Genomic DNA, 254,429 nt, shown 5'->3' with positions numbered 1-254,429 from the left:
CACTCTGTGAAAAATTTACCTCTGACATCCCCCTTGTACCTACTTCCAAGCACCTTAAAATGATGCCCCCTCCTGTTTGCCATTTCAGCCCTGGGAAAAATCCTCTGGCTATCCACACGATCAATGCCTCTTGTCGTCTTATACACCCCTATCAGGTCACCTCTCATCCTCCGTTGCTCCAAAGAGAAAAGGTCAAGTTAATCTATTCTCATAAGGCATGCTCCCCAATCCAGGCAACATCCTTGTACACCTCTGCACTCTCTCTATAGTATCCATATCCTTCCTGTAACAAGGCGACCAGAACTGAACACAGTACTCCAAGTGAGCTATTAAAGCTTGTAGAATGATCCTGATCAGCTGGAAAATGGTGAGTGGAATTTAATGCACACAAATGTGAGGACGAGTCAGGCTAAGACTTACACAGTGAATGACAGGGCTCTGAGATGTGCAGTAGAACAAAGGGACTTGGGGAAAACAGACTCCTAATTCCTTGAAAGTAACATCACAGGTAGATAGGGTTGTAAAGAGAGCTTTTAGCACATTGGCCTTCATAAATAAAGTCATTAAATACAAGAGTTGGTATATTATGTTGGAGTTGTATAACACATTGGTGAGGCCAAATTTAGAATATTGTGTACAGTATTGGTCACCTACCTTCAAGAAAATATCACTAAGCTTAAAGTATAGAGAAAATTTACAAGGATATTGCTGGGACTAGAGGACCTGAATTATAGGGAAAGGTTGAAATAGGTTTGGACGTGAAGTGCAGGAGAATGAGAGGAGATTTATCGAGGTATACAACATTATGAGGGGGATAGATAGGGTAAATGCATGTAGGCTTCTCCCTCTCATGTTGGGTGACACTAGAACTAGAAGTCGTAGGTTTAGATTGAAAGGTGAAGTCTGAGGGGAAACTTCACTCAGAGGGTGGTACGAATATGGAATGAATTGCCGGTGGAAGTGGTAAATGCAGGTTCATTTGTAACATTGAAGAGGAGTTTGGAGGGTTATGGTCCAGGTGCAGTTAGATGAGACTAGGCAGAATTTCAGGCTGACGTGGGCTGAATGGCCAGTTTCTGTACTACAATATGACTGTGTCACAGATGCTGCTGCGCCCATGGAGTTCCTCCAGTAGATTGTTTGTTGCTCCATATCTCTGGATTTCTTGTGCCCAAAAATCTAATCTTTTAAAAGACCCTGTTGTATCCGTCCATGCCACCATTGTCAGCAGTGCATTCCACACACTCATCACTCTGTGAAAGACTTATCCCTGACATCCCCCTTGTACCTACTTCCAAGCACCTTAAAACCATGCCCCCTCCTGTTAGCCATTTCAGCCCTGAGAAAAAGCCTCTGGCTATCCAGACAATCAATACCTCTCATCATCTTTTACACCTCTATCACCTCACCTCTCATCCTCCGTCATTCCAAGGAGAAAAGGCTACAAGTTGACTCAACTTGTACTCATAAGGCATGCTCTCTAATCCAGGCAACATCCTTGTAAATCTTCTTTTGTAGTATCCACATCCTTCCTGAACTGAACACAGTACTCCAAGTGGGGTCTAACTAAGGTCTTGTATTCCTGTAACATTATCTCACTGCTCTGGAATTCAATCCCACATTTAGAAACATAGAAACATAGAAAATAGGTGCAGGAGTAGGCCATTCGGCCCTTCGAGCCTGCACCGCCATTTATTATGATCATGGCTGATCATCCAACTCAGAACCCAGCCTTCCCTCCATACCCCCTGACCCCTGTAGCCACAAGGGCCATATCTAACTTCCTTTTAAACATAGCTAATGAACTGGCCTCAACAGTTTGCTGTGGCAGAGAATTCCACAGATTCACCACTCTCTGTGTGAAGAAGTTTTTCCTAACCTCGGTCCTAAAAGGCTTCCCCTCTATCCTCAAACTGTGACCCCTCGTTCTAGACCTCCCCAACATCGGGAACAATCTTCCTGCATCTAGCCTGTCCAATCCCTTTAGGATCTTATACGTTTCAATCAGATCCCCCCTCAATCTTCTAAATTCCAACGAGTACAAGCCCAGTTCATCCAGTCTTTCTTCATATGAAAGACCTGCCATCCCAGGAATCAATCTGGTGAACCTTCTTTGTACTCCCTCTATGGCAAAGATGTCTTTCCTCAGATTAGGGGACCAAAACTGCACACAATACTCCAGGTGTGGTCTCACCAAGGCCTTGTACAACTGCAGTAGTACGTCCCTGCTCCTGTACTCGAATCCTCTCGCTATAAATGCCAGCATACCGTTCGCCTTTTTCACCGCCTGCTGTACCTGCATGCCCACTTTCAATGACTGGTGTATAATGACACCCAGGTCTCGTTGCACCTCCCCTTTTCCTAATCGGCCACCATTCAGATAATAATCTGTTTTCCTATTTTTGCCACCAAAGTGGATAACTTCACATTTATCCACATTAAATTGCATCTGCCATGAGTTTGCCCACTCACCCAACCTATCCAAGTCACCCTGCATCCTCTTAGCATCCTCCTCACTGCTAACACTGCCACCCAGCTTCGTGTCATCCGCAAACTTGGAGATGCTGCATTTAATTCCCTCATCCAAGTCATTAATATATATTGTAAACAACTGGGGTCCCAGCACTGAGCCTTGCGGTACCCCACTAGTCACCGCCTGCCATTCTGAAAAGGTCCCGTTTATTCCCACTCTTTGCTTCCTGTCTGCTAACCAATTCTCCACCCATACCAATACCTTACCCCCAATACCGTGTGCTTTAAGTTTGCACACTAATCTCCTATGTGGGACCTTGTCAAAAGCCTTTTGAAAATCCAAATATACCACATCCACTGGTTCTCCCCTATCCACTCTACTAGTTACATCCTCAAAAAATTCTATGAGATTCGTCAGACATGATTTTCCTTTCACAAATCCATGCTGACTTTGTCCGATCATTTCACCGCTTTCCAAATGTGCTGTTATCACATCCTTGATAACTGACTCCAGCAGTTTCCCCACCACCGACGTTAGGCTAACCGGCCTATAATTCCCCGGTTTCTCTCTCCCTCCTTTTTTAAAAAGTGGGGTTACATTAGCCACCCTCCAATCCTCAGGAACTAGTCCAGAATCTAACGAGTTTTGAAAAATTATCACTAATGCATCCACTATTTCTTGGGCCACTTCCTTAAGCACTCTGGGATGCAGACCATCTGGCCCTGGGGATTTATCTGCCTTCAATCCCTTCAATTTACCTAACACCACTTCCCTACTAACATGTATTTCGCTCAGTTCCTCCATCTCACTGGACCCTCTGTCCCTTACTATTTCTGGAAGATTATTTATGTCCTCCTTAGTGAAGACAGAACCAAAGTAATTATTCAATTGGTCTGCCATGTCCTTGCTCCCCATAATCAATTCACCTGTTTCTGTTTGCAGGGGACCTACATTTGTCTTTATCAGTCTTTTCCTTTTTACATATCTCTAAAAGCTTTTACAGTCCGTTTTTATGTTCTCTGCCAGTTTTCTCTCATAATCTTTTTTCCCCTTCCTAATTAAGCCCTTTGTCCTCCTCTGCTGAACTCTGAATTTCTCCCAGTCCTCAGGTGAGCCACTTTCTCTGGCTAATTTGTATGCTACTTCTTTGGAATTGATACTATCCCTAATTTCTCTTGTCAGCCACGGGTGCACTACCTTCCTTGATTTATTCTTTTGCCAAACTGGGATGAACAATTGTTGTAGTTCATCCATGCAACCTTTAAATGCCTGCCATTGCATATCCACCGTCAATCCTTGAAGTGTCATTTGCCAGTCTATCTTAGCTAATTCATGTCTCATACCTTCAAAGTTACCCCTCTTTAAGTTCAGAACCTTTGTTTCTGAATTAACTACGTCACTCTCCATGTTAATGAAGAATTCCACCATATTATGGTCACTCTTACCCAAGGGGCCTCTCACGACAAGATCGCTAATTAACCCTTCCTCATTGCTCAAAACCCAGTCCAGAATAGCCTGCTCTCTAGTCGGTTCCTCGACATGTTGGTTCAAAAAACCATCTCGCATACATTCCAAGAAATCCTCTTCCTCAGCACCTTTACCAATTTGGTTCACCCAGTCTACATGTAGATTGAAGTCACCCATTATAACTGCTGTTCCTTTATTGCACACATTTCTAATTTCCTGTTTAATACCATCTCCGACCTCACTACTACTGTTAGGTGGCCTGTACACAACTCCCACCAACACACCATACCTTGTTAACAACACTGTCAACCTGCACAGCAGGTTTGAGTGTCCTGTGGACATGGACCCCAAGATCTCTCTGATCCTCTATACTGCCAAAAGTCTTGCCATTTAATATTATATTCTGTCTTCAAATTTGACCTACCAAAATGAACCACTTCACACTCCATCTGCCATTTCTCAGCTGAGTTCTGCATTCTATCAGTGTTCTGCTATGACCTCTGACAACCCTTCAGACTATTCACAACACCCCCAACTTTTGTGTCATCAGCAAATTTACTAACCCACCCTTCTACTTCCTCATCCAGGTCATTTATAAAAATCATACTGCTACCTCCTCTGACTGCACGCACATGTTTCCGCTACCGGACCTGATTGGTCCTATTCTCACATGGCTCATCCTCATGTTCTTCACATACTTGTAGAATGCCTTGGGAGTTTCCTTAATCCTGCTCGCTAAGGCCTTCTCATGGCTCCTAGCTCTCCTAATGTCATTATAGAGCTCTAATAATACCTAGTTTCCAGAACCTTTGGTAAGCTTTTCTTCTTAATTGGATTTTCTACATCCTTTGTACACCATGGTTCTTTTACACTACCATCCTTTTCCTGCCTCAATGGAACGTACCTATGCGAAATGCCATGCAAATGTCCCCTGAACATTTGCCACATTTCAGACATTTACAGAGACAGGTGTGTAAAAAGGGTCCGAAGGATCACTGGGGACCTGAGTCACCCCAACCACAAACTGTTCCAACTGCTGCTCACTGGGAAACGGTGCCGCAGCATGAAAGCCAGGACCAACAAGTTCTGGGACAGCTTCTTCCACCAGGTGAATGTCCAAGGTTACATATAGTATTGGAGGGATAGGAAGGTAGGTGGGGGGCAGGGTGTGGTGTGGCTCTGCTGATAAACAATGGCATCAAATCATTAGTAGATGTGATATAGGACTGGAAGATATTGAATCCTAGTTGGTTGAGTTAGGAAACCTTAGAAGGCAGTGATCACAACATGATTGAGTTCAACATAAAATTTCATAGGGAGAAAGGCTGACATAACAGTGTTTCGGTGGAATAAAGGCAATTACAGTGGTATGACAGAGGAGCTGGCCAAAGTAAATTGGAAGGAAATGCTGGCAGGGATGACAGCAGAGCAGGGGTGGCTTGAGTTTCCTGGAAAAATTAGGAAAGTAAAGAGAGATGTATTCCAAAAACAACAAAATACTCAAATGGCAAAATAGTACAACTGTGGCCAACAAGGGAACTCAAAGCCAATGTAGCGGATAGCCAGTGCCTCTTCCCCAGGGCACCACTGCTCAATACAAGAGGACATGGCTTTAAGGTAAGGGGTGGGAAGTTCAAGGGGGATATTAGAGGAAGGTTTTTTACTCGGAGAGTGGTTGGTGCGTGGAATGCACTGCCTGAGTCAGTGGTGGAGGCAGATACACTAGTGAGATTTAAGAGACTACTAGACAGGTATATGGAGGAATTTAAGGTGGGGGGGTTATGTGGGAGGCAGGGTTTGAGGGTCGGCACAACAATGTGGGACGAAAGGCCTGTACTGTGCTGTACTATTCTATGTTCTATGTTTAAAACCAAAAGAGAGGGCATACAACAAAGCAAAAATTAGCAGGAAGATAGAGGATTGAGAAACTTTTAAAAACCTCCAGAAAGCAACTAAAAGAATCATGAGGAGTGAAAAGATGAAATATGAAAGCGAGCTAGCAAACAATATCAAGGTAAATAGAAAAAGCATTTAAAATGTTAAAGAGATGAGAGTGGATATTGGACCACTAGAAAATGAGGCCGGAGAAATAATGGGGGACAAGGAGATGGCAGATGAACTAAATGAGTATTTTGCATCAGTCTTCACTGTGGAAAACATTAGCAGTGTGCCAGGTGTTGAAGGGTGTGAGGGAAGAGGATTGAGTGAATTTCTATTACAAGGGAGAAGGTGCTCAAAAAGCTGAAAGATCTAAAGGTACATAAGTCACCCGGACCAGGTGAACTGAACCATGGGGTTCTGTAAGAAGTAGCGGTAGAGATAGTGGAGGCAATAGTAATGATCTTTCAAAAATCATTGGACTCTGGCATGATTCTCGAGGAGTGGAAAATTGCATATGTCACTCCACTCTCTAAGAAGGGTGGGAGGTGGCAGAAAGTAAATTATAGACCAGTTAGCCTGACCTCAGTGGTTGAGAATACGTTGAAGTCAATTGTTAAGGATGAGGTTATGGAGTACTTGGTGACATAGGTCAAGATAGGACAAAGTCAGCATGGTTTCCTTTGGGGAAAATCTTGCCTGACCATCTTGTTGGAATTCTTTGAGGAGATTACAAGTAGGATAGATAAAAGGGATGCAGTGGATGTTGTATACTTGGACTTTCAGAAGGCCTTTGACAAGATGCTACGCATGAGGCTGCTTACCAATTAAGAGCCCATAGTATTACAGGAAAGGTACTAGCATGGTTAGAGCATTAGCTGATTGGTAGGAGGCAGTGAGTGGGAATAAAAGAATCCTTTTCTGGTTGGCTGCCAGTGACTAGTCGTGTTCTACAGGGGTTGGTGTTGGGACCGTTTCTTTTTATGCTGCATTTCAACGACTTAGATGATGGAATAGATGGCTTTGTTGCCAAATTTGCAGTGGATACAAAGACTGGTGGAAGGGCGTGTAGTGTTGTGGAAACAGGAAGGCTGCAGATGGATGTAGACAGATTAGGAGGATGGGCAAGGAAGTAGCAAATGAAATACAATGTTGGAAAATGCATGGTCATGTTCTTTGGTAGAAGAGATAAATGTACAGACTATTTTCTAAAGGGGAGAAAACGTGATGCTGAGGCTTTAAAGGCACTGGTGCGGCCTCATCTTGAGTATTGTGAGCAGTTTTGGGCTCCTCATTTAAGAAAAGATGTGCTGGCATTGGAGAGGGTTCAGAGGGGGTTCACAAGGATGATTCCGGGAATGAAAGGGTTATCATATGAGGAATGTTTGATGGCTCTGGGCCTGTACCAGACATCCCACCCTGCAAAAACTCGTTTCAGGGAGGTTGCACCATCAGTTTGCGGGAGACTTCCGGGAGAGGTGGGATGTCTGCAATAGAGTAGCTCCTTAGTAGCTAGCCAGCTAGTTTAAATAACGTTAGCTACGCTAATGAACGAATGACACCTGTTAAACTCACCTCAACACGTCTTTTACAGTCTTAACCCACCATGGGCAATAGAAAAGTCACTGTCGCAAACAGTGCAGCGAGAACACTGTCATTATTTTGACCCCTATTAGGCTGGGGTAACTTTAGTGTAGTCTGGGGTGACATACGTTTTTTTTTGGAACACCGCCATGGCGAGCTCGCTCTCTCTCTCTCGTGATCGCTCGCGCTCTCTCGCTTGCATTCGCTCTCGCTCGCATTCTCTCTCTCGCTCGCTCCCTCTCGCTTTCTCTCTCTCTCACTCGCTCTCAAAAAATTGATTTCCGTGATATTGTATATAATTTGCGGGCATCAGGGAGCCACTATTAAATGCGGGAGACTCCCGGAACTTCCGGGAGAGGTGGGATGTCTGCTGTACCCGCTGGAATTTAGAAGAATGAGGGGGGAATCTCAGTGAAACCTGTTGAATGTTGAAAGGCCTGGACAGAGTCGATGTGGAAAGGAGGTTTCCCATGATGGGGGTGTCTAAGACCAGAGGGCGCAGCCTCAGGACAGAGGGGTGTCCATTTAAAACAGAGATGCAGAGAAATTTCTTCAGCCAAAGGGTGGTGAAATTGTGGAATTTATTACCACAGGCAACTGTGGAGGCCAGGCCGTTTGGTGTATTTAAGGCAGGGATTGATAAGCTCTTGATTGGCTACAGCATTAAAGGTTACGTGGCGTGGGGCTGAGGAAGGAAGAAAGGATCAGCTAGGATTGAATGGCAGAGCCACCGTATGGGCCAAATGGCCTAATTCTGCTCCTATATCTTATAGACTTAATACAGGAATTTTGTGTTGCCGTTGGACAAAACTCTTGTCAGGTACTGAAAGTATCAACTTACTTAGTGAAGAAAAGTTAATCAGAATAGCAAGAGATGCCTTTTCTTGTGTCAGTGCTCTAAGTTTATTTTATTGCTTGCCAGTAGCTTATCTCTTCCTGGGCTGAATGTTGATATTTTGAATGAAAAATCAATTGATACCTGATGTTTTGGGATATTTATGTGCATTAGGAATTTTGAGGGAATATAAACCAATTCTGTTCTATGACTGGCTGGAAAATTTAAGATAATACATTTTTAATTTAAAACTGTCAAAGTGGAGAAGCAGTTTTAAATAGGAGAAAGTCTGTGGATGCTGGAAATCAAAAGCCATGCATACAAAACTGAGGAACTCAGCAGGTCAGGCAGCATCTATGGAACTAAGTAAACAGTCGATGTTATTCGACAGGACCCTTCTTCAGGACTGAGCAGTTTTAATTTCCTTGTCTGATTTTATTTTGATCATTGAATTCCCCCAAGATATTAACTGACTAGCTTTTGCCACTGGGACTAGTAAATTTTTGTGTGATGGTAATGTGGTTTTGATTCCTGGGATGGCAGGTCTTTCATATGAAGAAAGACTGGATGAACTGGGCTTGTACTCGTTGGAATTTAGAAGATTGAGGGGGGATCTGATTGAAACGTATAAGATCCTAAAGGGATTGGACAGGCTAGATGCGGGAAGATTGTTCCCGATGTTGGGGAGGTCTAGAACGAGGGGTCACAGTTTGAGGATAGAGGGGAAGCCTTTTAGGACCGAGGTTAGGAAAAACTTCTTCACACAGAGAGTGGTGAATCTGTGGAATTCTCTGCCACAGCAAACTGTTGAGGCCAGTTCATTAGCTATGTTTAAAAGGAAGTTAGATATGGCCCTTGTGGCTACAGGGGTCAGGGGGTATGGAGGGAAGGCTGGGTTCTGAGTTGGATGATCAGCCATGATCATAATAAATGGCAGTGCAGGCTCGAAGGGCCGAATGGCCTACTCCTGCACCTATTTTCTATGTTTCTATGTTTCTATGTTTCTATTTGTATAAGTTAAGGTGGTTCTGGGACTACTATGTGTATGCTGCACAAGTATGGTTGTTTTAACTTCAGGAATAGGATAAACTTACAAACTCTTACTCTAGTGAGGTGGATGATTATGTCCTCATCTAATTGTATTGTTTAAAAACAAGGGGAAACTTGCATGTGGACTTATTTCATTTTGCTACTTTCATTCTTCATTTTTTTTACTGGGGAAGACACAAAACAGTTTTAAGTTGCAGTGAGATGGAGAAGGGATGGATATAACAGCTGACTATCTCTAATCACCTGATGCCAGTGTTAATATGGTGATAAGATGCTTGATAGATTAATGAGGACAATCAGAAAAAGAAAGGAGAAAATAGAATAAAATTAGGAGCAGTGACACAAGGGCAGTTGGAGAATACTGTAGAGTATGCTTAGCAGGTCAGTTTAAGGTAATAGGGGGTGGGGGAAATGGATCCTATCTACAGGTCAATAACCTGACTGTACAGAAATTACCAGTTCTGAAATAAAGTTTCCATAAATTGTTGATTTCATTAAGTTTGGGAAAACCACTACATTGTTAGACAGAAGATTAAGTGTTATACCTCAAGATAAAGCTGACTGAGTATTAAAAGATTGCAGAAGGCCAGGAAGATTGGGATAGAGCTCTAAACTGAGAGCCCCTGGTCAGCCTTGTAGGGTGCAACGCAGTCACACAATCAACATTTGTGTCATCCATAAGGATCCTTTACGAACAGCAAACACTTGTAGATTAAGTTGGAAGTGCAAGTGAATCGTTGCATCCTAGACCAGTTTGGTTCCTTGGATGGTGGGCAAAAAGCCCCAGTTTCAGAGAAATACCCTGAGGATAAGTGAAAGGAGCAATGTGGATGACACAAATGTTGCCGCTGCCAACCAACAGGCTGGTGAAGATAACTATAAGCAACAAACATAAAAGTTGCTGGTGAATGCCAGCAGGAACTTTTATGTGTGTTGCTTGAAATTCCAGCATCTGCAGATTCCCTCGTGTTTGTGAAGATAACTATAGTTGGGCTGTGGCAGGAGGTGCAAATTGAGGAAGATTTACATTAGAACTGCCTCGTCACGCCAAAGAGGAGTTCAGTTTTCTGTGTGAAACATCAACACGATCATCCACCTCCTTCAACAATTTCCAGGACCACATTAACCTCCCTTTCCATCATTCCAATTACAATTCTCTCTTACAACTTCCTTGCTGAGTCGTTCTCTTTAGTACGAGCCAGCACAGTGATTATACTTCAATCAACATCACTAAAGTTCATGTTCTTCTATGTGAGTCTCCCCTACACTAGAAACAATTGAGTTGCAAAACGCCAGATGACGTAAGGACACGGTATAGATATTCCTTGTCTGCTTCACACCCACATCGGCGCACACTGATCGCGACACCGGGCACCGGTCTTTTTGCGCATGCGCACACAGAGTGAGTCAATGGGCGGTGATCCTCGTGCTGATTGGTTGTTGCTAGGCATGCGCTTTGAAACCTAAAGTTAAATAAAGCGCAGGCGCCAAGTAACATGGCGTATTAAGTGGTAACGGTGGGGTTGATCGGCTTTTTGAATGTGGGGCTTCGTGTCGTTGTGTTTCTCCCGTCAGCTGATGTCTCAGGGGACCAGTCGGCTCCAGCCGGTGGTCAGGAATGGAGAGGTCATTAGATGCCGCCTGGTTCCAGGCTCGGCTTACCAAGGCCGAGCCTGTTCTGGGCCGGCGGCAGAACCCAGTCCTCTCCTCATCACTACCCCCATTTTCTACGTGAATGCAAAACCTCATATCGGGCATCTGTACTCGGCGGTGCTGGCGGACGCTTTGTATCGTTTCAAGGTCCTATCGGGGGCTGAAGCAAAGTTTACAACAGGTATTGTATTAACATCAGAAAGTGCAGGAAATGCTCAGTGGGCGGGCAGCAGTTGCAAAGAGAGAAGCAGTCAATTTATTAGCTCCAGATCCTTTCACTGGGAAGGCTGGGTATGTAAAAATCAGGAAAATCTAGGTCATTTGAAGTTGAATTTAATGTAGAAGCCTGGTATTTGTAGCGTATTTTACTGAAAAGACGAGTCCTAAAGTAGGCTTTCGACGAGAAACGTTAACAGTTCCTTTCCTCCCACGGATTCTGCTCGACCCTCTGAGTTCGGCCAGACAATTGTTTGTTTCAACAATTTTCAGCGTCTCAGCTGACTCTTGTCTCTCTTTGGAAAGATGAGCTACTGTGCCTTAAACTTAAGATTGGGCTTTGGAATAGTGTAAAAGGTAACATAATGGTTGACGTAAGGTTTACAGCATGAGCGACGAGGGTTCAATTCCCGTCACTATCTCGAAGGAGTCAGTACCTTTACCCCATGTTACTAAAGAAGGGTCTCAGCCTGAAATGTCGACAGTTTACTCTTGTCTGGTTCTGTGATTCTTCATCAAAACTGAGGAAGAGGGGAAACAAGTGAGTTTAGTTAGCAACAAAAGTTCCAAGTAAATTTATTATTAAAGTACATGTACTGTATGTCACTATCTACAACCCTGAGATTCGGTTTCTTCCAGGCATACTCAGAAAATCCTAAAAACATAATCAATGAATGACTGCACACAACAGGATGGAGAAAGAACCAATGTGCAAAAGACAAACTGCAAATACAAAAAAATAATTAATAAATATTGAGAACATGAGATGAAGAGTTCTTGAAAGTGAGTCCATAAGTTGTGGGAACAGTTCAGTGATGGGACAAGTGGAGTTATCCCCACTGGTTCAAGAGACTCATGGTTGAGGGGTAATAACTGTTCCTGAACCTGGTGGTGTGGGTCCTGAGGCTCCTGTATCTCCTTCCTGATGGCAGCAGTGAGAAAAGAGCACGGCCAGGGTGGTGGGGGCTGCTTTCCTGTGTCAGTACTCCATGTAGATGTGCTCAGTGGTGAGGAGGGCTTTACCTGTGATAGACTAGGCCTTTTTTTTTTGTAGGATTTTCCATTCAAGGGCTTTTGTATTTCCATACCAGGCCATGCTGCAACCAGTCAACGTACTCTCCACCACAAATCTATAGAAGTTTGTCAAAGTTTTAGATGTTATACTGAATCTTCGCAAACTTCTAAGAAAGCAGAGGTGCTGCTGTGCTTTCTTTGTAATGGCACTTAAGTGCTGGGCCCAGGACAGATCCTCTGAAATGTTAACACTGAGGAATTTAAAATTACTGAGCCTCTCCAGTTTCACCCTCCTGAAATCAATAATCAGCTCCTTGGTCTTGCTGACATTGAGAGGTAGTTGTGACACCACTTGGCCAGGTGTTCTATATACAGACTTGGCCAATGACAGGTTAAATATGGCATTGGAGCTGTGCTTGGCCTCACAGTCATAAAAATAGAGCGAGTAAAGTAGAGGACTAAGCACACAGCCATGTGGTTCTCTTCTGCTTGATGGAGATTGTGGAGCAGATGTTGCCAATCTGAACTGATGGGGTCTACAGTGTGGAAATTGAGGATCCAAGGCCAAAGTCTTCAAACTTGTGGATTAGTTTTGAGGGGATGATGGTATTGAATGCTGAGCTGCAGTTAATAAAGAACATCCTGATGTTTACATCTCAGATTGATTGAGACCAAATGGGTTAGGAGAAGCATACAAAGTTGCAGTTAGAAGAGTATCACAGACAAGAGAAAATCTGCAGGTGCTGGAAATCCAAGCAGCACAGGCAAGATGCAGGAGGAACTCAAAGTCAAGCAGCATCTGAAGGGTCTCGGCTTGAAATGTCGACTGTACTCTTTCCCATAGCTGCTGCCTGGCCTGCTGAGTTCCTCCAGTATTTTGTGTGCTAGAAGAGTATTGTGCATTTATTGTCTGTTGTTAAAGTGAGGCCATGGTGATGAGAAAAATGGCTATTTCTAACACAGACAGAAAGAATTTGCTCTTTCTGACTCAGCTTCTGTTTTTATTTGATTTCCGGCATCAGCAGTATTTTGATTTTCTTTAGACAGGTAGAATTTTATTCAGTAGCTTGTCATGGATACCACCTCACCTGAATATTAACAGCATTTTCTGCTTTTTAACTCTAATTATCACCTACAAGGTGCAATATTAAATAGAGATATAAAGCATTACCAAAATGAGACTGACTTTGGGTTGCTTGACTTGTAATATATTCAAATATGTTCCTGTTATAAAAGACTTTGCCAAGGTGATGTGAGTGTCAGAAATTGAGAATTGATTTTTAAAAAATACAGTTCCTGCCATTGGAAGGTGCTGTGGGAGTGGAATTGGAATTGATTTTTGAGTTGTCACATTAGCTGAGATATATTGCAAAGCTTGTCTTTCATATTGTTCATACAGATCAAATCATTGCACAGTGCATTGAGGAGGAACAAGGTAAAACAGTAACAATACAGAATAAAGTATAGCAGCTACAGTGAAAGTGCAGTGCAGGTATACAATAAGGAATTATTTAATAGTCCCAAACAGTGGTTTCAAAGCTATCCTTGAGTCGGTAGTATATGCTTTCAGGCTTTTGTATCTTTTGCCGGATGGGAGGGCAGAAGAGAGATGTCTGGGATGGGTGGGGACTTTGATTATGCTGGCTACTTAACTGATGCATCAAGAAAGGGCGGGCTTCTTGCCATGATGTGCTGAGCTGTCCTCCAGTTTCTTGCAGTCATGCATAACGGTTATCTTGGGAGGAGAGAGAAGCAGTGCGCTGCGCGTGTGCAGCCCTCCAATGAAAAATGATATCCTATCTGTTAAATAGGGGCCGTGGACAATTCTGATCTGATGAAGATGGATGTGAAAGCACAGAGGAACAGCTGGAAAAATTTCTGAAACGCTCATTCGCTGCTGTTGTTAATGCGCGGTTGGGAATCTTTCGGAGGGAAGGCCTCAAAATCCCCGGCTTTGCCTGCTGTTGGCGACCGAGAAGGAGGTCGAATTGTTCGGACAGAGATGGCGCTCAGTACTCAGTGTCGGAGAGCTGATCAGAGCTCGAAGTTTTCGGACGACTCAGAGTCGGACTGTGGTTGGGTATAGCAGGGAGAGTTTTTCTTCCTTCTCTCCGTCTGCGTGAGATGTGGGACATTTGAGAGTCTTTGAACTTTTACTGTGCTCATGGACTTCTTGATCAAGTTATGGTATTGTTGCACTGTTGTAACTATATGTTATAATTATGTGGTTTTGTTAGTTTTTTTTCAGTCTTTGTCTGTCCTGTGTTTTGTGATATCACACCGGAGGAATATTGTATCATTTCTTAATGCATGCATTACTAAATGACAATAAAAGAGGACTGTGTGTCTTCATAATCTAAGATACCAAGCTGTCGTTCATTCAGATAGGATGTTTTCTATGGTGCTCCGTTAAAAATTAAGGATCGATGAGAATAAACCAAATTTCTTTAGTCTTCTGCAAAAGAAGATGTTTTGATGTACATTCTTCTCTGTGGCATTTATGTGATTGGACCAGGGCAGGATATTGGTGATGTTGCACTCCTAGGAACTTAGAAGTTCTCAAATCTATCAACTTCAATGCTGTTGATGTAAACAGGAGCATGTGCATCACCTTCCTTTTCAAAGTCAATTACAAGCTTTTTTGTTTTGCTGAACATGGTGGAAAGGATTGTTGTCATGATACCATGTTACCAAGCTCTTACTTTATTCCTGAACTCTAACTCGCCATTGTTTGAGATACAGCCCACAACGCTGACATTATCTGCAAACTTGTAGGTGGAGTTCAAGCAGAATATAGCTGTGCTGTTATGAGTGTACAGGAGGTGACGTAGGGAGCTGTGGATGCAACCTCGTGGAGCACTGGTGTGTAGAATAATTGTCCGAGGTGAGTAATAGCTGTGCCTTTTCAATGCTGAAACAATGAGGTGTTAGAGAGTGTGTCACGTACAACCCAGCTGGTCTCCAATGTTCTTGCAAGCACGATATTTTTGTTATGTAGCTGATTTAGATGTGTTTGTGGTTAGCACTTTAGTGATAGAAGGTTTAGTTCTGGTGATTCCATTGAATGTGATGAATAGGATGTTACACTGCCTCGTATTCCAGATGGTCAGTTTGTAACATTGTTCAATGTAACTTTATATGAAACTGCAGCTGTAAATGAAATAGGTTCAACGTAACGAGCAGAGTTGTAGAAGAGACATGGTCGTAGATTTTCCGAGGAGAGTCGCTCAGAAAAATCTCTGAACTCAAAATGCCTTGTTTTTATGTTTTAGGCACACGCAGTGCTAATTCAATACAATTTCAGTAGTTAAAAATTACGTAGTGTACTTAAATAATAGACATCGTTCTATAGAGTTACATTTGCAATGGGAATGCATTTCTACAGATTAAGACCATCAAACATCTTTGCTGTGGCAAAGTAGTTTGCATCAGTAATCTAAAAGCTTTTAAGGACAGAAACCCCAAGCACTCGAAATTAAAAGTTAAAGACTGATCCTCTGGTAAATAAAACACTCCAAATACTGATTGAAAACAAATATGCCTTTGTGTTTGCTTTGATAAGTAGCGTAATAGCCAGGCTAGTGTCTTCCTTGATTTCTGTCAGTGACGGAAAATATTTTGGCTGAAGATGGCTGATGCTGGTTGGATACAACTCAATTAAAGTAGATCTATGGTCTGTAGGGACTGATTACTGCTTGTAACAGGCAGGGATTGGTGAGTAAATGCTGCTTTTTGATATGGTGACACTTTGTCATCACTGCTGATTGATTTGCCATTTGTCATGTTTCATAGTACTGAAACTTAAACAAAAAGCGGTGGATGTTGGAAACCTGGAAGAAATCAGAAAATGCTTGATGTACTTGGTAGGCGAAGCTGTATTTGTGGAAAGAATTGATACTAGTTTATTATTTATATGTACCAGGATACAGTGGAAAAACTTGTCTTGCATGTTGTTCATACATAAGAAGCAGGAGTAGGCCATCCAGCCCACTGAGCCTGCCCTGCCATTCAATAAGATCATGGCTGATCTGTCTGTAAACTCAGCTCCCATCTACCTGCCTTTTCCCCATAACCCTTACTATGTAAAAACCTATCTAACTGTTTCTTAAATATATTTAGTGAGGAAGCCTCAACTGCTTCCCTGGGCAGAGAATTCCACAGATTCACCACTCTCTGGGAAAAACAGTTTCTCCTCATCTCCATCCTAAATCTTCTCCCCTGAATCTTGAGGCAATGTCCCCTAGTTCTAGTCTCACCTACCAATGGAAACAACTTTCCTACTTCTATCTTATCTGTCCCTTTCAAAATTTTGTATAAGATCCCCTGTCATTCTTCTGAACTCCAGAGAGTATAGTCCCAGACAACTCAATCTCTCCTCATAGGTTAACCCCTTCATCCCTGGTTCCATACATGTCACAGCTCAATGCAATGTGTAATGATCTTACAAGGTAGACCAATAACAATGCAGAATAATGTATAACAGTGACAGAAGTGCAGTGCAGGTAAACAAGGTGCAAGATCATAATGAGGTAGATTGAGCCCAATTTATTGTACTTGGGAACTATTTAATAGTCTTATAACAGCAGGGTAGAATCTGTCCTTGAGCCTGTGGTGTGTGCTTTCAGGCTTTTGTGTCTTCTGCCGGATGGAAGAAGTGAGAAGAGAGAATGTCTGAGGTACATGGTGACTTTGATTATGCTGGCTGCTTTTCTAATGCAGTGAGAAGTATAGACAGAGTCTATAGAGGGGTTTCTGAGATGTGCCGAGCTGTGTCCACTATTCTCTGCAGTTTCTGGCCACGTGCAGAGCAATTGTCATGCTACTTTCATGGTTCATCAATTAAAAGTTGATAAGGATCAGTGCGGTCAGGCCAAATTTCTTTAGCTTCCTGAGAAGTAGAGGTGTTTCTGTGCATTCTTGGCCACCATGTTAACATGGTTGGACCAGGGCAAAGTATTGGTAATGTTCACTCCTTGGAGCTTGGAACGCTTAACTCTTATCAACCTCAACACCATTATTGATGCAGGTGCACTAACCCAAGGAAGGAGGGCAATCTGTAGTTCTTTTGTTGATGGTGGAAAGGTTGTTGTGACACCATTTTATCCACCTGTTTTTCTGTACTCCAATTCATTGTTGTATGAGAATCTGGCCATGCAATCATCAGTATACAGGGAGCGGAGTAGGGGACTGAGAATGCAACCTTTTGGGGCACTGGTGTTTAGACTAATTGGGGCAGAGGTGTTGCTGCCTATCCTTACTGATTGTGGTCTAATGCTCAGGAAGTCAAAGATCCATTTGCAGACGGGGGTGTTGACTCCCAGGGCATGGAGTTTACTGATGAGTTTGCTTAGAATTATATTATTAATGGTGAATCTGTGGTCAATAAACAATAGGCTAACAAGTAATTTTGCTGCCCAGATGCTCCAGAGATGAGGTACGGCCAAGAAGAAGATGCTAGTCAGAGACCTGTTTCAGCGGTGGGTTGATGAGGTCTAGGATGCTGGAGTTAATACATGCCATGACCAAACTCTCCAAGCACTTCATGATGCTAAATGTCAGCCATTGAGCGGTAGTCATTTGGGCACATTATCTTGTTTTCGTAGATGGGAACCACAGATGGAAACAGGGAAGTTAAAACGGTCTGCAAGTACTTCCATCAGCTGATCTGCACAAGATCTAAAGACACGTTCAGGGACATTATAAGGATCAGATACTTTCTGTGGGTTCACTATCCAGAAGACTGATCTTGCATTTGCAAAAGTGTCTGTGGGTTCAGGTGCACTGGAGGCTGTTCAGGTGGGTAGTGGCATACCCATTTCCTTCTGTTCAAAATGTGTACAGAATTCATTAACCTTATTATGAAGGGAAGTGCTGTTGTTGGCAATGCTGCACAACTTTGTTTTGTAGCCTGTTATAGTATGTAAGCCCTGCCACAAATGATGGCTGGTCTGGAACTCTACCAGTCCAAAATCAAAATACTGTCTTAGCATCTTTGATAGCTTTATAGAGTTCGTATCTCTATTTCATGTAAAGATCAGGGTCACCTGATTTGAATGCTGCAGATCTGGATGACTTTAAGGAGTGGATTTCCTGGTCCATTCATTGCTTTTGGTTTGGGAAACACACATCACCTCTTTGGTACATAGTCCTCAACACAATTAGATTGAGGACACGCAGTCCTCTTTTATTGTTATTTAGTAATGCATGCAGTAAGAAATGATACAATGTTCCTCCAGAATGATATCACAGAAACACGACAAACCAAGACTGAAAAACTGACAAAAGACTTCCGGGTCATCAAGGGAATGGCGGCGTAAGGAAAAGGTCTCTTGACAAAAAAGAAGGTAAACTGCCCCAAAATCGAATTTAGACGAATACTTAATATTGCATAACTATATTAATAAAAGGGGCAAGGATGATGTCTAAGAACAAGAATAAAAAGTCCGCTTCGAAGGCTGATGAACATAAAGAGATGCAGCAAGGCGACGGGCCTAGCTCCCCCACGGTAAGCCAGGACGGAGATAATGAGGGGGAATCGGTGACTCTGTCTTTGATTCTCGGAGAGATTCGCGAGTTCCGACAAGATAACAGCAAACAGCTGGAAGATATTAAAGGAGAAGTAGTAAAAACTAACTCGCGGATAGATGAAGCCGAAGCGAGGATTGTTGGAATTGAAGAGAAGCTACAAAACGCCGAGGAAGTGATAGCAGAAATGCTGAAGCTACAAGACCAGCTCCAGTGGAAACTAATAGATCAAGAAGGCCGCTCGAGAAGGGAAAATGTGAGGGTCTACGGAGTTCCCGAAGGAACCGAAGGTAAACCGGGATTGATGATTCCCTTCGTGGAGAAGCTGCTTAGAGAGAACCTTGATATACCGGCCGCAAAAGACCTACAGATAGAAAGGGCTCACCGCGCGTTGGCACCACAGCCTCCGGCAGGCGCCCAGCCCAGATCGATTCTGATCAGATTTCTCAGTTACAGAACGAAGGAAGAGGTGCTTAAAAGAGCATGACAAAAGAAAGGTTTCATGTGGAACAACTGCAAAATCAGTTTAGACCACGACTACACACCGGGGATTCTTGCCAGACGGAAGGAATATACGAAAACACGGAGAGTCCTGAAGGAAAACAACATCAGATTCCAGACCTTGTATCCAGCTCGGCTGAGAGTCTTTTACGATGAATGGACAAAAACTTGCGCTACGGTGGAGGAGGCAACGTTGGACCTGGCGGACTGGGGACTACCTATTAAAGTTATCACCCAACCGGAGTCACTACTGGAGAGGATTTGGCAGAAGTCGTGGCAGTTAGTGGGGCGAGGACGCTCCACTCGAACCAGAGTGTCAAACTACAAGGAAAAGCTGCAAATATTCAGACGCGAATGTACAGAGAATACAGATTAATTAAGAGAAATGACTGAAAAGAGTAAATCGGACTTAAAAGTAAAATGAAAACTGGTAACTGAAAATAAACTAGGCGGAATAACTTGAATGATAGCAATATGGTCGAGACATAAATAGGAGAAAATTCTCTATGATTATTCAAACTGCTGAGGGCCCTCTAACACAGGGTGAAGATGGAGGTTATCCCTCTGAACTGAGGCGGGTCAGTGCTCAGGCCTCTCTGTGGGAAGTCGGGAAAAATTTTCAAATGTTATATGTTCAGAAATGTCTAGGGTGTGGTTATATGTCTTGGTTTACTGTTGAGAAGGGATTGCTTACTGTTTGGTTAGAAAAGGAGAGTGCTTTTTTTCTACTAGAGAAAAATGCAAACTGAATTGGTAAAAATAATTTCCTATAATGTTAATGGGGTTTTGAATCCAATTAAAAGAAATAAGATTATGTCTAAATTGAAAAAAGAGAGGGCACAAATAGCTTTCCTCCAGGAAACACATATGAGCCAATCTGAACATGGAAAATTAAAAAGAATGGGCTTTAAGCATGTATTTTATTCATCATATAAATTGAGTCACAAAAGAGGGGTAGCTACTTTACTATCAAGTACTCTTAATTATGAACATATTTCAGAGACTAGAGACAAAGAAGGACGGTTTGTAAAAATCACAGGAAGAATAGAAGGTACAGAAATAACATTGCTGAATGTTTATGCTCCTCCAGGTAGTGAATGGTCATTTTATAGACACATTTTTGACCTAATGGTCAGTTTTCGAGGGGTAGTAATTTGTGGAGGGGATTTTAATATTAGATTAAATCCTATATTAGATTCTTCAAGAATAGTTACTCAGAATAAACCTCTGACTCGGAAAGTGAATTCATTGATGGAGGAGTTGGGAATTATAGATGTCTGGAGGGAATTACACCCTACTAGTAAAGATTATACATATTACTCTTTCCCTCATTCAGCCTATTCAAGGATAGACTATTTCTTTATCTTTAATACAGATAGACTCAGGATAAAAAACTGTAATATTGCAACAATTGATCTGTCGGATCATAGCCCAGTCTCTATGTCGCTAATCCTGGAAAGGAAAATGAGGAAAACACTATGGAGGCTAAACTCACATATACTCAATAACCCGAAAGTAATGGAGAGATTAAGGGGAGAAATCAAAGAATATCTAGACCTTAATGACACGGGAGAAACATCACCAGTGATTCTATGGGATACATTGAAAGCTGTACTGAGAGGGAAAATTATTTCCATTACTACTCACATGAAAAAAATCAATGCACAAAAATTAGCAGACCTTCAAGGAAAATTAAAACAACTTCAAGTTGTAGATAGCAACAAAAGTAATTCAAATCGAAAACAGGAAATTAGGAAATTGCAAAGTGAAATTGATGATATTTATACGTTGGAAACTCAAAGAAATTTTCTTTACCTGAGACAAAAGAATTATGAAGTAGGAGGTAAATCAGCTAGATTATTAGCATATAAATTATGAAAACAACAAGCAGACAATACAATTTATAAAATAAAGAATCCAAAGACAAAGCTTGTGGAGAGTACAATATGGAAAATTCAAGAGAGCTTTGAAACATATTATCGAGAGCTGTACTCCCAACCCCGGGCCCCCAATGAGCCCTATATAGACAGTGTATTGAATTTTTTAGATCTACCTAAACTTACAGATTTACAAAATGAAAGTTTATTAGAACCAGTAACTGTCAAAGAACTGAACGTGGCCATCTCTAGGTTAAAGGCTGGAAAGTCCCCGGGTTCTGATGGGTTTACCTCAGAGTGGTACAAGTCCCTGAAGACACAGTTAGCCCCATTACTACTTAACACCTTTAGTTGGATCTTGCAGAGAGGAGAAACTCCACCTTCCTGGAGAGAAGCGATTATTTCAGTTATTCCTAAAGAGGGTAAAGATAAACTAGAATGTGGCAATTATCGGCCAGTTAGTGTTCTTAATTTAGATTACAAACTATTTACATCTATATTAGCGCGCAGATTGGAAAAGCTTTTACCTGGCCTAATCCATTTAGACCAGACTGGATTTATTCAACAAAGACAAACACAGGACAACATAAGGAGAACTCTGCACATATTAGAACAGGTTAATAAGAACGAGACAGAGACAATGGTAGTAGGATTGGACGCTGAGAAAGCTTTTGATTCGGTTAGTTGGGCATTCCTATACAGAGTGTTAGGAAGATTCGGCTTTCTATATGACAGCCCTACAGCCCGAATTAAGATAAATGGGGACCTCTCTGACTCCTTCATTTTAGAGAGAGGCACTAGACAGGGATGACCAATTTCTCCTCTCCTTTTTGCGCTATATATTGAACCACTTGCCCAACTAATAAGACAGAGCGAAATCGTAAAAGGTATCAAGGTGGCAGGGATTGAACAGAAAGTGGCGTTATTCGCAGATGATGTTTTGGTCTATCTGAGTGAACCAGAAAAATCATTTATAGGATTGTTTACATTGTTGGATGACTTTGGGAAAATATCAGGTTATAAAATAAATGTAAAGAAAACGCAGGTTATGTCCCTAAGTTATACACCATCCAAAAAAATTGCAGGATACATACGATCTTAAGTGGGAAGCTAAATCATTAAAATATTTAGGAATAACCCTGCCGAAGGATCTTTCAACACTGTCACAGGTAAATTATGGGCCATTAATCTCAGAGATAAAAGCAGATATGCATAGATGGAATCTTATCCCTTTTTTAAGTTTAAATTCAAGGATAAATACTATAAAAATGAATATTCTTCCTCGGTTATTATATCTTTTCCGTACTTTACCAGTGGAGGTGGATGATAATCAATTCAGGGAATGGGACAAATGGATTTCCCGCTTCATTTGGCAAGGAAGGAAACCTAGAATTCGATATAACACCTTACAGTTGGGGAAGGAAGGAGGAGGTATGGTTCTTCCTTGCCTGAGAAATTATTTTTATGCCTCACAGATAACCCCTCTGTTATATTGGTGGAATAGGGAATATAAGGCTAGATGGAAGGAAATAGAATTTGGATTAGTTGACAGTTTTCCTCTTCAGGCCTCAATAGCTGACAAAGGATTGATGGCCCAGTTGGAAAAATTTAATAATGCTTGGATAAATCTTACATTAAAAGTATGGCAGAAGGTGGTTAATTCATGTGGAATTAATAACATGTTAAAACTCTTTAGATGGTGTGCATATGATACCGAATTCCTTCCCAACAGAGGAGATAAAAGATTTGAGCTATGGATAAAGAAAGGTCTTACAACCTACCTCTCATTTATAGATAAAAGAGTATTACAAAGTTTCCAAATCCTGCAGGACAAACATGGCCTAGAACATAATGACTTTTTTAGGTACCTTCAAATACGAAACTATGTTAACCAGAGTTGTAGATATACAGACCTATCAACAGTAGAATTAGAATTTTTCAAGATTCTGAATTCGGCTTGCAGTTCAATACCTAGTAAATCAGTTTCTCGCCTATATAATGCACTCTCCCATGCTAAAAATGTAAATACACTGTATATTAAAGAGAAGTGGGAGAAAGAAGCGGGGTTGGTACTTTCAGAGGAGGCTTGGGGGAAAATCTGCAGCTTTCAATGGTCCTCGACTAATTCTTTGACTTAGAGAGAACATTGTTGGAAAAACATTATAAGATACTTCAAGACCCCATATCAGGAAAAATATAAAGATACAAATGTGATGTGTTGGAGAAGGTGCGGCTCCAAGGAGGCAAATCATTTTCATATTTTCTGGGATTGCCCTAAATTAAGTCTATTTTGGGAAGGTATTCATAGAACATTAGTTAAGGTACTTGGGTCCCAGATACCTCTGAACTTTGAGACGCTCTATTTGGGGCATGTATTGTTCCTTGAACTGAAGGAAGATATAAAGTTGCTGCAGGCCCTCTTAGCGGCAAGTAAGAAATCAATCACTAGAAAATGGCTAAATCCAATACCACCTACATTAGAAGATTGGTACGAAATTATCTTGGAAATATTTAAAATGGAAAAGTTGACTTACTCCCTGAGAACTCAAAAAGAAACATTTTATCAAATCTGGAATAAATGGATTGAATATATAACCCCAATGCGAGCAGACTTTAGATGACTCTCCTAATGATTTATATTGCTCTTCTCATCAACACAGTAATATTGCTAACGTAAGCACCCCTAGTCTAAATGTTTGTTTTTTTTTGGAAAATAGAGAATTAACACAAGTAAAGGGAAAGATTTGGGAAAGGGATAAAAAAAATGAAAAAATTAAGTAAATAAGTACATAGGGATTGGATAATTATGTCTGCGGGCAGGAACAAGCACGAACAAATTGGGATATAAACACCTACAATGGTTGGTATATAGGCTTGTATGCAACATTTTGGACCAGTGGAAATGGTCCAGAAGGGTTGTATGGAAACTATTATTACCATTTTTCTTAACAACTAATTTCATTACTTAGCCTAATAGGTTAGATTTACCACAGTACATAATTATCTATTTAAATGTTTATTTTCCTTTTATATCATCTCAATGTGTACTTAAGAATGTATAAATAATTGTAGTTTTATACATATAAAAAAATGGAAAAGGTTATATGTGTGAAAAAAGTACATGATAATTGTGAATTCCTTATCCAAATAAAAATAAAATTAAAAAAAAAGGAAAAACCGACAAAAACTATAATTATAACATATAGTTACAACAGTGCAAAGCAATACCATAATTTGACGAAGAACGGACCATGGGCACAGTTTAAAAAAAGGTCTCAAAGCCTCTCGAAAGTCCCATCATCTCACGCAGACGGTAGAAGGAAGGAAAAAAAACTCTGCCATGAACCTCCAGTGCCGCAAACTTGCCGATGCAGCACCCTGGAAGCACCCGACCACAGCCGACTTGAGTCCGTCCGAAAACTTCGAGCCTCTGACACGGAACACTGAGCATCATCTCTGCCGAGTGCTTCGACCCCGGCCCCAGCAATAGGCAAAGCCGAGGATTTGGGACCTTCCCTTCCAGCGATTCTTGATCACACAGTAGTAGGGGCAGTGAAGCGGGCATTTCAGAATTGTTGATAAAGTCAGTGACGGTAGTGATGCTGAAATGATCATTGCTTCAGATCAGGCCTACTGAGCGTTTTCAATATTTTTATTTTTTGTGTAGAACACCTTGGCTAAAATTAAATGTTCTGCAATTGTGTCTTTTAAAAATCCATCATCATTTACCCTAGAGCATCTGTGTTACTGCAGTCAACTAAGCCATGAGTGCTTTCTCATTTAATCAAAGTATTTGTATACTACTTGTCAGATTCTGTTGCATGACTCAGCTGTTTCATTTGTTTCAGGAACAGATGAGCATGGCCTGAAGATTCAACAAGCTGCAGACGCTGCAGCTAAGAGCCCATTGGATTTCTGTACAAGTATATCTGAGGAGTTCAAGAAATTGTTCAATAAGTCCCTAGTTTCATATACAGATTATATTCGAACTACAGAGGAGCGTCACAAAACCGCTGTCCAACATTTTTGGTGTGCTTTGCATGAAAACGGTTACCTTTACCAAGCAACTTATGAGGGATGGTACTCCACTCCAGATGAGACTTTCTTTTCTGATTCACAAGTTTTGGAAAGAAAAGATGCACATGGAAATGTTATTAAAGTATCTTTGGAAAGTGGTCACAAGGTAATTCTGTGCTTCACATTGGGGAGTTTAAATCTACCATTAACAATATTGATCAGAAACATTAGATGGGATTAGTGCATTGAACTAATTTTGAAAATGAAAAGGAGCAATACACTTGATTGTTCATTATGCTGCTTTATACAGTATCCTGATTTTCCTTAGTGGAGAGATTCATTTGCTTTGCCATGAAAATAGAAAATTCTAGTAATACTTTGGTTAAACATCACATATGGAGAACTGTAATGTTTCAGATGATTGCTGTTTTATCAGCTTGCTGGTAATATTGCATTGACCTGTAACATTAACTGTTTCTCTTTCCATATATTCTGCCTGACCGGCAAAGTAATTTCACCATTTTGCATTTTTATTTTGAATTCCCCCCAGCCACAGTATTTTGTTCACTTTAGTGTTAATTAAAGGTTGAAAGAAAATTGTGTTTCTTTATCTCTTAACTTTTAGCTTCACAATGTGATGTGACTTGTACAGCAAGACTGCTGAAAGTGACCTTCTGTCTCTAACTTCTCAACAACCTATGGTATCTTGATTCAACTTCAAAAGATCAACTGCTGTATCAAGATATTGTCAGTATCCCATTTGACACTGAGTCATACTTGATAATAGCTTAACTTTTTTTTAGTAATTCTCACTTTGGCAAGTGTACTGTACTTCACAATAAGTACCTACTAATTGCACTCTGGCTTTCACGTAGAGAAAAGTGATGCTTTGACTGTACATTGGATTATTCTAAATTTTATTTTTAACCTACAGGTAGAATGGACTAAAGAAGAAAATTACATGTTCAAGCTATCTGAATTTAAACCAAAGTTATTAACATGGTTAAAGAAGAATCCACAAGTAATTCTGCCTGAAAAATTCTATCGTTTTGTTCTTCATTGGCTAGAGGAAGACATTCCAGATATATCAGTGTCACGCCAAAGAAGCCGTTTGAAGTGGGGCATTCCAGTTCCTGGAGATCCAACACAAACAATTTATGTATGGTTAGATGCTTTAGTTAATTACTTGACTGTAGCAGGTTATCCAGAGGTTCAAGATCTGCCTGCCATGCATCATTTTATTGGAAAAGATATTCTCAAATTCCATGCTGTCTATTGGCCTGCTTTCCTAATGGCAGCTGGCTTGCCGTTACCAAAACAAATCTATGTTCATTCTCATTGGACAGTCAATGGTCAGAAGATGTCCAAGAGCCTTGGAAATGTTGTTGATCCCACAGAAAGATCTTCGGTATACACTGTTGACGGCTTCAGATATTTTTTGCTGCGGCAAGGTGTGCCAGATGCAGACTGTGACTATTATGATAATAAGGTGGTGAAAGTTCTAAATGCAGAGCTTGCAGATGCTTTAGGAGGCCTCCTTAACCGTTGTACAAGTAAAAGCATGAATCCTGATCAAATCTACTCAACATTTTCAAACCACTGTTTTCCTGAGAGGCATACAGAGGACCACAGTCCTCTGATGAGCAGAGCAACAGCTGAAGATTACAAAATGATTAAGTTGGTTGAACAACTGCCTTTGAATGTTAAGGTCTGCTTCGAAAATCTACAAATTTATAAGGCCTTGGAAGCCATTAATTTGTGTGTCCGATTAACCAATGGCTTTTTCCATAGACACATACCCTGGAAGCTTGACCGTAAAATTGCTGAGGAGCGTTGTTGGCTGGAAACAGTACTTCACGTCACTTTCGAGTGTCTCCGTGTCTATGGGATTTTATTGCAGCCAGTGATCCCAACAATTGCAGATCAGCTGCTTTCACGGCTGGCTATTGGCCCACATGAGCGAGACTGGGGTCATTTGAACTTTTTGGCCAGATACCATAATGATGTATGCATTTTTGAAGGAAGAAAATTGGGGCCTGATACAGGACCTCTGTTTAGTAGATTAGAGAGGATGGATAAAACACCAAGCAAAGTACAAGGCAGTCGGAAGAAGATAAACAACAATCTGAAGTGAACTTGAAGCACTAAATCTCCCAGACTCTTAGTGAATGATGAATCCTGAAAATGCTGTATATATAGATATTAAGCAGTAATTAGTGTAAATATTGTAACATAATTTCTAGTATGAGATGTTTTATACATTTGCCAACTATAGTATATTTTTTCCTCCTATTTTTAGGTAAGGCATCAGATCTGACCCAAAATATTTGTGAACATGGGTTTGTGACTATTCACCACAAGCTGCATGAAACTGGCCTGTAATGATTCATCTTTAAAATGTTGGGTGTTTTTGTCAGTCTAATATTATTCTGTATATATTGAAAACACCTTTTATGTCTCTGCTATTCTTACTTTTTAACCATCCACAGCAATGGTATGTTTTATGAGCCTGATTTGTACTCCTTGGTTATCATGCAGGTTATTTTGTGTATGGCCTTGTGTCAGAACAGTGCATGAATTGTATAATTAAAAAAAAAATAAAAAAAAATTACCTTTTTCCCTTTCTTGATTTCCTTGTTATTGTCTGGCACTTGCAGGTTGTTGTTCAAATAGAGGTGGTTGACCCTGTCTTTTACCCTGCCAGCTTAGTATGGTTCACACAAAAACTGATCTGCTTCAGAGATGCATTCTCACCCTTAGCAATGATACAGCATTTTGATAGAATTGAATTGACTTTATTACCTACATCCTTCATATACATGAGGAATAAAAATCTTTACATTACATCTGTCTAAATGTGCAATTTATAGTAATTTATAAATAGTATGTACACCAGGATGGTCACTAAACAGAAATACAGTTGTGTCAGCATGAATAATCATCATCATTGTGTCATGTTGTATGATGTGGGCAGCCATGGTCTTGCATCAGTCTTTAATCTGCTTATTCTTTTTCTATCAATGCTCTGATTGTTTTTGACAATTTTTTTTCTACAGCAGTGGTTTGCCATTACCGCCTTCTGGGGGTGGGGGGCAGTGTCTTTACAGGACAGGTGACCTAGCCATTATCAATACTCTTCTGAGATTGCCTGCCTGGTGTCAATACTCGCGCAACCAGGACTTATGATACGCTTCAGCTGTTCATACAACCATTCACCACCTGCTCCCATGGCATCAGGTGACCTGGTTGGGGGGCTGGGTAGGTGTTAGGCCTTGCCAAAGGGTGACCTGCAGGCTAGCAGAGGGAAGGAACATCTTACCCCTCCTTTGTTAGAGACGCATCTCCACCTTGCCACCCATTATCGCTATAATCCTGTTCTCATTTTGCCAGTTTTAACAAACTTGCTATGATACATAAAACAAAGTGAAACAAAGTGGAACAAAATAAAGCTGGGCATTCTTTCAAGGAATACACAATATTAAATTTTGAATGCCCCAGTGCAGGGTTTCAACCCAAAATATAGACAATTACTTTCCTCTAACAGATACAGATGCTGAATTCCTCCAACGGATTATTTGTTGCTCCAGATTTCAGCATATGCACACTTATTTAGGATGGTCATTCTATAGCCAAATTGTAAATTGGAGATAATTGAAGTTCATCAACAAGAAGCACAGTTACAGATAGTGTCTGCTAGTCATTCTTGTAGTTAATATAACATGGAAGAAGATCCATAACTGGAGCTGATGAGAGGTGAAAACATAGGCCCCCTTTTTTTGTGATATGCTGAATCAATGTTTAATAGTTTAAACATTTATTTATATTTTTGAACCTATTGAATTGTAATAAGATATTTGAAAACTGCAAATTGGCTTTTGAAAGACTGCTGCTAATACTTTATCTTTTAAGTGCTCTTAATCTGCCCATCATTGATATTTTGGATTAATGACCTTTTCAACAAACATTGAGCTAGGATCTGGATTGGATGTGAACAGATTAGTACCATTGTACTGCCATTGTAAATCATTGTCCATATAACAATTTTATTTTGTACTTGACAAAGCCTTTTTTTTCTTTGATTCTTATATCTATGAATATTGTGCTACTGAAGTAGTCTCATTCAGCCCAAGTAGCAGAACTAGTTTGTGATCTCCAAGAATATGAATTGTTGATTTGGGTTTTTTTTTTACTTTAAATGTGGAATTCTTATTTTTCTTTTTTTGTAATTTTTTATTGAAGTTCATCACAAACAAACATTTCCATAAGATGTATTTCAGATACTGTATATGATACATATCATATTTGTCACAAATCTCCACATAATATTTATCTGGGGTATACTTGTAGAAGGGAGAGGAAAGAAAGAACAATTGAAGGAAGAAAACTATAAAGTAGGGAGTGATTTTTTTTTTACAACATTCATTGACTTGTGAGAATAAAATCAGGCCTATGAGGTGTTATGTAGTTAAACCATTTTTCCCAGTATGAATCAAATCGTTCCAACTTAATAATAGATGCTGTTATGTTCTCGATTTTGTAAATGGCCATTGTAATTTCCATCCATACATATTAAGTTGGGCTCTCCTGTGATAACCATTTCCTGGTAAGGGTCTTTACCAGCCACCAGCAGTATATTCATTAAATATTTATCTCTTTTCAACCATTCTTGATGTGTATATACCCAAAATATATGGTCTTGCTCTCTAAGGGTATTTTACATTTAAAGATATCTTGTAGGGCATTATGTATCCCATTCCAATAGTCTTTGATAACGGGGCACTCCCAGAAAATATGACAATAGAATTCTTATTTTTCAAATTGTTTTCATATTTTCAATAGTAGGTCTGGTTTTGTGTTTCTCAAAATTCATTTATGAAGCCACTAAAAGATCTAAATGTTTTCATGCTGTAATTAGTGGTTCCAATGATTAAACTTACTAATTTAAAAATACAAAGGGAAAATAATAAACCATCTGACTGTGCACTTGGGTGAAGATTCTGTATATTGTACCAGTATAATTCCAATCCCATATTCTACATTTTGCTTTTCAGATTTCAAGTCTTCATCTTTGGATTGCTTCAAGGTGACTGTTTACTACTCTAGAAGGCATTGGTCCATAAACTAATAGTTGGCATTGTGAAGATGTTACTTGAATTGTGAATCTTATCTATTTGTACAAGAAATAAAGATCTATTATGAATGTAAGGTGTCATTAAGATTGTGGCTGGATTTTTGAACCAATGAAAAGGTGATTGGAAGGGTTCAGGGAAACTGCATCATAGAGTCATACAATATTTTTTTAAAATTCCCTTTGGCTCACCATGCCTATCTGTAATAATCTCAGATTTGTATGCCTTGATCATGTCATCTCTCAGCTGCCTTTGTTCCAGAGAAAATAGATTAAGTCTATCTAATCTCTCCTTGTATCTCAAGTCTAGTAATACAGCCAACATTTTTGTGAAACTTTTCTGCACCCTGTCTAGTATAATCATATTTTTCTTTGTCCAAATGCAGCCTAACCACATTCTTGTGCATCTGTAACATGATGTCCCAACTCTTGTACTCTGTACCTCAGCTAATGTATGGAAGCATTCCATGCACTACCTTCCCCACCCTTTTGACTTTCAGGGAACAATGTGTTTATTCTCCTAGGTCTCCTTGCTCAACACACTCCCTGGGGCACTGCATCTCACTGTATCATGTCCTGGTTTAACTTCCAAAAACATCAGTTTGTACTTCTGAGTTAAATTCCATCTACTGTTCCTTTGACCATTTTCCCGGTTGATCAGTGCCTAATTGCCTTGTTCACTGTTCACTACACCTGTAATTTTGTTGTCATCTGCAAACCTACTAATCCTTCCAGCTTAATGCTCACCTAAATAGTTAATGTAGATGACACAGCTGAGGAACCAGCACTAAGCCCTGTGGCACACCATTGCTTACAGTCCTCCTCTCTGGGTAAAAACAAACCTGCATGACCAACTTCTGCCTACTGCCACCAAGTTAATTGGCTAGCTTGCTCTGGATCCAAAGTCTCATTAACTTTCTCAACGAGCCTACCACAGGGGACTTTGCCAAAGTCATAAAGACATGCCACAGATAAAGACCCAGTAGCCCACTGAGTTCATGCCAGTTTGCATTAATCCCACTTTTATACTCTCCATATTCTCATCAATTTTCCCTCCCCATCCTACCAGATGTGCACTCTACAACAGTCAATTAATCTACTGATTTGCATGCAATTGGAGGAAACAGTTACCTGCAAACTCTAAACAGACTGAAGTCCAGTTAGATGGTCACGTTAAGATACAGAACAGAAACAGGCCCCTTTGGCCCAACATGATTGTGTTTGGTCTTATCTTTGTAATAAATAGCCCCTAACTTTTATTTTTATTTATTTTAAAAAATAGGAATGAGAAAAGAATGGATAGTCCAAACATGCTTTAGAATATCTTCAGTGTTTCTTATTTCTGTGACAAATTTTGCGTTTAACTCCATTAATGCTGCCTGAGCTATTAAATAGCTTGTAAATGAAGGTTAACAAATCAGGCCACATGATAAAACTTCCCCCTGTGACTCCAAAGTTGTGATAGGTACAGTGTAAGAAAGACACATGAAAGGCTGAGAGTTTTGCTAGTTTAAGTCCGTCAGTTTGATCACAATGATAGGGTCAACGAGGTCAAGTAGGGCTATGCAGTTGTGAAAATTCTGGTACAGCCTGAAGAAAGTGATATTTGCAGTACATGAAATGGGAGCGTGTGATCACCCAAGCCTGATCTGCCATTCAGCTAGTTTGATTGTTCTTGATAGGATCTTGATCTTAAATGCACTTCCCTGCATGGATTTCTTAATTGTTAACTACATTCTAATGCAAAATTATGACAGTTGCCTTGTAAATGTATTCATTGACTCAGTGTGCATAACACACGCACACGCACACTTTATTCTTAATGACGCTTTGGTCTGCTCTCAGTTCCAGATTCCCAACGCAAGGGGGAAACATCTCGCTATCCGCTATTTCGTGCCCCTACAAAGTTTTATGATTCAATATAAAGGAATCAAAGGTTGGTATAACTATCGGAATAATGTTTGAACATTAACCTTCGAGATGAAGAAAGAACAGTAGCAATGACACATTAGCGTATGACACAAGTGATTTGGTTTTCAGTTCATTGCGAAAGGTATTACAAAACAACTAAGCAAAAGAAAACACAAGGTCGAACACTATAGGAAAAGGTAAATTAATAAAATTAATATATTGCATAAATGAATTAAATTCAACAATTCTTAACAAATAATTTAGAGCAAGCTGAACGCAAAATGATTTTTGGATGAAGAGATTACAGTGCTGAATAACCCCGTAGACATTCACCTTATGATAGTACATTGTGTACAATTAATTCTATACAGGTTCCTTATTAGATATTTTCGTTCCTTTTCCTACACGTTTTGTTCCTGAAAATACTGTATGTATAGATAATTTTACTAAGGTATATTGTTTAAATTAATTTAATCCAGTTTTCTTCATAGTGGTAAACAACCTTCTGATTCACATCGGTCTTTATTATCACTTAAGAAATTAGATTGAAGGTTGTTTGATGTCATTTCCAGTACACACGCGTAAAGGAGAACAAAATAATCGTTACTCCGGGCCCGATGCAGCACAAAAAAAACACAATAAATATAAATACATAAGGTAGCTTATTTACACAAACACGAGGAAATCTGCAGATGTTGGAAATTCAAGCAACACACACAAAAAAATGCTGGTTAACGCAGCAGGCCAGGCAGCATCTATAGGAAGAGGTACAGTCGACGTTTTGGGTCTCTTCCTATAGATGCTGCCTGGCCTGCTGCATTCACCAGCAGTTTTTGTGAGGTGGCTTATATATGTTGATTGTCTGTTCATAAAGTGACCTTAGACACAGGAGTGTCTGTACATAAGGTGACAAACAGGAAATGATAAAGTAGTGGTGGAGGGTGGGTTAGTGGGTGGAGGTGTTGATCAAACTTACTGCGTGGGGAAGGTAACCGTTTTTGAGTCTAGTGGTCCTGGCGTGGATGCTACTTCGCCTCCGCCCTGAAGGGAGCTGGACAAGTTGTCCACGAACAGGGTGGGTGGCTTAGAAACATAGAAAATAGGTGCAGGAGTAGGCCATTCAGCCCTTCGATCCTGCACCGCCATTCAGTATGATCATGGCTGATCATCCCACTCAGAACCCCGTACCAGCCTTCCCTCCATACCCCCTGATCTCTTTAGCCACAAGGGCCATATCTAACTCCCTCTTAAATATAGCCAATGAACTGGCCTCAATTGTTTCCTGTGGCAGAGAATTCCACAGATTCACCACTCTCTGTGTGAAGAAGTTTTTCCTAATCTTGGTCCTAAAAGGTTTCCCCTTCATACTCAAACTGTCACCCCTCATTCTGGACTTCCCCAACATCAGGAACAATCTTCCTGCATCTAGCCTGTCCAATCCCTTTAGGATTTTATATGTTTCAATAAGATCCCCCCTTAATCTTCTAAATTCCAACCAGTATAAGCCTAGTTGATCCAGTCTTTCATCATATGAAAGTCCTGCCATCCCAGGAATCAATCTGGTGAACCTTCTTTGTACTCCCTCTATGACAAGGATGTCTTTCCTCAGATTAGGGGACCAAAACCGCACACAATACTCCAGGTGTGGTCTCACCAAGGCCTTGTACAACTGCAGTAGTACCTCCCTGCTCCTGTACTCGAATCCTCTTGCTATGAATGCCAGCATACCATTCGCCTTTTTCACCGCCTGCTGTACCTGCATGCCCACTTTCAATGACTGGCATATAATGACACCCAGGTCTCGTTGCACCTCCCCTTTCCTTAATCGGCACCATTTAGATAATAATCTGTTTTCCTGTTTTTGCCACCAAAGTGGATAACCTCACATTTATCCACATTAAAGTGCATCTGCCATGAATTTGCCCACTCACCTAACCTATCCAAGTCACCCTGCATCCTCCTCACAGTTAACACTGCCGCCCAGCTTCGTGTCATCCGCAAACTTGGAGATGCTGCATTTAATTCCCTCGTCTAAGTCATTAATATATATTGTAAACAACTGGGGTTCCAGCACTGAGCCTTGCGGTACCCCACTAGTCACTGCCTGCCATTCTGAAAAGGTCCCATTTATTCCCACTCTTTGCTTCCTGTCAGCCAACCAATTCTCTATCCACATCAATACCTTACCCCCAATACCATGTGCTTTAAGTTTGCACACTAATCTCCTGTGTGGGACTTTGTCAAAAGCCTTTTGAAAATCCAAATATACCACATCCACTGGTTCGCCCCCATCCACTCTACTAGTTACATCCTCAAAAAATTCTATGAGATTCATCAGACATGATTTTCCTTTCACAAGTCCATGCTGACTTTGTCCGATTATTTCACCGCTTTCCAAATGTGCTGTTATCACATCTTTGATAACTGACTCTAGCATTTTCCCCACCAACGATGTCAGGCTAATCGGTCTATAATTCCCCAGTTTCTCTCACCCTCCTTTTTTAAAAAGTGGGGTTACATTAGCCACCCTCCAATCCTCAGGAACTAGTCCAGAATCTAAAGAGTTTTGAAAAATTATCACTAATGCATCCACTATTTCTTGGGCTACTTCCTTAAGCACTCTGGGATGCAGACCATCTGGCCCTAGGGGTTTATCTGTCTTTAATCCCTTCAATTTACCTAACACCACTTCCCTACTAACATATATTTCCCTCAGTTCCTCCATCTCACTGGACCCTCTGTCCCTTGCTATTTCCAGAAGATTATTTATGTCCTCTTTAGTGAAAACAGAATGAAAGTAGTTATTCAATTGGTCTGCCATGTCCTTGCTCCCCATAATCAATTCACCTGTTTCTGTCTGTAGAGGACCTACATTTGTCTTAACCAATCTTTTTTCTTTTCACATATCTATAAAAGCTTTTACAGTCAGTTTTTATGTTCCCTGCCAGCTTTCTCTCATAATCTTTTTTCCCTTTCCTAATTAAGCCTTTTGTCCTCCTCTGCTGGACTCTGAATTTATCCCAGTCCTCAGGTGAGCCACTTTTTCTGGCTAATTTGTATGCTTCTTCTTTGGAATTGATACTATCCCTAATTTCCCTTGTCAGCCATGGGTGCACTACCTTTCTTGATTTATTCTTTTGCCAAACTGGGATGAACAATTGTTGTAGTTCATCCATGCAACCTTTAAATGCTTGCCATTGCATATCCACTGTCAACCCTTTAAGTGTCATTTGCCAGTCTATCTTAGCTAATTCACATCTCATACCTTCAAAGTTACCCTTCTTTAAGTTCAGAACCTTTGTTTCTGAATTAACTATGTCACTCTCCATCTTAAATAAGAATTCCACCATATTATGGTCACTCTTACCCAAGGGGCCTCTCACAACAAGATTGCTAATTAACCCTTCCTCATTGCTCAATACCCAGTCTAGAATAGCCAGCTCTCTAGTTGGTTCCTCAACATATTGGTTCAAAAAACCATCCCGCATACATTCCAAGAAATCCTCTTCCTCAGCACCCTTTCCAATTTGGTTCGCCCAATCTATATGTGGATTGAAGTCACCCATTATAACTGCTGTTCCTTTATTGCACGCATTTCTAATTTCCGTTTAATACCATCCCCAACTTCACTACTACTGTTAGATGGCCTGTACACAACACCTACCAGCGTTTTCTGCCCCTTAGTGTTATGCAGATCTACCCATATCGATTCCACATCCTCCCGGCTAATGTCCTTCCTTTCTATTGCGTTATTCTCCTCTCTAACCAGCAATGCTACCCCACCTCCTTTTCTTTCATGTCTTCCCTCCTGAATATTGAATATCCCTGAATGTTGATCTCTCATCCTTGGTCACCCTGGAACTATGTCTCTGTGATCCCAACTATATCATATTCATTATTAACAATCTGCACTTTTAGTTCATCCACCTTGTTACGAATGCTCCTTGCATTGACACACAAAGCCTTCAGGCTTGCTTTTACAACACTCTTAGCCCTTATACAATTATGTTGAAAAGTGGCCCTATTTGATTTTTGCCCTGGATTTGCCGGCCTGCCACTTTTACTTTTCACCTTACTACTTTTTGCTTCTACCCTCATTTTACACCCCTCTGTCTCTCTGCACTTGTTCCCATCCCCCTGTTGTGAACTAACCTCCTCTCTCCTAGTCTCTTTAATTTGATTCCCACCCCACAACCATTCTAGTTTAAAGTCACCTCAGTAGACCTCGCAAATCTCTCCGCCAGGATATTGGCCCCCCTAGGATTCAAGTGTAACCCGTCCTTTTTGTACAGGTCACACCTGCGCCAAAAGAGGTCCCAATGATCCAAAAACTTGAATCCCTGCCCCCTGCTCCAATCCCTCAGCCACGCATTTATCCTCCACCTCATCGCATTCCTACTCTCACTGTCGCGTGGCACAGGCAGTAATCCTGAGATTACTACCTTTGCGGTCCTTCTTCTCAACTCCCTTCCCAACTCTCTATATTCTCCTTTCAGGACCTCTTTCCTTTTCCTACCTATGTCATTGATACCTATATGTACCACGACCTCTGGCTCGTCACCCTCCCACTTCAGGATATATTGGACACGATCAGAAATATCCCGGACCCTGGCACCAGGGAGGCAAACTACCATCCGGGTCTCTGGACTGCGTCCACAGAATCGCCTATCTGACCCCTTAACTATCGAGTCCCCTATTATAACTGCCCTCCTCTTCCTTTCCTTACCCTTCTGAGCTACAGGGTCGGACTCTGTGCCGGCGGCACGGCCACTGTCGCTTCCCCTAGGTAAACTGTCCCCCTCCAACAGTACTCAAACAGGAGTACGTATCGTCAAGGGGCACAGCCACCGGGGTACTCTCTATTACCTGACTCTTCCCCTTCCCCCTCCTAACCGTGACCCACTTGTCTGCCTCCCGTGGCCCCAGTGTAACCACCTGCCTGTAACTCCTCTCTGTCAACTCCTCACTCTCCCTGACCAGACGAAGGTTATCGAGCTGCAGCTCCAGTTCCCTAACGCGGTCCCATAGGACCTGCATCTCGGCGCACCTGGCTTGCTGTACCTTCAGAAATGCATAGTTGTTTGAAACAAAATGAACAATGGGTGTTTTGTCGACGGTCTGCATGATTGTGCAAATAGCAATGAGTGAGAATCAACCTATAAAATAATTATAGGAGGAGATAGCTATGGCATAGTCTTCCATCAGTCCTTCCGGCCGTCCTGAATCTTTAAGTCTTCACGGAGCTGTCCTCTATTGTTTAGTAGCCTACGGGTTTCTCTATAGTGCTTTATAGTAACTTTTTTTTACCACTAGCCTGCAAAGCTCACAGTCCATCCTGTTTCTGGCAGTCTCTGACCCCAATGTCACCTGCTAGGATCCCTATTCTTAATCCCTGTACGAGCAAGTTTGAACTATTTGCAGTTTCACTGTTCCTTAGTTATTAAACTAGAAAGCCCTTCGTATAAAAAACGGCTTGAGAACATTGAAACCAAACCTTCTGAGATCTCCCACTGATTGACTTTATGATCCTAAAACATTTTTGTAAAATATTTTATTTTTGGATCTCATTTTTTTTACATTTGCTTACTTGTGGAAAGAGTAAATAACAGGTATACTGCCCAAATAATGCTAGCTGCAGAGGCGGCGATAAGGCAAGAGTACCGTATGTACAAAACTTCCAAAATGTGAAGGTCAGACCATAAAATAGAGAAAATAATAAAGTGAAATAACAAATAACTGGGGACAGAATGTTAGTTACGTAAAGAAGTCAATTAGGAGAGGTTAAAACTTTTGTCACTATAGCAAAATAATTATAATACATATGTGAAAGTCCCAATTAAAGAACAACTCACTTTGAGAAAGAAAAATATTTGAAAACAAGGAATAGAGCTGATTCAAAGCTCTTTTGATAATTGGCAATGATAAGGAGGCCGCGAGTTGCGAGGTAAGAGCAAAGAGAAACACACACGCGAGGAGCGGGTGGAAATAAAACTTCTCAACAGCATATGAGAGAAGAAGAGAACAACAGTCGCTTCCAGGGTTACAACTGGAGTCTCAAAGAACACCGTGATTATAATTTTTTGTTAAGCATTGCTTCTTTGTAGTGAATGTAAAAATTTAACAAACTTGTTGCGCCTATGACAATTATACTCGAATACGAGGTGATTTGTTTGTAAGTACAAATAAATCACTTTAAGGCTAATTCTGAAACCCCATAATTGGTAAAGCCTTATGGAAAAACAACGATTTTATCACAGGAACCGAGTGCACTCTGTGTGTATTAGAAAGAACCCAACACCAAGTACTGTTTTCGTTAGGAAAAAAATGAAATCAATACTAGTTCTTTTTCAAGCGATGCCTTCTTCTCTGTCGTTTTCCTAATTTGAATGAAAGGACGGAAAGAGGAGAGATCACCATGGTAGAATGAAGCATTGATATCCACAGCCCAGGCTGACATCATCTCCATTTCCCCCCAATCATCAGAGTATTCATTTCACGTTCCAACATGTCATTTCTCTTATAGAAAGCTATAATTAAAAAGTAATAACACTTCCGTGTAATTTTAATTCCAGTCGTCACTGTGATTTAAATAGTGCTCACAATCTCCAAATTCATTTAAAAAAACTTAATTAGCTGATACGAATGAAGATACTTTCTCCTCGCAGTCCTCTAGAAGATGTGAAGTGTATTGTTGGAAAAGCACAACAGAAAGAATGTAACACTTTATAATACCTAAATGTCAGAACATTCCCGGGCTTCACTCATCTCATTCTGAGTCGGAGTGTAATTTTGCCACTCCTTGAATTGGATGTGCCTTTTCAACACCTGCCTTTCTCGGGTTGGGGACGGGAGCAGTTTCAGCACACGGAATCCGAGACGTGAATTAGGTAATCATCCCGATTAGGTCATTTACAATGCCAGTGAAAATACTATTTTCTTATGACAGGGCCACTCACTACTTTAATTTGGAAACAGAAAATATCAAGTACCTATTTCAAAAATTAAAAATTAAACAATTAATTCAAGCATAGAGGGAATTTATATTTAAGGCCACAGAGGAAGGAGCCGCAGTAAATACACAGCTAGCTTTAAAGTCCCCTGTAAGTGACTGAGTGTCTGTCGGCTTGCCGTGCGAGATCTGCTTTGTCTCGTTGCCAGTGCTCTGCCTCCATCACTGCGTCAATTTCAGCTGATCAATTACTGCGTGGCCCCATTAATCAGCACAAAAAAAACAACGCGCCGAGAGCAAGAGGGGGATAAAGGAGCAGCTTTCTGAGATTATTCCCAGTTTCATCATCAACCCTATTCTGTGCTCACAAGTTGAAGCAATAATACACAAGGATCGCCCCCATTGTGAGGATGTTGATGGGTACAATCTCAGCCCACGGCCAAATATTTCACATCTAATTTTTCATGAGGATTTTTTTGACACCCAATTCTATTTTATCGATGGATGTGGACTCCCTTTTCTCCTAAGCAAGAAAAAAAGAATAATTTTCTGAAGATTTGTTCCACTTTTATTAACACAAAGAGGATTCCAATATGGCAAATCGAGTAACGGCGAATGGCGAGACCCGGACCTACACATCTAAGAAGGTGTCCAGGGACTACGAATCGTCTTTGGAACTCTCGGTGCAAGCGCGGATTTTTAAAATTATTGTAATCGGGGACTCCAATGTCGGTAAGACGTGTCTGACCTTCAGATTCTGCGGAGGGACGTTTCCCGATAAGACCGAAGCCACCATAGGGGTGGATTTCCGAGAGAAACCCGTGACTATAGAAGGAGAAACGATCAAGGTAACCAGCAATGTAATAAATTGTCCAAGGTTGGTTATGATTAATTAAAGCTTTTTCTTGCATCTGCAAGTTTTATACTCCCAGATGGAACAGTATTCACAAACCCAGTCCCAGTATTCTCGCATTAATGACGATGTCAATCGCTGGTAGGTACACCAGCTTTCCTAGGAATAGTTACGTTTCCGTTCTCTCCGAAAATATGGGAGGGTGCTCTCGTACTGCTCGATGTTCAGACACAGGTTGGAACCCCAACTGTGAGAAATTAAACCTACCAATGGTACCTCACCCTTTAGAAATGCTCCAACACGCTGTTGTTGTTGTAGGTGTTGGTTGTCTGCTGAAATATGGTGAGTATGACAACTATGCCTGCATTCCCTATTTTTCTTCCAAGGCTTCCCGGGACAATGCCCTGCTGAAAATCCCCCGACCCCTTTTCAGTGCTGCAACCTTTTATTTACACCACGGCAGGAGCCAATTTACTGTGAACAGTAATTCATATCCTGGGCAAATTAATTCATGAGACCCCTTAACTTATCAGGATTAGTGATCAGACTAATCAGAAATTCTGTTAAACATGTTATATCTGTAACTTGGTCAGCTTGGTAGATCTTTTGGGAGGAGAGGGGCCTTCCCTCTTTTTCTTACCCCATTCAAAACAGATAAAACTAACTGCAAACCAGTAACTAGCTTGTGTGGCTGGTTCACTAGTGTGTCAGACCCATTAGTTTTAACTGTTGAGAAACTTCAGACTGCAAAAGATTTTGTTTTACCCTGAGGATAGTGGGTTAGATAGCATTTGGAAAAATAGTTTATAAGAAAGAGATGTGACATTCCAGGATAACAAAGGGGGGTACTGTATGTGTTTGATTTAGTCAGTCCTGGGGTGAGGACCAATATCCCGTGAGTGGATTTACAAACTAAGCAATAAGTGTTAGAGCAAAACTCAAGGATTCATTTGACCATAATGCCATAAATATTTACCATGGGAAGTTAATATCTTCTTCTATGTGCTTAGCACCATCAAACACTCATGTAAAAATGAAAATAATATCTGGGTTGACTCAACTCAAATGATATTTACCACTATTTTGATTAAGTGCAAAGCATTTATCTGCTATAAGTCAGTGGAATACAAGTCAAAAGAAGGTCAAACTGAAACTATCCTCTCTTAGTGTCAAACAGCACATTGTACAGTACAGCAATAGTTTGTTTACTGAGACAAAAGGACATTTCCAGTAAGAAGACATGACTGATGAGGCATGATTTATAATATCAGAGTCCTGAGTTCTGAAGAAAAGCAAGAACAAGGGCCCTCTTTATTCTTGATGCAAAGGATCAAAGATAATTTAAGATAATGGAAATATGAAAAATAATACAATATGAACATTATTTAAAATTAAGATACAGTAACAGAACATCGGCATCTGGTTCTGGCTGGAGGGCCACTTTAATTCTGCTGTTAAGAAGTTTGTCATATGGCAAGTATACAAGACCAACTAACAAATATTTTGGTACATCATATAGACTCAACTTGTAGTTTCTTCACAGATGTCAACTTCAGCAGATTTAAGAAAACCAGGAAGAGCCTGACTAGTAAGTCAGGCAGCATCTGTGGAGGGAGAAGCAGTTATCATTTTAGGTTGATGACCTTTATTGATGTGAAGTGTTTACTCTGTTTCTTTCTCCACATGTGATCTGCTGTCTTTCCAGCTTTTCTGTTTTATATTTCAGGTTTTCAGCATTTACTATTTTCCTTCTGAATAAATAAACCACATTGATAAATAATCTTAATTTTCCCTCAATGTCAAAAATGATAAAGGTTCATTAAAGATATTGTTTACATCACTGGAATGAATATTAGTAAATTAGTTTTTGTTTTTAAAACATAAACACCATTCGCCAAAAGCATGGCATATAAATAGTTAAATACTATAACTATAAGAACCATGGTATATACATAATAATAGTCTATAATATGGTATATCTATCAAACTGTAATGTTGTGCATTAGCTGAATCATATGGGAAGACACTATTTGATCGTCTAATGCAAAACTACAGTAGCTTATTTTCTTTAAATAGTTGACATCTTTGTTTCTTCAGTGGCATGTCTGTATGGGATTAACATTGATATAGATTCATCTCAGTATAAAAGATATTGTCAACTGTAACACATTCTGTACTTTTCTTGGATTTTCCCCTCTGCTTCTCTTCTGAAATAGATTTTACTTAGAAAACTACCATCTTGCAGAAGTGAATATTACTTGCACTTAGGCCATTAAAGTGAGAGCTTGCAGTTTTTAAAAAAAAAGTATTTGATACTGAAGCACCTTCAATTGCTCCAAAAGACTGAGGTTTGGTAAAATACTGAAAGGCTTTTATTCCCTGTACAATATGACCTCCACAGTGAGTGTCTGCCCCCCGGACTGAGGGGGAGGGGCAAGGCGAACACCTTTATACAGGACTCTGTGGGAGGAGCCACAGGGGCAGTCAGCAGAGGGGTGTGTCCAGACAGGTAACCGAGTTACAACATATATACACGGTTTACCACAGATACGTGCTCAGAGACTATGAGAGGTCACAAGGCAGTAATCAGGACTGGGCGTTCATGTTGTGAATTACTTTCCAAAACTATGAGATATCATGGGGACAGTTGTTTTTCGCTTTAGTTTATCTTAGTGTTAATCAGCTAAAATTATAAATTAGAGATCAAACTATGCTCATCTCCTGTAGTGTCTGTGGCTCATATGGGCGAATTCAGTAATTCTCAGTGTAATTTTTACAGGAAATGAATGGTGATTTGGATATGAAACTCTGAATGCATGATTTTACACAATGGTGTTTGGCATTTTGGACTATCAATTGAATATCATTGTTCATGGTCTATTCCAACCAACCTACTATGGCATAGATAATGAGGAGAAATTCATACTTATCACTACTTACTATTCTAATTAAGGCAATAGTCATTGCCCACCGGGAGCACATTGGATTTGACGATACTGTCATCTGCCTGCTGAACAGAGCCTACTCCCATTTGGATAAGCAGGACAGCACTGTGAAGATTATGATTTTATAGATTTCTCAAGTGCCTTCAATACCATACAGCCCTCATTGCTGGGGGTGAAGATCTGTTCAGTGCAGTTGGCATTTCCATTGTATCCTGGATATTGGACTACCTCACAGTTTGTGTGGCTTCAGAGCTGTGTGTCAGACATGGCTATAAGCAGCACTGGGGCCCCACCATGGCTCCCTTCTTGTTTACCCTGTATACCTCAACTTTAGATACAACACTGGGTTATGTCATCTGTACACATTCTCTGATGACTCAGCAAGAGTTGGGTGTATAAAGGGAGGATGGGAGGATGAATACAGGGCCCTGGTGGAGGTCTTTGTCGAAATGTGCAAGCTGAATCATTTGCAGCTCAACGTCAGTAAGACAAAGGAGATAATGATGGACTTTAAGGAGACCAAGCCTGCACTGCTCCCTGTTACTACTGATGGTAAGGACATGGATGTGGTGAGGACTTACAAGTACCTGGGGGCGCACCTGAATGACAGACTTGAGTGGAACACCAATACTGTACAGTGGCTGTGTTCAAGAAGGGCCAGAGTCGCCTGTACTTCCTGAGGAGACTGAGGTCCTTTGGGGTATGCAGGCCTCTCCTTCACCTTCTACCAGTCTGTTGTTGCCAGTACAATCTTCTATGCAGTGGTGTGCTGGGGCAATGGCATCAATGTGGGTGATGCCAACTGGCTCAATAAACTGATTAGAAAGGCTGGCTCCATTATAGGAGTCAAACTGGACAGAATGGAGGCTGTGGTAGACCAAATGATCCTCTGGAAAGTCCTGAGAGTTCTGGACAATGTTTCTCACCCTCTGCATGCCACCTTTAGTAATAGACTAAAACAATTGCCCTGCTCCAAAGAGTGCTATATGAGGTCATTCTTAGTCCTGTGGCCCATTCTTGGCCATAAGGCTCTATAATGAATCAGACTATGGCTGGGCGAGTGTTGACCCCCTCCTGTTAGATTGTTTAAGGTAACTTATTTTTTATTTATTCCTCTTGCTTCTCTTCTAGTATTGTATATCTGTGCACTTGTAATGCTACTGTGACACTGTAATTTCCTTTGGGATCAGTAAAGTACCTATCTATCTAGTTATTTATCCTGTTATTTGTTGACATATGACTACAATAAAGATTTTATCTTTTTTTTCAGTATGCATTGTGCCATAATATTCATGGGAAGATAATCAGGAAAAAAATTACCTTCTGGTATCACAGTGATCAATTATGGCGAGACTTTAAGAAGGGATTGGAGTATGATTCACAGCCCCCTCTCTGTCAGAACATTTGCTTTATGATCCTTGTTATGATTTTGTCCAGTGTTATGTAAGCCTTCAGTGGAAACAATAGCAAGACTTTTGCGTAATTTTGATGTGCTGACTGGAGGTTACACTCAGGTTATATAACTGTTCCTATTGTGGAAAATTCTGCAAACAGTTCAAGAGTTCAAATAGCAGAGCATTTATGAAGAAATTCTCATAGAATCACAGGATTTTCACTGCATGTACAAAAGTTATGTAGCTTCTTTAGAGTATTTGCTCGTTCCTAGAAGAAGAATGTCATCAGTTCCATTTCCTCACTCTTTTCCCAGAACTCTGCACATTATTTTCCCTCAAATATTTATCCAATTTCCTCGTGGAAGCCCTAGTTGATTTTATTGCTACCACCTTACAGGCAGTGAGTTGCAGATCATAATTATTGTCTGTATTTTCTAAAAAAAGGTTTTCCTTCACGGCCAAAAACTTATTTTTGTGTCCATACCCAGAGTCATCTCCTAATGTGAACAGCTTTGCTCCATTTACTCAGTGCTGGCTAGTATTGGTCTGTTCTGTAATTATTTGATTTGATTAATGAATGCATAAAATTTCATTCAGCAGATGAATTGCAACAAAATATTTCCAAGTAGAACAAGATAGATTTAACTGGCTCTAGACCACCAGAAAAAATCAGGTGGAACATTTTAGTGAGGAGATAATCTGGTAGAATACATTGTTCGAGAAAACTATTAAACTAAGCAAACTACAGACTTCCACAAATTGTTACAAATGGTGATCCCAAGTTGGCTTCAAACCATTCCCATTTCCTGTTCTTTTTAGAATCAGAATCATGTTAACTGTCATTGACTTTTTGCTTTAAAAAAACTGTCAGTTTGCAGCAGCAGTACAGCACAGAGACAAACCAACTGCAAATTACAGAATAGAGAAGTAAATCATACAAAAATAAAGGACATAACAGTGTTCATGGGTTCATGGCTAATTCAGAGGGGAATAAATTGTTCTTAAATCGTTGTTGCTCCTGTACCTCCTCCCTGATGGTAGTAAAGAAAAGAGGGCATGTCTCAAAATGACATGGACCTTAGTGATGGATGATGCCTTCCTAATGGACGATTGTGGGTATGGTTGTGCCTGTGATGGGGCTGGAATCTACAACCCTCTGGGCCTATTGAGATCTTGTTTATTGGAGCCTCCTTACCAGGCTATAATGCAACTGGTCAGAGTGCTCTGCACCATACATCTTTAAGAATTTGCAAGAGCCTTTGTCGACATACCGAAACCCCTCGAGCTCCTAATGAAGTTTTGCACATTAACTTTGGAAAACAACTTGAAACCTAGAATCTGGAGATGAGAAATACTTTCAAGCAACAAAAGCTATATAAAATAAAATGCTAATAGTTATGAAACATTTTAAGTGTCCATGCTTAGTGGCATGCTACTCAGCAGTTGTAATTAAATGAAAATCAATTTAGTTAATTTAACATTATTCCTGGACTGAGAGGCTGAAACTCTCTGGGTATTCTCTTTCATTCAACAGTAATGAGCAAGTTTAGTTAAGTGGAAGAGTTTCCTTCTATACAGGGAAGCATCTGACCTTGGGTTTGCCTCACGATATAGCAATTTTTCTAATGATATTGCAGATGTAACAGAAAATGTATGGGTATTTCCACTGGAAAATGCACTGAAGGCACTCTTATATTAAATTAATGAACATTTCATGTGCTCAGTGTTCTTCACGAAAAATTCAATTGCCTGTTGTTTTATTCTGTTTTGAGTTTTAACAATTTCATAAAGCGAGATTTGGTGTGATGATCTACTAACTGTTTGGTCATAACAAATGGACTCCACAAGGCTCTGAGCAGATGTGATGTGCTTTCCTAGGGGAAAGGGTAAATGGTTGGTTGCTGTCGCAGGGAGAAGCTAGAGCTTGCCAAGAACCACTATTTGCTAACAGACGGTACAGCCGCAGTGGTATACAGCAATTAGGTGGAGGCTAAACAACAAAATGGTTTTATTAAATCATGCTGTTCTTTTAGCTTCAGAAAAACTGAAATATGTAGAATTTTTTGTGAGATACTCTGCTAAGGAAATGTGTGAAAGATCTTAAACTTTAGGGAGATGGAAAATTGAATGCAAAATAATAAAGAATTTTTCCAATACTTCCCAGCAATTCTGGAATAAGTAAACAGAGAGCCAGCTGTATGGTCATTCACCTCTTATTGGAGGTATCTCTGAAGATTACTGGCAGAAATGGCTTTGAAGAAATGTTGATTTGAAAGATTGATGGCTGTAATCCCAGTCATCAGATATCATTTAAAGACAAAGTATATTTGTTTGTGATGCTGCATTAATTTGGTAGAAAATAGCCTTATTTTTAGCCATTTTTTTAAACACACGTTTCAATTCCTCTTAATCTCTTAGCACTCCTCTGTACACTGGCACAAGAAAGGATGCCACTTATGTTGCCAGCACTAATTTTCCTTGGCTCTTGGCGCTATTGTTGATGGTGCTTGCAGATCAGCACAGGGCAGCAGCAAGTTTTATGAAAGGAATGGTTTTGTAGAATGAAGACTCACTTTCCCAGCATTCCAAGTGACAGAGAAACCATTCTATCTCGGGTTAATTGCAGACCATCTGAATTTGAGTGGAATACAGGTCAGCGACAGAGGGAGAGAGCAGTGCCAGACCACGGTCATTTGCTGTATCCCCTAGATATAAATTACATCGTACGTTAACCATCTATTACATTTAATCACAAACAGGAAAAAGCTCATCATCTTAAATGCAGTTTCCTATGTTTTGCAGAGAAATTAGTGGGTGGGTTGACTAACTAACTAAGCCTGACCGTTGCTTTTTGTACAGAAAATATGCCTGGTTTGCTGAAATTCATAAATTCAAAACCTTAAATATTCATTTGCCATGTTTCAGTTTCAATTCAAAGCTACTGACTAGTGTTGCTAACTCCCAACTACTTTGCACTACATTATAAAGTAAATTCAAACATTGAGTTTCAGGATGATAATTTGTTTAGTGAACAGAGGAAGAAGTGTTGAGATCACCTCAAGATGCTGTTGAATTTATTCTGGGTAATTCGAACAATGCATTTTGTATTACAGCCACAAAATTCCTGCAGTATCACAAATTGCATTTACGTTGCATGTTTAAGAGTAAACCATGTTCCAAGGTCCTGCACAAGACACCACCGGGCAAAAATGGTTACTAAGCACAATACAAGTCAAAAGATGGTTTCCAGAGAATTCACTATCTCACCAAGAAATTATTTCTTACCATTTGCTGATGCAACATAAACACAGGCAACATATCACTGCTGTTCAAAGTGGAGCAGTGTCAGATGGTTTGCAGTACTGAAACACTCTAATGTGAATTCACTTCCAGACTGTAAAGAAATTATAAATTTAGACGCATTCTCAAACTCCTTCAGTAGGGTGGCAATCCTAAGTGGATGTTTGTTAAACTGAAGCGAATGAACCTCAGCGACTTTGCTGGTTTGGAACTTGGGCCTGGCAGCAGAGCAAAATGAGTGCCAAGTGTGAAATTTTAGAGATACGCAGTGAACATACTTCAATAGAAATTAGGAAAAACATGAAATGAGCTAATTTGCACAAGGTATGACAGATATGTATTGAATATTTTCTTAATAATACATTGGATAATTTCCCATAACATGTCAAGATATTAAATCCCCACAACATGACAGTTGTATAAATATAGTTGCTGTTTGATCATAGCACCAAATAAGATGAACTAAATAACTATATTTTAAGTAATTGGGTTCCTTATGGCAGCTGAAGCATATGTCAGCTGCATATCTGGTAATTATTAGTATAGTTCCTACCAAACAGAATCTTCTGAAATCCATAGCAACTTTGTTGCATTGCAATAATTTAATGAAAAATTTGGTGACTATGAGCTTGCAGATACCTGGGACCTTCATTCTCCATGACTGACCTCTGCAGCTTCCACCTTTATTCATTTTCAGCAAAGCCAGCAAAAGTTCAAGGAACAATATCCTCACCTTCCATCACAATATGCTTTAGTCCTTGGGACTCAATATCATTTAACAATTTCAGGTAACCAGCCTTTCCAGTTTGTACCTCAGCTGACCTACCAAACACTCCTGGCAAGAGCAAGGAATTCTGGGTGCGATTGGTGGGGCATGCGGCATCAGTGGACTGGGAGGGGGACAGAATTAATATGGTTCAGTGTATGGAGGAAAACACAACACCTGTCCTGGGAAATTAATTCTGCTTCTACATAAGAACATGAGAAATAGGAGCAGGGGTAGGTCACCTGGACCATCAAGCCTGCTCCGCCATTCAGTAAAATCACGGCTGATCTGACCATGGACTCATCTCAACCTACCTGCCTTTTCCCATAACCCTTAAATCCCCTACTAATTTCCCCTTAATTCTCTCCTCATGGAGAGCGACTTGATCTGCTCAGAATGTCTACTGATTTCTATTTTTGCTTCTGATTTCCAATATTTTCCAGTGTTTTAATTTTTCAGTCTATTGCTTGATTTTACATAACTCTGGTTTTCTTCCTTCACAGATGCTACCTGACCAGCTGGGCTTTTCCCAGCACTCACTTTGATTTCAGACTTCCTACTGCTGTGCTCTGTATCTCACAGTGACAGCAGGTACTTTTTTCTCCCCCCAGTGTCCTCTGTCTTTTCACCACCTCTCTATTCAAGTCTCTTGCAGACAGTATTAGTTGCTATTAACAAAGCCTTCGCCACCCTCTTCTCATGCCATTCTCCATCTCTTCAGCTCCACTCTTTCACAGGTATTGGATTATTATTTTCACATGTACTGAGAGAGTGAAAACTTTGTTTTTCATGTCATCCGTACATATAATTTCAAAGCAAAGTACATTGAGCAAGTACAAGAGAAAAGCAATAATGGAATGCAAATATAGCGTTCCAATTACAGAGAAAGTGCAATGCGGTACAAGGACCATGGCGAGGTAGGCTGTGAGATCAAGAGTTCTTTAACATAAAGAGGCCCAATCGAAATTCTTATAGCAATGAGCTAGAAGCTCTACCTGAGCCTGGTGTGTGTGTCTTCAAGCTTGTGTTTTTTCTGCCTGATGGAAGAAGGGAGGAGAGTGAATATCCAGGATGGGAGGGATCTTTAATTATACTGGCTGTGTTTTTGAGGCAGTGACAAGTGCAGACAGAGTTCACGAAAGGAATTCTATTATTTTTTATGAAGGACTGGGCTGCATCCACAACAATCTGCAATTTCTTGCGGTCTTGGGAGGGGCATTGCCATACCAAGCTGTGATGTGATTGGATAGGATGCTTTCTGTGGTGCCTCTACAAAAATTGGTGAGGGTCAAGAGGGGCATGTTGAACTTCTGTAGAATTTTGAAGAAGTAGAGGCACTGGTGTGCTTTTTTGTTCGTATCATTTTTGTGGTTGGACAGGACAAGCTATTGGTGGTTTACACTTGGGAATTAGAAATTTTCAGCCAGCTACATCTTAGCACCATTGATACAGACAGGAACATGAGGTTTGCTCCATTTCTTGAAGTCAATGACAGCTCTTTTGTTTTGCTGGCATTGAGGGAAAGGCTGTTGTCATGACACCCAGATATTCCCTTTTGTTTGCTCCATGCTTAGCACTTAAGCATTTATACCAGGCAGTTTTTGAAATGTTTCCTGGTTCTGAAAAAGGTTTATTAACTTAAATTGTTAACATCCTTTCTCTGTTCACATTTGCTACCTTTTCAGAATTTGCCATTTTTATTCCAGATTTCTGCAGTTTATTACTTTGCAACTGTCTGGCATGGATACTTCACTGCAGCAGATGTGATTCATTTTGTTACTGAGCTTTTGCATGAGATCAGCTTGCTAAATTTCCAGTGAAACTTGTGTTAAGTTTTAAATGCAATGTCAACAAATTAGTGATTCAGTATGGCAATAACATTATTTTTTTTTAAAAGTTAACTGTTTTAACAGTCACGTCAACAATCTAGCCACTAACATATTCTGTCAACTTTGTTAAACTATTTACAGTATATACTCCTGTTTTGTGAATGTGGCGTAGGATATCTATCTTAGCTATATCCTTGATATAGGAAGCAATAGACAATGTATTTAACACAGGTATGGTTAATATTGGGGACTGTGCTAAGATACAGTAAGACTCCAGTTTGTATCTTCAGTCCTGTATGCAGGAAGCTTCTTATCCTGACTATTGAAAGAAGTAGATAGATAGATAAATAGATAGATAGATAGATATACTTTATTAATCCCGAGGGAAATTTGGTTTCATTACAGCCGCACCAACCAAGAATAGAGTGTAAATATAGCAATACAAAAACCCCCAACAATCAAACAACAAAATGCAAACTATGCCAGATGGAAAATAAGTCCAGGACCAGTCTATTGGCTCAGGGTGTTTGGCCCTCCACGGGAGGAGCTGCAAGTTCGATGGCCACAGGCAGGAACGACCTCCCGTGCCACCCAGTGTTGTATCTCGGTGGAATATGGCCGAAGTCCAACAGTAAACAGTTCAATATCCGGTCTACAAACACGTTTCTCGATCGTAATATGACCCGGATTGCACCATCTGTTGTTAACCAGATCAGTAAGCACCCAACTCCTTTACGCTTACTGCTCTCAGTGCACTTCCGGTCAGCCGGAACGGTATTACCCACCGAACTCCTCTTCTCCAAAAGTCTCTGTTGTCTCAACCTGGTCCTCTTTCCTCGGCTTTGTGATCCCCCTCTGCATCCTCTGTGTGTTTTCCTCCGGATTTCAGCAGGGGTGTCCGCCGCTCTGCTCACTAAACTGGCTGGTATTTGCTGGTCCGTGGAATACACAATTTGACCTTGCTTCTGTCCCACGTGTCGGGATGTAACCATTTCCAGCGCTAAAGAAAACCCAAATAAAACTCTCTCTACCAGCATGTTAGAGAAGGTGCAGCTTCGACATGTTACCGTGAGAGAAAAAAATACAAAAAATAACATCAATTAAAAAGTAAGAAGAAGAAAGTAAGAATAGATCGGAACGGCTGTACCAGGCTGCATGCACGACTGGCGCATGCGCACTTTTAATTGAATATTTGTCCAATAAATCACTTTATCTTTTATAAATACCTACAAATTTGCTTCAATTCTGTATGGAGAATCAAGAAAAGAAAGGCACGGCAGTGAGGAGAAAAATAGGATGCAAAGTAACCACCTTTCAAACCCATGTAAAACCAGATGGTGTATCCTGACAGGAGCACTATTTAACATGGAAAACTAACTACAAGATGGTGACATATTTATGCCTTTTTGGACAATGATTTACTTTTTTGAAAATTGATTATATCCCCTCTCACTATTACAGGCTACCTTCTCTCTCTCAGAGAAATAAAGTATATACCTTCATTTATGTCAAGTGACCCAACACTGTACTTACTTAACAAGATAATACACAGAAAATGCTGGAGGAACTCAGCAGCCCAATGCAGCATCTATGGAATGAGTCAACAGTCAACAGGCATTCATTGGAAACTGGGAAAAAGAGATAAGAAGGTGGGGGGAGGGGAGGACAAAGTGCAAGGTGTTAGGTGATAGGTGAAACCGGGAGAGGGGCAGGGATGAAATAAAGAGCCAGTTGGTGAAAGAGATAAAGGACTGGAGAAGAGGGAATCTAATAGGAGAGAACAGAAGATCATGGAAGAAAGGGGAGGAGCACCAGAGGGAGGTGATGGGCAGGTAAGAAGATAAGAGAGAGAGGGAAATGGGAATGGTGAAGTGGAGAGACATTACCAGAAGTATTACTGTGTGCATTACTTTGATTTCCAGCATCTGCAGATTTTCTCTTGTTTGTGATTCGATTACATAACAAGATTATGTAATGATGGAACATGTACTATGATGGTACCGTGGTAGTATAGTGGCTAGCATGGCCCTAGCACAGCTCAAGGTATTCCTGTGTTCAGAGTTTAATTCCGATGCCGTCTGTAAGGATTTGTACATTCTCTCTGTGACCGTATGGATTTCCTCCGGGTGCTCCAGTTTCCCTCCACAGTCCAAGATGTACCGATTAGTAGGTTAATTGGCAATTGTAAATGTTGCTGTGATTAGGCTAGTGTTAAATAGATGTGATGTAGCTTGTTGGGCCAGAAGGGCCTGTATGTCTAATTTTTAAAAAAATATTACGAGAGCTGTGTGCTATTCTGGATTTAGAAGGTAGGAAAATTTTTGCAAATACCAAGTGATGTAAGCAGAATGTAGAAGTTGCAAGGACAGTCAAATGATTCAGTGCCTAGTCAACTACTTGATAATGCTTCTGCTTACAGCAATGCTTCTGTGATGGGAAGTGTTTTTGTGTTTTGCTTCACATCACCTTGAATTTTTTGCATTATGCGTCTTGAGGTTAGATTTGTCTGATTTCAGAACCAATATAAGACCAAAATTAGGCCATTTGGCCCATCGAGTCTGCTCTGCCATTCAGTCATGGTTGATCTTTTTTAAAAAAATCTCCTCAACCCCAGTTTCCGGCCTTCTCCCCGCAGCCTTTGATGCCATGTCCAATCAAGAAGAGCCTATTAATCTCTGCCTTAAATACATCCAATCACCTGGCCTCTACAACTGCATGTAGCAACAGATTCCACAAATTCACCACCCCTTGGCTAAAGAAATTTCTCTGCATCTTTGTTTCGAAAGGGTGCCCCTCTATACTGAGGCTATGCCCTCTTGTCCTAGATTCTCCCACCATGGGAAACATCCTGTGCACATCTACTTTGTCTAGGCCTTTCAACATTCGAAAAGTTTCAATGAGATCCCCCCCCCATCTTTCTGAATTCCAGCAAGTACAGACCCAGAGCCATCAAATGTTCCTCGTATGATAACACTTTCATTCCTGGAATCATCCTTGTGAAACTCCTCCGGACCCCCTCCAATGCCAGCACATCTTTTCTAAGATGAGGGGCCCAAAACTGTTCACAATACTCAAGGTGAGGCCTCACCAGTGCCTTATAAAGCCTCAGCATCACATCCTTGCTCTTGTATTCTAGACCTCGTGAAATGAATGCTAACATGCCATTTGCCTTCCTCACCACCAACTCAACCTGCAAGTTAACCTTCAGGGTGTTCTGCACAAGGATTCTACAGAATTCTAGGGATTCTATAGTGAATTATGAACTCTGTGCTTCAGGTAAACAAGATATTGATTAGTCAGTAGCATATTACTTGTTATCTGTCATGAGATTCCTGGTAGTTCTGTCAGAGGAGAAAACCTACAGATGCTGGAAATCAAGGTAATACACACAAAATGCTGAAGGAACTCAGCAGACCAGGCAGGGAAAAAATTAGCAGTTGCCATTTCGGGCCAAACCCCTTCATCAGGACAATCTGTTGAAGGGTATTGGCCCGAAATGTCGACTGTTTACAATTTTCCATAGATGCTGCATGGCCTGCTGAAATCCTCCTGCATTTTGTGTGTAGTTCTGTCAGAAGAATGCTTTTCAACCGCTATGGATAATGATGAACAATGGAAGCTAGTTCCTCATTGATTACGCAAACACAAGGAAATCTGCAGATGCTGGAATTTCAAGCAACACGCGTAAAAGTTGCTGGTGAACGCAGCAGGCCAGGCAGCATCTCTAGGAAGAGGTACAGTCGATGGTTTGGGCCGAGACCCTTCGTCAGGACTAACTGAAAGAAGAGCTAGTAAGAGATTTGAAAGTAGGAGGGGGAGGGGGAGAGCCAAAACGGTAGATTGGCATGAATTATGTTGTAGGCATCACTGAATCATGGCTGAAAAAGTATTATGGCTGGGAGCTTAGTGTCCAAGGATGCACATCGTATCAAAATGACAGGCAGGAAGGCAGGGGGCAGTGTTGCTCTGTTGGTAAAAAGTGAAATCAAATCATTATAAAGAGGTGACATAGGTTCAGAAGGTGTTGAATCATTGCGGATAGAGCTAAAGAACTGCAAGGGAGTTATATACAGGCCCCCAAACAGTAGTGAAGGATGTGGCCTACAAATTACAACATGAGATAGAAAGCCTGCCAAAAGGGCAATGTTACAATAGTCAAGGGGGATTTCAATATGTAGGTAGTTTGGAAAATCAGGTTGGTGCTGGATCCCAAGGGGGGGAATTTGTAGAATGCCTACTAGATGACTTTTTAGAGCAGCTCATGGTTGAGCCCACTAGGGGATCAGCTATTCTGGATGGGATGTTGTGCAATGAACCGGAATTGATTCGAGAGCTTAAGGTTAAAAAAAACCTTTTAGAGGTAGGTGATCATAATATGATCAAATTCACCCTGAAATTTGAGGAAGAGAAGGGAATTGCAGAGGCATGAGGGAGGAGTTGGCCAGAATTAATTGGGGAAAAAAGTCAAGGATGACAGCAGAGCAGCAATGTCTGGAATTTCTAGAAGCAAATTGGAAGGCATACAATATATACAATCCAAAGAGGAAGAAGTATTCAAAAAGCAATATGACACAACCATAGCTAACAAAGAAGGCAAAGCCAAAGTGAGGGCATATAATTGAGCAAAAATTAGTGAGAAGTTAGAGGATTTGGAAGCTTTTTAAAAACCAACAAAAGGCAATTTAAAAAGTCATTAAGAAGGTAAAGATGGAATATAAAAGTAAGATAACCAATAATATTAAAGAGGATACCAAAAGTTTCTTCAGATGCATAAAATGTAAATGAGAGGCAGGGGTGGATATCGGACCTCTGGAAAATGATGCTGGAGAGGTAGTAATGGGGAACAAGGAAATAGTGGACAAACTGAAGTATTTTGCATCAGTTTTCACCGTGGAAGACACTAGTAGTGTGATGGAAGATCCAGATGCCAGGGGTCATGAAGAGTATAAAGTTACCATAAATAGAGAAAAGGTTCTTGGGGAAACTGAAAGGTCTGAAGGTAGATAAGTCACCTGGACCAGGTGGTCCAGGGTTCTGAGAGAGGTTGCTGAAGAGATTGCAGAAGCATTAGTAATGATCTTTCAAGAATCACTAGATTCTGGAATGGTACTGGAAGCCTGGAAAATTGTAAATATCATTCCACTCTTCAAGAAGGGAGGGAGACAGAAGAAAGGAAATTACAGACCAGTTAGTTTGACGTCAGTGGTTGGGAAGATTTTGGAGTCGATTGTTAAGGATGTGGTTTTGGGGTACTTGGAGGCTCACTATAAAATAGGCTGTAGTCAGCATCCTCAAAGGAAAATCTTGCCTGACAAATCTTTTGAAATTTTTTGAAGAAATAACAAGCAGGATTGACAAGGGAGAATCGAGTGATGTTGTGTACTTGGATTTTCAGAAGGCCTTTGATAAGGTGCCACACATGAAGCTGCTTAACAAGCTAGGAGCCCGTGGTATTTTAGGAAAGATTCTAGCATGGATAAAGGAGTGGCTGATCGGCAGGACGTGAAGGGAGCCTTTTCTAGTTAGCTGATGACTGGGGTTCCACAAGTGTCTGCATTGGATCCGATTTTTTTTTTAATGTTACATATCAATGATTTGGATGATGGAATCGATGGCTTTGCTGCAAGGTTTGCAGATGATACAAAGATAGGTAGAGGGGCAGGTAGTTTTGAGGAAGTAGAGAGGCTACAAAAGGACTTAGACAGATTTGGAGAATCTGAAAGAATCTTTTGAAAGAATTGGCAGATGGAATACAGTGTCAGGAAGTGTATGGTCATACACTTTGGTAGAAGAAATGAAAGAGTTGACTATTTTCTAAATGGACAGAAAATACAGAAATCTGAGGTGCAAAATGACTTGGCAGTCCTTGTGCAGGATTCCCTAAAGGTTAATTTGCAGGTTGAGTCTGTGGTGAAAAATAGCTTTAACATTTTGTTTTTTAAAACATTATTATTGATATACTGTTTAGTTTGGTTGATAGTTTAAATCTTATTATATGTACGGATATGGTGTCTTGATTATCTTGATGTACTTTTCTTTGTTTATTCTCAATAATAATTAATAAAAAAGATTTAAAAATGAAAATGAGTCTGTGGTGAGGAAGGCAAATGTAATGTTAGCATTCATTTCAAGAGGACTAGAACTGGTGAGACCTCACTTAGAGTACTGTGAGCAGATTTGGGCCCCTTATCTTAGAAATGATGTGCTGAAACTGGAGACGGTTCAGAGGACAAACAAGAGAAAATCTGCAGATGCTGGAAATCCAAGCAACACACACAGAATGCTGGGGGAACTCAACAAGCCAGGCAGCATCTATGAAAAAGAGTATAGTCAACATTTTGGTCCTGCTGAAGGGTCTCGGCCTGAAATATTGACTGTACTCTTTTTCCCTAGATGCTGCCTGGCCTGCTGAGTTCCTCTGCCATTTTGTGAGGGTTCAAAGGAGATTCACAGGAATGATTCCAGGATTGAACAGCTTGTCATATGAAGAGCGTTTGATGGCTCTTTGCTTGTATTCATTGGATTTTAGAAGAATTGGGGGGGGGGGTGACCTAATTGAAACCTTTCGAACGGTGAAAGGCCTTGATATAGTGGATGTGGAGACCACATTGGGAGCCAACTGTGATGGCATTGGGTTTGCTGACTGGGAAGTTCTAAATTCAAATGAAGTCATTAAGCTCTATCAGATACAAATAGCCAAGAGTACTCTTACTTAAGGTGAGATTATACTGTAACTAACTAATCTTCAAAGATTTGGTGAGGTAATATCTTCATTTGAACTTAGAACTTCCTGGTCAGCAAACCCATTGCCATCACACTTGGCTCCCAATGTGGTCATGTAATACTAGAAGTATTATCTTAGACAATTATTCAGCAGTAGTCCAATTCTGAAAGCTCTTGACAAGTGCCACATTTATACTGTTTCCCTATCATGTGGGTGACTTCACACACACATATGATATTTCCTTAGATATCCTTTTAACACAAACAGTCTAAAAGCATCTTGGAGACCTCAACATTAATGCTATGAAGCTAACTTCATTAACTACATAAACCTTCCAATATTATTAGATTACTAGATGCGTTATTTGATATGCTATATGATATTAGCTATTTGGTCTGCAAGCTTCCTTAAAGTAAACATGATAATGTCTACGGATGTTGAAAATCTAAAGCAACACACACAAAATTCTGGAGGAACTTAACAGGTCAGACAGCATCTAAGGAAATGAATAAACAGTCGACATTTCAGGCTGACACCTTTCTTCAGGACTGAGTCTTCCTCAAACTAAGCAATTTAAAGACAGCTTGTCTGAGCAACTCAAATTAAACAACCCATTGTCTTGTACTGCAAAACCGAACAGCAATGAAGCTGGTGTGGTGAACTACATCCTACTTCTCTTAGACAGAGCAGCTGTTCTACAAATAGAGCTTGTTTACAAGGCAGTTTTTTTTAACTTCAAGCTGATTACTGCTTTCTATTCACATTTTAAGAACTGAAAACTGACTTCCATTTATGACCAGAAGTTTAACACAGTAACGTTAGTTGGAAGCAACACACACAGAAAATGCTGGAGGAACTCAGCAAGCCAGGCAGTGTCTATGGAAAAGAGTAAACAGTTGACATTTCGGGCTGAGACCCTTCATCAGGACTAAGGATCTCGGCCCAAAACTTTGACTGTTTACTTTTTGCCATAGATGTTGCTTGGCCTGCTGAGTTTGTGTGTGTTGCTTGGATTTCCAGCATCCGCAGATTTTCTCATGATAATATTAATTGGAAGGTTATTTACATTTGTTTGTGATCTTACTAGTGTATAGATGCTGAGACTGGAAAACAACCAAGAAATAAATACCGATCACAATGCCAGATGTTATAGTTTTTCTTTTGAAGGACTTATTTACCTGCACTCTCATCTCAAGGATCTCTGGCACAGACTGTCCAATATTTTGCTTTAGGAAGTTTGCAATAGTCACCCTGAAACAAGAACAAAAAAAATGATGTATTAACAGGGAAGGACTCAAGTTTGGTTCTCATTCTGTGCTATGTTTATTAATCTGATGAACGTTTAAACAGAGTAGTGTTCCCTTTTTAAAGCCAGCAGCAAAAGAAAAGCTGGGTATTTGTTTCATTTATTACTTAAATGTATGTTTATTTCCCAACATCATCCAGTTCTGAAACCAGGTAATTGATTTATCATGTTAATTTTGTTTCTCTCTCCACAAATGCTAACTGACTTGCTAAGTATTTCCAGCACCAGCTGTTTCTTATTCACTGCATTGCTTTCTATGTAGAGTCTTCATGGTGTAAAATGCCTGCCATATTTCATAGAAACATAGAAAATAGGTGCAGGAGTAGGCCATTCGGCCCTTCAAGCCTGCACCGCCATTCAGTATGATCATGGCTGATCATCCAACTCAGAACCCTGTACCAGCCTTCCCTCCATACCCCCTGATCCCTTTAGCCACAAGGTCCATATCTAACTCCCTCTTAAATATAGCCAATGAACTGGCCTCAACTGTTTCCTGTGGCAGAAAATTCCACAGATTCACCACTCTCTGTGTAAAGAAGTTTTTCCTAATCTCGGTCCTAAAAGGCTTCCCCTTTATCCTCAAACTGTGACACCTAGTTCTGGACTTTCCCAACATCGGGAACAATCTTCCTGCATCTAGCCTGTCCAATCCCTTTAGGATTTTATACGTTTCAATAAGATCCCCCCTCAATCTTCTAAATTCCAATGAGTATAAGCCTAGTCGATGCAGTCTTTCATCATATGAATGTCCTGCTATCCCAGGAATCAATCTGGTGAACCTTTGTACTCCCTCTATGGCAAGGATGTCTTTCCTCAGATTAGGGGACCAAAACTGCATACAATACTCCAGGTGTGGTCTCAGCAAGGCCTCGTACAACTGCAGTAGTACCTCCCCGCTCCTGTACTCGAATCCTCTTGCTATGAATGCCAGCATACCATTCGCCTTTTTCACCGCCTGCTGTACCTGCATGCCCATTTTCAATAACTGGTGTATAATGAATTTCTTTCCATCATCAACATTAACCTTAAGAGTCATTTGAATTTACATCCTTTGAGCAGTTTTGGAAATGTGTTTTTTGTTCTGCATTGCTATTGCTGAAACAATAGTATTTGTTACATTTAATTTCAGATGAGCAAGTAAGGCAAAATCAGGGACAGTGCATGTGCAGTTATGGGATTCATTCCGTATTCTTCCATACCCCACCGCCACTAACATATACTTTCATGCATTCTCATTATCCACTGGATGGTGTCTGTGAAAGTTAATCACTTATACCTAAAGAGGAGAGAACACTGTAGCAGCTAAGTATATAACATTACCTCCATTATTATTTCCTGTAACTTCCTCCTTCTTATTTTCAGATTCAGGTCTGGGATACAGCGGGGCAAGAACGATTCAGAAAAAGCATGGTACAACACTACTACAGGAACGTACATGCTGTGGTATTTGTGTATGACGTAACAAAACTGGCTTCCTTTGAAAACCTGAAAGCTTGGATTCAAGAATGCAACAACCACTCGGTTTCGCCCAATGTGCCACGGGTGCTGGTCGGCAACAAGTGCGATCTCACCAATGAGATCCAGGTATCTTCCAATGTAGCACTCCGCTTCGCAGACGCCAACAACATGCTTTTGTTTGAGACGTCAGCAAAAGATCCAAAAGAAAGTGACCACGTGGAATCCATTTTCATGTCTCTTGCATGCAAGCTGAAGGCGCAAAAAACATTGACATTCCAGGAGATGCCGAAAAGAGATAAAAAAGCTCATGCTTCACAATCAAACACTAGGAGTACATGCCCATGTTGAGTGGCTTAGAATGAGGAGGTGAGAATGGAAGCTGTTAGACTGTGCCTGTGTCAGTTTGTTAAAACTGTTTGCTTGTACTTCAATGTATACAAAATTTCTGAGAAAATAATTTTGGATTTCCTAAGACCAAAAACACCCAATTAATCAAAGTTGTTTTATAACTATCTATAACCTTTCAATGATTTCCAATAAACATTACCATTTGGAAAGTATCTTGTGAAACACTGCCACGTTTGTAAATAATGCAGTGATGTGCAAGTTGATATGCTGGTGAGGTTGCCTTCCCAACTGTATAGTTAAAAGTTCTGGGTGCATGAAATATAAGGGCTATTCCCATAATCATATGCTATCAATGGAAAATCACATTTAAAGGGTATACAGGTTAGAGATAAGGCAACAACATGTAGCCCTGATGCTCAGTCTGTGCTCCCTGTTGGGTGCATTGTATTGTGGAATTAGTACAAGTCTGTGCTTTGATGTCACCAGTGGCTTGAGCTTTGAACCATGCTGTTCTTGGAACTGCTAGTCTTTTAAATATTCTTTCTCCCCTCCAAAAGGCCAGTGTATGTTGACAGTCAGAATTCTTGAATGGATGTGTTGAATTCAGTTGATCTTTTTTATTACCTATATGTTAAAGCAGTTTTACAGGAAGGAATTTTATTTGTGGACATCTCTTATGGGGTCTCTGCTGAGATTTCCAATTCAAGGGGTCTTGGCTGAGCGTTCCTACAGATTCTCAGTTTCAACCTCTTCTATTGATTTGCTAGAAGTCTGGTCCAGCATCACTGGAAAAATTGGATAAGCTTTGAGTGAAGCAAAAGCAGTTAAAGGTAGACATGGTGATGAAGAAGCCACGTCAAATGTCTCATCTTGAATTGTGACAAAAATATTGCCAGACAAATCAATTATAATCTGGAGAAACAGCAATCAGCTTTCTCAACATTTGACGGAAAGGCAGTTATTAGATTGCTCATGGTATTCTGAGTAGTGACTGAATAAAGAATGGCAGAAGAATGGTTCCCTTTTCAGCTTTGATCAGTATTCTTTAAAATAAATCTTATGGTTACAGAAAGCTGTGATGGAGAAATTATTCATGCAGTATGCCCCCTTTTGTAAAACTGAAGAAGAAAAATTCAGTTTTAGAAAATTCAAAGAAGTAAATTCAATGATTCTGGTGCTGGTCCTCTTAACAAAAGCCAGGAGTCATCATTCTGCATACATTATGACCCTCCCTCCCCTTTCTTATGTATGAAACAGTTATATTTGCTGGCATCAAATCTGCTGGATTCAAACTAGCAGTTACCTTTTTCTTTAGAAATGTGGCAAAATTTCTGAACAGCGTAAGGTGCTACCTGTACAAGTTTATTCTGGGGATAAACATGTTGACTGGTGGACTTAGGAAAACAGTGGAAGACCTTTCTCTTCTGTTGCTTTCTGTTTCTGTCTCCTCCAGACCCCGCATGCTTGCAGCCTATTTGAACTGCTAGTGTGAAATATATCATTACATTTCTGTGCTAATTAACCAATATTTGACAACAATGTCAGACAGATGCATTAGGCTGAACATGGATTAGGCCAAACAGGACAGCTGTTTACTGAGGTCTTGAGACAGATGATGGTGCTGGAATTGAATCTAAAGTACATGTTAGGGATGTTGTGCTGATGAAAGTATTGTACTGTAGTTCGTGTAAATTCTTTATTATTGATATGCACTGTGAAAGCAGTGTGTAAATCTTCTTGTAACTTAATACAATGTAATCTGTTTCTAATTTAAAAATCCAATGAAAAGCTAAGAAAATAAAATATAATGCAATCAGTTTGAAAACTATTTTTTTTCAATCTTTGGGATGAAGAAATAGTCATGGTAAGAGCAGTAATGGGATGTAGTCCCAGATGGGAATGCTTGACCTTATAGATTCCACCCCCCCCCCACCCCGCCCCACAAGTTGCATATTTTCTGGATCTGGAACTACATTGTGGATCCTTTGTCAACAATGGGTCAAAATACGAGAAATCTCCACTTAACAATACACTAGAATTACTTTCACTCTAGCAATTCAAGAAATGAGCTCACCTTTTCAAGGGCAAATAAGGTGACAATTGGATGCTGACCTTGTCAACAGTACCCAGAACACCTTGTGTAAATGTATATAAAAGGCATTCCATTTTTTTTATTGACGCCTACTAATAAACGTATGAAGAACCTGCAAAGCATTTTAAACCAATTAGTGTATTGGTTTGCATTGCTCCCACAGAGTGCAGGCAACTTTCATCACAATTCTTCAACTTGCTAAAAATGCCATACACTATTGACACTGATTGAGCTAAGAGTTAGAAATTATTATTTTTTTTGCTAATTGGGGAAGAATGCCTGACGTGTAGATTCCATTTAACTGCTGAAATGCTTCTGTAAAATTAAAAGTATTTCTTCTCATACTTTAAATTTATCTTTGTGTGGTAAAGAACGTCTTTCTTTTGAGAATTATCCTCTTGGCATGGTTGAAACTCCTCCACCTGTGGGGCAATACAGTGTAATCACCTGGTGGAATAGCACATTGCAAAACTCTGAAGATAAAACTCTCTCAAATTAATCATCATGACTGTAGCAATCAGGTGAAAGTTAATAACTGAATTATATTCTGAATTTATAGCATTTAGTGCCCAATGATGGGTACAATCAATGAACTTTATAGCATAAGGGGATATTGTGGCATATTTACTAATGTACTGAGAGAGCCCCCACCCATTAATTTCACTCTCCTAGTCTTAATTCATTACTCTGCACCTATTTTTTAATCTCCATATATTTTCCAATTTAAAACTTACATTAAAATCTGATTTCAACAACATTAAAGATTCCAGTACAGAATATGCTGCATTTTTTAATTAAGTGCAATCGTGAACAATAGCCAGATCATGTCATGTTTGAGGATCACAGTTTGAGGATAAAGGGGAAGCCTTTTAGGACCGAGATTAGGAAGAACTTCTTCACACAGAGAGTGGTGAATCTGTGGAATTCTCTGCCACAGGAAACAGTTGAGGACAGTTCATTGGCTATATTTAAGAGGGAGTTAGATATGGCCCTTGTGGCTAAAGGGATCAGGGGATATGGAGGGAAGGCTGGTACAGGGTTCTGAGTTGGATGATCAGCCATGATCATACTGAATGGCGGTGCAGGCTCGAAGGGCCGAATGGCCTACTCCTGCACCTTTTTCTATGTTTCTATGTCAATGACTCTGGCATTTACTTTCAAGTCATGTTCCCTATACTCTGACCCTACTGACACTGGAAAACATTTCATCCAGGGAACTGGAAAATCGCAAATGCCATTCCACACCTGATAAGGAGAAAAGGAGGCAAAAGACGGAAGATTATAGGCCAGTTAGCCTGACAGCAAGATGTTGAGTCCATTTTTAAGGATGAGGTTTCAGGGTTCTGGAGGCACATGATGAAATGGGCCAAAGTCAGTGGAGTTTCCTTAAGGGGAAACCTTACCTAACAAATCTGTTGGAATTCTTTGAGGAGATAACAGGCAAGATAAACAAAGAAAATTCAGTGGAATGTTGTTTACTCGGAAATTTCAGAAGGCTTTTGACAAGGTACCGCACTCAAGGCTGTTAAACAAGTTAAAATCTCATGGCATTACAGGAAAGACATTGACAGAAGATTGGCTGACTGGCAGAAGCAAAGAGTGGCATTAAAGGGAGCCTTTTCTTGTTGGCTGCTGGTGATGACTGGTCTTCTGCGGGGGTCAACGTTGTGTCTGCTACTTCTCACGTAATGCTAATGATCTGGATGACAACATTGATGGCTTTATGGCCATGTTTGCAGATGATACAAAAATAGGTGGAGGGGAAGGTAATGTCCGAAAAGTAGGGAGTCTGTAGAAGGTCATGAACAGATCAGGAGACTGGGCAAAGAAGACCAAATGGAATACAGAGTGGGTAAGTGTATGGTCATGCACTCTGGTGGAAGGAATAAAGGTGTAGACTATTTTCCGAACAGGGTTCTGAAAGGTACAAAGGGATATGGGAGTCCTAGTTCTGGTTTCCTTGTAGGTTGAGTCAGTAGTAAGGAAGGTAAAATGCATTGCTGGCATTCATTTCAAGAGGATGTAATGCTGGCACTTTATAAGGCATTGGTCAGACCAAATTTGGAGTACTGTATTGTGAGTAGTTTTTGGCTTCATATCTAAGAAAGGATTCACTGGCATTGGAGAGGGTTCAGAGGAGGTTTACGAGAATGATTCCAGAATGAAAGGAATAACATGTATGAAGAACTTTTGATGGCTCTGGGCTGGTACTGAGTGCAGAAGAATGAGGGAGGATTTATTTGAAACCTACAGAATATTGAAAGGTTTAGATAGAGTGGACATAGAGAGGATTTCCAAAGGTGGGATAGTTTAGGACCAGAAGGTCCAGCCTCAAGAAAGAAGAATGTCCCTTCTAACCAGAGATGAGGAGGAATTTCTTTAGCCAGAGGATAGTGAATCTGTGGAATTCATTACCACAGATGGTTGTAGAGGCCAAATCATTGAGTATATTGAAAGTGGTAGTTGATAATAAATATTAGTAAAGGCATCAAAGGTTACAGGGAAAAAACAGGAGAATATGGTTGAGAGGGAAAATAAATCAGCCATGATCAAATGGCAGAGCTTAGCTGAATGGGCCAAATGGCCTAATTATGCTCCTATGTCTTATGGTCTCATTTATCTTATCAAAACCGTCCTTAATTTTAAAATTGGTCAAATTTCATTGAGCTTCTATAAATGGAACAATGCCATGTAACTAAGTCTTGGACTTCTATATTATTTTCATAAATATTCTATGACATAGAATTTACAATCCTAAATTGTAGTGCTCATAATTAATAGTATTCGTTCTGGGCTAATTTGTTATGAATGTTCCATATAACTTTGCTTTTAAGACCTATCCCATCTTCTTTTAGAGCCAGTACATGTTTTAACAGCATTATTGAGCTCCTGCATACTGCCAAATAGTTTGAATGCCATTTTCTTTCATCCGTCTGTGACTGCTGTAATCTTTTTGTCTATCCCCTTTTAACCTTTTTAAAAATCTATCCAAAAGACTAGTGAGCTCCCTTGCAAGTTCATAAGTATATCTCCTGTTAATGTGCGAAGCATTCATCTTGCCCAGTTTATTCTTGTCCTAGAAAATGGTTCCAATGTCCCTGGAGTCTGGACCCCATCCATCTGTCCAACCACTTGTTTACCAGTTCTGTTCTATATTTCTTTGTGCATGGAATTGATCTGATTTTGCCACGTTTGAGAGTCTGCTCTGTAACTTTCTCCATGCCTCTTGTAGTATTACGTCAAGAGTCCTCCAATATAATTTTCTTTCTTTCCTTTGCTTCAAAGACATCAAGTTTTTGGATGTTCCTTTGACCTTGGCTGCAGCAGAATAACATGTAAAGCAGATTTCACATTGACAATTTCAGAAATGACCTCTCCCTAATGCCACTTGAAGTTCCCCAAATATCTATCCCATGGTGCGAATTTCAGAATTGTAGTTAGTACTCTGGAATTGCCCCAGCCTTCTCATGCAGCAAAGTGATTGCATAGCCAGGAAATACCGTTCTTACCAAATCTTCACTTTAGATATCATGTCACCCCAAATAGCTAGACATCCAATTCTTTTCTCACTTAAACTCCACTGTTGAAGCTACCATTTTGTACCTTTTAATAACATATAATGAGCAATTGGTCTACCTCCTTCCTTCCACTATAACTCTAATTACAGCTTAGCTGTCAACTTCAATTTAAAACTACAGAATGCTTCCTACTTTGTTTCTCACTGAATTCCCATTTCCCCCAAATCCCCATCTTCATTCTGTTTAGAAAGTTACTGCATTCGGGGATTTGCCCAGATAAATCCTTACTGTGCTATGCTAGCCCCCCCCACCCCCTCCCACGCCAAGTTCTTCTATGTTGTCCATCAGTCTCAAAGGTTTGCAGTAAGCAAAATAATGTGTAATTGGGAAAATGGGATGCTCTTCAAAGCAGAAAGAGCAAAAAGATCAGGTAAAATAAATGAATTTGCTTCCATACTGGCTGGCAGTGGCACCAATGCTGGACTTTGGGGCGGGAGGTCCCGAGTTCGATTCCAGCCGGCACCCTTGCACGCTCTCCATCTGTGCTGAGCTAAGAGCTGGTGCTCTCTTAAAAAAAAATCTCACCCGGCAGAAGGCAATGGCAAACCATCTGCTGTAAATTGCCTCATACACGATTTCCCAATACATCAGAGCGGTGTGGAAGAAAATTGCCCAGTAACCGGGAGAAGTTCTGGTTGCGACTTACCTTTCCTACTATAGAACAGGAAAATAACTAGTACCTTCCCAGTCTTTTAAAACATTTATGATTGATGTGGAATGGCAGTTCCTTGATAAGACAGATTTCTATGGATGATCTATTTATCAACTTTCTCACCTCAGAACTGCAACTGGGTCAAAGGATTAATTGTTTGAAGTCGCAGTTCTCCTCTTCAGGATCGTATTATAAGCAATTAAATGATGCCTGATCAGCATATAAGCATGCAGAATAAATAAATGTGCAGTAATTTCCTCTTGGGAGACTGTGTCTGTGGTATATCCAAGTCTTTTTTGTGGTTAATTTCCTTTTGGACATATGATAATTAATAATTCATCCTATTATTGAGTATTGGTGCCTGTAAACAATTTGAAGTTCAGTATTGTTACTTATTCCCCCAGGAAGATTCACATCTAAAAGCTGAGCTTAGTTCTAAACAACTTTATAAATAATAATCATACCATGTAGTGTAAATATACAATGAATCAAATCTGTAGATTGGTCTCAGAGTCACCAAAGCACATTTAACATGAGTAACTACTTCGAAATCCTTTATAGAGCCATAAAGGAACATGTTTACTGGCTGAACCAACAAAGGGAAAATTATGAAGGGGCCCGATGAGGATAGGGATGGAGAGATCCAAAGGTTTCGAGGGAATTCTAGGGAATGTCACTTTAAATTCAAGTTTAATTGTCATTCAGCCATACATGAATACACCTATAGCTCATATAAGATAACAGTAAAGTACAAGCACACAAAAACATCTCCAAGTCCCAAGTTCCATGAATGTTGTAGCAGTCAGCAGTCAAACAGAACTCAGCCTTTTTTCTGCTGATTGAACACTGGAGGTGGGGGGGGAGAGCATCAACTTCAGCATGGATGCCGTGCCACATCACCTCCGGCACTGCGGAGGAGCACCCCAATCTGACGCCTCCCCCTAGGCCGCTGCAAACATGCAACGCCGCAGTCTGAGGGCTAGTCCTCGCTATGACTGAGGCCGTGCAGTTCCCCTGCTGTTCATCAATAAAACAATGAATTGGACTTACATAATTCCACGCCAATAATGTCTTATAGGGTCTTGCGAACACAAGAAAAACAAATAAGCCAATCACTCACTACTCGACTGCACATCTCCTTTGCGCACCGATACCTCTTTTGCAGGCAGCGTCACGGTCTGCACCAAGTCCAGTTCCTTCTGTTTCTCTGCCAACAAGCAACTCACTGATAGAGGAGACCTACAATACTTTTAAGTCCTTAATGTCCAGCAGGGTCTTCTGGTCATAAAAATTACACTTAAAAAAGACAATAACAGGTTTGGTTGACCCCGTAGAAGCTGCTGTGCCTGAGCATGCCACCATCTTACCTGAGCAGCTGCTTTCAGTGGACTAAGGGGCCAAGCAGATGCACAGGTGTCCATGGATAGAGAAGTGCAGATGCTGGAGAGGGTCTCAGAAACATGGAAGACAAAAATCACAGAACACAAAGATGTAAACGTTAATTTCTGACTGCTTGATCACAAGAAAAAATAGGGTCCATTAATATAACTACTAGAATTTTTTATCAATTGGTGTTTTACTGTGGGCTTTTATATATAAACCAGATTATACAGTCGCTGAACTTTATTTTGCCTCATTCTCTTTCCTTTGATTCACCAGGATTTCTGGGTTTGGCCACACTCTCCCATCTTACCTGGGACTGGGAGGGGTAGTCACTTGAATTTCATACCTCAGGTCCCCAGATTCACCTACAATATAATCAGAAAGCTTTAAATCTGTCACAATTACAGTCTCAACTATGAGCAGAAAATGCAACAAAAGGAAAAAGTTGTGCTTCTTGTATACTCAAGCACTCCATGCTATTCGTTAACTCCGCTGGTGCTGTCACAATGAAACAGCTGCTGTTATAGATGTCAAAAAATACACATGAACATAGAAGGGGAGGGTGTGCTCATAACGGAAGGTGTGGATGGTGGCAAAGTTCCACTATTATTGTTGTGATTAAGTGGTCTGCTAACGCTCATTTTCAGACAGAATAAAGCTCAAACAAGAAGCTCGAGTAAGGATTGTCCTTTATCCATTGTAATATTTCCAGTAAGACATGCTTTCACAAAAGGGTTGTGTTGAACGTGATTGCACAAGTGCATTGTGCATTGTGCCATTATCTAATATCAAACAAAGTCAGCGTTGAATCCAGTGTACCAGCCCATACATAGTCTTCGCTCAAGAAAGCTGCCAACTCATCAATTTACCCATGATCACATCACAGCCGCTCGGAACCTGACACCAAATGATACTTCAACCGAAATGATTATTCACTAGTCAGAATGAAAGTTTATCAGCTCTCATACGTCTTATCAAGTCTTGATAATGATTGCATTTAAAAAGCATATACTTGCATTTGCCACAGTGATTTGGTTTTACCTTTGGGCTCAGTTTGAAGCTGCTCCAGATTTCTCAGGTAAGCGCTTCTTTGCAAATTCCTTGTGAGAATTATGTCTGATTGTAGAGAGTTCCCTGTAGCTTTTACACTGTAAGTTAGTTTACTGCAGCCTTGAAAAGAGATTTCTCAGAGGGACTTTGGAAGACAATTATATAGTTAAAGAGGTTGTGAATGCAAATCAAGTACTTCCCTAAAGGTGAGTTCAGTTCATGGATGACAAGGAAATGCTGTGGATTCCCAGACCTCACATGAAATGGTTGACTGCTGCTGATAGAATCTGTTGTTTCAACTATTTTATAGTTAGCATTAAGACATTGGATTCAGTGCCTTTAAGTGAGCTGAAAGCATTCATCTGAAATACTCTGATCAATTTTGTGGTTACTTTCCAATCCTTGGAATACCATAACTGGAAGATATGTACAAATTTAAATATCACCACTTTTGGAGGGGCACCTTAAGCAAACATTTAGTCCACAAATACCTTTGCTTAATGTGCTTACCAGTCAATAAAGCGGAGTGGGTGGAAGAAGGTGCACGAGTGGGATGTGCCTTGCTATGCATGTCATTGAGATTAATATGGGAAGTTCAGTATTGTTCTGGTGTCATTCTTTCACAAGTTCAATAATTCATGTCGATGAGTGATAGATGTATTCCTTTAAGAGATGTTTTACATCATATTGAATATTAATTGCCTCAAATACTCATTTTCTAGGGCTCTTAAATTAGCACCAAATTTTGTGATAACATCATTTGGTGTGAACTGGGTGTGTTTCATATTCAAGAAAACATGCACTGAGTCTGAAATTGTTCACTTGCTAGCTTTATGTGTGCACTCTAAGAGGTGGGCATAGCCTCTGGGTAAGGAAATATACCAGGATTTTCTGCTTCTGAACTTCTAGTGGAGAATTATTGCATGCTGGGATTTCTTCAAATTGCTTGATGTAGAAATGGAAAATCCTCCCAAAGTGGTTGTCCTTCCAAGAGCCAGGACACTGCAGCCCGAGTCAGCCAACACAGATAACAGGATAAAGAGCATTTAAGGAAAAAGAAACAGAATTGGCATTTTAGGTTGAACACCCGCTGTCAGTGCACCTGAAATATTATCTCTCTCTCTCTCTGTCTCTCTCTTTCTCGTTCCATTGAAGTTGCATGACTTGTTGAGGGTTTTTTATTTTAAACTTTCAGGAGCTGCAGTTTTTTTCTGATTTTTCATAATTTCTGGGATGCTTCTTATGTTCTTCACATTGGAGACACTCTGTCCAAACTCCCCAAAGAGAATCACTTATTTTACTTTACCAAAGTCACAGTCAGTTTATTGTCATATCAACAAATACATGTATGAACAGGTGCAGTGAAAAATCCGTATCCAGCAGTATCAGCTGTCAATATTCACTAGAAAAACACCAAATAAGCAGAAATGATACCCAATTTTTACAAGAAAGAATACAATTAGAACAAAAAGAGTCCATATGGAGTGCAGATTGAGTCATGGAAAATGCTTCCTCTGAGTTGGATACGTCATCACACAAAGAAAGGTGTGCCAATGATCTCAGACCCAGGACTTGACTGCAGAAGTTAGTCCGAGCATTGGTTTAACCATCTTCATTTGTTTCATTAATGTCCTACACTCCAGTATGTGGTCAGAATCTTTGGACTGCATTCAGTTCAATTTGCAAATCCTCCTATAAATATATAGTGTGTTGCATCAAGTTCAAGAGTCATAAAGTCATAGCTAGACAACATCCTTGTTTGTATGATTATGGGTAAGGAAGCTTTATACCATGATGATACTAGGAAATGATCATGTGAAGCGTCTCCTAACCAGTTTGGCAGGGCAATCAGTAAAGTCCCCCCATCAGTATACTGGAGTTCACAATTGAGTGGAACTGTAGTTCAAGCAACACAAAGGTGCCGTGGTTAAGAGAACAGATGAGAGATTGACATTGTTCAATGAGTGTCTTACCTCCTGACTACTCAATGCCTTTCCATTAAACATCAAGTCAGGAGTGAAACGTGTTATGCAACTGAGATCAAGTCCAGCAATATCCAGGAAGCTCAATGCCTCTACCATTCACAATTTGCACTACAGCTTCTCAAGGCTTCCTCATCTGAACCGCCCAACAAACAGATTAGAACATAATCGCCTTCAAAGAAATTGCAGATGACACATCTGTGGTTAGCAGAATATCAGATGGTGATGAGGTGGTATACTGTAGAGAGATAGATCAGCTGGTTGAGTGGTATCATAACAACCACATTGCGCTCAACGGCAGCGAGACCAATGAATTGACTGTGGCCTTCAGGAAGGGGAAGTCGAGGGAAAACACACCAGTCCTCACTGAGGGATCAGCAGTGGAAGGGGCGAGCAGTTTCAAGTTCTTGCATGTCAACATCTTCAAAGATCCATCCTGGGCCCAACATATTGATGCAATTTATAAGAAGCCATTCATAAGGTGTTTGAGGAGATTTAGTATGTCACCTGAGACTCATCAAATTTCTAGAGATTATCGTGTAGAGCATTTTGACTGGCTGCATCACCATCTAGGATGGAGATGGCAATGCACATATTCAGAAATAGTTGCAGAGGGTTATTAACTCAGCTAGCTCCACCATGGGCACTAGCCCTCTCACCCCCTCCCCCCTGCCCTTCGTCGGGACCATCTTCAAAAGGCGATCCCTCAAGAAGGCAGCATCCATTGTTCAGGATCCTTACCATCTAGGGCATGCCCTCTTTCATTACTACTCTCAGGGATGAGGCACAGGAGCCTGAAGATACACACTAAACATTTTAGGAACAGTTTCTTCCCCACAACTATCAGGTTTCTGAATGATGCATGACTAATGTTTCACTCTAGTTACTTCAGTCTTGCCTTTACACAAAGTGCTGAAACTTGTCAAAAATAATTTTGTGGATGTTCGAGACATAAAAATAAAGTGCTGTATATTCCCTTCAAAATAACATCTTTAAAAATTGAATTAATATGTGGGAGGTACTACTTTCTCTGGTTAGATACTTCACTACTCCTATCAGTGAATCTGGGAAAAGTGAACCATCTAACCACAGAAATAGGTCCACTCATATTGCACGTTAAATCCAGAGTCATGGGTTAATCCAAAGGTGTGAGTTCAAATTCTACCGGGTAGAAGTGAACTTTAAATTAGCTTAATAATATTAAGATTTAAAACTAGCCATAGCAACGATGACAAAGATTGTCTTAAAAGCCCAACTGTATCACTTACAGTATGTTTTTCACGTAAGCAGACAAGTCAGCTTTTCATGGTTTGGCTTAAATGTGAATCCAGACCCACAGTGCTCATTGATTCTTTACTGTCTCTGAAGGGGCCCTGCAGTCATATGTTATAAATAAAACAAGATGAACCCAGATGGTCCATCTAGCACTGACCTAGGGAATGAGGTCAGAAACGGCAAATTTATTCCCAGTATAATTTTGCAAAGTAGCATTTTCTAATCTCAGGTGTCTATTGGCTAATTTGGAAGTGTTGTCCCATAGATTAGTCAAGCTAACAGTTTGACATAGTCATACTCCCAGAACCACACTGTACAGACAATGGGCCATACTCCTCCTTGGAAGTGCTTGTGCATGAATCTCAAAAGGTTGGTTTGCAGGTGCAGCGGGCTATCAGGAAGGCAAATGGAATGTTGGCTTTCATTGCTGGAGGGATTGAATTTAAGAGGTGAGACATTATGCTGCAATTGTACAGGGTACTGGTGAGCCTGCATCTGGAGTACCGCGTGCAATTCTGGTCTCCTTACTTGAGGAAAGATATACTGGGTTTGGAGGTGGTGCAGAGGAGGTTTACCAGGTTGATTCCAGAGATGAGGGAGTTAGACTACGAGAAGAAATTGAGTCACCTGGGACTGTACTCACTGGAATTCAGAAGAATGAGAGGAGATATGATAGAAACATATAAAATTATGAAAGGGTTAGATAAGATAGAGGCAGGAAAGTTGTTTCCACTGGAACAAAGGTCATAGCCTCAAGATTCAGGGTAGTAGATTTAGGACAGAGATGAGGAGGAACTGCCTTTCCCAGAGGGTGGTGAATCTGTGGAATTCTCTGTCCAATGAAGCAGTGGAGGCTACATCAGTAAATACATTTAAGTCAAGTTTCAATACATTTAGGAGGGGGATTAAGGGTTCTGGGGAAAAGGCAGGTAGGAGGAGATAAGTCTATGGCCAGATCAGCTATGATCTTATTGAATGGCAGAGCAGGCTCAATGGGCTCGATGGACTCCTGCTCCTATTTCTTATGTTCTCCATCACAATCCCTGGGTATCTATTGTCCCACTGACAGGGAAGGCCCACCAAAGATACCAGCACAGTGGTATACAGGCAGGAGGAAGTAGCCTCAAATATTGGCTCCAAAGCCCAGGAAGTCTCATGACATCAGGTCAAAAATATGGAAAATTACCTGTTCTGTTTACAATCCACTGTCTTCTCTCAGTTAGAATTAGTTTTCTCATATGTTGAAGAACACTTGGCAGGAGCTTGTAAGTATTCAGGGTACAGAATGTATTTTGAGGAGGACATTTCTATGCCCATCATCAAGAATGTTTTGATTGCTTTACCACAACTATACTGGATGAATCCTGAAGGACACAGGTACTAGACTGGGTCTTGTACAGATAGATAGTGAAGTAAGTGAGTGAATGGATAAGATAATTTGACCTGAACCAAGAGATTCAAACAACTAACAGATCATGTGCAGGACTGTCACATTATGTCATGATTGATGACAGGTTTCAGCACTCTGTGTTAAAGTCAAGGCTGATGTATTCACAGTTAAGTTCAGCTACAAGTGTGAACTGGATGATTGTCACAAGTCTCACCTGAGATCACCATCATCACAAAAACAATTGTCCCATTCAATTCCTTCCACAAGATAGCAAGGAAATTCTGAGAGCTCTGGATGCATCAAAGCATTGGGGACTAGACAACATCCAAGTTGTGGTACAGGAGAGGTGCATTCTGGGAATAGCCATGTCTTCAGTTGAGCTGCTCCAGTACTCTGATGGCACTGACAATTATCCAATAATGTGGACAATGACCAGTCATGATCTTTCACTAAAAGCAGGATAAATCCAATCTGGCCAATTACTGCACAGTTGGCCTATACCCAATCATCAACAAGGTGGTAAAAGGTGTCATCAAATATGCTATTAATTTGCTCATCATGGCCAGTTCAGATATTGTCATGGACCAAAGAGCAGAATTCTAAAGGTGAGGGGAGAGTGACTGCCCTTGGTGTCCAGGCAGATTTTACCCAAATACAGCTTTGAAAAGTCCTGGTAAAACTGAAGTCAAATGGGTAATAAGGTTAACTACTCCAGTGGTTTGTACTGAGGAGGCTGTTGTGGTGGTTAGAGGCTAATCATCCCAGCTTCAGGACCTCACCACTTTTAGAGTTCCTTAGGGCAAGGTTCTAGACCTAGCCATTTGCAGCTTGCCTTCCTCACCGTGTAAGGTCAGTAGTACGGATGGACAGACAGGCACATGCTCAATCTGTAATTCCAACTGCATTTCATCTGATAACGAAGCAGTACTGGCTGACACATCTCAAAATTTACACAACATTCTGACATGAACTCCCGGATGACGTGTAACAGTCAAACCACAGAAGCGTCAGGGAATGACTATCTGCTGCAAGATAGTCTTACCAACTGCTTTTGATAGTCAACGGGCTTACCAATGCCAAGACCTCCAAGAACAATATCTCAGGATCATCATTGCCCAAAACTTCATTAAAGTCAGCTACATAAGAGAAGTAAGCACAAGAGCGGGTTATACACTGGGTATCCTTCATAAACAAAACAAATAATTAATAAAAATCCAGCCATAGTAAAATTCTGATAATCTGTGATCTATTTGTTCATAAGTTTGGATGGTACAATATCTAGATCACTCATTAGCACAAATCCTCATTATTGTGCTCATTCTCATTATCTGCTGGCTTGCTCTCCATGGCACTGTGTAGTCATGGAGTTGGCCATGTATTACTGGAGATGTGTTCTGGGTGTGAGGCAGGTCCAGAAGAGATTTCAGGTGTGGAAACTGAATGGAATATAGAAAAGTTAAAGCAATGGAAATACACTCAATAATATCTGAAAGTTTCCGTGCTGTAATTGTTATATGGTTATATGATTTGGGAACAGAATTAGTAAGTGGACCTACAAGAAGACAGACACAGCATAGATGTTCTTCCTATATTAACATTTCAATCATTTATAATTATAATAGACTCAGTACTTTTGGGAGATGGGTGAGCAAGATGGAAATTAAAAAGAAAATGAATGCATCAACAAATGCAAGACTGCTGCTACATCTCCATCAGTAGCTCACACTAGAGGTAGAGGACACAAATGTCCATTGTATCCAGGTGATTGGTACTGTAGTAACACACACAAAATGCTGGTGGAACCCAGCAGGCCAGACATCAGCTATGGAAAAGAGTAAACTGTCACATTTTGGGCTGAGACCCTTCTTCAGGACCCATGATTGAGTCCTGAAGACGAGTCTCAGCCCGAAACATTGACTGTTTACTCTTTCCTATAGATGTTGCCTGACCTGCTGAGCTCCTCCAGCATGTTGTGTGTGTTGCTTTGGATTTCCAGCATCTGCAGACTTTCTCATGTTTGTGACTGGTACAGTAGAGTAATTTTTTTCTGGTGAACATCACATGGCTACTGCAGCTGCTCGGGGTATGAAAGACAAACATTGTACGGCATTGGATGACGGCTCTCCCTAATGGCTTGCCAGCTTCAACAGGAGGAATATGAATGTGTTCTGAAACCATATAATGATATTTTCATACCATGTTGATCCAAAAATAACAGCATTCTACAAGTCATGAAACATTACCAAGTAGTTAGGGGTTCAAAGTAAAAGGTCTGGTTCAACTGTACACTAATTCAGTTCATATTCTGTTTAAATTCATACATTTGTTTTGTAAAAGCCATTGCTTAATAATCCTCAAATGAGGAATTCTGCAGATGCTGGAAATTCAAGCAACACACATCAAAGTTGCTGGTGAATGCAGCAGGCCAGGCATCATCTCTAGGAAGAGGTACAATCAACAGAAGGGTCTCGGCCCAAAACGTTGACTGTACCTCTTCCTGGAGATGCTGCCTGGCCTGCTGCATTCACCAGCAACTTTGATGTGTGTTGCTTAATAATCCTATCCTGTTAAATAAAGGACTTTTCAGCAATGGCTATAAAACACCCTATAACAGTTTATAAAGGTTACAGAATTGTTCAAAATTATAAAATTGTTTAACATATGCATAAATATGTAAGAGTTACAGTTAGATGAAGTTTGGGGAACTCAGATTTAAACTGAGTTATTTGAAATCATATTATTTTAAAAGCCGATATTGTGAAAGAAACAGTATTTATGACATCCTTTTCCCAGGTTCAAAAAAGACATGCTGTTAATCCTTCAGTGATCTGTTTGTGTTAACTAGGCTACCTTCTGAAGATTCTGCAAAACCACACAGTGCATGCTTGTGACGGGGCTCAGTTCTCGATAAGCTGCCCACCTCAGACAACCATCAGTGTTCTGTCTGCCTTCTATGGTCGCCGGGTTCCCAGCGAACATCTATGCTGGAGCACAGGAAATACGTCAGCTGAAAGTACCAACTGTGCTGCCCTCACGGCCACACCCGTGCGTACATTTTTATCCAGGTTGACAGTGCATTATATAAAATGTTTTGCAGATCACACAATGCAGTCACTGAGTTAAATTGGATCTCTGAAAATATATCTTCTACCTGGCAGAAGGGAATTTGCAATGTAACCTCCTTTTGTCAAAAAGGCTAAATGTGCTTGTTGCCCCTGTGCTTTCAACTTGGGCAAGTAAATGCAATTGAATATCTCAGAATATCTGGGTCCATGCTTGACAAGTTTCGATGCTTAGCCATCCTCCAGGAGATGATATAGTAGGAGCGAAGGTGTGGGGCTGTGGTCGTGGCGATCGTGACCTATTACAGTAGCTCTAATGTACTTTTTAAAAGTTCTCCCGTTCCTGCATACTTAGCAAAAAGAGGCTGAATCTCCATTTTTCTTTTATTTAGTCCCAGAGCTATCTCTCAACAAAGACACATGTTGGGCAGTGAGGTGCCCCTTTTATGGTGTCAGTACCTTATCATAACTAATATTGTTTTGGCATCAAACATTATAATCTCTGGTACTCAAGATAGATTTATTATGTTTAAAAAGGATTTGTTATGCACTGCTTGAGTTTTACCTACTTTTTAAGAAACTGCAGTATGTGCAAGATACTTCTGAGGATTCTGGGAATGTAGTCTAACTGGGAAATATATAAATGTATGTTTCACCTGTGCGGCCTGCCTTAGGAGTTTAGGAAAACGAGGGCTTGAGAATAATCTATTCATAGCACTCCAAATATAGCTTTGTGCATCATGACTAGATATTTTTTACAAAGTTGGTTATGTATGTTTTGTTTTAAACAGAAAGTTTATGATGAGTGTCAAGAACTGCCTTCCTGCCAGTTTTTAGTCAACAGTCGTGTTTTTGGCCCTGATCCTTGTCCTGGGACCAGTAAATACCTAATTGTTTCATTCAAATGCAAACCTGGTGAGTGGCTGATCAATTTGTGAGTTTTAGTGAGCGGCTGATTTCACCGTGACTATGTGGGTTTCTTCCACTTTCCTCCCACAGTCCAGGGACATACGTGTTAACAGGTTAATTGGTCACAAGCGTGTAATTGGACAGTGTGGACTCGTTGGGCTGGAAGGGACTCTTACTGTGCTGTATCTCTAAATAAAAATATATAATTATGTACCATCAATTAACATAAATAATTACTACCTTAATGCAGTCACACTTCTAAGAATTGTGTCTAAGATTTCTACGGCAAGTGTCTGTAGCTACTGTGAAAAATTTTGGGTGTCATTTTAATAAAATAGCTTTGTTGTTAGATTTATTGACCAACTACTTCCACTATTGTAGAAAATAAATGAGAAAAATACTGAGACAAGGTGTAAGAAGGGTTGGTTGAGCAAACTATAGCGTAGATACTGAGTTGGAATCTGAATAATGAAAGCTGGGGTGTTTCTTCCAGCTGAGGTAACACATTAACATGCACCAAGAGACAGTTAAGAGTTTGTTGTGTAACAAGTAAAACTGCCCCCCCCCATCAAAAGAACAGAGAGAATGGAGGGAGGATTACACACTATACGTTGTACTGGCTATGGAAGATAAGCCAGACTAGACAGAAGTGGCAGTGTTAAAAAAATCTTCAGTTAACAAGAGGAGAGATCATATTACACTGTAAAATTTTCAAATGAGAATCTGCAGAAGGCTTGAAATGCATTCCAAGTGCATTGTAATGCATTTACAAATGAAACTGTTAACCAGTACTGTTTTATTAACACTCAACTACGGCAGACAAATTCTTAACAAGGATTAGATTGTTAGCAGGTAATTACAATTTTGCAACTTTGCCAGACCTGCTTCACATAAAAAGCGAAAAAAAAGACAACAAAACGGAATAAATGTGTAGTTGATGTTGCTGGTGTTATGGAAAAAAATAATACAGTCCATATTGTTTGAAATGGAACTTTCCCATAAATGTGTGGGTTGTCTGTATGTGTTTCAGTCTGTCTGAAAGAAAAGACCACTGCCTGACACTTGAAAGACTTCTAATAACTAAGTGCCTTAGCTGTTACTTTGAATTGCTGACAATTTTCTGTACCTCAGAACGAGAGATACTGAGAGACCTGCCTGGAGCCATGTTTATAATATTTAAAAGCAAGAAATCTGTTTATGAGAATTTCTGCTGCCATAAATTGAAGTATTAACAGGAACATGGCTTGTGATAACACTTTAAAAACTGTTGCTAAGTATATGACATCCAGATTTGAAGTACTATTTTCTTAGGTAACCTTAAACAAATTTTATTTAATACAACCCTGCCTTTGGTGGTTTTGCAGAGGCTTTTCTTATCACTCATCATAAATTTAGCAGGAGATGGGATCATAAGAAATGCTGCATAAATGATATATATGGGAATTTAAACCCCATATGTTTTCAGCCACAACTCTCCAGGCCTAGTGGGATTCCTCCACTTTCCGATCTACATGGTTTTCCTTAGCAACAGCACCTGACAGATGCTTTTCCATCTGTCCTGAAACATTCAGTATTTCACTGTCTCTCCTGACTACCTCTGTCATGTCAGATCACATGTCTAAGAGTAAGTCTTGGATGAGCCATGAGCCATAGCTTCATTTTTTTCAGTCCCAGTCAGACTCGAAGAAGAGGAGCTGGATTCAGTGCAGCTGGGTAACAGAATTTGCAATTTGGAGTAAAGAAAATGGCTTGGCTGGTCACCCAACATTTAATCGGCAGAAATTCCTGCTCCTCCTTTACTGAATGCCAATTAAAACAATCTCACAATTTAGAAGGGAGAAAACCTGTGGTTGTGGACGCCATCAGCACACGTATGTTGTGTTTCAACATACATTGGAATACATCATGTAGACTGGAAATATAAGGGATTAAGAACACGCACCAGAAGTAACATTGTTGCCTGGAAGATGGAGCTAATGCAGACAGTGGTGAGGTTACGTAAGTTCTCCATTCCTGAGAGCTGTCCATAAGCCAATTTTTCCATGTCAGAAACATATGCTTTTCATAGCTACCCAGATCACATTGATAGTCATCCACTCCAAGTTCGTTCGAGTTTAATTATCATTCAATTATCCTTGAATGTAGCCAAATGAAGCAGTGTTCAACAAGTGAAGTAACAAGGGAAAGATGGCAACCATCTTGCACACAGCAAGTCCCCACAAAATATCAGCTAATTTAATGTTTTTGGCTATGGACTGGAGGTACTTCCTCATTCTGTTTCAGTAAAGCACTTTGAAACATCTTATAATGACGTGGCCAAGCATACCACGTCTCAGCATGAACTCAGTCCTGCACTGCACTCTGTGACTATAGCTCTGACTCAATAGTGTCTCCAATCGAGCAACAACTGCCCCAACCCCTAGCAAAATTAGACTAACCCTTCACATGCTTTTCCAATGTAAGTACTGGAGATACAAGGTGAACACTGTATTTAATAGACAGGATCAGATTAATAATTGTGCCCTGTGAAGTATTTGACCACTTCATTCTATAATCTCCAATATCATATATTGAACATTTGGTAGGAATTGATCAACTCCATTGGCTTGGCTAGTTTTTAGAAGTGAATTGACTACTAACTACTACTAGACTACTAACTACTAGATGCAGACATTAATATTCAGTGAATGTGGCAGACAGAATCATTCCTTCTGTCACTCCAATGGAAATGAACTTAGATCATTTACAGAGCATTTTCAGATCCATAATATTGCTTAGTGTGTTTATACTTCAGATGGACACCAAAACAAAGTAGTATGTGAGAATGAGAAATTGCATCTGCAATGTACGAACCAAACCATCCTTGTCATTTACACTGCAAGTTTTGGACGAGCCCTTCATGGGAACATGGAGTGCCCCCCAGTGAACAGGACAATGCCAGATATTGGTGAGTCTTCAGCCAAAAGCTGCAAATTCAACTACCGTTTCGCAGCATTTTCTGTTTCTGCTTTCTAACGCGTACAGAATTTTAGTTTTATTTCATTCCAGTTTTGTCATAATCACTTTCTGCCAGAGAAAAAAAAATTACTGAATATTCAGCAGGAGTATTTGGCTCTGTTACCTGAGACCAGTTATCACAGCAGGCTTAGAGTGCAGAGACTGGCAACTCTTCTGATCTCCTGGCTATACTTAGCCACTGGGTTATTTAGAGGTTCACCAATTTTCACTGTTGTTAATGACTCAGAATAATAATTTCAGCTGCTTTTAAAAGTTAAGTCTGTATTATTTTTTGTTTCTTTCATTTCACAGCTGCTGTTGGAATGTCAGGGCAGTGCAATAATTACATAGAGGGTCTTTCACTGACAAGTAATGAAATATTGCAGTAATATTAAAAGTGTAACAGGCTAGCTGTGTGTGAATGAGGACAGTATTCTGGAAAAATGAGAGAGCTGTTCAAGTATATAAGCACTGAGACAACCTGTTAATTCTGCACTGCTAAAATAAGTATTCAGTCTGTGTGTTAGAATAGTGCAAATCCACTGACACATGGAAAATAGGAGCAGTAGATCATTTAGTCCTTCAAGCCTGCTCTGCAATTCATTGGGATCTTGGGTGCTCATCAAATTCGTTAGCCTTTCCCAACTTTCTCCAGATATTCCCTGGCTCTGCTAGCCCAACAAGCAAATCTAACTTCTTCCTGAATACATTTAGTAATTTGGTTTGAACTGTATTCAGTGGTAAAGAATTCCACAGATTCACTAGCCTATCTGAGAATAAGTTTCTCCTCATCTGAGTCTTAAATGGATTATACCTTAATCTTTTACTGTGCCTTGGAGTTGGATTTACCCACTATTTTCTCTATATCTAATCTGTCCAGCTCTTTTGGAATTTTATTGGCATCCACGAGATCCTTTCTCATTCTTCTAAACTCTAATGAATGCATTGAAAAAGATTACTCATTTATGTGAACAAAGGGTTGAGGGCTGAATACTTTTTCAAGGCACTGTACATCTGATTAACCCCCATCTCTCTTCATATGTTAGGCCTGTTATCTCTTTGTCAGGCATAGAATGGATCTATTTCTTCAGCTGCTCCTAAAAAGTGTCTGGGATATTACTTATTGTAAAAATAACTATTCTGAGTAGTTCTAGTTTGCGCTTTCTTTTTTGCTTCATCCAGCTAACCAGTTTTAATTTGAAGTAAAAGATCCATGTTCATGTTTTTTCAGACGTTTGATATCCAAATTTATACTGAATCAATGAACCTGAAGGAGGATGGAACTACAATAAACTCAATATTCAAGGCTAAAGAATAATTAAAGAGAACAATAAATCTTTTTCCTGACTATTATCCATTAACCTGTGTTGCAAAACCCACTTGTCTGGATTTTGCTGGGTCACCTTCGTCTTTATTTTGGCTTGGTTTATATTGTTAAAATCTGTTGAAAAGGAGGTTCACACTTTATTCATGCTACAGTAAGAACCACTACACTATTTCACTGATGAATATTGAATCCCTAGGTAATTAGGAAAGCAAACTACCTAATTCAATTGTGAATGTGCTGCTTCAGATCTATGTTTCATCAACAGAGTACTGTGTAAATTTACAAAGCCTTGATAGCAGTTTCAGGGGAGTTGGTAGGCCTGCACTTTTTAAATCAATTAATGTCCAATCAATTATTATATAAAATGTTTAAGATATCCTTCTTCAGTAATTCAAACTGTTTTAAGATTGTGTAGTCTTGCACAATCATAAAAGAAATGAATTACTGAAGAAGGATATTTAAAACACAGTGATCTATGAATGTTGCTGTTGGAATTAGAATCTGTATTCACCACACAACCTGCAAATATCACACTGCCAGATTCACACATGAAGAATAATTGCTCAGTCCAAATAGAAGAGTTTGGCTGGTACTTGTGGAATGTCTTGAGGAGTGATGAGAAGCAGAAAGGAAGTGGGAAAATGGGCCAAAAATAAAGAGATGTCATAGTGCTATGAATGTCTTCCTTTCCTTTCAGAATGCTTATCCCCCACAACACTGAGGCAAGTGTCCTCAAGGTGCCATGGCAAACAGAACTGTTCAATCACTGCTGATGCAGTGAGCTTTGGTGACCCCTGCATCCCTGGAATCCGTAAACAACTCAATGTCTCATACACGTGTGGTAAATAAATCACAGATTGACCATTTAATTTATTAGCACAGACTAAAAGATAGCAAATTTCTATAATCATGTGCATTTTTCAATTTCAGTTCCGATGAAACTCTTTGACGAGGCTGGTCAAGGTCCAGTAAAGCCCTTCTTGATATCAGATTACACTCATGGTAGGATTTCAACATTTGTTTTTATTACACAACTGACTGAAGGTAACACTTTGCAAACAATTACTGAAGATTTCTATTTTACATTATAGTACTTAGGTCAAAAATTTTCCTAGGTATGAAAAATTCATCCAACAATAAACTAGTTATCCTCAAAGAAGACAGAATATGAAAAAATAGTATCAAATGCTATTAGCAGCCTCTCATAAATGGCAATACAAGGGAAGGGGGTTTACTTTAATCTGCTATAGATGGGAAGTTGCTGAAGGGGAATGAACAGCCTGGAATATATCTCCCTTAGTGCCTTCTTCCAAAGAGAAAATTTTGGTAATAAATGGGAATTTTCATTCCTTACATGAGGCATTGCTCCAAGGTTTGATTCCATGGTTAGATGATCTTACTTTGCCAACAATGAGCAATGTGCCAGATCTCTCAATTGGAAATGAAGACAGTGTTCTCAGGCCACAGTACTGTAGAGTGCTGACCGTGGCAGGATTAACCTCAGCAGTGACTCTGTTTCTTTAAGGATATCCGTCTGCACACTCAGTGTTGAGAAGAATTGAAGGGAAGTTGATGCTTGTACACACGATAAGAAGCAAATGTCTTCAGAAGTGAAAATGGGAACAAACAAATCAGAATAAATGGGAATCCAATCTCATTTGGCCATCGCCACGTAGCCTGAAATGTCAATGGCTTTTTCTTTCCATGTACATTCCTTGTCAAGTAACCGATCTGCAGTTCTCTCCCAGTAACCATCACCTTGCCAGCAGTCATCTCTCCAGCCCAGTGATTAACTCACTGGGAGACATTGCCTCTCTACTAGTGATCATCTTCTTCCCACTATTCTTCCTTGCCACCGATGTGGCCTTCTATATATTGGCGAGACCCGACGCAGACTGGGAGACCACTTTGCTGAACACCTACGCTCTGTCCGCCAGAGAAAGCAGGATCTTCCAGTGGCCACACATTTTAATTCCACATCCCATTCCCATTCTGACATGTCTATCCACGGCCTCCTGTACTGTAAAGATGAAGCCACACTCAGGTTGGAGGAACAACACCTTATATTCCGTCTGGGTAGCCTCCAACCTGATGGCATGAACATTGACTTCCCTAACTTCTGCTAATGCCCCACCTCCCCCTTGTACCCCATTCGTTATTTATTTATATACACACATTCTTTCTCTCTCTCTCCTTTTTCTCCCTCTGTCCCTCTGACTATACTCCTTGGCCCTCCTCTGGGTCCCCCGCCCCCCCGTCTTTCTCCCCGGGCCTCCTGTCCCATGATCCTCTCATATCCCCTTTGCCAATCACCTGTCCAGCTCTTGGCTCCATCTTCTCCTATCATTTTGGATCTCCCCCTCCCCCTCCAGCTTTCAAATCCCTTACTCACTCTTCCTTCAGTTAGTCCTGACGAAGGGTCTCGGCCTGAAACGTCGACTGCGCCTCTTCCTATAGATGCTGCTTGGCCTGCTGCGTTCACCAGCAACTTTGATGTGTGTTGCTTCCTTGCCAGCGATTATTTTGCCCCAGAGATAGACTCTTTCCCTTGACCACCTTTCTGCGTGTGATGATGTCTCTCTCCCTCCACTAATGCTCATTACTTTCCCAGTCACTGCGATAATTCCTCTTTCCAGACCATCATTTCTCTTCTCACCTCTAACCACCATGTATCTATCAATTACTTTAATTCAGTTGCAAAACTTAAGAACAATTAATAAAACAGTTTCACAAAGTAATTGCGGCTCAATGTAATTCAATACAAAATTTCACTGATGAAATCTAGCCAATTGACTTGAGAAAGAGAGCATTCCTCATAATTCATACACAAACCTGCAGTTTAAATAGTAATGATATGTGTTTAGATAACAACAAATTATATAACTTTACAAAACTTTAATAGTTGTTTCCATGTTCGTGACTGGCTTATACGTTTCAGATCAATTGATCTCATTAGAAGCTTTCCAAGACATGATTTGACCTCTGAAGAATTAGAGGCAAGGCCCTGGATAGAACATGTTACCACATTCTCACAGATTCTCATTCTCCTCCTCTAATGATTGACTTGCATCTCCCCTGAATGACTGATTTCTCTGTGAGCTCCCATCTCTACACTGGAGGGAGCTCACAGGCGGGAATCTATTCAATGAGGCAAGGTGAAATGGGCTTCACTGCTGCTGGATGAGCCTCCTGGAAAGCTAGTGCATGCCTCCATAGAGGTGGATGCTACCGGCTATTTGGAAAGTCTACCCATTTGTGTTAAGGAAACAAAACAAATGTAATATTTACTGATGAGATTTACAGCATTTGGAAGCAATGTCAAGTTCACTGCCTTTAAAGTTGCTCACCTGAAAATTAATGCTAACAATGTTGGAAAGCATAATCCCGCGTATTTTATCCTACCATCTTCTGAATTTTCTCTCTAAAGGTGCTCGTGGCTCTCCCTAGAACTATTGTATAGTACAGGAAAATTGAGAGTCAGGTGTGAAAGAACTCTCAGTTAGCTTGTCCTTATTTGCTGCAGGTGGTTGGTATAATGGCCCAAGAATGTCCATGCTATACGCCAAAGATGTCGCTATTATTAGCAGTTTCCTGGCTACTCTTGCTCACATTAGGGGTACGTTTCTATGTGCTGCCAATCAGCCTCTAATAGTGCTTTCAAATTTTAAAAAGACTAAAATTATTAAATAAGTGGTATCATTTATCTACAAGCTTTGAAGAGTTCAATTCACACTTGTTAACATTCCTTTTATTTTCATTTTTGTGGTTTGATGTTTCCCAATTAATGACAATAATAAAGTTTTAATAAAGTTATGTCTCAGTATGAAAGTTAACATTTGAAACAACTAACTCAATTGTGCTTTAATAGGGACAAATTTTGCTGCTCTTTGAATTCCTTCTCTCACAACCTCAGAGGACATCATAGCAACATGATTCCATGCATTGGGCCTGGTTTGGTGTTCAATTTTTTTCTATGTTATTGTGTTAAATGCTGTAAGATTTGAAGCAACATTTTTAATTATCAATAAAACTTTAGTCTCTATTATCTGAGGGAGGTGAAAGTTATCTTGGGATTCTTGATCCTGCAAAGATCCTGCTTGCTTCCTTTTAAGTGCAGGACCTGATTAACATTTGTTTCACTAATGTTCTTCATTGAAGAAACTCTTATCTTTAGCAGGTTTGGCCTAAATGTGACTCCAACACACTAACACAGATGTCCTTTAATTACACCTTCATTTCTGAGGCTATTAGGGATAGATAATCAAGGATGGTATTGCCAGAGATATTCACACTTATGAATGAATAAATTTAATTCCCAGTTTCATCTGAACAGATTGAGATGTTGTCTGTCTGTTGAGCTATGAGAACTTCAGCACCAAGCTAAAGTTGGAAAGTAGAGGGGGGTCATTAGATAGATAGAGGGAAGTAGAGAGGAAGAAATGCCAAAGGAACGAGGTGCAGGAGAAAACAGAAGTCATATAGAGATACTGGAAGGATATGGGTGAAAATTAGGGGCTGAAATAAAGGTTAACAAAGAAGGGAATGAGTGAATGTAATATTGCAGATTTAAGTAGTAGATTGAGGATCTTAGTTTAAAAAAACAATTGCAGGTTGGCAGCTTTCTGTTGGTCCTGATGCCCTTCCACCATCTGTTAGAGAAGCACAGTAGTCAGAGGGTCTCATCTACTTCCAGGCTGAGGACAACCAAATGGTTGGGGGGAAATGTGAAATAAAACTGCTTCATTTAAATGTTTTGGATTTTACCTGTACTACCTCTATCTAAGCAGAAAGGAGACAGCTGCAAGACAAATTGAGGTTGGGCTTGAGGATTATATATTTTTACACTTGTACCCATGGGAAACCTATATATTGGGAGGTGGAAGAGGGGTGCAGGTTTGGGCATGGATTTAAAATCCACTATCTCCCTAGATCACTTATTGCTTGATGGTTTACTTTTCAGAAGCTTGAGAAACTGGTGTTCATTCTGATTCCAGGTTGATGAATTTTGTGTCTAATCTGTTTGCCTTCAGGACTCCCGGAGAAAGTAGCCCTGTTCTTCATGTCTGGTGTGTGTTCTGGTTTAGTGTTTATCCTCTGCACTTTTGGTTTTCACATGCTGCTGAGACATGACATCAGGAAGCTTCAAAGTGAGGCAGAAGACAACCAAGAATGTGAAAATGGCCACACCAGGATTTCAGACGATGACGATGCCTCTTCCAATACCTCATTTCGACAATTAACCAGACAGTACTGGACGTCAGATAATATCTTCAGCCCAGAGGTGGCAGCAGTGATGGTAGACAGAGTTGAACAAAATGAGGAAAAAGACAAGGAAATGTGGTTGAACAAGGAGCCCAGCCCCTATGCGATCCAGAACCTAAATCAGCATCAGTAATAAAGGGTCAGAATAGCAAGTATTAACAGAGCAGTGTGGAGTGAAAAACAAAGAAGAGATTATTGACTACAGCAGGAAGAAGACAGAGGGCAACGAGCCAGTCCTCATGATCATTAGGAAGGCACAACAGTGCACCTACTTCCTTAGAAAGTTTGCGTAGATCCAGCATGTCCTCTGAGACTTTTATAGATGCACAGTGGAGAGAATCTTGGCTGGTGTTATCATGGCCTGGTATGGAGACACCAATGCCCAGGAACAGAAAAGTCTATAAAAAGTCTACAGCTAGTCTATCACGGGAAAGCCCTTCCCATCATTTACAAGGAGTGCTTCTACAAGAAAGTACATTCCATCATCAAGGACCCCCATCATCTAGGCTATGCTCTCTTATCTCTACTACTATTGGGCAGGAGGTACAGGAGCCTTAGATCAGTTTCAGAAGCAGTCATAACCCTTCAACCATTAGGCTCCTGAACCAGCATGAATAACTTCACTCACCTCAACTCTGAACTGACTCCACAACCTATACACTCACTTTAAAGGACTTTACAACTCAGTATTATTTATTTACTTGTTTTAATTATATCCACAATGTGTGTATTGGTTGTTTGTCAGATCTTGTTATTTATAGTTTTTCATAAATTCTATTGTATTTCTTTATTTTCTTGGAAATGCTTGCAAGAAAATGAAACTCAAGGTAGTATATGGTGACTTGTATGTACTTTGACATTAAATTTTACTTTGAATTTGATAAGTAAAGCTTAAGTGAAAAAGGAATGGACTGAGTGATAATGGTACATGGATGATATAACAAGAAATCCTGTTACCTGTAAATTTGGATTGAATGTATTGGGAAAAGAAGCAAAAGAAATCACACCAGGACTTTTACAATGGAGGCAACGGCCAACCAGTCTGCTGTGCTTTACAGCCACATTATTCCTACCTAATTCCCTAATCACTAATTCTCAACGTTTTTTATACCTGGACCAGAACCGCCAACAGAGATTGAAGATATTCTTGGCCAGTTCCGTGTTCATATGACCAACTCCAACCTATCTCTGACTGGCATGTCCTTTATCATCTTGCCTGATATTTTCATAAGTGTAGAAGGAAAATGGAGAAACAGCCCTGCTTTATACTGAGTTGTTTACAGTGGTTTTCTGTTGGTTAATCTTTTATTTCTGGTCACACTAGAACAACTCTGAGAGGTAGGAAAATCATTTGCTATGTTTGTTGTAATTATATTTTATAATAATTTATCCCCAAATCACTCATTAGTTTCCCGTTAGAGAATTCGAAAAAGAAATATACCACCTGCAATGATTCAATTCAGCTTTAATAGCGTTTGCAACAGATTCCAATCCTTGCAACATCTAGAATGTATATATGCCAGGAGCCATTAATATGGAAAGTTGTACTTGGCTGAAGTCACTTTCACCAAAATAAATTTTGGAGTATAGCATTGGAATAAGGCAGAATGAGGTGCTTTTGATATTATGTGAATGAAATTACTGGCATCATAATGCTAACAGGAATTATTTTAAGCATAGTCTGAATAATTGGTATTGGATATTAACCCATAAATGGTGATCATATCCTTTTGGAAAAATTCCCTTCTTTTACTTGGAGGGTAAACCTGGTAAAGGCAAACAAATGCTTGATTTAGTTAAATGTGCCAATAACCTTTCAATGATAGGATATAGATACGTAATAAAGTGATTATACTTACCCTATGACTATTGTGGATGTAGCGTTTTACTGATTTTGATTAAGATTTATTTGACCTTTAAAATCAGCCTCTGTTTAAAGTGACACACAATGAAATCTGGTGCAGAACGACATAGGAATCTGAAGATCTTTATGACTAATGAATTTGTTTTAACGCATGGCATCTGCATGGTACATTTAGCATTTAAAACTTGCTTCTTCATTCTAGCGTTCAAGTATCTGTTACTTGCTTTGAAAGTTGTGGCATACATTCATCAATGAATGATGCAAAGTGCATTAATTTTAAATCTTCAGCCTAAAGTCTTATGCCACTCTTTGGTAATATGCTCTGTTATTTATACTCATGAAAAAGACTTTCAATATATCTTCGCAAACATGAGGAAATCTGCAGATGCTGGAATTTCAAGCAACACACACAAAAAATGCTGGTGAACGCAGCAGGCCAGGCAGCATCTATAGGAAGAGGTACAGTCGACGTTTCAGGCCAAGACCCTTCGTCAGGACTAACTGAAGGAAGAGTTAGTAAGAGATTTGAAAGTGGGAGGGGGAGGGGGGATCCAAAATGATAGGAGAAGACAGGAGGGGGAGGGATGGAGCCAAGAGCTGGACAGTTGATTGGCAAAAGGGATATGAGAGGATCATGGGACAGGAGGCCTAGGGAGAAAGAAAGGGGGAGGGGGGAAGCCCAGAGGATGGGCAAGGAGTATAGTGAGAGGGACAGAGGGAGAAAAAGGATAAAGAGAGAGAAAAAATTAATAATAATAAATAAATAACTGATGGGGTACGAAGGGGAGGTAGGGCATTAACGGAAGTTAAAGAAGGCAATGTTCATGCTATCAGGTTGGAGGCTACCCAGACGGAGTGTAAGGTGCTCTCCATCCAGCCTGAGTGTGGCTTCATCTTGACAGGAGAGGAGGCCGTGGATAGACATATCAGAATGGGAATGGGATGTGGAATTAAAATGTGTGGCTACTGGGAGATCCTGCTTTCTCTGGCGGACAGAGCATAGGTGTTCAGCAAAGCAGTCTCCCAGCCTGCATCGGGTCTCGCCAATATATAGAAGGCTGCTTCGGGAGCACTGGACGCAGTATATCACACCAGCCGACTTACAGGTGAAGGACTGTCTGGGGCCCTGAATGGTGGTGAGGGAGGAAGTGTAAGGGCATGTGTAGCACTTGTTCTGCTTACAAGGATAAGCGCTGGGAGGGAGATCAGGGGGGAGGGATTGGGGGGACGAATGGACGAGGAAGTCGGGTAGGGAGCGATCCCTGCAGAAAGCAGGGGGTAGGGAAAGATGTGCTTAGTGGTGGGATCCCATTGGAGGTGGCAGAAGTTACGGAGAATTATACGTTGGACCTGGAGGCTGGTGGGGTGGTAGGTGAGGACAAGGGGAACCCTATTCCTAGTGGGGTGGCGGGAGGATGGGCTGAGAGCAGATGTGCATGAAATGGGAGAGATGCGTTTGAGAGCAGAGTTGGTGGTGGAGGAAGGGAAGCCCCTTTCTTTAAAAAAGGAGGCCGTGAATAGACATATTCTGATATGTCTATCCATGGCCTCCTCTACTGTCAAGATGAAGCCACACTCAGGTTGGAGGAACAACACCTTATATTCCTGGGTAGCCTCCAAACTGATGGCATGAACGTTGACTTCTCTAACTTCCACTAACACCCCACCTCCTCTTTGTACCCCATCTGTTATTTATTTATTTATTTATTTTCTCTCTCTCACTCTCCTTTTTCTCCCTCTGTCCCTCTCACTATACTCCTTGCACATCCTCTGGGCGTCCCCCCTCCCCCTTTTCTTCTCCCTAGGTCTCCTGTTCCATGATCCTCTCATATCCCTTTTGCCAATCAACTTTCCAGCTCTTGGCTCCAACCCTCCCCCTCCTGTCTTCTCCTATCATTTCAGATCGCCCCTCCCCCTCCCACTTTCAAATCTCTTATTAACTCTTCCTTCAGTTCGTCCTGATGAAGGGTCTCGGCCTGAAACATCGACTGTACCTCTTCCTAGAGATGCTGCCTGGCCTGCTGCATTTTTGTGTGTGTTGCTTCAATATATCTTAATATTAACATTCAGAACAGCTTGTTACGTAGTTTACATTAAAGTTTGAAATAACCTTCAAAAATTCAGTTCTAAACATTATTTTTATTAACATTTGTAGCGCTTTGGCCTGATCATAATGGTTATGTTTGTCCAGACTGCAGAGCTAGTGGTTCTCCAGCACACAATCACTTCAAGTATATACTCCTTTCTGTCAAATACATGTGATCAGTTTTAAGTAATTCATAGCTTCCCGGATTTTAAGTCACCAAATCAATATTAAATATGGCTTTGCTCTTTCAATTTCCGATGCACAGCCGAGCTTCACTGTCGATGATTTCTTCAAATGTGAAAGGTTGGCTGCATTTTCCCTGTGCAGCTTTATATTGGACTCAGAGAGCAGCCAGCTTGGATTGGAATCAGAATGTATAAACTGGCTTCTCCTTCCTTTAAAAATATTTTATAAACTTCATTAATATAAAGTAAAGTAAAGGCATCCATTAGTCTTGCGAGACCATGGATCTGTGCCTGGAAAGTCTTCACTCTCCAGGGCGCAGGCCTGGGCAAGGTTGTATGGAAGACCAGCAGTTGCCCATGCTGCAAGTCTCCCCTCTCCATGACACCAATGTTGTCCAAGGGCATTAGGACCCATACAGCTTGGCACCAGTGTCATCGCCGAGCAATGTGTGATTAAGTACCTTGCTCAAGGAAACAACACGTTGCCTTGGCTGGGGCTTGAACGCACGACCCTCAGGTCGCTAGTCGAATGGCCACGTGCCCACACTTCATTATTATATGGCTAGGGATAATTCAGGATTTTACATTTATTAAAATCATTGGTATTTTGGAAGACAATTTTAGAAACATAAACACATAGAAAACCGACAGCTCAATACAGGCCCTTCGGCCCACCATGCTGTGCCAAACATGTACTTACCTTAGAAATTACCTAGGGTTACCCATAGTCCTCTATTTTTCTAAGCTCCATGTACCTATCCAAGAGTCTCTTAAAAGACCCTATCGTATCTGCCTCCACCACAGTCGCTGGCAGCCCATTCCATGAACTCACCACTCTGTGTAAAAAGTCTGATCCTTGTTACTTCCTCTGTATCTATTTCCAAACACCATAAAACTGTGCCCTCTTGTGTTAGCCATTTCAGCCCTGAGAAAAAGCCTCTGACTATCCACACGATCAATGCCTCTCATCATCTTATACACCTCTATCAGGTCACTTCTCACTCTCCTTCTCTCCGAGGAGAAAAGGCCAAGTTCACTCAACCTATTCTCGTAAGGCAGGCTCCCCAATCCAGGCAACATCCTGTAAATCTCCTCTGCACCCTTTCTATAGTTTCCACATCCTTCTTGTAGTGAGGTGACCAGAACTGAGCACAGTACTCCAAGTGGGGTCTGACCAGGGTTCTATACAGCTGTAATATTACCTCTCGGCTCTTGAACTCAATCCCACAGCTGATGAAGGCCAATGTACGGTATGTCTTCTTAACCACACAGTGAACCTGCGCAGCAGCTTTGAGTGTCTTATGGACACGGACTCCAAGATCCGTCTGATCTTCCACACGGCAAAGAGTCTTACCATTAATACTATATTCTGCCATCATATTTGACCTACCAAAATGAACCACCTCACACTTATCTAGGTTGAACTCCATCTGCCACTTCTCAGCACAGTTTTGCATCCTATTGATGTCCAGCTGTAACTTCTGACAGCCCTCCACACTATCCACAACACCCCCAACATTTATGTCAACAAATTTACTAACCCATCCCTCCACTTCCTCATCCAGGTCATTTATAAACATATGAAGAGAAGAGATCCCAGAACAGATCCCTGAGGCGCACCACTGGTCACCGACCTCCATGCAGAATATGACCCATTTGCAACCACTCTTTGCCTTCTGTTGGTAAGCCAATTCTGGATTCACAAAGCAAGGTCCCCTTGGATCCCATGCCTCCTTACTTTCTCAATAAGCCTTGCATGTGGTACCTTATCAAATGCCTTGCTGAAATCCATATGCACTACATCTACTGCTCTTCCTTCATCAATGTGTTTAGTCACATCCTCAAAAAATTCAATCAGGCTAGTAAGGCACGACCTGCCTTTGATAAATCCATGCTGACTGTTCCTAATCATATTATGCCTCTCCAAATGTTCATAAATCCTGGCTCTCAGGCTCTTCTCCATCAACTTACCAACCACTGAAGTAAGACTCACTGGTTTGTAATTTCCTGGGCTATCTGTACTCCCTTTCTTGAATAAGTGAATAAGATCTGCAACCCTCCAATCCTCCAGAACCTCTCCCATCCCCATTGATGATGCAAAGGTCATTGCCAGAGGCTCAGCAATCTCCTCCCTCATCTCCCACAGTAGCCTGGGGTATATCTCATCCAAACCCAGTGACTTATCCAACTTGATGCTTTCCAAAAGCTCCAGCACATCCTCTTCCTTAATGTCTATATGCTCAAGCTTTTCAGTCTGCTGTAAGTCATCCCTACAACTGCCAAGGTCCTTTTCTGTAGTGAATACTGAAGCAAAGTATTCATGAAGTACCTTCACTATCTCCTCCGGTTCCATACACACTTTTCCACTGTCACACTTGATTGGTCCTATTCGCTCACATCTTCTCCTCTTGCTCTTCACATACTTATAGAATGCCTTAGGGTTTCCCTTAATCCTACTTGCCAAGGCCTTCTCATGGCCCCTTCTGGCTCTCCTAATTTCATTCTTAAACTACTTCCTGTTAGCCTTATAATTTTCTAGGCCTTTATCATTACCTAGTTTTTTGAACCTTTCATAAGCTTTTCTTTTCTTCTTGAATAGATTTTTCAACAGCCTTTGTACACCATTGTTCCTGTACCCTACCATCCTTTCCCTGTCTCATTGGAACCTACCTATGCAGAACTCCACACAAATATCCCCTGAACATTTGCCACATTTCTGCCATACATTTCCCTGAGAACATCTGTTCCCAATTTATGCTTCCAAGTTCTGCCTGATAGCTTCATATTTCTCCTTATTCCAGTTAAACACTTTCCTAACTTGTCTGTTCCTATCCCTCTCCAATGCTATGGTAAAGGAGATAGAATTGTGATCACCATCTCCAAAATGCTCTCCCACTGAGAGATCTGACACCTGATCAGGTTCGTTTCCCAGTACCAGATCAAGTACAGCCTTTCCTCTTGTAGGCTTATCTACATATTGTGTCAAGAAACCTTCCTGAACACACCTAACAAACTGCACCCCATCTAAACCCCTCACTCTAGGGACATGCCAATTGATATTTGGGAAATTAAAATCTCTCACCACAACAACCCTGTTATTATTACACCTTTCCAGAATCTGTTTCCCTTTCTGCTCCTCGATGTCCCTGTTACAATTGCGTGGTCTATAAAAAATGCCCAGTAGAGTTACTGATCCCTTCCTGTTTCTAATTTCCACCCACAGAGACTCTATACACAATCCCTCCATGCCTTCCTCCTTTTCTACAGCCGTGACACCATCTCTGATCAACATACCACGTCCCCACCTCTTTTGCCTCCCTCCCTGTCCTTTCTGAAACATCTAAAGCCTGATGTGTACTCTAAGTAGCCATTCCTGCCCCTGAGCCATCCAAGTCTCCGTAATGGCCACAACATCATAACTCCAAGTACTGATCCATGCTTTAAGTTCATTTTCCCAGCAAAATCTTTGACTTGGCGTGTCAAGAGTTTCCATAAAGTTTGAAAATACAACTTCTGTTTTATTTTTATTATTACTTTGAGCAGTTTAGCCTGATCATAATGACCAGGTTCTTCAAGATTGTAGAGCTAGTGCTTTTCGAGTATACAGACACTAATATAGACGCCTTCATGTATAAGGCATAGGAGCAGAACTAAGCCATTTGGCCCTCTGAGTCTGTTCTGACATTCAATCATGGCTGATTTATTTTGGCCCTCAACCCATAGTCTGAAACAGAACTAATTGCAGTCTGTACAGTAAATTTTATTTTATCCTAACATATAACTCTATGAGAAATAGTTTCAATATATTACATTTGCCTTGGAGCCAAAAAATGTGGTTCTATTCCTACCTCCCAAATGCATTTATGAAATCTAAGGCAATATTTCAGAACAGGACTGAAGTGTGTTACATGAGGATGAAGTGATCAAATGAAAATCCTGTCTAGCTATTCTAGAAAGTAAAGGGGAAGAAACCAGAGTAAGGTGGGGGAGGGGAACGAGTACGAAGTAGAACAACACCTGATAATCTGTCTGGGTAGCCTCCAACCTGATGGCATGAACATTGACTTCTCTAACTTCCGTTAATGCCCCTCCTTCCTCTCGTACCCCATCCGTTATTTATTTTATTTATATATATATATATATATATATATATATTCTTTTTCTCTCTCTCCTTTTTCTCCCTCTGTCCCTCTCACTATACTCCTTGCCCATCTTCTGGGCTTTACCCCTTCCCCTTTTCTTTCTTGCTAGGCCTCCCATCCCATGATCCTCTCATATCCCCTTTGCCAATCAACTGTCCAGCTCTTGGCTCCATCCATCCCCCTCCTGTCTTCTCCTATCATTTTGGATCTCCCCCTCCCCCTCCCACTTTCAAATCTCTTACTAACTCTTCTTTCAGTTAGTCCTGACGAAGGGTCTCGGCCTGAAACATCAACTGCACCTCTTCCTAGAGATGCTGCCAGGCCTGCTGTGTTCACCAGCAACTTTGATGTGTGTTGCACAAAGTAGAAGGTGATTGGCGAAACCAGCTGAGGGGTAAGGCAACACACATTAAAGTTGCTGGTGAACGCAGCAGGCCAGGCAGCATCTCTAGGAAGAGGTACAGTCGATGTTTCGGGCCGAGACCCTTCGTCAGGGGTTAGGCAAGTATATGGGGAAAGGCAGGATGATGTAAGAAGCTGGGAGGTGATAGCTGGAAAAGCCTATTTCCAGCATCTGCAGAATCTCTTGTATTGTTGAAAATTAGTCTGTTTTCCACCCTAGATGGCAACCATAATTAAGTATATATTTTTTCTGAAATAGTACATTGATGTGCGCTCTCCATCAAATAATAAAGCATTTATGTCAGTTTCTGCTTCGTCAATGAACAACCAAGTTCTAATTTATTTAAACTGGAATGCAAGTTTAATTTGAGTGCTAATCATTTATGATCACAATGGTTCTGTCTGATGAGAGAAAAAGGTTAATACATTTACTCGACTGATCCTTTCCAAGTGAATATACTGTAAATAGACTTTATTTTTAGGAACAATGGAGCAAATGTTTCTTTGTGAAGAACCATCCTGTTTCCAACATCATTATCAACTTTACAGGCAATTCAGTTTCTTCATTATCCTTAACACATTAATTATTTACAAGGTACAGTTTAATGTCTGTTTGTGTATGTTTGATGCTTCATCTAACTGGTTGTTATTTAATGCAACTCAATTTGACATGGACCGTGCAGAGATGAGGATCAGCTTAATTAACACAAACATCTCTTTGCTAGAAATGACTAGAGACTTGGGACAAGAAACTAAACCATACACAATTTTCTTCTTTCTAACATAGGTTGCTGCATAAAACTGTAGTACGCTAGGCATTTTGGATTTATAAAGCTTTGCTAAGTTAGGGCACTAAATTATGAAAAGTTCAAATTTAAAAATTTTCCTAACACCAGAAATGGTTAGTCTTTTGCATTATTCTTACACAAATGGATTTTTTTTTAGTATATATTTAGTAGCCAGGGATGAAACGTCTACTAGCAGAAGGCATGCATTGAAGGTAAGCTCAAAGGTAGGGAAGGTTTTTTCCCATAGACAGTGATGGGTGCCTGGAATGCAAGCCTGAGTGGTTGTGAAGGCAAATTCAATTGAAGCATTCAAGAGGGTCTTACATCGACACAGGAATACGTAGTAAATAGAAAAATATGGACATTGTGTAAGCAGAAGGGATTCATTTAGCTGGGTATTTGACTACTAATTTAAATAGTTTGGCATATCATTGTGGGATAAAGAGTCTATTTCTGCATCAGTGCTATACCCTTCTGTGTTCCGAATGAGATTTGCCCGGGAAATGATCAGCTATATTATCTAACCACCACCTAACATTTCACACGTTATCTGACCACTTAGAATTAATGACAAGAACTATATTAATGTCATAACTTACATCTAGTACCTAATTAAATACTGCATGTATGCAGATGGCTATCAGTCAATGGGCAAACACATTGGGCTCATATATCTTTACCACGAATCATAACCTGTGCAAGGCCAACTTGTATGATTAGTATTATATGGATTAATAGATTATTCTGCTTAGTTAGTTTAAAAAAGTCGGTGAACTATTTAAATACCAGTCTTGATTATATTTACTTCTATTGTTAATGGGATCCATACACAACATTCTCTGGCAACTTTAGAGTGGCTGGTGACTAAAGCGGAAGCATTAGTATTAAATGTTAGCCGTGTCGAGACATACCAAGATGGATGTCCGGAAACACCAGATGCTGGCTACTTCCTGGGGATTTATGGCTGCAACTTCTCCTCAACTCTTCCAAAACTTGCAGCAGCTGATATCGACTCAGCTGCGGAATCAAGCCTGACACATTGGTACAGGCAGAGCAGATGGACTTGTTTTTGCATACACTGATAATAGAAACATAGAAACATAGAAAATAGGTGCAGGAGTAGGCCATTCGGCCCTTCGAGCCTGCACCGCCATTTATTATGATCATGGCTGATCATCCAACTCAGAACCCCACCCCAGCCTTCCCTCCACACCTCCTGACCCCCGTAGCCACAAGGGCCATATCTAACTCCCTCTTAAATATAGCCAATGAACTGGCCTCAACTGTTTCCTGTGGCAGAGAATTCCACAGATTCACCACTCTCTGTGTGAAGAAGTTTTTCCTAATCTCGGTCCTAAAAGGCTTCCCCTCTATCTTCAAACTGTGACCCTTCGTTCTGGACTTCCCCAACATCGGGAACAATCTTCCTGCATCTAGCCTGTCCAATCCCTTTGGGATCTTATACGTTTCAATCAGATCCCCCCTCAATCTTCTAAATTCCAACGAGTACAAGCCCAATTCATCCAGTCTTTCTTCTTATGAAAGTCCCGCCATCCCAGGAATCAATCTGGTGAACCTTCTTTGTACTCCCTCTATGGCAAAGATGTCTTTCCTCAGATTAGGGGACCAAAACTGCACACAATACTCCAGGTGTGGTCTCACCAAGGCCTTGTACAACTGCAGTAGTACGTCCCTGCTCCTGTACTCGAATCCTCTCGCTATAAATGCCAGCATACCATTCGCCTTTTTCACCGCCTGCTGTACCTGCATGCCCACTTTCAATGACTGGTGTATAATGACACCCAGGTCTCGTTGCACCTCCCCTTTTCCTAATCGGCCACCATTCAGATAATAATCTGTTTTCCTATTTTTGCCACCAAAGTGGTTAACTTCACATTTATCCACATTAAATTGCATCTGCCATGAATTTGCCCACTCACCCAACCTATCCAAGTCACCCTGCATCCTCTTAGCATCCTCCTCACTGCTAACACTGCCACCCAGCTTCGTGTCATCCGCAAACTTGGAGATGCTGCATTTAATTCCCTCATCCAAGTCATTAATATATATTGTAAACAACTGGGGTCCCAGCACTGAGCCTTGCGGTACCCCACTAGTCACCGCCTGCCATTCTGAAAAGGTCCCGTTTATTCCCACTCTTTGCTTCCTGTCTGCTAACCAATTCTCCACCCACACCAATACCTTACCCCCAATACCGTGTGCTTTAAGTTTGCACACTAATCTCCTGTGTGGGACCTTGTCAAAAGCCTTTTGAAAATCCAAATATACCACATCCACTGGTTCTCCCCTATCCACTCTACTAGTTACATCCTCAAAAAATTCTATGAGATTTAATGGCAACATTAAAGGCACAGACCCCACTGTGACTGTCAGGCAGATGAATGTAAAATTCAAATCTTCATTATTTATTAAGGCTCCAAGATTTAACAAAAGGAAATGCATTCTTAACTCTGAATACACTTTTAGAAGTGAGCAGATACATCAAGTACAATTCAGGCAAGATTTATCAGTGGGGAGAATGGACCATAACTTCCTTTGTAAACTCCACCAGCACAGTGTCTCAGCAGCACCAGCTTTCAGAGGAACCATTCCCCAGCTTGATCATACAAATCTATTGCTGAGCACAAGTTGCTTCCTTATAAAAAGGCTGAGCTGGTGAATTTTATCAATGCCTGCTCCCGAGACAAAGGACTTTGAGCTTTTCAGCCCAGGGTGAAGGGTGGAGTGTATAGCATGCAGTTTAGTATAGAGGGACCAGGTTGGTAACAGACCATTCTCTCATACAACTTTGAAATTGGACTCCAAACCCAAGTATTTTCAAGAGTCATTTGCACCTTGCAGCTCGATTGATGAGATTAAAGAATTTTATGAGGTCAATAAAAAGCCATGTGTTGCAGTTAATATTGTTTCCTGCATTTTGCTTCGAGCTGTCGGATGGTGAAGGTCATTAATCATTATGCTTCTACCTAGACAGAATCCATAGTGATTCACTGGGATGTCTTCTGGAGGATCCAAAGTTAATTAAAAGAGAGAAAAAGAACCAACTGTTTATGCGAGACGTGGACACTCACCAAGATGATGCGAAAGTCTCTGGATGGTTGCTATACACGAATGCTCTGGATGGCTTTTGACATGAGTTGACAACAGCACATGAGCTCTGTAACGACCTACCGATGCTCAACACTAAAATCGAGGCGAGAAGACTGCAACTAGCCAGGCACTGTCTACGCCACCCCGAGCTACCTGCTAGCCTAGTCATCATATGGGAGCCCAAGCACGGGAGGATGAACCCTGAGCGCCCTCCCAAGACTATGGTCAATACGCTCCTAGAAGACAGCGGTGCGGCTAATGTAGATGAACTGAACACTCTGATGAGGGAGAGGGAGAAGTGGAGAGTCCGTCATCGTGCCCGACGCCGGCCCCCTAGGCCTGTGTCGACGTAGTAGTAGTAGTACTAGTAGCTTATGAAACACTAAAATGCCATCCAGTTATCAGGTCAATCAAGAATATTCCACTGTCTTCCCAGTTCAATAAAATTCCTCTTGGTTGGAAATAGAACTGTAAATATAGTCATTTTTCAAAATGTATGTGCAGGAAGTTGTAGCATCACTAGCTCTGTACATATCTGGGAGAAATTTCTCTGGCAATCTGGTAATTATCTGTACAATAAAACTCATTAGAATGAATTAACCAAACCAAAGTTAGAAAAAACATAGATTTAATAGAAGTTCAATAAAGTTTAATTATAAACTCCATGAGCACAATTGAAAAGAATTAACTTCTAATGAATTTTGAAGGTTAGTCACATCCATGAATATTAACAGTGAAATTAATATTTTTGTTACCTAATCAAGTATTAGTCCTACAGAACATATTTTGATTTATAAAGACCATAATTATGAATTGTTTCATATTTTAACAGCACACATTTTATTATTTTAATACATTTTGTGCAAAACATTATCATCATGAAGTCTACCTAAGCAAGCATCAATTCTTTCAATGTTATCACCTGGGAGCTCTTTGTTATTTTTTGATTACTTAGAAACCACAGAACATTACAGCACAGAAACAGGCCTTTTGGCCCTTCCTGGCAGTGCCGAACCATGTTTCTGCCTAGTCCCACTGACCTGCACCTGGACCATATCCCTCCACACACCTCTCATCCATGTACCTGTCCAATTTATTCTTAAATGTTAAAAGTGAGCCCGTATTTACCACTTTATCTGGCAGCTCATTCCACACTCCCACCACTCTCTATGTGAAGAAGCCCCCCCTAATGTTCCCTTTAAACTTTTCCCCCTTCACCCTTAACCTATGTCCTCTGGTTTTTTCTCCCCTAGCCTCAGTGGAAAAAGCCTGCTTGCATTCACTCTACCTATACCCATCATAATTTTATACACTTCTACCAAATCTCCCCTCATTCTTCTATGCTCCAGGGAATAAAGTCCTAACCTATTCAACCTTTCTCTGTAATTCAGTTTCTCAAGTCCCGGCAACATCCTTGTAAACTTTCTCTGCACTCTTTCAACCTTATTAATATCCATCCTGTAATTAGGTGACCAAAACTGCACACAATACTCCAGATTTGGCCTCACCTATGCTTTATACAACCTCACCATAACATTCCAACTTCTATACTTAATACTTTGATTAATAAAGGCCAATGTACCAAAAGCTCTCTTTACAACCCTATCTACCCGTGACGCCACTTTTAGGGAATTTTGTATCTGTATTCCCAGATCCCTCTGTTCTACTGCATTCCTCAGTGCCCTACCATTTACCTTGTATGTTCTACCTTGGTTTGTCCTTCCAAAGAGCAATAGTCTGTATTAAACTCCATCTGCCATTTTTCAGCCCATTTTTCCAGCTGGTCCAAATCCCTCTACAAGCTTTGAAAACCTTCCTCACTGTCCACTACTCCTCCAATCTTTGTATCATCAGCAAATTTGCTGATCCAATTTACCACATTATCATCCACATCATTGATATAGCTGACAAATAACAATGGACCCAGCACTGATCCCTGTGGCACACCACTAGTCACAGGCCTCCACTCGGAGAAGCAATTCTCTAATACCACTCTTTGGCTTCTTCCATTGAGCCAATGTCTAATCCAATTTACTACCTCGCCGTGTATACCTAGCGACTGAATCTTCCTAACTAACCTCCTATGCGGGACCTTGTCAAAGGCCTTACTGAAGTCCATATAGACAACATCCACTGCCTTCCCTACATCCACTTTCTTGGTAACCTCCTCAAAAAACTCTATAATAGATTTGTTAAACATGACCTACCACGCACAAAACCATGTTGACTCTCCCTAATAAGTCCCTGTCTATCCAAATACTTGTAGATCCTATTTCTTAGTACTCCTTCCAATAATTTACCTACTACCGATGTCAAACTTACCGGCCTATAATTTCACTGATTACTTTTTGAATCTTTTTAAAACAAGGGAACAACATGAGCTATCCTCCAATCCTCCGGCACTTCACCCGTGGATACTGACATTTTAAATATATCTGCCAGGGCCCCTGCAATTTCACACTAGTCTCCTTCAAGGTCCGAGGGAATACCCTGTCAGGTCCTGGGGATTTATCTACTCTGATTTGCCTCAAGGTAGCAAGCACTTCCTCCTCTTCAATTTGTATAGGTTCCATGACCTACTACTTGTTTGCCTTATTTCTATTGACTCCATGCCAGTTTCCTTAGTAAATACAGATGCAAAAAACCTACTTAAGATCTCCACATTTCTTTTGGTTCCATACATAGCCAACCACTCTAATCTTCAAGAGGACCAATTTTATCCCTTACTATCCTTTTGCTCTTAATATACCTGTAAAAGCTCTTTGGATTACCCTTCACCTGGACTGTCAAAGCAACCTCATGTCTTCTTTTAGCCTTCCTGATTTCTTTCTTAAGTATTTTTTTGCACTTTTTATATTCCTCAAGCACCTTATTTGCTCCCTGTTTCCTATACATGTTATACATCTCTCTCTTCTTCTTTATCAGAGTTCCAATATCCCTCGAGAACCAAGGTTCCTTATTCTTACTCACTTTGCCTTTATTATTCTTACTCACGTCCTCAAGAAGCTGCTTGTCATTGTTAATAGCTGTACATCTTTTGAATTGCACTCCCATGTTACTGTAACATCTTCTGTCAAAGCCCTCATCTTATCAAAAAATCATTTTGCCCTTTACTTTCCCTTCGGTGAGAGCATGATAGTGCAGTCAATTAAGACGTTTCACTGGATAAATGCCAAATGGTTATGTAGTCAAGGAAACCAACTTTTTAAGATTACTCTTCAAATTTGAGAGATGGTAATGGGCAGCTTAACCCATGTCTGTTCATTTCATTGTAGAAAGACAAACAAACACTGCTGCAATTTTCCTGATTGCTGCATGTACCAACAAGGTGTACAATATCACAAGTATCAAGTTTATTTAAACATACGAGTCTCTTTAAGGGAAGATGTCCTGTTGTTGCAAGTGATGGAAAGCATTTTCGAAGTTGTAGTTTAATTAATAAATAAATGCATGCTGTTGAAAGTCTGATGCAAGATAAACAAAGATCTTCAGCCTATTTCTGCCCGGCAGGTTCTGCAGACACATCATTGAGACAGTGTGATGAATGGGAATAAGGTAAACCAGTTCCAGGAAATCAACTGCAAGGCGTGGAATACTCTGGATTAAGATGAGTCATGGTGAATGAGCTAATCTTAAAATGGCATACCCTCCTACTTGCACACCTACCTCATTAATTATTCAATTCTCTGTACTTCACTATACTATGGCAAGTCATATTCTTATTTTACCAAGGAAGCATCATAGGGCCGGGCAATAAATGGTATAAAAACAATTGCCCTGTGCACTGGAAAGCCTGCTGTAATCCTGCTTGCAATAACAAGCACCGAGGAATCCAACACCACTTGGCACAGGGTGCCCTGACTTCCTGCCTATCTATTCCTACTTGGAGCAACTAGTGGCCATCGTCACAGCTCAGTGCATTTCATATTCTGCAATAACTAATCACCAACGTTACAAATTCCACTGCAACTCAAGCAGCTTTTAGACTATTGCCATCATTGTCTTGACGTAAACCTACAGGGAAACCATGAGCTTGCAAGAGAACAGGAGGCATGATGGTCTGCATCCCAGGGTACTTAAGGAGGTGGCTTTAGAAATCGTGGACGCATTGGTAATCATTTTCCAATGTTCTAAAGATTCAGGATCAGTTCCTGTGGATTGGAGGGTGGCTAACGTTGTCCCTCTCTTCAGGAAAGGAGGAAGAGAGAAAACAGGGAATTATAGACCGGTTAGCCTGACGTCGGTGGTGGGAAAGATGCTGGAGTCAATTATAAAAGATGAAATTACGACACATCTGGATGGCAGTAACAGGATCGGTCCGAGTCAGCATGGATTTACGAAGGGGAAATTGTGCTTGACTAATCTTCTGGAATTTTTTGAGGATGCAACTATGAAAATGGACAAGGGAGAGCCAGTACATGTAGTGTACCAGGACTTTCAGAAAGCCTTTGATAAAGTCCCACATAGGAGATTAGTGGGCAAAATTAGGGCACATGGTATTGGGGGCAGAGTACTGACAAGGATTGAAAATTGGCTGGCTGACAGAAAACAAAGAGTAGTGATTAATGGGTCCCTTTCGGAATGGCAGGCGGTGACCAGTGGGGTACCGCAGGGTTCAGTGCTGGGACTGCAGCTGTTTACAATATATATTAATGATTTAGATGAGGGAATTAAAAGTAACATTAGCAAATTTGCCGATGACACAAAGCTGGATGGCAGTGTGAAATGTGAGGAGGATGTTATGAGAATGCAGGGTGACTTGGACAGGCTGGGTGAGTGGGCAGATGCATGGCAGATGCAGTTTAATGTGGATAAATGTGAGGTTATCCACTTTGGTGGTAAGAACAGGAAGGCAGATTATTATCTAAATGGAGTCAAGTTAGGAAAAGGGGAAGTACAACGAGGTCTAGGTGTTCTTGTACATCAGTCACTGAAAGCAAGCATGCAAGTACAACAGGCAGTGAAGAGAGCTAATGGCATGCTGGCCTTCATAACAAGGGGAATTGAGTATAAGAGCAAAGAGGTCCTTCTGCAGCTGTACAGGGCCCTGGTAAGACCACACCTGGAGTACTGTGTGCAGTTTTGGTCTCCAAATTTGAGGAAGGATATTCTTGCTATTGAGGGAGTGCAGTGTAGGTTCACAAGGTTAATTCCCGGGATGGTGGGACTGTCATATGTCGAAAGATTGGAGCGACTGGGCTTGTATACTCTGGAATTTAGAAGGCTGAGAGGGGATCTTATTGAAACATATAAGATTATTAAGGGATTGGACACGCTGGAGGCAGGAAACATGTTCCCGATGTTGGGGGAGTCCAGAACCAGAGGCCACAGTTTAAGAATAAGGGGTAGGCCATTTAGAATGGAGTTGAGGAAAAACTTTTTCACCCAGAGAGTGGTGGGTGTATGAAATGCTCTGCCCCAGAAGGCTGTGGAGGCCAAGTCTCTGGATGCTTTCAAGAAAGAGATAGATAGAGCTCTTAAAGATAGCGGAATCAAAGGTTTTGGGGATAAGGCAGGAACTGGATACTGATTGTGGATGATCAGCCATGATCACAGTGAATGGCGGTGCTGGCTCAAAGGGCCGAATGGCCTACTCCTGCACCTATTGTCTATTGTCTATTGCCTCTAGCCACACGCTCAAGAGGGAGTGGGAATTTGTTTGGAAACCACAAGTAAAATGTGTGCTCAATTTGTTCTCCAATAAATCAGAAGTGTGCCGTTGTTCATAGAGTGCTAATTTTGGACTGCATTCAGTGTGAAAATGTTCTGATTCTCACTAACTAGTGTCCTCCCTGGAATGTGCTATATCTGGTGATCCTTATTCATATTAGAGGATCAGTAAAAGAGAAAGGCTAAGTCTGGGTTACATGCAAATGTGGAAGTACAGTCAAGATGATAAATATGACTTACGATTTGGTCTTGGAAGGAAGATGCTATCTACATTGTAACTTCCCTCTCTCTTCCTCCTGCTGTCCACAGCTTCACTGACAATAACCATCCATTCCTACTTTAATGACCATACTTCTCCTCACGCTGATTAACCACTGGAAAATGTTTTAGTGGAGGAAGCAGGAGAATGAAGATGTGAATGAGTTAAAAGAGGGACTACGAAGAAAGTGAGGACAGCAGAGGCAACAGGAACAGGGATCCATCACCCATTCACACACACTTACTTACTTTAATGGGTACCCAAATGCTTTGATTATATAGGACAAAAGACAACAGATGCTGGAATCTGGAGCAACACACAAGGCACTGGAGGAACTCAGTAGGTTCAGCTGCCAGTTCCCCCAACACCTTGTGCGTTGAGAAGATCCTGTCTGTTGCAGGAGCCTTTGGAGCTCTAGAATGAGGTTGTGGGTCATTTACCACAGCCAAACAATAAACTGATTATTAAAATAGTTGATGATCATATGACATGCAAGCAAAGCCACATGCATGTACTTAACCACATTCAGCATGGACAATTCTGCAAAACAACACCCTCACGTTGCACTCTTCTTGGTTTTTGCCAAAATAGCATGACAAAATCTGTTTCTCTGTATCAACAGTCTCTCATGTGACAGAGCACTGATATCGCCCCTAGCAGCCTGAGTGTCATAGAAACATAGAAAATAGGTGCAGGAGTAGGCCATTCGGCCCTTCGAGCCTGCACCGCCATTTATTATGATCATGGCTGATCATCCAACTCAGAACCCCGCCCCAGCCTTCCCTCCATACCCCCTGACCCCCGTAGCCACAAGGGCCATATCTAACTCCCTCTTAAATATAGCCAATGAACTGGCCTCAACTGTTTCCTGTGGCAGAGAATTCCACAGATTCACCACTCTCTGTGTGAAGAAGTTTTTCCTAATCTCGGTCCTAAAAGGCTTCCCCTCTATCCTCAAACTGTGACCCTTCGTTCTGGACTTCCCCAACATCGGGAACAATCTTCCTGCATCTAGCCTGTCCAATCCCTTTAGGATCTTATACGTTTCAATCAGATCCCCCCTCAATCTTCTAAATTCCAACGAGTACAAGCCCAATTCATCCAGTCTTTCTTCATATGAAAGTCCTGCCATCCCAGGAATCAATCTGGTGAACCTTCTTTGTACTCCCTCTATGGCAAAGATGTCTTTCCTCAGATTAGGGGACCAAAACTGCACACAATACTCCAGGTGTGGTCTCACCAAGGCCTTGTACAACTGCAGTAGTACCCCCCTGCTCCTGTACTCGAATCCTCTCGCTATAAATGCCAGCATACCATTCGCCTTTTTCACCGCCTGCTGTACCTGCATGCCCACTTTCAATGACTGGTGTATAATGACACCCAGGTCTCGTTGCACCTCCCCTTTTCCTAATCGGCCACCATTCAGATAATAATCTGTTTTCCTATTTTTGCCACCAAAGTGGATAACTTCACATTTATCCACATTAAATTGCATCTGCCATGAATTTGCCCACTCACCCAACCTATCCAAGTCACCCTGCATCCTCTTAGCATCCTCCTCACTGCTAACACTGCCACCCAGCTTCGTGTCATCCGCAAACTTGGAGATGCTGCATTTAATTCCCTCATCCAAGTCATTAATATATATTGTAAACAACTGGGGTTCCAGCACTGAGCCTTGCAGTACCCCACTAGTCACCGCCTGCCATTCTGAAAAGGTCCCGTTTATTCCCACTCTTGCTTCCTGTCTGCTAACCAATTCTCCACCCACACCAATACCTTACCCCCAATACCGTGTGCTTTAAGTTTGCACACTAATCTCCTGTGTGGGACCTTGTCAAAAGCCTTTTGAAAATCCAAATATACCACATCCACTGGTTCTCCCCTATCCACTCTACTAGTTACATCCTCAAAAAATTCTATGAGATTCGTCAGACATGATTTTCCTTTCACAAATCCATGCTGACTTTGTCCAATCATTTCACCGCTTTCCAAATGTGCTGTTATCACATCCTTGATAACTGACTCCAGCAGTTTCCCCACCAACGATGTCAGGCTAATCGGTCTATAATTCCCCGGTTTCTCTCTCCCTCCTTTTTTAAAAAGTGGGGTTACATTAGCCACCCTCCAATCCTCAGGAACTAGTCCAGCATCTAATGAGTTTTGAAAAATTATCACTAATGCATCCACTATTTCTTGGGCTACTTCTTTAAGCACTCTCGGATGCAGACCATCTGGCCCTGGGGATTTATCTGCCTTCAATCCCTTCAATTTACCTAACACCACTTCCCTACTAACATGTATTTCGCTCAGTTCCTCCATCTCACTGGACCCTCTGTCCCTTACTATTTCTGGAAGATTATTTATGTCCTCCTTAGTGAAGACAGAACCAAAGTAATTATTCAATTGGTCTGCCATGTCCTTGCTCCCCATAATCAATTCACCTGTTTCTGTTTGCAGGGGACCTACATTTGTCTTTATCAGTCTTTTCCTTTTTACATATCTATAAAAGCTTTTACAGTCCGTTTTTATGTTCCCTGCCAGTTTTCTCTCATAATCTTTTTTCCCCTTCCTAATTAAGCCCTTTGTCCTCCTCTGCTGAACTCTGAATTTCTCTGAGTGTCGCGAGATGATTGAAAGGGTCATGGCTGGAAAAAATTTCAGATTGGAGTCCTTTGAGAAATAATACATATTTTTTCACATAGGAAACACCTTTGAGGTTTACAATCTTCTACTGAATGACTTTCCCCAAATATACTTCCCTTATCTAGCCTCAGCCAGTAATTAAACGGTAGTGTTTCACTTTCCTATTCAAAAGGAGGATGCAAGTAAAATTTTACCTCTGAGATTTTATGACAGCATATATATAAACAGAAGTGAACTGACTTTAACCTCCTCCTCATGCTTTAAGCCAAGAACTTTATTCCTAGAATAAACTCCAGAGATTATTTGACATTATAACTACAGAGGTATTGACAAAACAATTCTGGTAATAAGTGAATGAAAACCAACAGTACCGTTCAGTAATACAGTAAAACTGCATAACAATATTCAAAAAGCCTAAACCATTAAAAACAATATAATTTATTAAATGGCAATGCACTTCTCTAATAGCTATAGACATATTGCATTTATAACAACTGCCTGACTGAACAGGACCACACACAAATTTCTAAACCAGCCTGCAAAGCAGTATTCAGCACTGGACCTATAAAGCTTAATGCTAAGTATGCAAATTTGGTTCCCTACTCTGTGCATTAAAAGTTTGTGGAGATTATAGTGCAATGTGGAAGGGTTAATGACACAGGACAGTGATACCCCTCAAGCACCTTAGTTACTCCCTGCTTCCTATACATGTCATACAACTCCCTCTTCTTCTTTATCAGAGTTGCAATATCCCTTGAGAGCCAAGGTTCCTTATTCCTATTCACTTTGCCTTTAATCCTGACAGGAACATACAAACTCTGCACTCTCAAAATTTCCCCTTTGAAGGCTTCCCACCTACCAATCACATCTTTGCCAGAGAACAACCTGTCCCAATCCACGCTTTTTAGATCCTTTCAGGTCTCTGTGTATAGCAGTTTCATAACCATCTCTATTCTTGCTTATCAATTTCCCTTTTTCCAGGCGTCAATATCATTCTCAAATAACAATCTTTCTGTTTCATCCCCTGTGTGTTTTTTAGGGTTCACCTTCAGGCCCAATGCATGTGACATTTGTAGCAGTTCTGCCAGTAGCTGATAATGTTTCTGCTTGGTTTCAGTCTGCAGTGGTAGGTCATCTACATATTGTATCAAGCACTCAGGTTCTGAGAATCACTTTAACCCTTCCCCTAAGTGCTGGTGAAGATACAGATGGAGAATTATGGCACCCCTGTGGTAAAGCAGTTCACATACACTGCTGTCCCTGGAAGGTAAATGCAAACCTATATTTACACTCTCTTTCTAGTGGGAGAGACATGGGTGAGTCATTAGAGGAGGTTACTGGCTTCTGTACCCCTTGTTGTACCACCTTTGTATTAGCTTACAGTGCCTACATCTTCCTCTGCTTTCTTTGAAACACATATGGCTTCTGTGGTTTGGGGTCTGGACCTTGTATGCACACACTGCCAGCCATCTTTCTGCAGTCTTGCTTATACTGTACAGAGGCCCCTGAGTTCTGTGCAATGATTTGCTGCACCTTGTGATCATTGCACATCTCCAATGGTTTTATCCACATTTCACTCGTTGTGCATATTCTATCCTGGTATTCACCTACTGGGATCTGCATGTGGTATACATTATTCATATCAGTTGGCATCCAGCAAATCATACAATTACCTCAGTCAAAACAAAGCTCTGTTTTGGCCATATAATTACGACTCATTATATACTCTTGATGATGACGAGGCCTCTGTCGGTCAGGGTTAACCATGGATATTGTGTCCTAGCTGTCTAGGTACGCAAGCCAGGGCAGTACAATGTGGAGAGCAAGCTGTTGCCCATGTAGCAGACTCCCCCTCTCCACGCATCTGATGAACCCAAAGGAATGGCAGAGTCCGATGAAGTTTAGCACCAGCAGCGCTGCAGAAGTTGGCAGTCAGCATTAAGCTCAACTTAGCACTGCCTTAGGGACTCCAGCTCTGGATTTTTCCCTCTGGCTTTCCTCCTGAAGCCTTCTCTGTGGGTGGGTATATCCGCAAGGCAGTGAGATTTTCCTTCTTCTAGATGAACTGCCAACCACAACTGATGAGCCCCATCTGCCCGAAGCAACTGGTTTTAAGGTGTCAGTAACCTACCTTTGCCCCTTCTCCTGTCAGTAGAAATGGTTCCGCTGGGCTTAGTAGCTAAGCCGCAAGTGAAGGCCAGGAGCTGGTCTTGGTTGTTAGAGGCTATTTGAGCTGCACGCCTTTGGGAGCTTATCCCCATTACCACCCCTGGCTATAACAGTCTGCTTCCTGGGTAATTCAACTAACACTATTGAAAGGTCTAATGCAATGTCTCCTATTTTGACTTTCAATGGTACACCCAGATATCCCACTTGTGAATGTCCTGTGAATCCACTTAGAATAATTTTGCCTTGTATCTCCCAAATTGCATTATTTACAGTAGTGGTATTGACAGAGGTTCAGGATCCTCCAGTGACCCATGAAATGGTAACAGGGCAACCTCGGACCATAACATTCTCTAGAGGTCTTCCCGTCTCATCCTACCTTGCATCAAACATCCATGTTGGTGAGGCCTGACTCTATCATTGAAGTATGGGCTACAAACCTCTGGATGGCAGAGGCTCCACCATGTTAAGTTGTGATCTCAGCCTCCCTGGCCCCTCTAAGGCCAAACCACCTTCCTTGGCTCTTTCTTTTCTCAGGTTTGGACATTCTCACTTAATGTGTCCACCTTGATCAAATACTCTCCGTTCAATTCTCCCCGTTCCCGGCACCATCCAATTTCCTCTGCCCTTCCTTGCCACTTGATAGGTTGGTGGGTCTCTTACCCTAAATTTTCTAGGCTGTTGCCTGACCTTAAATAGGCAGCACTTTCCTACTAGAAGGTTTTGTTGGCCTTGGTGCTTCCTTTTCCTACGCTCTACTCATTTTCCTCAGTGCCTATGCCTCAGTATGTGTATGATCGGTGGGTTCAAACATTTCCCCATGCCTTTTTGGATTCATTGGTACTGTGAGACACCAATCTTTATCCTGAATCATCTATTTGAGGGCTCTGCTCCTAAATGGTCTTGATCTAATGCTGCTCTATATACTCCTTGGAATACTGCCCATAGACGGAACACAAATGCAGTGGGATTTTCAACTCTACTCTGGTAACATTTGGCTAGTGCTTCTGCTGGGTCCTCTCTGTTACACCCATAACAGTCAGTGTCTTTAGTCATAGTCATAGTTATACTTTACTGGTCCCGAGGGAAATTGGTTTTCGTTACAGTTGCCCATAAATAATTAAATAGTAATAAAACCATAAATAATTAAATAGTAATATTGGAAGAATTGGAAGAGCAAATCTGCAGAGAGATAGCAGGCAACTGCAGGAAACATAAAGTTGTGGTGGTAGGGGATTTTGATTTTCCATATATTGATTGGGACTCCCATACTGTTAGGGGTCTAGATGGTTTAGAGTTTGTAAAATGTGTTCAGGAACGTTTTCTAAGTCAATATATAGAGGGACCAACTAGAGGGGATGCAATATTGGATCTCCTGTTAGGAAACGAGTTAGGATAAGTGACAGAAGTCTGTGTAGGGGTTCCAGTGATCATAACACCATTAGTTTCAACTTGATCATGGACAAGGATAGATCTGGTCCTAGGTTTGAGGTTCTGAACTGGAAGAAGGCCAAATCTGAAGAAATGAGAAAGGATATAAAAAGCGTGGATTGGGACAGGTTGTTCTCTGGCAAAGATGTGATTGGTAGGTGGGAAGCCTTCAAAGGAGAAATTTTGAGAGTGCAGAATTTGTATGTTCCTGTCAGGATTAAAGGCAAAGTGAATAGGAATAAGGAACCTTGGTTCTCAAGGGATATTGCAACTCTGATAAAGAAGAAGAGGGAGCTGTATGACATGTATAGGAAGCAGGGAGTAAATAAGGTGCTTGAGGAGTATAAGAAGTGCAAGAAAATACTTAAGAAAGAAATCAGGAGGGCTAAAAGAAGACATGAGGTTGCCTTGGCAGTCAAAGTGGAGGATAATCCAAAGGGCTTTTACAGGTATATTAAGAGCAAAAGGATTGTAAGGGATAAAATTGGTCCTCTTGAAGATCAGAGTGGTCGGCTATGTGCGGAACCAAAGAAAATTTGGGGGAGATCTTAAATAGATTTTTTGCATCTGTATTTACTAAGGAAACTGGCATGAAGTCTATGGAATTAAGGGAAACAAGTAGTGAGATCATGGAAACTGTACAGATCGAAAAGGAGGAGGCCCTTGCTGTCTTGAGGAAAATTAAAGTGGATAAATCCCCGGGACCTGAAAGGGTGTTCCCTTGGACCTTGAAGGAGATTAGTGTTGAAATTGCAGGGGCCCTGGCAGAAATATTTAAAATGTCGCTGTCTACAGGTGAGGTGCCGGAGGATTGGAGAGTGGCTCATGTTGTTCCGTTGTTTAAAAAAGGATCGAAAAGTAATCCGGAAAATTATAGGCCAGTAAGTTTAACGTCGGTAGTACGTAAGTTATTGGAGGGAGTACTAAGAGACAGAATCTACAGGCATTTGGATAGACAGGGACTTATTAGGGACTTATTAGAGTCAACATGGCTTTGTGCGTGGTAGGTCATGTTTGATCAATCTATTGGAGTTTTTCGAGGAGGTTACCAGGAAAGTGGATGAAGGGAAGGCAGTGGATATTGTCTACATGGACTTCAGTAAGGCCTTTGACAAGGTCCCGCATGGGAGGTTAGTTAGGAAAATTCAGTCGCTAGGTATACATGGCGAGGTGGTAAATTGGATTAGACATTGGCTCGATGGAAGAAGCCAAAGAGTGGTAGTAGAGAATTGCTTCTCCGAGTGGAGGCCTGTGACTAGTGGTGTGCCACAGGGATCAGTGCTGGGTCCATTGTTATTTGTCATCTATATCAATGATCTGGATGATAATGTGGTAAATTGGATCAGCAAATTTGCTGATGATACAAAGATTGGAGGTGTAGTGGACAGTGAGGAAGGTTTTCAGAGCCTGCAGAGGGACTTAGACCAGCTGGGAAAATGGGCTGAAAAATGGCAGCTAGAGTTTAATACAGACAAGTGTGAGGTATTTCACGTTGGAAGGACAAACCAAAGTAGAACATACAGGGTTAATGGTAAGGCACTGAGGAGTGCAGTGGAACAGAGGGATCTGGGAATACAGGTACAAAATTCCCTAAAAGTGGCGTCACAGGTAGATAGGGTCGTAAAGAGAACTTTTGGTACATTGGCCTTTATTAATCAAAGTATTGAGTATAAGAGCTGGAATGTTATGATGAGGTTGTATAAGGCATTGGTGAGGCCGAATCTGGAGTATTGTGTGCAGTTTTGGTCACCAAATTACAGGAAGGATATAAATAAGGTTGAAAGAGTGCAGAGAAGGTTTACGAGGATGTTGCCAGGACTTGAGAAACTCAGTTACAGAGAAAGGTTGAACAGGTTAGGACTTTATTCCCTGGAGCGTAGAAGAATGAGGGGAGATTTGATAGAGGTATATAAAATTATGATGGGTATAGATAGAGTGAATGCAAGCAGGCTTTTTCCACTGAGGCAAGGGGAGAAAAAAACCAGAGGACATGGGTTAAGGGTGAGGGGGGGAAAAGTTTAAAGAGAACATTGGGGGGGGCTTCTTCACACAGAGAGTGGTGGGAGTATGGAATGAGCTGCCAGATGAGGTGGTAAATGCGGGTTCTTTTTTAACATTTAAGAATAAATTGGACAGATACATGGATGGGAGGTGTATGGAGGGATATGGTCCGTGTGCAGGTCAGTGGGACTAGGCAGAAAATGGTTCGGCACAGCCAAGAAGGGCCAAAGGGCCTGTTTCTGTGCTGTAGTTTCTATGGTTTATGGTTAATATGTAAATTATGCAGGAAATAAGTCCAAAACCAGCCTATTGGCTCAGGAGGTCTGACCCTCCAAGGGAGGAGTTGTAAAGTTTGATGGCCACAGGCCATCATTTAATTCCTCATTTGCTCCGCCACCTCGTCATTTTATATTTGTCAAAGCTGAATGTATATTCAGATGTAAACACATTACCACCAGCTTCCTTGCCTTGGCATCATCTCGACTGTGAATTACTTTCTGATGATTATTTGCTTGGAACAGTTGCTGAGGATTGTCTTTGAGCACCTATGTCCCGATATCCTTAGCATTACCTCTCAGCTGCTGTACCTTGAAGGGGCTAGTGTGTGTTATATTCTGGTTTTGATTTTCAGTCCTGGCTCCGTCCCTCTCTGATACTAACCACAGGGTCAGTGACCCCATCGGCAACACTGATTATATACTGGTGGGGGATCCTCAGGTGTTGGGTCTTTGTCATTGTCATAATCTTATCTGCACATCAACTCCAAACTATATTGCCATATTCATCCTCTTCCCCTCTTTCAGTCCTTTCTGTGCAGCAAGCTGTCTTGCGGTTTTTGCATCTGCTTTAAACACTTTGTATGTTATAGTGTTACTTTTCATTTCACGTACTGATTTCCATATCACATTCATTGCTGTCTTTAAACCATTGCACTGTTTCTTCAAACACTCCACTTCATTCTTAGCTACTTGGGCTTCTTCTTCTTGTTCATCTTTTCTTTAACCAGTTTCTCACACTTCAACTGATACTGACGCACATGTATCAAGTCCATGCCTCTCTAGTCTTGTAAGTCAGTAACCTTTTCCTTAAGATGCACTAACTCTTCATGACGCACTTCGATATTTCCTCTTCTAATCTGCCCCGCTTTACTTTAGCTTCGCACCAATATTCCATGTTTTCCTTTTCTAATCTGTCCTGCTGTTTCAGCTTTCTGCCGACATTCCAGATCTTTCTTTTCTAATCTGTCCTGCTCTGATTCAGCTTTAGGTTTCTGCCAACATTCTAGATATTTCTTTTTAATCTGTCCTCCTCTGCTTCAGTTTTCTGCTGACATTCTAGATTTTTCTTTTCTAATTTGTCCCGTTCTGCATTAGCTTTCAGTTGACATTCTATCGAATCCTCAAATAAACATTCTGCTGCCGTTGGCTTTTGGCACCATTTAAATTTCCTGCCTGTCAGTTTCCTGTGGGCAGTCTTCCAAAGGGCTTCCCCAGTGTTTTTCCCTTTGCCTTCAATGTGACTGGCAGACTCTTCTTGTTGTGGCCACTTCCCCACGTGTATTTCTGGAGGAATCCCCTCCAATCAAAACAATTCAACTTGTCAGGACTTGCACACTTGCGTGAATTCTTCACCCAGAGTCAGTAATAACTAACTACCCAGCCCCAGATCTTTCTGTATCTTACCCACGTGGTCTACCCCAATCTCCCACTGATTCAACAGAGAGATTTATCCTTGAGCCCACCCAGGGACACCAATTCTGTAACAAAGATTTTTCCTCGATAATAAAGATCAGTTAGGCACAGAGAGAATCTGTATTTACTGACAAGTATCTTTATTGTTTCAACTAACAAGCATGTGAATTTACAAACTAACTACCTATGTGCACACTCATTAGCTTTTCCTCATCCTCCAGGAATAGTCAAAGAATAGAAAAGCTAACACTGGGAAAGGGAATCTTTGTTGCCTCTACTTAATCTCCACATATCCAACATGCAGTCTTGGGAGTTGTTGCTGCCTTTGCTCCCAAAATCCTCCGGTCTTATTCTTTTCCTTATCAGGTCAGTCTATGATGTTCAATTTCATTGGCTCAAGGTCATCTGACAGCTCTGTGTCATTTTCTCATTTGATATGGCCCAAAGCTACAAGCAGTATTGCTTTATGGCTCTCCCCTGAGACTCATTTGTGATCTAGGCAATGTCTCTTGTTCTGTCCAACTCAGACTGGTTCAAACTAGTTTAACTAGGTCAGCCTGACACTGGGCCCAGATGACCAGATCATAGGCTGCTCCTTCTGCAAACCTGCCATTTAACATAATAAACAGCTCATCGTCAGAATCAGAACCAGGTTTAATATCACCGGCATATGTTGTGAAATTTGTTAACTTTACGACAGCAGTACAACAAATACATGATAAATAAGTATAGAGAAAAACTGAGTTACATTTAAGTATATATGTCTATTAAATGGATCAAGTTAAAATTTAAAAAAAGTAGTGAGGTAGCGTTCACGGGTTCAAGTCTATTTAGAAATCAGACGGCAGAGGGTAAGAAGCTATTCCTGAATCACTAAGTGAGTGCCTTCAGGCATCTGTACCTCCTTCCCTACAGTAACAATGTGAAGAGGGCGTGTCCTGGGTGGTGGGGTCCTCAACGACGGACGCTGCCTTCCTAATGCACCACTCTTTAAAGATATCTTGGATACTGTGGAGGCTAGTACCCACAATGAAGCTGACTACTTGTACAAGTTTCTTCAATTTACTTCAATCTTATCTAGGAATGGTCTCAAGTTCAGCAGAAAGCCAAGAATCAGTTCACAAAATGGCAGCTGCAAGAACAGTCTCACAAAATGGACCCCTCCATTTCTGCAACCACATGGCAAGAACGATGACTTTTTGTTTGCCTGCTTCCACTGTCCTTGCCTCATTCCTGTTCACTGATTTGTAGATTGTAGTTCTTTCTGCACATGATCAACACAATGGACATCTGGTGGGTAAACTGTCCTCGTTGGGTCTCAACACCTCGATCTGTAACTGAAGCCTGGACTTCTTGACAGAAAGGCCACAGTAAGTCTGTGTTACCAGAAACATCTCTAGCACCATCATGCTGAGCACCAATGCCTCCTAGCGCTGCATGCTCAGTCTACTGCTGATGCATGACTGTACTGCTAGATCCAGTTCAAACTGAACCGTCAACTTCACTGATGACAAGTGGTTGACCTCATCAACAACGAGATGGCATAAAGAGGGGAGATAGAGAGGCTGGTAGAATGGTGCAAGCACAACAACTTGAGTCTCAACATGGACAAGACCAAAGAGATGATTGTGGTTAGGTGCAGGCTGACCACTCCTCAATGCATACAACGGCTCATCCGTGGGGAAAGTTAGGAGCACCAAGTTTCTGGGAGTGCACATAATGGACAATGTTACCTGGTCCCTCAACACCACCTCTATGGTCAGGAAAGGATAGCAGCATCTCCACTTCCTGAGATTGAGGCAAGCAAATCCCCCCCCCCCCCATTCCAACAAATCTTTACAGGAGCACAATCGAGAGTCCTGACCAGCTGCATCACCATCTTTTATGGGAATTGAATGGCATCTGACCGCAAGTCCCTACAAAGGATTGTAAGGATCATCTGGGACTCTCTTCCATCCAGAGACATTTATCAGAAGTACCATGTATGCAGGGCACTTTGCATTGTCAATCATCTCTCCCATCCATCCAACAATCTCTTGGACCCCCTACCAATATTCAGCAAATACTGTAGATTAGGGCAAAATGGTTAGGTTGGGAAACAGCTTGTTCCCTCATGCAGCAAGATTAAGGAGCTCCCTGTCACCAGCCAGGTCTCATCACACATGAAGCGCCAGTAGCATTATACTATTTACTTTTTAAATGTGTTGCAAATGCACCTTTTATAATTTATTTGTGGTAATATTACTTTATCTGAGTAACGTGTGAGAGTTATATGTACTCCTGTGCATCTTGACCCGGGGGAACATTATTTCGTTTGGCGGTATACATGTGTACGGTTAAATGACCATAAACTTGAACTTGCAAACACGAGGAAACCTGCAGATGCTGGAATTTCAAGCAACACACATCAAAGTTGCTGGTGAACGCAGCAGGCCAGGCAGCATCTTTTGCAAGAGGTACAGTCGACGTTTTGCTCCGAGACCCTTCGTCAGGACTAACTAAAAGAAGAGCTAGTAAGAGATTTGAAAGTGGGAGGGGAAGGGGGAGATCTGAGATCTGAAATGATAGGAGAAGACAGGAGGGGGAGGGATGGAGCCAAGAACTGGACAGTTGATTGGCAAAAGGGATATGAGAGGATTATGGGACAGGAGACCTAGGGAGAAAGAAAGGGGGGGGGGGAAGCCCAGAGGATGGGCAAGGGGTATAATGATCTCCCCCTCCCCCTCCCATTTTCAATCTCTTACTAGCTCGTCTTTCAGTTAGTCCTGACGAAGGGTCTCGGCCCGAAACGGCGACTGTACCTCTTCCAATAGATGCTGCCTGGCCTGCTGCATTCACCAGCAACCTTTATGTGTGTTGCATAAACTTGAACTTGATCTCTCCAGAGTAATCATTGCCATCTGATTTGACAGATGAGATTGTGTAATCTACATGACAGACATTACCAAACTATTTAAACTTGACATTGTCATGTGTATCTTTCAAACATTTCTCTCCACACATATACCAGCTGAGATTTTACAACACATACAAAGCAAATGGTGACTCATTGGTATCACAAGGACTCAGGACATTAAGGATATTTAGTTAAGGATGGCGGCATCAATAAATAAATAACTTTGATTTTAGTAAGCAATTAACTTTATAATAGAGTAATTAGAACAAAAATCAGTACAATTTGAATGATTTAATATCAGAAGTAAACAAAAGGCTTTTCAGTCATTCAAAGCACATAGTCAGCAAAGGATACATTTAGAAATATAAACACCAAGGAATGCTTTGAACAGCTGCAACATGACAGAACCCAGCACTGATAATGCAATTATTCCAAAAATAATTAAGGCTTTTAAAAACGCATTAAAATCTCATATAATCACTATCATTTCTTTTGGTCCTAACTTAAAATTCACATTGTTGAAGAGACCAAAGTTTGAAGATTCATATAATGAGCTCAATCTAATAATACAGCAAAACTGCACTCTGGCATGGTAGTGCCAGACTTGCAAGGACTTTGAACTAAACCATAATGCAATTAATGAAAATATTTTAGATATGGTATGTAAAGAATGCTAGTTTCAAGAATGCTTGGGAATTGGTGGGTAGTAAGGTTAATGCTGAACCATCAGGATTTCCAAATGGTCAGATGGTGTATTACCAGGGTTTCACTGTACTATTGAAGAAATTACACAGGCAATACCAACATTACATATAAATACTTTCAATAGCTACATTACAGGAACACATGAATTGATGATATTTAAATCATCCTTACTGACAGGTGAAGGACCAGAGGACTGGAAGATAGCTAATGCTGTTCTGCTGTTTAAGAAAGGCTCTAAAAATAAACCAGGAAATTATAGCCTGTGAGAATTACAGCTTTTTAAAAGTTATCAGAAGGTATTCTAAGAGACATATATGAGTATTTGGATAGACATGGACTGATTAGGGATGGTCAGCATGGCTTTGTTCTCAGTCGGACTTGTTTAACCAATCTTATATATAGCTTTTCAAGGAAGTTACCAGGAAAGTTGATGAAGGCAAGGCAGTGGATGTTGCCCACATGGACTTTAGCAAGGCATTTGACAAGATTCCATGTGATAAGTTGGTCAAGAAGGCTCAGACACTTGGCATTCAAAATGAGGTAGTAAATTGGATTAGGCATTGGCTTTGTGGGAGAAGCCAGAGAGCGGTAGTAGATGGCTGAATCTCTGACTGAAGGCCTGTGACGAGTGGTGTGCCGCAGGGATTGGTACTGGGTCCATTATTGTTTGTCATCTTTATCAATGATCTGGATGATAATGTGGTTAACTGGATCTGCAAATTTGCAGATGACACCAAGATTGGGAGTGTAGTGGACAGCAAGGAAGACCATCAAAACTTGCAGTGGAATCTGGACTAGCTGGAAAAATGGCAGACAAGTGCGAGGTACTGAACATCGGTAGGTCTTACACAGTGAACAGTGGAACATAAAGAGTGCAGTAGAACAAAAGGATCTGGGAATACAGGTGTATAATTCATTGAAAGTGGTGTCACAGGTAGATAGGGTTGCAAAAAAAGCTTTTCGCACGTTGGCCTTCATAAATCAAAATACTGAGTACATGAGAAGAGAGGTTATTTTGAAGTTGTATAAGACATTGGTGAGGCCTAATTTGGGGTATTGTGTGCAGTTTTGGTCACCTATACAGGAAAGATGTATATAAGGTTGAAAGAGTGTAGAGAAAATATACAAGGCTGTTGTCAGGACTGGAGCACCTGAGTTACGAGGAAAGACTGAGTAGGTTTGGACTTTACTCCTTGTAGAAGATTGATGGTGATTTGATAGAGGCATACAAAATTATGAAGGGTATAGATAGGGTAAATGCAAGTAGGCTTTTTCTACTGAGGTTGGGTGGGACTACAACTAGAGATCATGGGTTAAGAATGAAAAGTGAAAAGTTTAAGGGGAATATGAGGGGAAACCTCTCCAGAGGGTCGAATGAACTACCAGTGCAAGCCCAATTTCAACGTTTAAGAGAAGTTTGGATAGGTACATGGATGGCTGAGGTATGGAGGGCTATGATCCCTGTTTCCGTGCTGTAGTTTTCCTTAAGTCTACATAATATCTGACAGAAGCTTAAATACGATAGGTCATCTCAAATGCTCCATGCACCAGAAACCAGAATAATATATTTTAAATAAATGACAAACAACGCTATTTGAAGAGAATTAAATGGATTTAATTGAAAAATGTAACTTAAGGTAATGAAATAACCCAGAGACCAAAATATACATTGTAGTGTATTGGACAGCAATTATGAACATTGTTTGGTATCTAATTATTCCAAGTTTTTCTCACCATATCAAACAGATTGAATAATTTTTGTATCAGGTCCTTTGGAGTATGCCTTTCATAAATTCAGCATATTTATTGAGCTGGCATAACATTGATTAAAACAATGCAGATAAAAACTTCAAATGACCAATCATTCAACACGATCAACGACAGGAATTTCAAATATTTTCATTTACTTCATAGTTTAAATGAATGCCCATTGATCGTCGGCTGGTAAGGGACTGCAAGTGTTACACAACTGCTGTTTTTGCTTTTCTTTGTACAGTGAATTTATAATCAAGCCACGATTATAAATTTCATTTCAACTTGCATGTAAATGGATTAATTGACTGACAATTTTTAGCTGTTAGGTTCATGCCAAATTGTATTAAAAACAGAGTGTACAAAAGTGCCATTTTCATCTTATCCAGGCATTCTGATCTGAGGGAAACGCCAATTAAAAATGCAACTGAAGATCTGTAGTGTTGGTATTAGCTGAGCGAAGAGGTTCAATAAAAGATGCTTTTACAGACATTTACAAGCATATCATATCAAGGAGAGGTTGTAGTTCTTTTTTCAAAAACGATTTCTATACCTTCTCGAGCTGCATACATTATTTTGAAAATACTCTGTTCTACACATAAACTTAATGCCATAGTTTTACTTTTAAATATATATATACACACACACACACACACACACGAATGTCTTCCCATGACTGGGATCTGGCAACACTAAACCAGTTTAAACTGATTATTTAGCGCTTTTTTATAAAAACTGGTGATCGAATAATAAAGATTCAACCCAACAATTCCAGTAGAACAAATATATCAAACTAAAATACGTCTTCTACTTCCTTCATCTTATAATTCATGTAATTGTCTGATTGACTGAATGGCAGGGTTGTTCTGTAATACTGCTATACTATTCTGATTGACAGGTAGCCTCAGGACAGCAAGAAAAAACTCAGTGAAATAATTGGGTTGTAATTAAATCTGAATTCTTCATAGACTGGAGAGAGCTTTGGGTTCCAGAACTGCAATTTATTATTCCATAAGAGGTAGTGCTTTTTCCTTGCATGACACTAACTTGTACTTCATTAAAGAAACCATAAATAATATACAGGTATAATAAAATGCTGCTTGTTGAACAAATATGATCTTCAATAAATATATGAAAATTAAAAGCTTTGTATCACTCTTGAAAATACACAATATAATTTGAATGAATTCAGTATCCAAACTTTATCTGTAGTCTAATGCTGGAGCAACATATATTTAAAAAAAAGTGCTGGAGGAACTCAACTAGTCAGGAGGATCTATACAGAAAAATGAATAGTTGACGTTTCAGGCCAAGACCCTTCATCAAGACTGTAAAGAAAGAAGCCGAGCTTCTGTCTTTTCTTTCAAGTCCTGACAAAGTGTCTCAGCCTTAGACATTGACTCTTCATTTCTCTGCGTAGATGCTACCTGACCTGCTGAATTCCGCCAGATCTTTCCCCTCCATGTTGCTCCTGATTTCCAGTATCTGCTGTCTTCCCTGTGTCTGTAGGGATTATTTAGAAATTTCACAATTTCATTAAAGTTTAAAATGCCACAATAGTTTTGCTCTGACACATATTATACTTGGATTTCTGAACATTAAGCCATTGCATTGAGCACTGCTGCACACAATTAAATTCACCATCTCTACCATTATTACTCAGTAATCTGGATGAACATTTTATATACATTAATCTTTCCTAAAACCCATCCAGGAAACACAACCAAATCAAACAGACAAGTTCCATCACAGCTGTCAGATGAAATACATTCACCGAATGGAAGTTTACTGCCCTCTTACTAAGCTAATTTCTATTCAGTTATTTCAAATATAGTTGAGAAATTTGTTTTAATGGTAGGAGGTTAAAAAGACGTATTTGGACATTTCATCCTGCGATGCATCACTGCATTTTCTACTTAATCTGATAGAGTTACCCTTGCTCAGTATTATTAAGCTGTGTAAATTATTTAAAATGTTTTAGTCCAATATGCAGCAAGCTGGTAATAAAAATAGACATTGGGTACAATGCTGAAATATTTTATGCATTAATTGGCAAATAAAAATTCACAATCAAAAAAGTGGTTTGTACAATGAATGCAAGTGTCTATGTTCACATGGAACCAGTTTATGGCAGTCACTGCTTGGCAAGAAAGATTTTGGGACTACCTACCACAAAAATTGATATTGGCATATACTGGAATAAAAGGCTCAAGTATCTGTATCTATCGATCACCATTTTGATGTACATTTGTAATACGATCACAGTGCAGTGAAGACATGGTCAGAAGTATGTCCAAAAATCAGTTATCTCCACCCAGGAAGACATAGATGAAGTTCAGAGCACGTTGTCTATCATTTTGGGTTTGCCGCCCAACAAAGTTTGGTGGTGGCCTCAAAAGCAGACTTGCAAAGAGGGTAGCTGGGGATTACAGGAAAAAATATTTGAAATAATCAATATGCAAACAATTGAAATGAAATGCCAATTTCTCTAAACATGTTTGTTTCAATTAGTTAAAAACCAGTAATAGCAATCACACGGAAGTTAAATAAGTAGTTAAGTTCACATATTAGAATACTTGCCTACTCTGAAAAAATGTTTGGTTCTGTTATGTAAACATATCTGGGAAAATCAAGTACATTTAAAATGTAAACACTGCCTCATTTAGAGACAGTAATCTATTGGGATTTCTGGATATGAAGCAGGCAATGGAAGCAAACCCAAATGGTCAACAATGACATTATCAACTCCAATCTCCTAGTTTTTAAAATAGGCTATTGAAACAACTATTCAAAACAGCAAAATGTGCTGGATATAGTTTCTTATCTTTACTGTAAATACTTTAATCTTCCTGGCCTGAAAGTATTGCTTGCTGCTGTTGTTCGTTTCCACTCCTTCGCATAACTCTTAGGTCTGGGGATTCCAGCAAAAAATTGTGGGTATGGCTGCTGCAGGGCCATCAATATGTTATGATGCCAAAGCCCTGGCATTATACACAGTGATAAAGCCCCTTACATCTAATATCTTTGATGCTGGCATTTGGAGGAAAATAGTCCTTCAAATACCTGAGTGAAAGGCCTCCTATTGAGGGGCAATATTCTTGTCTGTTTAAATTTGGACAAAGGCACTCTGTATGCAAAATGAAACAATGGGATGTAAATTATTTTAAAAATGGCACCATTGACAAAAGCCAGAAAAAACTGCAGATCTGTAAATTTACATAAAATATAGAAACATTGAGGATCAGGCATCTGTGAAGCAAGACAGAGCTAACATTTCACATTGAAAAAATGTTCTAAAAAGTTTACTAGTACAACATTTTAGCTTTTTTGCTCCCTTAACTCAGTCTATACTGTTGACTATTTTCAACTTTTTCACTTTTTACTATTTTCAAACCAAATGCTCCAAATATAATTGAAAAATTTACATAAGTTTTCATTTCCTCAGAATATCCAAGATTCTTTACTAATACCAAATGGGCAGTTTTCTTCTTTGAAAATATAACAGTTCGATTAAAAATTATAGTATAGGTTACATTTTAACATAGAAAACTTGGGGAGCAACATACTAGTTTTAATTTGACAAAGAATAAACAGTTGGGGTTACTGAAAGAATAAGTGGTCTTGATTTTTAAGTTCACCAAAAATAATTAAAGCTCACCATTTTGGGATGACACGTGAATATTTACCAGATACTGACACTTTTAAGGAAGGGATTACATTAGGTTTAAGGGGTTGCCTTTTACATCCCTCTGAACAGGGACATGAGATCTCTATAATATTGCATTTGACAATGCACAAGTCCTTTGGCATTATACTGAATTGTTGACTCAGATGTTGCTGCCAATTTTATCAAGAGGACATCAGTCGTCAGCCTAATTGGTAACAGGAGTGTCACTGAAGTACATTCTGGTCTGAATATCAAGTACGACAGCACACCCTGTACTATTCTGAAGACCATTAGGCACAGGAGCAGAATTAGGTCATTTGACCTATCCAGTCTTCTCTGCCATTCCATCATGGGTGATTTATTAACCCTCTCAACTCCATTCTTCTGCTTTCTTCCCAAAACCTTTGACGCCCTTACTAATCATGAACCTATCAACCTCTGCTTTAAACATACCCAATGAGTTGGCCTCTACAGCCTCTGTTGTAATGAATTCCACAAATTCACCACCCTCTGACAAATGAAATTCTTCATCTCTGTTCTAAAGGCACATCCTTCTATTCTGAGGCTGTGCCCTCTGGTCCTAGACTACCCACTATAGGAAACTTCCTCTCTGCATCCAGTCTATCAAGGCCTTTTGATATCCCATAGGTTTCAATGAGTACACGCCCAGTGCCATCAAATGCTCCTTATACAGAAATCCTTTTGTTGCTGGAATCGTTCTCATGAACCTCCTCTGTATGGCCCTCTCCAATGCTAGTACATCTTTTTCTTGGATAAGGTGCCCAAGCTGCTCACATTATTAAAAGTGCATCTGATCAATGCCTTACAAAGCCTCAGCATTTATTTATATTTGCTTTTATATTCTAGTCCTCTCAAAAGGAATGCTAACATTGTATTTGCCTTCCTTACCACTAACTCAACCAGCAGGTTAACCTTTAGAGAATCATGCACGAGGACCAAGTCCCTTTGCACCTCTGATTTCTGAATTTTCTCTCCATTTAGAAAATGGTCTTTGCCTTTATTCCTTCTACCAAAGTGCATGACCAAAACATTCCCTACACTATTTTCCACCTGCCACTTCTTTGCCCATTCTTCTAATCTGTCCAAGTCCTTCTGCACACTCAACATCACCTGCCCCTCCAAATACCTTCGTATCATCTGCAAACGTGGCCACAAACCATCAATTCTGTCATTGAAATGAATGACATTCAATGTGAACACCGACCTCTGTGGAATATCACTAGTCACAGGCAGCTATCCGGAAAAGGCCTCCTTTATTGTCACTCTTTGCCTCCTGCAAGTCAGCCAATCTTCTGTCCATGTTGGTATCTTTCCTGTAATACCATGGGCTCTTATCTTGTTAAGCAGTGTCATGTGTAGCACTTGGTCAAAAGACTTCTGAAAATCCAAGTAAACAACTCTTCTTTTCTATCCTGCCTGCTATTTCCTCAAAAGATTCCAACAGATTCATCAGGTAAGATTTCCCCTTTAGGAAACGATGCTACTTTTTCATATGCCTCCAAGAAACTCAAAAACTCATCCTTAATAATGGACTCCAACATCTTCCCAAACACTGATGACAGGTTAACTGGCTCATAATTTCTATTCTTTTGCCTCTCTCCCTAAAGAGTGGAGTAACATTTACAATTTATCAGTCTTCTGGAACCATTTCAAATCTCACAAGTCTTGAAAGATCATTACTAATGCCTCCACAATCTTTTTAACTGCTATATGCTGTATTATATGCTCTCTGATTTAGAGATCAATTGACGAGAATGTCTAAATTCTGTGCATGAAACACAAATAAATTAAAATTTTCCAGTTTGATATACCACATTTGAAATATACTGAAGTTAGATAGAAGATATTTTCACCAGGAATGGTAGTTTTCAATCCTGTTAAAACATGTTCAGTTTAAATAAACTTCTTAAGATGTATGAACGACTAGAGTGTTGAGACAAATGGTCTCAGAATCTGCAAATAAAGGTATGTTGTGGGTGCATATATAACACAACCCACAATATTAATAAGTAGAACATTCTGAATCAAAATGTGCAAAAAATTTTTTACCTAGCATCTTGGCATCAAGCTTGTTGTCTTCTGCATAGTTCAGCAATTCCCGCAGAAATGACATCAAGTACCGAAACACATTTCTGTGACTCCGGGGCAATTGAGATATCAACTAGTGAGAAAGAAAATAAACATTTTTGGTCAAGGATTGATTAATAGTGTGGCTGCAATGCAGCAGGTGTAATGCAAAACACTAACAATGAAACATTGTATATCAGCTCGTTTTACAATCCAATACCCATTAATTCTGTAGTATCGTTATTTTCAGTAAATGCTTTCAATCGCTGTTATACAAAAAAAAGCTACCACAAGACCTTTGAACTTTCAAAATGTTTACACATAAATTACCAATGCTCAGAACAAATATACTCCAGCAAAGTATAACATCTCAGTAATTTTTATGGTATTTCTATTACGGCAAAACATTCTCAGACACCCAATAACGTAGGAATTTATTTTTTAGATGAATATACTGCAAAGGAAAAGGAATTTAGTAGATAGACCTGGATGAAACACTATTGAAAACATTGAAAATTATTGTAATTATTGAAAAATCCGAATCAAAATCAGGTTAATATCACTGGCATATGTTATGAAATCTGTTCCTTGCAGCATCAGTACAATGCAATACATAACTATAGAAAAAAATTAAAGTATATATTGGATTATGAGGAGACACAATCCTCTTTTATTGTCATTTAGTAAAGCATGCATTAGGTGTGATATCACAGAAACACAGGACAGACCAAGACTGAAAAGCTAACAAAAACCACATAATTATAACATATAGTTACAACAGTGCAACAATACCAGAACTTGATGTAGAACAGGCTATGGGCACAGTAAAAAAGTTCAAAGTCCCTCGAAAGTCCCACATCTCACGCAGACGGGAGAAGGAAGAAAACTCTCCCTGCCATGCCTGACCACAGTCCAACTCTGAGTCGTCCAAAAACTTCGAGCTCCGATCAGCCCTCCGACACCGAGAACCGAGCACCATCTCTGCCGAACGCTTTGACCCCAGCCTCGGTCGCCAGCAGCAGGCAAAGCCGGAGATGTTGGGGCCTTCCCTCCGGAGATTCTCGATCGCACAGTAGCAGCGGCAGTGAACCGGGCATTTCAGAAATTTCTCCAGATGTTCCTCTGTGCCTTCTGACGTCTTGTCTCCATCAAATCAGAATTGTGCATGGCATCCTAATTACAAATACAATACCATTTCACCGGGGAGCTGCGCATGCTGCGTCGTGCTGCCATCTTCTCCTCCCGCCTCCTACTTAATTAAACAGTTAATTAAGTAGTGCAAAATTAAAAATTTTAATAAAGTATGAGGTAAAACCATAAGACATAGGAGGAGAATTCAACCATTCAGCCCATTGAGTCTGCACCGCCATTCCACCATGGCTGATCCCGGATCCCACTCAACCTCATACACCTGCCTTCCTACCTTATCATTTGATGCCCTGAACGATCAGGAAACTATCAACTTCCACCTTAAATATACCCATGGACTTGGCCTCCACCACAATCTGTGACAGAGTATTCCACAGATTCACTACTCTCTTCCTAAAAAAATTTTTCTTTACTTCTGTTCTAAAAGGTTGCCCCTCAGTTTTTGAGGTTGTATCCTCTAGTTTTGGATAACCCCACCAAAGAAAACATCCTCTCCACGTCCACTTTATCTAGTCCTATCAACATTTAAGAGGTTTAATGAGATCCCCCTAGTTCTTCTAAATTCAGGTGAGTACAGGCCCAAGGCTGCCAAACACTCCTCTTATGTTAACCCCTTCATTCCCTTAATCATCCTTGTGAACCTCCTCTGGATCCTCTCCAATGACAACACATCCTTTCTGAGATATGGGGCCCAAATCTGTTGACAATACTCCAAGTGCGGCCTGACTAGTGTCTTATAAAGCCTTAGCATTATCTCCTCGTTTTTATATTCTAATCCCCTTGAAATAAATGCCAACATTGCATTTGTCTTCTTTATCACAGATTCAACCTGTAAATTAGCCTTCTGGGAGTCTTGCACGAAGACTCCCAAGTTCCTCTGCACCTCTGATGTTTGAACCTTCTCCCCATTTAGAGAATAGTGCACACTATTGTTCCTTTAACTAAAATGCATCATACATTTCCCAACATTGTACTCCATCTGCAACTTTTTTTTGCCTATTCTTCCAATTTGTCTAAGCTCAGATGCAATTGCATTGCTTCCTCAGCTCTCCCTATCACTCCACCTAGCTTCGCATCATCCGCAAACTTTGCCACAAAGCCATCAATTCCATTATCCAAATCACTGACAATGTAAAAAGTAGCGGTCCCAATACTGACTCCTGAGGAACACAACTAGTCACTGGCAGCCAACCAGAAAAGGCCCCCTTTATTCCCACTCACTCCCTCCTACCTGTCAGCCTCTTCTATCCATGCCAGTATCTTTCCTGTAACACCATAGGATTTTATCTTGTTAAGCAGCCTCATGTGTGGCACCTTATCAAATGCCTTCTGAAAATCCAAGTAAATGACATCCACTGCCTCTCCTTTGTCCACCCTGCTTGTTACTTAGAAACATAGAAACATAGAAAATAGGTGCAGGAGTAGGCCATTCGGCCCTTTGAGCCTGCACCGCCATTTATTATGATCATGGCTGATCATCCAACTCAGAACCCAGCCTTCCCTCCATACCCCCTGACCCCTGTAGCCACAAGGGCCATATCTAACTTCCTTTTAAACATAGCTAATGAACTGGCCTCAACAGTTTGCTGTGGCAGAGAATTCCACAGATTCACCACTCTCTGTGTGAAGAAGTTTTTCCTAATCTCGGTCCTAAAAGGCTTCCCCTCTATCCTCAAACTGTGACCCCTCGTTCTGGACCTCCCCAACATCGGGAACAATCTTCCCGCATCTAGCCTGTCCAATCCCTTTAGGATCTTATACGTTTCAATCAGATCCCCCCTCAATCTTCTAAATTCCAATGAGTACAAGCCCAGTTCATCCAGTCTTTCTTCATATGAAAGACCTGCCATCCCAGGAATCAATCTGGTGAACCTTCTTTGTACTCCCTCTATGGCAAAGATGTCTTTCCTCAGATTAGGGGACCAAAACTGCGCACAATACTCCAGGTGTGGTCTCACCAAGGCCTTGTACAACTGCAGTAGTACCTCCCTGCTCCTGTACTCGAATCCTCTCGCTATAAATGCCAGCATACCGTTAGCCTTTTTCACCGCCTGCTGTACCTGCATGCCCACTTTCAATAACTGGTGTATAATGACACCCAGGTCTCGTTGCACCTCCCCTTTTCCTAATCGGCCACCATTCAGATAATAATCTGTTTTCCTATTTTTGCCACCAAAGTGGTTAACTTCACATTTATCCACATTAAATTGCATCTGCCATGAGTTTGCCCACTCACCCAACCTATCCAAGTCACCCTGCATCCTCTTAGCATCCTCCTCACTGCTAACACTGCCACCCAGCTTCGTGTCATCCGCAAACTTGGAGATGCTGCATTTAATTCCCTCATCCAAGTCATTAATATATATTGTAAACAACTGGGGTTCCAGCACTGAGCCTTGCGGTACCCCACTAGTCACCGCCTGCCATTCTGAAAAGGTCCCGTTTATTCCCACTCTTTGCTTCCTGTCTGCTAACCAATTCTCCACCCACACCAATACCTTACCCCCAATACCGTGTGCTTTAAGTTTGCACACTAATCTCCTGTGTGGGACCTTGTCAAAAGCCTTTTGAAAATCCAAATATACCACATCCACTGGTTCTCCCCTATCCACTCTACTAGTTACATCCTCAAAAAATTCTATGAGATTCGTCAGACATGATTTTCCTTTCACAAATCCATGCTGACTTTGTCCAATCATTTCACCGCTTTCCAAATGTGCTGTTATCACATCCTTGATAACTGACTCCAGCAGTTTCCCCACCACCGACGTTAGGCTAACCGGCCTATAATTCCCCGGTTTCTCTCTCCCTCCTTTTTTAAAAAGTGGGGTTACATTAGCCACCCTCCAATCCTCAGGAACTAGTCCAGAATCTAACGAGTTTTGAAAAATTATCACTAATGCATCCACTATTTCTTGGGCTACTTCCTTAAGCACTCTGGGATGCAGACCATCTGGCCCTGGGGATTTATCTGCCTTCAATCCCTTCAATTTACCTAACACCACTTCCCTACTAACATGTATTTCGCTCAGTTCCTCCATCTCACTGGACCCTCTGTCCCTTACTATTTCTGGAAGATTATTTATGTCCTCCTTAGTGAAGACAGAACCAAAGTAATTATTCAATTGGTCTGCCATGTCCTTGCTCCCCATAATCAATTCACCTGTTTCTGTTTGCAGGGGACCTACATTTGTCTTTATCAGTCTTTTCCTTTTTACATATCTATAAAAGCTTTTACAGTCCGTTTTTATGTTCTCTGACAGTTTTCTCTCATAATCTTTTTTCCCCTTCCTAATTAAGCCCTTTGTCCTCCTCTGCTGAACTCTGAATTTCTCCCAGTCCTCAGGTGAGCCACTTTCTCTGGCTAATTTGTATGCTACTTCTTTGGAATTGATACTATCCCTAATTTCTCTTGTCAGCCACGGGTGCACTACCTTCCTTGATTTATTCTTTTGCCAAACTGGGATGAACAATTGTTGTAGTTCATCCATGCAACCTTTAAATGCTTGCCATTGCATATCCACCGTCAATCCTTTAAGTGTCATTTGCCAGTCTATCTTAGCTAATTCACGACTCATACCTTCAAAGTTACCCCTCTTTAAGTTCAGAACCTTTGTTTCTGAATTAACGTCACTCTCCATGTTAATGAAGAATTCCACCATATTATGGTCACTCTTACCCAAGGGGCCTCTCATGACAAGATCGCTAATTAACCCTTCCTCATTGCTCAAAACCCAGTCCAGAATAGCCTGCTCTCTAGTCGGTTCCTCGACATGTTGGTTCAAAAAACCATCCCGCATACATTCCAAGAAATCCTCTTCCTCAGCACCTTTACCAATTTGGTTCACCCAGTCTACATGTAGATTGAAGTCACCCATTATAACTGCTGTTCCTTTATTGCACACATTTCTAATTTCCTGTTTAATACCATCTCCGACCTCACTACTACTGTTAGGTGGCCTGTACACAACTCCCACCAGCGTCTTCTGCCCCTTAGTGTTACGCAGCTCTACCCATATCGATTCCACATCTTCCCGGCTTATGTCCTTCCTTTCTATTGCGTTAATCTCTTTTTTAACCAGCAACGCCACCCCACCTCCCCTTCCTTCATGTCTATCCCTCCTGAATATTGAATATTCCTGAACGTTGAGCTCCCATCCCTGGTCACCCTGGAGCCATGTCTCTGTGATCCCAACTATATCATAATCATTAATAACAATCTGCACTTTCAATTCATCCACCTTATTACGAATGCTCCTTGCATTGACACATAAAGCCTTCAGGCGCTCTTTTACAACTCTCTTAGCCCTTTTTAATGCTTGCCCTGGATTTGTCGGCCTGCCACTTTTACTTTTCCCCTTTGTACTTTTTGCTTCTATGCTCACTTTACACCCCTCTGTCTCTCTGCACTGGTTCCCATCCCTCTGTTGTGAACTAACCTCCTCACACCTAGCCTCTTTGATTCCCACCCCCCAACCATTCTAGTTTAAAGTCACCTCAGTAGCCCCCGCTAATCTCCCTGCCAGGATATTGGTCCCCCTAGGATTTAAGTGTAACCCGTCCTTTTTGTACAGGTCACACCTGCGCCAAAAGAGGTCCCAATGATCCAAAAACTTGAATCCCTGCCCCCTGCTCCAATCCCTCAGCCACGCATTTATCCTCCACCTCATCGCATTCCTACTCTCACTGTCGCGTGGCACAGGCAGTAATCCCGAGATTACTACCTTTGCGGTCCTTTTTCTCAACTCCCTTCCTAGCTCCCTATATTCTTCTTTCAGGACCTCATCCCTTTTCCTACCTATGTCATTGGTACCTATATGTTCTTCCTTGAAGAACTCCAACAGGTTTATCAGGCATGATTTCTCTTTACAGAAACCATGCTGACTTTGAATTATTTTATCATTAGTCTCTAAATACCCCAAAACCTCATCCTCAACTATAGACCCCAACAGTTTCCCAACCACTGAGGTTAGATTAACTGGCTTATAATTTTCTTTCTTTTGCCTTCCTTCCTTCTTAAAGAATGAAGTGACATTTGCAATCTTCCTGTCCTCCAGGACCATGCCAGAAATCAAGTAATTCTTGAAAGATCATGACCAATGTATCCATCATCTCTTCAGCAACCTCTTTCAGGACTATGGGAAGTAGTCCATCTGGTCAAGGTTTCTTATCCACCTTAAGACATCATGTGATAAGATTTTTGGATTTAAAAGGAAACTGAATCATTGGAAGAATCATGTTACAAAAGGAAATCTTAAAAAATGTTTCCACTGCTGCTTGGGCTTTGGAGTGAGGAAGGATATTAGAAAGTCTCAAGTCTTACTGAAAACCATCTGGAAGAACTACAGAACAAAATTTTTTCTTCCCTTTCAACACAAGTATATGACTGGGTGAGGGACTCTTTCTCTGAATCTTCTACTTGGCCTGAGAACTTGATTTTGAGAGAAGAGGAAGATCTTTGGGAGCTGCACTCTGATCATGCACTCAAGATGAGATTTACTGACCTGTCCCTGGACAAGTTCTGAATTTCTGTGAAAGAAGAACATCTTGCCATTCATTGGAAAGCAATGAACATTTTGCTGCAGTTTTCATCTTCTTACATGTGTGAGCAAGTTTTTTCTTGTTTAACAAGCATCAATAACAGGGATAGAAATAGTCTCATTTCAATTGGTGAAATCCGTGTATGCTTATCTCAACTATGACCCAGAATTGAGAAATTTATTATGTTTGCCTTATGAGTATATAAAATTTAGGAAAGGGAAAGAAAGATTAATTTCAAGATAGGTATGCTAAGCTTACTATCTGTTTTTTTCCCCCCAAGAAAGGTTGGCTAAAATTTCATTCTTTGCTCAAAAGAGTATTGACAATTATTTTTGGATGAATATATCTACAACTTACTGATCACGCTACATACCATGAGCTGTAAATATAATTATTATGCAGGGGTTCCCCGAGACCTGAAAATGATTTCAACTGTTGCTCCAGGGCAAAAAAGGCAAGAAAGGCTTGTTTAAAATAATACATTCTGTGATTATTTAAAAATACTTCAACATTGAAGAGCAACTGTTTGCATATGAAGCAGCATGACCTAAGCAGAATACTTGTAAATAGGTTACAAAATATTTTAATTGCAATAGGGTCAGAAATCCTTTAGTTTAATGTGTGAATTTTAAATAGCTTGGTCTTGGCAAAAAGCACTCCTGGTGCAGAAATATTCTCTAACTTCGAAACCTTTCAGTCATCTGACTGGAATCTTTAGTTGAATTGGTTTTGAAATTTCCTTCACAAGAACAAATCTTGGCACTATGCAACATTTTAGTAATTCAGATGAATTAATTATCTAGATACTTAGAAACAAGTATCCAAGGAAACTTGCCAGTACAAACAAGTGCCTTTTTAAACTGAGTGATGTTGGGGAACAAGACAACCTCATCGATGGTTTACTGAGGAACGATCCAACAAAACATTTCTTTTGTCTTACTTAGAATATTAAAATGAAGAGATGTTTCTGTCATGCAATTGAACTGCCACTTATATTTGAGAATGGCCATGCAATGATAGTTCAAGTTAATATGGAACATTTTTAATGATGCTAAGTCCTGATACCAATACAAGCTGCTAAGCTTGATTTGCTAAGTTATTCAGAAAAAAGCACTCAATAAAGGACATCTGCATGAAGAGGCAAATAATAAGCATTGCATGTATACATGGCAAATGCTCAACATTTCTGTACACCACTGGGAGAAGCGTTAAATTGGTAAAAAGCTGTTGGTACTCCAACGCGTACGTATCTAAAACTGGGTGGCCAATGGCATGCAGTGTTATCTTCAGCAGAAAGCGTACTGGAGTGAACTTACTGAATATGAAGATAACTTTAAATCTACCTGTGGTCAGGTAGATTTAAAATACAATGTCTAATTTTCATGTCCATACGTGGAGGGTTCTGTGAGTGCATGGCAGAACAAGGAAATTAATTTCAAATATACAGCCTAAAATTAGAGGGACAGTTTAAAACAAAAACATGGAATGCAAGAGCGTGAAGTGGGGACTCGGGACAGTGTGAATGCGGGACCGTCGCAGCGGGAGGAAGAGCGAGGGGCTCGGGAGAGCGCTGAGTGCTGGGAAGCAGCTGAGGTGAGTGTGCTTTAAAAGGAGCGCGGAGGGCAACTGAAGGGTTAAACAGTGTTGATTAGTTGATTAGAGGGAGTGAGTACTTGAGATCATTGTCAGGGACAAATAAAAGGAGGGGTAACTGAAGAGGAGCGGCCAGTGTGTGAGTGGCTCAGGGTAGGAGTGGAGCTTTGAGGCTTTGCTCGAGGGGCTTCGGCGAGCAGAGGCTGAGGATGAGCTTGCTCCAGTGAGGTAAGGCCGGGTAAGTTCCTTTAATTAATTTAATTAACTGAGGAGTAGGTAATGGAGGCAGCAGTTAGGGCAGTCGAGTGCTCCGTATGCAGTATGTGGGAAGTCAGGGCGAGCACAATTGTCCCTGATGACTACACCTGTAAAAGGTGCATCCAGCTGCAGCTCCTGACAAACCGAGTTAGGGAACTGGAGCTGGATGAACTTCGGATGATACATGAGGCAGAGGCAGAAATAGACAGGAGTTTCAGGGAGACAGTCACCCCTAAAAGTCAGGAGGTAGGTAGCTGGGTGACTATCAGGAGAGGGAAGGGGAATAGACAGAAAGAGCAGAACACCCCTGTGGCTGTTCCCATCAACAATAAGTATACCGTTTTGGATACTGTTGGTGGGGACGACCTACCAGGGACAAGTTGTAGTCGTCGCGTCTCTGGCACCGAGACTGGACCCTCAGCTCAGAAAGGAAGGAAGGGAAAGAGGACAGCAGTAGTGATAGGGGATTCAATAGTTAGGGGGACAGATAAGAGGTTCTGTGGGAGAGATCGAGAATCCCGGATGGTCTGTTGCCTCCCTGGTGCCAGGGTCCGCAACATCTCAGATCGAGTTCTTGGTATTCGCAAGAGGAAGGGTGAGCAGACAGATGTTGTGGTCCATATAGGGACCAATGATGTAGATAGGAAAGGAGGAGGTCCTGCAAAGAGAGTTTAGAGAGTTAGGTGCAAAGTTGAAGGACAGGACCTCCAGGGTTGCAATCTCAGAATTGCTACCCATGCCACGTGCTAGTGAGGCTAGAAATAAGAAGATAATGCAGCTAAATACGTGGCTAAGGAGATGGTGCAGGAGGGAGGGCTTCATGTTTCTGGACAATTGGGCTTTGTTCCAGGGAAGGTGGGACCTGTTCCAATGGGACGGTTTGCACCTGAACTGGAGGGAAGGACTAACGTCCTTGTGGGTAGGTTAGCTAGTGCTGCTCCGGGGGGTTTAAACTAGATTTGCAGGGGGAAGGGAACCAGAGTGTTAGAGCAGATGGTGAGGTGGAGGAGGATAAAGGTCATGTGAGGACTGCATGTATAGACAGAAATCAAAGATTTGTACATGTTAGAAATGTTCTCAGGTGCATCTATTTCAATGCAAGGAGTATTGTAGGTAAAGCAGATGAGCTTAGGGCGTGGACTGGCACGTGGGATTACGACGTTATTCCTATTAGTGAGACTTGGTTGCAGGAAGGGCAGGACTGGCAGCTTAATGTTCCAGGGTTCCGTTGTTTCAGACGTGATAGAGGGAGAGGGATGAGAGGGGGAGGGATGAGAGGGGGAGGAGTGGCATTACTAGTCAGGGAGAATATCACAGCTGTGTGTAGACAGGACAGCCCGGAGGGCTCGTCTACAGAGGCCACATGGGTGGAGATGAGGAATGGGAAAGGTGTGACCACACTAATAGGGTTGTATTATAGACCGCCCAATAGTCAGAGAGAATTGCAGGAGCAAATCTGTAGAGAGATAGCAGACCGATGTAAGAAACAGGAAGTTGTAATAGTAGGGGATTTTAACTTTCCACATATTGACTGGGACTCCCGCACTGTGAAAGGGCTAGATGGCTTGGAGTTTGTCAAATGTGTTCAGGAAAGTTTTCTAAATCAATATATAGAGGTATCAACGCGAGAGGATGCAATACTTGATCTCCTATTAGGCAACCAGACAGGTCAGGTGACAGAAGTATGTGCAGGCATACATTTTGGGTCCAGTGACCATAATGTCATTAGTTTCAAGTTAATTATGGATAAAGATAGGTCTGGTCCACGAATTGAGGTTCTAAATTGGAGAAGGGCCAATTTTGAGGAAATGAGAAAGGATCTAGGAAGAGTGGATTGGGATAAGTTGTTTTCTGGCAAGGATGTGTTCAGTAAGTGGAAGGCCTTCAAAGGCGAAATTTTGAGAGCGCAGAGTTTAGGCATGGGGAACCTTGGTTTTCAAGGGATTTTGGCGATCTGGTTAAGGAAAAAGAGAGAGGTGTATAGCAGGTTCGGCAACAAGGAACAAATGAGGTACTTGAAGAGTATAGAAAATGTAAGAAAATACTAAAGATGGAAATCAGGAAGGCAAAAAGAAGGCATGAGGTTGCTTTGGTAGATAATGTGAAGGTAAACCCGAAGGGTTTCTGCAAGTATGTTAAGAGTAAAAGGATAATAAGGGACAAAATTGGTCCCCTAGAAGATCAGAGTGGTCATCTACATGTGGAGCCTCACGAGATGGGGGAGATCCTAAACAGTTTTTTTGCATCAGTATTTACTCAGGAAACTGGCATAGTGTATATGGAAGGAAGGGAAACAAGCAGTAGTGTCATGGAACATATAGAGATTAAAGAGGAGGAGGTGCTTGCTGCCTTACAGCGAATAGAGGTAGATAAATCCCCTGGGCCTGACATGATATTTCCTCGGAACTTGAGAGAGACTAGTGTAGAAATTGCAGGGGCCCTGGCAGAAATATTTAAAATGTCCTTAGCCATGTGTGCAGTGCCGGAGGATTGGAGGATAGCTCCTGTTGTTCCGTTGTTTAAAAAAGGCTCCAAAAGTAAACCAGGTAATTACAGGCCGGTGAGCCTGACATCAGTAGTTGGTAAATTACTGGAAGGTGTTCTGAGAGATTGGATATACAAGTACTTAGACAGCCAAGGGCTGATTAAAGATAGTCAGCATGGCTTTGTGCGTGGTAGATCGTGTTTAACAATCTTGTAGAGTTTTTCAAGGAGGTTACCAAGAAAGTAGATGAAGGAAAGGCTGTGGATGTTCCCTACATGACTTTAGTAAGGCCTTTGACAAGGTCCCACATGGGAGGTTAGTTCAGAAGGTTCAGACACTAGGCATCCATGGAGAGTTTGTAAACTAGATTTGAAATCGGCTGTGTGGGAGAAGACAGAGAGTGGTAGTGGATGATTGCTTCTCAGACTGGAGGCCTGTGACTAGTGGTGTGCCTCAGGGGTCTGTGCTAGGACCATTGTTGTTTGACTATATCAATGATCTAGATCAGGGATCCCCAACCTTTTTTGCACCACAGACTGGTTTAATATTGACAATTTTCTTGCAGACCGGCCGTCGGGTGGGGGGAGGGGGGTGTTCGAGTTCAACAGTGCGTGACAGGGAATAAGGAAAGGTGCAACTGACTCATATCGTTTTATATGGCCAAATCGTATCATTTCCTCGCGGCCCTTGTGGACAGCGGGGATGGATTTCAAAACTTGCAGAGGGATTTGGACCAACTGGAAAAATGGGCCAGAAAATGGCAGATGGAATTTAATGCAGACAACTGTGAGGTGTTGCATTTTGGAAGGACAAATCAAGGTAGGACATACACAGTAAATTGTAGGGCACTGAGGAGTGAGGAGGAACAAAGGGATCTGGGAGTTCAGATACATAATTCCCTGAAAGTGGCGTCATAGGTAGATAGGGTTGTAAAGAAGGCTTTTGGCAGCCTGGCATTCATAAATCAAAGTACTGAGTACAGGAGTTGGGATGTTATGGTGAGGTTGTATAAGACACTGGTGAGACCAAATTTGGAGTATTGTGTGCAGTCCTGGTCACCTAACCATAGAAAGGATATCAGTAAAATTGAAAGAGTGCAGAGAAGATTTACTAGGATGTTGGTGGGTCTTCAGGAGTTGAGTTACAGGGAAAGACTGAACAGGTTAGGACTTTATTCCTTGGAGCAGTGGTCCCCAACCACCGGGCCGCAAAGCATGTGCTACCGGGCTGTGAGGAAACGAAATAATCAGCTGAACCTTTCCTCATTCCCCGTCACACACTGTTGAACTTGAACATAGGGTTGCCAACTGTCCCGTATTTGCTGGGACATCCCGTATATTGGGCTAAATTGGTTTGTCCCATACAGGACTGCCCTTGTCCCGTACTTCCCCCGCTAAGGTAGAGCGTTCCTATGAAATCTTTCGTGTCGAAATGGCGGGAAGCAAAGAAGCAATTACCATTAATTTATATGGGAAAAATTTCTGAGCGTTCCCAGACCCAAAAAATAACCTAACAAATCATACCAAATAACACACAAAACCGAAAATAAATAACACTAACATATAGTAAAAGCAGGAATGATATGATAAATACACAGCCTATATAAAGTAGAAATAATGTATGTACAGTATAGTCGGGAAGATGGAAGGCAAAAGCGTAAACACAGAATACTCTGCAGATGCTGGGGTCAAAGCAACACTCAACACGCTGGAGGAACTCAGCAGGTCGGGCAGCATACGTGGAAACAATCAGTCAATGTCTTGGGCCGGGGGCGGGGGGGGGGGTGGAAAAAAAATCGGCATGTACGTGCATGCGCACGTCACACATGAACACACAGGTGCCCGCACAAGGCTTCATGGTCACAGTAGTCTTTTATGGGGTAAAGTGTCCCGGGATTTGACTGCCACTTTTGACCCTTATTTGTGAGTGAGAAAGTTGGCAACCATAACTGTAAAAGACATGTTGAGGTGAGTTTAACCCTACTTGAACACCACCCCCGCACCCCCCCCTCAGTTGGCCGGTCCGCGGTGCAAAAAAGGTTGGCGACCCCTGCCTTGGAGCTTGGAAGACTGAGGGGATATATTTTACAAAATTATGAGGGGTATAGACAGAGTAAATGCGAATAGGTTCTTTCCACTTAGATTAGGAGAGATAAATAAATACTAAATAAAGACATGGCTTTAGGGTGAAAGGGGAAAGGTTTAGGAGGAACATTAGGGGAACTTCTTCACTCAGAGAGTGGTGGAAGTGTGGAACGGGCTGCCATCTGACGTGGTAAGTGTGGGCTCACTCTTAAGTTTTAAGAATAAATTGGATAGAAACATGGATGGGAGAGGTCTGGAAGGTTATGGACTGGGTGCAGGTCAATGGGACTAGCGGAATCAAGTTTCGGCACAGACAAAAGGGCCGAATGGCCTGTTTTCTGTGCTGTAGTGTTCTATGGTTCCAAGACTTCTGAGGGGAAAAAAAACAAGGAAGTTCTGATTGAGGTTTGCTTAATAATTAACAAAAAAAGATTGCACTCATCTGCCAATTAAAAAGATTAGCAAGGTCCAGGAGTCACATTCTTGAGTTGGGTAAACCCCTGGACAATTAAAAATCTTCTGGAAGAATCTTCCTGAACTTTGCCCTTCAAATTGCAGGAGTTTTCATTTTACCCTTTCTCACAAGGTCAAATTATTTTGGTGTGGGGTATTGCACAACTATGTGGAACAGGTTGAATGAATCAGGGTATCTGTTCATAAACAACAAATTGACAAACAATTATGGCTCCTTTTACAAACAATACAATAATGGTTATAACTCACATTTTGACAGCTGCGTTGATCATATGAACATTCTAGGCATCGTTGGTAAAGCTCATAACATATCACAGGTTCTGGGAGTGCTTCAAGGAAGATGAGTAGAGCTTCAGCTACTGAATGGTTGCCGCCAGCTAGTGCACGTAATCAGGAAAATATCAAGTTTTCTGGAGCATCTAACAACAGATGCTCCTTTGGCTTTGAATACGTTTTCCTGTTATATAGTTGAGTTACATTGACATTCATATAACATGATCAATGACAATTGACAAAGCTAATCATATTTCAGCTTGCAGTTACATTCTTATACCTCGTTTGGTGTTCAAAATATTTCCAGGAATGTGAGCACTAAAGAAGCAATGCCAGGAGTCATTATAACTTTTAGCTGTGTAGAGCTGAATTACTGAAAGCACTGCTATGCTGGGAATAGGATACAAATCTTTTCTCCCCACTGTTGTGTTAGGAATGTGAAACAAGCTCTTACCCTCTTATTGATGTTCCTGAAGCAATCAACTGCACCATGTCTCAATCAGAAAAGTCTACCTATGGGAACTGGAACTAGGGGACTGGAGGGAGCAGTGCATCTGTTCAGTTTTGAGTTGTACAATTCAGGTCTGTGCCCTGGCTGGCAAGTAAGGGCATTGCTGGGAATTAGCAGCATTAGCTCCACATGTTGACAGACAGTCTCTGTGTTATCACCTCCTGATGGATATGATGGAAGCTTCTGTATTCCCCTTTCCTTTGCATGACTGTACAGGTTTCTCGACGGATACAACTTCAACAACTCACAATCATTCGTGTGGATAAAGATTTTAATAAGACTCTGAACAACATTTTGTGTTTCTTTTGTAGTCAAAGTATCAGGTCTCTAATCATTTTTCATGGAATAAATGCCTCAAATAACATGGTTTCAACTAAAAAGGTATTTCACAGGAATATATTCCCATCTACCCATTGAAAACTTTTCTACAGTTGAACCAATAAATTGCTTTCTCAGGAAAAATTACAGAATTACTGTAGTAATTCCAACCTTAATTTCCAATAAGCATAAGCATTTTATTATACACTTAAAATTTAACTGCACTTTGAAGCAGCACCTCCCAATGCAACAAACTTATTAAACCTACAGGTATGTATCAGCAAAGCAAAATCTGAGATGACCATACATTTGAGTTCTTGTTGAAATAGTGTCTTTGTCTGGGATACCAAAGTGTCATTTGTTTTGTCTCCATTTATAGCCCAAAGGATACGAATAGTTAGTGGAATACTTGTGTCCAAGCAGTCAAAAATCTGCTCAAGTTCTTCCTGCATACCAGGAGTCTGGAACAGGTCCTCCTATCAAAAAGATCATCAGGTTGAAATGAAAAACTTTCTAAAATGTGATATTCTCACCAAGATGTTTCTACTCAACTTTATTAATCTTTGCCTGGAAATTGGACTGTGACCACTTTTAATAATTGAAACAAAAAATGCACCACAAGGAATTTTCCCTTGTTCCAGTACCAGTAATAATTCCATTTCAAAGTTCAAAGTTAGGGGCAGCAAACGTCAGATACATCCAACACACAGTACTCGTATAGTGAAAGCAACAAAAAATTTTCCGTCAGGTCTTGCCTCTTCAGGCTTCTTAAAGTTAAACTCTCTACAGGAATGGTACAGAGGTGCAGACAGTAGAACTGCTGTCTCAGAGCTCCAGCAACCTTTCAATCCTGACTCTCTCTGGTGTCTGTGCAGGATCCATATGACCACTTAGGTCTCCTCTGAGAGATCTAGTTATTGCCCATATTCCAAAAAACGTGCGGGTTGGTAGGTTAATTGACTCCTGTAAATTCTTCTACTGTGTAGATAAGTAGCAGAATCTAGCACAGGTTAATGGAAATATGAGGGAGAATAAAATGGGTTAAGGTAGGATTAGTTTGTTCCATAGGGAGTGCAAGTTCAGTGAGCTGAAGGTCCTGTGTTGTGCTGTCTTTCTCTACGATACAGCTTAGTTGTTGATACAGACTTACAACCTTAGGCAGAAAAATACACAAATTTGTAGGTCCCAAATTCAACTGGCAGCCCATTGCAGAGTTCAAAAACAGTGATAGATGCTGAAGTGAAAATCAGTAACCAGTTCCCAAAATTTGATTTTAAAATCTGACCTCTTCTGATGTGTATAGAAGGAACCTAGAAGAGTATGATTATGAAGCCCTTTGCACTCCTATGAGGTTCACAAGGTCTTGAATCGGGGGTGACCTAAGATTATAAAATCATGAGGGGTCATACATAGTCTTTAAGGAGTCCAAACTAGAGGACACAGATACAAGATGAGGGGAGAGATCTGAGAGGTAACTTGACAGAAAGTGATGAGTACCTGGAATGAGCTGCCGGAAGAAGTGGTTAAGGTGTGTAGATATTTGGATAGGTACATGGAGGGGAGAGTTTAGAAGGTTCTGGGCAGAATGTGGGAAACTAAGATTGGCAAGGAGGATGCTTTGGTCATCATGGATCAGTTCAAAATAAGTATGTTATCAAAGTACATACATGTCATCGTATACAACCCCGAGATTCATTTTCTTTTGAGCATACTTAAATAAATGCATAGAATAATTACCATAATACCATACAATTACCATAATAATAACCTACATATCTCTCAAGAACATGAGATGAAAAGTCCTTGAAAGTGAATCCATTGGTTGTGGAAACATTTCAATGGAATTACTTTCAAGGACTCTTCATCTGATGTTCCTGATATTTATCTACTAGTATTTCTTTCTTTTGTATTTGCAAATACAGAAAGAGAGAGTAATAATAAATAAATGTAGTTAAAAAGAAATACTGTTGGGTTGAAAGGCCTTTCTCTGTGCAGTATTACCTTGTGACTTGTACATGGAAACACATAAAGGAAATAAAGGTAGTGGCATAATACAGTCAGACAAGGAAGTAGAGAAACTAAGCTAACTGCAAAAAGGAACCACGTGGCAGTAAGAATGTTCTTTTGTATGCACACGTATTTTTTTCTTTGCAAAAATCTCAGTTCTTCATAAAGGCCACTTCTCAGCGGCCAAAAAGAGCATCTGCAAGACCATGTATTTGTCACTCTCATCAGTTCAGCAGTCTTTTGAGAAATTAGAAATGAATCATTTGATGGATAGTTCACAGGTGAAATAGGAGAAAATTGATTACAATTACCTGACGAATTGCATTCTTAAAGAGATGATCTACTAACAACCAAATTTCCTTTGGAATTTGTAGAGGTTGTTTGTCAGTTCCTATATTATCCATAGTGACGAGGTCTAACTGAGATTTCTCCTATCAAACATAATGAGAAATTAGATAATTTAGGTAAGTGGCATTTTTCATTGCATCATTTACAGTCAGGTAACTCACTGAAGACCAAATCAGATATGGAAGCACCCAGTGATAAAGCAGATCTAGAGTACCATCAGTTTACTTTATTTTGAAGTGATAATAACTATGATGTTTGGGAAATAAAGTATTTCAATAATTATGAGCTGTTCAGTTTTACAGAGAAAAGCAGAGTATTTGAAGTAAATAACACTACAAGATTAAGTTTTTGATACCAGATGATAATGGCAACCTTTGGCAGAATGCCATATTCTGAAAATATGCTATTACTATCAGTAAAAGGCTATCATAAGAACACTGCAATTTCCCCCCACCATTCCCAAGGCCACTTCAATCTGGTTCCAGATGCTGAACAATCTGCAGACTGATAGCGGATCTGCACAGGGCATATCATCCATATACAGGAATGCTTTGAGCTAAGTGCTTCCACAACCTGGCATCCGGATAAATTTAACAAAAGCTCAATACAAAAATAAGAGTTAATTGAGAAGGATCCCATTTCCAAGCTGTTAATTTGGACTGCACTAATTATGTGTTTGCAGAGCAATGCCATCCAATTATAGATTCCCTCCCCAAACCCTATTTTGGAAAGCACTTCCATCATCCCATCCCCAGTCCTGTACCCAGAGACCTATGAGTGCTAAAGACTATCAGAGACATGTTTCAGGTATGATCGAGACTTCACTCAATTAGCAATGGCCTGGAACAGAATTTTCTAAATTGACATTTAACAATTGAAATGGATTACCAATTTCTGATTTTTCTTATTAGCTTTTGTTTAGGAGGGTGATATTGCCCACCCTCGTGAATTCTGACATACTGTTCTTTGAGAACAGGGGTTCCCAATCCTTTTTTATACCTTTAAGCAAAGGGTCTGTGGACCGCAGGTTGGGAACCCCTTTTCTAGAAGGATAGGGTTTCCAAGTTCCATCAGGTATGGTTTGATCCAGTCCTGCAAAGCTAAGTATAAACCAGTCGAAAAGCCATTGCTTCTGGGAGTTTAATTTGTCTCAATGACCTTGTCAGCTCAATGACTAGTCTAGATTCTCACAATTATCTAACATTCTGAGGCAGGCAAAAGGACATTTTGGGGGAGGGCTGTGTTGTTTATAGTCTTTAAATAGTACAGCCTGATATGGAAGGATTTGCACATCCCTAATACACAGACATTTTCTATCGTAAAGCTGCTGATCATTGAGCTCCCCCGTGAAACTTTTGGAAGCATGTCTCAATTTATTCCATGGAGTGGACATTGGAATGAGAAGGGGCCTTGAAGAATTTGGACCAAAGAGACATGGCACGATTCTTCTTAATTAGAGACAATAGTCAAGTACAATATGCCATGAGAAATAATAAAAGTTTGTACACTTAACAAAATTTACAAACCAAGTATCATTATGCAACACAAACAATTCTAGGGGTGGTGTTATTTTGTGAGAACAAATGGTAACAGACCACTTAGTCAATTAGCTCTGGATTAGGAAAAAGCAACATCAAGGTAGAAATACAAACTCATCAGCTGGTACTATTAGATTATAAAGTAGGAGTTAATCAGTCTCCCGTGGAATCAAAATGCTAGTATCATATTTTAAATATTCACAAAGGAAGACTATAGCAGTATTATTTGCAAACTGAAGTTAGTAGAAGTACTTTGGAAAGAGAGGGAATTTGTAGAATGCCTACGAGATGGTTTTTTTTTTAAAAAGACCAGCTTGTGGTGAAGCTTATATGGGAAAGGCAATTCTGGATTGGGTGTTGTGTAATGTATCAGATTTTATTAGGGAGCTTAAGTTAAAGAAACCCTTAGAGGTAGTGATCATAATATGAAAGAATTCACCCTGCAGTTTAAGAGAGAAGATAAAGTCAGATATATCAGTATTATTGTAGAGTAAAGGGATTTACAGAGGCATGAGAGAAGAGCAGGACCAAGGTGATTGGAAGGGGACGCTAGCAGGGATGACAGCAGACCAGCAATGGCTGGCATTTCTGGAAGTAATTTGGAAGGTGCAAGACAGATACATCTCAAAGATGAAGAAGTATTCTAAAGAGAGGGTGAGACAACTGCGGCTGACAAGTGAAGCCAAAGACAGCATAAAAGCAAAAGAGAGAGTATATAATAAAACAAAAATTAGTGGGATGCTAGAGGACTGGGAGGCTTTTAAAACCAACATATGGTAACAAAAAAAAATAAGGTGAGAAAAGATGAAGCATGAAGATAAGCTATCCAATAATATAAAAAGAAGATACAAAAAGCCTTTTCAGATATATAAAGAGTAAAAGAGAGGCAAGAGTGTATATTGGGCCATTGGAAAATGACGCTGGAGAGGTAGTAATTGGGGACAAAGTTAGTAAGTATTTTGTGTCAGTCTTCACTGTGGAAGACACAAGCAGTATGTCAGAAATTCAAGAGTGTTGAGGAGCGGGCAGAAGTAAGTGTAGTTGCTGTTACTTAGGATAAGTTGCTTGGGAAGTTGAAATGTCTAAAAGAAAATAAGTCACCTGGACCAGATGGACTACATCCCAGGGTTCTGAAACAGGTAGCTGAAGAGATTGTGGAAATTTTGTAATGATCTTTCAAGAATCACTAGATTCTAGGATGGCTCCTGAGGAATGGAAAATCGCAAATGTCACTCCACTCTAAGAAGGGAAGGCAGAAGAAAGGAAATTATAGACCTGACAGCCTGACTTTAGTAGTGGGAAAATGTTCAATTCCATTATTAAGGATGAGGTTTCAGGACATTTGGAGGCACATGATAAAATAGGCCAAAGTCAGCATGCCTTCCGTAAGGGGAAACCTTGCCTGAAAAATCTGTTGGAATTCTTTAAGGAAATAACAGGCAGGATAGAAAAAGTCAGTGGATGTTGTTTATTTTCTTTTTCCCATGGGTGTGCTCACATGACGCTGATAAGCACAATGAGATTACAGGAAAGATACTAGCATGGATAGAAGATGTCTGACTAAGAGAGTCGGAATAAAGGAGGTGCAGACTCCTCATCTCCTCAATATTACTTGCCCATCCACCTATCTTTATATTGGTTGCAACCTTGGCCACAAAGCCATCAATTCCATCATCCAGATAGTTGAGATAAGATCTGGAAAGAAGCTATCCTGGTTGGCTGCTGTTGACTAACGTGTTCCGCAGGAGTTTGTATTGGGGCCGTTTCTTCTCACATTTTCAAAGTGTAAAGTAAAATTTAGTATCAGAGTACATATATGTCACCACATGCGACCCTGAGATTCTTTTTCCTGCGGGCATGCTCAGCAAATCTATACAATAGTAACTACAAACAGGATCAACGAAAGAGCAAGAAGAGTATAGAAAACAAGCAGTGCAAATGCAAACATAAATAAATAGGTGGAGGTGCAGATGGTATAGAGGAAACGGAATCTGCAGAAAGACTTTGACTGGTTGGGATAACGGATAAAGATGTGTCAGATGGAATACATGCATGTATGGTCACGCACTTTGGTAGAAGGAATAAAGGCATAGACTATTTTCTAAATGGGGAGAAAATTCAAAAATCAGAGCTGTGAAGAGACTTGCAAGCACTTATGCACGATTCCCTAAAGGTTATCTTACAGGTTGAGTCAGTGGTAAGGAATGCAAATGCAATGTTAGCCTCCAGAGGACTAGAACAAGAGCAAGGATGTGATACTAAGGCTTTATAAGGCACTGGTCAAACTGCACTGAGTATTATGGACAGTTTTGGTTTGGACCCCTGACCTAAGAAAAGATGTGCTGGCACTGGAGGATCCAGAGAAAGTTGATGAGAATGATTCTTGGAACGAAAGGGTCAAAGTATGAGGAGCGATTGATGACTCTGGACCTGTACTCACTGGGGTTTAGAAGAATGGGGAGTTGGGGGTGGTGAATCGAATATTGGAAGACCTACATAGGGTGGATGTGGACAGGATATTTCCTGTAGTGGGCGATCCTCAGACCAGAGGGCACATCCTCAGAATAGAGGGACATCCACTTAGAACAGAGATGAAGAAGAATTCTGTTAGTCAGAGGGTGGTGAAACTGTGGAATTCATTGCCATGGACTGCTGTGGAGTACATTTATAGTGGAGGTTGATCAGGTGTCAAGGCTACAGGGAGAAGGTAACAGAATGAGGTTGAAGGGTAATAAATCAGCCATGATAGAGTGGCGGAGCAGACTCGTTGGGCCAAACGGCCTAATTCTGCTCCTATGTTGATATATTTTGATGAGTGGCTTCGTTGTACCTTATTGTGTATTGCAATGTTTGGAAAGCTCAAGTGATCAAGAAAGGAAAGGTGCTCTCAGTTTTGATATTCTATATCTGTGCTGAGTTGTCTGGCCTCAGTCAGAGCATTAGTAGCAACTAGTTTCAACTTGTTTCCTGAATGAATAAAGTCACAACTCCTTGCAATGTAGATGTATGATCATCAGCTAAGAACATAAATAGCTTTAGATGGTGTGCTCCTATTATCATTTATCTTGCAAATACACAGTGCATCGAGACAGATGAATATTTATTTCTTTGATGAGCCTTCACCTAGGCCCCACACCATCTATCTTGTTCATTGTGTTTTATATAATTACTTTTATATTTATATTGTGTCTTCATGCTGCATCGGATTTGGAGTAACAATCATTTTGTTCTCCTTTACAATCATGTACTGAGAATGACAATAAACAATCTTAAAGTAGCACAAGGGCCACCCAGAGTCAAATGAAATCATACAAAGGCACCTTACGCTCAAACTGGAGTAAAAAAAAATCCTCAACCCAGAGGAGTCATCTAAGAATAGAAACAACCAGGGTACAGAATGGAACAAGTAGAGTTAATTCACGAAATTGGAAATGGGGTCTGTGATTTTATTTGGTTTGTATGATTAAGCAACAAATTTAACTTTATGCACAAGGCCACTGGCCAAGCTCAAAATAATCCTAAGGATCAAAATCTGTGATTTATTTAAATGATTAAACACAATCAGATTGTTAGTCCAAATGTACTTTTACCTTTGTAAACATGTGGTCATCATCCTGAACAGATCAGAACAGAAAGAAAGGAGAAAAAGCATCAGGCAGAGAAAGATTTCTGAAAAATAAGTCACAAGCAGAAACTGAATCAAGTTCAGTGAAACAATTACTCCTATCCTTGGAATGCTGTCCACAAGCTTCAAAAAGTGCTTCTATTGAAATCAGAAAAGAACCATTGCAATTCAGCAACTGCAAAATCCAAGACATTTTTAAAAAAGTGCATTCAGAAATGGAAAGTTTAAGAACCCTCATGTGGTAAAGGAAGATAAAGGATAAAATGTCTCGTTCCTCAAGACTTAATTCAACCCCAATGTTGAGAGAGTATTTCCTGTAGTATCAGTATGAAATTTCAACACAAGTGATTATCCGAAAACTCATGCAAATAAAACAAAATTATAATACATTTTACTTTCATATACAAATCAACTGGTTAAGATTTTAAACTAGTCTTCAGCACTGTAAAGATATGCCCACTGCATTATTCTACTTTCCAAATTTCAACCCCAAGAACAGTTATCATTTGGATTGAACTTAATAGCTTAAAGAATCACATTATCTCCTCATGAGGAAAATTTCTTCACAAGACACTTGCTGCTTTTTACTTTAGCTAAACTGGCACAAGCTGGGTGCAAATTGATTACAGCTATTATTGTGAATCAAAATCCTTTGCAACAAATATCACTTACACCAATCTCAATTTAACAATGTTGTAAGGAAGCAACATATAAAATATTAGAAACCGACAACAAGGAAGGTATTTTTGGCTTCTCATTTAACTTTAGATCTTGTTATCAAATTGTAAACAGTTACATTTATTGTTATTTAAGAAACCGTTAACTATTTAAGACACAGATAGGTTTTCACATAGTAGGGGAATTAAGGGTTATGGGGAAAAGGCAGGTAGATGGAGCTGAGTTCAGCCATGATCTTATTGAATGGTGGAGCAGGCTCCATGGGCCGGATGGCCTACTCCTGCTCCTATTTCTTATGTTCTTATGTTCATTATGAATAAATATCTGAAGGGGAAAAGATAAGGGTGTAGTGCTAAATGAAGGATAATTTCAACAAGCTTGGATGGCACAAAAAGGAACTTAGATCCTCTGCTCAACTCTACTTCAATAGACTCGTGATACTGAAATGTAATTTGGTTCACTCACTTTAAATTCCATGGAGGGGTGATAGAGGCTAATAAAGACAGTTTCAAATTACATCACCTAAATCAGTAATTCAAATCCTTACCAGGTCTATAAGTTTAGTGACTGGCACGTCCCTGATTGGCTTTTTCATTCGACAAAGTGTTTCAAGTGATGTACCAAAGCAACTTGGCAAATAATTCCCCCCAATTGTAAGAAAATAGTCCTTTCCTCGATCCAGATGCAAAACCAAGATGTCTTCAATCTTGTCCTCAGCCGAGTTTAATAATGTCACACTGCCCTTGCTAACATAAACTTCCAGTGCAATATCCACAAATTCATCTGAAAGGGGAAAACGTGAAGTATTCAGAAACCTTTTTAAAATGGAGACAGTTAAAAATTGCAGCTACTTGCATTTATTAGATGCTTTTAAACTTTTTTTTAAATCCAAGGTATTTCATAAATGAAAATTAGTAGCACAGTAGGCACAGTGATACGAAAACTTAGAATGACTGAATTTGCTTGAAAGGAGTTTTTTCTACAGATTGACAATGGATTTTGTGCTTTCAAAGAACAAATTTGAAGGGTAATGAAGTTGCATAGAAGTCAACCAAAGAACTAAGAAAGGTGGATGAAGTTTACTATCTCAAGATCACTGCAGTACTTCATAGACAAAACCTTGATTTTTTGAAGGGACACATACAGCAAAGTGGGTACCTAACCAGTATTTGGCCTCCCGAAAGTAAATGAGAAGTGAATAAAGTGTGCTAACCTGCACAATTTAGAAAATGTAAGTTGTTGCTTCACATGTAAAACACACTTGAGAATGCAGATTTTGGGAACAAAGTGGTGTTTCGTGGAATTGATATGGGTACTGGAGGAGATAGAAGAGCAAACCATAACATTCTACAGAAATGGGTTCCTTTCAAATGTTGAAAGGAGAGAAGATAGTGCTTATGAAAACTATTTACCCCTCTTGGTAGTTTTCATGTTTTATTGTTATACAACATTGAATCAGTGAATTTAATTTGGCCTCCTTTGACATTGATCAACAGAAGAATACTTTCATGTCAAAGTGAATACATCTCTACAAAGTGAGCTAAATTAATTACAAATATAAAACACAAAATAATTGATTACATAAGTATGCACTCCCTTTAATATGACATACCAAATCATCACTGGTACAGCTAATTGGTTTTAGAAGTCACATAATTAGCTAAATGGAGATCTGTTTTTGGAGCCTCATGCACAGTCAAGGTGTTTCAATTGACTGTAGTAAAAATACACTTGTATCTGGAAGGTCTAACTGCTGGTGAGTCAGTATCTAGCAAACACTACACCATGAAGACAAAAGTACACTCCAAGCAACTCTGCGAAAAGATTATTGAAAAGCACAAGTCAGGAGATGGATACAAGGAAGTTTCCAAGTCACTGAGTCGTCAATCATCAAGAAATGGATAGAATGTGGCATAGCTATAAATCAGCCTACAGCAGGCTGTTCTCAAAAACTGAGCGACTATGCAAGAAGGGGACTAGTGACTGAGGCCACCAAGAGACCTCTGACAACTCTGGAGGAGTTACAAGCCTCAGCAACTGAGATGGGAGTGACTGTGCATACAACTGTTGACCGGGTGATTCAACAGTCACAGCTTTATGGGAGAGTGGCAAAAAGAAAACCAGAAAACCACTGTGACAAAAAGCTCTCATGAAATCTTGGCAAGAGTTTGCCAGGAGGCATGTGGAAGGCTCTGACGTTAGCTGGAAGAAGGTTCTATGGTTTGATGAAACCAGACTAAACACTATGTTTGGTGTTTAGACAAACACCGCACATAATCAAAAACACACCATCCCTACCATGAAGCATGGCGGTGGCTGCATCATGCTGTGGGAATGCTTCACAGTAGCAGGTCCTGGAAGGTTTGTGAAGGTAGACAGTAAAATTAACGCAGTACAAATACAGGGAAATCCTGGAGGAAAACCTGATGCTGCCTGCAAGAGAACTAAGACTCGGGAGAAGATTTATTTTCTAGCAAGACAATGACCCCAAGCATTAAGCCAAAGCTATACAGCAATGACTTATAAACAACAAAATTAACGTCCTGGAGTGACCACTTTAAAAGGACTGTTCATTCATGATCCCCATGCAATCTGACGGAGCTTGAGCAGTTTTGTAAAGAAGAATGGGAAAAAATTGCAGTTTCTAGATGTGCAGAACTGATAGAGTCCTATCCACACAGATTCAAGGCTGTAATTGCTGCCAAAGGTACATCTAATAAATACTGACTCGTAGAGGGTGAGTAATAATGCAATCAATTATTTTGTGTTTAATAATTGTAATAAATTTAGACCAATTTGTAGAAAGTTGTTTTCATTTTGACACGGAAGAGTCTTTTCTGTTGATCAGTGTCAAAAAAACCAAATTAAATTCACTGTGATTCAATGCTGTAAAACAATAATACATGAAAACTTCTAGGGGGGGGGCACTTTAAATCCAGCACTGTACATGATGTATTTTGTGGTGGGTTTACACTGGAGGTAATGGAAGCAATGAAAAATGATCCAATGAATGTGAAGGCTGTTCAAGAACAAGGGAGGGGAGAAAAAAAAACAATTCATTAAGTCATACATATATGCAATAATAAAATAACAAAACTAGGAAAGTAATTGCCTTATCAAATCAATTCTATAATATTAATAAGGGAAAACATATGGCAGTGGATAAACCACAGAGAAATGGAACACACTGAATAATTCTTTCAAAACAATTGACAGGTGTTAGAGCGATTTCTGAAGTTAGCACACGTAGCAAATAACTTTAATGACTTCAGCCACTAGCCTTCAGATTTGAATGTATTGAAGATTAAGTTTAGAATGTAGCTCAGAACAGTAAAACGCAGACCAGACAGACCAGGAAACAGGCACTTAAATACATTGTCTACGTATGCACAAACCCAATCAACATCCTATTGCATGGATATGACAATAATTAACACTCATTTTGGACAAGAAGGTGGGAACACCCAGGCATTTGAAACTATTATATGTGTAGTTCAAATGAAGCATTGTAAATATGTTTGAATCATCCTGAATTTTGTTTGATCTTTAGCACAAAATGTTGTGTGGTGCTGGGTCAAGCAGACTTCTTGCTTCAAAAGGGTCTCTCTCTTTGTGACTCCAAAAGCTTATTTGTGATATATTATCAAATGAAGAAGCTGCTGCATATCATCTATGATATAATTAAAACTTGGAAACAAAAGATGACTCAGAAATTAAGATACATTTCTGCCTGAATGGTGTACAACAAAAATGCTAACATTTAAAGCATAGAGTGCAAGGACAAAAATAAAATGACCTCAAGGCACAAATCAAGTCAATAATCTTTGACAACACTACTAAAAGAATATCACATAGTGTGATATCCTTAGCTTACTTACTGGGTTCAAGATATCCTTCACAAGGTTCTGCCTTTAGCCACTGCTTGCTGTAATGACTGTCATTCAATTTTGGAATGAAGGAGAAATGACATGGCACTTGCCCATCATTAGTAATCTGAAACCATCTCTTTTGCAGCTGTCGGAATTTAACATCCTCAAAAGTAAACTGCAATTGGAAAAAAAACATGAACAGGTTGCTTATTTTCTATTTGATTCAAGAATTAAAAATGCTTCTGGATCATTCTTAAAAATTTTAACTTAAAGCAGTAATATCACAAAAGCCCTGCAGTAACTGTACTGTAGGCTTAAGTCACCTGTATATTGTCCTATTGCTTTGACTTGCCCAGTTCATAATTTATTTTTTTAAATATAAAAAGAGTTAACTGTTAAATTCAGAACTACATTTCCTTTCTGCTGCTTCTCCATAAATGAATCTTCCCCTTCTTGTACGACTTCCATGAAGACCTTTCCCCGCACACACTTAATGATACCAGTGAGAAAATTAGATTGATCAAAGTCTACAGGACCCAGCAATGTAGACAACCCTTTATTGCAACACACACACACACCAAATGCTGGAGGAACTCAGCAGGCCAGGCAGCATCTATGGAAAAGAGTAAGCAGTTGACGTTTTAGACCAAGACCTTTAATCAGTACTGGGAAAAAAAGATGAGAAGTCAGAGGAAGGAGGGTGCAAGGGAGGAGTACAAGGTGGTAGGAGATAGGTGAGAGGGAAGGGTGAAGTAAAGAGCTGATAAATTGATTGGTGAAAGAGATAAAGGGCTGGAGAACAGGTAATGTGACATGAGAGTGTTGAAGACCACAGAAGAAAGGGATGGGGAGAACCACCAGAGGGGGGGCTGATGGGCAGGTAAGGAGATAAGGTGAGAGAGGGAAACTGGAACAGGGGAAATGGTGAAGGGATTGGGGCAATTACCAGAAGTTTGAGAAATTGATGTCAATGCCATCAGGTTGGAGGATACCCAGATGGGATACAGATGTTGCTCCTCTAATCTAAGTGTGGCCTCATTGCGGCAGTAGAAGAGGCAATGGACTGGTATGTCGGAATGGGGATGGAAAGTAGAATTGAAATGGGTGGTCACCAGGAGATCCTACTTTTTTCTGGTGGACAGCGTATAGGTGCTTGGCGAAGCAATCTCCCAATCTACATTGGGTCTCACCGATATAGAGGTGTCCCTCGCTTTTCGAACATTCGCTTTACGAAACCTCACTGTTACAAAAGATCTACATTAATTACCTGTTTTCGCTAACAGAAGGTGTTTTCACTTATGAAAAAAGGCAGCACGCGCCCCGAGCAGCCGCTCCTCCCCCGGATTCGGAACGGCATTCTAGCCGGCATTGCTTAAACACGTGCCTGTGAACATCTGTGCTTTATGTCCATTTATTTTGAGCATCCGTTTGCAAGATGAGTTCCAAGGTATCGGAAAAGCCTAAGAGCTCGTAAGGGTGTTACACTTAGCGTAAAACTAGACATAATTAAGCCTTTTGATCGTGGTGAACGAAGTAAAGACAAAGTGAGTTTGGCTTGTGGAAGTTGATGAAGATGTTGTTGAAGAGGTTTTGGCATCCCATGACCAAGAACTGATAGATGAAGAGCTGATGCAATTGGAAGAGGAAAGGATAACAATTGAAACCAAATGCAGTAGCAAATGGACCGAAAGTGAAGTCGTCCAGAAACTGAATGTGAAGCAACTGCGTGAGATTTTCACTGCAATGATAAAGTACTACTTTAATTTTGAAACGGTATGGTTTAGGGCATATTTGCAAGATGGTTTACAAAGAACTGTATGATAGAAAAATGCTTGAGGCCAGCAGTCAAGCATACTGTCGTTTTTCAAGCCTTCCACATCAGCAACAGCAGACAACAAACCTCGACCTTCGCCATCGAGGCAGGCAGACATAGACGATGACCTGCCTGCCCTGATCGACAATTAGCTGACACCCCCCTGGTCCCAACCTCCGGGCCACTGCACCAACCCAACCTCCGATGACTCAGCCTAACACACCACTATCAGTGTGCTCTGCGCCGTCTTCTGATTCCCGTAAGTGATACTACACTGTACATACATTATTTCTACTTTATATAGTCTGTGTATTTTTACCTGTTATTTGGTATGATTTGGCAGCTTCATAGCTTAAAGATTACTGGACAGAGTGTTTCTGCCAAGAGCGCTTGCGTGAGATTTTCGCTACGGAGAACAGTGCGGCAATGATTGTAGAGAAGTATTTCTACTTTTATAGGCTGTGTATTTATCATATCATTCCTGCTTTTACTATATGTTACTGTTATTTTAGGATTTATGTTCGATATTTTCATTTAATGTAATATTTACCCTTCTTGTTTTTTTTTTCACTGTTTTTAATGGAGGTCGGGATTGAGGACGTGATTTTAAGTTTAACTCTGTTTGGTTTCAAGTTAGCCCATTGCTTTGCTTTGCTTTTAGTTAGCTGCACGGTGGGTTTTTTTTTGGGGGTTTTTTTCTCTTTTTCTTTCCATTGATATATATAAAATTTAGTATACTATTATGTTATCTTGGTTTCTTATGTTTAAATTACATTGTTTGTAGTAATTTCTTTTTGGTATTGATATCTTTTGGAATTTTATTATACTTTAACATTGTATTAATGTTTATATGGCTTACCTTTTTTGTATACTTACTCAATAAAAAGATTTAAAAAGAAAGAAAGAAAGGATTTATGTGTTATTTGGCATGATTCGGTAGGTTATTTTTAGGTCCGCGAACGCTCACAAATTTTTCCCATATAAATAAATGGTAATTGCTTCTTCGCTTTACGACATTCCGGCTTACGAACTGTTTCATAGGAACGCTCTACCTTCAGATGGCGGGGGAAACCTGTACAAGAGGCCACACTGGGAGCACTGGATACAGCAGATGACCCCAACAGATTCACGGGTGAAGTGTTGCTTCACCTGGAAGGACTGCTTGGGGCCCTGAATGGTAGTGAGAGAGGTTGTGTAGGGGCATGTATGGCACATATTCTGCTTGCAAGAATAAGTAACAGGAGAGAGATCAGTGGGGGGGAGGGGGAACGAGCAGACAAGGCAGACGCTTAGGGAGCAATCCCTGCTTGAAGTGGAAAGTGGAGGGAGGGAAAGATGTGTTTGGAAGTTAGATCCTGTTGGAGATGGCACAAGTTAAGGAGAATTACATGCTGGACGTGTTGGCTAGTGGGGTGGTAGGTGGGGACAAGCGGAACCCTATTCCTGGTGGTGTGGCGGAGGATGGGGTGAGCGCAGAAGTGAATGAAATGGAAGAGATGTGGGTGAGGGCAGCGTTGATGGTGGTGGTGGAGGACACCTCAATAGTCCTGGAATGAAAAGCCTCATCCTGAGAGCTGATGCGGCAAAGATGGAGGAACTGAGAGAAGGGGATGGCATTTTTGCAAATGACAGAGTTGGGAAGAGGTATACTCCACACAGCTGTGAGAATCAGTGGGTTTATAAAATATATCAGTAGATAAACTGTCCCCAGAGACAGAGACAGAGAGATTGAGAAAGGGGAGGGAGGTGTCAGAAACTTTATAGCATTTTGAAATAGATTTGTACCAAAAGGTAGTATGAATAGAGTATGTAGCTCAGGTCAATTCTATATCTAAAAAGCACAAACCAAGACAGAAATAATTCATCAATGACAGAAGTACTTGGGTTAGATATTTCAAATAACTTCTCCTTAAGTGGTAAACCTACAGTTGACATAAATGCTTCTACTATTTGCATGAACCTGCACACACACCAGACTGTGCTATAATTTAAACAGCCTCCTGCTAATCAGTATAAAAAATGTAATTGTATAAATAATGATAATGGAGATGAAGTTATGTGAATCAAAAAACAAGTGCTAGGTTTTAATATTTGCTGAAAAACACAATACTATAGCTGACAATTTTCAAATCAGTAAAGTTGTTATGCACTTACTTCTCGCTTACTAAGAGCTAAAGAAGGCAAGAACTCGTTTTCCATTCGATCCATCACTCGAACAATATCTTCAAAAACTTTCTTGTACCTTTGCTCATTTACAATTTTCACCTATTGGAGGATGGAAAATGTACTGTTAATTAACTTCATCTTTCAATTAGAAGCAAATTTCAAACTACATTTATTATCAAAGTATGTATACCATATACAACCTTGAGATTCATGTTCTTGCAGACAGCCAGGAAACAAAGAAACACAATAGAATCCACGGAAAAAAACCCACACGACAAAAGACTGTTAAACATAATCAAAAATCAATGTGCATTTTATATTAAACCTGAAGAACAAACTTAGTTACATACTCCCCTTTTGTAACCTTTGGTTGCAAAATATTTGGGATATTTATCAAATACAATTAAAGCATGATCTTGTAGACTATAATCAGCTAGCACTGAAATAATGAATACATCAATTGTACATAAATGATGCAGATTGAGGGATAAATATTGATCTGGAGAGAGAACTGCTATTCTTCAAAAAGCAAAATGTTTGACAGGGCAGATGTTTCATATTTACAAGATCAAAACTTGTATACAGCTAAGAATAGATTTATGCTTTATTTTTATTAATAATCTCAATGCAAGCTTTAAGGACACATTCAGCAAGATTCAAATACCAAAGTCTTCTGTAACAAATGATGTGTTATTTCTTTCAGTACATTACAGTGTGTTGAGTAATTTGACTTGTAAATGGCAATTGTGTTTTTTTTTGGTGTAGAATACTTTTATACAGTGGTAGGTGAATATTCTAAATTTGCGTTTAAAAGAGAAGAGTTTTGACCCTTATTTTTAACCCTTATAGACTAAATATCACCAATGGCTGATTTAAAATGCATCAAGACAAGAGCATAGGTAATTAAAATGTTTCAATTTATTTAGAGAGTGAAAACGAGAGCACATACCCCTATATCCAGAAGTGAGCTGACAGGTTTGTGATCACTGGTTCGAAGTTCCATGTGACTTCGATAACATTTCTGCCGGACACTTTCACCTCTCCAGAGAACTCGGTCACACCAAGCTGGGATACGACATTTGCCACTGTCAAGAAGAGACAATCAGTATGATAGAGCTATGTATTATAAACCTTGAGATAAACAATAATACAGAATAATGATAAACACATTCAAAGTGCCTGCATTTTCTTATCTGTTTGAATTAAGCAGTTGATTTCCTTGATTTCCGGGGTGATGCAATTTTTGAAGAGACGAATAAACAGGATGCTAATCTCTTTGCTAAGTAAAGCAAGCAACATTTAAACTAAACATCTTCCGAAGTTGGCTATCAAAGCCAAGTTATAAACGTAATTCTAACCCAACATAATCCAAAAGACCTCTGGTCATGTGAAGGAAAAATAAATACCCGAGCAGAAATCAGTTGCAATTCAAAATTATTCAGCAGCATTTCTTTTTAGCATAGGCCAATGACAAAGACGGATGGAAAACAGGTAATTAAACAGCAACACAACTCAAAATGTACTTTGCATATATTTACAAAACTTACACACAAAAAACAACTTTTTGCTAAACATTATGTGTGACTGAGTGTGAAATATTATTATCAATAACTAGTTCACAATGCCAGTATCTATTGTTGCTGTGTATTGATCAATAAAAAGCAATAAACATGAAAAATTTCAGGGAGTTGTATCTTTTTGACAATGTTGTTTCTCCCCCGGCTTTCTAGCTTCTCAAAGTGGGGGGGGGGAGGGATAAAGTAGTTGCAATTAACATAAGCATACATTAGAAATTGAGATTATCACTCATCTCATTTCAATCCAATTGCTATTATAATAGTGAGGAAAGAAAATGTTAGTATCAAGAATGAAGGATATTATCAGGGTGATAAATTTAACAAGTCAACATTAAGTGACCAGGCAACACCAAGAGGGAATTGTAAAAAGGGATAATGGCAGGCACGAGTGTCTGTCTGGTGGAACTGAATTTCAAGCAGGGTTCTTTTAATTTAAGGCCAGTTTTAAAATATGTACAAACATCAGGCCCCATCTGTGAAACTAATCCCAGCAGATTAAATAATCCACTTTGGCGGGTTTCCACAAAATATGGTTTTACTGAAAACATCATGGATATTAAAAAGCATGGTTTTTAAAACTTTGCTAAGAATATGAAGTGACCATAACAGATTGATATTAATGGTCAATTATTCTGTCCAACTTCCTCTCCTCTTCCTCACATGCATTTGTTTAGAACATATGGTGGATGTGACACACTATTTAACTTACTTTGAGCTCTACTAATTGAACAGTGTTAGTTGCCATGTTTTAAAATAAAAATTGCATTAAAAAGGTTTTCTGAAACCCTACCCAATTGACCTGTTTTACAGAAGGTCTCAGTGTCAAAAAAAACCTCCAAAACTGAATGAATGAGAATGCAAGCTTAAGTAGTATGCTTTTGAAAATTAATGCAACTTCCATTCACATTTCCAAGTGCAAGGTGAAAATTGTTGGCTACAGTACTTAACCAAACTCATGGAGTTTTCTACAAGAAAACTTATGATTCTACATATCATCGTACATAATTCCAAAACTAAATATATTTATCACAATTATTTACCTCGAGTCCCATCGGTCTGATTTAGTATCATATTTGTAAGTAGGTCTGAAATTAATTTCCCCCTCACTGAAGTCTGCAAAGGCTTTTTTAGTCCTTCGTTGAATATTCAGCTGAAAGTAGGATAGAAATTAATTGTGTTCATGTTCAAATATTTTCTGTATTTTAAAGTCATGATTCCAGAAAAAGTCAAAATGAAGAATGGATCTAACAGTTTATCCATTACTGATAAGCAGAGGAGATACTGAATGTCATAATTACATGCAAAAATCCTTGAAAAAGTTAAGATTTAATAAATGGTAAAAGGATGAAGCTTCCCTTTTAAATATCTAAAAATATACAAGTTCTTGAACCAATGCTAGTGATTAGTCAATAAAGCAAAATAAATAGAATTGTGCACTTTAGACAGCACATGGGTAATTTTAGTTCCTCTCATCATCTCCTCTAAAGTTTTCCTTTGTTCTTGTTTATCATTTAGGCCAAATTGATGTTTCACTTATGGGTTCTTAAACCTTATAAAAATATCCTGAACTCAAAAAAGGATTAACATTGAAATATCCAGACAACAAAGATGGGGGAAGATACGATGGCGCTCGATAGCAACTTTTTTGAGCTCGTCTGCGGGAACAGCTTAATTTCTACCTTTAATGTCTCTCTTTTTCCTGAGGAGGATGAGGTTCTGTAAAAGACCCTGATTTAGAGCTACACTCAAACTTTGGTTCTTTGTGGTCGTTTTTCTATATCTCAAGGACGCAGCCTGGAAGACGAGCACACTTTTGGAGTTCTGAGGCTTTGCAGCCCTGTGAATGAGCCAACTCTATGCCGCTGCGAGTGTCGTGGGAGAAGACGGAACACTGGATTGGCTGTCAGGGGCTCTGTACTAGATAAATCATGTTCTCTTTCTTGTTGGTGGGGAGTTTGTTGCCAATTCTTGAGTTGGAGAACTCGGGTGGGGGGGGGGAATGACATGGCAGACTGTAACACTGTAAATCAGCGTGCTGTTTAGTTTGTCTCCCCTCTTGCTGTGAAAGGGTGAACCTTTCTGTCCCTCTATTAGGGAGAAAGCGAGCCTGTGGTATGTTGAATTGTCGGGTGAACAATTAGTTTTTGTTGTCCTGCAGATCATGGTCTTTCTTGTGGGCTTTGCTATTGCTTGCTTGGTGGGTGGAGGGCATTGATGCTTTTTTTTGATAAAATAAGTGGGGGGAAGAGGAGGGTTGCTTCTTTGCTGCTACTTGTATGTGGGGGGAATTGGGGGGCTGTGGGGTTCCAATGTTTTTACTGTCACTCATTCTTTGGGGCAGTCTTGCTTTTTTTGAGGATGTCTGCGAAGAACAAGAATTTCAGGTTATATATTGTATACATTCTCTGATATTAAATGGAACTAATGAAACATAATAATCTGCCATAAAACTGAATATAGAGATCTTAGTCAAATGTGAAATTCATTTAAGTACTTAACTTTGTACTTATATTATATTCTAATTAAACATTGTGGCACAGCCCAAAACCACTGTCTGTATTATTCTTTGGAACTCTTAACTGCACTTAATGTCAGCAAGACCAAGGAATTGATTGTAGACTTGAGGAAGGGAAAGTCAGGAGATCACATACCAATCTTTATTCAGATATCAGCAGTAGAAAGAATGTGCAGTTACAAGTTCCTGGGCATCAACATCTCAGAAGATCTATCCAGGCCATAACACTGATGCAATCATGAAGGCATACCAGTAACTATACTTTATTAGGAGTTTGAGCTGATTTGGTATGTTACCAAAGACTCAAGAATATTTCTACAGATGTGAGGATTCTGACTGGTTTTATTACCATCTGGTATAAAAGATCGTAAGAGGCCTTAAGTGGGAGGTACACTCAGCCAGCTCCATTATGGGCAGAAGTCTTTCTATAATCGATGACATTTCCCAAAGGAACTGCCTCAAAAAAGCAGCACCCATCATTAAAGACCCTCACCATCTGGGGAATACCCTCCTTTCATTACTAACAGGGAGGAGGAACAGGAGCCTGAAAACCCACACTCAACGTTGCAGGAACAGATTCTTCCTCTGCCATCAGATTTCTGACGGCCCATGACTCTACCTTGCTACTTCTCTTTTGCATTATTTATTTTTATTGTAAATTGCATTCATTTATCATGTCTGCACTGTGTTGCCACAAAACAGCAAATGTAACGACTTACATTAGGGAAAATAAACCCAACTGATTAAGTTATCAATACCAAAATCAAAGCTTAAAATGTAACACATAATTACAGACTTATTGATTCATTTACGCTATTGGCTCATTTCACATGACAAATTAACCGCAAGCACAAACGTCTTCCTACCTGGTCATATTCTAATAGCTTCCTTAATTCTTGCTTCTCTATCAGTGCCTTCACTTCATTGGCATCTGGGAGACAGAGTCTGTAATTCAGGTCTCCAAGCCAAATAACAATGCTAACAGAAATATGAACAAATTGTGAAAAGTCAGAAAATACTGCAACTGCTGTAATTAAACCATTACCAGCAAAATTTTCCAAAGTGCACGGGGTTATCTTATAAGTGTTTGATTCAAAGACCAACTTTCTTTTTCATGCAGGGGAGAAAACAATCACCAGCAAGCCCAACATTTCTTGCCCATCTTAAATAATGTTGAATAGCCGGTAGCCTGTAGCCTGGGATGAAACTACTTTGACAGGGCTAGTACATAAGAAACAGTATAATTACAAACAAGAGAAAATCTGCAGATGCTAGATATTCAAGCAACACACACAAAATGCTGGAGGAACTCAGCAGGCCAGGCAGCATCTAGGAAAAGTGTACAGTTGATGTTCCAGGCCAAAACCCTTCAGCAAGACTGGAGAAAAAAAGCTGAGGAGTAGATTTTAAAGATGGGGGAGGGAGAGAGAGAGAAATACAAGGCGATAGGTAAAACCTGAAGGGTGAGGGATGAAGTAAAGAGCTGGGAAGTTAATTGGTGAAGGAGACAGAAGGCCATGGAAGAAAGTAAAGGGGGGGAGGAACACCAGAGGGAGGCAATGGGTGGGCAAGGAGATAAGGTGAAAGAGATAAAAGGGGTGAGAAATGATGGAGAGAGGGGTGGGGGGTATTATCAAAAGTTTGATAAATTGATGTTCATGCCATCAGGTTGGAGGCTACCCAAATTAAATACAAGGTGTTGTTTGTCCAACCTAAGTGCGGCCTCATCATGACAGTGGAGGAGGCCATGGATAGACATATCGGAATAGGAATGGGAACTGGAATTAAAATGGGTGGCCACTGGGAGATCTGGCTTTTTCCAGGCGAACAGAACAAATGTTACACCTGCCCCTACACTTCCTCTCTCACCACCATTCAGAGCCCTAAACAATCCTTCCATGTGAGGCAACACTTCACCTGAGAGTCTTTTGGGGTCATATACTGTGTCTGGTGCTGCTGGTGTGGCCTCCTGTATGTCAGCGAGATCCAACGTAGATAGGGAAACCAATTCACCGAGCAGCTATGCTCCACGGTTGTGATGTGGCCACACTTAGGTTAGAGGAACACCTTATATTCTTGCCTGGGTAGCCTCCAAACTGATGGTATGAATATTGATATCTCGAACTTCTGGTAATGACCCCCACCCCCTCTTTCACCATTTCCCATCCCCCTTTCCCTCTCTCACCTTATCTCCTTGCCCACCCATCACCTCCCTCTGGTGCTCCTTCCCCCTTGTCTTTCTTCCATGGTCTTCTGGCTCTTTAACCAATTTACTTCCCAGCTCTTTACTTCATCCCCTCCCCCTTCAGTTTTCACCTGTCACCTCGTGTTTCTTTCTCCCCTCCTCCCACCTTTTATATCTACTCTCAACTTTTTTTCCCTCCAGTCCTGCCGAAGGATTGCAGCCTGAAACGTTGACTGCACTCTTTTCCTATATGCTGCCTGGGCTGCTAAGTTCTTCCAGCATTTTGTACATGTTTGACAGTATGATTATGGTTAGTGTTGAAGGAACACAGCTTACGCTTATGTGTGAAACTTGGAAGGGAACTTGCTTTCATGTGGCTGCTTATATTAAGGAAAGAAACAAGTTGAAGCAAATGGTTGCATATCCTGTTCTGGCTCAGTAGAGATCACCGTTTGAAAGCTAGCAAGTAAGCCTTGCTACTGCGCCAATCATGGTACATGTTGTGACGCAGAGCACAGAACTTAAGGGTTGCCAGACCTGTATCCACCAAGACAACTGGAGGGCATTCCATCACACTCCCAATATGACTTGTTTTCAGTACTCATGGATTAGTAAGTCATCCAGTCTTCATTCTGTTCTTTTATCCACACTTTTTAAAGTAGCAATTTCTAGCTTGGTTTCTAGTCAGAGATGACCCCAGATTATGACATCATGCTGCGGCATTAACTTCAACCATTGTGAAATGCTTCGTGCAGCTGGCACGGAGCACATTAAAGACTTTCTTCCGTCTGCATCGGACCCGTTCCAGTTTACTTCTCACTCGAATCAATCCACTGATGATATCATTGTCTCTACCCTCTATTCTGTCCTGTCCTACCTGGAAAATGGGGTCTCGTATGCCAGGTTGCTGTTTATAGACTTCAGTTCAGCATTTAGCACCATCATACCCAAGAAATGGAGAAACTGCCTTCACTGGGTCTCAATGCCTCCCACTGTAAATGGATCTTGAACTTCGTAACAGAAAGGCCATAGTCAGTCCCCGTGGGTAGCACTGTCTCTAGGCCCTTTATGCTGAACACTGGCTCTCCCCAGGGCTGTGTGAGCAGCCCGCTGCTGTTCACGTTGCAGATACGTGACTGTGTCGCAGGAATCAACTCAAATTTGCGGATGACACAACAGTGGTTGGCCTTATCAACAATGATGAGTCAGAGTGCAGAGAGGAACTGGAGTGGCTGGTGGACTGGTGTGAGAACAACAACTCGAGTCTGAACGTAGAGAAACCAAGTAAATGACTGTGGACTTTAGGAAGGTGCAGATGAACCACCCCCTCTGAGCATACATGGCTCCTCCATAGAGAAAGTTAAAGTTCACATCACAGACAATCTCACCTGGTCCCTTAATATCACTTCCCTGCATAAGGCAGCACAGTAGTGCCTCCAGTTCTTGAGGAAATTGAGATAAGTGAGGCTCCCACCCCAACCCCATCTTAACTGAATTTTACAGGAGTACCACTGAGAATGTCCTGACAAGCTGCATCTCCATCTAGTATGGGAGCAGCAGAGCATCAGACCATAAGTCCCTATAAAGGACTGTCAGAAGAGCCAAGAGGATCATAAAAGGTCACCCTACCATCCATTGAGGGCATTTATCAGGAGCACTGGGTACGCAGGTCCCTTAGTAGTATCAAGGATCCCACCCATCCATCCAGCATCCTCTTGACTTCCTACCGTCGGGCAGGAGACTCAGATGCATTTAAACAAGAACAGTCAGGACAGGGAAGAGCTTCTTCCCTCAGGCCATTAGGCTTCTGAACTCCATTGCACTCAAAGTGTCACCAGATAATTTGTACTGTACCCTACAATATCTAATTTATGCACTTTATTTTGTTTATCTATGCTTAATTCATTTGTCAATTTAATTCTTACTTTCCTAAGTTATTGTGTGCTCTATGTGTGTTATGCGTGTAACAGTGCTTTACACCCCGGTCCAGAGAACCGTTGTCTTGTTTGGCTGTATAAATGACAATAAACTTGACTTGATAGTACAGATTTGGTGTGATGTGGTCTGAATGACAGGCCTCAATATTTTTCATATTTTGTTTCAAGCAAACAAACTGTTTCGTGTGAAATTATGAATCAAACTATAAGAGTAAGCATAGAACATGAAACAGTGCAGCACAGGAACAGACCTTCAGCCCATGACGTGTCCAACTAAATAAATTAGTATTCAAATACTCAACTAAAGAGCCAGTTGAATGCCTGTATTGTATCACTGTCTGGTATTGGGGGTGGAGGGGAGGGGGCTATTTCACAGGACCGAAAGAAGCTGCAGAGGGACATAAATTTAGTCAGCTCCATCTTGAGTACCAGCCTACGAAGTACCCAGGATTTCTTTAAGGAGCATTGTCTCAGAAGGGCAACGCCCATTTTTAAAAACTCCTAGCACCCAGGACATACCCTTTTCTCATTGTTACCATCAGGTAGGAGATACCGAAGTCTGAAGGCACACACAGAGCGATTCAGCAACAGCTTCTTCCCCTCTACCATCTGATTCCTAAATGGACATTGAACCCGTGAACACTATTTCACTTTTTCAATATATTTTATTTCTGTTTTTGAATGATTTTTAATCTCCCATATACTTATACTGCAATTAATTTACCTATTTAATTTTCTTCTATATTATGTATTATATTGAACTTTTGCAGCCAAGTTAACAAATTTCACGACACATGCCAGTGATAATAAACCTGATTCTGATTCTCATCACTTTTATAAACCTATTAGGCCTCCATTTGTGCCTCTCATAACTTTAGAAACTTCAAGTAAGCTTCTCTTTATCCTCCATAACTGCAGAGAAAACAATCCAAGTCTGTATAACCTTTTGTTATCGCACATGTCGTCCAATCCAAGCAACATCCTCATCAATGCCTCAACCTACTTCCTATAATGGGGCAATCAGAACTTAATACAATACTCTAGATGTGGCCTAACTAGTTTTACAAAGCTGGAACTTTACTTCCCGACTCTTGAACTCAATTCTTCAACTAAGGCCAAGTACTTTACATGCCTTCTTTTCCACACTATCAGCCTGAGTAGCCATTTTCAGTGAGTTATGGATTTGGACCCTGAGATCCTCGACACATCAACACTGTTAAAATACTTGTCATTAACAGAGCGCTGTCCCTTAACATTTGATCTTCTAAAGTGCAACATTGCACATTTGACCAGGTTATGCTCCATCTGCCATTTCTTTACTCATATCTGAAACTGATCCATATCCCACTGTATCCTTTGTCAGTCTTCTATGCTATCCACAACACTTTCTTTGTATTGTCTAAACTTACTAACACACATCTATGTTTTCATCCACATCATTTATTCATATCATAAACAGCAAAGGTCCCAGTATGTATCCCTATGAACAACAACAGTCACAGGCCTCCAACCAGAAGTCCTACCAACAACTACCTTGCCTTCCATGGGAGACAATTCTGAATCCAAACAGCCGATTCAAGCATTTTAATCTTCTGGATGAGCCTCTCATATGGGACCTTGTCAAATACATTATTAATATCCTTACCTTCAACAGTCGCCTTGTTAAAAACATCAAAAAAAATTTAATTGAGTTTCAAATCTCTGTAATTCTGCAATGAGGGTCTGGATCCTGAAATAAGTGTTTATTTCTCATCTGTGTGCATTCCAGGAACATTATGAACTAGGGTAGGCTTGAAAATAATATTTTGAAAACCTGAAAAGTTAAAAAAAAAATTATACATTTATGCAATACACATTGGGAACGTAATGGAATGCCTTCTTCTTGTCTGGAGAATGTGGCATTCCATTACCAGTCTGGTCAGATGCAGGTCCAACAATCCTTAAAGCTCTGTGCCATGCATGACAAATGATTGCCACACCATTCACTACCTTAAATCTTCAGACCCACTCTAGACCACTTAGAAGGTGTGTTGCAGCAATTTGCCAAGGCTTCTTCTGCAAATGCTGGTAATCTTGAGCAACACACAATCCTGATGAACGGTCCTGGCCTGAAAAGTTGATTGTTCATTTCTCTCCATAGATATTGCCTAACCTGCTGAGTTCCTCCAGTACTTTGCAAGGCTTTTTTTGTATTTCCCGAACTATGATCTCTACTGCCTAAAAGGACCAATATAAGAAACTATTTGCTCCAGTTTGTTTCTTTGTTCAGTATAAGCAAATACATGAACGTGACAAAAAACAAAATATCCTATTTATATAGGTCTTAAAATAGGATCGGCTTTTGGAAATGTTATTCCACTTTCTTATGCATAAACTGGTAACCAGAACTTGATAGACAATGCAACAATGGGAATGCCTGTAGGTTTATCTGAGTCCTGAGTACAAAATTCATACACATTCACACAGATTGTCTTTATACCAACAGACCAGTATAGGATTGATCAGCACAAATATATGGTCCCAAGATATCCCCCAAGCTATTTTCATACTCACTCATGTTTACTAATGTTTATAGAAGGTTGATTATGTTCAGACACTTGGAAACTCATTCGAACACATATGTCTTTATAATCCTGATTCCGTCTCTCAAAGTCTTCCACATGAGCAGCAAGGTGAGAATTCACAATGCAGAAACTTGTGTTGTGAAAGACAAAACGAACTGCCACTCCGCCTTTGTTTCCCTAAGAATTTAGACACCCACATCAATTAATGCCACGTACAGAATGTACAGCATTGTGAAAAACGTAAATGCATAGAATAATGTAATGAATATGTTTTAAAGTAGCAGTATGCATTGAATTAGTTAGTCTCTTAGTCTAATATTGTTCTCCAAATTATTGATTTTTTTTTGTGTGGATAGGCATTTTTTGTAAAACAGGAACTTGTTTTTACTGAAGTGCTGAGAAACCAACTATTCCAGCTGTAGAAAAGTTAACACATTGCACAATGTATGCTGTTGATAGTAAATCTGATTCTGAAAAGAGAGATTGTGACACTCTAGGTGTGTCTCCCCAATACGGTGTCAACTATTACTTACCATTTTTCCCATAATTCCTGTTCCTACAGACTCTGCTTCCACATCTTTTATGCGCTTTACGTGCTCCTTTTTCACGAAAACAATCAACATCATTCCAACTAATCGAACCAGCTTCAACTAAAACAGAAGAAACTTCATCAAAATACAGCTTTCATTTATGAGAACCTCTGAATCACATCACCAAAACAAAGGAAGCTGGGTGTGGAAACAAATACACAAGTTATTCTTTTATTTTTCATTCATTCCCTATCATTGCAAGATCATTCTCCAACTACTAGAGCAGCTCCGTGATTTGCTCCAGACTCTTGAGCAGCCAGAACCTGGTGAGACGTGGCAAATGCAAGAAAACACATTCTTCAATTTTATATCCAAATGTGCAAAAGACAAAATATGGAAGCATAGTGCACTGAGGAAGATAGTCATATGTTTCAAGAAGACAGCAACTGATAGGTGGGGTGGGTGGGCACAAGGCAGATAAAATCCAACACAGGAAATTGCAAATGAGAGAGGCACTTTATGCTAGAGAGAACAATTCTAAATGGATACAGTAACAGATCTGAGAGTGAGAAGGGGCAGTGCAACACCGGTATAAAGATCCTTGGAAGTGCAGGATAAGTTGAGGAAGCACTAATAAAAAACATATAGGACCTTGAGTTTTACAAATGTAAGCACAAACACTTGCACTGTGAAAGATAAACTGCTAATCTGCCTTTATTACCTTGAGAATTTAGACACCCAAATCAATGCTCAAGATACAATTGTGTTCAGTTCTGGACACCATACTTTGTAAAATATTTGAAGTTATAAGGTGTTTACAAAAAATATTTACAACCACGATTCTGCAAGTTCTTAGACCATAAGAAACACTCACAACACGCTGAAGGAACTCAGCAGGTTGGGCAGCATCCGTGGAAAAGATCGGTTGATGTTTCGGGCCGGAACCCTTCGTCAGGACTGTAGCGGGACTTCAACTTTTCAACTCTGCTTCCCACTCCCATTCAGATATGTCCATCCATGGCTTCCTCTACTGCCATGATGAGGCTAAACTCAGGTCGGAGGAGCAACACCTCATATACCATCTAGGTAGTCTCCAGCCCCTTGGTACCTAGACGGTATATGAGGTGTTGCTCCTCCAACCTGAGTTTAGCCTCATCATGGCAGTAGAGAAGGCCATGTATGGACATATCTGAATGGGAGTGGGAAGCAGAGTTGAAGACCCTCTACGGTCCTGACAAAGGGTTCTGGCCCGAAACGTTGACTGATCTTTTCCATGGATGCTGCCCGATCTGCTGAGTTCCTCCAGCGTGTTGTGAGTGTCGCTTTGACCCCAGCATCTGCAGATTATTTTGTGTCTTAGACCATAAGAATAGACTAGAGGAGATGGCATTGTTCTCCTTTAAAGGCTGGAGGTTGAGACGGTATCTGGTAAAAGAATTTAAAATTATGATTCGCCGACAACCTGCACGTAGAGCAGGGGTTCCGAACCTGGGGTCTATGGACCCTTTGTTTAACAGCATTGGTCCATCGTATAAAAAAGCTTGGGAACCCAAGAGATTGTTCCTTTTGGCAGAAGGTCTAAACCAGGTGACATTACATGAGGTTAGTTGGCAGAAGTAAGGGGCATGAAAAGAAAATCTTCTACAACTAATCATTAAAACCTGGAAAGCACTGCCATTGGTATTAGTGGAGTCAGATTTAATCAGAGTTGTATCTTAAAGAATTTACAGACATAATGTTCAAGTTGAAGTTTATTGTCACCTGACTGTACATAATATACAACCAAATGAAACAACATTCCCCCAGAGCACAGCGCATCCACAAAACTTTATCATACACAGCATGTAAAACAAAATATTACCACAGATAAGTTAATAAATTACAATCCAAAGTGAATGTAATGTACAGCATAGGCAAACAGTTCATTGTCCTAGTGACAGGGCCTTGGTGGTGGCAGGGTATTCATTAGTCTCACTGCCTGAGGGAAGAAGCAGTTACCCGGTCTGGTGGTCCTTGTCCTGATGCTCCTGTACCTCCCTGCTGACAGTAACAGTTCAAAGCAATTGCAGGACGTGTTAGGAATCTTCAACAATGCCTCAGGCCCTTTGTATACAACGCTCCCGATATGCGTCACAAATTTTTTGGGGGGGAGGTGAAAGGAAAACCCCACTGATCCTCTTGGCAAGATGAACGGTGAATAGAAGAGGTGGGGAATGGGACCAACTGGATTGCTCTTCTATAGAACAAAGATCTTGACAAACCAAACGGCCTCAATCCATGCTGAAAATTTCCTGTAATTTTTTTTTGCTTATTTATGTATATTCATTGTCTTACTATTGATAAAAATATAACAGAGATTGAAATAATAAGTTTACCGTCCTGGATATTGTTGGCGGGGACGACCGACCAGGTGTGAGCCACGGTGGCAGGGCCTCTGGCACTGAGTCTGACCCGGTGGTGCAGAAGGGTGGGACGGAGAAGAGGAGGACTGTCGTCATTGGACACTCTATAGTCAGGCGAGCAGACAAGAGATTTTGTGGACGTGAGAAGGAGACCCGCATGGTTTGTTGCCTCCCAGGTGCCAGGGTCCGGGATGTCTCTGACCGGGTGCACGACATCCTGGTACGAGAGGGAAAGCAACCAGAAGTCGTGATACATGTTGGTACCAACGACATAGGCAGGAAGAGGGATGAGGTCCTGAAGAGTGAGTTTTGGGAACTAGGCAGAAGGCTGAAGAACAGGACCTCAAGTGTGGCGTTCTCAGGATTGTTGCCAGTGCTAAGTGACAGTGATGGTAAGAATTGGAGGAGAGGGCAGTTGAATGCGTGGCTGAGGAGTTGGTGCAGGGAGCAGGGTTTTAGATTTTTGGATCATTGGGATCTCTTCTGGGGAAGGTGGGACCTGTACAGATTGGATGGGTTGCACCTGAACTCGAGGGGGAGCAATATCCTTGCAGGTAGGTTTGCTAGCATGGTTCGAGAGGGATTGCAAGGGGGATGGGACCCGGAGCGATAGAGCAGTGAAAGAAGTGCATGGAGTAAAGCCAGATCTAACATATAGAGAGGCTTTGAGGAAAGAGAAGCAGAATAAACGGTGTACAGACAGTAAGGTAGGAGGGCTAAAGTGTGTGTACCTCAATGCAAGAAGCATCAGGAACAAAGGTGATGAACTGAGAGCTTGGATACATACATGGAATTACGATGTAGTGGCCATTACAGAGACTTGGCTGGCACCAGGGCAGGAACGGATTCTCAATACTCCTGGATTTCAGTGCTTTAAAAGGGATGGGGGGGGGGAAGGGGAGGAGGGGTGGCATTACTGGTCAGGGATACTATTACAGCTACAGAAAGGGTGGGTAATGTAGCAGGATCCTCTTTTGAGTCAGTATGGGTGGAAGTCAGGAACAGGAAGGGCGCAGTTACTCTATTGGGCGTATTCTATAGGTCCTCTGGTAGCAGCAGAGATACAGAGGAGCAGATTGGGAGGCAGATTTTGGAAAGGTGCAAAAATAACAGGGTTGTTATCATGGGTGAATTTAACTTCCCTAATATTGACTGGCACCTGATTAGTTCCAAGGATTTAGATGGGGCAGAGTTTGTTAAGTGTGTCCAGGACGGATCCCTGTCACAGTATGTTGACAGGCCACCCAGGGGGAAAGCCATACTAGATCTAGTACTAGGTAACGAACCGGGTCAGGTCACAAATCTCTCAGTGGGTGAGCATCTGGGGGACAGTGACCACTGCTCCCTGGCCTTCAGCATTATCATGGAAAAGGATAGAATCAGAGAGGACAAGAAAATTTTTAATTGGGAAAGGGCAAATTATGAGGCTAAAAGGCTAGAACTTGCGGGTGTGAGTTGGGATGATGTTTTTGCAGGGAAATGTATTAAGGACATGAGATCTCTGGCAGGATGTTAGGGACAAATTTGTCCCGGTGAGGAAGATAAAGAATGGTAGGGTGAAGGAACCATGGGTGACAAGTGAGGTGGAAAATCTAGTCAGCTGGAAGAAGGCAGCATACATTAAGTTTAGGAAGTAAGGATCAGATGGGTCTATTGAGTGTGACGAGAATACACATAAATTAAGATGTTTGCTGGCCTGGGCTAGCACCAGTGGCATCAGCAGTTGGTCTGCCACCTGTCCTCAGGGGAGGGAGAGATAAGGAACAATGAAGCGGCATTTGGAGATGTTAATGAAGGAGCCATCAGTCTGGGTATTGTCAAGATCGGCTCCCCCTTTGAACCCTGAACTGTTTGAAGTGATGGACAGGCGACCTAGAGATGTGTAATGAAGGGACGGGGGAGAGAGAGCTGTCTAGAGCGGCTCCCCCCTTTGAACCCTGAACTGTTTGAAGTGATGGACAGGCGATACCCCAGCAGGGGGATAAAAAGGGACAGGTTCGCTAAGGCAGGACACACACGACACCCGAGGTAACGAGACCCTGGAAGCGGTGTGCCTCTCACAAGTCGGTGGGAAGTACCGGGCCATAAACGCACAGGGTGGAAAGGTACGATCAGCGGGAACCCAGTGTGTGTCCACCCTCGCTTGGGTGCCGGGTTCACTGCAGAGGATCGACCGCATCTGGAGGAGGGGTCACAGTCGGTAACCTCAGGTGACATCACAAAGGACCCACTCGAAAGCTGCTTGTGAGCCATATCGCCGGTCTGTGAGTGGAAGCCGTTTCTGAATGATCAGTCGTTCTCGATCTCTCTCTCTCCTTCCCCCCACATTGTCCATCGCCATGGCAACGATTACTGCGAACTGAACTAAATTGGACTGAACTTTGCGTCACTTTGAAATTGGTCATTTACCCCTAGACAACGATAGAGCTTGATTGATCCTGTTATCTTAATTCTGTGCACATGTGTGTTTATCATTGCTGAACTGTTGCATTTATTATCCTTTCGATTACTGTGTTGCTTGTTTCTTTAATAAAACTTTCTTAGTTCTAGTAATCCAGACTCCAACTGAGTGATCCATTTCTGCTGGTTTGGCAACCCAGTTACAGGGTATGTAACATGAGGAATATAGGGAAGCAAGAAAGGAGCTTAAGAAGGGCTGAGAAGAGCAAGAAGGGGGCATGAGAAGGCCTTGGCGAGTAGGGTAAAGGAAAACCCCAAGGCATTCTTCAATTATGTGAAGAACAAAAGGATGACAGGAGTGAAGGTAGGACCGATTAGGGATAAAGGTGGGAAGATATGCCTGGAGGCTGTGGAAGTGAGTGAGGTCCTCTATGAATACTTCTCTTCGGTATTCACCAATGAGAGGGAACTTGATGACGGTGAGGACAATATGAGTGAGGTTGATGTTCTGGAGCATGTTGATATAAGGCAGAGGAGGTGTTGGAGTTGTTAAAATACATTAGGACGGATAAGTCCCCGGGGCCTAATGGAATATTCCCCAGGCTGCTCCACGAGATGAGGGAAGAGATTGCTGAGCCTCTGGCTAGGATCTTTATGTCCTCGTTGTTCATGGGAATAGTACCGGAGGATTGGAGGGAGGCAAATGTTGTCCCCGTGTTCAAAAAAGGTAGTAGGGATAGTCCGGGTAATTATAGACCAGTGAGCCTTACGTCTGTGGTGGGAAAGCTGTTAGAAAAGATTCTTAGAGATAGGATCTCTGGGCATTTACAGAATCATAGTCTGATCAGGGACAGTCAGCATGGCTTTGTGAAGGGCAGATCGCGTCTAACAAGCCTGACAGAGTTCTTTGAGGAGGTGACCAGGCATATAGATGAGGGTGGTGCAGTGGATGTGATCTATATGGATTTTAATAAGGCATTTGACAAGGTTCCACACGGTAGGCTTATCAGAAAGTCAGAAGGCATAGGATCCAGGGAAGTTTGGCAAGGTGGATTCAGAATTGGCTTGCCTGCAGAAGGCAGGGTGCAGGGAGTACATTCAGATTGGAGGGTTGTGACTAGTGGTGTCCCACAAGGATCTGTTCTGGGACCTCTTCTTTTCGTGATTTTTATTAACGATCTGGATGTGGGGGTAGAAGGGTGGGTTGGCAAGTTTGCAGACGACACAATGGTTGGTGGTGTTGTAGATAGTGTAGAGGATTGTCAAAGATTGCAGAGAGACATTGATAGGATGCAGAAGTGGGCTGAGAAGAGGCAGATGGAGTTCAACCCAGAGAAGTGTGAGGTGGTACACTTTGGAAGGATAAACTCCAAGGCAGAGTACAAAGTAAATGGCAGGATACTTGGTAATGTGGAGGAGCAGAGGGATCTGGGGATACATGTCCACAGATCCCTGAAAGTTGCCTCACAGGTGGATAGGGTAGTTAAGAAAGGATGGGGTGTTGGCTTTCATAAGTCGAGGGACAGAGTTTAAGAGTCGCAATGTAATGATGCAGCTCTATAAAACTCTGGTTAGGCCACACTTGGAGTACTGTGTCCAGTTCTGGTCACCTCACTATAGGAAGGATGTGGAAGCATTGGAAAGGGTACAGAGGAGATTTACCAGGATGCTGCCTGGTTTAGAGAGTATGCATTATGATCAGAGATTAAGGCAGCTAGGGCTTTACTCTTTGGAGAGAAGAAGGATGAGAGGAGACATGATAGAGGTGTACAAGATATTAAGAGGAATAGATAGAGTGGATAGCCAGCGCCTCTTCCCCAGGGCACCACTGTTCAATACAAGAGGACATGGCTTTAAGGTAAGGGGTGGGATGTTCAAGGGGGATATTAGAGCAAGGTTTTTTACTCAGAGAGTGGTTGGTCCGTGGAATGCACTGCCTGAGTCAGTGGTGGAGGCAGATACACTAGTGAAGTTTAAGAGACTACTAGGCAAGTATATGGAGGAATTTAAGGTGGGGGGTTATATGGGAGGCAGGGTTTGAGGGTCGGCACAACATTGTGGGCCGAAGGGCCTGTAATGTGCTGTACTATTCTATGTTCTATGAAATAAATAAAGCATTTTAGAAACCTGTTCAAAAATTATGAATATTAATCTCTTTAACAAATCAAAAATAACATTTCTAAAGAGTATTGTTATTTTACCTCATAAGACATGAGAAATGTGAATTTTTATTATGATTTGGGTTTGAAGAATCAAGGGGCAGCACTGCATGCTGCGTGCCAACAAAATTTTTGCATGTGCCATCTTGGGCACATATCCCATAGGCTCGTCACCCCCAAGCAGAGCATCTCTGAGTCAGACAACAAACCATTAGGATTTCCAAATAATTGGATAGTGGATTATCAGAACTTTACCATATTTACTTTTAAAATTTACAATACATAGACATCAAATTTTATTTAGGTTTGTGGAAGTGTTCACTTACTTTGCTATATTTACATTTAGGATGCAAACTTCTTTCTGTAGCATTCAACCATTCCTGCTCTTTGTAAGAGTCAAAGTAAAAGAAGGCTTCAGTACTTAGATCCAACTCCTGAAAGCTGAAAATCAAGTAATTCAAGTGAACACCCCAAAAATCTATTGAAAGTAAAAATAATTTTTTGAAAGTTTCAAAAAGGATTATAATAATTTAGTTAGACATCTCTTACCCCAGACAGTACACATCAGGTGGGTGTGTATCAGTAGCCAACCAGGAATCCAGACTACAATCTGGAGACTGTCCATTTACATTCCAGGTCCCAACAAAAAACCTTAAGCCAGATAACCATTCATAAAATTCTTTATCAAAATTTACAATTAACTTCCTATAATCAGAATTTGACATTTTTCTCCAAAATGAGCAATTATGTTCACATACATTGAGAGTTATCACAGCTAAATCCACGGGTATTAAATGTGGCTGGGATGCCAAAATCCTGAATTATATTAAAGCGGAAGACTTAAAATCCACTGCTGAACAGATTAAAAGGATTTGATTTTTTAAATCTTATTCACATACACACAAATACACAAGTAAAATATATTATTAATATATTATATATTCATAGGCACAATATCTATCAACTACTGTGGTGGCATTGGTACAAATGCTGGAACCCCAGAAGAGCTGTGCCAGACTTATCTACATCTTGAGAGAAACTATCAAGGGAAAAACATCTATTTCAAGGAGAGGGAATAAAAATTATACATGCATTGAATTAGTTCAAAACAGGGGTTTCAATAGTTTCTACATGGGAAAATATAATGCAAAAGTTTAGAAAGAATTGAAGATCAGGAGCCTAATTTATTTACCTAATTGGTAAATAAATTTTGCTTGGGGCATAGAACATAGATCTTTTAAAAAAGAAATGAGAAGAAATTGAAGAGTACTACAAAATTTGCAAATGCCTGTGAAAACCCAAGACCAATGCTTAGTCAGTGAGAACACAACACCACAGAAAGAAATCAATGAATAACAGTAAGACCAATGTCCTTTTTAGCAAAATTTGACTGAAGATGTTCCATCAAATGGATTCAGGTAAATGGAGTTCAGATTTGTTTGATTATGATTTGTTACTTCCCAGATAAGAAACGGTGTACTCGAGTTCTTTGAATAAAATAAGCCGAAATGAAAATTGATAAAAATTGACGCACCATGGTGAATATTAGGGAAATTAAGTGTAATGATCAGTTTGGGAAGTGGGTCGAGGAGAGACAAATTGTTTGCAAATGTGAGGTCAAGTACTTTGGAAAGTCCAAACCAGTGTAGGACTTAAATAGTAGGGCACTATGGAACGTTATTGTACAGAGGGATTTAGGAATACAAGCGCATAGTTTATTGGAAGTGGCATCTCATACACTGTGTGATGAAAAAGGTGTTTAGGACCCTGACCTTCACCAGTGAAGGCAGTGTGTGTAGGAATTAGGACACTACATTGCAATTGCACAAGTCATTAGTGAGGCCACACTTGGAACACTGAACAGTTTTGGACATCTTGTGAGATATCGTTAATCTGGAAAGAGTGCAGAAAAGATTTTTGAGGTTGTTCCCTGGACTAAAGAACCTGACATTATGTGGTGGGGTTGGCTGGGCCAAGCCTTTATTCCTTGGAATAAAGAGGTGGCTTGATGGAACTGTTTAAAATTGTGCAAACACAGGTAAGGTGGATCACAACAGTCTCATCCGCTAGAGTAGGGTCGCCCAAAACTAGGAGGCATAGGTTTAGGGTGAGTGGAAAGATTTAAAAGGGACTTGAGAGGCAACTTTTTCCACCACATAGGATGGTGAGTATATAGAATGAGCCACCATAGGAAGTAGTTGAGGCAAGTATAATAGTATCACTTAAGAAAGACATGGACCGGTAAATGGAGGGGCGAAGTTTAGAGGGCTTTGGGATGAATGCAGGAAGCTGGAACGAGTTGGTTTGGAACTACAGTCATCCTGGACTAGTTGGGCCAATGAGACTGTATTTCTGCTGTATTGCTTTCTAAGTAAACCCTGCTTGCTTTAACAGCCTTTGAATCCCATGTAATAAGGTAATTTGTACAGACCTAAAATCTTGAAAGTCGACAAATTCTTTTTCACGTTTTGTTAGGCAATGTTTAATCAGACCTTCTCTGGCTACCGATTGATTACTTGGTTCAAAAAGCTTCCGCATGGTGTTGGTTACTCTTGGTTGTCCATTCCTTGACCCATCTCTTTCAGTGGATAGCTTGCTACATTAAAAATACAAAGATAAATAAGCCGTTCAGTGCTGTTTTAATAAGTAGATAGAAAACACACAATAGGGAAAACCTGGTAGGAATCAGATCAATGACACACACAACCACTCATTAACTGTTAAGTTAATGCAAATTTTTAAGTTATTGTCAACTGGGGATAGATTTTTTCCAATAACAGGCATCTTTAGTACTTCTTCACAGATGAACAAAATTACAAGGTTAATTTTTAAAACAGTGTCCCAAATTTAAGATAAATGAATTAAAGTCAGTCACGGAGCTTAGGAATTACTTCATTTGGATGCCATCTTGGAAAAAGTCAAAATTAAGCTCTTCAGGAGCTCAGGAAACTAAGAATTTCTGAAAAAGCTAACTAATCCCAAACCTAGAACAGGTGTGACAAATCACCCAAATGCCCTCTCCCACGATTATTCATCCAATTTCATTTGGATGGCAGAGTATGTGCTAGAGCTGTTTGCACTCTCTTTACTGTAACATGCTGTAAGGTTTCACTGATCATGTAATGGTTTCTCTGTAGCAGCAAATGGGAGATAACGGGGTTTGGAATGCTGGGGCTATCCAATGAGAGAAATGTTGTCCTTTCTTGTAAGTCTGGAAGAGAGATTTTCGAGGTCTTTTGCCGGGGAGAGAAAATGCGAATGGAGAGGGTTGGCAGACCACGGGACGGAGTGGATTTGGGGCGAGGGTCCGAAGGTCAGTGACAACCAGAGGAGGTCGATGGTGGACAACTGACTTATCAGTGAGCTCCAACATTGTGCAATAGACTGTTTCATGAGAATGGGCCCTTTTACCTTTCTTTTGTTTTCTTTACTAACCATATAGTCAAAGTAAGAATTATAAAGCTCAATCGTTTAATCACATATTGTGTACTGTTTGTAACAGGGATCAGATCGCGCAGCATCCACCCAAACAAGACTTTGTAAGTCTGGCCGGGCTGGGAGCTAGCACCCCCTATATTAAGCCGCTAGCCAAAGCAAGAGTTACAATTGTGGGGACTATGTTCAAGATTGATTCCGTTAGATGCTGTGTGATTACCCTGAGCAATGAACCAGTGGAGCAGATATTTGTACTCCGGATGAATTGTTAATTCCACTGTTGCGATTGTGGGTGGAGGTTTGATAAAATGGCTGGCGCAGCTCTCGTTTTAATGCAGACCAGCAATGACTTAGCGGTAGCTTGTGGGGGGGGGGGGAGAGATTTCAAAGACAGGGCTCAATCATTTCTGAGGAGTGAGGGGAAAGAGTGGTCAGATCTGGAATGTCTAATTAGTCCATGTCCCCTGGTGAAGAGTGAGAGTTCTGAGTTAGTATCCACCCTTACTTTTCTGGCGAATAAATGGAAAAATCAGATTCAAAGTCCCAGCTATGGCAGGCTCCACTTATTCTCTGGAATAATGCCCACCCCTAAAGGGGAGGAGTATGAGGCTTGGGCGGAGCGGACCTCTCAGTTGTTAGATGAGTGGCAGTGCTCTGATGATGTAAGTGACAGGGATTGGTTGAAAGTTTGAATGGGTGAGCCGCTGACGTTGTCAGAACTGTCAGGTTGCGGTATCCCGTAGTGACAGCTGTCAATTATCTGCAAGCACTGCACAATGCTTTTGGCCCGACAGAAAGCCCAATGGAGCTCATGGTGGGGTTTCAGAACATGTGTCAGGAGAAGGGGGAGAAGCTTTCTGCTTTTATTCTTCGGCTAGGGAGACAGCTAAATTGCTTGCAGCGCAGAGGGGTCATTCAGTCATCTGAGGTGGATCAGTTAAGAGTGGACCAGAGGCCAGGGGTGCCCAGTCCCATGACCTGATTGCGTGGGGTCTCCGACAGTCTCGTAGGAAGCTCCCCCCTCCATCTTTTGTTGAGCTGATCAGAGAGGTACAGGAAGAGGAGAACGTGGCGGAGGTGCGGGAGGACTCCATCAGCAGCGTACAGTCCTCAGTAGTGGTCCCCTGTGGTGAAGTGACCACAGATAGCCTACCCCGGGGAGCGGTAGAGGAGATTGTGGCAGAGTTGAGAACGGAGATATGTTGGCTGTTATCAGCAGGTGTGACCCCCCCCCCCCGTATGATGGAGCTAATGGGGGGGGGCAGATTCCCCAAGGGGACGGATAATGCGGAGGGCTGCTGGCAGCAGTGTCACGCCAAAAGGAAAGTGAGACCCCAGGTACCTAAGCAGAGAAAGTTGTTGGGCAAACTTAGAGGAGACCCAGTGAGGGAACGGCCTGGTGTCTTTGGGGGAACACGTTCCCAGCAATGTGCTAAGGAACCCCCAAAAGTGAAAGGCCCAATTGTTATTTCGGAGTACTGATTTGTAACAGGGATCACATCACGCAGCATCCACCCAAACAAGATTTTGTAAGTCTGGCCGGGCTGGGAGCTAGCTGGGGTACTGGTGAGACCCGAATTGCAGAAGCCCTGAGTTGTACAGGCAAGTAGGATGGCGGTGATTGTCAGGAACACTATGAAGAGAGAAGTCACCTTCAAGCGGGGGATGACCCTGGCGCATCCGTTCTCGGTGACGGTAATGTCTGGTGCCCCTGTGAGACACGCCGGGAGAAGCTATTAGAAAAAGGGGGAAAGTTGACCGCTGAGCCATTCAACTTTGGGAACTCCCTAGTTCCTGCAGATTGGAAGAGGAGGTTGGTAGAGATGATGTTGAAGCTGGAGGGTGTCTTTTCCCGACGAGTTTGATGTGGGTTGTTCCAGGGCACACGTCACACTATCCGGGTGACTGAGGATACCCCGTTCAGAGAAAGGTTGTGGCGACTGGTCCCTACAGAAGTGGTGGACATTGGCAGCATTTGTGTAAGTTGAAGGAAGCTGGGATCATCACCGAGTCCCGAAGACCCTACGCCCCTCCAATAGTAGTGGCCCGAAGGAAGAACGGGAAGGTCCAGATGTGCGTGGACTATAGGACTCTGAACAGGCACACCTTCCCTGACCAGTATACTGTCCCCGAGGATTGAAGATGCGCTGGCCTGCCTGAGTGGTGCAAAGTGGTTCAGTGCGCTGGACTTGAGGGGTGGATATCACCAGATCCCCACGAGTGAGGCCGACAAAGAGAAAACGGCATTTATATTTCCCCTGGGATTTTTCCAGTTCGAAAGGATGCCCCAGAGCATCTCGGGAGCTCCTGCAACCTTCCAGCGGGTCATGGAGAAAACAGTGAGGGATACGAACTTGCTTGAGGTATTGGTATACAGGTTTCCCCCGCTATCCGAAGGTAGAGTGTTCCTATGAAACTGTTTGTAAGCCAAAATGGCGTAAAGCGAAGGAGCAATTACCATTAATTTATATGGGAAATTTTCCTGAGAGTTCCCAGACCCAAAAAATAACCTACCAAATCATACCAAATAGCACATAAAACCTAAAATAACACTAACATATAGTAAAAGCAGGAATGATATGATAAATACACAGCCTATATAAAGTAGAAGTAATGTATGTACTGTGTCGTTTCACTTAACAGAATCGGGGAGTTTGAGCCAAATCAATTTGTCGAAAAAAAATCGGCATGTACACGCATGTGCATGTCACACATTCGCACATACGTGCACGCGCACGTCACACATGTGCACACACCTGCTCGTGCAAGGCTTCATGGTCATGGTAATCTTTCTCGGGGTAAGCACAAGTTTAAAGCGAGCGTCTTTTCTCGTAAAAGCAAAATGTTGTAAAGAGAATATTCGGAAAGTGGGGGACACCTGTATCTGGATGACCTCATAGTATTTGGATACATCTTGGAAGAACATGAAGCGAGGCTGCTGAAGGTGCTGGGCCGCCTGAAAGCTGAAGAGTTAAAACTTTCCCAGGATAAGTGCCAGTTCTGCAAAGCGTCTGTTAGCTATGTTGGGCACATAGTCTCAAGGTATGGGTTAGCTACAGACCCAGCTAAGATCGAGACAGTTACCACTTGGACAAGACCCCAGACCGTGAATGCTCTGCGCTCATTCCTCGGGTTCTGTGATTACTATTGGAGGTTTGTGAGAGGTTACGCGAAAGTGAGTCACCCTTTGAATCAGCTTCTGTGCAGTTACCCTCCCTTGGGGAAGAAAGGGAAGGGGAATAAAGGACAGGGGGGTGGAGAGTGTCTTAGCCCGTTGGAGCCCTTTGGACCGAGGTGGGATGCCAAATGTGAGGAGGCCTTTCAGTCGCTGAAGGAGCTGCTGACCCAAGCGCCGGTGCTGGCTTTTGTGGACCCCTGATTGCCATATGTACTGCACACGGACGCCAGCCGAGAGGGTTTGGGGGGTGTCCTGTATCAGGATCAGGGCTCTAGGTTGAGGCCCATTGTGTTTATCAGCCTGAGTCTGTCACCCTCCGAGAAGAACAAGTTGGAATTTCTGGCATTGAAATGGGCAATGGTGGAGAAGCTGAGTGACTACCTCTACGGGGCCAATGTGAGACGTGTTGACGTGAGGACGGACAACAAACCCCTTTATATTCAAACCTCGGTGAAACCGGATGCCACAGGCCATCGGTGGTTGGCGGTGTTGTCTGCCTATGATTTCAGCCTGAAGTACCAACCGGGAAGCAGGAAAATTGATGCTGATGCTTTGTCCCAACGGGTGCATGAGGGGCTGGTCCAGGACAAGGAGTGGGTGAGTGTTCCTGTCCCGGGGTAGAGGCCCTGTGTCAGTCTGCCATCACCGTGAAGGCAGAGGAAAAGGAGGGGCAGGAGCTAGTACTGGATCAATTAGGGGCTTCTGATGATGCCATCCCCTGAGCTTATTGTAACCTGACTGCTCTGAAGACAAATCAGCTGCCAGAATTAAGTTCTGGGGAAGTGGCTGCTGGACGTTTGGTGGTGGAAAAGACCTATGGATTATTCAGAGACCAGTTTTACTGGCCCCGAATGAAGTCGGAGGTTGAGGAATACTGCAAGTCCTGCATTCAATGCATACAGCGGAAGACACTGCCTACGCGGGTAGCTCCCTTGTCCCATCTGCAGAGTGTGGGGCCTCCGGACTTGGTGTGTATGGATTTCCTGTCAATAGAACCTGATGCCAGCAACACGGCGAATCTCTTAGTCATCACGGACCACTACACTAGATATGCTCAGGCTTTTCCTACCAAGGACTAGAGGACGTCTACGGTGGCAAAAGAGTTATGGGAGAAATATTTTGCTTATTATGGCCTTCCCAGGCGAATACACAGTGATCAGAGACGGGATTTCATGAGCAAACTCATCCAGGAGTTACTGGGCATGCTTGGAGTCGAGAAGTCGAGGACCACGCCCTATCACCCGCAGGGTGATCCCCAGCCAGAGAGGTTTAATCGGACCTTGCTAGACATGCTTGGAACCTTGGAGATCAACAAGAAGAGCAGGTGGAGTCAACATATTAGGCATTTGGTTCACAGTTATAACTGTACACGAAATGAAGCTACTGGGTACTAGCCATATTATCCGATGTTTGGGCGCGAGGCAAGGTTGCCCATCCACCTTTGTTTTGGGACTGACGAGGATAACTTACCACCGAAGATTTATCTGAAGTATGTGTCTGACATGAGAAGAGAGTTGAAAAGGGCTTATGAATTAGCTGAAGTCACGGCTGCCCAGCAGAATTAAGGGAATAAGTGGAGGTATGATCAAAAGGTGAGGTTCTCCAACTCCTGCCAGGAGACAGAGTCCTCATAAAGAATTTGGGGCTACCTGGAAACTATAAGTTGGCTGACCGCTGGGCGGCTACGCCCTGTGTGGCAGAGAGTCAGATGCCAAACCTACCAGTTTTCCGGGTGAAACCAGAGGATGGGAATGGGCCTGTCAAGATTCTCCATCTGAACCACCTGTTGCCCCTGGGTCAAGAGGTGCAGATAGACCCAGAGCCTGACTTATGTAAAAGGACTCTGTGAAAACACGGGGCGACTACCGGGCCCCCAACAGGTGAGGTAAGGCCGACCCCCACCCCTGAGAGGGATACTGATTCGAAGGATGAGGACCTGGATGTGTGGTATATGCTACCTTTCGCTAACTCGCCGTTGATTGAGGAAGAGACTCCCAGCCCTTCTCCTATTGAGACAGGTGAAGTAGGGGGGGGGTATCTGTGGGCAGCAGGACTCTGCAGGGGAGGAAGCGGGGTTTGGCCATGGAACAGAGGGCTCCGAGTTGCAGGTGGGCACGAGTGTTAGATCAGGTTGACCAGAAGTATCTCCAGTGGTGTTGGAACCTGAAGAGTTAGATGAGGGGGTGCAGAGGTCTGAGAATTAGGAGACCACCAGATAGGTTGGCCTACACAGCACCAGGGGAACAGAGTGTGACCCCTACTGTGTTGGGGAGCTATGCCACTGCCTTTTACACCTGGATTGGGCTTTGTGTTTTGCAGGAAGAGTTGGCGAATTATCTCAACGTCATGAGCACATGACTGAATTCGGTGGAGGGAGAATGTAATATGCTGTAGGGTTTCACTGCTAATGTAATGATTTCTCTGTAGCAGCAATGTTTGGGCTATGGCTAGAGATAATGGGGTTTGGAATGCTGCGGCTATCCAATGAGAGAAATGTTGTCCTTTCTTCTAAGTCTGGAAGAGAGATTTTCATGGTCTTTTGCTGGGGAGAGATGAACAGAGAAGACGCGAATGAAGTGAGTTGGTAGACCGCGGGACAAAGTGGACTTGGAGCGAGGGTCCGAAGGTCAGCGACGATTGGAGGAGGTCGATGGTGGATGACCGGCTTATCAGTGAGCTCCAACATTGCGCAATAGACTGTTTCATGAGAATGGGCCCTTTTCCTTTTATTTGTTTTCTTTACTAACCATAGAGTCAAAGTAAGAATTATAAAGCTCAATCGTTTAATCACATATTGTGTACTGTTTGCTATTTCGGGGTACTGATTTGTAATGAGACACATCATGCAGCATCCACCCAAACGAGATTTTGTAAGTTTGGCCGGGCTGGGGGTGATCACCCCCTATATCAAGCGGCCAGCCAAAGCAAGAGTTCCATTACATTACATTACAGAGTGGAAAAACTGAACATGATGCATGAACCAAAAAACAACAAAAGAGCAAACATAATTCTCAATCCTTCTTCAAAAGTGTACATAAATGATTGGTTTGTTTTTTCTTCCAACTTGTCTCTTGCCCACTGATAATTTCACTTTCTGCATCCGTATGAGCTACTTAATAGAACAAGATATCACAGGCTAATCAGTGACAGTGGATAATTTCAAGTTTGGAAGAGGTAATTTTGGTTAATTTCTTAAATACCTAACAACAATAGCTATTGTGGTAGAATTCATTACTGTGCTCTTATACTGATCAGGAAAACAGCACAAAATCTTAGTTGATTTGTGTTCCAATCCTAGTCCAAGCGTGGTACACAAATTTAACCAGTTTAATTAATTCATGCTAATAGTGTACAATAAAAACATTACTTACTTGGTACGGGAAGACACTGCCACAGGAGCAACTCTGCTTCCAGCTTGATTCAGTTGATTCTTCTTTTCCAAATTTAGAACATCAATGAAATTATCATCAAACCCAAGCTCTAATGAAGAAGATTGAAAAGTAATCAGTTTTTTAAGGATTTCCTCAAACCACATTGTCCCTCTTCCTAAATAGAGGGCAGAATTAAGCTCAGTGCCACAGCCATGAGATTTATCCTGAGCACACAGATCATGTCTGTAACCAGGAAACTTGGAAATGTGAAAATGTGGGAACTCTGCAGACTAAAAAAAAACCTAATGAGATCCTGATATCATTTTGTTTCATGTCTTGCAAATGAGCAGACTGAAAGGCTAACTGGCTCTAGGGCAAGAAAGCCTTGAGAAAACTGCAGTTGCGATCATCACCAGTCAGAGATTAGGATATAGTAGATTGGAGGCTGGTGTAAAACTCTTTAACTCTTCTGTTCCCTTTAATTTTTATTTACCATATTTTCATTAGTCTTCCACATGGTCACTTGTCTGAATAATGTTCAGCTTTGGCTAGTTGGGATAGCTGACATTTACCATTTAAATGGCAGCGTATAACAGTCAAGGAAGTCCAACAGTCGCCTCCCGTTGGCTGGAGTCACGTGTTTAAATAACGTCTGCTGCTGGTGTTTTCATTGAGTTCAGCATTTGAGTTGCTGATTGCTGAGACTGCAAGCAATCAGCTCACAGATCTTGTATCCTGTTAAGAACTGGCTATCCCATGAATTTTAATGTGGAAAAGGTGTTGGGGCATCTCAGAGTTACAAGTAGTATGGCAGCAAGTTTGTTTTTTAAACTTTTTTTCATTAGATGTTTTTAATCTTTTAAAAGAAGAAGAATAGCCTTAACTCGGCAATGGAGTTATCGGGGCACCGTCATGACGGTGTTTCCATAGCAAGCTATTCTTGTTTTTATGAGGCCAAGTTGCTAGCTCGACGCTCAACCCAACTTGGATTTGAACTCCGGAACCTTCGCTCCGGAGTCCGGCGCTGATATTATTGCACCACCAAGCAGGACTTTTAATCTTTTAAGTGCCTAACTAATTTCATTTAAAATATATTGTTTATTTCTCTTTTAACAGTTTTCAAATATCTCTGGAAGCCAGGGACTTTTAGTTGCTCAAAGCAAAGCTGTCAAGGGTACTTTATAGCTGGAACATCCCTATTTTACTAGAGTTGTAAGAGACTGCAGATGCTAGAATCTGGAGCAACAGGCATCTGCTGGAGGAACTGCATACAAAGGAGGCCTAAAACAACCACAGGTGCAGGTAAAATTCCATTTCTGGTTGGCTTTAGGAACTAAAGAATCAATAAATCTTAAACCAAATTAAATCATCCAGCTATGACTTACTCCTCCACAGAGTAAATAGGTTACTAAACCACCACTTCATTCCCTAGGCATAAGCTTTGGAGTAATTTCAGCTTTACCTGATTTACTTGCTCCAGTTTCTTTGCCACGTTGTAACAAACCATATTGGGGCCAACCTGCTGATTCTATTCCAAATGGATCCATCGCCACTTTTTCAACACCAATGCTTTTAAATGTAGCTTTTTTTTGAAAAGGGAAAGAAAAATTACAAATAGTCAAGTAATTCCCAATACCAAAATGAGCATGGCAATAAATGTATCCTGTTAAAGATAAGGGAAATCTCTCAATCTGAGAGTCAAATTTAACCTAATTTTCTTCAATTTCAAGTCCATACTTAGGTGGTAGCAAATATGCTTCATTTAGTTAATTAATTGTACATGCAAACTTTATCTTGCTTGGAGATTTTAAAGTTAAATCAATTTTGAAAAGTAATCTACCACAAGTGTCAATAGTTTCAGAAAACACAAATTAACATCTAAATATTCATTTTCAGTGATAGCTGTTGAGCCATTTATGCGTTCAGTACATCACTAAAAGTTACCATATTGAACTTTTTACAAATATCACATGAACATATGACAAAAGTAATCTACTAGTTTTGTGAAATGGACTTCAATCCATAGCCGTTTGTGAATAGCCAACTGCCATTAGCAACAATGCTTACATAAAAACTCAACATTTAATAACTAATTTGTGAGTCAAGATAAAGTGACACTGTTTTTCACTGAAAAATGAAATACAGATCAACCAATTCAAATCTGGCAAACAATAATCCAGTTCCACCGCTGGTTAGAACATAAATTTAAAATTAGGCTGGCAAAAATTAACACATCACCGCACCAAAACATCACCACTGCTCTGGTGGTGCCATTAGCAGAATTAGCTGTTGGTAGGGTCTTTAGAAGAAGCAAGTCATTCCTCTGTGTTATTCTGCATTTACTTTTATAACCTGTGCTTATCTAGCTCCAGTCATATCTTCATCGAATAAATGAAGTGCTTCTCGAGGCGTTAACCGCAAACTCCATACGCTATCTACCCAAGGTAAGACGGAAGTTCTGGAAAAAAAAAACTCGACAGTGGTGTGTCTTTGAAAAGCAATGCAACTTGTATAACATTGGCTCTTCCACAGTTCATAATATAAAGAAACAAAAAGAAAAGTTGATGATAATGAACCAACTGTTCATTGTTATATTGACACTGAAATTGTGCAGATGGTTGTAAGTCCAGAGACGAAAGACAGTGGGGGAGAAAGTAGTGATGAAAACGAGGAGGAGGTAGCCAAAACAATGTCTATTGATAGGTTAATTTAGCTGACAGGTGAATTGGTAGAAGGTCTTGAGCAATGCAGTTTTATTACTGAATAAGATAAAATGAACATGTACATGTTGCAAGATAAGCTAATCAAAGACCAAAATATATGAAATAGATTAGATTACATCAGATTCAACTTTATTGTCATTGTGCCGAGTACAGATACAAAGCCAATGAAATGCAGTTAGCATCTAACCAGAGATGCAAAGAATAGTGTTATTTACAAAATAACTGCGAATAAAAAGTAAGTGCTATAGCACACAAATATAAAAGTACTGAGACAGTACAATATGGGTGCAATACTGCTTAGTGCTGTGATGTGAGGTTCAGCAGGGTCACAGCTTCAGGGAAGAAGCTCTTCCTGTGCCTGCTGGTGCAGGAGTGGAGGCTCCTGTAGTGCCTATTGGATGGGAGGAGAGTAAAAGGTCCACGGTTAGGGTGAGATGCATCCTTGATACTGCTTTTCACTCTGCCCAGACAGCGTTTATGGTAGATGTTCTCAATGGCGGGCAACTGGGTGCCGATAATCCGCTGGGCAGTTCTCACCACACGCTGGAGTGCTTTGCAGTCCGAAACGGGACAATTGCCATACCACACTGAGATGCAGTTGGTGAGTATGCTCTCAATGGTACAGCGGTAAAAGTCCGTCAGTATCCTGGGACAGAGATGAGCTTTGTTGATGCTCTGCAGGAAATAAAGGTGCTGCTGCGTCTTTTTGATCAGGACGGAGGAGTTCAGGGACCAGGTGAGATCCTTGGAAATGTGGACACCAAGGAATTTGAAGCTTGATACGCGCTCCACTACAGCTCCGTTGATGTAGATGGGGACTTGAGTGTCCTTTTACTCTCCTCCCATCCAATAGGCACTACAGGAGCCTCCACTCCTGCACCAGCAGGCACAGGAAGAGCTTCTTCCCTGAAGCTGTGACCCTGCTGAACCTCACATCACAGCACTAAGCAGTATTGCACCCATATTGTACTGTCTCATATTGTGGCTCCTAGCATGCCTGAAGTCCACAATGATCTCCTTGGTCTTCTGGGTGTTAAGGGCCAGGTTGTTGTCGGCACATCACGTGGCCAGGTGCTGGACCTCGTCCTGGTAGGCCACCTCGTCATCCCCTCTGATCAGGCCAACCACCGTGGTGTCGTCTGCGAACTTGATTATGGAGTTAGAACCATGTACAGGAACGCAGTCATAGGTGAAAAGGGAGTACAGAAGAGGGCTCAGCACATAGCCTTGAGGCACACTGGTGTTCAGGGTGAGAGTGGAGGAGGAGAGGTTGTCTAACTTAATTAAATAGGTTAGCTTGCAGGAATTATTCAGAAAAGTAGCTTAAAAAAAGTGGAAGACATGAACAACACTTGAAAATTCAGTGCCGTCAACTTCGGCTCACCCACGTGTTGCCACCACCATCACCAATTCTTGAAGATCTGTGCCAACTTCATCACACCACCAGGTCATGAAGATTCAATCATCTTTCAAGATGAGACTCAAGGCAATCCTGATGACCCCACTTTCAGACCTGTAACTCTGCCTAGTTGTACAATCCAACTCTTTACTTTGGAAGTGATAATAACCAACCTTCTGATGTCAGTAAATACAGATACCCTGTAAGGTATTGTCCGTACTGTACTTCAATAAATTTTTCTTGCTCTTCATTTGTCATTTTTTCCCCCTTTACTATCCAATTTGTACTATTTACAGGGTACTTGAAAGGTAGGGTGAGGTGATCACAAAGTGAGCTAGAGGGGTTTATTTACTTAAACCTTACCAAACCACCTGTGATTTGGCAAAATCACTAGTCCGGCACTGCACAGGTCCCAATCGTTCCAGATTTGTGGTGGTCAACCTGTACGTCTACTAAAGTATATGGCTTTAAGTATAATCAATTTGTTTTAATTGCTTATAGTGAAACACAATGTGAAATCATTAATTTTAAACTTAATGGTTTCTTCAAACATTACTTAGGGAATCCCTCTGGGTGAGCTGGACCAGGCTGATTGCAGCACAGAGGCCTGAAATAATCATAAAGAACTTGTGGTGTGCAAAAGGAATTTCCAGTGTGATACCAATGATTGAAAGATTACAATAGGCAAAATTATTGTGAAATTTAAATAACTCATTCAACTGAACCTCACCAATTAACTTAACCAGCACCCATTTTGAAAATCACTGCTTTCAGACAACTTATAAAACAGCAGGGTGCTGAAAGCTTCCATGCAGTTTGGTCAGAGTGTTTGAACTGCGGCCAGTCAGTAAACCGGAGTTTGAGGGAACTTCCCAAAGGTCCGCAATTAAAAATTTAAGAAGCTGCGCTTCACGGCAGTTTTTGGAGTCTGAACTGTGGCCAATCAGTGAAGGGGATTCATTAGCAAGGGAGAATAAAAATAAAGCAGGGGCAAGTAGAGTGGCCATTGTTGGATGATAGGTTGCCTCCTAGGTGTCATGGTCATAGATGTCTCAGATCAGGTTCACAGCATTCTAACGGGGAGGGTGAGCTGTCAGAACTCTTGGTAAATGTTGGCACCAGGGACATGGTAGGAAAGACGAAGAGATTCTGAAAGGAGATTTTAGGGAGTTAGGTAGAAAGCTGAAAAGCAGGACTGCCAGGATGGTAATCTCTGGATTGTTGCCCGTGGCAGGTGCCGTTGAGGGCAAGAATAAGAGCATTTGGCAGATAAATGCGTGGCTGAGGAACTGGTGCAGGGGGCAGGGGTTCAGGTTTCTGGATCATTGTGATCTCCTCTGCAGAAGGTACAACCTGTGCATTCGGGACGGGTTACACCTAAACCCAATAACCTTGTGGGCAGGTTTGCTACAGCTGTTCAGAAGGTTTTAAACTAATTTGGTAGGGGAATGGATATGGAGTGATAGGACTAAGGATGGGGTAGTTGGTTTACAAATAGAGGTAGTATGTAGCGAGATTGCTTGCAAGGGCAGACTAATGATAGGGAAAAATTGCAATCAGTCAGCAGGATGAGTTGCAACGTATTAAGCGGACAAGATGAAAATGGGTGATGAATACAGGACTGAAGGTGTTATATTTGAATGCACACAGTACAGGGAATGTAATGCCCTGGTTAAGATTGTGTTTTTACTGCTATGTTAACAGGCATTTCATTTTAGCACTTTTCTGCAAACGCAATGTATTCTGTTAGTTAAGTTTCAAAGACTAGTCAAAGGCTAGTTTGCTCAGCCTAGGAATGTTGTGTCAGCCAATCAAGGCGGGATGCCATGGAACATTCCAGAGAGCTGGGCGGGATCAGATTTCTGAAGGACAATGGTCTGGTTTGAGGTCTTTTGGGTTGTGGAGAAGAGCCCAAGAGAAGATGCTTGGAGGATCCCACCCGAAGGGGGGACCCTATTGTAAAAGGGCTTGGTGCAGACGAATGGTTCAAAGGAGGAAGTGCCAATACTGAGTTAGCCAGTTCGTTCAAAATGGTCTTTGACGGAAGTTTGAACTGTGGCTGGTGTCCTTCACGCAGAACGTGGGTTCAGTGTGTGAGCAATCAAAGCAAAGCGTCCTGACTACTTCCAGAATGAGCTCCAATGTTTACACATCTAGACTGGCTTAACTGTAATGGGCTCCTATTCTTTTTTTTTTAATCATTAACTGTTTGTTAAAGTTGAAATGTCTGTAAATGTACTTCCACTTTATTTTATCTTATGAGCCACAGTGAGATGGTTACTGGATTAAGGTAGATGAACTTGTCGCACAGTTAGAGATTGGCAGGTTTAACATTGTAGGCATCACAGAGTCAGTGATGCCTACTCGTGAACCATGGTAAATAAGCGAGGTCAAAGCCAATATAAAAACCAAAGCCGGGGGGGGGGGGCGGGGGGAGAGAATTTGAAGGAAATATTAGTGGGATGTTAGAGGATTAGGAAGTTATTAAAAACCGACAGAAGGCAACTAAAAAAGTCATTAAGGAAAAGTTGGAATCTGAAAGCAAGCTAGCTAATAATATTAAAGAGAACACCAAAAGATTCTTCAAACATATAAAGAGTTTTTAAAAGAGAGGCAAAAATGGCTAGTGAACTACTGGAGTGGTAGCAATGGGGAACAAGGAAATAGTGGATGAACTGAATAAGTATTTTGTGTCAATCTTCACTGCAGAAGACACCAGCAGTATGCTGTAAGTTTTGAGAGTGTCAAGAGGAAGAAATGAGAGAAGTTGCCATTACTAGGGAGAAGGTGTTTGGGAAACTGAAAGGTTTGTAGGTAGATAATTCACCAGAAACCAGATGGTGTACACCCCAGGGTTCTGAAAGAGGTGGCTGAAGAGACTATGGATCTTTCAAGAATCAATAGATTTTGGTAAGGTTCTGGAGGACTGGAAAATTGCAAATATCCCTCCACTTTTCAAGAAGGGAGAGAGGTAGAAGAAAGGAAATAATAGGCCAGTTAGTCTGACGTCAGTAGTTGGGAACTTGTTGGAGTCCATTGTTAAGGGGTTTTGGAGGCACATGATAAAATAGGCCAAGGTCAGCATGGTTTCCTCAAGGGAAAAGCTTGTCTGACAAATCTATTGAAATACTTCGAAGAAATAACAAGCAGGCTAGATGAAGGAGTATCTATAGATGCTGTGCACTTAGATTTGCAAAAGGCCTTTGATGAAGTGCTGCACAAGAGGCTGCTTAACAAGAGCACATGGTATTACAAGAAAGGTACTAGCATGGACAGAGCAATGGAAGAGGCAAAGAGTGGGAATAAAGGGAGCGTTTTCTGGTTTACTACCAGTGACTAGTAACACAGGGTCTGTGTTAGGACTGCTTCATTTTACGTTAAATGTCAATGATTTAGATGACGGAATCGGTGGCTTTTGGTCAAGTTTGTGGATGATACGAAGACAAGTGGAGGGGCAGGTAGTGCCGAAGAAGCAGGGAGATTGCAGAAGGACTTGGATTAAGAGAGCCGGTACAGAACAGGCAGATGGAATAGTGTCAGGAAGTATATGTCAGGCACTTTGGTAGAAGAAATAAATGCACAAACTATTTTCAAAATGGCAAGAAAATTCAAAAGTCCGAGATGCAAAGGGACTAGGGAATCCTCGTGCGGGATTCCCTAAAGGTTAATTTGCAGGTTGATTCCATCGTGAGGACAGCAAATGCAATGGTAACACTTATTTCAAGAGGATTAGAATGTAAAACAAGGATGTAACATTCAGGCTTTAAAAGGCTCTGGTAAGGCCTCAACTGGAGTACTGTGAGCAGTTTTGGACCTCTTTTCTGAAAAAGGATGTGCTGACATTGGAGACGGTTCAGAGGAGGATCACGAGAATGACTCTGGCAATGTAAGGCTTACCATACAAGAACCGATTGCTTACTCTGGGCCTATACTCACTGGAATTTAGAAGAACGAGGGGGATCTCATTGAAACCCGTCAAATGTTGAAAGGCCTTGATACAGTGGATGTGGAGAGGATGTTTCCTATAGTGGGGGAGTCTAGGACCAGAGGGCACAGCCTAAAAATAGAGGGACATCCATTTAGAATGGAGATGAGGAAGAATTTCTTTAGCTAGAAAGTGGACAATCTCTGGAATTCGTTGACACGGGCGGCTGCAGAGGTCAAATCATTGAGTATATTTAAGGTGGAGGTTGATAAGTTCTTGATTTGTCAGGGCATGAAAGGTTACGGGGAGAAAGCAGATTTGGACTGAGGGGGAAATGGATCAGACATGATGAAATATTGGAACAGAGTCAATGAGCCAAATGGCCTAATTCTACTCCTATACCTTCCACTCTTGTATTTACAAATCAAAGACTATCACTTACCATTTAGGACTATTATAATGCCTGCTCACCAACAGGATCTTCCCTTTAAATAGACTATTTTAAGCATTTTTTATAATCTGTACACTTTGTTGGAGCAAAATAATTCAAGTCTTATTCTGTCAAAAATTGTTTTTTTCTCCCTAATGTTAAATTCAAGCTCTTGGCTACCTTGTTGAACCTTTTTCACTTCAGTGAGGAAGCTGAGGCAGGACTCGTCATCTGGCAGTTCAAAGCAGCAGTGAGCCTGGTCTCCTTGTATATGGACCCGACATATCCCTAAGACAAGAATAATACATAAATAACTGGAAATATTGGCACAGAATAATAAACCTTTAATGAACATTGAAATTTGGGAAGCTAGCAAATTCATCATTTGTAGAATTAGGTCAGATAACCAAATCCCATTTTGACATTAATTGCAGTAAAGCAGCAAACCATAAAAGCATTTGGGAAGTAGGCTGAATTACTTTCCCAGATCTCCGGAGGTGAGAGTACCTGCTTTTTTTTTACCTCATTGCTTCCTACCACCAAGGGACCTAAATCTTCCTTTGCATTTCACCTGCATTTCCTCCAATCTTGCATATTGCATTTCGTGCTTACTATGTGGTCTGCTTTATGCTGGAGAAACCAAATGCAGAACATTTGCATTCAGTCCACAGGGTAATCTTAAGATTCCAACTACCAGTCACTTGAATTCCTTACCATTCTTACTCTGACTATGGCTTCCTGCATTGTTGCAAGGAGGCTTAACATTAGTTTGAAGAAGATGAGGTGCTGTTTTCTGGGACTTAATATTGAATGCATCAATTTCAGTTAACTCACTTTCTGTGTATAACAAAAATAGCCAGCTCTGCCATTGATTATCACTAACACTAATCGTTTTTCCTAAAGTATGCACTAAATCTTCAAGTTTAGGCCACAACAATCTAAGTGAGGTATACTAACCGAGAAAGAAAGCAGTCTCTAGTGATGAATTATATAGCTCAGAAGTCCCTATGCACCTGCAATCAACTGATCTATCCTAAGGAAGCAGGTAAAATATTAAGAGCAGAAAGAAGTATTTAAGTGAACGAGCTAAGCTAGTAGCACACAGAATACAGAGAATGAATTTTTCTTCTCACTTGTGGTAGTCCAATCCCCCTCAGTTGGAAATCCTCTTTTCCTAGATACATAAAGCAACAATTCAACTTTCAAGACCAAAAGAAAATCTCACTCAAAACTTTAACTTCTTCCCCACTCAGGGAAGATTCATTGTGTCTTGAATGCTTCAGTAACATAGCTCAATTTGTATTGTTTAGCAAAATAAAGTTGCCAAGTTTGACTTAGGCTAGCATTCAGATCATCTCTTCCCACCACTAAATAAGGGAAACGAGGGACTGCGATTCACTAATTTTCAACTTCACAGCTGCCACACATCATCACTTCTCAGTCTAAGATCAGGCAAAATAATTTTAAATGGGAAGCTGAGAATTCAGAGAAACTGTCTAATCTAGAAGAGATCTGAGCTTTGATACATCAATGATGAAAACATATTGTATAATAACATACACATGAGCAAGGAGAGAGATGGCATTGGTAGGTTGGCTGAGCAATTGGATGAGACGTATATAAAAACATGAAATCCTCCGGAAACTAACTAAGCAAATATCTGTCTTGAAATTCTGTTCGAAGGTATAGTTGTTAGATAATACAAGGGTTAATACTTCAAACAAATGTAATACTTCCAGTTCTACAACGAAATTTAGAAATTAGGTACTCACGTGTAAAAGGATCATCAATCAAAAGTGCCTCTTCAGCCTCTGAAAGTGAAACATTCTTGGGTTATGGTGAAGAATTTGACAATTTGTTGCATTAGGGTTGAGAGCTAAAATTTCTCATTGTAGTGATAGACAGTGCTGTTTAAACTTCTAAAAGTAGTTAAGGTTGGATTTTATTGATACAAGGCACCACAGGTCTTTTCCATCAATAATATGAGAAGTTGCATAAAAGTCCAAAGCTGGAAGGTTGAAGAATGATGAGGAAGAAAGATTAGGAGGAATAGCAAGATTAGGCTTTTAGTGGGCAGGAAGAAATGTGACAGCTAGGATTTTTAAACTCAATGTATTGTAGGACCAAGAATCAACAAACGTCAATAAGCGAATGTGTCTTGGGACAATTGAACGAAGGATGGCAGAGTAAGTTTCCAATAAATTAAGTCATTGTAAACTTAGGATTCTCTGTAGGGAACACACACAAGGATAATTGAAAAACTGAGTTCAAAAGTAACAAAAATATGGGTAAGAGCTTCATGCTAATAAAAGGCAAAGCAGCAAAAAAGCTTACATATGGAAGCCATTGGCCCTGAAGATAGTTGTTCTTTTGCTATTTAACCATATTGCCATACCATATCCATTTGAAGTAGTGGGTATGGTAAAACAATACAGGTGAATGGCAAAAGAACACATTTTAGACTGGGTACAAAACAGCTTTATTTTGGTCTTCCTGATTATTAATTGGAGAGACTTTAACTCATTTATTACACAGATATCCTAGTGCAGGAGTTCACAACCTTTTTTATGCCATGGACCACTACTATTAACTGATAGGTCTGTGGAGTCCAGTTTGAGAACCTGTCCTAAAGGAAATCCATTAACAGATATGATCATCAGGTTATCGACGATTCATGGATTAAGACTTGGCTTGGTGATAACTATGTTAAGAAAAGCACTAGCTGTATTGAAACTGAATTATACAGATACAGCTCAACAACAAACATCAAGGAGAGCAAAAAAGTTCGCTGGGAGAGCTGAGACATGCATGGTTAAGAAGTTAGATTTAGGGTGGTGGTGGTCAGAGTGAACTGATATGTCAAAATATGTTTTCTGAAAACAACCAAGACTGAGTTGTTTCAGCAGGAATACGTCCAAATATTAGATTAGACCAATGATGTATCAGATGTGCTCAAAAACATCTGGCTGGGAGCAACAGTGTTATGATGGTTTGTGGAGCTGAAAGTTAAGGAGCTGGCAATCTGACAACAACACTGAAGGAACTGAGAATCTCCTCCAAGCTTCCCGTGCTCTCAACAATTGATGGACCATGACCTGCATTTCTTGATGATATTGGAAAGCATTCCACCCATTGAGACAATACTGGCTGTAAGAGTAATTTCTATCATTTTACCTAGAACCCATTTTCTCCCACATGTCCATGAACTGTATCTTGATAGTCTTACTTTCCAGTGGTACTTGGGAGCAATTCACAGTGGATAATTAGACAACCAACTAGTACATCTTTTGGAAGCAAAAGGAAACTGGAGCACTTAGGGAAAATCCACGCAGTAAAATAGGCAGTATTGGAAGATAGGATTGAGCCTAGGTTGCTGAAACTGAAGCAGAGACACTATCTGTTGCATCAATGTGCTTCACAGGTGCTTCAGTTTCCTGATCCTATTGACATCAGAATTTCCAAAAGTTACGGAGAGTACCCACCATGAGTGATAAAGGCATAATCTCCCATTATGTTCAATGAATTCTGTTTCAAACCATGGATATAGTGTTTGGGAAATGAACCTGCATTGCACAACATCTTCATGCAATATCAAATACTTTTACTCAAAACCTAATCACATTTATGCCTAAGGGTCGCCAGGAACATGCATTAACAGTAAACAGTGGGTAACATGGATCTTGCCGTCACTTGTGTAAAACTCTCTTGTGCATTTAATGGTCATAATTGGCACTGATCAGTCACACTGAAGATGAACTTAAGCAGAAGGCAAGGCGTGATTTGTCTTTAACAGGGAACAAACCTGCCTTTATTGATGCAGAGTTCAATCATCTTGCACTTGAGTCTACTTTTAAGTAATTTCTTGAGTCTTCATTCCCACTCCAACCCCTCTGTACTGATGGCTTTAATGGCCCCACTCCCATGGCTGCCACTATCTCTAAGCACTACCTCATCAACTGACTGCACATTGGGCTTCCCCTCCTGTGGGGTTACATCCTCTGATACAACGGTATCCTCTGAATTCTGGCCAACTCCTCTTTATCCTGTGGTCCTCTCCTTCACCTTTCCACTTTAATTCATGACTATCTAACTTCTTTAATTCCCAGTGACGTGGACACACATTTTCAACTGCATTATCATTTCTCAGCTGATCTTTCCTCTCACAGCTTTTACTCACAGCATAGAATAGAATAGTGATTTAGAGCAAGAATTCCTGATAGCTGTAGACAATAAAGTAATAAGAATAAAAGGATCACTGCTGAAGATTTGTCCCACTGCTTCAAGTCGATTTTCTGCCAAAATAGCTAAAATAATTTATTGAAGTACAAGAAATTCCCTAGAAAATGAGTAGGGGGTTAAATTTTGTATTTCCTTTCCTTTTTTCTCATGAATTAAGGCTCTGGTTTACACTCAGCAGCTGCCCAACAACTTGGCTGAAGCCATGAGAGAATAGTAAGCTCACATCCTACTTCCCCACATTATGGTCCAGCACACTTAATCACACAAAAAAGCATCATTTCCAAATTATTTACAATTTTATATTACAAATGAGAGACAAGCTCATTAAAATTATTATAGATGCAGTAATATTTTCCATCAGATAAATACCAAACTATAAAAGGAACATTTGGTGTAAAGATTTCTCATGGTTGCTTTTTCTCATACCTTGTATAATGCGAAACTGGTTATTAATCGGGATCACAGTCTGACGAGCAGTAGTTCCATCATTTGCTTCCAGAATTGTAGAGATGGATAAACTGAAATAACAAGATTCACCACCAAATAAACCATTAACTAACTGCAACCAGTTCATAATCAATTCATATTAACAGCACTGTAAAAGAGAAAATTGATGCTTTGCAAGCCAAGACAAGCTTTAATCCTGCAATACCATAACGTTTATTTATAGGCCTGTCATTTACATCCAAATTTCATATTTTCTATACTTGAAAGCATGATGAAAAAGTTATAAAATGCAGAATGCATTTAATTACTGAAAATTTACATGTAGGGATCTATTATAACCATGACAAAATGGTAAAAAAGAGAAAAAGAGAGCTTGAATTAATTCAAAGTTGCTGGTGAACGCAGCAGGCCAAGCAGCATCTCTAGGAAGAGACGCAGTCGACGTTTCAGGCCGAGACCCTTCGTCAGGACTAACTGAAGGAAGAGTGAGTAAGGGATTTGAAAGCTGGAGGGGGAGGGGGAGATGCAAAATGATAGGAGAAGACAGGAGGGGGAGGGGTTGAATTAATTCTTCAGTTACAAAAAGTTTTGCTGGTTTTTGGCAAAGATGATACTGCAACTTTTTAAGATCACTTACAAACACTAACTACAACAGTTCTGTTCAGACTGATTACATTTGTGGGAATATTCACTTCAAAAAATGGATCAAACTGATGCTATATAATACATAGATGCTATTAATGGTTTGGATCAAGATAGTTTTACTCATAGATAATAAGAAACCTGATCAGCTCCTGTGGGACAATTTTTCAAAAGGATTTTAAGTCCAAATGACTTCACAGATTACATCCAATGCATGAATAACAGTAAACCAGTCATTTGAGCCCAATTATGTTGTCTCCATGTAAGACCATGAAAATAAAGTTATAATTTTATTAGCACAAAGTTACAGCTGAACTTCAGCTGATGTTCAGGATATTGATGACCGCTGATGCAAATCCTGAGGGCTTTTACAAACTGGTTCATAGGTTTAATAGATTTCTTACTTCATTTGGATTTCAGGTTTCTGAACTAGCAAAAATATATCTACAGCTGAAATAATTATGAAAATAGCATTAAAGGCTAATTAGATAATAAATCCATATTGAGTCTTCCTGTTTGGAATACGATAAAAAAAATCAAAACAGAAGCAATGGTTAAACAAGTGATACAAATAAAAAACATTTCATGTAATCATAAATTTAATAGGAAACATGACTATTAAGCAAAAGCTTGGGGCAATAAACCAGCTGTGCACATCTGGACCTCAATTTGATGTATTCTGTTAGAGAATCAGAAATTGCATTAGTTTAACTTCTGCTCCATTTAAGCACATATTCATATATTCCAATCATTTTTTCCTCTTTGTTTTGAACCACATTGTCAAAAGATGACCTATACCCTTTGTAAGTTATAAATAGTGTCTAATATTGTTTCCCATCTCCGAAAAGATTCAAACCCAGCCATTCTTCACTGCAGACTACTGTTCAGATTTTTAAAAATATATCTTGATATCCAAGTGCACTCTAAATTACTTATGCATAGTCCTCATCAACTTCTCAAGTTAAATAATACATTTAAATAATACCATAAAATGGTAGTTACCAAGAAGCAATTCATGTTTAGTTCTGCAAGGCATCATCCATTAATTATCTACACTGGCAAAGGTAGGTTGCTTGAGGCCATATATTTCATGTGGGAATTACTTTTATTCTGTTGCGTCCTTTTTCCCGGTATCTTTTGTATGTTCTGTTTCCTCTCCGGGTTCGTGGGTCGAGCCTATCGTCAATCCCCCTCGATGTGGGTTGACTTTAGGATTTATGGAGTCTATTATTAACTTTGTCTCCTGGAATACTAACGGTCTTAATCATCCTATTAAAAGGAAAAAAGTTTTTAAAGTGTTCCGGAGACTTAAAGCACAAATTTTATTTTTATAAGAGACCCATGTACGGAGGGGGGACAGACTACGTTTTTTTAAATTCTGGAAGGGACAACAATTTCATTCGAACTCCAATGCTAAGATTCGAGGCGTCTCTATTTTTATAGATTCCTCAGTTACTTTTATACAACAGGATATTATTTCTGATCCGAATGGTAGATTTTTATTGGTTAGTGGTTTACTATTTAATAAAAAAGTAGTTTTGGTTAATGTTTATGCTCCTAATATGGATTGTCCGGAATTTTATAAATCATTGTTTAATCAGTTTCCGAATTTGAACGAGTTTTCATTGATCTGGGGAGGAGATCTTAATACCTGTTTGTCTCCAGCTTTGGACCGTTCGGCTCCTTTACGGACTTTACCTAATAAATCTGCAACTTTGATTAACTTTTTCCTTTCTGATTCTGGGTCGACGGACATTTGGCGTTTTCTGCATCCTCAAGAAAAAGATTTTTCCTTCTTTTCACATGTTCATCATTCCTATTCAAGAATTGATTATTTTTTTATTGATTCTCGTCTTATTCCTTCAGTGATTAAATGTGATTATGATTCTATAACCATTTCGGATCATGCTCCACTTAAGCTTTCTATTAAAATTATGGCCAATATACAAAATAATAGACAATGGCGTTTTAATTCGCTGTTGCTTCAGGATTCGGACTTTGTTAACTTTATGAATGAACAGATTGAGCTTTTTTTTTACAATTAATCATACAGAGGATATTTCGGTTAACACTCTTTGGGACACTTTTAAAGCCTATATTCGCGGTCAGATTATTTCGTATTCTGCTGCTTTGAGGAAGAAACAGAAACAACAGGAATTCTACAGATGCTGGAAATTCAAGCAACATACATCAAAGTTGCTGGTGAACGCAGCAGGCCAAGCAGCATCTATAGGAAGAGGCGCAGTCGACGTTTCAGGCCGAGACCCTTCGTCAGGACTAACTGAAGGAAGAGTGAGTAAGGGATTTGAAAGCTGGAGGGGGAGGGGGAGATGCAAAATGATAGGAGAAGACAGGAGGGGGAGGGATAGAGCCGAGAGCTGGACAGGTGATAGGCAAAAGGGGATACGAGAGGATCATGGGACAGGAGGCCTAGGGAGAAAGACGGGGGGGGGTTGACCCAGAGGATGGGCAAGAGGTATATTCAGAGGGACAGAGGGAGAAAAAGGAGAGTGAGAGAAAGAATGTGTGCATAAAAAGGAGTAACAGCTGGGGTACGAGGGGGAGGTGGGGCCTAGCGGAAGTTAGAGAAGTCAATGTTCATGCCATCAGGTTGGAGGCTACCCAGACGGAATATAAGGTGTTGTTCCTCCAACCTGAGTGTGGCTTCATCTTTACAGTAGAGGAGGCCGTGGATAGACATGTCAGAATGGGAATGGGATGTGGAATTAAAATGTGTGGCCACTGGGAGATCCTGCTTTCTCTGGCGGACAGAGCGTAGATGTTCAGCAAAGCGGTCTCCCAGTCTGCGTCGGGTCTCGCCAATATATAAAAGGCCACATCGGGAGCACCGGACGCAGTATATCACCCCAGTCGACTCACAGGTGAAGTGATGCCTCACCTGGAAGGACTGTTTGGGGCCCTGAATGGTGGTAAGGGAGGAAGTGTAAGGGCATGTGTAGCACTTGTTCCGCTTACACGGATAAGTGCCAGGAGGGAGATCAGTGGGGAGGGATGGGGGGGACGAATAGACAAGGGAGTTGTGTAGGGAGCGATCCCTGCGGAAAGCAGAGAGAGTGGGGGAGGGAAAGATGTGCTTAGTGGTGGGATCCCGTTGGAGGTGGCGGAAGTTACGGAGAATAATATGTTGGACCCGGAGGCTGGTGGGGTGGTAGGTGAGGACCAGGGGAACCCTATTCCTAGTGGGGTGGTGGGAGGATGGAGTGAGAGCAGATGTACGTGAAATGGAGGAGATGCGTTTAAGAGCAGAGTTGATAGTGGAGGAAGGGAAGCCCCTTTCTTTAAAAAATGAAGACATCTCCCTCGTCCTAGAATGAAAAGCCTCATCCTGAGAGCAGATGCGGCAGAGACGGAGGAATTGCGAGAAGGGGATGGCGTTTTTGCAAGAGACAGGGTGAGAAGAGGAATAGTCCAGATAGCTGTGAGAGTCAGTAGGCTTATAGTAGATATCAGTGGATAAGCTGTCTCCAGAGACAGAGACAGAAAGATCTAGAAAGGGGAGGGAGGTGTCGGAAATAGACCAGGTAAACTTGAGGGCAGGGTGAAAGTTGGAGGCAAAGTTAATAAAGTCAACGAGTTCTGCATGCGTGCAGGAAGCAGCGCCAATGCAGTCGTCGATATAGCGAAGGAAAAGTGGGGGACAGATACCAGAATAGGCAGGAGGAGATGGCAATTGTGGACAAGATTAAAGAAATTGATAAGAAATATGTTATGGCTCCTTCTCAGGAGTTATACAAACAAAGAACTGAACTTCAAATGGAACACAGTTTATTACTCTCGTCCTCGATTGTAAACCAATTAAAGAAAACAAGAAGTGAATTTTATGTTCACAGTGACAAAATTGGCAAGCTGCTGGCTAATCAATTGAAATCTAATTATGTTAAATCTCAAATCAATCAGATTTATAACCAAAATGATCGATTGATACTGGATCATGTGGGGATTAATCAAATCTTTTGTGATTTTTATTCTTCTTTATATCAATCAGAGTCTCCTCGAGATTCTAAATATATGAATGATTTTTTAGATAAGTTAGACTTCCCTAAGATTTCACAGGATATGTCTTCTATATTAGATACTTCCATTACTATGGATGAGATTAAGAATGTTATTTTTTCTATGAATCTGGGGAAAGCTCCTGGCCTGGATGGGTTTACTGTTGAATTTTATAAATGTTTTGCTTCTTTATTGATCCCTTGGCTCTGTAGGGTCTTTGAGGCTTCTCTGAAACTTGGTAAACTTCCTGAATCTTTTAATAGAGCGTCAATTTCTTTAATACTAAAGAAGGATAAAGACCCTGCTCAATGTGCATCTTATAGACCAATATCTTTATTAAATGTTGATTCTAAAGTTTTTTCTAAGTTATTAGCAAATAGACTAGAAAAAGTACTTCCTTCTATTATTTCGGAAGACCAAACGGGTTTTATTAAAGGTCGTTACTCTTTTTATAATATTCGTACATTGTTAAATATCGTTTATACTCCCTCACAAAATGTTCCTGAGTGTGTTATTTCTTTAGACGCCGAGAAAGCTTTTGATAGAGTAGAATGGCCCTATTTATTTAAGGTGCTTGAAATGTTTAATTTTAGCTTGAAATTTATATCCTGGATTAAACTGTTATATCATTCCCCTGTAGCCTCGGTCCGTACTAACTCTTTAAACTCACCTTTTTTTCCTCTCTTTCGAGGTACTCGACAAGGCTGTCCTCTTAGTCCCCTATTATTTGATATTGCATTAGAACCTCTTGCAATTGCCATTCGAGAATCTTCAAATATTACTGGGATAACTCGGGGATTAAAGTCCCATAAATTATCACTCTATGCTGATGATTTACTGTTATATATTTCTAATCCTGAGAAATCCATTCCTGCTGTTTTAGAGTTATTAGCACAATTTGGTTTTTTTTCAGGTTATAAATTAAATCTTAGTAAGAGTGAACTCTTTCCGATTAATAAACATCTTCCCTTATATTATAAATTTCCATTTAAATTGATTGATAATTATTTTTCTTATCTTGGGATTAAAATTACTTGTAAATATAAAGATTTATTTAAGATTAACTTTTTACCATTAATAGACCATATTACTCAACTTTCATCTAAATGGTTTCCCTTATATTTAACTTTGATTGGTCGTATTAATGCAGTTAAGATGTTTTTTTTGCCAAAATTTTTATATGTGTTTCAGGCATTACCAATTTTTGTTCCAAAATCTTTCTTTGATAAAGTTGACTCTAAAATTTCTTCATTTATTTGGCAGAATAAGAATCCGAGACTGGGTAAAATACATTTACAGAAAGCTAAGAGAGATGGAGGTTTAGCATTACCTAACTTTAGATTCTATTATTGGGCTATTAATATTCGACATATGAAATTTTGGTTACTTGATCAGGATATACTATCTATTCCTAAATGGGTAGCATTGGAACTACAATCTGTTCAGGGTTATACACTTGGCTCTATTTTAGGTTCCTCTCTCCCTTTTGATTCGAAACACCTTAAGCAGGTCTTTAACCCGATAGTTAAATATGCTTTGCGCATTTGGTTTCAATTCAGAAAATTTTTTGATCTTAATCAATTCGGGTTAGCGATTCCTATTTTAGGTAACATATTTTTTCCTCCCTCTTTTACGGATCGCGCTTTTCAAACCTGGAAGACTAAGGGTATTTTACGGTTTTTGGATTTATTTTTAGATGGTTCCCTTATGTCTTTTGAACAATTATCTAATAAATATAATTTATCAAGAATACATTTTTTTAGATATTTACAAGTTAGAAATTTCCTAAGTACTATACTTTCTTCCTTTCCAATGCTTCCTCCTACATATATTTTAGATTCGATAATTAACCTCAATCCATGTCAGAAAGGTGCATCGGCTATGATTTATAATATTATTATGAAACTTAGGAAAGCTCCATTTGATAAGATTAGGGTAGATTGGGAACAGGAATTGGGGCTTACCATTTCTGTGGATGATTGGGGGCAGATTTTACAATTAGTTAATACTTCCTCTATTTGTGCTAAACATTCCCTAATTCAATTTAAAGTGGTTCATAGAGCACATATGTCCAAAGATAAGTTAGCGCGTTTTTACTCGCATATTAATCCTTTTTGTGATAGATGTTCAGAGCAGATAGCCTCTTTAACTCATATGTTTTGGTCTTGTCCTACTTTGGAAACTTTTTGGAGAGATATTTTTAATATTATTTCTAAGGTATTGAATATAGATATCTCTCCTCACCCTATTACTGCTATCTTTGGACTACCCAAAATTTCTAGTAATCTTTCCCCTTCAGCCCGTAGAATGATCGCATTTCTTACTTTAATGGCGAAAAGATGTATTTTACAACATTGGAAAGAGCTTAATGCTCCAACTACCTTTTTTTGGTTCTCTCAGACGATTTTATGTTTGAATCTGGAGAAAATTAGAAGTAACCTTTATGATTCTTCATTTAAATTTGAACAGATTTGGGGACCTTTTATTCGATATTTTCATTTAATGTAATATATACCCTTCTTGTTTTTTTTTCACCGTTTTTAATGGAGGTCGGGATTGAGGACGTGATTTTAAGTTTAACTCTGTTTGGTTTTAAGTTAGCCCATTGCTTTGCTTTGCTTTTAGTTAGTTGCACGGTTGGGGTTTTTTTTTTTTCTTTTTTTTTCCATTGATATATATATAAAATTTAGTATACTATTATGTTATCTTGGTTTTTTATGTTTAAATTACATTGTTTGTAGTATTTTTTTTGGTATTGATACCTTCTGGAATTTTATTATATTTTAACATTGTATTAATGTTTATATGGTTTACCTTTTTGTATACTTATTCAATAAAAAGATTTAAAAAGAAAGGAATTACTTTTATTCTGCTCTTCACTTAGAAAATTACCATTGCATCTTCTAACGTTTTTTTCCCAAGAGGAACATACAGAATATCAATTCAATGTCTTCCACAGAAAGCAATACTTCCAATATTACAGCAAACATGGAGGTGCAGTAGCAGTTCAGATTATCTATTCAAACCTCTAATAAGGGGCTTAAACTATGATCACTCACTCAGATGCCGGATTGCCAGATTCAACTCCAGTTGAAACAAATTAGGATTATTAATTGATATATTGCAAAACATGACAATACGGGAGGCAGCAAACTAAAACTACTTATTACACTGGATTGTGGTTGAAGCTCAGGATACAATACTGACAGAAAGGTAGAGCCAAATTTATTGTAACTGCAAGTTTAATTGACTTGGATTTTTAAACAAAGTGTTTCTCCCATATCAATTACATTGAACATAAAATTATTGATTTTCAACTGGGCAGTGAGGCTTTGCAACTGTAGTCTCTGATTTACTTTGTTGTTCATATCTGAATAATGGTGGTGGTCAAAGCTTTACCAATATAAGTTTTGAGTTATTCCTGTGTAACCAACAGGACACAGACAATGCATGTCAAAACGGCAATGTTGAAATAGTCATGGGGGATTTCAATATGCAGGCAGATTGGGAAAATCAGGTTGGTGTTGGATTGCAAGAGAAGGAATTTGAAGAATGCCTACAAGATGGCTTTCCAGAGCAGCTCGTAGTTGAGCCCACGAAGGGATCAGCTATTGTGGTTTGAGTGTTGTGAACTGGAATTGATTACAGCTTAAAATAAATGAACCCTTAGGGACAAGTATTCATAATATGATAGAATTCACCCAGCAATTTGAGAGGGAGTAGCTAAAGTTAGTTGTATCAGTATTTCAGTGGAATGAATGGAATTACAAAGGCATGAGAGAGGAGCAGGCCAAAGTTGATTGGAACGGCACACTGGTGGGGATGGTGGCAGAGCAGCAATGGCTGAAGTTTCTGAGAGCAATTTGGAAGGCACAGGATAGATTCATCCCAAAGCAGTAGCAGTATTGTAAAGGCAGGATGACACAGTCATGGCTGACAAGTGAAGTCAAAGCCAACATAAAACCCAAAGGAAGGGCATGTAATTGAGCAAAACTTGGCAAGTTAGAGAATTGGGAAGGCTTTAAAAACCAACAGAAGGCAGCTAAAAAAAATCATAAAGAAGGCTAAAGGGGGAAAAGATGGAATGCAAAGGTAAGCAACATACATCAAAGTTGCTGGTGAACGCAGCAGGCCAAGTGTTGCTTGAATTTCCAGCATCTGCAGAATTCCTGTTGCATGCAAAGGTAAGCTAGCCAATAATATTAAAGAGGACACCAAATCTTTCTTCAGAGTAAAAGAGAGGTGAGAGTAAATACTGGACCACTGGAAAATTACGCTGGAGAGGTAGTAATGGGGGACAAGGTAATGGCAGACAAACTGAATAAGTATTTTGCATCAGTCTTCACTGTGGAAGACACCAGCAACATGCCGGGAGCTCAAGAGTGTCAGGGGGCAGAAGTGAGTGAAGTTGCCACTACTAGGGAGAAAGCGCTTGGGAAACTGAAAGGTCGAAAGGTAGATAAATCACCTGGCCTGGATGGTCTACATCCCAGGGTTCTGAAAGAGGTGGCTAAGAGATTGTGGAGGTATTAGACATGATCTTTCAAGAATCAATTGATTCTGGCATGGTTCCAGAGGACTGTAAAATTACAAATGTCACTCCACTCTTTAAGAAGGGGGAAGAGGCAAAAGAAAGGAAATTATAGGCCACTTAGTTTAACCTCAGTGGTTGGGAAGATGTTGGAAGTCCATTGTTAAGGATGTGGTTTCGGGCTACCTGGAAGCACCTGATACAAATAAGCTGAAGTCAGCATGGTTTCCTCAAGTGAAAATCTTGCCTGACAAATTTGTTGGTATTCTTTGAAGAAGTACCAAGCAGGAGAGCCAAAGGAAAATCATCGGATATTGTGTACTTGGATTTTCAGAAGGCCTTTGATAAGGTGCCACACACGAGGTTGCTTAATGGTTTTAGTGGAAAGATAATAGCATGGATAGAGCATTAGCTTATCAGCAGGAGGGAGAGTGGGAATAAAAGGAGCCTTTTCTGGTTAGGTGTTGGTGGCTAGTGGTGTTCCACAGGGATCTGTGTTGGAACCATTTCTTTTTATACATGTCAATGATTTGGATGACTGAATTGATGGCTTTGTGGCCTAGTTTGTGAACAATAAGAAGATAGGTAGAGGGGCGGGTAGTGTTGAGGAAGCAGAGAGGCTTCAGAAGGACTCAAGGCAGATTAAGGGAACGGTCAAAAAAGTGGCAGATAGAATACAGTGTCCGGAAGTGTTTGGTCATATACTTTGGTAGAAGAAATAAAAGTGCAGGATTCCCTAAAGGTTAATTTTTAGGTTGAGTCTGTGATGAGAAAGGCAAGTGTAATGTTAGCATTCATTTCAAAATGACTAGAATAGATAAGCAAGGGTGCAATAGTGATGCTTTATAAGGCACTTGTGAGGCCTCACTTGGAGTATTATGACAGTTTTGGGCCCCTTATCTAAGAAAGGATGTGCAGACATTGGAGAATGTTCAAAGGAGGTTCACAAAAATGATTCTAGGATTGAAAGGCTTATCACATGAAGAGTGTTTGATGGCTCTGGGCCTGTATTCACTGGAATTCAGACGAATGAGGGGGAATCCCACTGAAATCAATTGAATGTTGAAAGGCCTCAATACAGTGATGTGGAGAAGACAGAGCCTTAGAATAGAGACACATCCATTTAGAATGGAGATGAAGAGGAATTTCTTTAGCCAGAGATTGGTGAATCTGTGGAATTCATTGCCACAGGTAGCTGTGGAGGCCAAGTCACTGGGTAAATTTAAGGCAGAGTTTGATAGAGTCTTGATTAGTCTGAGCATGATGAGATACAGGGAGAAGGCAGGAGACTGGGGCTAAGGGGGAAATGGATTAGCCATGATGAAATGGCACAGCAGACTCAAAAGGTCAAATGGCCTAATTTTGTTCCTTTGTCTTATGGTAATCAGTGTCAATAGACAATAGGTGCAGGAGTAGGCCATTCAGCCCTGCGAACCAGCACCACCATTCACTGTGATCATGGCTGATCATCCACAATCAGTACCCTGTTCCTGCCTTCTCCCCATATCCCTTGACTCCGCTATCTTTAAGAGCTCTATCTCTTTCTTGAAAGAATCCAGAGAATTGGCCTCCACTGCCTTCTGAGGCAGAGCATTCCACAGAACCACAACCCTCTGTGTGAAAAAGTTTTTCCTCAACTCCGTTCTAAATGGTCTACCCCCTTATTCTTAAACTGTGGCCTCTGGTTCTGGACTCCCCCAACATCGGGAACATGTTTCCTGCCTCTAGCGTGACCAATCCCTTAATAATCTTATATTATTATAAGACTAAACATCAAAATGGACCACCCAACAACCTATGGTTCTTGGAGAATCAACACCACAAAATGCTGGAGGAACTCAGCAAATTAGGCAGCATCGATGGAAGGGAACCAGTCAATGTTTTGGGCTGAGACCCTTCATCAGCGGTTAAGATGAAGGATAGTCCCAAAACGACATGGCAAAGGGAATCAAAGACTTCTTCACAAAATTACAACCATTTACATCTGCCAAGGTATTATGATCACCTAACTGAATATAACTAATAGAATTTAATTAGAAATATGTAGCTGATTTACGTAAAAAAAAGAAACAGTTAAATAATTTGAATTGTGATGGCTGGATGAACATATACAGTACCTTGAAAATGTATTTAGCCCCCACAACTATTTTCACATTTTACTGTCTGTGTTCTAAATTTAAAATATATTGAAGTACGATTTTTTTTTGAGTTAATCTGCAAAACATTGTGTATCACGTCAAATCAAAAGAAAAATTCAAAAACGTGTGAACAATTTATGAAAAGTTAAAAACCAAAATTGTGGGGCTGAAAAAGTATTCACCCCATTTGTAATTACTATGCTAGCCTTCCTTCAGTGCAAAATACTGTATACCTTACCAACTCACCCTATTAGTTGATGTAAGAAATTGCAGGATCACCTGTTTTCAATGAATAAATACCCCCCCTCCAAGTCCTAACAGTACGGCAGATTTTCAATAGACCAAACCAAGATGACGTAAAACAGCGTTCAAGACATGTCAGGGAAATGATAGTAGAGAAGCACAAATCTGGGGAAGGGTGCAAGACCATCTCAAGGGCACTGAGGATACCTTTGTGCAGTCCATTGTGAAAAAGTGTAAAGAATATGAAACTACAGCCACTCTACCTACATCAAGCTGCCCCCCTAAACAGTTGCCAGAGAAGAAAAGCACTTGTAAGACAGGCTACTTTGATGCCAAGTCACTCTGAATGAGCTGCAAAGTCATTCAGTGGCTGCAACTGGAGATGAAGTTCACGGCTCCACAATCTTGAAGGACTTGCACAAAATGATTATTTATGGAAGAACGGCAAGGAGGAGGACCAGGTTAAAAAGAAAAGCATACACTTGCCCATAAAATCTTTGCAAAGCATTACTTTTAAGATAGTGTGAAGATGTGGAAGAAGGTCTTGTGGTTGGATGAGCCTAAAATTGAACTTTTTGGCCTCAACATTAAGTGGTACATTTGGCATAAATCTAATAATACACATCATCCAGGTAACACCATCCCACTGTAAAGTATGGTGGTGGTGGCATCATGCCATGGGGATGCTTTTCAGCAGCAGGGACTAGAAATCTGATTAGGATGATGGGAAGATGAATGTTGCTACATACAGAGAGATCCAGGATAAAAACCTGCTGACCTCTGCCAGAAAGCTTAAATTGGGTAAGAAGTTCATCTTTCAGCAGGACAATGACCCAAAGCATGGAGTGGCTTCAAATGAAGAAAATTGATGTCCTTGAGTGGTCTAGTCAGCGTCCTGACCTTAACCTGATTGAACATTTCTGGCAAGACCTCAAAATTGCTGTCCACTATTGCTCCCCAACTGACCTTGGCTCAGCTTGAGGAATTTTGCAAGGAGTGGGCAAATCTTGCTCTATCACATTGTGCAAAGCTAATTGAGACTTAAACAAAAAGAATACTGGCTATAATAGCTGTGATAACGAGTTCAACTAAGCACTGAGCAAAGGGGATGAATACCTCAGAAACGCTAACATTTCAGCTTTTGTAGTTTTAGTTTTTCATCTTTCAAAATGTTCCCAGATTTTTGGGCTCCACGATGAAAAAAATAGAGAATGTGATTTACAAATAAAGATCCTTAGTCAAAATGATCAAAATCCTTGGTTGTAATACTGATTTATGTGAGCAAAGGGTTGGTGGTTGAATTTTTACAAGGCACTGTATCCTCAGTTTATACTGTCAAATAGAATGATACTACTTAAGGATGAAAAACTTTGGAGAGGATGCAGAAGAATTTCACCAGGATTCTGCCTGGATCAGTGAGGATGACAAAGTTGGTGTAATTAGAGGCCAAAGGGTGATCTGATGGAAGTATATTAGATAGCTCATTAATCCCAAAGTAAATTAGTGTCACAGGAGCATTACAAATGCGCAGATATAAATATTAGAAGAGAAGAAAGAAAGAATAAAAAATAAGTTACCCAAACAGTCTAACAGGAGGTGGTCATCACTTCCCTGGCTATAGGTTGACTCATTATAGAGCCTAATGGCTGAGGGCAAGAATGACCTCATACAGCACTCTTTGGAGTAGTGCATTTGTCTTAGTCTATTACTATCATGTTTGCTGTTGTGTGCTGGGGCAGCAGGCTGAGGGTAGCAGACACCAACAGAATCAACAAACTCATTTGTAAGGCCAGTGATGTTGTGGGGATGGAACTGGACTCTCTGACTGCGGTGTCTGAAAAGAGGATGCTGTCTAAGTTGCATGCCATCTTGGACAATGTCTCCCATCCACTATATAATGTACTGGGTGGGCACAGGAGTACATTCAGCCAGAGACTCATTCCACCGAGATGCAGCACAGAGCGTCATAGGAAGTCATTCCTGCCTGTGGCCATCAAACTTTACAACTCCTCCCTTGGAGGGTCAGACACCCTGAGCCAATAGGCTGGTCCTGGACTTATTTCATAATTTACTGGCATAATTTACACATTACTATTTAACTATTTATTACTATTTTTCTATTACTATTCTATTACTATTTATTATTCCCATGACTATTACTATTTACTATTTACTAATAGTAGTATTACTATTTCTATTACTATTTATTATTTATGGTGCAACTGCAATGAAAACCAATTTCCCCCGGGATCAATAAAGTATGACTATGACTATGACTACTACAAGTGCTCTGTTCAGCATGGTGGCATGCAGAGGGTGAGAAACATTGTCCAGAATTGCCGGGATTTTCCATAGGGTCTTTTGTTTTACCACAGCCTCCAGTGTGACTTCTATAACAGAGACAACCTTTCTAATCAGTTTATTGAGCTTGTTGGCATCACCCGTGTTGATGCCATTGTTCCAGCATACCAGTTCATAGGAGATTGCACTGGCGACAACAGACTAGTAAAACATGTGAAGGAGAGGCCTGCATATGCCAAAGGACCTCGGTCTCCTCAGGAAGTAGAGGCGACTCTAGCCCTTCTTGAATGCAGCCACTGTACAGTACTGGTGCTCCACTCAAGTCTGTCATCCAGGTGCACCCCCAGATACTTGTAGGTCCTCACCACATCCACATTCTCACCATCAGTAGTAACAGGGAGCAGTGCAGGCTTAGTCTCCCTAAAGTCCATCATCTCCTTTGTCTTACTGATGTTGAGCTGCAAATGATTCAGCTTGCACCATTTGACCAAGTCCTCCACCAGGGCCCTGTATTCATGCTCCTGTCCTCCCTTTATACACCCAACTATTGCTGAGTCATCAGAGAATTTATGCAGATGACAGGTATCAGTGTTGTATCTAAAGTCCAAGGTTTGCAGGGTAAACAGGAAGTAAGCCAATACAGTCCACTGTGGGGACCCAGTGCTGCTTATAGCCATGTCTGACACACAGCTCTGAAGCCACACAAACTGTGGTCTGCCACTCAGGTAGTCCTTTATCCAGGATATAATGGACGTGCCAACCTGCACTGAATGGAACTTTCCCCAGCAATGAGGGTTGTATGATATTGAAGGCACTTGAGAAATCAAAAACCATGATCCTCACAGTGCTGCCCTGTGATCCAATGGGAGTAGGCGCTGTTCAGCAGGTGATGACAGCATCGTCAACTCCAATGTGCTCCTGGTAGGCAGACTGCAGGGATCGAGGGCTGATCTGACCAGGGTTCGGAGGTGAGCCAGGACCAGTCTTTCTAGGGTCTTTATGATGTGTGAGGTCAAGGCCACTAGACGGTAGTGGTTCAAGGGTTTTGGGTGGCCCTTCTTGGGTAATGTGCTGGGCAGTCCACAAATGTCGCTACACTTCCGGCACCAAGATAGCATGCCCACGACTCACTAACTCTAGCTGTACATATCTTCAAATGTGGGAAGTAACTGGAGCACCCGAAAGAAACCCTTGCGATGACAGGAAGATGATACAAACTCCTTACAGACAGTGTCAGCAACAGAACCTTGACCTCACAGCTGACACTGTAAAGTGTGGTGCAAACTGCTTTGTTATCGTGCTGCCATACTGTGCAGGGAAGTTTCAGCAAAATTATGAGGCAAGTTGTTAATTTTTTAAGCACCAAGTGGTAGATACTTGGAACATCCTGCCAGTGGTGGTGGTGGAAGCAGATAAAATCCCAATGTTTACACGACATTTAGATAGGTACATAAACAGGGAGATAATGGAAGGATATAGACCACATACAGGTTGATGTAATTCATCTGAATTGGCATTACAGTCAGAGACATAGTGGCCAAAGGGCCTGTTCCTTTTCTGCATTGTTCTATACTTCTTCCAAGTCAACTTTTAGTTAGCATACATTGTGGAATGCTGCACAACGAAAATAAAACTATATTTTTTCATTTTATTAACTACTCTGGTGTTTCTTATACTAGCAAAACAACATACTTGCAAAACAACAGTTCAGGTCACAAAATACGCATGCTTCATAAATAAAGAATAAAGACAACAGTACAACTAGAACTTCCGTACATTCACACATTTAACTTTTAAAAACAAGCTTTTAATGTAAAGCTAAAGACTAGGAATACAAAAATGTTCTGTTCCATTATTTGGCCCTAACTAAACATCCAATTGTATTCAAATGGACAGTATCAGATTTCCTATTTTATACGGCAATATTGAATTATTAAACCAAGTAAGTGCTATTTTTAAAGCACTAACATTTCTCTTGTAGGAGATACAAAGTCCAAAATTTTGTTGATTTTTAAAAAATGCTTATTTTATAACCATTTTGAACATATAACTAAAGAAATAGCAAATGACTAACATGAACAAAAACGAAGTACTAAACCTTACCTATAGATTTGGTGGATTAATGCTAGAAATCTTTACAAAGCAGATTTATTGACCATCAGCCCAAACTAAGAAAGTCATCTGGTGCAAGAAAATCCAGCTGCTTGAATGAAATACAAGGGAATTTTTTGTACCCTGCAACCACGCAACTGTGATAAGCAGACAGAAGGGATCAGAATGCTTTAGCTCCTGAAAAAAAACAGGGCAGGGGAGGTGGGTGGTGAAAGAGGATGAGATAGAGATAGGGATAGATAGAGAGAGAGAGAGAGAGAGACAAAGACAAAGAGAGATAGAGAGCGAGAGAGACAAAGAGAGATAGAGAGAGAGCAAGAGAGATAGAGAGCGAGAGAGTGAGATAGAGATAGAGTGACATAGAGAGAAATATAGAGATAGAGACAGATAGAGAGAGATAGAGATAGATGATGAGAAAAAAGAAAAAAATTGCAGTTTTCAATCTGCTCCTATGGAATCACAAACTCAAGCTTAATGCAGATAAAAAAATTTTAGGCAGGAGTGCTGTAGGAAAATAATGCTTTTTCCTACATTTTTAAATAGTCAGAGTAATTGGAAAAACATTTGATTGAACAATGAAAATTGAGATCATTTGCCAGGAAAGGGGTGAGGAGTTGTGTATTTGATGGTTTAAGTTTCTTCTAAAATTTTAACAGTAAATGAGATGAAACATGTTGGCAATAAATCAGATGTAGGATAGATGGCAAGGACAATGTCCATCCCGAATTTTTGGCTTTAAGGGATGGTGGAGAAGTGAGATAGGCATCTTCATTATGAACTGGAGAGGAGTAATCAGGCTAATACCAGGAATTTTTGGGTGACATTTTAAATTGAATCCCTGCTAAGCAATGAAGAACAGCAGGAGCACTGTGCATCAAAGGTATTATGTATTATTAAATAAATATTTGAGAAAATTAAACTTTGTTAAATAAATCTGGAATTAAGAAAGATATTACAGGTGATCATGAAACTACTGAACTATCACGTAAATTAGTCTGGTCAACTAATATTTTCATGGAATAAAATCTGTCACTTTTCTCTGTCTGGCCTATGTGTAACTTCAGCCTACTAATGCAATTAACACTTAGCAGTTTTCAGCCAATTTGGAATGGGCAATGAATGACGACAATGCCTTGGTTCTATTAAATAACCAAAACAATGTACAAACGTTTGTAGGTCATTTGGCTGCTGGGATTCCTTTTATTATATTAGTTCCGAAAAACTCAAATAAGTAGTATTAAGGCTGGAAAAGTTAAAAAATTGAATTTTACTTCTTAGATTGATATTTTAAAGCAGTTACCAGGATCTTTCTGACACTCTGATTAATTAACAATTTGATTACCACTGCACCATGGAAATGTAACTGAGACAGATATTTAATCTTAGGACATCTAATTAAATACTTCCAAAAGACCTATGCTTCTATTTTACTGTTTTGAAATTTTCTATTATTGTTGACTTCGACCAATCCCAGCCATCCTGCATCCACCAGGAATGGTGGGGGAGTGGAATGCGTACAGTGCCAGTGGTAAAAGAATTGCTCAAAACATAACTTTACTGTAATCACACACTAGTAATCAGCACATACATCTTTCAATTGCTGAACTACTTTCCATCACTTTACCCTTTTAAAAATATTTACAACACATTTTAAAGACCAGACATTACTAACGTAAAATTCAGTATGCACTGTTTGGCAATTTTCAACACCATTCCCCAAGTTTAAGAAAAAATGTTTAACCATTGAATTTTGTAATTTATTGTCACAAATCACTGAGGAAGCATTGTTGAATTCTTCCATTATAATACGATTTTCACCCTTTTCCATTTTTTTTATACATGTTCATTTTCTGGTTCAACATTAGAACAACATGGTTCTATTTCATACCTTTGCCACAGAGTGGATGAGATGGAAGAAATACAAGTTGATGTAAGCATGTGGAAGACGGGGGGGGGGGGGGCGCTGCAGCACGGTAGGCTGATAGCAGACAGTGTATGAACAAAATTGTATCCGAACAAAAGCACTGAATTTAAGTTTTTGAAATTATGAAATTGCTGAATATTCTTAGAATGCTGGATAAAAATTCCAAAGTGAAAATGTCAGATAAATAAGAGTTTACTGTATTAAGCAAAAAGTCTTTCTGCTAATGCTTAATTACGGAGGACCGTCTGGAAAATTTCTGAAATGCCTGCTTCGCTGCCGCTGCTACTGTGTGGTAACTGGAATCTCCGGAGCTGAAGGCCCCGAAATCCTCGACTTTGCGTGTTTCAGCGGCCGGGGAGAGGTCGAAGGCGCTCGGCAGAGGATGGCGCTTGGGAGGCTGTATCGGAGAGGCTGGTCGGAAGCTTGAAGTTTTCGGACAGATGGACTCAGTGTCGGCTGTGGTCAGCTGCTTCCAAGGTATCGGCAAGTTGACGGTGCCTGGAGGTTTATGGCAGGGAGTTTCTCCCTTTTGCCGCCTGCTATCGGGGACTTGGAAGTCGATCGACTAGGGACTTTGAGACTTTTTTTTACTGTGCCCATTGTCTGTTTTTCATCAAATTATGATATTGCTTTGCATTCCTGTAACTATATAATATAATTATGTGGTTCTGTCAGTGTTAGTCTTTGGTTTGTCCTGTTTTCTGTGATACCACTCTGGAGAAACATTGTATCATTTCTTAATGCATGTATGCATTTCTAAATGACATTAAAAGAGGGCTGAGTGTTCTCATAATCTAAAATATGCACAGTTAACCCTGGTGATCAAACGCAGCGGCTTCTATGGGGCTAACCAAAGATGTTACTGTCTTTTTTTAAAATGTATTTGTTACGTTAAGAATGTAAAACATTATAGGTCTACCCAATCAATGAGTTGCTCATTGGTGGAGAAACTGGAGCTGGATGGTAGATTGTGTCGCTGCCTCATCAGAAAGGCATCCATATGCAAAGGTAGTGTGCAGTCTTACCTGAGTCACTCTTCTTGTGATTGCAAGACCCTGTTGGATATTGATAATGTGGAATGCTGAAAGTCTGATTCACAATTTTATTGGGGGGGGGCGGTGTCATGGCTTTGGAGCAAGAACTGGGCCTCAAACCATGGCATTACCTGTTTGCAGCCACCCAGTAAAGGGTGTTGGAGTTGGTGTGCTCCACCAGAGGTGGTGTGGTATTGCATCCATGCTGGAGTCAGAGTTGCCCTCCAGTGTTCACTTAGCAGAAGACAAGATGTTTGACTGCAGACTGCTGCAACATTCATGGACTCAAGGACTTGGATTATTGTTTTTGTGTGACTGTATTTTACTGTTGTCTTATATGTACTATGTGTGCCTTTACTGTGTATGACTGTTGGTACTGTGTTTTGCACCTTGGTGCCAGAGTAACACTGTATGGTTGAATGCCAATTAAGCTTGACCTATTCTAACATGCAACATCTAGGAATTGCACACAAAATGGAACATAGCACCTCAGCTATAGGAAGCACATAATCTGAAAAAGTAGGAATCCCACCTGAGAAATTTGAATTAATGAATTCATAATTATAAAAAAAGCCAGATTTTTTAAAATGCTCCTGCAACGCAGGAGCAATCTTGTGTGTGTGAAGTTGACATGTTCTCTCTTGGACTATGTGGCTTTCCCCTGGATGTTCTAGTTCCTCCCTTATCTAAGGATGAACTAGAGATGGTTAATTGATAACTGTAGATTAATTCCAGTTAAGTTTGTGGTAGAAGGAATTAAGCGAGGAATTGACGAATGTGTGAGAGAAAAGGTTACAGGAAACTAAGTGAGGGAAAGAAATTTGATGGGGTACTTATTAAAACATAGGGTCTCAATAAGTTGAATGGTATGCTATATCATAAACAAGAAAATTGAGAATTTTATTTCTTCAAAGTATTTGAATAAATCGGTCAATTATTTTTCACTTCACAGAACCACTAATTCTCCTGATCGCCTCCCTTTTACAATTCCTGATTTACATCTATACCTGGGATGTTACTTACATTCACTATAGTTAAGATTGATGCAAAACACTGTTTAATTCATACACTATATTAATACTTATTTTTCATTATTAACTCAGCAAACTCACCCAAGGACCATAAGCACAAGAGACTCTACAGATACTGAAAATCCAGAGTAAAACACACACAGAGTGCTGGAGGAACTCAGGTCAGGCATCATCTATGGAGGTGAAGAGTCTACATTTTTGGCTGAGACCCTTGATCGGGACTGGAAAGGAAGTGGGAAGAAGCTGGAATAAGGTGCGGGAAGTGGAAGGAGTACAAGTTGGCAGGTGATAGGATAAAAACAGCTGAATAGGGTGGGTGGGTGAGTGAAAGAGGAGATGAAGTGAGAAACTGAGAGATGACAGGTGGAAGAGGAAAAGTACTGGAGAAAGTTTGATAGGAGAGGGCACTGGACCATGGGAGAAAGAGAAGGGGGTGAACCAGAGGGAGGTGAGGGTTGGGTGAGGAGAAGGGGTAAGAGGAGAGCCGTAACAGGGAAATGAATGAGAGAGAAAGGGAAGTGGGAAGAAATTACCAGAGGTTTGAGAAATTGATGAACATGCCATCGGGTTGGAGGTCACCCAGACAGAATACAAGATGTTGCTCCTCCAACCTGTTAGCAGACTCATCATGACAGTAGAGGAAACCATGGACCAACAAGTCAGAATGGGAATTTGAAGTCCAACTGAAATGGGTTGCCACTACGAAGTCCTGCATTTTGCAGCAGATATAGTGGAGGTGCTTAACAAAGTGGCTTCCTATCTATGTTGGGTCTAACCGATGTAGACAAGGCCACACTGGGAGTACTTGATACAATAGATAACCCCAACAGACTCGCAGGTGAAGTTTTACCTCACTTGGAAGGACTGTTTGGGATACTGAATGGTGGTGGGGAAGGAAGTATAAAGTCACGTATGCACATGTCCCACTTATAGGGATAAGTGTCAGGAGGGAGATCATTGGGAAGGGACAAAATGGACACAAGAGTCACGCAAAGAATCATCTCTGCCTCACTACAGAAAGGATGTGGAAGCCATAGAAAGGGTGCAGAGGAGACTTACAAGGATGTTGCCTGGATTGGGGAGCATGCCTTATGAGAATAGGTTAGTGAACTCGGCCTTTTCTACTTGGAGCGATGGAGGATGAGAGGTGACCTAATAGAGGTGTATAAGATGATGAGAGGCACTGATCGTGTGGATAATCAGAGGCCTTTTCCCAGGGCTGAAATGGTTGCCACAAGAGGACACAGGTTTAAGGTGCTGGGGAGTAGGTACAGAGGAGATGTCAGGGGTAAGTTTTTTTACTCAGAGAGTGGCGAGTGCGTGGAATGGGCTGCTGGCAACGGTGGTGGAGGCGGATACGATAGGGTCTTTTAAGAGACTTTTAGATAGGCACATGGAGCTTAGTAAAATAGAGGGTTATAGGTAAGCCTAGTAATTTCTAAGGTAGGGACATGTTCCGCACAACTCTGTGGGCCAAAGGGCCTGTATTGTGGTGCAGGTTTTCTATGTTTCTATGTTTAAAAGCAGAGATGCTTGTGGGATGGTAGGCAAGGACAAGGGAAACTTGATTCCTGTTATGGCAGAAAAGATGAGGGGAGGCCGGATGTACAGGAAAAAGACGAAAACATCTGGAGGATATTTCGTTTGTTCTGGAATAGAAAGCCTCATCCTGAGAACAGATGCGACAGAAATGGAAGAACTGAGAAAAGGGAATAGCGTTTTTGCAAGTGACAGGGTGGGAAGCGGTATAGTCATAATAGCTGTAAGAGTCAGTTAAGTATATAAAAGATATCAATAGACAGTCTGTCTCCAGAGATGGAGACAGAGAGATCTAAAAAGAGGAGAAAGGTGTCAGAGATGGTCCAAGTAAATTTGAGGGCAGATAGAAGTTAGAGGCAAAGCAGCACCAATGCAGTCATCAATGTAGTGTAAAAAGATCCGGCAATCACTACCAATATAGGTTAGAAACATAGACTGTTCTACATAGCTGACATAAGGGCAGGCTAATATGGATACCCACCGATTTGGAAAAAGTAGGAGGAACTGAAAGAGCAATTGTTGAGGTGGAAAACTACTTTGGTCAGGCAGTGGAGGGTGACGTTGCAGGGGAACTGGTTAGGTCTGTTGTCCGGAAAGAAGTGGAAAGCTTTAAGGCTCCTGATAGGTGGTAGAAGCTCACAGGGACTGGACATCCATTGTGAAAATGAGGTTTTGTGGTCATGGGAACTTTAAGTGATTGAAGAAATCGAAAATGTGAAGTGTCACAGATGTATGTGGGAAGTGGCTGAAACAAAAGGAACAAAATGGAATCCAGGTATGTGGATACGAGTTCAGTGGGGCAGGAGCAGGAAGAAACAATGGACCTATCTGGACAGTCAGATTTATGAATCTTGAGTAGGAAATAATAGTTTGTGGATCTTGGAGGAAGCGACACTTCATCTGCGAGTCTGTCAGGGTTATCTACTGTATCCCATGCTCTTGGTTTGGCCTCCCCTATGTCAGCGAGACCTGGCATAGATTGGGTGGGGGAGACTGCTTTATAAAGCACATTCGCTCCATCCAACACAAATGCAGTGTTTTCCTGGTGGCCAATCATTTCAATTTGATTCCCCATTCCCACTCTGACACGTCAGCCCATGGCCTCCTCTACTGTCAAGGTAAGACCACTCTCAGATTGGACAAGTGACATCTCATATTCTGTCTGGGTAACCTTCAACCTGATGATGTGAACATCAATTTCTCTAACTTCCAGTAATTTCTCCCCCTTCTCTTTTTCCATTCCTCATTCTGAATCCCCTCTCTCTTCACCTGCAAATCACTCCATCTGGTGCCACTTCTCTTTCCCTTTCTCACATGGTCCACTGTCCTCTCTTATCAGATTACTTATCCTTTAGCCCTTTACCTCTTCCACCTATCACCTCTCATCTTCTTACTTCATTCCACCCCTCCACCTATACATCTTCCCCCTCACCTGGTTTCACCTATCATCTGCCAGCTTGTACTTCTTTTCCCTTCCTTTCTAGTCCTGATGAAGGATCTCGGCCTGGAACGTTTATTCTCCTTCGTAGATGCTGCGTGACCTGCTGAGCTCCTCCAACAGTTTAGCATGTTACACACCCAAGGACCAATGCTTACTTTGTTAATTTTTAAATACAGGTGTCCCCCGCTTTTCGAACGTTTGCTTTACGAAACCTCACTGTTACGAAAGACCTACATTAGTTACCTGTTTTCGCTAACAGGTGTTTTCACTGTTACGAAAAAAGGCAGCACGCTCCCTGAGCAGCCAAGGTCCTCCTCCGGAACTGCATTCTAGCCAGCACTGCTTAAACACGTGCCTGTGAGCAGCTGCTAGCAAGATGAGTTCTAAGGTATTGGAAAAGCCTAAAAGAGCTCGTAAGGGTGTTACACTTAGCGTAAAACTAGACATAATTAAGCGTTTCGATCGTGGTGAACGAAGTAAGGACAAAGTGAGTGTGACTTGTGGAAGCTGATGAAGATGATGTTGAAGAGGTTTTGGCATCCCATGACCAAGAACTGATAGATGAAGAGCTGATGCAATTGGAAGAGGAAAGGATAACAATCAAAACCGAATGCAGTAACGAATGGACCGAAAGTGAAATCGTCCAGGAACTGAACGCGAAGCAACTGCGTGAGATTTTCGCTGCAATAATAAAGTACGACTTTAATTTTGAAAGGGTACTTCGGTTTAGGGCATATTTGCAAAATGGTTTGAGTGCTTACAAAGAACTGTATGATAGAAAAATGCGCGAGGCTAAGCAGTCAAGCAAGCCTTCCACATCAGCCACAGCAGACGAGGAACCTCGACCTTCGACATCATGGCAGGCAGACATAGAAGATGACCTGCCTGCCCTGATGACACCCCAGTGTCCCACCACCCCAACCCCCGGGCCGCAGACTAATACATTGCAGTGGTAGCCGGGATCAACCCAGCACATCTTTAAGAAAAAAGCTGAAATAAACAAGCTAATTAATCAGGTGCCGCTCGGCATGTAAATGTCAGCCCAGATTAGAGGTGATTGCCGATTGTGTCACCTCTGATCTGGGCCAACATTTACGTGCCGGGTGGCACCTAATTAATTAGCTTGTTTATTTCGGCTTTTTTCTTAAAGGTGTGCTGGGTGTGTCCTGCCTACCGCTGTACCCCTGCATGCTTCGCGGATCGGTAACGGTCAGCAACCTGGAGGGTGGGGGCCACTGCACCACCCCAACCTCCAACGACTTAGCCTAACACACCATCATCGGTGTGCTCGGCGCTGTCTTCCCAATTCCGGTAAGTGATACTACACTGTACATATATTATTTCTACTTTATATCAGCTGTGTATTTTTATGCGTTATTTGGTATGATTCGGCAGCTTCATAGTCTAAAGGTTACTGGAGAGGGTGTTTCTGCCAAGAGCGCTTGCGTGAGATTTTCACTACGGAGAATAGTGCGGCAACGATTGTAGAGAAGTATTTCTACTTTATATAGGCTGTGTATTTATCATATAGTAAAAGCAGGAATGATATGTTACTTTTATTTTAGGTTTTATGTGTTATTTGGCATGATTTGGTAAGTTATTTTTGGGTCTGCGAACGCTCACAAATTTTTCCCATATAAATAAATGGTAATTGCCTCTTCGCTTTACGACATTCCGGCTTACCAACCGTTTCATAGGAACACTCTACCTTCAAATGTTGGGGGAAACCTGTAGCTACAGAAACTCTTATCTACGTTTGTCTGGTTTGATCTTGTACTTTAAAATTTCCTTCCTTTTTGATTTTTAGTCATCATTTCTTGGTTTATTAATACGGTCCAATTTCTAAACTACCACTCTGCTTTTTTTCATAATCCCATGTTTCTTTTTGTTTGTCAGAACATGGTCTCAGTGGGCTGAATCGTCTCCTATGAATGATAAAAATATTTTATTTCTTCCAAGAAATAAATAAAAAACAAAATTGATTTCTCCTTCAGAATTACTATGAATCCTTCTAAATACCCTTCTACATACTCTTTTACACGTCACGCAATGATGACATACTCTTTAACTTAATTAACCACAGGCAGGGGATGTCCCACTGGAATTAATCTTTTTGTTTCTTTTTCATATACCTATTCTGTTTATTCAGGAAGATTCCCTTAAACATCAGCCTTGCAACACCGATCTCTTAACCTTATTTGTCAGTTCATTTCAGGTACTTTTGCTTTCACGCTTTCATCATCGGTACAGGCTTAGAATTAAAGACAATCTCATTGTTCTCTCACTTGCAGTTTTCACTCTGTGGTCACTAATTAATCCTATCTCATGGCACAATACCAGGACTTGTCGATCAGATCCTGCTATGTGGTTGGCTTAAGCACTTGCGGTTCCAAGAAACGATCCCCTAAAGTACATCAAATTGCTCATGCAGCCTATCTCTGCTACACTGAACCTGTCTATGGTAAAAAAAATAGCACTTTCCTTCACTCTATCCTCCTCTCCCGGTTTCACCCATCACCTGACACCTTGTGCTTCTTACTCCCCTCCCCCCCACCTTCTTGCTCTGACTTCTCATCTCTTTTCCAGTCCTGGGGAAGGATCTCGGCCCAAAATGTGACTGTTTCTTCATTTCCAAATTAGATCAGATTATGAGGACGTGTAGTCCTCTTTTATTGTCATTTAGTAATGCATGCATTAAGAAATGATACAATGTTCCTCCAGAAAGATTTCACAGAAACACAAGACAAACCAAGACTAAAAAAAACTGACAAAAACCACATAATTATAACATATAGTTACAACAGTGCAAAGCAATACCTTCATTTGATGAAGAACAGACTATGGGGACGGTTAAAAAAAGTCTCAAAGTCTCTCGAAAGTCCTATCATCTCATGCAGATGGTAAAAGGAAGACAAACTCTCTTCCTGCCATGAGCTTCCAGCGCCGCAAACTTGCTGATGCAGCACCCTGGAAGCACCCAACCACAGCCGACTCTTGAGTTCATCCGAAAACTTCGAGCCTCCAACCAGCCCTTCGACACCGAGCACCATCTCTGCCAAGCGCTTCGAATCCGGCCCCAGCAACAGGCAACAGGCAAAGCCAAGGATCTGGGACCTTCCCCTCCGGAGATTCTCAATCGCACAGAGGCAGCGAAGCAGACATTTCAGAAGTTTCTCCAGATGTTCCTCTGTGCTTCTCACGTCTCCATCAAATCAGGATTGTGCACGGCATCCTACTTCACAAATACGATATCATTTCGGAGCAACAGCGTGTGCTGTGTTGCGCCGCCATCTTCCCCTCCCCCTAATAACAATAGATGCTGCCTGACCTGCTGAGTTCCTCCAGCATTTTGTGTGTTTTGCCTTGGATCTCCAGCATCTGCAGATTTTCTTGTGTTTGCTTTCCTGCTATGACATGTTTATTGAGAACTCAACTATGACTTCCTAAATTTATTTGAAAAGTAGTTTAGTTCAGCAGAAAACATCAATTTCTCACAATACAAGAAAAAATACATTACAAATCAGCTACAGTGGCATGCAAAGGTTTGGGCACCCCGGTCAAAATTTCTGTTACTGTGAATAGCTAAGCGAGTAAAAGATGAACTGATTTCCAAAAGGCATAAAGCTAAAGATGACACATTTCTTTAATATTTTAAGCAAGAAAACTTTTTTATTCTGTATATTCTGTTTTCACTATTTTACTGTTGCCTTCTGAATTACCACATATACAAAGCCAAATCATAGCTACTAAATAATGCTGGTAGCCCATAACAGCTGTATTATAATTACTTCATACAGTTTGTTAATTGGAAAACAACCTATAATTTTTACAATGAATTTTTCATATCATAGCTAAACTCTTTTAACACAGTTCCTGAAATTAGTAAATGACTTCAAAATAGAAAAATAACAAAAGTTTGATACAAAATAGTACAAATGTAAAATGTGATTTCAACAGAAGACACTAAAGTTTAGTCAGGAATGCAATTAAATAGTACTTTAAAAACACATCAACACTGGTGCAAGCATTATATCAGAATCAAATCTTCTCTCCAGCATTTTCATTTGAGTACAATTCTCCTGTTATTTTTAAAATTAATGCAATCCACACAGCAATTCGACAACTGAAATGTTTATACAACGTTTAAAACATTTGAATAGTTTTGTTTTATTAATCTATCACAAGTGTACATACTAAATTATCTAAAATAAAAACAGAAAATGCTGTAAATACACTTTGACATTCTAGTACAAACATTGCGATGCTCCATTTCACTCTCTACCTTTTCCCAGTCCTCTTCTCATGCTACCTTCCTGTGCAACCACAAGAGATATAATAGAACAAAGCACAGGAACAGATCTTTCGGCCAACGATCATGCCAATCTAACAAATTCTATCAGACTGCACATGGGCTGTATCTCTCTATTCCCTGCCTTAGACATTGCCATTGTAATGGCTTCTACCACTTCCACTGGCAGCACATTCCAGGCACTACTCTCTGCATACATAAAAAAATTCTCCCTCTGAAGTATTTCACGTTTCCAGTCTGGGGAAAAGACACATGGCTATCTTACCCCACCAATGACCCTCATAAATACAAGGGTCCGCAACAAGCGTGATTTCCCAGTAGTCAACCTTTTTAATTCCAATCCCCATTCCAACATGTCAGTCCACGGCCTCCTTTACGGCTATGATGAGGCCACTCTAAGGTGAAAGGAGCAATACCTCATTCTGTCTGGGTAGCCTGCACCATGATGGCATTGCATTGGTTTCTCTACCTTCTGGTAATTTCTCCCCATCCCTCTTCTCTTTTTCCGTTTCCCATTCTGGCTCCCCTCTTACCTCTTCTCTTTACCTGCCCATCACCTCCCTGTAGTTCCCCTTCTTCTTCCCTTTATCTTATGGTCCATTCTCCTTTATCAGATTTTTTTCCTCCTTCGGCCCTTTACCTTTTCCACCCATCACCTCAAGCTTCTCACTTCCCCACTCACTGAACTTCCCCTGCATCTGGCTTTACCCATCACTTTCTAGCTTGCATTCCTCACCCCCCGCCCTTTATTCTCGCTTCGTCCCCCTTCCTTTCCTGTCCTGATGAAGGGCCTCCGCCTGAAATATCATTTGCACATTCCTCTCCATAGATGCTACCCAACCTGCTGGGCTCCTCCAGCATTTTGTGTGTGTTATGACTCTCATAATTTTATACACCTCTTTTGTGTTGCCCCTCAGCCTCCAATGTTCTCAAGAAAACAATTCAAAATGGTCCAAAATCTCCTGATAGTATCAATCTAGGTAATGTCCTGGAGAGCCTCTTCTCCACTGCTTACAAAGTCTCCATATCCATCCAATTACAGGCCTCTCCTACGTTATTGCGTCCGTAGCAAAGTCTTCTTGTCAGTGCCCCCAGTTTCCACCGAGCTTGCTACGTCATGGCACGACCGAGTGTCCGGTGGTATAACTGGATGGGTAGGCTGGGTTCGTTAGCCTTGGTTGGCAGCCAGCCTAAGAGAAGAACAGCTCTGACTCCAAACCCGGGCAGGTGGGGCTCGTTAGTCTTGTCAGGCCATCCACCTAGGAGAAGAACACTCCGACGTAAATCCTACGACCCGAGGACCTCGCTCTCACCGTCCCAGCTTGCTAGGCTATGCCAGATGAACCCCGGGTGTAAAGGGTGGGGCCAGTACCACGCACACTGCACTCCACCTAAAATACCATTGCGCGGACCAAAGGACATGCCACGTCTATGACCATCCTCCCCGACCATTCATCAACCCTGCAGTGATGGGAAAGGGGCGAAATCAGCAGGTGGAAGATGACACTGGAAGCCACAGTTCCTATCCTGCACGCAGGCGGTTCAGGTGTACGGGTCGTCTGATGTTGACCCCGGAGACGACGATATCATTTGGCAGCACCCTGAACGACCAAGCAGCCTTCTCTAGGGACAGCACTGCTTGCTCCACATGGAGAGGGGCCGAGAAAAGGTGGCCTAACCAAAGCTCGTTTCCATTTCCCCTAGTTGGCTAGCCGCAGTCAATGGGCATCCTCAAATGCGGTCGAACAACAACAGAAAAGAAAAGGTACACACCCACCTCACAAGGAGTGCAAGGACTAAAGCTCGCATGCTGGAACATCAGAATCATGCTCGATACAGCTGTGGTCGCCCAGAACAACGATCCGCTCGAGTTGCGCATGAACTTTCAAGACTGAATGCTGACATCGCTGCTCTCAGTGAAGTCCGCTTCCCAGAGGAAGGCAACCTTCAAGAACATAGCGCCGGCTACACCTCTACTGGTGAGAAAAGCCAGAGACTGAGTGATGCCTTTCTGGCATTGGCTTTATGGTCAGGAACTCCACTGCTTCCAAACTTGAAAAATTGCTAACAGGTCAGTCTGACCGCATCATCTCCATGCGCCTCCCACTTTGAACCAAGCAGCATGCCACACTCTTCAGCGTGTTCGCCCCCACTCTTCAAGTGAATCCTGCAGAAAAGGACACGTTTTACACTGATCTGCGCAGCCTCGTATAGAAAGCCCCTGCAGACGACAAGGTCTTCGTCTTTGGCGACTTCAATGCCAGAGTCAGCCAAGGTTCAGAAGCCTGGAAAGGAGTACTTGGCAAACATGGTGTTGGAAACTGCGACAACAATGGGCACCTTCTGATAGAGTTTTGCGCGGAGCAGCAACTCACCATCACTAACACCATTTTCCAGCAGAAAGACAGTCTGAAGACAACCTGGATGCACCCTCGGTCCAAGCATTGGCACCTCATAGGCTACATCTTGTGCGCCAGAGAGACTACGGGACGTCTTAGTCACCCGAGTGATGTCCAGCGCAGAGTGTCATACGGACCATCGTCTTGTCCACTGCAAATTCAATCTCCATTTCAAACACAAGCTAAAGAGAGGAGACGCTCCAAGGAAGAAGTTTCAGGTTGGCAACCTCTAGTCAGCTGAAGTGAAAGCTGACTTTCAGACTAACCTTTAGTCGAGGCTTCAGAATCTCAGTTTCCCCACAGACTCCTCTCCCGAAGTGCTTTGGGAACACCTAAAAATCACCATCCTGCAAACCTCTGAAGAAGTCCTAGGATTTTCCACAAAGAAGAACAAGGACTGGTTGGATGAAAACAACCAGGAGATCCAAGAATTGCTGGCGAAGAGATCCGCCCACCAGGCACACCTTGCTCAGCCATCTTGTCCTGATAAGAAAGCAGCCTTCCGCCTTGTATGCAGCAACCTGCAGCGCAAGTTTTGAGAGATTCAGAACATCTGGTGGACCAACCTTGCAAAGAGAACTCAGCTTTGCGCAGGCACCGGTGACTATAGAGGGTTTTATGAAGCCTTGAGAGCGGTGTATGGCCCTTCGCACCAGGTCCAGAGTCCCTTGCGCAGTGCAGACGGTCAGGCGCTCTTCACAGACAAGACATCCATCCTGAACCAGTGGTTGGAACATTTCCAGACTCTCTTCATCGCCAACCGCATGGTCCAAGACTCAGCAATTCATCGCATCCCACAACAGCCAGAGAAAACGGAACTGGACAAGATTCCAATCCAAGAAGAGACAGTCAAGACCATAGAGCAGCTGAAAAGTGGCAAGGCAGCGGGAGTTGATGGAATGCCACCTGAGATTTGGAAGCATGGGGGCCCAGCATTACACACCAAACTCCATGAGTTCTTTGTTTGCTGCTGGGAACAAGGTAAACTACCACAGGACCTCTGTGCTGCAGTCATCATCACCCTGTTTAAGAACAGGGAGAAAAGTCCGACTGCTCCAACTACCGGGGGATAACTCTGCTCTCTATTGCAGGAAGAATCCTCGCAAGAGTACTCCTGAACAGATTGGTGCCAATCATTGCAGAAGAACACCTCCCAGAGAGCCAGTGTGGCTTCAGAGCCAACAGGAGCACCACCGACATGGTACTTGTTCTCAGGCAACTCCAAGAGAAATGTAGAGAACAGAACAAGGGATTATACATGACGCCTGTCGACCTTACCAAGGCGTTCGACACTGAGCAAGGAAGGTCTGTGGCAAATCATGGAACGACTGGGATGCCCCCCATAGTTCCTCAGCATGGTCATCCAGCTACATGACGATCAGAGTAGCCAAGTCAGACACAACAACGACCTCTCAGAACCCTTCCCGATAGGCAACATAGTAAAGCAAGGCTGCGTCCTCACGCTGACTCTCTTCACCATCTTCTTCAGCATGATGCTCGAAAGGGCTACAGAAGACCTTGATGACAAGGACGGTGTCTACATCCAATACCGCACCGATGGCAGCCTGTTCAACCTGAGGCGACTACAGTCCCACACTAAGACATTGGAGCAACTTATCTGAGAGCTACTCTTCACAGACAATGCTGCCCTTGTTGCCCACACAGAGACAGCCCTGCAGCGCATAACATCCCGCTTCGCAGAGGCTGCCGAACTCTTCGGACTGGAAGTCAGCTTGGAGAAGACAGAAGCTCTCCATCAGCCCGCACCTCAGGAAGATTACCACCCTCCCCTCATCACCATCAGTGAGGTAGAGCTGAAGACAGTCCACCAGTTCAGCTACCTGGGGTGCATCATCTTGTCGGGTGCCAAGATCGACAAAGAGATTGACAACAGACTGGCAAAGGCAAACAGCGCATTCGGCAGGCTGTACAAGAGTCTGGAGCAACATACATTTGAAGAAAGGCACAAAGATCAGTGTGTACAGAGCCGTTGTACTGACCACCCTCTTGTACGGCTCCGAGTTGTGGGTCACCTACTGTCATCACCTACAACTCCTTGAGCGTTTTCATCAGCGCTGTCTCCGCACCATCTTCAACATGCTCCACAGCCCGCTTGCACGGTCGCATAGACCACTCAGCAGAGACCATCGTTGTATCGAGTGTGGTGATGATAACTCAAATGAATCTAATCTAATTAAAACATTTATTATGAGGTAAGTTTTAATCATATTGGCAAACAAGGCGACTGTCAGTGTTGGGGCCACTTCTTTTTACAATGTATATTAATGATTTAGATTATGGATTAAATGGTTTTGTGGCTAAGTTTGCGGATGGCACCAAGATAGGTGGAGGAGCAGGAAGTGTTGGAGAAACGGAAAGGTTGCAGAGAGATTTGGTCAGTTTAGGAGAGTGGGCAAAGAAATGACAGATGAGATACAATGTTGAGAAATGTACGGTTGTACATTTTGGAAGAAGAAATAATCGGGCATATTATTATTTAGATGGGGAGAAAATTCAAAAATCGGAAGTGCAAAGGGACTTGGGGGTCCTCGTGCAGGATACCCTAAAGGTTAACCATCAGGTTGGATCGGTGGTAAAGAAAACAAATGCTATGTTGGCATTCATTGCAAGAGGAATAGTGAGGCTCTGTGGGGCACTGGTGAGACCTCATCTGGAACACTGTGTGCAGTTTTGGGCCCCCTATCTTAGAAGGGATGTACTGATGTTGGAGAGAGTTCAGAGAAGATTTACAAGTATGATTCCTGGAATGCAGAGGCTAACATATGAGGAGCGTTTGTTGGCTCTTGGACTGTAGTCATTAGGGTATAGAAGAATGAGAGGGGATCTCATAGAAACATTTCGAATGTTGAAAGGGTTGGACAGAGTTGATGTGGAAAAGCTGTTTCCCTTGGTGAGTGAGTCCAGGACAAGAGGCCACAGTCTTAGAATTAGAGGGCACCCATTTAAGACAGAGATCAGGAGAAATTTTTTTTAGCCAGAGGGTCGTGGATCTATAGAATTCATTGCCACATACAGCTGTGGAGGCCCGATCATTGAGGGTGTTTAAGGAGGAGACTGCTAGGTATCTAATTAGTCAGGGTATCAAGGGATTTGGGAAAAAAGCTGGAAATTAGAACTAGATGGGAGAATAGTTTAGCTCATGGTGGAGTGGCGGAGCAGACTCGATGGGCCGAATGGCCTACTTCTGCTCCTTTGCCTTGTGATCTTGTGAACATCCACTGGAGTGACTTCATCACCAACATCGAAGTCCTCGAACAGGCGGAGGTCACCAGCATCGAGGCCTTGCTGTTGAAGACACAGCTGCGCTGGGCAGGACACGTCTCCAGGATGGAGGATCATCGCCTGCCCAAGATTGTGCTGTGCGGTGAACACTCCACTGGCCACCATGACAGAGGTGCACCGAAGAGGTACAAGGACTCTCTGTAGAAATCCCTTCGTGCCTGTCATATTGACCTTCGCCACTGGTCTAATCTAGCCTCCGATCGCAAGGCCTGGCGATACACCATTCAATAGTCTGTCTCCTCCTTCGAGAACGCATGCAGGGCTGGCATTGAGAACAAAAGGAGAAGGAGGAAGAACCGTGACACAACAGCGCTAAACCCAGAACAGAATTTCCCTTGCAGCCGCTGTGGTCGGGCCTGCCTGTCCTGTACTGGCCTTGTCAGCCACCAGCGAGCCTGCAGAAGACGTGGGCAGCCCCCTTCCTAAATCTTCGTTCGCGAAGCCAAGTCATGATGATGATGATGATATTCATCCAACTGTATGGCAATTGGAATTGCATATAATTCTCCAAACAAGGGTTAAAACTAATGTTTTATACAGCTCCAACATGTCTTTTTGACTCTTACACTCAAAGTCCTAACCGATGAAGATCAAGCAAGTGTGCCTTCTTTACTACATCCCTGAGATTTTACTCATATTGCCAGTTTCAGGGAGCTATGACCTTACACCCCAATCTCTCCCTCTATATCAGAGTCCTTTCTCCTGTCTGGTCAGTCAAAAATCTTTATAGGTAAGCAGTGATATCCGTGTACTTCACCACATTTATTTTAAAGTCTAATGCTCACAATGCAATTACTTTTGCACTGGAGAAACCAACACAGATTGTGTAACTGCTTTGCAGAAGACCACCAATCAATCCACAATGGTACAGTGAACTTCTAGCTGCTTGTCACTTCAAATATCATCACATACATTATTCAAATTTTCAAAGAACAGGAACTAACAACTTTACTATTACTATATAAACCAAAATTAACTCCTCTCATATGCTTATTAGTGTTTGACTATTATGGAAGAATTTTACATAACAACCCATTTCAGGAAAAAACTCCGATCAAATAAGGTTAGCATTTATGTCACAAAAGATTTTTAAAATTACCAGAGTGGCCCTTCTGAAGCAAATGGGAATTTGTATTCTAAAGAACTTTGGTATAAGTTATCAACTCACTAATAATCTTGCAGTATCATTCAAAAGTCAATAAAATGTTTCCTTCAGGGAACAAATGAGGACAAAGGAAACAGGAAGTGCAGTATCAAATGTAGAACAGGTAACTTTTGAGACAACCAATTAAGAAATTGCATCACTATAAACAAAGCAGCTGTATAATTAAAGTCAAATTCCCTCCTAAACCAGCCTTTAAACCAGAATGAGTAATGAAACTGCCAAAGCCCCTTAATACACAAGCAACTCCTCTGATTGTAGGCAATTAAAAACAGTATCTTGTTGATCCCCAATGCTGCTACAAGTAGATTCCAAACTATCTGAACAGATGCACGATTGAACAAAGAGTTTGCTCAAAGTTAGTTTAAATAGGAACTTGGGATTCAAAGCCTGACTCTGAACATTAAACTCACCCCAGATGTACATTTATAGAGTTATAGAGAGCAAGAGATGTTTCACAACAGCAAGATCCACACAATATGATTTTCAACGGTCTCAGCAAATACACAGAACCAAATAAAAACATGCCAATACTTACTTATAGTCACCATTGTTTTCATTGAGGTTCAGAATTATGGGCACTTTCTGTCCATCTTTTAGTTCAGAGCCTTTGGCAGCTTTTCAAATTGTTAAGGATCAAGATGACAAAAATAAAGTGGCCTAGTTGTTAGTAGTAAAGGAAATTTTCTGAAAAACTATTCTAGCGAGTTGTGCAAAGAGCAAGTCTTGACTTAGAGCCTCTTAGAATGAAGGCTCTGCTTGTTCAGAATTGGTAAAAAAAAAATGCACTCCCTCAGCAAACAAACCTGCAAATGTATAGAAATCTTACAGGGTGTTCACTGAATTCTATTACTAATAGTCTCTTTATAGTGTTCCACAACTACATAGTTTCTATCATCTGCAAAGTTGGAAATTAAGACTTCACATCAAAGTCTAAATCGATATAAAGAAAAGCAGTGGTACTGTTCCCTACATGGAGTAAACTCCACTGTATACTTCCCTAATCCAAAGTCGTACACAGCACTGTTATGTAATAGCATGTCTATTTTTTATACTGTCTCAGCCCTTGATTCCTTAGCTTTAATTTTACTGACATGAATGTTAGGTCCCACCTTATTAAATATCCTTTTACAAGTCCATGTATGATGCATTTTCCACAATTACAGGAAGAAATAAATTGACTTAGAAAAGTATGGCTATTGGGTATGTGTTTACCTGTTGCTGCATTAAGTTCTAAGAGCTATAATGTGCCCAGGCTGAAGAGGAAGGGTTCTTCCTCGAGCTTACTTTGGGTATTGCAGCAAAGACGCCTGTCAGAGTGACAATGGAACAGAGAATTAATGCAACAGATGACCAAGTTCCGTTGCTCATCAAATCCAGGAGTTCTACAAAACAGTTACCCAAACTGTATTTAATTTTTTCAATGTGAAGGGGACAACTTTGAAGACTGAATGTAATACACTAAAATAGAAGGAATGGAAATGAATGCTGCTTCACCTAGAGGGACTGTTTGGGTACCTGAAGAAAGTAATTTCCTTCTCCTTTCAGTATTCTGAAGCGATGACACCAGCCATGATTCTTGGCTTGCTCTTCCATTTCCAAAAATCGCTCTCCTTCTCATTTTCCCACGCACAACCAGGACACCAGCCCTTTTGTTCCCTTCCCACAATTTATGGATTGGAATAGTGCTATGAAAACAATTCATTTGTACTTCTGCCAATTTAGTATATTGTATTTGATGTTCAGGGTGTAGTCTGCTCTACAATGGAGACCAAAATTCAGACTGAGTGACGGCTTTGTGGAACAACTGCATCTACAAAATGTAGTATACAACAGCAAGTGAGAGCTTGCAGTTAGTTGTTACTTTAATTCTCTGTTCCACCTGTATTCTGATCATATCTTTGTATTTAGCCTCTTTGGTGTGGGAAGTCAGTGAGTATTGGAATGTAGTGTCAAGACCCAGGTTGGTTTAGCAATGATATTACTAAACAGCAGAATGCTCCCGTGTGTTGTTTAAGTCCAACAAACTCAAGGTTTGACATTTCCTCTCTGACCATATTATGCCACACTGGGACTCAATACTTAATTTAGCAATTTCAGGAAACCACCCTCCATTTCTCTCCACAGACAAGTCTACATCCTTTAGTTTAGGTATATTTTTCTTTCTTCTGACTTTTCATAGTAATTGTGACCCTGACACCTTAATTGTCTACCAGCTACTACAGACATTCTCCATGTTCTCTCCCTTTTGGTAACTTGTTTTTTTAATATAAAATCTATACAAATTCTGATGATGGGATTTTGACACAAAACATTGCACACTTCTTTCCTTACTGACCAGTTCAGCATTTCTGTTTCAGATTTCCAGCACCTGCAGTGTGGCAGGAACACTTCTTGACATTCTAACCAGTATGTTAACTTTGCTGCACTTAAAGACTTGGCCAAGAACAGCTACAACAGTGTACAACCAAAACCAATGTAACACATAACAAATAAAAAAATATATATCTTAAGCATCCATGAACCAATGGAACATCAGAGAGATCCACGTTTAACAGCAGGAAAAAACCTTATTTGTCAATGTTCTGGGTCAGCTTACTGACCTGCCCAATTCCTTCTGTAATTTTGTGCCTTGTATAAATAAAGATGATTCAAGTAATTTTATAGGAAATCCACTAAAATACAAAAGTTGTGAAATGTAAGGTAGCTATATAACACATTTATACCCGTTTGATTTGTAAGATTGCTTCTGCTTTGGGGTGCAAATATATCTTTGTTTCAAAAGCATTTGAATATATTTTCATTTTTATGGGGAAAAGTCTTGAAGCCTCATAGTTATCTTTAAAGTTAAATATGCCCTTGCAGTGTACTCACACAGAAACGCAAAACAAAAATGTTAACTATTTCAGCTATTTATAACTATGTGATCTTGAACATATTCACAAAATTACGTTAAATCGCAATGCATAACCTCCTGGGCCGGATTTGATCTATCCCTCCATCAGAAGGCAGTAAACAAGCATTTCAGCTTGTTAAGCGCTACCGAAGAAATGCACCATGTGATTTGTTCTATGTAGCCATTAAAATTAACTTATAAGGTGACAAAGTAGTTGGACGATTATAAACGGTCTTAGCATATTCGTCTGTGGTAAAGGCAGCAAAACGATTTGCAACCTCAATTTTGTTCGTTATCCACTGCTTTCAAACTTACAGACTGTAAGGTTCCAACAAAACTGATGCCTACCACACAATGGCCCAGCAATATTTACTTTAACCTTGCATACAGAGAATTGTAATCGGGTGCAGCAATCAGCGTCCAAGATGACCAACTCTGGTGCAGAAGTAAATAACTGTGACAGGAGTGGAATCCTGGCGCATTTGTTGTGCATTTATTTTCTGCAACTTAAGATAGTTTTAAACCGGACAATTGGGTTCAATATAAGTTAAGAACATAAGCTAGGAAATATCTTTGTGATACAGGCATGTTATTACAGATCAAGAGGAGAACACTGGAAAGGGCAGATACTAAATTTAAAATAGAACAACCATTTAAAATAAACATTTCTTACATAATGCGCTCATCGTGAACCTTCTCAGGAAGTCTAGATGCTTTTAAGCAACCGCGTAACAAAAAAGAGAAACAACCAAAACGATACGAGAGAACCGTCAACCGCACGTTTCCTCCTGTAACCGCACGTTTCACAAAGCGGGGAGAGGTGACAAGATAAAACGTGCCAAGGCCTGTTCGGCTGCACACTGATAGGCGGCAGGAACATCCTGGATGGGGCCGGGCTCGGCTGGCCAGGCCAGCCGGACTCGGCCGTACTTTGGCCAGTGGACTAACCGGCCCATCCCTCGCTCCGGGTGTGGTGCTGTGACAATCGGTTTGCCAGGATCCCGGTGCCGGGTTACACTCGGCTGTTAGTTCGCTTCCTCCCCCGGGGAGGGGCTGGGGTGTTAAAGGATATTATCACGGACTTCCCAGTGGCGCCCGTTGCTCTCACTGCTGGCTTGTCCATGAGGGCGACAGCACGTATCACCAGTAAACCGCTGTACCTTCAGCTCGGCGCCATCACTTCACTCAGCCTGCGTCAGCGAGATCGGACCGCCCACCCGAGCGCGGCGCGACGCGACACGCGTGAGCCGCCTCCCCGCTCCTGTCACCGGCCGCAGCGCCGCGCTCCCGCGCTCCCGCGCCAGTCCCGCCCGTGACAGCGCCGAGCGGAAGGTGGATGCGGTCTATCGACCGAAAGCACCCACCGCATTCTTTATTTACAAAATAAGAAAAAGATGACCTGGAACATTAACTCCCGTTTTCACTGTATTTATAATGACTGGCTGAGTATTTCCAGCATTGTCTGATTTCCAATTGCTCTTTAAAATATGTGGTGCTTTACTACTTAGCTCGCAGGAGGTACAGTCACTGTGCCTGCGAGGCTTATTCCGCATTGAATTGATCTCCAACATCATTTTCATAAAGCCATGTCTGATTTATTTGCATTCTCAAAGACTCACTTCGGTAGCCCAGTGGTATCAGCAGAACAAAACAAACGCAGTGCCCATCAGAGTGGCACAACTATTAAACAAAGTAAAATTTAAAACAAAATCACATCTGTACATTATGTGATCAGTAAATCTTACAAGTGAAACATTCAGTGCTTATCAACTCTTTATATATGGCATCAAGCGTACTGGCAGACGCTAGGAGAACCAGATCTCTCAATCTACTTCGTAGTAACTTTTGCACTTTATTTCTTCTCACTAGCAGCAACACTATATTGTGTAATCTTTTATTTTGCCCTTGGTATTACCTCGATGTATTTATGCATGGAAAGATCTGGCCAGATGGCTGACAAACAAGAGCTACCTTGACAATAATAAACCAATTACCCTTAGAACAAAATGGCTGTAGATGCTGGAATCTGGAGCAAAAAATACTGTTGGAGGAACTCAGGGAATTAGTTTGGTCATATGTACAGTACTCTATGGAGGGCTATCCTGGCCTGGATGAGGCTGTTGGAAGAGTGAACTTTGATTTGTGGCCAGACCCAGAGTAGATAATGTGGGTAGGATTTCTCAATTGGGTTGACCTCTCTCCTTCTCCCATGTCGGACTGCTTAAAATCAGCTTTAGATTGATGCAGAGCTAGCATTTAAGGTATAAATGTTGGAACAGATGATGCAAGCTCTCACACTCCACGCAATGGTGAAGTACAAACACTTCAGGCTGTGAAAGTTTGGATGATTCTCAGTCAATGAAATGCATTATGTTGTGATTGTTCCAATACAGCACTCTTCATGTCTGATCCTCTTGTCAATTTTATTAATAATGCAAGACACAGACACTGAAGGGTTAACCAAAATTGAGTTTATTGCTCGTTACAAGGAGAGCAAAGCAGAAGCAGAAACAGCATACTGGACAAGGACTCAGGCCTTGGACTAGGCTGGGACTAAAGGTCTGGGCTTAGACTCGGAATCACGGACTGCCAGGGCCAGGACTTGATACTTGAAGCCTCCAGGGCCAGGACTTGATACTTGGAGCCTCCTGGGGCCAGGACTTGATACTTGGAGCCTCCCGGGGCCAGGACTTGATACTTGAAGCCTCCCGGGGCCAGGACTTGATACTTGGAGCCTCCCGGGGCCAGGACTTGATACTTGGAGCCTCCAGGGCCAGGACTTGATACTTGGAGCCTCCCGGGGCCAGGACTTGATACTTGGAGCCTCCCGGGGCCAGGACTTGATACTTGGAGCCTCCCGGGGCCAGGACTTGATACTTGGAGCCTCCCGGGGCCAGGACTTGATACTTGAAGCCTCCCGGGGCCAGGACTTGATACTTGGAGCCTCCCGGGGCCAGGACTTGATACTTGGAGCCTCCAGGGCCAGGACTTGATACTTGGAGCCTCCCGGGGCCAGGACTTGATACTTGGAGCCTCCAGGGCCAGGAACTCTTCTTATTCACAGGACAGACTCAGACACAGGACATAAAACACTGAGCTGGGAATCCTCCTTAGACACAGGATGGAGTCAGGACTCTTCTTGACACAGGGTCAGGACCCTTCCAGGGTACAGGACCAGGACCCCTTTTAGACGCACGACATGGATACGGAGACCACACAATGATGGACAGAACTATAACTGGGCTCAAGTACGCTCCAAGCCGCGGCGAGCTCTTGACTCATCCCAGCAGGTTAACTTTGACTGACCCGTACTGACAAGGGAAGGCGGCTTGCTGGCACTTGCTTTGGGAGGAGACTAGGCTTGTTCCGGCCAGATGACATTGGCTCACAGTACCTTTGTTAACGTTCTCGCGCTGAACGCCGGAGACTATAAACTGCAGGTTCAGCCGAGAGTAAATTGCCTCTAATCACCAAGCCCAAGGGACACGGGAAAACAGGGAACCAAAAGGAAACAAGGAGCCAACGTCCGAATCGTAACACAAACAAAATAAATTTAAAGGGAACCCGATCCGGACCATGACAAATAATGATTCCAAAATATAAGATAAAAAGTAATAAGAGTGCAAGAGCCTAAAATATGAGCTGAAGTAGGTCTCTTAAATCTGCTCCTCTATTTAGGAGGAACATGGTTAATTTGAAACGCAAACACAAGGAAATCTGCAGATGCTGGAAATTCAAGCAACACACACAAAAAATGCTGGTGAACACAGCAGGCCAGGCAGCATCTATAGGAAGAGGTACAGTCGAGATTTCGAGCTGAGACCCTTCGTTAGGACTAACTGAAAGAAGAGTCCTGACAAAGGGTCTTGGCCCAAAACGTCAACTGTACCTCTTCCTATAGATGTTGCCTGGCCTGCTGCGTTCACCAGCACTTTTTGTGTGTGTTGCCTGATGGTTAATTTGATCTTGGTAGCCTCAAATCTGATGGCATGAACATCGATGTCTCCAACTTCCAGTAATTTTTCCCCTCCTGCTTTCCTCTTCTTCAATTCCCCACTGGCCTCTCACCTCCCCCGGTTCCTCTCCTCCTTCCCTTTCTTCCATTGTCCACTCTCTGCTCCTTCCAGATTCCTTCTTCTGCAGCCCTTTACGTTTTCCACCTATCACCTCCCAGCTTCTTACTTCAGCCCCTCCCCCACCCATTCATCACCTTCTAGTTTGTCCTCTTTCCCCATCTTCTTATTCTGGAATCTTCCCCCTTCCTTTCCAGTCCTCATGAAGGGTCTCGGCCTGAAATGTGAACTGCTTATTTATTTCCATAGATGCTGCCTGACCTGCTGAGTTCCTCCTGCATTTTGTGCATGTTGTTCTGGATTTCCAGCATCTGCAGATTCCTGTTAATAGTGCAGCCTCCCAACTTCTACAAGGTAGGGAGTTCTGAAGATTAGATCCTTTGAAAGTTGAAATTCCTCCTCAACACCATCTTAAGAGAAAACATTTTTTTCAGCCTTTAACCTGTCAATCCCCACAGAGTTATATTTTATATCATTACTCATGTTTCCAAAAGTGAGTTTTTCCCAAATGTATTTAAATTTACCTCAGAAAACTAGCCATTCATCCAGGAATCAACCTACTGAATCTTCTCTAAATGGTGTTTCATGTAAATGTATCTCCCCTGAACTAAAAGAGACCAAAACTGTATGCAACACACTGGGTGTAGGTTCACCAACACCAAATTGTACCAAGACTTGCCTGCTTTTGTACCTTATTTTCTTTGCAATGGAAGTCAACGTTCCACGTAGTTGCATAGTTACTTGCCATGCTTCATATCCCTTTGTTTCCCAATACTCTATCCATTTAAGCAATAAACTGTTTTTCTGTTCCTCCAACCACAGGAGATAGTACCACATTTCTTCACCTTACTTTTTCCCTGTACACTTAACTTGTCTACATTCTTTTGCAAGTTTCCTGCAACCTCCTCGCAACTTTATCCATTCTCAAATGACCCTTAATACATTTGTCACACACAATTACATTTTGATGAAACTATGTCTTATCTTCTTGATTGTATTGCGACTTTTTACATGTCCTGCTGTGACTTACTACAATGGATTTCATCATTTTCGCAGTGACAGATGTCAGGGCAAATAGTCTATAGCTCCTGCTATTCCTTATTTGAATAGAGTGTTGCATTTTCAGTTTAATAGACATCAGTGAAATGTTAAGCCTGCATGGAGATGAGGACTCTGTGAGAGTACATTACAGGTTTCTCCCGCCATCCCAAGGTAGAGCGTTCCTATGAAACGGTTTGTAAGCCGGAATGTCGTAAAACGAAGAAGCAATCACCATTAATTTATATGGGAAAAATTCGTGAGCGTTCGCAGACCCAAAAATAACCTACCAAATCATGCCAAATAACACATAAAACCTAAAATAACAGTAACATATAGTAAAAGCAGGAATGATATGATGAATTCACAGCCTATACGGTATTAGAATCTAAAAAATAGGTGAACATTACCAGTGAGTTCATGTAATAGTTGTAAAAGTTCAATTATTTTCTACTTTTATACTGTATAGAACATAATTAGGCATTATGTCTGACTTATGCATAATTAGGCATTATGTCTGAAATATAGTAATTAGCAAGAAGGTGATTGTGTAGTTTTGGAAATGAATCAGAACCAGGTTTATTATTGCTGTTAAGAAGACGTAGAGAAATTTGCTGTTTCACAGCAGCAGTGAAGTACAAGACATAAAAATTACTACAAGTTACAAAACGGTTTCATGGGCCATTCAGAAATCTGATGGTGGAGTGGAAAAAGCTGTTCTTAAAGCATTGAATGTGGGTCTTCGGGCTCCCATACCTCCACCTCAATAGTGGTAACATGAAGAGGGCATGTCCTGATCGTGAGGATCTTCAGTGATGGATGACTCCTTCAGGCACTGCCTCTTGAAGATCCCCTTGATGGTGGGGAGGGTTGCTCCCATAAAGGAACTGGCTGAGTGTACAATGCTCTGCAGCCTGCTGTGATCCTGTGCTGTGATGGAGAGCATTCTGGCTGGCTGCATCTGTAGAAATTTGTAAGAGTCTTTCAAAATCTGTGGAAATTTGCAAGTGTCGTTAGTTACATACCGAAGTTTCTTAAAAATTTCTCTTAAGTTCATTAGTTCTTAATGAAGTAAGGCAATTGGTGTGCCTTCTTTGTGATTGTATTAATCCTCAGAGATGCTGATGCCTAGGAACTTAAAGCTGTTTGCCCTTTCTACCACTGAGCCCTCAATGAGCGCTGGTGTGTTTTCTTTGAACTTTTCCTTCTGAATCCAGAATCAATTCTTTAGCCTTGCTGATGTGTGAGCTTGTTGCAACACACCTAGCCAAGTGACTTTCTCACTCGTGTGTGCCCGTTCATTGCCACCTGAGATTCCGGCGACAACAACAGTGGTGCCAGCAGCAAATGTATAAATAGCATTTCAGCTGTGACTAGCCGCATAATCATAAATGTAGAGAGAGAACAGCGGGGCTAAGCACGCGTCTTTCAGGTGTGCCTGTGTTGATTATCAGCCATAAGACATAGGAGCAGAATTAGGCCATTCAGCCCATCGAGTCTGCTCCGCCATTCCATCATGACAGATTCCGGATCCCACTGAACCACATTCACCTGCCTTCTCGCCATATCTTTTGATGCCCTGACGGATTGGAAAACAATCAACTTTTGCCTTCCATATACCCGCGGACTTGTCCTCTACCGCAGTCTATGGCAGAGCATTCCATCGATTCACTACTCTCTGGCTAAAAAAAATTCCTCCTCCCCTCTGTTCTAAAAGGTAGCCCCTTAATTTTGAAGCTGTGCCCTCTAGTTCTGGATACCCCCACCGTAGGAAACATTCTCTCCACATCCACCTTATCTAGCCCTTTCAACATTCAGGAGGTTTCAATGAGAGCCCCCTGCATTCTTTTAAATTCCAGTGTGTAAAAGCTCAAAGTTGCCAAACGCTCCTCATATGTCAACCCCACCTCATTCCTGGAATCATTCTCATGAACCTCCTCTAGACTCTTTCCAATGACAACACATTTCTTTCTCTCCAATGACAACACAATCCTTTCTAAGAAATGGGGCCCAAAGCTGTTGATCATACTGCAACTGTGGCCTGACTAGTGTCTTGTAATGCCTCAGCATTATCTCCTTGCTTTTATATTCTATTCCCCTTGAAATGAACGGCTAAATTGCATTTGCTTTCTTTATCTTTCCCTGACACTCACAGACATCAGGCAGTGAAGACTGATGCAAAGTACCCATTAAGTTCATCTTCCATTCCTTTGTCCCTCATAACTACCTCACCAGCATCATTTTCCAGTGGTCCAATATCAACTCTCACCTTTCTTTTACTCTTTATATAACCAAAAAACTTTTAGTATCCTGCTTTATATTATTGGTTAGCTGGTCCTCATATTTAATCTTTTCCCTTCTTATTCCTTTGATGGATTTTAAAAGCTTTCCAATCATCCAACTTCCCACTCACTTTTGCTGCCTTATATGCCCTTTCCTTAGCCTTTATGCAGTCCTTAACTTCCCTCGTTAGCCACAGTTGCCTAACCCTTCCATTTGAGAATTTTTTCTATGGGACATCTTGTGAACTATTCCCAGAAACTTCAGCCACCTCTGTTCTGCCATCATCCCCACCAGCATCCTCCTCCAATCCATATGGGCAAGCTCCTTTCTCATGCCTCTGTAATTCCCTTTAATCCATTGTGATAGTGATACATGCGACTTATGCTTCTCCCTCTCAAAATGCAGTATGAACTCAACCATATTATGATTGCCTCCTAAGGGTTCCTTTACATTAAGCTCCCTAATGGGTTATTACACAACACCCAACCCAAGATAGACTTTCCTCAAGTAGGCTCAAGCACAAGATGCTTTAAAAAGCCATCTCACAGACATTTAACAAATTCCCTCTCTTGCGATCTGACACCAACCTGATTTTCCCAATCCCCTTGCATATTGAAGGCCCCCATTACAATGGTTACATTACCCTTATTAATTGCTTTTTCCTGCTCCATTTGCAATCTCAACTCCACATCTTGGCTGCTATTTAGAGGCCTATATATGATTCCCATAATACAGTCTGTAGTTTTTTTAGCCTTGCAGTTTTTTAACTCCACCCACAAAGATTCAACTTTCTCTGACCCTATGTCACCTCTTTCTGAAGATGTAATTGCATCTCTTACCAACAGAACCACACCACCGCCTATGCCTTCCTGCCTGTCCTTTCAATACAAAGCATATCCTTTGATGTTAAGTTCCCATCTATGGCCTTCTTTCAGCCGTGTCTGAGTGATGCCACAACGTATACTGACCAATCTGTAAATGCGCCATGAGTTCGTCCACCTTATTCCAAATGCTATGTGCATTTAAATAGATCACCTTCAGTCCTGCATTCTTCACTCTTTTGAATGTTGCCTCTGTGGTCCAATTTAACTCATTGCTCTGTCTGCATTTGTACCCAATCATTGGCTTGTCCTTCCTTATATTCACGTTACATCCATCATCTACTTTTAAACCTGCTGAGATGTTTCACTTCCTGTTCTTCTTGGGCACCTGTATGATTGATGTCCTTTTAAAGCTCGCGGGAACCTCCGACTGCAACAGTGAGAGGTTAAAGGTGCCCTTAAACATTGTAGCCCGTTGCTCAGCACAGATTTTCAGTACCCTGTGAGGTATACCATCAGAGCCTGACACTTTGCATAGATTCATCCTTTTGAAGGTTGTTCTGATGGTGGCTCCTGAAACAGAGAACACAGGGTTGCCAGATTCTGAGGGAATTTGTACAGGCATAGTGTTATTCTTCCTTTCAAAGTGTGCATAAAAAACACTGAACTCATCAGGAAGTGAAACATCTCTGCTATTTATGATGTTAGTTTTCACCTTATAGAAAGTATTGACATGCAAACCCTGTCACAACTGTTGTGCATTTGATTGGAATTGCTTGTCTGCTGTTACAACGGCCTTCAGTAGATTGTACATGAATTTCTTGTAGTGTTCTCAATCTCTGATCTTGAACACCACAGATCTACCCTCAGCAAGCTGCAAATTTCATGGTTCATCTATGGCTTCTGGTTTGAGTTTACCTGGTATGTTCTCGATAGCACAGATTCATCCATACAGATCTTCATGAAGTCTGTGATGGCTGAGGCATATTCATTCATATCCAAAGATGAATCCCTGAATATGGTCCAGTTCTCTGATTCAAAACAGTCCTGTAAACACTCCTCTGTCTCCTTTGACCGTACCTTTGTGGTCCTCACCCCTGCTGGGAGTAGATATACAGCCAGGTGATAGGACTTGACAAGTGTAGGGTTGGGATGGCATGGTTAGTGGTGCAACAGTGATAGAGTGTGTTGACTCCCCTGGTTCCACAGGTAACATGTTGGTGATAGTTTGTTAAAGAGTTCTGGCCTGGCTGAAGTCCCCAGAAATGATGGCAAGTCATCAAGGTGCACTATCTCATAACTAGTAATCCCTGGGTCTAATTATTATTTTGAGACATGAGTTTGCCCACCTTGGAATTGGAATAGAAACTTAATTAATGAATTATAAAACCTCAAATCTCTAAAAAAATCATTAGCCAGTGGATTCATAAAAACACATTTGGATCATTGATGTCCTTTAAGAAAGGAACTACCATCTTCACGTGCATTGTGCCTCTAAACCACAATATGCAGTAATTGACTTTTAACTACTTGTAAATTGGCCTGGCAAACAATTCTGTTAAAGTACAATTTATTTATTTATTTAAATTATTACAATGCACTCATTTTAATAATATTATTCATTTATTATCAAACTATTTTTATTTTTAGATTAAATTAGATTAGATTATGAGGACACTCAGTCCTCGTTTATTGTCATTTAGAAATGCATGCATTAAAAAATGATAAAATGTTCCTCTAGAATGATATCACAAGAAAACACAGGACAGACCAAGACTAAAACTGACAAAAAGCACATAATTATAACATATAGTTACAACAGTGCAAAGCAATACCATAATTTGATAACGATCAGACCACGGGCACGATAAAAAAAGGTCTCAAAGTCCCGATAGACTCATCATCTCACGTAGGCGGCAGAAGGGAGGAACTCTTCCTGTCATGAACCTCCAAGCGCCGCCAACTTGCCAATGCAGCACCATTGGAAGCACCCGACTGTAGTGGACTCTGAGTCCGTCCGAAAACTTCGAGCCTCTGACCAGCCCCTCCGACACAGCCTCTCCGAGCACCATCCTCTGCAGAGCGCTTCGACCCCGCCCCAGCCGCCGAGCAACAAGCAAAGCCGAGGACTCGGGGCCTTCCCCTCCGGGGATTCTGGACCACACAGTAGCAGCAGCAGTGAAGCAGGCATTTCAGAAGCTTCACTGGATGTTCCTCTGTGCTCTTACGTCCGTCTCCATCAAATCAGGATTGTGCATGGCACCCTACTTGACAAATAACAGACATCACAACCGGAGTGGCCGCTGCGAGCTGCGTCGCGCCGCCATCTTCACTAACTGGATGAAGATGTTTTGGAGGGTTAAACTGAATGGTTACATCTTGACAGATCAGCCACTGAAGCAAAATATTGTTATGTCTGTACAGTTCATAATCACACTTACCTTGAAATAATTCACATAAAGTGACAATTACATAGTTTTTTTCATGCAGCGTGATATTACAAACAACAATAGAGTGCATGACCAAATAATCTATTTTTGGTGTAGCTGTTAGAAGAAAGATGATCTGAACTCCCTTTTCTACAAATATATACCAGAACAAGAAAAACATGATGATGAAGCCTTGAGTTAGTATCTCATCTGAAGGACAATATTCCTAAAAATGTAACATTACCTGTTTAGTTCAAATATTCCAGACTTTTCTTTTGCAATCTGTGCAGAAAATAGCCTCTTCTTTCAGTATGTTGACAGATGGACATGAGTGTTGACTAGGTAGTTTTGATTTAACCATAAATTGAAGCTATGGGCCTACCTGCACTTCGCAACATGTTATGATTTGTAACTCTAAAAGCTAATTGAAAGAGACACACGGGGGCCCAAGAGAATTTGTAAGCTTAGTTTTACTTTAGTGAAGTTCACACATATGACATGATGAGTAACGATGTATGCCATTCACATACTTTTACATATAACCCATAATGAATTATGTAAACAACAAAGAATACTTAATCAAACAATATATTTACAATATTACTGAAATATTAAATACACTACACTCCTCCCTACTGAGCTATAAACAACTTAATATAGAATGCATTTCAATATATATATGTATACTGTTGTGGGATAACATCTCATCTGACATGGGGTAGGGTGTCATTCTGCTTGGCAGGTGAGGGGTGGCAGTGAAACCATCTCAGGTTCTAGGGTCTCCTCCTTGGTGGTTGCAGGACTTGTCTCTGGAACTGCGGCAAATGGTTCTGAAAGTTCTGGACTCCTTTCTTCTGGACACGCTGGCATCCTGAACAGTGCATGGCAAGCTGCTTGATCAGCTAATCTATCCCAGGCTACCATACAAAACTTCAAGCCAATGCTTTCATTTTGACAAGACCTAGATGATCAGCACGTCGCTTATCTAACACTTTAACTCTCAGCTTGCATGGTACAATAACTCTCATTCCCACAGAAGACAACGTCTGCCAAGGATAAGTTCATCCTGGCGCTTGCAGAAATGAGAGAACTCAAATTTCTGCTGCACATTCCAGACCTTTTGGGTTGTCATGTAGATCTGAGACAGTGCAGGGTCATTTCTGGTTTCCCTTTGGATCATCTCTGCCGTTATAGCAAGACCTTTGACTTGCACTAAGGAGACTACGCCAAGAGGAGAGTGCTCCTGGAAATTTTTCAGGTATTTCCTTTTCCAAGGCTAAACAGGATAATCCATCCATAGTCACTTCCATGATTAGTTGTCCTCTTGAATTTGATCTTGTAATTGAGTCCTCCAAGTAACAGAGCCCACCTCTGCAGTTGTGCTACTGCTGTTCATGGAATGCTCTTGTTTGGATTGAAAATGGACACCAGAGGTTGATGATCAGTAATTAAGGTAAACTCTCTCCCATATTAGTACTCGTTGTAACATTTTACACCCCAAACCAGACTAAAGGGCTCTCTGTCAATCTATAGATATTTTTTCTCTGCAGAGGTAAGGGAACATGATGCAAAGGCTATGGAACATTTACTTCCTTCACTCAACATGTGACATGACTTTGTCTATACCATAAGTTGAAGCTTCACAATATAATGTTGATCATAATGTGTGAGTACAGTGTCTGATGTCACCATTTCCTTTGTCTTAAGGCCACCTCACACTGCTTTGTCTACTGCCATTTCTTCCTGATCTGTAGTAATGAGTTCAAGGGTTGGAACAATAGCCAGGTTTGGCAGGAACCTGTTATAGTGATTGACTAATGCTAAAAATGACCACAATCGTGACACGTCCTTTGCCTTGGAGCATCCAACACTGCTTGTATTTTTTCAGCACATTTGTGTAATTTCTTTGCGTCAATGGTGTGACCACGGTAAACCCTGGTTTATACGGCTGCGTTAACTGGACACCGTAACCTATGCAAGTGGCCTACGCACATTGTGAGCATTTATACTTGTATGTTGGTGTGTCTGCGTCGCTTGGCAATTTGCGCACGTCACACATGCGCACTCACCTGCCTGCGCAAGGCTTCATGGTCATGGTAGTCTCGGGTAAACAAGACGCGAGCGTCTTTTTTCATGTGAAATGTGTCCTCCATAATTTTGGAGGTCTGTAAAGCTTTACAGAAAGCATTGCAGCCAGAGTTCCTTCCCTGCCCTTCAGTCGCACAGCGGGAAGCTATTGCAGTGTAGGATGACACATGATGCTACCAAGTGGACCAATCACAGTTTTGCGTTCTGCGTTGCCGCGACGCGCGGTTACATTTTGGGAGAAGTGCGCGTCGTAGCAACGCAGGTTCTCGCGTAGGGTTCTGCGTCAGCCTTGCGTAGGGTTTGCGGCGATGCGTTGACGCAGAAGTATAAACCAGACTTAAGTGACGTTTGGTGTATGCCACCATATCATATGTACTTTTACAAATGATGTGCATATAATCCATATTGAATTAGTAAACAACAAAGAATGCTTAATCAAACAATATATTTGCAATATTACTTAAATATTACTGAAATATTAAATACACAATAAACCTATATCTGATGTCATTTGCTTCAGATTTTTGCAAAACTAATTAACCTAAATATTTATTGCTTAGATTTATTATGACATTCTTTTACCACTTATAGTTCAATCAAAAATTTAGCTCTCAAAGGGAAGTTGAGGTACATTTTGCTGGTTTTACTTCTGTCTAACTTATATTTTATTCTTTCCTATATTTATAGTTTTACTCCATTTTGAAATTTCCTCCATCAAATGACCAACCCCTTATTTTGAGAAAACGACAGCTGGTTGAACATATACCCGGCAGGTGTAAGGTTATATATTTATCTACCCTGCCAAGCTCCATTAGAAATCTGAATGATTTGATGAAATCCTATCCATTCTTCTACACCGCTGAAAGCATAGGCACATCTGCTTAATGTCTTTTGTATGGCAAACCACTTATCCGAGGAATCAATATGACAGCTTTTGTTGAATGCAAATAAAGTCTTTCTTTGGTAGGAATGTACAAATCAAACTCATACATTTCCAGGTGCATTCTCATGGGGCTCATACATATTTATGGCGAGACACCTCTATTCTTGCATTCAAATCCTCCTGCCATTAAGGCCAACCTTTCACTTGCTTTCATAATTGCTCCTTGAGTTACTGGTTTGAGTACGAGGACTCCCAGGTTCCTCTGATACCAACAGTAGTTAGGGTCTTGCCATTTAAAAAAATACATTGCTGTTCTTTTTTTTAAACATTGGCCTCATTTCTTTATCATTATATTTCATCAAGCATATCCACATATATTTTCTTACTTTCTTTAAAGGGCCCAGAAGTCTTCTTGCATCCTCTAGATGAACCACACTGGCATCCAGCTTTGTAACATCAGTAAACATTGACATCATACATTTGGTCCCATGCTCCAAATCATTGATATAAACAGCTGGGTCTCCTCCACTCATCCCTGAAGCACTGAACTAGTCAGAGCTTTCCAACCTAAAAATGATCTATTTGTTCTTACACTCTTTGTTGTGTCTGTTAACTAATTCCAGACCACTTGGATACCCATCATGCTCTAATTTGTTTAATAATCTCTTACTTTTATCAAATATCTTCTGTAAGTCCAAATGCATCACACTCACTTATTCCCCCTTAACTATTCTATTAAATACTACCTCTAAAAAACTAATAAATCCATGTTGTCTCTCCCAGCTCCTCTGGTTAATTTCAAAGTTCACTGTTAACATTTCCTTAATAGTAGATTAAGAATAGATTCTAGTGTTTACCTTGCTCCTGAAGTCAAGCTAACTGGTATGTAGTTCTGTTTTCTCTCTTCTTTCTTTCTTAAATAGTGCATTTACATTTGCCACACTCCAGTATATGGAAACTATTCTAGAGTCTCTCTTCTATCTTTCTTAAGTACTGTGTTTACATTTCCCACCCTCCAATATATGGAAACCATTCCAGAATCTAGATTATTTTGGAGTTAACAACTGCAGCCATTGTCTCTATACCTATCTTTTTCAAACTCATAGATTGCAGGTCAAAAATGTTAGGCATTTATCTGTTTTCAAATCTATAATTTCTTCTATTTTTTAAATTAATGCAGTTGATTTTTTTCAGTTCTATATTCAGTCTGGACCCATTTTTCATTATTATTTTTGTTCTGCATGAGTTCTTGTAAAATATATGTTTAAATTCTCTGCCATTTCTTTATTCCTTCATTTAATTGCAATGAACATTTTCTAATCTTTTCCTTTTTTGAATCTGTAGAAGCTCTTAAAACCTGTTTGCATGTTTCACACTAGATTATTTTTGTGATCTACTTTCTCTCTTACTGTCATTTTTGTTCATTTACTACATTTTGAAATTTTCCAAATCCTTGGACTAATTGCTCTACTGGGCAACATTTTAAGCTTTTTAATCTAAAACAATTTTTAGCTTTCTTGTCAGCTAAGGTAGAACCACCTTCCCTCTTTAGTTTTTGTGCCTTATTTGCTATTAACTTAATGTTGATTCCTAAATTGTTAGCCAGTTTTTTAGCTTAATTCCTTTTAATTTGGTTTCCCAATTTGTCATATCCAAACTTTTATTAAACACTGAATTAGCACTCTCTTTATTAATAAAAAAAAATCATATTATGATCACCCTTTCTTTAAGTCCCTTTATGCAGCAAATTCTTTATTCACCATTTTTACTGCACAAGCCTAGATGTAACCTCTCCTTAAAGCTGTGACCTCCACCTCGGTAACATCCTTCTCCAAAGACTCCACATCCTTCCGATAACGTGGCAACCAGAACTGCACATATTACACTAAATGTGACCTAAACAATGACTAATACAGTGGTTTCATGATTTACTAATTTTTATACCCAGTGCCCTGACCGATGAAGGAACGCATGGCATATGCATAATTTACCTCTCTACCCACTTGTATTGCCACTTTTAGGGAGACTCACACTTACACTTCCTCATCCTCATTTTAAATAAACTCCTTTGCAGGTACTTCAAGATTTTGACACCAGCTAAATAATAGATAGGCCTAAAGAGATTACAATATATTAACTGGGCTTTAATCAGTAATTGGTATTCATTCAGAATTATTCCTTTATTCAAGACAGAAAACCTTTTGTTAAAAAGTCCAGAGCATTTTTCATTTATCAACTTTAAGATCCTACATATATGAACCTTCAATTTTTTCAGCTTCTTTATTCAATGTCTCTTACTCATTCTCATAAATTATTCATGGTGTCTTTCTGTAATTGTTTGCAATCCTGCACTGTACTTAGTAACCAAGCTTGGGATATGGGTGTCACAGGTAAGCACAGCATTTATTGCCTGTCCTTATTTTCCTATTAAGAATATGTTGCTGAGTCATTTTCTTGAACTGCTGCAGTTCAGGTATAATGATTATTGCATCAGTGACTGGCATACTAGAGCATTTTAGAAGACATTTACGAATCAACCACATAACCAATAGGCTGGTCCTGGACTTATTTCATAATTTACTGGCATAATTTACGTATTACTATTTAACTATTTATGGTTCTATTACTACTTATTATTTATGGTGCAACTGTAACGAAAACCAATTTCCCCCGGGATCAATAAAGTATGACTATGACTAAATTCATCTTTCAGCAGGTCATAACCCAAAGCAAACTGGCAGAGCAACCATGGAGTGGCTTCGAATGAAGATAATTGATGTCCTTGTGTGGTCCTATCAAAGTCCTTAATGTAATTGAACACCTCCTGCTCAGACATCCCACCTCCCAGAAGTTCCGGGAGTTTCCCGCATATTGATGATAGCTCCCTGACACCCACAAATTATATACAATATCCCGGAAATTGATTCTTTTGAGACGGAGAGTGAGAGCTGGAGGAGGAGCGGGAGCAGGAGCAGGAGTAGGAGCGAGATTGAGAGCGGGAGCGAGATCGAGAGGGAGCATCCTGATTGGTCTCTCTTTGTGCTAAGTAGACCTATCAGTTTTCTCTATGGGCGGGCTTTACAGTTGACCTCTGCCTCTCCATCAGTTCAGTTTCATGTCCTGCACCGCCATGGCAGAGTGTTTCAAAAAAAATATAAAACGTACTTCACCCCAGACTACACTAAAGTGCACCCCTGCCTAATATGGGTCAAAAATAATGACAGTGTTGCTCGCTGCACTGTTTACAACAGTGACTTTTCTATTGCCCAGATGACCATAAAAGACATGTTGAGGTGAGTTTAACAGGTGTCATTCGTTCATTAGCATAGCTAGCGTTATTTAAACTAGCTGGCTGGCTGCTAAGGAGCTACTCTATTGATGTCCTACGTGATGGAGCCAAACTCCCTGTAGACTTGCTTAAAGTTGTAATAGAATAAACATGATAATATAAGTACATATCTTAATGTCACATTTTCTGCATATACCCAACTTGGTTTACAGATTGAACAAAATCACTAAACAAAGTATTACATACACCATTGGAGGTCGATGGGGGGGGGAATATGGGGTTGCAGGGGGTTGGGGGTGCTACCTCCCTGAAATGAGTTTTTGCAGGTGGGATGTCTCCTAGCTAGACCTCAAGATTGCTGCTTAGTACTGCTCCCCAACTAACCTGACACAGTTTGAGTAAGCTTGTAAGGATGAATGGGCAAGTCTTGCTCCATTGAGTTGTGCAAAGCTAAATGAGACTGATCCAGAAAGACTACCGACTGTAATAGCTGCAAGAGGTGGTTCAACTAAGTCCTGAGCCAAGAGGCTTTTGAACTTCTGACATTTCAGCTTTTGTATTTTTAGTTTTTCATCCTTTAAAATGTTCTATTTTTGTGCTCTTCTATGAAGAAAGGAGCTTGTGATTCACAAATAAAAATTCTCAGTTAAATTGATCAAAATCCCTGGTTGTAATACTCACTTATGTGAACAAAGAGTTGGGGGCTGAATACTTTTACGAGGCAATGTACCTTTTGTGAGGCCTTTTGCCTCCACATTAAAGGTCGAAATTTTAAATTAGCTGGCAAAACCTTCAAAATAATTTTTTTAAGAGCCGATGCTGGTACTCCACATTTCATTTATAAAACTCCTGAAAAACAACATCTTTGATGGAGAAATGCTCCCAAGAAGTTGCTTCTTCAACAATGATCTCTTGATTCCATTGTGGATAGTCCTGGAAAGTTTTATTCTAGAAGTAGTTCATAATGGCAGTTCTTTCAACTTTTGCTTTTATGTGTACAATGCCAAAATAATGCAATATATTGACACTGTAGTAGAGAAGGTCCACAATTAGTGTTTGGGCAATTTCTAAAACATTAATATAAAAATATACAGGGAAAAAAATAAAAACAACAGGAATTCTGCAGATGCTGGAAATTCAAGCAACATACATCAAAGTTGCTGGTGAACGCAGCAGGCCAAGCAGCATCTATAGGAAGAGGCGCAGTCGACGTTTCAGGCCGAGACCCTTCGTCAGGACTAACTGAAGGAAGAGTGAGTAAGGGATTTGAAAGCTGGAGGGGGAGGGGGAGATGCAAAATGATAGGAGAAGACAGGAGGGGGAGGGATAGAGCCGAGAGCTGGACAGGTGATAGGCAAAAGGGGATACGAGAGGATCATGGGACAGGAGGTCCGGGAAGAAAGACGGGGGGGGTGACCCAGAGGATGGGCAAGAGGTATATTCAGAGGGACAGAGGGAGAAAAAGGAGAGTGAGAGAAAGAATGTGTGCATAAAAATGAGTAACAGCTGGGGTACGAGGGGGAGGTGGGGCCTAGCGGAAGTTAGAGAAGTCAATGTTCATGCCATCAGGTTGGAGGCTACCCAGACGGAATATAAGGTGTTGTTCCTCCAACCTGAGTGTGGCTTCATCTTTACAGTAGAGGAGGCCGTGGATAGACATGTCAGAATGGGAATGGGATGTGGAATTAAAATGTGTGGCCACTGGGAGATCCTGCTTTCTCTGGCGGACAGAGCGTAGATGTTCAGCAAAGCGGTCTCCCAGTCTGCGTCGGGTCTCACCAACATATAAAAGGCCACATCGGGAGCACCGGACGCAGTATATCACCCCAGTCGACTCACAGGTGAAGTGA

At 41.0% G+C, this 254,429-nt stretch overlaps 4 protein-coding genes and 1 long non-coding RNA gene across 9 annotated transcripts; 3 read left to right on the top strand and 2 right to left on the bottom strand.

The window, feature by feature from the left end:
• Nucleotides 1-10,761: 10,761 nt before the first annotated feature.
• On the top strand, nucleotides 10,762-27,703 carry mars2 (methionyl-tRNA synthetase 2, mitochondrial). The gene is made up of 3 exons (XM_063061395.1): nucleotides 10,762-11,121; nucleotides 24,922-25,256; nucleotides 26,025-27,703. Exons 1-3 carry the CDS (start codon nucleotides 10,827-10,829, stop codon nucleotides 27,222-27,224), a joined length of 1,830 nt encoding a protein of 609 aa, XP_062917465.1. The 5' UTR covers nucleotides 10,762-10,826; the 3' UTR covers nucleotides 27,225-27,703.
• An 11,596-nt stretch (nucleotides 27,704-39,299) lies between these two features.
• rab33a (RAB33A, member RAS oncogene family) lies at nucleotides 39,300-61,809 on the top strand. The gene is made up of 2 exons (XM_063061394.1): nucleotides 39,300-39,926; nucleotides 59,558-61,809. The coding sequence occupies exons 1-2, from the start codon at nucleotides 39,672-39,674 to the stop codon at nucleotides 59,999-60,001; spliced, it is 699 nt and encodes a 232-aa protein (XP_062917464.1). The 5' UTR covers nucleotides 39,300-39,671; the 3' UTR covers nucleotides 60,002-61,809.
• Nucleotides 50,544-67,787, bottom strand: LOC134353362 (uncharacterized). The gene is made up of 3 exons (XR_010019596.1): nucleotides 67,691-67,787; nucleotides 58,068-58,140; nucleotides 50,544-51,165 (listed from the first exon to the last, which is right to left on the bottom strand). It is a non-coding gene; the product is annotated as an uncharacterized LOC134353362 (long non-coding RNA).
• Nucleotides 67,788-68,406: 619 nt separating this feature from the next.
• Nucleotides 68,407-89,193, top strand: si:ch73-335m24.2 (protein eva-1 homolog C). Of its 2 annotated transcripts, XM_063060751.1 has the most exons (8): nucleotides 68,407-68,784; nucleotides 76,249-76,448; nucleotides 77,257-77,380; nucleotides 80,169-80,321; nucleotides 82,396-82,539; nucleotides 82,629-82,700; nucleotides 85,222-85,314; nucleotides 86,729-89,193. In XM_063060751.1, exons 1-8 carry the CDS (start codon nucleotides 68,694-68,696, stop codon nucleotides 87,091-87,093), a joined length of 1,242 nt encoding a protein of 413 aa, XP_062916821.1. In that variant the 5' UTR covers nucleotides 68,407-68,693; the 3' UTR covers nucleotides 87,094-89,193. The 2 variants fall into 2 exon arrangements, with proteins under 2 accessions (XP_062916821.1, XP_062916822.1); XM_063060752.1 differs by lacking the exon at nucleotides 85,222-85,314 and having other exon boundaries at nucleotides 68,410-68,784; nucleotides 86,729-89,191.
• Nucleotides 89,194-120,596: 31,403 nt separating this feature from the next.
• On the bottom strand, nucleotides 120,597-236,876 carry ocrl (OCRL inositol polyphosphate-5-phosphatase). Of its 4 annotated transcripts, XM_063060747.1 has the most exons (24): nucleotides 236,749-236,876; nucleotides 233,318-233,398; nucleotides 198,636-198,727; nucleotides 195,743-195,781; nucleotides 194,151-194,258; nucleotides 186,956-187,075; nucleotides 185,494-185,602; nucleotides 177,941-178,105; nucleotides 176,059-176,160; nucleotides 175,836-175,950; nucleotides 168,552-168,668; nucleotides 168,008-168,195; nucleotides 162,199-162,310; nucleotides 159,858-159,967; nucleotides 158,190-158,325; nucleotides 157,229-157,339; nucleotides 153,271-153,436; nucleotides 149,940-150,175; nucleotides 148,680-148,703; nucleotides 143,515-143,634; nucleotides 141,588-141,672; nucleotides 140,344-140,471; nucleotides 126,493-126,604; nucleotides 120,597-123,174 (listed from the first exon to the last, which is right to left on the bottom strand). In XM_063060747.1, exons 1-24 carry the CDS (start codon nucleotides 236,796-236,798, stop codon nucleotides 123,056-123,058), a joined length of 2,745 nt encoding a protein of 914 aa, XP_062916817.1. In that variant the 5' UTR covers nucleotides 236,799-236,876; the 3' UTR covers nucleotides 120,597-123,055. The 4 variants fall into 4 exon arrangements, with proteins under 4 accessions (XP_062916817.1, XP_062916818.1, XP_062916820.1 ...); XM_063060748.1 differs by lacking the exon at nucleotides 148,680-148,703; XM_063060750.1 differs by lacking the exons at nucleotides 233,318-233,398; nucleotides 236,749-236,876 and adding an exon at nucleotides 236,349-236,674.
• Nucleotides 236,877-254,429: the final 17,553 nt, after the last annotated feature.

The sequence above is a fragment of the Mobula hypostoma genome, chromosome 10 (assembly GCF_963921235.1).
Source record: "Mobula hypostoma chromosome 10, sMobHyp1.1, whole genome shotgun sequence".
NCBI classification, from domain to species: domain Eukaryota; kingdom Metazoa; phylum Chordata; class Chondrichthyes; order Myliobatiformes; family Myliobatidae; genus Mobula; species Mobula hypostoma.
Note: the sequence above shows the minus strand (reverse complement) of the source record. Positions and strands in the feature narration are given on the sequence as shown.

Excerpts from the sequence above, each read along its gene's own strand:
- mars2 (XM_063061395.1), top strand. The coding sequence starts at position 10,827 with ATGTGGGGCTTCGTGTCGTTGTGTTTCTCCCGTCAGCTGATGTCTCAG. Across the intron at positions 11,122-24,921 it reads TGAAGCAAAGTTTACAACAG|GAACAGATGAGCATGGCCTG; the intron begins GTATTGTATTAA and ends CATTTGTTTCAG. Across the intron at positions 25,257-26,024 it reads CTTTGGAAAGTGGTCACAAG|GTAGAATGGACTAAAGAAGA; the intron begins GTAATTCTGTGC and ends TTTAACCTACAG.
- rab33a (XM_063061394.1), top strand. The coding sequence starts at position 39,672 with ATGGCAAATCGAGTAACGGCGAATGGCGAGACCCGGACCTACACATCT. Across the intron at positions 39,927-59,557 it reads TAGAAGGAGAAACGATCAAG|ATTCAGGTCTGGGATACAGC; the intron begins GTAACCAGCAAT and ends TCTTATTTTCAG.
- si:ch73-335m24.2 (XM_063060751.1), top strand. The coding sequence starts at position 68,694 with ATGATTGCATTTAAAAAGCATATACTTGCATTTGCCACAGTGATTTGG. Across the intron at positions 77,381-80,168 it reads TTCATTCAAATGCAAACCTG|ATGGACACCAAAACAAAGTA; the intron begins GTGAGTGGCTGA and ends TTTATACTTCAG. Across the intron at positions 82,540-82,628 it reads CAATGTCTCATACACGTGTG|TTCCGATGAAACTCTTTGAC; the intron begins GTAAATAAATCA and ends TTTCAATTTCAG.
- ocrl (XM_063060747.1), bottom strand. The coding sequence starts at position 236,798 with ATGGACAAGCCAGCAGTGAGAGCAACGGGCGCCACTGGGAAGTCCGTG. Across the intron at positions 187,076-194,150 it reads AGTGAAAAAGGTTCAACAAG|CTACATTTAAAAGCATTGGT; the intron begins GTAGCCAAGAGC and ends TTCAAAAAAAAG. Across the intron at positions 168,669-175,835 it reads CTAAATGTAAATATAGCAAA|TTGAAGCTGGTTCGATTAGT; the intron begins GTAAGTGAACAC and ends CTTCTGTTTTAG.